The 261,349-nt window shown below is 42.4% G+C and overlaps 4 protein-coding genes across 10 annotated transcripts; 2 read left to right on the top strand and 2 right to left on the bottom strand.

The window, feature by feature from the left end:
• Positions 1-104,753: 104,753 nt before the first annotated feature.
• LOC140000660 (uncharacterized) lies at positions 104,754-111,510 on the bottom strand. Its single transcript, XM_072030993.1, has 2 exons — positions 109,864-111,510; positions 104,754-105,644 (listed from the first exon to the last, which is right to left on the bottom strand). The coding sequence occupies exon 1, from the start codon at positions 111,508-111,510 to the stop codon at positions 110,581-110,583; it is 930 nt and encodes a 309-aa protein (XP_071887094.1). The 3' UTR covers positions 104,754-105,644; positions 109,864-110,580.
• RNF38 (ring finger protein 38) lies at positions 111,502-223,775 on the top strand. 5 transcript variants are annotated; one of them, XM_038170920.2, is made up of 13 exons: positions 111,554-111,689; positions 124,210-124,294; positions 182,408-182,478; positions 195,287-195,480; positions 200,867-201,080; positions 202,914-203,081; positions 206,590-206,760; positions 208,370-208,531; positions 211,751-211,857; positions 212,637-212,721; positions 214,855-214,976; positions 215,929-216,028; positions 220,263-223,775. In XM_038170920.2, exons 2-13 carry the CDS (start codon positions 124,210-124,212, stop codon positions 220,317-220,319), a joined length of 1,536 nt encoding a protein of 511 aa, XP_038026848.1. In that variant the 5' UTR covers positions 111,554-111,689; the 3' UTR covers positions 220,320-223,775. The 5 variants fall into 5 exon arrangements, with proteins under 5 accessions (XP_027302130.2, XP_038026848.1, XP_038026847.1 ...); XM_027446329.3 differs by lacking the exon at positions 124,210-124,294 and having other exon boundaries at positions 111,502-111,689; XM_038170919.2 differs by lacking the exons at positions 111,554-111,689; positions 124,210-124,294; positions 182,408-182,478 and adding an exon at positions 184,663-184,754.
• Positions 223,776-229,491: 5,716 nt separating this feature from the next.
• On the top strand, positions 229,492-239,089 carry TRIM14 (tripartite motif containing 14). 3 transcript variants are annotated; one of them, XM_072031011.1, is made up of 7 exons: positions 229,492-229,722; positions 232,708-232,803; positions 233,694-233,927; positions 234,562-234,724; positions 235,299-235,391; positions 238,221-238,291; positions 238,418-239,089. In XM_072031011.1, the coding sequence occupies exons 1-7, from the start codon at positions 229,558-229,560 to the stop codon at positions 238,754-238,756; spliced, it is 1,161 nt and encodes a 386-aa protein (XP_071887112.1). In that variant the 5' UTR covers positions 229,492-229,557; the 3' UTR covers positions 238,757-239,089. The 3 variants fall into 3 exon arrangements, with proteins under 3 accessions (XP_071887112.1, XP_027302135.1, XP_027302134.1); XM_027446333.3 differs by having other exon boundaries at positions 229,495-229,722; positions 238,221-239,089; XM_027446334.3 differs by lacking the exon at positions 233,694-233,927 and having other exon boundaries at positions 238,221-239,089.
• A 613-nt stretch (positions 239,090-239,702) lies between these two features.
• Positions 239,703-249,556, bottom strand: NANS (N-acetylneuraminate synthase). Its single transcript, XM_027446335.3, has 6 exons — positions 249,312-249,556; positions 248,912-249,127; positions 244,680-244,779; positions 244,283-244,437; positions 243,020-243,286; positions 239,703-241,537 (listed from the first exon to the last, which is right to left on the bottom strand). The coding sequence occupies exons 1-6, from the start codon at positions 249,441-249,443 to the stop codon at positions 241,328-241,330; spliced, it is 1,080 nt and encodes a 359-aa protein (XP_027302136.1). The 5' UTR covers positions 249,444-249,556; the 3' UTR covers positions 239,703-241,327.
• Between the last annotated feature and the right edge of the window lie 11,793 nt (positions 249,557-261,349).

Raw genomic sequence — 261,349 nt, 5'->3', positions numbered from 1 at the left:
AATGTGTTGTCAGAGAGCAGAAACACACAGGAACAACAAGCACAGCATCAATCACCTTCTCAGCTGCAATTCAGAGAACTTCCACACCATCAGCTGTGCTGCGAGTTGGTTCATGGCATTCCTGGACACAGCTCTTGTCACCTTCATTTCCTCAAGATTCTGCAAAGTCCAAACCCTTTCCTGAAAACACACTTTGTGACATTGTTCAGGGCTCACAGAAGCTGCAGAGCTGCTGTGTGGAGCTGCCGTGTGCATTCTTCCTGCACGCAGTTCGCATTCCTCAATTTACAGCTATGCAGCCACCCAGCGGCTGGTGCATGTGCAGACCAAAGCTTTCCTGCTTTTAGAGAAACACCACAGTAACCAAGCCCAGAGGAGTTATAGCAGTGACTACTGGGATTTATTATTGTTATTATTATTATTATTATTCTTTTATTTAAGCTTAGTGTTAACAATATTTATCATGTTCCAGTATGTCTTCACGCTGTGTTTTCTCATTACTGAATCCTAGCATTTTGCTTATTTCAACAACAGCGACAAAGAAAACAGAAACCATGTTTAGCCTGCTTGTGGTCATTCCAGTTTTTGTCATTTGTTTCTCGGCCGCATTTCTCCTTTCCTTCCTTTACATTAATTTCCCATTCCTCCTCCTTTTGCCAATGACTGGAAAAGCTCAAATATAAATAACAAATCATTTGGTTTCTGCTTTGGAAAATGAAACATATACATGTTTGATGGGAGAATGAGAATGTTGGATTTTAAGTTATTTCATCTTCTTCAGGCCATCCTGGCATGGTCTTGCCCAGCCCACCTGGTGTTGGTGGGGTGAGCCTGACCATGCATCCCCCTCAGTAAGGTCCCTCCTCACTCTCTGGAAGTTTGGGATCAGGCTGCATGCTCTGCCTGGAAATGCTGATGCTTTCTAAGCTAGGACAAGCCAGGGCACTGGGCTGCAGGAGAAAGGGCTGGAGAGAATCCAGTCTTTGCCATCCTGGTGAGGACTGAATTCTCCCAGCTTGGCCCATGGTAGACCCCTGCCTGGGGCAGGGCATGAAGATACTGCTGCAGGTGTGGAGTCCCTGCCCAGGCAGTCTGCTGTCCCCAGTGACTGTAAAGGCTGTAAACCCAGCCTTGTGTCCTTCTGTTCTCTGCCCGAATGTCCACGGGCACAACTGGGAGCTGTGGAGAGATGACAGCCCTGGTCAGGGTGTGCAGGACAGAAGGGAGATTCCCCCAGCCCCAGTCTGGCCAGTGTCCCCAGCAAGTGCAGGCTGCCCACGACCTAGGAGGTGAGGGAAGCAGCAAACACAGAGCAACCCCTGATGTTCTCTGTATGGCATCAGCAGCCCATGTGGTGCAGCCCCATTGCCTCTGCATGCCTTTCTGCATGGCTCATGTCCCTGGGTGTGCCTATTCCACATGGCCTATCTCTGTCAGTGTGCCTTTGTAGAGGACTCAGCTGCCTCGGTGTGCCCTTCTCACAGCCCTGCTGCCTCAACGTGACTTTCTGCACAGCCAGAGTGCCTCAGCATGCCTTTGAACTGCCCTTGTGCCCAGCACTGAAAGGTACTTGCAGGCCCCCAGGCCAAACAGAGGGCACTCAGAGGCCCCAGGTTGAACAGAAAGGAATTCAGATAGTCCTGGTTCAAACAAAGTGGCTCCTGGAAGCCCCTGGCTTGTATAAAATAGCAACTGGGGCCCCTGCTGCACACAGATGGGCACTCAGAGGACCCTGTGATGCATGGAAAGGCACTTGGAGGTCCCTGGGCCACAGAGAAGGGCCTTCGGAGGACCCTGGGTCAAACCATCAATGGACAACACAGAGAGGCACTTGCAGGGCCTTAATGTTTGCACAAAGGCATTCAAAGGTGCCTGTGCCACACAGGTGAAGGTAAAATGAGGCTACTGGGTCAAAGAGAAACGCAATCAAAGGTCCCTGGCCTATACAGAAAGGGACTTAGAATACCCTGAGCCTAACCAAAAAGAAAATAGAAGCCCCTGGGCAACACAGGAAAACACTTGGTGATCTGTGCACTGAACAGAAAAGAGCCTGAAGGCACCTGTGGTCAAATAGCAGAGGCAAGTAGATGCCCTACCACCTTAGGAACCTGGAGGCACCTGAGCCACACAGAAGAGTGTTCCAAGGACTACAAGATGCAGAAAGGCACTTGAAATGCCTGGGGATGCGTAGAAAGGTGCTGAAAGAAATACATATTGATTAGAGATGCATTTTGAAGCCCTTGTGACATGAAAAAAGTAACCAACAAACAAATTTTTAGGCCTCTGGATTGAATAGAAAAGTTCTTGAAGGATTGGAATATGAGTAGGACGTGTAGAGACACTACTGTGTTATTCGCAGAGAAGTGAAGGCTAGTAGAGTGGATTATCAGTTTTATATAGTTTACCTGTAAGCAGTATAGCTAAGGAAAAATAAAGCTCTTAAGATGTGATACAAAATACCAGTAGCTGTTCTATACATCTTCTCCCAATGACAAGAGCTTCACCTGCTGCTTGTTTTCACTGTCAAGTCAGGTAAAATTATATCTAAGTTTTACCTTAATGATTTCCACTCATATGCAGAAATCTATACCTTAACTGAAATGGTACTTGAATAAGCAAGCCTGGTGTGAGGCTGAGAAGTAGCTTGAGAGCTTTTGATGCTTGAGCTTTTAATGCGCTCCAGATATTCACAACAACTTGGGCAGCAAGTCACACTGTTCATTTTTCATGGTGTCACTCAGGTGCTGGACACTCTGAACCACTTGCAGGGAACAACTTGAGCATGCTGTCTCTAGGCATCACAACAGAGAGGGCTCACCAAAGGGCAAATGTGAGGTGCTCATATTTCTATAAATTGCTGGAGAGTAGTGAGATAAAAAGCTCTGCTGAAAACACAGAAGTATTCGGTACAGTCACAGCTAAAGCTAGCCATTGAAAGGATTTTACAGTGCTGATGGGCCAGCAGAAAACAGCAGATGAAAATCAGTGGCAGAAAATGTAAGATAAAGCAAATGCATTAGTGGGAAGGCCACATACTTAATATTATGTGCAATTCTGATTGTTCATTCTCGAACATTCTCAAGAAAGTTATAATGCAGACATAAGAGGTACAAAGGAGGATGACGTGGGTTATCAAAGGTATTTAATAGATTTTCTACAGCTGAAAAGGACTCAAGCTAGTCAACTGCACCATGAAAAGCAAACATAGACTCACAGAATGGGTTGGGTTGGAAGGGGCCTTAAAGACCATCTAATTCCAACTCCCCTTAGTATTTTTAATCCTTATGCCATTCCAGGGGCTCTTTAGCAACCTTGTTTACTGAAGATCTATGTAGGAGCAAAATGTTACATTTAAAATTGAACACTTTGGTTAAGGCCCATACTGAATTCATGCCCTTGTTTTGTCTAAGCCCTGTTTATCTGTGCTTGAGTTTACAGGTATATTTGACAGTTACTGCAGAGCCTGTCTGAAGAAGGATCCTTACCACAGCCATCTGTCATTCTCAGACTGTTAGGGCCTTTACTTTGTTACCTGTGTTCTGTATTTCTGCCTTTTATAAGGAGAGAAAATAAAAGTTAATGCTCACAAATGGTGAAGTCTCTGCATGGCTCTACTGAATCTTGTTCAGGTCATTTGATGAAAGATCTTATCTAAAATTCACCCAAAACAGAGGTGAGTAGACTAATAGGGCAGGATAGAACACTTTAGGCTACTTGATGTTGAACTTTCTTCTGAGTGTGACAAAGTAAAAATATTAATTGTCATAGGAATTGTCTAAACTTTAAATTTCCACAAGTTTCAATGTTCAGGCATACTTCACCAATTCACAGAGTTCTACATTCTTTAATTTAGCTCTTCAGTCTGCAGTGAATGAAGAGATTATAAACTTTTCCGTTCTATAATGGTTTGGTCATTTGTGAGGTTTCAGAATCTGCTCTTCCCTTTTAGTTCAAGTAATGAAAGCACTTGCTTCTGAAAGCAAAATCTGAGGCTCAACCCTTAAGGTTAAACCTTCTTTTCACTTACTTGATATTTGTTGCCCTTGCGGGCCTAGTGTTAAATTTGTAATTTCATTGACTTAGCTTCTGGTGGAATGTTATCTAATGTACATATATAAGTGGTATAGCAATCTCACATACACAAAATACATTTTTTTTTTATCTTTCCAGTGGGAGAAGTCTTAAAGGTAGTATATTCAATCTTAATGTTCTTCCCTCCCATTTAGACTTATCTAATCATTTCAGATGACTGGAAAAATCTGCTTTTTATTCAGAGAGGATATCAAGTTCTTCTAGTAACCTTGAAGCTTTTGCTTTTGTTGTTGTTTTTTTTAAAGTTTTGAGGAAAAAATCATTTTTTGTTGTTTGTTTTTGTCATTTTATTGAGAATTCTCAGATTATAGTTGTCATATGAAACAGTTAGAAAGAAAAAAAACAAAAAGACTTTTTTTTAAATCTCAGATATCCACTGAAAATATCTTTATAAGGAAAGTTTTCATGTAGCACTGAAGATCACATACCTGTATTGATTGCAGTTATCATTTAAAGAATGTCACAATATTACAATTTTCTCTTTTTAATAAAATAAACTTTTATGCTTGTCCTGTTTCTTGAACCTGATCATCCAGCTTTCCATTTGTTTGAATTTCTATTTAAAATTGTAAAAATTTCCAAAGCTGGATGCAGTACTAAATCTACCAGTGCCCACATAATGACTTTACTAATTCCTCATCTCTGATGGAATTACCCTACCCAAGGGATTCTAGAACCACTGTTTCGTTCACAGTTTCTTTCTACTGGCAGTGGGTATCATGGGTAATAATAACAAATAATTCAACCAAACAGCTTCCACCTGGGAACAAAAATATGGGGTAGCTACATGCTTTATGATCTGAAATTTTCTTTCTCACCAGGTGAGCTGTGAAACCTATTCAGTATAATCCATAAAATATTCTATCCCATCTCCTAAGTGAAGATATTCTCTGTCTTGATGTCTTTAGCAAAGATGATGAGAATGCATATATCTTGTGCTGTCAGTAAAGGAAATCTTGGAAAAAGATAACCCCAAACATAATATTTGAAAACTGCAGTGGCAATCTCCAGTTTAACAACTGTTGTGTATTCTATCACTTTTTTTTTTTTTCTGTATTCCAGGGAAGAGCTTTCATATTTTATGTTTAGAAAATCAGTTATCAAAGTAGTTATCAAAGCAAGATTTTTTTTTTTTTTAGATCAGTATGATTTGCTCATATTTGCTGATACACCTTTTTGTTATTAATTACATTTTGTATTCTACATTTTTTGTTATTTTTTATTTTGGAGAAACACTTAAGTTCTGCGACAGCCTACCTAGCCAGAAAAAATGTTCTCTTTAGGGGCTCCTTTGAACTGCAGAGGTGATTTTTGACATGCATCCTCTCTGTGCTCTACTTTCCCCATTACCTATCTAAGGACCATCAGCTAGCAATGGGAAATGCTTTCTTTTTCTGCAGAGAATGTACACTTTCTTTGCTGCCAGATTAGACTTTGTTCAATCAAAAATTGACAAAATTGCCATATATTTTTTTTAGGTCATTTCTATATAAGTACACTTTCCACCAAAAATGAAATTAAAAAAAAAATAGCTTAAAAAAATCTATTTTTCTGGCACGGTTTCAAACATTCTGAAGAATGATCACATTCATATATTTAACACAGTTTTTTGGATTGTACCTGATTTATAGTTTATGCCCCAAAGTGAACCCAGGTTTTGGTTTGAAAGCAACTTGTAGTTCAGTAGGAAAAAAAAAAATCTGGTTAAGAACAACTGGATAAGATCTTCCCTCCACTCTGACAGTCCAAAAAGATTGCTTCCAAAATACACTTCCCAGGAATTCTCTGAATTTTCTTCTTCTTACAGCTTATCTCTGGTAGCAGCAAGTTTGATATGCGTTTCTGCACTATGGCCACAGCATAAAGATGATGACTTTTTCAGTTGAGTCATTGTGACTAGTGTCCCCTGCTCCTGACCTCTGGTTATACGGTTATCGTAATCAACACCATTTGAAAAGAAAGTGGCCATGATCTGTAAGCAAGCTGGTCACGTATCAACCCCTTTCCCTGTCAGCACTGTGAGGTCCCAGGCTTTGGGCCAAGCCAACCGGGGTGCGGTGACCTGGGGCACAGGGAAGTGTGACAGCACAAGGAGACCTGCCTGTGAAACCAAGCAGCTGCAGGTCCCAGGTGGGACTTCGACTAGAACTGCTGCTGAGTGGCAAAACCTGTGATCCTGCACTGGTCTGGGACGTCTCTTCCATCACTGGCTTCCTCCAAGGGCTGAGTGAGTGACTTGTGGACTTTTAGGTATGAGCAGCTCACCACTTGGAAATAACATCTTCAGCAATACAAAAAGTAACATAGTATTAGAAATATGATATCACAGAATCACAGAATCATCTAGGTTGGAAGAGACCTCCAAGACCACCTAGTCCAACCTCTGACCTAACACTAACAAGTCCTCCACTAAACCATATCTCTAAGTTCAACATCTAAATGTCTTTTAAAGACCTCCAGGGATGGTGACTCCACCACTTCCCTGGGCAGCGCATTCCAATGCCTCACAACCTTTTGGAAAAGAAGTTCTTCCTGATATCCAACCTAAGACACCCCTGGCACAACTTTAGCCCATTCTCCCTCATCCTGTCACCAGGCACGTGGGAGAACAGACCAACCCCCACCTCACTACAGCCTCCTTTAATGTACCTGTAGAGAGCAATAAGGTCACCCCTGAGCCTCCTTTTCTCCAGGCTGAACAAGCCCAGCTCCCTCAGCCGCTCCTCGTAGGACTTGTTCTCCAGGCCCCTCACCAGCTTCGTCGCCCTTCTCTGGACCCGCTCAAGCACCTCCATGTCCTTCTTGTAGCGAGGGGCCCAAAACTGAACACAGTACTCGAGGTGCGGCCTCACCAGAGCCGAGTACAGGGGGACGATCACTTCCCTAGCCCTGCTGGACACACTGTTTAGGAAACAGTTTAGGAAAATGATGTTCACTCAATTAGGTGTAGTCCTTAACCATCAAAACAGAGGTAGAATATTTGTGTTAGTTTTAAGATACAGAATCAGAAATATTAGGCAGGACACAGATACCAAGTGCTTACACAAAAGATTTTGTACATTGAAAAGTACACTATATACAGTGTTGAAAATGAAGAAAGTATTATGAAGCAATTATTTCCTCTGAGATTAAAAATAGAGACTTGGTGGTTTCACATACCTCCATACTCACAACAGTACAGCCTTTAGTATTTTTTTGCAATGTATTTGCATGAGGAATGTAGAAAATCCTACACACACCCTTAGCGAGGCAAGGAAAATGAGAGTTCTCAACATCACAGAGACAACAAAACAATGTAAAATTACCAAATTGTGTGAATGAGATTATATTTCTATGTGCACTGTGAAGTTAAAATAAATGAATCACTCAAGTAAGGAAATATATCATACCTCCAGTAGTGCTCTGGGTTTACATTGCATGGTTTTGCTAGCCCAGGGCTGCAGGGGTGGCCTCTGTGAGCAGAGCCCAGCAGCTGCCCCATGTCAGAGCAGAGCCAGCTCCAGATGGCTCCAAAAAGGAGCTGCTGCTGGCCAGAGCTGAGCCAGGGAGTGCTGCTGGGTGGGCTTCGGGGGAGCAGATTTAAGGAAGGGGGGAAAATACTGCTGTGCAACAGCAGCCGAGAGAGAGAGGATTGTGAAAGCGTGAGAGAAGCAGCCCTGCAGCTCCCAAGAGAAGGGCCGCAGGAGGGCAGGAGGTGCTGCAGGCAGGCAGGCAGCAGCAGTTCCCCTGCGGGCTGTGCAGGGAGAGGCCCCTGGTGGAGCAGGCTGTCCCCCTGCAGCCCATGGGTCCCCCATGGAGCAGATCTCCACGCTGCAGCCCCCCCATGGGTGGAGGAGCCCCCGCTGGAGCAGGTGGATGTGGCCTGGAGGAGGCTGCGGCCCATGGAGAGCCCCCGCAGGAGCAGGCCCCGGGCCGGAGCTGCAGCCCATGGAGAGGAGCCCACGTGGAGCAGGGGCAGAGAGGGACCGAGAAGGAGTGGTGGAGATGAAGTGCTACAGACTGACCACAACCCCCAGTCCAGTCCCCCTGTTCCCCTGCGCTGCACGGGGGGAGGAGCTGGAAGAGCTCAGATGGGGGGAAGGAAGGTGGTTTTGGTTTCTTTCCTTTGGTTCTCACTTGTCTAGCCTGGTAGTAGTAGTAGTTAGGCCGGAAATCTCACTGTCTCCCTATGCTGAGTCTGCTTTGCCCATCACGATCCTTGCTGAGCGATCTCCCTGTCCTTGTCTCAACCCTTGAGCCCTTTGCATCGTATTTTCTCTCCCTTTCTCTTTGAGGAGGGGGAGGGAGAGAGTGGCCGTGATGGAGCTCGGCTGCCCACCCACCGAAAAGCACTGCAGCTGCAAAGTACTGGAAAAGTTTTCAGAAGCAACAAGGTGTTTAACAAGGAAATGTATAGTTTCCTTTTTCAGGCTTCCTAAATAATTGGGCTTATTTCATATTCCCAACTCGGAGGAGGAGAATTGTTGATTTCACCTTCTTTTTTCTTCCTTGGAAATCAAAGGTGAACAGCTCTAAAAGGGGAACGTATCAGAAGCAAGCTTTTTTTGGCTTGTAATCCTTTCTTAAGGAAAAGATTTCTCACACACCTTCCCCAGATGTAGGGGGGCAGAGAATAGTTTTGGAACTACTCCAATTCAAGTCAGCTTGGGGAGAGTGGTACTTCTCTACTTGTTTCTGAGACATTCGCATTAGCAACAGAGAGTGTTGTGTTGCCGCTGCCAGGGGCCTACGGTGATGACTTCAGCAACAGAATTGAATGATGTCACTGTGACACCTTGGTAACAGCTGCCTCTGAGCAAGTTGAGCGAGGAGGGACAGAGAAGTGTGCTGGATGAAACCACGTGAGGACTTGTGGATCCCACGTTGAGGTGCATCGAGAGGGCCCACCCTTCTGTAAGTGTTTGGATGCTTCATTTTAGATTTCTGTAGTTTGTGTCAAGTCCTTTCACAAGCATGAAGTTTGGTACTTTGGCTCAGTGATGTAGCTGCACAGAGTGACAGGTGCAACATGTGGCTGAGGGCCTCTGCACGTTCTCTCTTTCCCACACACGATCAAGAAAGAAGGGTAGACAAATAAGAGTGTGCTGTGGTCCTGCCATAGACCTCAAGTACGACAGCATAAACAAGAGACTTAAAAGTAGCCCATCACATGAAACTTCAGGACAGCAATGCACTTCATCAGCTGGGCTGGCCTGTTGAGTGGAGTGTCTCAGGATGGAGTGTATGAAGATGCACTCCATCTGCTTTCAGATTAGCGCTTGCAGTGAGCAAGCTGCCTGGCCTTAACATTTTTCATTTCATTTTTCACCCGACTTTTGCTGGTTCTTCTTGGTCTAGAAAAAAAAAAAAAAAAAAAAAAAAAAAAAAAAAAAGTGAACTCAGATCAAAATAGAAGGATTTCCTTTTCATTAATTCCATGTTCTTAACTTGACAGGTTTGGTTATTGACGTAGAAGGGACATATCTGGCCTGACTGCAACACCCATGCTCGCAGTGTGGGACAGTTCTCATAAAGGTGATTCAGGGTAGTTTCTGGAAACGAAGACATCAGATGGCAAAGGTAATCTCCAAATTTTTTTTTATTTTTTTTATTTTTTTGTGCTAATGCTGGAAAGGCAAGGAAGAGTAAAAGTAAGAGTCCAGATAGTGTAAGAAGCAGCAGCTGTGAAGGAAACTTCCTTCTGGCTGATATGGCTCCATATCTAGTTGTGGAGGTCATAGTGCAGGTGGAAGCATGTTCTCGTCCAAATACTTAGCTCTCTGTTTTCACAACAGGTCGAGCAGCAGAATGTCTTTGAAACAACTGTGCCTATGACCAAGTTCATGCATCGTGGTAGACAAGGTAAAAGCTCTGGACAAGCAAAGGGGAGGGATGGATGGGCATGCAATACGATCACTTCAATCTTATCTCTCTAAGAAACCTTACTGAGAAAACAAAACAGAACAGAACAAAAGAGAACAGAACAAATGAAACAAACAGCTAGCTTGCTGGAGACATTGTCTGGGAAACAGTGAAAACACTTGCAGACAAAAACATATCCAAGGACTAACACTTTGAGCTTGATTCTAAACCAACATCCTCAACTCAAACTCTTGTTTATGTTCATTACATTACCAGTCGGTCTAATAACATGTCACATTTGATGACTTTGCAGCATAGATGTCAGGAATGCAGCTTGGGATCACCTGCTTCTACTTGGAGTTCAGTCTGAAGGGATGAGCAAGTAATTGTTCCTGGGCTGATGGAAATCTGTTCTAAAGTCTGTTTTCTAACACTCTTCTAGATGCTTCTCTGTCCATCGCTCTGACCTGCCAACTCTGGTGCAAGTGTGCAGTTGTGGCAAGAGGGATTTCCTAGTCCTGATTTGACCTGGTGGACACCAACTTTCCTAGTCAATTGCCGATGTTGCTGAGGAGGCAGCAGTATCAAAGCCCTTGTTGATGAAGATAGAACAAGTCTGGGGAGGCTTTGGCATTTCTGCACAATGCTGCTTCCTGATTGTGACCCAAGACGCAGATTCTGAACTAGGCAAAGTAAGCTAGAGTAAGCTAGACTGCATGTCCTGGTCATTTTCTTTTCTTTATTGATTTTTCATTCGTCGCTTGTAAGAAAATCTAAATCTTTCAACCATTTGTTTGAAAGCACAGTTTTATGGAAATGATTGTGGGTGTGCTCCTTAACCTTGTTTGGAACCTGTTTAACCTCACTTCAGTTAGAGGAGACCTGTGCTCAAATTTATGCTTACCACGATCAAGTGGCATCCTTTTTCCTTTTGGTATTCTTGACTTTGGCGCTTGCAAGTGAGGTTGAAAAGAGTTCTCAGGATGATTCTTCTTTTCCTTTGCAGTATCCCAAACTCCAGATTACATCTGATCTTCATCTCTGATCTGAAAAGCTTCGCAGGCCAAAAGAGAATTGAGATGAGGAGTGAAATACAGAATGCTGGTGAATCTTTCCAGTTCCCACCCGTAAGTTTTGTGAGAGAAGCAGGTGCGTTGCTGTAGTGGTAGGAGGTCAATAAGATAAGGATCATGCCCTTGAAGGCGAGTAATGGTATAAAGATGAAGAATGCAAGGCCCTGGTTAAAGACAGTCTTTAGGCTGCTTCTGGATCAGCAGTTTGTTTGGTTCTTGCACAGCCTCATCTCCACTTGCTTAGAAGCTGTGAAGATGGGAAGAACACTTGGTGTTTTTCATCCACTCTCAACCTCATCTCCATTTCCTCCGAAGCTGTGAATATTGGAAGTACACTTGGTTCTTCCAATGATGTGAAGAGCCAAGTGTCTTGGGTCTTCCATCAACTCAGAGATATCAAGAGAATAAGGTATTTGCTTGATAGGACAGTACTTAATGTAGGTATTTATGAAGTGAAGAACAACACTGAAGCCAGCCAAAGCCGTATCAGACATGGTAAGGCCATGCTTCTGTTAGGAAGTAATTCAGAGTGCTTCCATGGTGTACTTTGGACAGATGAACTCTGGTCCTCTGGACTAAGCACCCCCAAGGGACAATTCTCTGAAAAATCTCTCGGAATGATCTGTCCTTATCTCTTACACTGTAGTCTCCATTAGGAAAGGATAAATATTCATTGCCCATGTGGAAAGGAGCTCCTCATGTAGTTGTTTCTAACCAAAATCTCCTTCTTGTGTTCTGTTGACAGAAACCACTTGGCGAGCCAAGCCAAATCACCGAAAATGGAAGTAGTGGAACTACTTCCAAACCGTGCTGCTGCTTCTAAACCAAACTGCAGTGTAGGTGGGGACAGAGCAAGGGGACACAACCCAGCCAGGGCGAAATTGAAAGTCACCTGTCTGAGCCGCGGAAGGAAGGAAGTCAGCGCTTCCCAGTTTGAGACTGTTCCCTGACTGGTCCCACAGCAGCTGGAACGCTTCCGATTGCTGCTGATGGATTCCCATGGATCAGCCAGTGACACAAGCTGCCAGAGCGACTGAAGCGATCTGGAGTTACGCTTCTCCCCCTTCTGCGTTCAGATCCGTGAAAGGAAGCAGAAGAGGGGAGAAGAAGAGGGGAGAAGAGAAGAGAGGGGGGAAAAAAAAAAAGGACAAGAAGGGAGGGAAGGGGAGGGAAGGGGAGGGAAGGGGAGGGAAGGGGAGGGGAGGGCAGGGCAGGGCAGGGCAGGGGCATGTAGGGCATTGTAGGGGAGAGTAGGCTAGTGTAGGATAGTGTTGGGATAGTGTAGGATAGTGAGGGGAGTGTAGGGGAGTGTAGGGGAGGGGAGTGTAGGGGAGGGGAGTGTAGGGGAGATGAGCATAGAGGAGGGGAGTGCAGGGGAGTGTAGTGTAGGGGGGTTTGGGGGAGTGTAGTGTAGGGGAATGTAGGGGAGGGGAGTTTAGGGCAGTGTAGGGGAGGGGAGTCTAGGGAAGGGGGGTGTAGGGGAGTGTAGGGGAGGGGAGTTTAGGGGAGTGTAGGGGAGGTGAGCATAGAGGAGGGGAGTGTAGGGGAGTGTAGAGGAGGGAAGTGTAGGGGAGCATAGGGGAGTGGAGTGGAGTTTAGGGGAGTTTAGGGGAGTTTAGGGGAGTTTAGGGGAGTTTAGGGGAGGGGAGTTTAGGGGAGGGGAGTTTAGGGGAGTTTAGGGGAGTTTAGGGGAGGGGAGTTTAGGGGAGTTTAGGGGAGTTTAGGGGAGTTTAGGGGAGTTTAGGGGAGTTTAGGGGAGGGGAGTTTAGGGGAGGGGAGTTTAGGGGAGGGGAGGGGAGTTTAGGGGAGGGGAGTTTAGGGGAGGGGAGTTTAGGGGAGGGGAGGGGAGGGGAGTTTAGGGGAGGGGAGAGGAGTTTAGGGGAGGGGATTTAGGGGAGGGGATTTTAGGGGAGGGAAGGGGAGGGGAGGGGAGGGGAGGGGAGGGGAGGGGAGGGGAGGGGAGGGGAGGGGAGGGGAGGGGAGGGAGGGGGTGGGTGGGTATTGGTGGGAAGTAAGGAATGGGCCAGGGAGGGAATGGGAGGGGAGGGGAGTGCTACCCTAAATAAAATGGCCAAAGAAGTGACATTTTGGATCTGGAGCCAAATATGTATGTTGCCATTCATTCCACAACGCGATTCATCACTGCAATCTGCGTTTTGCACAGTGCCATTAAGGGTTTGGCATGCACAGAGGTGACTGAGTATTTTCAGAACTAACTTTCCTTCCTAACTGATTTGAGACTTTTGCTGGTGTTATAAATGGCTCAGTCTTCCAAATAGGGCAAGAATCAAAGTTTACCATGTATGAAAGGAACGCATTTCCCTTCAAGCTCTCTATTGACACGAATTGCTAAAACCTTCCTCACACTGGAATGCAAAAGATCAGGTGATTGGTTAACGTCGGGTTGGCAGCTGAGCAGGGGAAACATCTTCAAAACTTCCAAATATTTCCCCTATGCAGAACTCCAACTCCTTCTTCTCTGCTCTCTGCTTGTGAAAGTTTCTGTCACCTGCTCAGGAAGCAGAAGCAGTCAAATGGGATTTCGAGGGATCCAGCTACAGCATCGGTGCCAGTTAGAGGAAGCAATCAATTCCCAGGTAGTCCAGGCTTTGAAGAGAGTTTAAGCAGCTTTCCAAGGAACATGGCCAAGTGCAAAGCAACCAATTGATCTGACTCTCCAGTGAAAGAAAAGCAAGTGCAGAGCAGCAAATGCTTGAGAGAGGGCAACCTTTTTGAAGCACAGCCATTTGGGGCCGAGACCTGTTCATGTGCTAGGCAGTCCCAGGAAGCGTCAAAGTGTGAGCCGTGCTCTCCATCCAGCACTGGCGTCCTGCACTTTCTGGAGGTTCTTGATTCTGTAATCAGAATTCCAACAAGCTCCTCAACAGCGTACAGATCCAAAACCCACAGACCCAGATCAAACAGCCTCCCATCTGGTTGTATCATTGTCAGGCATGCATTCTTTTCTAGTAACTGGTCCTTTCTTCCTTAGTTCAGATCAAACACAAATAACAAAATTCAGATGCCTCCTAAACTCTCCAGACAGCTCTGGTGTTGCTGTAGGATGGAATACAATTGTTTTCCTTACAACCCCCCAGTTATTTCCATGTCTGTTCTGGACCTTGGGATCTCTTTTGGGAGCTACATTACGCAGAGCAATACAATAAGGCTGAGATCACCGCTGCCTCAATGTAATGCAAAGGTGAAGGCCTTTAGGACAGCCAGTTTGGAAATGAATGCAGCCCCATCTTCTCAGCATTTTAAGACAGATGACTACCCAACACTGAACTGTCTCATGTTTTCGAAGTGAGACAGCTTTGTAGAAGTAATAGAAAAATTTAATTACAGTTGGCCTAGCATGGAATTTGTTTTTAACAATTTCGGTAGAATATCCTTGTAGACTTCAAAACCTGTACATCATCATTTGAACACTCCTTCATCTCCATGATGTTCTCCACAAGGACCCAACTTCTCCACAAGGACCTGGTAGCTATAGCTAATCGGTCATATTATCTCATCAAATTAGCTGATCAGTCACTTGAGCTGCAGCCCATGGAGAGGAGCCCACGCAGGAGCAGGTGGTCTGGGGGGAGCTGCCACCCACCTGTGGAGGACCCGTGCTGGAGCAGTTTGCTCCTGGGGGATGGATGGATGGACCCCGTGGGACGGAGCCGTGTGGGAGCACTGCTTGAAGCTTCGGAGATAGTGTCAGGGACTGACTGCAGCCGCCATTCCCCGTTCCCCTGCAGAACTGCAGTAGCAGTTGGTACCAGCTATGTCAAGACCAACATGTAGCATCCTACAGGAACCTTCTTCTGGACTTCAAACTTGAAAAGCAGATGAACATTGAGAACAATGTTTATTTTCAGGAACTATGTTGACCCTGTTTTTTTTTATTTCCCATAAAAAAATATCAAATCCTTTCCAAAATTTCATATTTTATTGACTTGAATGATAGTGTAATCACATGTAGTAGGAAAAAAATCCTACTTTATTTGATGGGTTTGGAATTCCTATTAATTTCATTGAAATTCAGCGCTCTAGCTTCCTTTGAAAAATCCAAGTTTTAAAAATCTCATATTGTTCTTTGAATCATAGGAGAAGCATGTCCAGAAACCTGAGTAATGGATATACCTCAGTTAGTGACAGGTTTTTAATCTCTAAAAGTGTTATAGTGATATTTTAATTTTTGACATCTGTTGCAGGTAAAACAGAACATATATTATTTGTCATTATAAAACACTTTTCATGATATGCATTATATTTTTATATACAAATGTAATAAGATACAAGAAAATAAATGAGAGATTGTCATCACAATATTATGGACGTTTTATGCTGTTGTAAATTGACTTGAAGAACATAGGATGAAGAAGAAAATATTCCAAATTGAAGGACTGTAATTTATCTTGTGTGATGAAACCTGCCTTTCTTTATAAATGGACAAATATGCTTAAGTAATATCTACATTTTTATGTTTTATATTCAAGAGAAATTGGAGGTTCTGTTCTTTATAAATGATGTACTCAAGAAGCTATCCTTCAGAAGACAGAAATTTTTGTTGTTATTCTTCCTTCCTGATAAAATGAAGATTATATGTGTTGCTCCAGATCAGTCATTTTCAATCCAGCTTGAAGTTAGATGAAATCCAGTGTTTATGACATCACCAAGGCTTATATTAAATTATTTGTTGTTGTTGTTGTTTTGGGGAAAAAAATAAATCTCAAGCTTACTCTAGTTCTAATCAGTCAGTGCTACTCACTGCCGTGATTAGAGGGAACACACGATTTTGTATTTCCAGATCTTTTGTGTATACCACCAGCATAGTATCTCCACAGTTTGGAATCATTATTTTAGGGACTTCCAGTTTCTTTTTCAGGTCAGAACCCCATTCACAACCACGATATATGTGGAGGGAAATGTGACATCATAAGCGTAAAGGTCTTCTCCTGGTATTACACAATCTGACTGTGGCAGACTTCTGATAAGGTGAAAGCTCTTAAATCCCAGAATCCATGCTTAATGGAAGTATCATCCGTTGTTCATTTTTTGTACCTTGTCTCTCTCATGTTCAGATGCACCTTAATAAAATACATAAATTCCTTCAATAGTGACATGCTAAATAACACAAAACTGGGGGAAAAAAAAAAAAAAAGAAAAAAAAAGAATTAAAAGAATTGTTCATATCACTATTAATGTGTATGAGAGTTGTCTCTGCCTTTAAGAGGTATCACTATATACAGTTCTAGAAGAACATTAAGTCTCTTAAAAATGTTTTCTTTGGTATTCACATGAAATTGTTCTGGGAATTGATTGAACATTCCAATAAAAGTTAAGAATTTTTTTTATTGATTAACATTGAAGCATGCTTGGAAAATTTGCAGTAGACAGTAAGTCAGAAATAGAAGAGTCCCTTTCATGTAATGAAAAGATACAGCTACCTATTCATAGTGACATTTATAGCAAATATATAATAATTGGGAGTTTTAAAACTTGATTTAGCTGATTGAAATCCATATTACAGGTTACAAATCCACCGTCTACTTAGCAAGGGATAATTTCAGACTAATGATGTTACATTTTGCATTAATTAAGGTTAGTCTACTTTATATGTATAAATTCAGATGGGTTGGTGTGCTGGTGTGTTATATTTATGTATCATGATACTCTGGTGTGTTATATTTATGTATCACGATGAACAGTTCCTTCACATTTATAACTCACTACACAATTAGGCATAACTGTTACAGGCTAATTAAAAAAAAAAAAAAAAAAAGTGTAGGCATTCACAGTGTAAGATCGGAAGGAGAAAAGTAGCACAAGACACAGCAGTGCTCTCCTCAGTGTTCAGTAGAAGAGGAAATGTAGTCCCAGATTTATTGTTCTCAATGAATATACTCATATAGAAGTAAACTTCAACCAAGGTACAAAATTAGGGGCAATGGAAATCAACATTAGTTAAATATATATCCCCATATGTATGACATAACACTGTAATGCATTTTTCTCACTGTAAACACAAACGTGAGAGCTGCAATTGTGTAAAACATTAAGGCAGAAAGCACTAGTTAAGCTGGTATAAAATCTGGCTGTTGACTGAGTTGTATTATACTTTCAAGGCAGAGACCTAACGAATAGTCTAGGCATCCATACAATTAGGGATTAATTTGATTTTCATGCAAATACAGTGACCTGTCTTTACATGTATGTACATGTCTGTTTTTGCTAGATCTGTATGCTTCCATATCTGAGCCAAGTTGTTGTGTAGATCCCCTGGACCGTAACAAAACTAACCAATTTAATTAAAGAGCCTCAGTCCTATCCTCTGCAGCAATCAACTGCTGGAATCATGTAGACTTGGTTGAACCTCCATGAGCAATTCTCCATCACAAATGCCTAAAGACCAGTGCTAAAAAAATTCTACCTAGAAGTCCAATTTACTTGGAAAGGCAGCAGTTTTCAGACACATCTCTGTCATTTCAGATGGGTACAGGGTCAATTTACAAATTATTAAAAAAGGAAGTAGAAGTTATGAATGTCTTATTTAAACAAACAAGGCTACAACCCATTGCTTTTTTTTAGTTGCAGTAAAATTCATTTGTCGCAGCATAGTTTAAAACTACAATATATTTTATTTCATTTTTGAAAAGCATTTTCTTTTATCCTTTTCTGCTCTTTTTCATACTGTAGAGGTAAAAGCACAGTGACATCTTTATACCTTATCATGATCAAGTGATGATTCTCCATAGCCCAGATATTAAGGAAGAGTTATCCAGGAACATTTTGTGCTTTCTTCTTGGAAGATGAATCTGATCTAAGAGAAAAAGAAGTAGTTGAACATCCTTTTTCTTTAAAAAGAAAAACATCAAGAGAGAAAATTAATCAGGAAGGTCGCAGAGCAAAGGAAACTCATGCTGTATTTCAGGAGGCATGGGAAAATGAAATATAGAAATGCGTTATAAAATTTTATATTCAAACTTAATCTGCACTGCTATCATCTTTAAAACCTCATCAAAGATTTTACTTAACAGTAGGAACTTGAGGAATTAATATCTACTAAAAGCACTGCCGAAGCTATCACAAGCTAAACAGAAAATCTGAACCTGAACTACCAGCCATGGGAGAAATCAAACATAAGCTTCAGTAACATTTGACCTCTTCAACATGAAGACTAAATGTCTTAGTGATAGCCTGCTCCTACTCCTACAGGTCAAAAGGTTCAAACACTTGCTACAGATGAAAGATTTACAAATTATTTGCAATCTGTCATTCCTGTATCTAACTAAGAGTACCACTATAGTACACTTTTATTGATATAAATACAAATGCAATAGCTACAATGGTTTAATAAGGTGCAAAGCATACTAGCATACTTAAACTGATAGGAAATCTGTTTGTTGACTGTTTTATTATGGATTAAAAGCAAAATCCTAAATAATAATTTAGATACGCATACAACTAAGGCTCAGTTTTATTTTAATACCAATAATGTCTAAGTGTTAGACACAGCAAAGTAGATGTGGGACAAATTTCTTCCAAATGGCTCAGCCAGTATCACTGCATAGCTAGGTATGTAAAAGTTTAGCTGCATCCTCCATCCTAGTACATGAGAACTGTGTTGTGTTTTTTTTTGTTGTTGTTGTTGTTATTGTTTTGTTTTTGTTTGTTTGCTTTCAGTGTTTTTATTTGTTTGTTTGTTTTTTGTAAGCTATGATTCAGTAATTCAGTAATTAATAAATACATTGGACAATATTCTGGCTTTATGCTGGTTCGGATCAGTAGAGAAAGATTAGGTGGAGAGACACTGTCCTCTGTACTAGGAGCTATGGAGTTGATCTCTGTATTTGTTCCAGTTTTCCTTCTGAAATTCATTAATTTATTCAAAGAATCAAAGAATGGTTTGGGTTGGAAGGGACCCTTAAAGATCTAGTTCACCTGCCCTACCTTAGGCAGCAACACCAAGTATATTGAATATATTTAACATATTTCTCATATTCCAAAATAACAGCTACTGACCATTAACTTTCTATTAATTATACCTGTATCCCTTCTATATGTAGTAATATATTTGATAAGCATTTGCAGAAACGGTGTTTCAGTGACTTTTATACTATATCTTATAATTTATTATAACATAGCTAACAGAAAAATATATAATCAGATAATTGAATATTATATATAATGCATCGTATATTATTTTATAACAGTATTATCATTTTATATATAGATGATAGATATAGATAGATGTATGTGTTATATAGTATATAGAATATACTATATAGCACGTGTTACACGATGTATTAGTATATTGCATGACATATGACTTGTATATTATACACTATAATTATCATTCTATAATAATTACATATTTATTATAGTTATATAATAAGCATATGTATATGTAAATACAATACAAGAGTTTTCTTCCAGGTCAGTGTCTGCACTTGAAATGACAAACTTGCATTCACAGGTAATTAAATCTTTAAAATATTTTTTCTCATGGATAATTTCCTCTATCCATAGATGAAATTGCTGACTATATTCATTTCTTGCAAGTTTTGGAATGCCATTTAGTTTGAAAAATGACTTCTTTTTCAGTAAAAAAATAAAATAAAATAAAATACTGTAATGGGACAATGGAGGAAAGATGGAGCATAATTTAGAAAATAAACTTTTCAAAGTATGTGACTATAACAAAAAAAATAATAATATCGTGCAGGCAAAATACTACCTCTTTTTCCAAAGTGCTGCAGATAGCAGTGGTTACAGTAGGGCTTATTTGTCATTATGCTGTGAAAGAAAAAGAGCAACACAGCAGTGATTTTCAATAATTTGTTCCAAGGACTGTGATTTTCTACCACAGTGCAAAGAAACCACTTATTTTAAGCCCAGTGAGTTTTGTACTTTGTTCACTTCCTCATAGGATGTGAATGGGTGAAAATCCTGCATGATTTTACTCTACCAGTCCATGAGGAGAACTTGAGCCTCCCCATCTTAGCTGTAGTTTATTGCAGAAATCCCTTACTACTATGTGAAGGGTGGCAGGCCACTTCTGTTCAAGGAACATCTGTAATTGGTTTTACACCTTATGGCAGAAATCATCCATGATGCTAATATTCGTGGCACATTGCTAGATTCAGCTGTGTGTCTTGGTCTTGTTAGTGGCAGTGGACCACGTGAGGAGGGAGGGTTGGTTATGTCTGCCTGTGGGGTAATACTATTAACAAATACTTATATAAATGATGCTGAGGATTGCTTCTGTAATGAATCACTGAAGAATACATAGGAACTTTTGGCAGGTAATATTTGAAAATCAGCAAGCACATGTTTAGCTACAGCTAGGTAGATTCTGTTTCTCCAGCCAATTAATGATTCTGTCAGCAGGATTCAAATGTCTTGCAGGTTGGCCTTTCTTCCTCTTTAGGAAGGCTAGAGCAGGAGGGAAGGTATGAGACTGTGTGGCTGTTTACTTTGGAAATGTCATGCGTGACCTGTGTCAGAGCTCCTGTCAGTTCACTGCTCTAGTTCAGCAGTGATCTAATATGGACGCTGACACAAGTTGCAATGTGATAAAATGGCTCTTTTAGCTTGGATTAGGCATGGCTTAGGGGAAAAAATAATGTGAAGTCATAGGGAATTTCAGCCACTCTGGGCTAAGCTGGACGTACCATATTACTGTAATACCTCCCCGGTGATTCTATAAATTGGGTAATAGTTTCCTCAGTGTGTAGTATTTCTACGTTAGACATTATTTTGACAACTATTGATGAGTAAATCCCTGACCTGTACAAGTGATTCTAACACGTTACTTTTGTTATGTACATAGAGACTGCAAACCTAATCAGTAACATATACAGCCTTGGCAAGTCAGTCTAATGATCTCATACCAAGTAAAAGTATAAGAAAAACTGCTTGAAAGCAGAATTGAGGGGGGGGGGGGGGGGGAAGATGTGATATTTACATTCGTTTTAAAAAAACAAATCCTGGAACATTCAATTAAAAAAAAAGAGGGGGGGGGGGAAGGGGGAAGAGGGGGGAAGAGGGGGGAGAATTAATAGAAATGACTATAAATCATTTGTTTCTATGTTCAGACAACTAATAACAGATAAAAGTATTATGAAATAACATTACTATAAAGTCTAAGAAAATATAACATCAGATTTGCCATAAATTAAAATAAAAAAATAAAAAATCTGAATAGTGAAGACCTTTTTCTAAGTAGACATATTAAAGCTATCAGGAATACGTCAAGGTTGAAATGGCAGAAACTTCCCATAAAAAATTATTTTTCATGTATGGAAATTAGCTAGATGATGAAGTAGTATTCTACTATGAGGACAATAAAGAAATTTCTACACCAGCTGTAAATAAGCAGTTGGTGTGCAACTCCTGAAGCTATGCATTTGTAAATTTGTGGTTATGAATAACTTGCATCCAAGTGTTTGATAGGAATTTGTTGTCTGGCATGCTGAACTGAAGCTGCCAATTCATTTTTAAAGAGTCTGAAGCTGCCAATTCATTTTTAAAGAGTCATGAAGTACTGAAGAGGTATCCAAACACTGAGGGGAAATAAATTGAATTTATTTAAAAAAAAAAAAAATTATAATAATAAATTAATTAATAAAAGGTATTTGATTAAATAAATAAAATTGAAATAAATTCAGTTTTCTCAAAGGTAGGCAAGATAACTGACATTGTTTTTGTCTTTCAGCATAACCTTGAAGAGACTTCCAAGCTTGCCCCACCTTCATTAAGTTTATTATTAAACTTATTTGCTACCATAAGCACTGATGATAAATGTGTCAGTCAGACCTGTCCTCCATAGAAAAATATGTTCTTGTGAATGGCATAAATATTAATTCAGGTGAATAGAGGTATCATATCTCAGAATCAGTTCCTCTTACAAAGTGTGCAACTGTGCTTTGGATAGAGAGCAGAGCAATGCGCTGACACAGAGAACTAATACAATTTAAAGTGTGGACCAGGGAACTACTCATTCAAGTATTCCAGCAGCACTGTGTACCACATTAGGGAGCATATTTGGTTCTTGCATATGTACTCAAGGTATGGTGAATATTGGAAAAGTTTATGAGAACTGGAGAAATAATTTTTGTTTTGGAAATCTTCCCTGGCAGGAAGAGAGCAAAAACCAGATGCAAATCCTCTTATTTAAGAGATGGTAAGAGGTAATGGCATGGTTGTGGCTTACTAAAACCATCATAGGAAGGGGTTTCAGAGATTAAATGACTCATTAATCTAGAAGATGATTACACCAAAGATGCAGACAAAATCAGGCTGGAGAAAAAATGTAAGTTTATAACAAATTACAAATTTATAACAAATTACACAGTAATAGCAGCTGATGACCTTATTAGGATATATTTGAGATTTTTCTGTCATTTAAGTTTTCAAATCAGAATTGTATGTCTCATGTGAAAATATCTGCTCTGGCACAGTTAGAGTTTTGTGCTTTGCACAGGAATAACAAACCTGTACACTGCAGGTCTGACAAGGATATCACAGGTTCTCTTGTTCCAGTCTTTGCATTTTTATTGCTATTGAGACTGGTATTTTCTACCGCTTTTTAGTTGCTGAATCAGATGCTGAGTACAGAGCTATGTAACTCAAGATAAGCATTATAAGCATATCAGTTTCAAAACTTTTAGTCAGGTTGTTATTACATGTAATAACAATAGAAAATAGAAATAACAATAGAAAAGACATTGCAGAAAAAAAAAAAAAAGTTCAGAAGAAGAATGCCAGGTTCCTTTGTGTAATGAAATATGCAATGGCAGAATCCAATCCATTCCAGTTCAGTGTAGATAGGATTTACTTAGGACTTGGGGGAATACTGGGGGTGTGGGGGTGTGAATAATTCAGTGCAGGACTAAAGCGTATTGCTTATAGTCTGCTTCCAGCGCTTCAGGTAGGCACTTATAGCACATGCATCTGTGTGCATGCCAGAGAAGATAACAGGTTTCATTTATTTTCTTTAAAAACTGTTTCATTTCTCTGGCTCACAAAAACTCACTTGAGTCTGGAACACTTTAGAGGAAGCTAAAGACATTCTTCCCCAAAAGAACTGTCCCCATCAGTTAATGATATTTACATTTTTGAATCACCGTGGGTGTACCTGTTATTGATATGTGAAAACTCTGGAAGAAAGCATATGGACATAAGGACAGTTTACTTGACACTCACCTTTTAAGTAACCTAAGTACAGTGCAAAATGCCTGTGCATTGTGATTCCTTCCTGTTACCAATGAAGAGGTGGTGCCAACTGTTGCCAGCTCAGAACATAATTCTCCTGCCATGCCCTTTAAGCATATGTTCATCTTAGAAGAGGGTAAATTCCCATCAGGGAAGGAAAATTGAAACTATCTGTGCAAATCAGAGCAGATTGAGCTTGGCAGAAAGATTACCATAGATTCCAGGCACTTTGTGTCAAGGCCATTCCTTGAGGCAAAATCTTATTGACCATGTTCAGCATTTGTGTGACTCCAAGCACTTTTGGGGGGAGTGTAAGAACAAGAAGGGGAACATTAGAATTCAAGCTTCCATTTCTTCCCCAGGGTCATCCGGAAATCCTTCTCCTAGTTAATCGTTATAATCAGCATTTAATTTTCCAGTTCTGTTCCACACAGATGAGCCAAAATTCTTATTAACACATTCACATACTCACATGCAAGACTTCTTTTTGTCAAAGGATCTGTATATTTTCCTAACTTGCTCTTATTTACTTGCAGTAGTAACTCGAAAATTCAGTGAGAGTTGGAAGTTTCTTGTATCATGTGCTGTGTATAATTCATAGCATGACATAGTCCTTACCCTAGAAAAATGAACTTTTAGATACATACAGGAGGAGGCAGTACTGACACTTGTGTGTTATAGACAGAGCTTTGTACCATAGAAAGTCAAAGACACGGGGAACCTTTATCCAGCTTTAGGCATTCAGCAAAAGAACCTAAGGACCTTATTCTAAACCTTGTACATAGAAATCTGTCTGCATTTCTATATGGAGGACCAGGCACCATCAGGAGAATTACTTGTCCTGTTAAATACTTCCCTTGACATGAATGTCTACATTACGTACAGAGAGAAACTGCATTGTAGTTTTAAAATAGGATTTTAATTTGAGCATTTGAATTATGTATGTCAAGTTAGGTTGTGTGATTCCAGATGTAATAGCATTGACCTATGATTGAACTGTTTGATTCAAAACCAAGTAAGTTCTGGGATGAAAACATGGATATTTATTTGACTAAGATACAGGCTAGTACCGAGAAATAAGATCAGATCTTTGGGTCATTAATTGCTCTTACAGTCTCATAAGTAAATTACAGATAATAATAATAAGATTAAATGGATAAAGTCCAAACAATTTACAGAAATGTGGTGTGTGGAAAATCAAAGAGATTTGTTTTTGCATTCCAGCAACCACTGGCACCGTATGTTTCAGCAACCACAGTAAATGGAACCCAAGATCAAGAGCAAATGCCCAGTTTTCAATGGACCCCCAAATAGCGCAGGATCTTCATCAAATCAAGCATAGACTAGACATTTTGGAGAACTGCTTCACAAAGTGCTCCATGTGCTTTTAAAACCTGGACCAAACAAGGGATACCATACTAATGCATGCTTCACTTGTTTTCCTTTGGTTTGGACAAATCTGCGGTTGCCGCTATTTATTAGAGGCTGAAAGTCATTAATCTTAGTCACTAGTAAGGGATTCATTAATGTTTATTTTAAAAGCATGATTCACAAAGTCCAATTCACTGGAATTTGGAAGGTTTGCTAAGAAAACTTATTCAGAGGATAAGCAGCAAAACACCAGAATGAAGAGATAAATATATATGTGATAATGATATGATTATCAGTGAACTGAGATTAAAATGCATCTTAGATACTCTTCTGGGATAGTTTGTGCTGATAAACATGAAGAGAAGAAACATGAGAGGCAACAGAAAAGTTCTCCTAACAAACAAACCTCAAACGCCTCCTCCTTTATCAGGGTTTTTCACATCAGACCAGTGTAGCTTAAAATATTTTTAGAAGCCTGCGTTGTGTAGATAATTTTCTGATGAAACAGATAGCCATAAACTGTGTGTTGTTTTCATTCTCCAAGGTTGGCTGTATGTACCTGAGACACTAGCCGACATTTCAGAGCTGTTTTGTGTTGTGTTGAATGTTATTTGGTTCAGTGTGACTAGTGACTTAGCCCTGCTTAGAGCCTCTGTTCAACCAGTTGAATTGTTTTTTTCCTATTCTCTTGAAGGAAGTCCATCAGACAAGGATGAATTATCCTCAACATCTATGAAGATAATAGCAAAAATTTGTTTTAACTGAATTTTGATTGTAGTTTACAAACATTCATTTCCTGCAAGACAAAATTTAGCTCCTGTATAATTCACTGTCAGTCCTCTTTCTCATTTATTCCTGAACACATTCCTTCTCTCCCTGATCCCCTATACATGTGCGATCTCCAAGAAATGCTTGTCCCCAGAGGCACAGATACACTATGATGACAAATTCCATTTCAAACGATATTGCATCACAATGGGAATAAACATACTGCTTTGAAAGAGTCTAGCTCCTGCATTTTACCAAAACTGTGCAGGATTAAGTTTTAAAAAAGCACAAGGGACACTGGTTACAGAATGGAAGAAGTTGGGTTGAATCAGCTGAGCAGCAGGAAAAAGTGAGTGCTGGGACACACTCTTTTCCCTACTAAACAGATCCAGTCTGTTTTCACTACTGCTGTGGTATAAGGACTTGCTTTTAAACAGTGGGGATGGAGTGTGCAAACTGAGTGGAAGCAAGGTCTAGTTCCAAGAAATGTGCTATTTTTTCAAATCTAAGCCAGAAGTCTTCATTACGGAAAACCTATTGGGTTAAAGAGGTGATTTTTTTTTTTTTTTTTTTTTTTTCCCTAGAGAGAGAGCAAACTTTATAGCTGGCTTCTAACAGTTCAGAGAACCGGAACTTATAGAAATGAAAAAGAACATTTCTGGGATGTCTGCTTCAAGCCTGTTCCTCTAGGTTAGAGATACCTGATGGCTGTTTTGTAGCTACTTCATTAGACACACAGCCTCCCTGGCAGACTGAATTCAGCACTGGCGTCTCATGAAAGCTCTGGTGTATTCACCCTTTTAGAGGGAATATATTACGCTTTGTTTTACCTCCAATGGCTCAGTGATTTAGTGTTGTCCTCTTTACACTAGTTTTAGGAATATTCAGTATACATACAGTAACCTATATACATGTATGGCATTTGCCTTCCTTACCTGTATCACGTATACATAGGTATTTAGATATTTGCCTACTTTATAGCCTCTTTCTCTGATACCTTGTCTGAAGCGAGGACGTAACTACTAATCTTATAGGTGGTACTCTAAGTCCTATTAAAGACAGAAGCGAATGTATGGTCTATATTTCTTCCTTGTCTAACTGTCTGGCAGGAAATCATTTCCTGAAGGGAAATGGCAAGCCCAATCTCTAGAATTCTGTTCTTCTTATTATCCTGTTGATCCTTGGAATCCTATGGAAATCCTTCCAAATGTGACAGAAGGCTGCAGAATCATAGATAAAGGGAGAAAAATTGGAAAACATTTGGTGAATGAAGAATTCAGTCAGATCCATTCTGTCTCACCTTCTGTCTAGTCCAAAAGGATGACGTGCAAGCTAGTAAACTGTATATATGCCTGCTGCAGGGCTGAAGAGACCAAAACTCTCTGCAGAGGACCACGGTGTCTCTGAAAGGTACCTGATCTCTATGGCACATCCAAGAATTGTGAATTCCTTGTGAAGATAGTTGTGTAGGAGAGCATGCTGAGGCTGGTTGTCAGTAGCAACTGTGATTTAGCAGATGGCCACCTATTTAAAATGTTCTGCTGTTCTGTCCATCCACCTATCAAACTCCTACAATTCTTCTGTCTTATTGTAATCTCAGCACTGACCACTTGATTTTCCTCCTAGCTTCCTATATTATTTTGAAGGTTTGCATACCTTTTGAGAGAAGACACCATGCTATAGTCAAAAAAGCTGCATTTCTGTTTCTTTTTATGACCACATATTTATGGTATGTTCTGAGTAGATGTATAACAAAAATGATTGCATTCATTTTGCTCACTTCACATGGCTGGAAATTATGCAAGTAGGGACAGCTTGTTGTAACCTATTGTAGGGGGTCTGGCTGGGATGTTACCTTTCCCTGCAGCAGCCCATACAGTGCTGTGCTCTGCACCTGTAGCTAGAACAGCAGTGGTATCACACCAGTGCTGTGTCTATCACTGAGCAGTGCTGGCACAGCACCAGGACTCCCTCCAACACCCCCAGAGCCAACAGACTGGGGATGGGCAAGAGGTGGGGTGGGGACATCACCAGGGCAGCTGACCTAAACCAACCAAAGGGATATGCAATGTGGTGTCACACTCAGCAATAAGATGTGGGGAAGGGCAAGGAGAGGGGGGGTTCACCTTATGAAGATGTCTGTCCTCCCAAATACTGCAATGTGTGTATTGAGGCCCTGCTTCCCAGGATGTGGCCAAACATCACTTGCTGATGGGAAGTAGAGAATAATTTTTTTTCTCTTCATGCTTCCATGCAGCCTTTGCTTGTTTTTTCTCTCTTCCTTTTCTTTTTAATTAAATTACCCTTCTCTCAACCTGTGAGCTGGTTTTGGTTTTGTTTTGTGTTTTTTTTTTTTGTTTGTTTTTCTTTCCAGCATACTTTCTTCTCCCCCTCTTCTGAGGAGGAGGGGGAGTGAGAGAGCAGTTGTACTGGAGTTCAGCTACTCACCACACCTATTTATGTGCTACAGATGCCTTGATTCCAGAAGCAAAGCTACACATTTGGTAATATATGTTTTGAAGCGGAGGCTTCACGATAGCAAAAATAGAATCCTATCTGTTCAGATAGTTAACTTTGCCCAGGACTGACTAATGACAGATCTGAGTTTAGAAGAAATATTCCCACAGATTGTTTCCCTTCTTGGGAAAAGGAAGGGTGACAACAAGGGAATGCAAAAAGATGTTTTTTTCTTCACTAGCATAAGGATGCTGCTCCCTCTTGAGAGCACATGAGTATCTGCCCAACTCCTTGCCGTGGCCAGGGCTTGAGGCATGCTGTTTCTCCATTCTGCCCATGCTTCTTACTAGATTATCATCCTACAGACCATGCTCTAGTCTAATTTGACATCACTAGCATGTCAGCGACCCTTGACAGTCTTTGATTTCTCGAGTGTTTTTCCTGTCTACGGGTCCTCTGTTAGACTGTAAAAAGACTATCACCCCAGAGCAGTTCCTTTGCTGCAAGAGGGTGGGTTTTTAGTGTTTGAATGACAGAGCCCACAAGCGTCAAGTTCAAATAACTGTATGTTCATCTTTGTCCTTGTTTTCTACATTATTTTTTTTCTGCATGGGCAAGCAGAAATGTCTGTTGACATTTGCTCATCTCTCACTGCACAGCCTGAAATCCACCTCCCAACATTGCCACCGTCAACATTTGGCCTTTTACTGCCTAAGCAGCACAAATGTATTAGAGACAACATTGTCAGAGTGTCTTACCTCTCTATCTTGTCATATCTTTAATGCTGCTTACCCTTTGGTCCAAAGCACAACTCCTTGGCTTCATTCAGTGCTTATTCAATGCCCAGTACCCAAGCACAGCAGCCTTCTCATCCACATCCAGTGCCTCAGCAAGACAACTGGAAGACTTCCCACATGTCACAGTACCAGAAGGATGGTAAGATGCCTAATGATATTCCTCATCTCTACAGCATCTGGGTAGAAATCAGGAGGATATGAGCAACATTAATGTGCATTGAATTGGAAAAACAACAACAACAACCACAAAGCAGGAAAGGGGCAGTTAAGCAGTGTGTGAGGAGTACACAGCTGTCTCAGTTTTCTATAATGAATGACAAATTGTGGAGTATGGCAGTGCACCAAAACTGATTTCAACAGAAGAAGCATATGGCGGGTTGGAGTACAGACTCAAGCAGAGCATGACATCATTCACCAAGTGTAGGTAGTATGAGTTACTCAGAGACTCAGAGCATCTGCAATTTTTCAAGAACAGTGAGAGAAACACTTCTGAACCGATCCTCTCTTATTTACCCTTGTAACTTTGAACAAATGAGATGAGACTTCCATACAGGAGGGAGTTGATGATAAGCAAAAGAATGACTCCATGCCTCTCACGTACAACCATCTACCATTAATCTTATTTTGGTAATAGTATGAGTGAAAATGACAAAGCAGGCTTCAGCTATCTTATTAGATAAGCAGGATGACAGGAGCTTGTAAAGTCTGCACAGAAAGAGACAGGCTAATACACTGTAACCAGTAAGACTAAGCAGGGAGGAAACTGGAAAGCAAAGAATTAATAAAGGAGGCTGGGAGAGTTCTGAGTCTGAGATAGCAAATGTCTCCCCTGCATAGTCACCAAAAGTTTTCTGAGAGAGTAGCGTGAACAAGAAGCTTCTTATGGAACAGAAAGCCATAGAAAATAAGTCATCAAAGGAGCTGTTTGAAGAGCTATGATGGAAAGACAAAGTTTTTAGTTCCAAAAATTTTGTGCTGCTACAGTTTTATCAGGTAATCCAGACTGCAGGGGAGTCAGGGACTTGAAAATTAAAAACTCCAGAATTTCTTTACAACAAAAAGCAAGCTTATCCTAATTGCAAGAAAGGACTTCATAACCAACTGAGTGAGTTAAAGTGTTCACAAAAATAGAAGGCCTAAGCCGGGAATTTTATTTGAAATGGGACTAGGACATAACAGCAATGTAGCTACTTCTTAGAAGCCAAACACAGGAATAAAGGAAGTACTACCAAAGCTGGGCTCAGCTAAAACCTGAAAAAAATGTGTTAAAATAAGTCTAAGACACTCTTTCACCACAAAAATTGGAAAAGGAATATAAAAAGAAGGGGATAGATTGCAATTTTGAGATTAGAATTTATCTATATGTAAAGGAGATAATCAGGACCTGACTCTTTGGAAATTAAAGGATTTTGGTGTCATTCATTCTTGACATGGGGTCACTCTGTCTACATCATGAGGTAGCTGAATACCTATCACCACAAGCCTCTTAAAATACTATTTCAGTGCTTGAGCCAGTTAAGTTCTGTGATGCAAGTGTATTGAGCATCAAAACCTGGTGATGAAGTGGACTGCAGTTTACATCTGAACGTGGACATTGGGAAAGTGGACCATAAGGAAATTGCAGTGATAGGAAGTGATGCAAAGTGACTTTCTTGTTATTGATCTTTTTAACAGAGTTCCTCCTCTATGTCTCCAGTCTACACCTGTGTGATCAATGTTACAGCACTGGCCCTATAGATAAGTACAGTAGTAAGGGTAGGAGCAATAAAAATGCTGATGACTCTATTCCAGTACCCCCACATGCACTGCATTTAAAAAACAAAACAAAACAAACAAACAAACAGAAAAATAATAAGTGGTCTATATAATATTGATAGCAAATCCATTACATTTTTTCCTTTTCCCTTCCCCGTCCCTTTATAAATGCATGGTGCATCCCATCTTTACAAAATAAAATCTTCCCTTCACTTGCTGTCTTGAATTAAAAGGAAGATTTGGGTTCAGCACAGAACATTCTCCTAACCTCATGGAACAGACTGTTCAGAACAAAATGAATGTTTGGGTGCCCTTGGTGAGGTGAAGCATTAATAGTATGTCAGCACATCTCAGCAGCAGCTCATTTTCATGAGGAGTCTGTAGAGGTCTCCACTTCCTACCAAATAGTATCTACCAGTGAGTGTAACACATTCAGAATTAATAGGCTTTCTGAAATAAATGTTTTCTCATGTGTTTCTTTTAACAGAGAAGTCCAGATGCTCTTTTCCTCTTTCAACACTATTTAAACTGCTCTCACAAGAAACTCTTCATATTACCCCATTTAGGCACTATTCACCTCTTCTCCTTGTCCTTAACCAATTCTGCTCTCCCCTTCTCCCAGGCAATGCACCTCTGTCACGTCTTTCCTGCCTGAGGGAGCAGGGAGAATTGTCTCTTACAAAGGTGAGAGCTGGCCTGATCGCATTTACATGAAGTGCACTGGACACCCCAAGGGAAATGTGTAGTTTTCCTCCAGAAGAGAGAGACTGCCCATTACAAACCTCACATGAACAGTGCAGTCTGTGGGAGAGGAGGCCAGCAGCAGTTACAGCATTTATACACCCTATTTATTCTCTGGTGCAAAAAGTCATCCTCTACTAAGGACAAAAAGCAATCTCCCTGTTAAATTCCCACAGCACTCCAATGTACATTCTTTTTTATTTTCCCTGTAGTCATTCAATACTGGTTCTTTTAAGCAGTTTATCCACACAAACCCAACTTACCTACTCATTGGTGAGCCCAGTTTCTCACTGCCTCCCAGCTGGGGAGACATTTGCTTGCCAGGGGTCGAACACCACCACCTCTAACTGGCTGTGCTTCCACACACTCTCTGCAAAAGTGTGAGTGATTGCACAAGGCCAGGAACCTGACACAGGATCTGGAAAGCATTTTTTGCCCGCAGCTTGCAGCCCGTGCACAGTTATGTTGGCATGACATGAAAGTTTGCAACTGAAGTTTGTTCTTAGGTTTGGGAATATATTCCACTTTATATCAAAATGCATCCTGTCAGTCTCCACACACCGAAAACAAACCAAAACCAAAACCATGATATTTCCCATAGATACTGGGAAACGAGCTAGCCATATATGTCAATGCTCTGTCAAGGACAGAATTTTGGTGAGCAACACCACTGTAACTTTACTATAAACCACAGTATTTACTGGTATCTCTACCTAATTTACTGGCAGCAACCAGCTGCTAGGGAATGTTGCAGCAAGACTGGGACAGAAAGATTGAAAGGACATTGCACTAGGAATACTGTCATAAAAAAGAAAGAGAGACTGGTTTATCAGTCTCTGATAGTCAGTCTTCTGGAGAAACTTCTAGAGATTTTCTGGAGAAATCTAATGGCATCTTGGTGAGCATTGCTGATATTTCGAGGAAATGTTTCTCAAAGTTTTGCTGACATCTCCCCAGGGATTTCAGTAAACAGCTAATATAGAAATTGAATCCATCTCCTTCTTACCTTCTGATGCCACTAAGATACTCAACCAAAGCAGAAGAATTACAGTTACACAAGTTCTCTTGCCACTTCTGTTCTGCACTATGACCTGAATAATAAGCATGAGGTAAAGCTCACAAACTTAGTGTATCATGTACTTCAAAGGATCAGTTGTGTCTTCATGTGTGGTCTCACAAAATCGTTTTCAGCAGGGACCATGTCACTGCTAGAACAGCAAACAGCTTGACCTCACAGAATTCATTGCCAGAATTATTTGTCCAGTCACCTATCACCTGCACTTCTGTGACTGTCTGTGAGGGAAAATAGCCATGGACATGAATCAGCATATTCTGAGACAGATGTAAAAGGCAGTCAATGGGATTGCACTGCAGAGATGAGTGTTTCTCCCTGGGGCATAATGAGACCTTAAAGGAACTACCTTTTGAGTCAACAGCTACTCTATATAAGAATTGGGTACAATCAGAGAAGTGTCTTCCCTACCCTCTGTCATGGAGGAATAGGCTGTGAGGAGCCATCAATCCTTTGGTCCCAGAGGAGGCTGCAAGGAATTATAATAACTGAGCCAGCCTGGGCAACAAGATGCCAAAGGCAGCTAAATGTTGTCAATGAAAAAGTAATATGACCTGGGAGGAAAAGCTGAATAGAGAAAAGGTTGTGGGCATTACAGCAGGCAGACAAGCAGACAGAGCTTCTCACACAGCAGACGCTGTTAAGGGAGCAAATATGAGATGTGGGTGGATTAGGAGCAAGAATACACTCACTCAGATAAAGCTTTACCTATCATCTTCCATTTTAGTCACTCCAGTTCAATAAATTCTGCAGAATGGGAACAAATCAGGGGAAGAGAGGTGAAAGTGACCTCGAATCTAGGAAAATATTTCTTTAGGAGAGATCAAAAAAGCACAAGAATGTTTAATCCAGAGGAACAGCGTACGAGATGTATCACAAAAATCCATAAAATGCTGAAGAGTATAGAACGTTATGCCCCTTGCTGCAAGTCACAGCCATGGCAGACAAGAGACAGGCAAATAAACAGTGAACTGAAGAAAAATGAGTGCCCCTTCTCAAGCGAACATTCCAGAGGAAAATATATAAATAAATAGGAAAAAATAAAACTAATTTTAAAAATTTAACCTCATTAGTTGAAAAATTCGATTAATTCAGGACAAGGATTTCAGTCCTAGAATTATTTTCCCACTAAAAAAAAAAAAAAAAAAAGCAAATGATCATTGGTTTGTTTACTTATTAAGAATTATGGGCTCCTTCATTTTAAAAATATGCAGAGAAATAACTTTTCTTAAGTCTTTTGGTTACCATTTTGGTGACGTTCAGCATAAGTGATGAAATCAAAAGAAACACAATAAACGGATAAAAATAAATGCCTCTATCAATTATGTCTAATTACTGTGGGGAGACTATTACTGCAAAGGTCATTGAGATGACAAGCTGAAGAATTATTGAAGATGTTTATAAGAAAAATATCATTGTTAGTTAGCACAGTTAAAGTTTAAATAAATGAATAAATAAATGACATCCTCTACTGCAAAATGTAAAACAATGTAAGAAAGGTGGGAACATCATCATCATAACAAGACATCATAGCACATTGCTAATACTGGGATAATATGGTAGGTTGTTTGAATATAGTCTGAGCAACACACAGAAATCCCAGTATTTGTGCATCATCCAGACTGTGCAGAGCAGTCAGTTGACAAATTACAATGGTGGTTTAGGTTACTTCATCAGAAATAAGTAGTGACGAGACTAGAAAATAAAGGTCCAGAAGCAAGAAATATTTCCATGAATTAATTCTTAAATCCTTAATTCTGGCAGAGTAATCTCCAGATTTTTCATCCAAACATTCTCTAAATACTGAAAAGATGGTATTTAAATGACTTAAAAGAAACATCAGTTTAAAAATGACTCTGTATAACACTGATTTTCCTTTTTCTTTCTTTTTCTTTTTCTTTTTCTTTTTCTTTTTCTTTTTCTTTTTCTTTTTCTTTTTCTTTTTCTTTTTCTTTTTCTTTTTCTTTTTCTTTTTCTTTTTCTTTTTCTTTTTCTTTTTCTTTTCCTTTTCCTTTTTCTTTTCCTTTTCCTTTTTCTTTTCCTTTTTCTTTCTTAATTCCCTAATCTTTCTCTTGATGTGAACTTACATGGTACCTTAGTAAAGAAAGTAAAGCAGGATTAGAAAATATTAAAGAATGTGAATCTCTTTTGTTTTGTTTTCCTAGGTAAGTATTTCTGGCATCCCTCATTAATGAGGATTAATTCCACTGATCTCACCACCTATTCAAAATACTTTTCTGTTTCCCTCTTACTGGTATATAACTTTTCCACATCCATCAACAGAAAAAAAAAAAAAAAAAAAAATTAAAATTAGGAAAATATATTTGTGAGAAACCTGACACCAGTCAAAAGCATGTGTAACTACCACAAGCACTTAAAAACAGCTCTTTGATTGCATCTCAAGATGATATGTCCTCAAGTACCATTGTGAACGGTAGTTTAGCAACTATAAATATAAAAGAAGCTAAACAAAAATGCCTTAATTCATATTCTATTATGAAAACATGTTAAAAAAATAGGTAGAGGAGGTTAATATGCAAATGACAATGAAATGTTCACAGATAGCAGTCATGGTGGAAGGAAGCAACACAGTGGATGTGTCATCAACTGGCAGTTTCAGTGAAATGGCTGTTTTCAATTTTATTTGCCTCTCATTTATCAGCAAAGAAGGAATCTTTCAACATCACAGACAAACCTTCTTCAGCGTCCTGGTTCTGCTTGCCCAGATGCAGTCACAGTATTTTTACAGAATTTTCTGCAAGGCAGAAAATGTTATGTTGGGAAGTGAGTCTTCAGTTTACATCTTAATTCTGCATGTTCAAAGATAATTGCTTCTACACTCACTGTAGATGAATGTGACAGTGCTGGTTATTGGATTTATCCAATTAAATATATATATATGTATATATATTAGATTTATCCAATAAATAAAAACTTGGATTTATCCAAGTTTTCATAGTGGAACTTAATCCAGTATCCTTCATTTTCATTGTTCTGCCCCTCACCTCCTCATCTGAGTGAGCAGAACTTGAATGTAAACTTGTAAATACAAAGAGAATTTGTTGGGGTGCAGTTTCATGCACAGTTTGCTTAGGATAAAAGAACAAAAATGTAGTGTAATTTGTTAGAGAAAAGGTGTGAATGACAGTTAAAGGTTCAGAGATGACTCAGCTAAGCTACATAATTTTTAAACTCACTGTAAATGTATATGTACAATGCCTTATAACAAAACATAAAAAGACCTTTACGTGGTGCTTGCAAATAAAGCCAAATTTTGACAAACGTGTTGAAAGCTTGTCCACTTTCCTAAGCTGAATCTAGTTTCCTACTCAAGTGAAAGGTTTCTGTATTTTGAGTAGGTGATGCTGAAGACAAGGAGTGCATCCTGGTGGCTCCTTGTGTCCTGATGGGTCCTTCATATCAGCACTGGCACAGCACTGAATGTATTTTGGACACTACACCCATTCCCATAATCACTCCCCATGCTCCTTGCTTAGTTCCTCTGTTCCTGGGACTGACAATGTATAAAGCAGAGCAAAAGGCTAACAGCTTAACGCTTTAAAGTTTACTGGTTTTTGTCAGGAAACATCCTCTTAGTGGTTTCTATAACCTAGCAGCCTTTGGCTCTAGAGCTCACCAGCAGCTTACCTGATGCATGGGTCATACAAGGCTATTGTTCTGGTGAAAGGTGTTTTAGTCCTAGAAGGTGATGGTTTGGACACAAAACAACTTATTCTGCTGCCCAAGCTGACATGTCTATGCTGAGATACCATCGGTGTGTAAAACGTTTTCCCAGAAACCAATTAACAGAGCTCATACTTGTTAATGACTAAATGGCCTTCCAGGAGCCTTCCAAGAATTAAAGAGGAGACTGAAATTGCACAGCCTGAAGAGGCTGAGAAACCAGTCCATCGGCAGTACTCTCTTGGGGTCTGCACTGCTGTTTTGCCTACATGTAAGCTCACTCTTCTACTTCTCTTTCATGAGAAGGTCTAGTAAAGTATAACCCTAAACAGCACCATAGTGGCCCAGTCTCTCTGCCTAATGTCCTACACACTTACCGTGTAATAAGGAACAAAACATTTATAAACATCAAAATCTGTGGAAATGTGCACAAACTCAGTAGTTTCAGTGGAGCTTCTTTGGCTGTTAGCAGCTGAGGATATGACCTCTTATGCCTTACAGCATCAGTGGGAGGTCTGTAAGCATGCCTGAAACCATCTCCTTGCTACAAGCACCTCCCCAACATGAGTTTCTGTCTAGTAACAGCAGCTCTGCAGTTCACAGGGAGCCAAGTAATACTACTGGGTTGTAGCATTACAAGAACAGCTGGCATGTCTTTAAATAACTTCCTAAGCCTTCAGAGGCCCTCATTATGCTCTTTGTTTTAGAAACAGCTTGAGACACAGCAGAACAACTGAGTGCATATGCAACTCACTTTCCCTCTCTGCATGCACCTGGCAAACACCTGTATCTCATTTTGCTAGCTGTGAGAGACTGGTTATGGGCTTGAGCTCTCCTCTGTTGGTGGCCAGGTTGCAGCAGCTCCTTCTCTTGTGAGACTTTGTCAACATAAACTTGAGTGTGGACCTGGAAATGCATGGGACTCTGCTCCTGCAGGGACACAACATAATCCCTTTGCAATTTGGGATTGTTATTACTGCCCCTGACGGCAGCACAATATTTGGACCTCATTGTTGGAGAACAGGGTGAATCCAGTTGTCACAGACCTGGTGCTACCTGATTTATTGACTGTCAGAAGGGCAGGGAAGTACATTGTATTTAAGACTTCAAAACTAGGATTAGAATTTGCAGTTTTCTGAATTGTTTTTGTGTGTCTCTACCATCTTTAAACTGCATGCTTAGGTAGACTAATGGCAGGGTTTTTTGTTTTTGTTTTTGTTTTTTATTGACATCAGAGCAGCCCAAAGGGCTACTTTATAGGCTTTGGCTTTCAGAGCTCTTGAGTGTTGCTAATTCTATGGAGGAAGCAGGGAAAGATGTAGAGGTTGCTATGCAAACTCTTCTTTTTTTTTCCTTGAAGGTGCTCAGTTGCACAATACCCTGTGCTTGAGGCATGATATAGTAGGAGAACTGATCTGCCTTTCTAAGTGGCCCCCTGTCAGCTTGGTATTTCAAATGGTGGTTGTGCACAACTACTGTCAATAACAAATTCCTGCCTAAAATGAAAATATGCAAACACGGTGAAATATTTTCCTTGCAACAAAACAAAAGAAAGGAAGAAACATGGGACAAGAAAAAGATGTCTATGTCTCCAAAGCCAACCAGAGTTTTGAGTTTGTATGGAAAAGACAGAATAGCAAACCAGGGGTTACTTTCCCTTATAAAATGGAAAAGTAAAAATGAAAAATCCTTTCTGATCAGAAAGTGGCAGTCACCTTTTGATTTGCAATGCAAGCTGCCAAATTTTCATTAGCCAAGATGGTTTTCTTCATAATCAGCTATGATTCTTTTCTCTTTAAATGATTTACATATCTACACATTCAAGTTATTTAGACTTTTTACTGGTTGCAACATGTGAATCACTGCTTTTCTACGCTACAGAAAGCCCTGTGATTAGTCCTCTACCACCTCTCATCTTCTGTCTGCCCTATTGCTCACTTGTGAAGAGGCAATTAAGGCATCTGTTTGGAAAACGGGTGTGTCAAAAGCAAGGGGAGGCCTTCCCAATCCCTGGGAAGTGGTCACTCTGAATCATTTAGAAGGCAACATCCTTGAAGAAATGGGGATGAGAATATCAAGTGCATCCACCAGCAGTGTATCAGTGGTTCGGAACTCATGGTGCTGCAGCTCTGACACTGACTGTTTGCAGGGTGCTGGTGCATTGTGCAAGCACTGTTCAAAGTGTGGCAAACCAAAACAGCACTGGCTTTCATGGACAAGCATTTACTAATCTCTCTGGAAGAAATAAAAAACATCAACCGGAAGAGGTGTTTTCTGGTTCCCTTATATTTGGCACTTAATGCTTGGACCAGTTGAGATTTTCTGCTTTCTCTCAACAAGATAATCACAGAAGTATCAGTGCCCCATTCTAACTAGAAAAATGCTTCCTATATGCTCTTGCAATGGTGGAAGAAGAGGCAGAAGGGAAGGGAGAAATAAGAAGTAATCGTTTCCCAGAGCAGCTGCAGATAACAGACAAGCTTACATTTGGCAAACTGAATGATTTTTATTTTTTTTTATCAATGGCAGGAAATGTCATCTATTTGACTATGGGCTGTAGTGAAACATAGCATTTATTTACACCAACACCATAGATGTCATCTGAAAATCTAAACTGGGTAATTGCAGGGAGTGGATATAAAACATGAGTTATTTTCTTAAATGATCCATACTTGCCAGAACCATTCCTCTTAAAACTGATGTTGGTACACGCAGGTATGCAGATTCATATCATTTTTGCCCATGTACTGCCTATGCAAGCCAATGTTCGTGGGTAACTAAAAATGTGTGTGCTCTCTCCTGGCTGCACTTGACTCAGTCATCATCAATATTGGTTTTCTTTATATAACTATCTACATATAATGTTTAATTTTGAAATACAGTTGGCCATATGAAAACAGGAAGAATAATTTTAGGGAGTACATTTTACTTAAATGGAATTTTGTTTCATTAGCCGGAGGCTTTTATCTTGCATAATGCATGTCTCCTCTTTTCCCTGCTTCTATAATTTTTAATAAACATCTTTGTTTCCCAGTAATTTATAGATTCAGGTACTCCCTATCATTTCTTGAACAAGTACAAGTATCTGCTTCTTTGAAAAGTATCTTTTGGAAAGCCAGTGTTTAAAAAAAAAAAAAAAAAGTGTATTAATTATGTGTATATATATAGCGATAGCAATTCATATAAAGCAGAGAAATTTCAGTGGGCATTCAAACCCAGTTTTAGTGAGCATTCAAACACAAGTTCCAGGCAGGAAAATAAAAGGGGCATTTAGGCTAGTGAAGAGATTTTGCTAGCAAATGTCAGGAAATTTTTAGAATCGTAGTATCAGTATATGCCATTTTGTTCTGGAAAATTTACAGAGATGCCCTTGCAAAATTCCTGCCCTGGTCCAACATATGCTTAAGTCAAAAACTGCTAAGTGGTTTCAGCACAGGGGTAATGAGGTGAAAACTAAGTCCTATTATAAAGGTCGTCATGTTAGAGGAAATTAATGTTCCTTCTGAGCTGAATCCATGAATCCTGAAATGTCTCTGGATACTAAAGTGTTTAACACTGTAAAACAAGTTCAGTAGGATTAGTTTATTAAGTGCTGTGAACATTGTGCATTTCTTCACAACCACAGTATGCATATGTTATTAAACAATGAAAGTCCTAATTGCATTCAGCAGTTGAAATGATGATTTGTAAAATAATGACTGTTTTAAAAATTGTTTGGACACTGAAAAATAGTATTTATTGCTCTTTAAACAAGTTCTCTTCTACTAACACTGCTATAAATAAGAGAAGCATTCAGTAGGCAATTTGAGTGGTAAGAAAAGGTTTTCGCACACTGTGATTCCAGGTAGTGTTTGTGCTGGCAGAAGGTTAAATAAATCAGTCCTGTTTACCTCAGTCTTCTACTATTTCTCAACTGTGGGATTAGCTGCAGCAAAACCTGACTGAGTGTTCCAATAAGGGTGAATAATTCAAACAAACAAACAACAGCAACAACAAAACATGAGAAATTCCTACAAATGTATCAGAAAGAAGAAAGAAAAATAAATTGCATGGGGCACTGAAATGGCTTCACCATCATACTTCATTAGGAATTTCTTTAAAGAGAGGGCCAAGTTCCCAGTAGATGTAAATCAACACTGCTGGTTGGAAGTTGCCAATTTCATTCTTTCATGTGGCATTAAGGGTCTGCCAACAGTTCACTTAATATTTGGTTTAAGCATGGTTAGAAAATACAAAAGAATAGCAGAAGGGGAATTTTTAAAAAGACCCCAGAAAAAAATGTGCTGTTTACTGCCCCCTCCCCCCCCCCCCCCCCCCCTCCACTGAGGAGGCAGGGGAAAAGAGAAATGAAAGTCTAACATTGATAACTTATATCTATGCCACTGGAAAAACAGGAAGTGATTTTCAAGCGTTTACAGGAAATTAAAAAATAAATAAAAATAAATAAAATTTGAATCTGATCAATATGGTCTGAAACATATTCTGGAATAATCCAGAGACCTCCAATAATGGATACTTTCATAAACTGATGTAGCAGAATAGACCCTCAGGTTCTTCAGAGGGCTTTCTGTGACATATTTATCATATATCATGAATTAGGAAGAACATAGTTTAAAAGTAGTAAAAACTCACTCTGAGTTTGTAAGTGACCTAATATTAGGAGAAATTTGGAAAGCTATTCAAAGAAAAGTAAACCTAGATGGAAATTTCCTCACAATTCTTATTGATGATATCATTAAAATAAAATGTTCAGCAAGATTTTGTCAGTTGTATTAAAAGTTTCGACAAGAAATTACTGACACTTTTATGTAAGACCAAATTATCTAGTTGATTTTTTTTTCCATTTCCATGATATAACAGATTGAAAGATAAAGTCAGAATTATGTGTAGTGACCTAACTAAAATAAAATAATCTAAAATGATTCTTAGGATGATAAACGCTGAGGTTGTTTTTGTTTTTTTTTGTTGTTGTTTAAAAAGGGGGGGGCGGGGCGGGAAGGAAGATGGAATTGAGAATTTGGCTTTTGGTGTCATTTTAGGATGAGAGGACATAATGTCTACCTTTCCTGAGAAGTAGCAGCTCCAATTTTCTCAGCACTAAATGGAAATTTTACTATTCATAACAAAGTTGACCTTCTTGAATCAATCTCAGCCCAAGCAGCAGCTTTTTGTTCTGTAGATTGTTAGATATGTATGAAGACAGAGCAGTGGCACCCACAAATAGACTGATCCCTGTACCTTTTTTGTATCTGAAATAGAGTAAAAATAAATGTTCTATGGGGATAATGTAGTCTAAATTGTATTTATGGATCTCTTAGCTGGAAACTGAGTATAGATTTAGTTCCTACAAGGAAAGCAATCTGCTTGTCAAATGTAGAAGATAAAAGACCCACAAGATCAAGAAAGAAGATCTATTAAGGTATCACTTGACAAATTAAAAATGTCTTTATACACAACTGGTTTGAAAGCAGTAATCAGAGGAGCTGTAGTCTTCAAAGTCATGCATTTGACTGGAGAGATCATGACAGTTTTTTCCTCTTAACATAATATCATTTTTGTGTTTTTGTTTGTTTGTTTGTTTTTTTATTGTCTCTGTCTCTTATCATCTCAGACATGCATTCTACTTGCAATCAGTGCTTTTGCCGCACCTCACAAAACGGGATCCCATTTTCTTCCTAGGGCACTAGGAGTAATGGACATTTAACAGCAAGGGTTTTGAGTGGCTTAAAGATGAAGCATGGACAGTGGACTTTACTGTATATATTCTGTATCCCAATCTCCTGGCTTTAGACACATCCCTGTATTGAGTTTACTTGGAAAGGGCAAGTAGCACAGGGCTGTAGGGGTGGCCTGGTATGAGGGACACCACGTAGAGCAGGGGCAGAGATTGTCCGTGAGGAGCAGTGGAGACAAAGTGTCAGGGACTGACCTCGGCCCACATTCCCCATTCCCCTGTACTGCTTTGGGGGAAGAGGTGGAGGAGGATGGATGGGGGGGGAGGGAAGGTGTTTATAGTTTGTTTTTAGTTTCTCACTGTTCTAGTCTTCTAGTGAGAGGTAATAAATATTTATTATTATTATCATTATTAATATTAATATTAATATTAACATTAACCTCTCTACCCTGACTCTGTTTTGCTCATGGTAGTAACTGGTGAGTGATCTCCAGCCTTGAACCCTTTTAATCAAATTTTCTCCTCCTTTTCTTTTGAGGATGGAGAGTGAGGGAGTGGTTGTGGTGCAGTTCAGCTACCCAGCTTGGGTAAAACCACCACAATCCCATCACATCAGTTTCTCTTTGTTTACTTCCCTCCTGTATGTGTTGTAAAATAGATACACCCTTTGTAAACCTTGTGACATCCACACCGGTTTCATGAGTGGGGAAGAAAGTAATTTATGGTCCATGTGTGTTTTAAATTGGCCTTCACAAAGTGTTATGTGACTTTACCAGAAGCAATTCATTATATGAAACTCATGATCTGTGGATAGTTTCCACAAACCTTTCCTTCAGCTTGATTAAGTACATGATCTCCTCTGTTTCTTCACAACACTGATGACCATGCAAATCAGATATTTCTTGACCAATAGATGTGTTCCTATATGAAAACCTCCGTGAGGATTGTGCTGCCAGCATGCTTTATCTTTCAGGGATTGCCTTCGTAGAGCAGATTAACTTCCACTGCTACCTGCTTTCTTTGGGGGAGCACTTTTTCTTGGGGTTTGGACAGAACAAAAGCCTATCTCCATCTGGACAAGATAAGGAGATCATGTTGAATACTGATCTGCTCATCTCTGCACTCTTTAATCAGTAGAAGAGATTCAGGCTCCGATTGGAAATCATGTGTTAAACTCCATGTTAAAAAAAAATAAAAATAAACACATGGCCAATCCTTCATGAGGCCAATGAACCTACATGAAGAGATACTGTAGAATCTGTCTGATGCGTACACTTGGACAACACAGACAGCAGGTTGCACTCATGATTTAAAATGAACCCTGGTTCTCCTACTGCCCACTTTCTCCTGCCCCCACCCAGTTCTGCAAACATTTCTCTGTCAAAGCATTTATTTTTTATGGGAGCAATACCACTGTAGTCACAATGTGCTAAGGGTCAGCGTGTTACCTGCCTTCTGTGTTGGTATCTAACCTAACGTAGCTAGACAGCAAGACATGCTAGTCACAGTGCTCTCAGGCTCGGTACAAGATGTTCTCAAAAAAAGAGTACTTCCAGGTGCAATCCAGCTGTAGTTTGTGCAGAGGAATGTAGGATTACAGTCTTCAAGCTTTCTAAAATGACTGCTCATTGCTCCATTGAGTTGGGGGATAGGGATTTTTTATGCTGCTAAGACTTCTCAAAACTACCAGAGAGCTCAGCTGTTCCTTCAGAGGAGCTTTGCAGTACCCCTGGGATGGGAGCATAGTACCTTCAAAGAAGCTTCCCTCATCTCGTCATTCATTCATCACAGAAGTTGAAGAAGAGTTACAAATACCTGGAATATTATTCAAATCCCAACTTCACTTGATCGTATTATTCCTAGTTCGTGCACTCTGTCTCTCCAGTCATAGCAATTTTGTCCAGTTAAGGCCTGATTTTTAATCTGGAAAACACATAGAAATTAATGTTATTGCAATAAAAGTCATGTTTAATATATTTTTGTGAAAACAGAGAAGCAACATAAATCTCTTTCATTTTCCTTCTTTCTCCACCCTCAGGGCACTGTCATCTACTCTGTGGCTCAGCTCAGTAAACAACAAGAGGATGAATGAAAGAATAGCATTTTATACTCCATGATTCCGGGGACTAAAGCCTGGTTTCCTTAAGACTTGGAATGGCACGTAATTAAGAAAAGAAGACTTTCAAAAGAATGAAAAGTTAATGTGAACTATATGAATGAATCCTCTCATAATATTAGAAAATTGTTATTTTCATAGCAACAATTTTTTTTTTCCAGAAGACATGCTATATTACATCCCTCTTGATGAGAATGCTTCTGCATTTCATTTATTACTTCTATTAAAAAAAAAAAAAAAAGTAAAAAATAAAATAAAATTTAAAAAAAAAAAAAAAAAGATCTTTTCTCCAGTTGTCCTGAACAAATGACTTGGAGCCCTGAGCCAACTGTAAACTGTAAATGAATGCTGTGCATGTTTTGTTAAGGTGTCCAAAATAACTGCAAATGATAATAGTCCTTTTCCTCTTTAAGGACCACTGCAATACAGCAATGATCTCTCTCATTTGTTGTACCTTTTTTCCAACCTCAAACCATGAAAATGTTTACAGTTAGCAGAAGACTCCATTGAAAATAAATGGGCTTGCCACAGGGCCACCTGCCACTTACCCCTGGTTTGAGGCATTTCTGCTCTCCCCCTTGTCTCCTAAATGGTACACCACGTAGCCCTTCAACCCATCAGATCCTGGGGAGCATCGTGGCTCTCTCACTCACTCTTCACTCCCATGTTACCTTGGGTTTCTGTGCCCAGTGTTGCACTGCACTCTCCCCAGAAGGATTTCCCTTACCAGTCTGCACTCTTCAGGCAAGTGACAGGGCTGTCCCCAGTAACCCTGCTTCTGTTAAGTGGTATTTCATGATCAGGGAGGAATAAAAAAGAAAACAGTTGTAACTGTTTTAAAGACATGCCTTAAAATAGTTGTTTTATTGTTCTGTACTGCTTCAAATCCTTTTGCATGCACTGTTTTGTTTTTATGTTAGGTTTTGTTTTGTTTCCAGCAACTTCAACATGTTTGCAGGTGACAAGCTGGGACAGAATGAAACTTAGAAGTCCTCTAATTGTGCCATTCTTTCTTGGTCATCTTTCCCACTTAGCGCAATGCTATCAACAAGAGTGACTATTACATTGATAGCACTACCACTATGGTGCAGTGCCCAGAGTCCTCTGCATGCCCTGTGATCCCTTGGCAGCAGTACACGTACATTGTTTCAGGCTGCTAGGAGAAGAGGCATTATTCATGAAGGGGTGATGTGGCTGAGTCATAATGAAATTACTTCTTCATATGCTGTAGCGTCCCATCTACAGGGGGAGATGATTCCCAGCTGTCCATACTCTCAGGTACCTTGGCACCTCTGACAGTCAAAGTCAGCTTTATTTTTCCCTTTGTTCTTCTACATTTCTTTCCCTTCTGCAGTATCAGGGAAGTTCCTTCTGTTTCTTCAGTCTGCCCCTGAAGAGGGAGAAGAAGTTCAGGTGCATAAACGTAGGCATCTAATGACTTTTTGTTCACCTTTGGATATTTCAGCTGCTGCTATGAAATGGTGAAGAACACTTATGGCTCTTGGTCTTGCCTGCCAGATCTTTCAGTTCTTTGTATATGTCTCAGATTCCCCAAATCATCTGAAAATGACATCACACAGATTAAAAAATAAAAATTAAAAAACAAAAATCATTTATGCTGTGCAGACACTCCAATGCCTTTCTTATGATTTGTTTTCCCTTTCCTTTACAACCCTCACCTCCTTTCCACCTGCTCAAAGGTGGGTTTTGCAGCACTGACAGATTAGCAGTATTTCCCAACAAGGTACAACCTAGACTCTGACAGCATGTCTGCATCCCTTACTCACCAGCCTTCCCCTTACTGCTTCCTGCCTAATGATATAGTGAGGAAAAAGTCCATTTCAAGCAAATATAAGTAAAACCCCAAGCAACTTTACAGTTAAAATTCAGTCTATTCAATATGGCCTAAAGAAACCCAGGTAAATTTGATAACAACTTGTACTTTACACTCACATCCTTCTCCCCAAGGATACTCCACAACACTGAGAATGAATTTCAGTTTTCAGTGCATCTAGCTCAGATTCATTGACTAAAGGACACTTTGGATCAAGCTTTGAGTAACTAATATTGGCAGCATTTCTTTCTGCTAATACTACACAGAAAAGAGTGGATGCTGTGGTGTTTTTTACTTAACTCAATCATAACAGTCCACCAAATTGAGTATGGTGCCAGAAATATTTTTGTCTGTTTTGTAGGAGTTGAACAATTTGCAATGTCCCTTGGTTTCAAATAGTACATATAACCATAGAGGCATTATTTAATTGAACTGCAAGTACCATATACAATAATTGCTGGTCTCTGCAAATTTTACAAATCAATTCTACAATTATAATTGATGTTACCATGAAAATCAAAGATTGTTTACTGTGAATCTTGTGTTTGTCAAATCACATAATGCTCTACTTCAGAAGAAAGCAATAATCGTATAACAACCTCTGCTTTGAATGCAAAGTGATTGCTGTGTACTTCCATGCTTACTAGCAAACAATATATTTCCAAAGATCTGTATCTATCAGCTCTCTGGAAAGCAAGCTCTTAGCCAAGGTAAGTATTTAACATAATAAAAGTTTAAAGGGCATGCATCAAATCTCATTGATGTCAATGATTCTCAGACTTCTAATATATGAAACCAGCAGCATCCTGTGCCTGACTCAAATACAATAATTGTTCAGCATCTGTTTACTGGAATATTTATTCTCTAGACTTCTTAATGTGTCTAATAACCTTATTACCTGAATTGCTATGATACACATGCACACACAAATTCATTTCTCATTCTAATATCTCCTAATACCAATGCTGTCTATTCAGTAGAATGTATCTGGGCTTACATTTTTAGATTTTGCAAGGAAAGTTATGGTAGTAAAAATATCCTTGTTTACTTACCTATGTACCTGAATCCTGTAAAATATGCTTAACATATTTCACTCTTTTTTTTTTTTTTTTTTTTTTTTTTTTTTTTTTTTTTTAATACAGAGGTTTTAGAAATATACAAATTTATTCTGGGGAAAACATTTCTGACCCTTGGTAAGTCTCTGACATTGCAACACTAATATGAACTTACAGCTTAATCAGCTTGCACTAGTCATAAAGTATATGTTTTTTTAAATACCACTTGTTTCACTAAGTTCACTGGAAAGAGATTAAGTTCTCTGTTCAGAGATATTTGTGTTTTGTAATTCAGATTTACAATGAAAAAAAAATTAAAAATGCCACATAGAAAAGCTTTCAAATCACCACATTATTATTTTTTTCTTCATAAAGTATGCACATCTTTCTCCTCTCACTTATGGTTTGAGTATCTTTCACAATTTTTGACTGTTTTGTCAAATCAGAAAGGAAATATGACCTCAATTTCAAAATGTTTCTTGAGGTAGGAAAGCAATTACCTACAAATCCCTCCAAACAGTGAAGAAACCTTTTTCTGTATGAGAAGGAGCATCTGTAAAATATTTCTTCATAACAGTCCTTTCCGTGGAAGATCAGGAGCAGTCTACCAAGACTGGGTATCACTGGGATGGAGGGATGACAGCAAACCTAAAGGCAAGGGCTTACTTACAGCGGGCACAAGGGTACACAGAATAATTATCTCAGAAATCTTTGGTTTCAAAAGAAAAGAAAAGAAAAGAAAAGAAAAGAAAAGAAAAGAAAAGAAAAGAAAAGAAAAGAAAAGAAAAGAAAAGAAAAGAAAAGAAAAGAAAAGAAAAGAAAAGAAAAGAAAAGAAAAGAAAAGAAAAGAAAAGAAAAGAAAAGAAAAGAAAAGAAAAGAAAAGAAAAGAAAAGAAAAGAAAAGAAAAGAAAAGAAAAGAAAAGAAAAGAGAAAAGAAAAGAATACAGCTCACTGTATAAGTTTGTATTAAATCTGTTTTGTGAGAATGTGAGGGTAATGCTTTCAGGGAAAATGCAGGTAGGCCTGTTTCAGAGGGCTGTTTAACTCCAGAACCTGCCTTAAGACAGGTGAGAGGAGTTACTGTAACCGTGTCCATTGGCTCCAGTCCCCAAAACTAGGGCAGTTTGTCACAGCTGCCACATGGATCACCTTGTGCAAGGTCCCTGGATGCTGGGAGATGGGCATCGGGTTGTCATGCCCTAGAGGTTACCTGCCTGGCATGGGTGTCCTGGTTTCTAGGCAGATGCAGAGATAATGCAAGAGCAACCAGCAGCTACACAGTGAGGATGCAGCGCTCTCTAAATTCCTATTTAATGAATGAAGGGAAAAAAAATTATATGAAATAGCGTACAAGCCTCAGTCTGCAGCCCAATTCTAAACAGACTTCCAGATACACAGCTGAGGAGATCATATTTAGTACTGCTCTGCTTTCCCACACTGTCTGTCTTTGCCTAAGTCCAGTCTCCATCCCATCTCATGGTTTATTGTCTTCACAAAAAAAAGATGAAGTAGTGCTGCTTTAATGCGTGTCAGTGTTTAACTGAGCTGAGCAGTCTTGTTCAGACCGGTTGGCACTCTTGTAATGTAAATCAGCCTTCAGTCTGATGAGTTGTTTTTTCTCTCCAGCTATGTTTTTTCTTTGGCTTATTAATGACTTCTTGGTAGCCAGGAGGTCTTCTCTGGGGTCAAAAGTCCATTTTGTCAGCAGGTCACGACAAGAAAACCATCTGTATTACCAATGCATCAGTACAGGGAGCAATGGTTTTAAACTAAAAAAGGATCAATTTAGATTAGATGTGAAGAAGAAATTCTTCACTTCGAGGGTGGTGAGGCAATAGGCTGCCCAGAGAAACTGTGGATGCCCCATCCCCGGAGGTGCTCAAGGCCAGGCTGGATGGGGCTTTGGGCAACCTGATCTGGTGGGAGGTGTCCCTGCCCATGGCAGGGGGTGGGAATTAGATGGTCTTTAAGGTCCCTCCCAACCCAAACCATTCTGTGATTCTATGACCTGGTGCTGATGTTTGCGACAAGTGCTTATTTATCATATAGCTGAAACATCTTCCATCTACCCAAGGAGTAGTAATGAGACAAATTATTTAGGAAAGCTCAAAAAAATCTGGCCAAAAATCGTGACTGATGCTGGGGCAAGTGTATATAGGGAACTGGCTCATGACACATCTTTGCAGGCTCCTTGTAGAGCTGCTTACAGTAGCAGAACTTTTTCCAATGCATTGTTTATTTAATTTCTTTCCTAATTAAACACAAATACATGTTTACTTTGCCTTGTGGTGTATTATAAAAATTACTGGAGGCATACAGTACATAAAAACTTTGGTTTCAAAATTAACCTTCCCAAGGCGGTGACTTTCAATATGCACAGCTCCCTGGGGACCCAGAGAACCAAGTCCCTTGGTCTCTGAGAGCTTGAATTTAAAAGTCAACATCATTCACCAAAAAAAAAAATAAAAATAATAACTGAAACAGACCTCCATCAAAATGAAAAATATCTGAAAAACTTGCTCAGATGGAAGAAAAAACAGTAAATCTTTGGGTTTCTTCTAATTACAAAATAAAGGCTTTCAACCACTGGAACCATCATTGTAGAGGTGAGAGTTGGTGGGTTGTGAAACCGGCACCAAGATACATTGAATAGCTTCAATAGGAGGCTATGCAAGGATTCAGTTAATTTAAAAGGGGCTCACTGGGAAACATGACAGGATTCTAGCTTTGCATTGCCCAAATGCTAACTTAAAAGGAGGAATTTATTTCACATGTAGTGAAAGAATTCAAGTGAGAACACATCTACCAGATGCTAATGGCAAATGTCTCAGTAATGTTTCAGTGCTCCTCATGAAGTGGGACCCTGAAAAATCACAGCTGTCTTCTGGCATCCCAGTCTGAACAGCAATCCCAAAAGAGCACTTTCAGGATTATGAGCAGGGAGTGAGGTGTTTTCCCAGCAGCAACCAAAAGAAGAAACAATTGGGAAACTCACATTCCTTTTGGACCATTCTCTGACTAATTGGTTTCTCCTCTTGTTATATGCTAGCTTTCCCCTCCACCAGTGCACAGAGCAAGCCACCCTCTGCTGAGCAGCTGATGGCTGGATGTGACAGGATAGGGGTGTTGGTATATCCATCTGCTGTCATCTATCTCTAACATTTTCTCTGTGCTGGGCACTGTGGGAGATGTGGCTTCAACTCTCTTCCAGCCTGATCAAGAGTCTATGCCTGCAAGAAAAGCTTGGCTGAAGTAGGGACAGAAAGAAGAACACACTGAAGACAAAGATAAGAGTACCAGAGTCGTTGAAGTGGGACTTTCCTCAGCTTGCTCTTTTCTGATCTGGGCAGCATGCAGAGACACTGCCTCTAGTACATCTTGCAGTCATGCCTCACATGGGCTCTTGGGCAGGAGTCACACTCTTGACAACTTGGACACCCATGTGCACACTTCATTTAAGGTAATTCAAAGTGAGAGACTATATCGGACTGCACAGTCCTCTGGGTGAAAATGTCCCCAGAGCCCGTCCACATCTTGCACTCTATGATGTGGAAGGTGACAAATGCAAGGCTGACATCCACCATTACGAACACATGTGATGAAGGAGGAGGACCATGGAAGAGCCCTGATGTTGATAAGGGCAGAGATCTGCACTTAACAAGGTACCAGGTTCAGGGATCTGGGCAAGATGTTCTGTTTGGCCTTTACATATTTTTACTGGCGCAGCCTTCACCTGGAACAGAGCTGGGCTGCAAAGTGAACTGCAGAGCACCAGAAGCCTGATCAAGCTGATGCTAAAGAATACCCCAAATCTGCATTAGTTCAGCACTCAGCCCTTAATTTATTCAAGGGATTTCTTGGGTCCACTCTCACCTGAACTGCAGCATAGAGTCCCACAAGGCTTCATTGAAACACTCACATGAATGGGCCTGTGAAATTGATGGGAAGCAACACCAAGAGCCTTGGTGAAATTCTAGAAATAAAGAAAGGGGTAGAGAGAAACAGGCAGAGAGAATTGCTCCCTGACAAGAAGAAAGTAAACATTTCCTGTGGCTGTGTTTTGGACTGAGGTGAAAGAGTTAATAGCAAACATATCCAAATGTCTTTTGCCTACAGAGAAAAGCAATTAAAGCCAGTAAGGAACAGGTTATGTAGATAATAGAGAGTCCTTTAAGTATTTACAATACTCCTTCATAACAACCTGTTATGAGGACTCAAATAAACACCTATGAAAAGGAGGTATGTTTCTTAGGGCAGTGCAGATCTGTTAACAAAATAAATAAATAAATAAATAAAATTAATTTTTTAAAATGTATTTCTATAGCACAAAGTAAAAATCTTGCAGATATCTTTATTGATCTTTAGTACCCAAGGCATTGGCCTTTTGAAAAGATAAGCCATTGTGCAATACAAAATTTACTTAAATTTCAGGCCAGTAAAATAATGAAAGCCAGTGTAAAATCAACCCTATTCTCTTAGGCTTTGCTTATCTCAATTTAACTATTCAACCTTTATCAGATGCTATAAAAACTTTTGTTTGAATGGTGAATATTCTTCTTGCAGTCAAGTATATATGTACCACAAAGTGATTTAAACCACAAAAAAAATCAATTACTCTTGCAGTGATGTAGGAGAGGCAGCACAGAAATTTGTTCCATTTTATTGTACCACCATAAATTTGTGTTTTCCTTTCATAAGTAGAGATTTCCCATGAAGAAATGACCTAGATATAGACAGAATCACAGCTAAGAACACAAAGTGTATTTTGAATAAGCTAAAGAAAATCATTTGAAAATTACATGGGCAATTCAAATCACCGACACTGTGTGTACAGCAAGATGAACTGCGTTAATACTAATTAATGAATGAGTTTCTGTATGCATTGTAAGAAGGTGAGAAGTTAAGTCTGGAGTTAAGAGTCCTAGTATCTAACAAGGAATGCAAAGTGTAAAAGTGTTTTTAATAAGATAAACGCAGATGTTCATGGACAGACAGTTTTGCAAAGTCTTGCAATTTTTTTTTTGACCCATGCTTACAGCTTTTCTCAAAAACAGACTGTTCTTGGAGCCTTGAGGTGAAGATGCTTAAATCATCAGCTATTTTAAAGTAACTTTCAAACTGTTGTTATATGATTGACAGCAACAGCTTTAACACCAAGCTATCTGACCTGCAAATAAATCCACATGCTGTGGTTGTTATTATTCTTATTGTTATTGCACCTTATGAATTTAAAGCCTTTCTCACCATTTGTAGTAGTACAAGATACATTACTTCCTAAAACCTTGGGTTTGCCAATATGGCAAAATATATTTTTTGATTAGTCTTCTAACACTAATCTGAAGTTTGTACAGTTGCTTTTGGACACTGTACCTAAAAATATTGTATGATCAGGTGTAACCAGAAAACATGCAGAACTTCCAATATGCAGCATGTCTGAAATTCTACAAACAAATACTCTTAGCTTTTGTCTTCCATATTGTTTGAGAGAAAGAGGTGGATTATATTGTTTAAAGATGGAAAATATCCCTTAAGCTTTTGATTATTTCCTATTCCATCAAAGAGCTGTTCCTTCTTGTTCATATTCTCCTAGAATATTTATACCACTTAAATGTCTTGTAATTAGCATTGGGAGAAAAAAAAAAAAAAAAAAAATGGAAAGCTCTAAGCTCTTTTTGCAGTTCACAGAAAAGTATTCGGCTTAGAGTTGTCTCTCTTTTGAGATGAGCCAAGTTTTACCCAACACTAATAATTAGTTTTTAAAATTGGGAAGGTACTGTGAATAGAAAATATTTGAAAGTGCTAAGTAGGAGGAAAAAGAGGAGTGGCTTATGGAAGGTTTGTTAAAAATTCTCCCAATTTGGCAGAGATCTTTGTAAACTTAAAAAGGATCCAGAATAATATTAGTTTAAAAACAAAACAAAACAAAACAAACTCTAGAACATACCTGAAACCTATGGTACAATTAGTGTCAGAAAACCATTAAAGGTGCAAACAGGGAAAATGTGTAAAGACAGGATTTAATAAAGAATAAGCCATGTGGCTTCCTCAACAGAGACAGTGTAATGATGTGATACAGAGATTCTGTACAAATAATGAAGCTCTTAGGTTTTGTGAATGCTTCTCAAGATTAGGTGCTTGGAGGGAAATGTCAGAGTTGGAATGCTACAGGACAAGGTTCAGAAACATTTGAAACTGACACTAAAATTGACATTAAAGGAGAAGACATGCAGCATAGCCAGAGGTAAGTCTTTCCATGTTGTGCTGAGTTTTCCCTCATGGCAGCATGACCAGTACTCTACTTTGGAGGGAGTCCCAACCAACCAGTTGCATCTTGAGAAAGGCACTGCCGAGGAACTTTTGGTGGCAGCTTCCTTGTGAGTATGTGCATTCAAACATGAAAGAAACTCTGAAACTCTCATGAAAGAGAACCAAGAGATGTAAAATAATGATCCAGTGACAAAAGGTGAAGAGATACATCTAATGAAAGCACTGCTATGTTTTGGGCAAAGACAATTTCACCTGTCATACTGTTAAAAATAAAGCAAGAAAAGGGGATGACAGGTTAAATATCTTGGAGCATGAATGTGGTATGAATCAGAGCAGTGGAGGTATTGCAGCAGTCTATAGAATTGTAAATACTTTCTCCTGGGAGCTCAGTTCTGCCCATTTTCATGGGTGCACAAGTCAGAAGATTTCATAAAATCTGCTGCTTCCCACACATGGGCATAGCTTGTTAAATTTACTCAGCATAGTTTCATCAAATCTCACTACACATATAGGCAGATGCTGGCAGACCAGCTGAAGAAGCCAAAAAAAGTCCTCTAGCTGTTGACTTCAGCTATCCTTGCAGGCCCTTATGTGAGGAAGAAAGGATAAATGGATCTGCCTACTTACTCGGCATGCTTTGGCAGGGGAAGCCCACTTCATCTGGGCTTTTCTGCAAGTGCCATGAATATTACCTAGCTGTTTTTGCCAGAAATCAGCTGCCCACACATAATTATCTTTTCAGAAATGAAGCACTTTCTCGATGTAGGGAGCACTGCACAGTTTTTGATTATTTCTGTAATAAAAACTACCGCTGATAGGAAAGTGCACTCTTGCCACCGTCAACCGGGAGTAGCATTTCCTAAGTGCATCCATGTCCACAGTACAGTGCTATGTCTACATTCCTGGGGGCATTTTCATGTCAATAAATTCTTGTTATGTAAGCTTCTTGTATGTTTGATAAACTGTGGATTTTATCCAAGCTGTGCAGGACAGACACCATCTTCTGGATTGAACCAGACCAGCTGAAGGCATTCTTGCTATAACTGACTCATTAGAAAAGATTTCACAAGAGCTCACTAATCGGCTATGTGTTAAGCCAACCATTGAGCTCAAACCACCCAGAAGAATTGTCCTGCAGGGAGCAGAGAGCAGGGGACACACCAGTGCAACCACAGGCATTTTTCTGGGAGAGCTATGGGAGAGGGGACAGTCTTCAAGAGAGCAGGGACAGTGCAACCAGACTGGGGACAAAATCATGATCAGCTGATATTTCTGGGTGAACATCTGACCACAGCCTCATTCCTGTTTTCCTTCCAATCAAAACAAATGAGTAAGAACAGTTTCAGCACTGCTCCCACATCTGTGCAAGGGACAGATGGTCTCTGATGGTCTCATTCACATATCTCCTGCATGCCCACAGAAATGGCCAGTGTCCATGGCACAGGTCACACGCAAAATCTGTGACAGAGCCAAAAAATAAAACTGAGCCTTCTGCTTGCTGGGATACCCTCTGCTTCACCTAAAATGAAGGAGTAGCAACAGAGATGGACCAAGCCTTTGCCTGGCTGGAAGCAATTGCCATGGAAACATTGAGAACCCTTAGGAATATGAACCAGAAAAATTTATTTCCATTAGAGAATGAAGGGAGATAAAAAGCAGTTGGATGTGAAGCCCCAGACACAGCTTGCCATGTGAACAATAGGCCCAGTTCAGAAGCTGCAGCAGGAGTGGGGAGGAGGACAGATCCTGCCCCACATATCAGAGCAGACATCCCAGGGGACGGTGCCACAGTCCTTGGCCATTGGGGAACCCATTCCCAGTCTAGGAGTATGGCCCAGGTAAGCTGCCTGGGGAGTGTCATCATGGTGGCATTTGGATAGAGGTACCTAAATGATGTGGTTTGTAGGCAGAGCTGCTTCAATCACACATAAACCACTACACCAATATCCCTAGGAACTAGATCCCATATAGAAGTTATCATAAGTTTTGTTTTTCTGCAGTCAGATTAAGCATATCCCAATTTGGTATCAATTTTCTTGCATCTGATCGTCTCAAAGGAGTTTTCAGATTACCCCAGCAGCTCTAGGCCAGCAGTGAAAAGTGGGTCTGTTGTTAGGCCAGATATCACCTTTACTCATTCAAGATTCTTTTCCTTCAATTGCACACAATACTCCTCCCCTTTATTTGTGGTTGGAATGCTGACTTTATCTTTCTCCAACATGAGTTTCAGATTTCAGTGAGAATACAGCTGCAAGGGGCATAAAAGAACTCAAGAACTCACCCAAGAACTTCAGAAATACATTAAAATATTTAATTAGAATATTGCCTTCAGCTGCCTGTGTACTAGACCTTAAAGTTTTACAAGGGTCTGTGTCCTGGAGGTATTAGTGCAAGGTAAAATTCATCTCCAAAAGGCCCAGAGGTCAGCTCCAGCTCATTAGTCTGTGGATTCACTGACATTGCCACTGAAACCACATTCTCGGTAAGAGTGGGTCAGAAAAAGATCATGTAACTTTTAATGAATACAACAGGAGAAATCCTCTCAACAATTTCATCAGGAATTTGTGCCTCTTCTGTTATTTGTTTTCCTTTTAACTTCGCAATAGCAAAATACAGAGAACAAGGAGTAACGTATCATCAGAAAAAAATGAACCTCTGGGTAACTACCACAAAAGTAACACAAGACATGCAGCTTGCCCTCACTGCTCTGCAAAGGATGATAAAAGTCAATAACCTTATCTAGCATTCAGATGTCCCTACAAATAGAAACATATTCAGCCATGTGAGAAAGCACCTGGATATAGACATGATCTAGTACTTTGCTACATCCACAACTGTGTTCAGTCACACAGTGGATTCCAATTCACGGCTTACCTTCTCCCAAGGCACTGTGCTATTGCTAGAAACATTTTTCAATGAGTCATCACTACTTGTCTCAACTGGAAATAGGGCATGCAGTAGTCATTTCGACTTGCATTAATAATGGATTGACAGCCATACTTTTTTATATTTTTTATTTGTTTTTAATGACATAAAATTACAATGAGACAAAGCCATGAATGGATAAGGCAGGGAAAGTGTGCAGGCACTTTCCATTTCAGGACCATAGCTGAATCGGGCCCACTATGTCTTTCCAGTAAAAGTAAGTGAGGTTCATGCTGAGTTTCAACATGTTTCAGATGATCTCATTTTCACTTGCTTTCCTATGTCATAATTACGCAGCCAGTCTAAGAGGCTGTAAAACAGGCCAGTGTAGGCACAAATGCATGCATGCACAGCGTACCTTTACTAAGGAAAGAAAAGAAACGATATGTCTTCATCTGGAAAAGATTCAGAACAATATTATGACATTGATAATAGAATGTTCCCAAACCCACTGGAGATGAAATGTTAATGTTCTATAAAATGTATGAAAGCTAAGAAAGAAATGAACTTCCAGGTAAAATTAGACATATTATATATAGTTGACTCAATACTCCTGTCAAGTCTCTTCATTTACATGTTCCTCTGCTCCCAGGGAGGCCAGCTATGAGAAAAGGTAGTTTCAAAAAGTACAAGGTTGATTATTTGAATTAACACTATTCTCTCAAGTCTTCTAGCAATAGCAAGTGAATGCCTTGGCCATTTTTTTTTTTTTTCTCCAAAAAATCAATCCTCTGAGCTTCACAGGCCATGAACCACTTAACAGCATTGTTAAGGCCATAACAAAGGTGGTCAGAACAAAGGGTGAAAATAGGTACACCACCACTGACTCAGCAGCTACTGCCACCCAGAACAGCTTCAGCATAGCTTTTGATCTGTGTCTCCCAGCATGGTTCTTGTATGGATAGAAGCTGACTTAGTGTGTGGGCTTTGGGTTTGAACAATGATTATGCCATCTGCAGAACAGGGACAGGAATATGAGGTCTGCAGAGAGTCATTTATTTGACTCATTGCTTTATTTTCTGTGTTATTGTTGAAAAAATGTTGAGAAATTCCATATAACTGCTCACATCAGGCTCACCATCAACCAGACAGAATAGATGAGAATTCAGCTGTTGACTGAAAGGGACCTATATGAGCTTCAAAGTCCGCTGGACAGATTTGATTGGTCATTTTAAATTATATGTCGTATTTCTAAACTCGGAATGCATGTTTTTAATCCAGGAATGACTCAGTGGATGCATTTATGTATTGTTTTCTGGGTTTCCTGTAGAAATTGTTACATTCCTGGTTTATTTGCTTTCTTCAGATATTCATATTTCCTGTTTATTTCTAAGTACTTTTCCAAGTTGGATTGCTCGCTGGATTAGTTTTTTCAAAAGTTAATTCAGGGGGGCTGAGTATGCAGTTAAGTTATTTCAGCATATCTTGAATATTTCAGAAACTACTGTTTCTCAAATATATATCTAGCTCTACAGAAAATGTTCATAGGATTTCCCCTCCAGCCTGGCCCTATGACATCTTGTCTTGCATCCCAGTAACAGCCAAGCGAACTTCATTTCCTGCATGTTTCTGGCTCAGTTTGCCTAATGAGGTTCACTGATTGACCAAGACTGCATCTGCAGCATGTACGTGACCTTTCTGTGGTGAAGCAATTTCAGTGAGCCAGATTCAGGACTAGTGTAAAACACGCATGTTGCTTTGCTCTTTAGAGGGAAAGGCCCATTGTTATAGCAAGGATGTTATTGTAAGCTAGTTAAAGACACATCTTTCATTGCAAGACCACTTTTTTTACTCTGATGAATGAACCCAGGAGTGCATGCAGCTGCCCTGTTTTGTGATATATTAAATCAGAAATATTTTTTTCTGAGGTAATAAAAATCTATTCTCTTTCATCCAAATGCAATGTGTTCTTTGCTGAAGACATTTTCAGATCCTTTTTCTTTAAATCTTTTTTTTTTTTTAATATATACATTTTTGTTTATTTATGGGAAATTCCTTGAATATCTGCATGTTAATCTGCACAGCAGTGTGCAAATTCTATTACAGGTAGATATTAGAGAATCAGTTGCTGCTGTCATTCAGGAAAGTACTGCTTCATCTTGGCATAAAATACTCTCCTCAGTACTGTAGCTCCTCATAGAGCTTCTGCTGCAATAACCAGGACATTGGTATGCTTAAAGAACATTGAATTTCAGCCATTAGAGAGCTTGTCTAAAAATCAAGGAGATATTTTGTACCGTCATTTTCCCCTCTTGATAAAGAAAATAACAATGTCACACCACTTGAAGACTAATAGCGAGCCTTGGTACCTAGGACCATAATGAACTCCCCAGTTTGCTGTACCTCACTTCAGTGAAGAAATTCTAGCACAGCATAGGAAAGTGGTATGCTCTCTAAGCCGTATGAGGCATGCATTGTGTTATACATCAGCTGCCACTGCGTTTTCACAGAGCGTATTACAAGGTCTTGTGCATTTATTTTTAACAAAAGCTTTGTTCGCACACATACAAAGAAGCTGCCATTAGGGCTGTCTGAAGCTAATTATTTTTTATGTCAAGACAAACAGAACACTTTCCAACAAAGACCTAAACACTAGAGTTTGCCCTCCACTATGAAACTTTTCAAGATGTGAAGGCCAAATTTGGGAATAGATCAGGTCTTCAGTGAGCTTATCAAAATATCCCTTCTGTTTACTCTCAGTTTGTTTTCCCTGGATCACAGGATGCTGCTGGTCTTTCAGCTTGAAGGCCAGGTGAAGGACGTTATTCGAGAGGACTGTCTGATCTAAAAGAAAGCCTCAGATGTTCTGAGCAAAATGAAGGCATGGGAGTCCTCATGGAGTTATTCACACTTAAATGACAGATGTCAGACTCGATGGTGTAACTAACTAAACCAACACAGACCTTTGCTACCTGTGTATCTGCCTTCTTTCCTCTCTACAACTTTCAATGTTATTTGCTGTGTTTACTTCTAAAATCTGTTCGTGCAAATAGGAATCTAGAGACTATCAATTCACTTATGTGTCTGTGTTGGTTTCACCCAGAAGAGTGTAATGTGAAGCCCCATCACAAGTGAAGAAACATGTCCAACTGGCAAAGTGACATATAATGAGTGCGTTTACCCCATGATCTCTGCAGTGAACACATTTGAGCAAGCCAAGACCCTTATCTTCCAGGGAAATTTGTATATGATCAGTGGCCAAACTGCTCAACAGAAAATTAAAAGAGAAAGCTTGACTCCTGGGCCAAGATGTTTGTAAAATACAATTTTCTTGAACATCTTTTCTATTATCCAAACAAGAAGGCACAAAAACTGGTCACCTGTGATGGATGTTATCTCAAGCAAATTTTTCTCTAAGTGGCGTTTCCCCTACAGCTCATTATCACTGAGGCAGATGACATGGTCATTTTAAGAAATATGCTGTAGTGATCCTGGAGATCCACACCAGGGTTAGCCTGACTGTGCCCAGACCTGGCCTGTGCTGTGCTGCACAGACCCCTTGGCCTGGTGTGAGTCTCAGCTCCCTCCTTATAGTGGAGGAGCCTGCAGGCAGCCCACAGCTGGTATTGGTAATTACACCACCTGTGTGGGATTGTCTTCAACTAACCACGAAATATGAGGTTCTCAAGAGAATGTTGTTTCTGCTTTGACTGTAAAAATGATACAACAGTTTCCTTCTAAGAACATCCTATAAGAGTTGAATGACCAAAGGGAGAATCTCTGCTATGGACCTGTCTGCATGGTGTGTGTGGGTCAGAAGTTGCATCCTGTTCAATGCAACACTATGCAGGATTCCTATTATCTGAAAGGATACAAGGGATATATGCTATTCTCTTCTTACACAATTAGCTCTAATAAACAGCAGTTTAAATGAATTGTTACAGAGCCTGAGTGCTTTTCTTGCAAGGGTCATAATGAACCAGCACCTGCCAGTGCAGAGCATATGCCTAGCCCTGCTTGTAATCAGGGTGCGTTACAGAGTACGAACATATTTTAATTCCAAACAGCTTCCCATTACACAAATGAAGCAAGGAAATTTCCAAACATGATCAGTGTACTGGAAAAGTCTCCCACCAATGCCACAGCTGTGGATTAGAAGGAACAATGGCCTAGAAGTCTCAAAAGTTGTACTGGACTCTCCAGAGGTACTGGAAATGGTCATCACATGCTCTAGTTACTAGTCTCCAGTTTCATCAGGACTCAGTGATCATCCCATACATATGGACATAATTTAAGACCACCCAGTCATAAGAGCAGACAATTTGCAAACTGAACAGTCACTAAACTGAAAATTTTAAACTAAATCTATACTGCTAAACTATGTGACCATGATCACATGATGATCTTTTGAGGTCCCTTCCAACCCCTACAATTCTGTGATTCTGCGATGTTTTCCATAGACTATAGACATACTAGGGAGAAAATATGTTTAAGAGGCTCTGGTCATGAAAAAGGTTCATTGAGAAGCTGAATGAAGAAGGTGCTCAAACTGTCCCAGAGTGATTCCTTAACACCCCCACAGTCCTCTCATTGCTGGTGGCTGAGTTTGATTTCCAATACAGCCAGATGAGGGAAGACGGTTTCGATCCTTTCTACTTGTATTAATACTGTTATACCAATTACAGAGTAGAGAACACAGTGAATACACTTCCCCCCCCCCACTCCCCCCCTTTTTTTTTCTGAAAGGGAGAATAGCTGATCACTTGTGGATTTTCTGGAAAATTAGGACCATACAATCCAGGGTGGGAATGGAGTTTCCCTGTGTCTCTCTGTGCAAGTGTGCAAGAAGAGAGAGAAAAATCCCTGTGCTGACTTACCCAACTTGCACCATTATGCAGCAAGAGTGACCTTCATGCCTCCTTTCTCCTAAGAAGCTGCCTAAGGCCCCTGACATCATGAAAACAGCAGCTGGCAATGTGCACAAAAAGCAAGTGGTTATGGGACAGAGACATCTGAGGTATCTGATTTTGAACGCATAAAGACAGCATATAATTGAAATCATGGCTTATTTTATCTTGTTTTGCCATTGTCACAAATTTAAACACAGTGCCCTTGTAATATTTTTGTAAAATACCTTCCAGGAATAAAGTGACAAAAAATCACTTGCAGATTGTATTTAAGAGTAGGTCACATTTTTTGTGTGCTGTTTGTGGTTTTCTGATGCATGAGAAAAACAAGACACCACTACTTAAACTTTCCAAGTCAGATGATGCACTTGAAGATACCAATCTAAGGAAACAAGTGGGGAAGAAAGAATAAAGCAAGTGTTTTCTGTCACCTTGGCAAAATAATACAGCATTTAAATAACAAGAAAGAAGCAATGTTTTTCAGATGTTCTGAGGAAGAGATCTCTGAACATGAGCCTCTCCTGGGATTTCTCATGCTGTAACAACTGAAAAATTTAGTTATTTATGTACTGGTGTTCTGTCTTAAAGGTTCTGATTTAATCAGTTCTGAACAGAGCATAAACTCAACAAGTTGAGAGAGCACAGTTTTGAGAACAAACCTCTGCTATTACATTGGCCACATCAGTTCCTCCTGGCTTACTCATACCTTCGTGTTCTGTGCACAGATTTGATAATAGACTTCTCTTGACATTTCGCCAAAATTCTGACACCTTTCAAAATACATACATATCCACATCCATCTGTTAATTGCATTTGGAGTAGTCCTGCAAAGGGGAACACAGAGTAACTCAAGAAAAAGGCCAAATTACCGCAGTGTTCAACACTTGATTCTAATTTTCCATTAAGCTCATGTAAAAGTAGGATGGTCTTAATGGTATCCTGGCAATTGTCTGTCAGGTTTAAATCTGATAAATATGCACATATATATATGCACATATATGCACATATATATACATACATATATATATGCACATATATATACATACATATATGTATGTATGTGTATATATATATATATACAGATATTGCAAATATGCTACACTGAATGGACTGGCAGTAGATTTCTGATAACCAAATTTTGATGTATTTTTTTTAGCGTTGACCATTAAAAATAATAACACTTTCTGTTTAAGATGATGTTTAAAAGTCTCATCTCGTGTCTTCCTTGATCTTGGTGAGAATGAAACCAGAATCAGATCTCTTTAACTATGTGTTTTGATGTTACTCCAAAAACTGTAGGAAATAATTGATCTCACTTAAGAATCTCAATCAGAAACTATTATTCAGGGTTATGTCTCGAGGCCTGGCAAAGAACAAAGTCAGAGAGTTGGCATTATACAGAGAATTGTCTCTGGAAAAAAATCTATAAAAACAATGAATTGCCATCTCTTAAAGTATTTTTATCTAAATAGCTATTATTTAAAATAAACACATGAACAGTGAAAAACAAAACCATTTTACAGTATGTTTTGTTTTCTGCAGAAGAGATGCTCTCTTTTCTGTTATTTACCTTTGACTTTCTCTGATTTTGTTTGTTTGTTTGTTTTTGCATATAGCCACTGGAAAATGTATGGGTAAAAGGAGGGAAAGAACAGGAGAGAGAAAAAGAAGAGAGAGAAAAGGAAGGAAAATTTCAGTGATTGTGAAGTTTCATATAAAAAGCATTAGACAAAATATCTTGAAAGAAGGCATGAAGAGCACACATCTTAGATGTTCCCACTGCATGTCCTGGCTTTCACTCTTTTTCTTACCGATACTTGTTGTAATATTCTCTCTCCTATTATTTCATGTTTTCATAATAGAACTTTTAGGTTGCCTCTAACAAAAGGTGCTGCAAAATTAAAATATGTCTGAGAAGGTGTCATCACAGTGCAAGAACATATCTACCTGTGTAACTGACCTAGCCTATTTGGATTAGACTACATCCTTATAAGATTATTTTATTTCATTACATTTATTTTTTTAGACTTGAATCTATGTTATTTTTCAAATGCAAAGTCTGTATCCACATACAGCTTTTGTTTCTAATTGCAGGCTACAGAATGGATTAGTGTTTAATTACTGTCAAAGGTAAACTAGGCAATGTCCTTTATTTTTAAACTTTAGGGATGAATTTTAAAGTGCATTTCTCCCACTGTCTGTACATATGTATCCCAGAATAGTCATTCAAATACAGGAGACTGGAAAACATCCTGGAGTTTATATACAAGTTTATATGGAGAATGTATGCTCCACAGCTCACTCAGTGACTCTCAGAAGCTCTCATTAAAGTTCTTTTTTTCTGATCTGCCAAGTGGATATGACATTTTCTCATCGGCTAAAGCAAAATTGTTCTCACAGATACAACATTCAGAAGAACTTTGTGCTCCAGATTCTGCTCTCTTTTGTGATCCAGAGTAACTATGATATTAGGTGCTAGCAATGTGCATTGCTTTGTTTTGTTTTGTTTTGTTTGTTGCTCTGGCGATCTCCAGCCTTTCATCCCATATTTATAAGTCTGGGCTGTTCCGTCTAGAGAGATTTAAGATGGGATCCCAAGAGTATGAGCCAGGTAAGGCAGGTGATACTCTTCTGAGTTTTCTGGAAAGGGGCTGATCTCACTCAACACCAAAGTCTCTCTGCTCAGATTTGGCAGGGCTGAAGAGGAGTAAACAGCTGTTTTGGGAAGGAGAACATCCTTGATCAAACACTTTCAGTGACTCAGATTTCTGCTGTCTGTAGGCTCTTGTACTTGACAGGATGAGGGAAATCATTGTGCCTTAAGGTAAGTGTGCCTAACTAGTGAGGCCATCTGTTGACTGGGAAGCTGGCTTGGTGGAGATGCTTACCCCTTGCAGAACTTAAAGCTGAGTGACAGTAACGCCGTTCCCAGTGCTTGCGCAGTCTGCACAGGGGGGAACATGACCAATACCCCACACTTACAAGAACAAATGGGTACTGTCGGGATCTCAATGTCAATGTCATTTATTGAAAGGATGCTGTCATATTATCCTGGAGTGCTCATCTGTTGATTTATATTCTCAGTACTGAAAAACTTGTTAACATTGGTTCATTGCCAGCATTCTGCCTGGCACAACTTTGACTGACATTGATTGCTGCACTGTTGGCAGTGCCTTCATAATCACACATCCACTGTATCCTTCATAGTGTAGGTGCAAATGAATATGTCAGACCATTACATCCCAGGCAAATGAACGCTAGGGAAGATACATGAACAGGCAGAGGGAGCAGATTCCCTTGAGAAACCAAATGCTGATTACTTGTGCCTTTTGGCCTTCTTCTCTTCTCTGTCCCCATGTTTTTTCTTTATTTCTCCTTTTTCTTTAAGCTATGAAAAAGTGAACTATGCTAGCAAAAATTCAAAGTAGAGAAATGTCCTGACACAGGACAAGCAGACTCTTCAAGCAGAAAGCTAGGTTGAACTGAAACTTCTTAATGGCCTAGGCCCATGTCTTATACTGTACATAGGAACGCTTCCCACCCTCACAGAGCGGGTCTACACTGCAGGGATGCCCCGCAGGACCCTCTCTTGGAAAGATCCCCACTGTCAAGTACCCACAGTTACTCTTTTAGGTCTCACTAAACATCCCTTTTTCCCCATCCATCTGTACATTTTTTCTGTGCAGATTCAGTCACAGGATACAACACTTTCACTCCTCAGGGTGCATGCCAGTTATTTTACATGGTAGTTAATTATTTTTTTCCTATTTTTTGAGCTTTGTGGGGTTTTGTTTGTTTGTTTTTGGTGTGTGTGTGTATGTGTGTGAAATGTTGTAAATAACAGATGGGTCTGAGCTGCGCAGTCTCTGTGTGGGAATCAGGGGGCTACTGTGAGTCCTTGGTCAAAATCAGTGTTTGAAACATTTCATGCTTCTGTGTCTTCTGCTGTCCAAAAAGACAGCAAACAATTTCAGCTGGCATAAGCAAGTCTACTCCCACTGAAGTTATCCAATATGTATGGGCTAAGGTTTTATCTCCAAACTGTGGCCGGCAAGGTCCTCCTCAGAGAGGCCCTCTGTATCTTATGGTCTTCATTTCATGTTTTGCTGCCATCTGTTTTCATCAGTTTTTCTCTGGCATAAGAACAATGCTTCTTGGGAAAAAAAAGAAAAAAGAAAAAAAAAAAAGAAAAAAAAAAGGAAATAAAAGAAAACCTGGGAAGAAAAAAAAAAAAAAAAAAAAAAAAACAAGAGGAAATTATACCAAGTCATCACATGAAAAGTGGAGCAGGTCAATCTAATCTTATTTTCCAGGACAACACCAGAAGAGCTTGTGGTTTTTACTTTTTATTTTATTATTTTGTTTTTGTTGTTTTTAATCGGAAAGCCAGATGTTTAATGTTAACCTCTGTAAATCTTCAAGCCATAGGAAAGGGGAGGAAGACATGAGTATATGGCATCACTTCCAAATTTAACATTGTAATGCTAGGCACTCTACTGAAGAAGATATTTACAAGTTTACTTAAGGAAAAACAGTTTTTAAGAAAAGTGGATTGCATTCTCTTTCCTGGAAAAAAAATAAAAAATAAAAACACCCTGTCATAGACACAGACTGGCAGTTCTTGCTACAATAAACTTGTCTCACATTGAACAGGGTTGGAGAAAATTGTCTCCAACACAAAGATCTCAGTGTACAATCTCTATATGTAAGTCATATTGGCTTCTAATGTAAAGTCCCTGAGAGTTGTAGAAGAAATGTAATAGATAAGAGTAAGTCATTTACTATCTTCTGTTCTCATTTCCTAAACTTGTAGGACAAAACCCATTGACACCTGAAATTGCAGGGGACAGAATGTCTACCACATTACTGACTAAATTGTGCACGTTTTGTCCACATTTAGGGATGTGCACCTTACACCTTCTCTGAACTAGTTATGCCATAACATCTCCACAAGCTCGTGCATGGTCAATTCAAATGAGCAGCAATAAAATTTCCTAAGGCACTTCGAAAATATTGAGCTTAAAGGCTTAAACCACTTTAAGTGGCAGCCCTTGTGCCTTTTGAGGCTAAAGGAAATGCTTTCAATTGTGTCACTTTACAGAGGTGAAAAATGGGCACTGGATATGTCTAGGGGGTAACACATAAGATGTCCTGGTGGAATGACAATTCAGCTGGAAAACCCAACCTTCCATAGAATCACCTCTGCAAGAGTCCAAGTGGTTTTTAAGACCCTTTTAAATGACATATCAATCAAAGGGAATTTTTGCACTGAATTGCAGGTCTTCCAATTCCACACCCAAGAATTATGTTACTAGCAACAGTGTCACTAATTAAAATACTTGGCACAGAATGAAAAAAATGATTGTTGTCTAACTATTTTAGAAAAATGTAGTTTTTAAGCAGCTTGTATTGAAAGCCTATAAAGATGTCTCTGAAAATCAGTATGATTAGCAATGTATGAGTTAAATCTGATTTACTGTTAGTAGGATCACCCTTGAAAGGTAAGATGTCAATCCAATTAAAAGGGAAGTGTCTAGATAATCCATCTAGATATTCCATCTCCTAACCTGTGCAGCATGTTTCTCTGAAGTTAAACCAGCCTCTTGGAGAAGAGCCATATGCTCTTAAATCAGGGATGTATTATGTATGAATGGCATTAAGATTAACTCCAGCAATAACACAGAACAGAAAACCAAGGACAAAAACCTGTCATATTTGATATGAAGTATTCTGCCATTGGCACTAGTGGCAAGTTCAGCACTTCTAGCTATTCTGTGGAATGTTTCACTGGTGTCTTAATAGCATTCTTAAAATATAGGGCTGTAGGGAAAACAGGATTCACAAAATGTCAGGCTTTTTTTGTTGTTGTTTGTTTGTTTACTCAGGAATATCCTCTGAGAGAGTACTATGTCCTTTTTCTTCTGATCCTGTGATCTGGCATGAAACTTCTTTTCTGCAGAGGGCAGTTAACACTGGTCTTGTTTTCAAACATACCTGCTTGTATTATATGCTAGTCTACGTACCATGGCTGTGGATGTGTGTGTTTGTGAACATAGGTGTACACATACATATATAAATTAAAAAAACAAAAACAAAAACAAACAAACAAACAAACAAACAAACAAAAAAACAGTTAAAGACATGGGAAGATGTTACAATAGGTGGGATGGTGAGAAGTCTCCAGTGAAATGTAAAGACACAGTTGATCTAAAAGACTACATCTTTAAGAAAAAGTTAAGTATCTGGAAAAATCACACTTCATGGTCGAGGAAACATCTCTCAAACATATGACCAGTCTCTCAGTTTTAGCAACCTTTCTGTCTCTCTTTATACATTTTAGCCCTACTTCTCTCCATTGTTTGATTCTTCACCTGTCAAAGAGTTTTTGGCTAGGTATTGCTGGTTTATACACATCACAGAACTTTCCAAGCTTTTGAGCATGGTTATGAGGAAATACAAAAATCTGTTCATTTTCCATGGAGAGGTGTGTGTTAGTAAAGTACAAAGATACTTTTACAGGACTAATGTGATGGCTGCTGTTGTAGAAAGGCATTATACTGCAATAAGGTCATCTAAATGTGCGTACAGCTTCTGTGTTTACCTTTTCAGCTCTGTAAACCATACTGTGCAGGAACAAGTGGAGTTTTTTGTACTAAGCTACGCTATATATGTAATTTCAATAGCATACTGGAAACAGATTGTTTCTTTTGGGAACAGGGCTTTTTAATCCCTTAATAATATGTTGTTTTACACTTAGCAATTTTTGGATCAATGCTTTGTTTAACAGAAGCCCTGCAAGAAGTTTCTCAAATTCCTCACAGAAATTAATTGCTTTCTGGTTGTGAAATTAAATACCAATAGTCAATAAAATAGAAGGCCAGATTCAACATCTACTGATGTGAGTGGAAATGTTCTCTGTTAATCCAGTGGCCTGTGGATTGGCCCACAGGTCAACAAAGTGACTTAACCTTAATAAGCTAATTGGACTAATTAAGATAAATCCTGTTTCTATTCACTCTTTTAAAGGTGTGAACACTCACCTGCAAATAATGGATATGACTAATTTGATACAGGAAAGTCAAGCTAGTTCTCATAAAGAATTACAAAAGAATCAAATCTTGACTACCATTTTAAGAAAGTGCATTAGACTCTAAAAGATCTTACAACTGTGGAGGTCCACAGAAATTACCCTACAATCTGTCAGAACATATGTAGTTGCAATTGATTTTATTCATCCTCCAGTATCTAAATTAAAATATTGTGTATGTACTATAGAATTCATTTTCTTCTAATAAGAGCTATGAGCATTCTGTATTCTGTACTCTTTCCTATGAAATTTTGCGGGAGTTTTCTGTGTGAGCAAAGCTGGAAACAGTGGAATTAGAAAATTGTATTCTTAAGAAAGTCTACAAACCAAATTCTTTTTGTGGATTTTAACTTTAACTCCCTTTGATTTGGATGGCCTCCATACACAGTCATGCAAGGACACACTTCGGTCTATTATAACCTCAGAACAAATTTAACTTGCCCAGACACATTTAAGATAGGATAAGAAAACATAAATCCCACAAAATAAACTGATTATGTAAGTTAGCAATAATTGCCTATTTTATGTACTCCCTGTGTGGAAGCCAATGGACTGTACTGCAGAATTATATTGCTCCATATCTATCATCTTTGGTAAGCAGGTTGTGACTTCCTTCTCCTTTTCTTTGTTTTGGAGAGGCATTTGTGATTCACACTTGCTTCCAGTAACAGACCCTGTAAGGATAGACTTAGAACTGCTGGAAAAAAATAAAAAAATAAAAAAAATAAAAAGCAGAGATTTATAAAGAACACATGTCTACACACGTTACAGATTGTTAGAATGGCTTAGTTTGGGAAGGAACTCTGGAGGTCACCTGGTCCAAACACCTGCCCAGGCAAGTCCATCTACAGCAGGTTGCCCAGGACCATGTCCAGATGGCTTTTGAAAATCTCCAAGGACAGAAAAAACAGAATCTCTTTGGGCAAACCTAGGCTACCCTGGCTCCATCTTTTTTGCACCTCCCATCGCATATTTGTACACACTGGTGAGATTACCCTTGAGCCTCCTTTTCTGCAGGCTGAGCAGTCCCAGCTCTCTTAGTCTTTCTTCACAGGACTGGTTCTCCAGTCCCTTCACTTTATTTTTGACTTTTCATGAGGCTCTGACCACTGTCTCCCTCTCTTGTACAGCCCAGCACTGTGCACAGTGCTCCAGGTGTGGCCTCACCAAGGATCATCTCCCCTCACCTGTTGGCAACACTCATCCTGATGCAGCCCAGGGTCCCATCTGCTGCCTTTATGACAAGGGCACATTGTGGGCTCAGCTTAGTGTCCACCAATCCATTTTTTGCAGAGCTGCTTTCCTGCAGGACAGCATTCAGCTTTTGCTGGTGCATGGGGCTGTTTCTCGTGCCACTGCAGGACGCTGCGCTTCTCCTGGATGAGTGGCATGGGATTCCTGTCGGCCCATTCCTTCACCCTGTCCAGGTCCTGCTCAATAGCAGCACAGCCCACTGACATACCAGTCACTCCTCCCACTTTCGTGTCATCTGCAGCCTTGTTGAGGATACACTCTGTCCTGTCATCCATATCATTAATAAAGTTGTTGGACAGGACTGGGTCCAGTATTGACCCTTGGGGTACAGCACCAGTGACTGTCCTCCTAGTGGACTTGGTGCCACTGATCACCATCCTCTGCTCTGCCTGTTCAGCCAGTTTTCCATCCACCTCACTGTCTGCTCATCCAGCCTGTACTCCATCAGTTTCTCCACGAGGATATTAAGGGAGATGGTGTCCAACCAGTCATTTAATCACAGAAGCTTATCAGGATTGTCAAGCATGACTTCCTTTTGGTGAATCCATGCTGATAACTCCTGGTCTCTTTCTTTTGCTTCCTGTGCCTGGAAATGGTTTTTGGTTTCTACTTGCTCTGCTACCTTCCAAAAGATTAAGGTGAGGCTGATTGGTCTGTGGTTCCCTGTGTCCTCCCGTCTTGCCCTAAAGGAAGACAAGACTGATATTTACCTTCCTCCAGTCTTCAAGCACTTCCCCCAACCATAATTAAAAAAAAAAAAAAAAAAAAAAAAAAAAAAAAAAGATTAAAAGTGGCCTCTCAATGACATTTGCCAGCTTTCTGCCTTGGTGCTCGTAGGTGCATCTCATGAGTGTCCATTGACTTATGCATGTCCAATTTGCTTAAGTATTTCCTTATCACATTCCACCAAGGGTATGTCTTGCTTCAGCCTTTCACACTGGTCCCTGGGATTCCTGAGATTCCTGAAGGCCAGTCTTGCTAGTAAAGCCTGAGATGAAGAATGCATTCAATACCTCAGTCTTTTCCATGTTCTGTGTCACCAGGTCCCCTACCCTATTCAGCAGCAGCCTGAAAATGAACTGGCCCTTTACCCAGTCTTCCTTTTGTCACCAATGAACTAATGCATGCCCTTGTTTATGCCTCTGAAATACCTTCCTGGATTCGATGTGGGTGGTCTTTGGTTTTCTTACAATCATAGAATGGTTTGGATGGAAAAGGACACAATTATAACCCAATTACAAACCCCTGCCATGGTCAGGAACACCTCCCACCAGACCAGGTTGCTCAAAGCCCCATCCAGCCTGGCCTTCAACACTTGCAGGGATGGAACATCCACAGCTTCTCTGGGCAACCTCATCCAGAGCCTCACCACCCTCACAGTAAGGAATTTCTTCTTATTATCTAATCTAGATCTTTCCTTTTTTAGTTTAAAGCCATTATTCCTTTTCCTATTGCTTCACCCCCCGACAGAGAGTCCCTCCCCAGCTTTTCCATAGGCCCCCTTTAGGTACTGGAAGGCCGCTGTAAGGTCTCTCCAGAGCCTTTTCTTCTCCAGGCTGAACAACCCCAACTCCCTCATTCTGTCTTCATAGGAGACTGCCTGCTCATTCATATGGTTCACATTGGGATTGAGCTTGGAGGAGGTGATTCTTGAATATTAACTAGCTTTCCTTGGTTCTCTTCCCTACAGTGCTTTAACCAATAGTATATCAGAAGAAATACTGGTATTTGTGTGAACCCACCTCTAAATTAACACCTATCATTCATATTTGACCACAGGTCCTTACCACATTTCTATTTTGTAGCAGGAGATGCTGGTTCATGATAACCAAAATAAGAAAGGCACTCAGGACATGTAAAGTGTCATTTATAATGTTACTTTTTAGAGCCAATTTTAAAAGAATGAGAAGGTAGTATAAATACTCTACCATCCCTTCAGAGGCTGGGAATATTGAATTGTGCAGCATCAATGGGCCTTCAACCACCATGTAACAAACCGTGCTGATCCTGTCCATAGAAGGGTTATCCTGTTTTTAATCAACTGAGCTTCTTATAGTATTTTCTCAAAAGAAAACAGCTTCCACATCCTTTCTACTGCCAGTCAAGATGATGTTTACATAAGAACTTCTAGCTGACATTTAGATAAAGATAAAAGTCTGCAGTTGGTGTAATTGCTGGTATCAAGTGGAAGCAGGTTACAGGCTTCTCTGCTGTAATTAATCAGATAAGTTTATCCTGCATGCAAGGAATATGTACAGAAGACAGGCCTGAAGGTCAAGCCATATGCTCTGCATACTATGGCACGGCACAGCACAAGCTAGGGCCTACCTGGGACAGCTGTTTTGTGGGTCATTTACTCCTCAGTGTACAATGATATTCTGCTCAGGGTCACTACAGTGGTCTGTGTCCTAACACTAAAATTTCCTTGAATGTGTATAAGCACATTGTTGTAGAAAAGAATCTATGTAATCAGGAATGTGAATATAACAAATGAGCCAAAAACAATGTTATCAAAGGCAGATATTTGAAATAAGAAAATTTTCCACTTTTTTTTTTTTTTTTTAACAAAATTTTTACCTGTTGATATCACTGCCAGGTCAGACCACAGGATGGTGTGGTACTTCATAAAAGCCATACAGTTTTAAATCTTTAGTGTAATTTGGCAGGTTTTTAAATCTTTGTATTATTAAATAATAGTCTGATAGTCTACACGTGGATAACAGAATGGGAAACCTATCTATTGAAGAAGAAAATACGGAAGGTGAAAGGTGGTATAGCAACAAAACTTTGTGAATATTTGACGGAAAGCCAAAGTAGTTACTGGTCTTCCTGAAAAAATACTAAAACAGGAAACAAGTCATATTATTTGACTCAATTTTGTTGCATTTCAAGTGTTTACTCTTTATTTGCTGTATTATTCCCAAAGCTGCACCGTACTCTACTCCAACAATAAATTGAAGTATCTGATCTGCACCCACACAGAAAGGAGAGTGAGTTTCCCTGACAACAAAAACCATGAGAAAATTCTGAGTTCAGCTCCTGCATTCCTACTCTCAAGTTTCCATTCATTTCAGGTTTTTTTGTGTGTGTGCTGGCTTGCCTGGGAAAGACAGAAACCTGCCACAGCGTTATCAGAAGCACTGGAGACTGTTAGCAGTTGTGTGGGCCCCTTACTGTCTGTGTGCCATGGAGAAGCGTGAGAGCCGACGGGGCAGCCTGTGGTAGTGCTGGTCACATTCCCCTGGTGTTGACTATTGCTTTTCCTGCAGACGTGAATTTTACTTTACATATGACAATCAGAAGCTTGAATAGGAGCTGTTACAGAAAAGCACAAGTGGAAGTCCACTCCAAGACAGTATCAAAAGAGCACTTTTCTTCCCCAGGATTATTTTTCTGTAGAGAAGTTTTTCTTATCGCTGCTTGTTTCCTTAGTATGGGCATGTACGTCCTCCCCTTCCTTCAGATGTGTGCCCAGCTGTTTGTTTTGACACACGAGGAAATGAATTTAGGGAATTTTGTAGCTCAATGAAAGAAACAGTGCATAAGAACAGACTTTTTAAAATACCAAATTGGTCCAATGGGGCAAAGATAAAACTAGTTGTACCAGGGCAGCCTAGGATAGGAGCACAGAGATCCCTGTGTGGCACAGGGGTAGGAGCTGGCAGCCAGAAAGGGAATGACAGTACCTCCATCCTGTATTCTCTGCCCAGCCTCGGTTTGCATAAGGAACCTGGGCATTTTAACCCTTCTCAAGTTAAGGTGTTGTAGCTTGCACAGTTACTCACTAGAGATCATTCCTGCTTTGCTCAAGCATTTCCAAAGAGGTGAGAAAGGCCTTAGCTTTTACATCTCCAGAGCATGTCATCACACAGAGGTGATTAAGTCTGGGTGCTGAGAGATATGGGCAAGCCTGCAGTCATTACAGGAGAAAGGCTGTCTGTGGCAGCTCTCCTGTTTTGCAAGGGAGAGGCTTTCTGTAAGAAGTGCAGTATGAGATGGAAAGAACCAGGGCAGACAAACCCCTGCAGGAAGGACATCGAGAGAGACAGTGAGTGGCCTAGCTCAGCTCCAGGCAATGGCCTGCACACTGGCAAATGCATTGATTTAGGTTTAACAAGGGAAAATGTGTTTTCTTTCTTTCCTTCTGCCTGCCTTAATATGGTAAATGAACTCCTCTATTTGTACTTTACCTTTAGAAGGCTAAGTGAGTAGGGATTTGCAGGTAACAGGAAAACCCCTATTTTTGTATATTTTTATTTTTCAGAACAGGGTGTGGTGAATCTAAATACCAAGATACTTTGACACATTCACCTGTACCTAGCCACCCAAGGCTTTAGGGCCAGTGTGTAGGAGTACACAGACCAGGCTGGTTTTACTGTGGGAACAGGAGAAAAGTGTCTTCTAGGGGTCAGATATAGGGAGAAACATTCTGGCTTGTAACGATGTAGCAGAAACACAACAAAGCACTAAGGTCCTGAAAAAGACCTTGACACCCCACTAAACCACAAACAGCCCTGCCAATAGCACTAATGTGGCTGCAAAATTACCTAACGTGGAAGCTGGCCTTGGCATTTTTTTCTCCTGCTCTCCAACCTGTGTCACCATTAATAGGTAACCTGGGGAAAAAGGGGAAATGGCAGGGACAGGGTAATACCCGGGTGTACCTGGGACTGTTGTCCCAGGGTAGGGACAACAGGAGAGCAGGATATTTGTATTTACTCTCTCAGAAAGAAAAAAATAACATATATATATATATATATATATATATATATATATTATAATATATATAATATATATATTATAATATATATGTGTATATACACATATATATGTGCAGAGAGATTTTCTTATAAAGCCCCAAAAGCAGGACCAAAATAACAAATCTCTGGCAGGAGAGCTGTGCAACACTTGGTGCTATGGACCCAGACAAGGCAGAGACTCAATTCCTGCTCTGATAGCAAGCCACTCCAGCTGTTCTGCAAAGGAAGCAAGCAACATGGCAATACCAACAAAAAGGGGGACAGGGAATCAGAGTGAAATTAAAGACAGAAAAACAGCAGCTACTTCAGTGAAAGAAAACATGACAAAGGAGAAAGAACTGAAAGAAAACATGGAGTGAGGGAAAGAAAGAATCTAAATAAAAAAAAAAAAAAAAAAAAGTTGTGTAACTATAAATGGAGCTGCTTGCAATTAGTAAAATATCAGTGGAAGTGGACAGGTTATGTGAAAAGGAAAAAGTATAATGTCACCCAGGGAGGATATGTTTGTGGGCATCATGGCACAGCTTGATCAGGTCCTTGTGAGTGCGAGTGGGAGATGGGAGAGGTGGGCAGGTTTCTCTGGGTGCCCTGCATTGCACGGGGCTGCTCACAGGTTCTCACTGGAACCTTAGGTGCAGCAGCGTGACTCCTGGGGAGTGGTACCACAAAGGCAGCTTACTTGGATATGAGAACTGTTCTTTCCACTGTGTGACAGCAGTGTATTGCACTTAAAAAGGATGTCTCTGTAAAGGCACTATCTTAAATAACCTATCCTGTCCATGGACATGCCCTCTTGATGACTTTGAGGTTGTTCTTCACTTGACAGCAGAAATAACATTAATTGTTTTATGTCTTTATGTAACATCCAGACTGTGCTGTGAAATTTTGACTGTATTCTTGCCTACAGACTAGGCCCACATGTATGTCCATATGCTATTCCCTATCCCATGGAGGGTAGCTTGTTTGTAGAGAGGGATCCAGTGTGTTGGTTGGCACCTGAGATCTTTTTAGGAAGTGATGAGTCTCAGTCCAGCAGAATCAGCCAAAAATAATCCTGTAAAATCAGGAAGACCATGAAGAGGCACAAGAGAGTAGGGACAACAAATGTTTGCAGAAAGTCAGAAAGTACAGGTCTGAAAAGCAGTGGGGAAATTCAGCTGTCCTCCATCTGTTCCTGGTTGCTTGGGTTTGTTTTATATGCTGAAAAAGTGATTTACTTTTTTTCCATCATACATGAAGAAAAAAAAATATGAATCATTCCAAATTAAAGTTTATTTTGAGCTCCAGAATAGTTTTCAAATATGTTGGATTTGTTTTTTTTGTTTTGTTTTGTTTTGTTTTGTTTTGTTTTGTTTTGTTTTCTCCTCTTCTTCCCCCTTTCCTACTCACTATTACACAGGGAAAGGAGTTGGAAAGAGGTAAGCAGAGATCAGGCAGTCTGAGCAGACAGTTCAAATGTGCCAAGATTGTGATGGGATATAAGGAAACGCTTTTTCCCTGTGAGAACAATTAAGCACTGAAGCATGTTGCCCAGAGGGGCTGCGCAGTCCTTATTCCTGCAGACTATGAAGATGAATCTGGATAAAGCCCTGAGCAACCTGGTGTGGCTTCAGAGCTGTGTGACTGACCCTGCAAAGGCTCAGAGGAGGTGGGACAGGCAGATGTGCCCTTGAAGCTCAGGGAATGCTGCCGTGGGAGACTGTTGCAAAGAAAGATGACTTTATCTAAGCACCAGGGGGACCCTAGGGTGGCCTTCTGCTGGGCCAGTGGTTATGTCAGTTAGGTGGGTCAACATAGAATCATAGAATCATAGAATATCCTGAGTTGGAAGGGACCCTTAAGGATCATCAAGTCCAACTCTTGACACCGCACAGGTCTACCCAAGTTCAGACCATGTGACTAAGTGCACAGTCCAATCTCTTCTTAAATTCAGTCAGGCTCGGTGCAGTGACCACTTCCCTGGGGAGCCTGTTCCAGTGTGCAACCACTCTCTCTGTGAAGAACCCCTTCCTGATGTCCAGCCTAAACTTCCCCTGCCTCAGCTTAACTCCATTCCCGCGGGTCCTGTCGCTGGTGTTAATGGAGAAAAGGTCTCCTGCCTCTCGACACCCCCTTACGAGGAAGTTGTAGACTGCGATGAGGTCTCCCCTCAGCCTCCTCTTCTCCAGGCTGAACAGGCCCAGTGCCCTCAGCCGTTCCTCGTATGTCTTCCCCTCCAGGCCTTTCACCATCTTCGTAGCCCTCCTCTGGACACTCTCCAACAGTTTCATGTCCTTTTTATACTGTGGTGCCCAGAACTGCACACAGTACTCGAGGTGAGGTCGCACCAGCGCAGAGTAGAGCGGGACAATCACCTCCCTTGACCTACTAGCAATGCCGTGCTTGATGCACCCCAGGACACGGTTGGCCCTCCTGGCTGCCAGGGCACACTGCCGGCTCATATTCAACTTGTTGTCTACCACGACCCCCAGATCCCTCTCTTCTAGGCTGCTCTCCAGCGTCTCATCGCCCAGTCTGTACGTGCAGCCAGGGTTTCCCCGTCCCAGGTGCAGGACCCGGCACTTGCTCTTCTTGAACTTCATGCGGTTGGCGATCGCCCAGCTCTCCAACCTATCCAGATCCCTCTGCAAGGCCTTTCCACCCTCATTCGAGTCCACAACTCCTCCAAGTTTGGTGTCATCAGCAAACTTGCTCAAAATGCCTTCTATTCCTACATCCAGATCGTTTATAAAAATATTGAAAAGTACCGGCCCTAAAATGGAGCCTTGAGGGACCCCACTGGTGACCGCCTGCCAGCCTGACGCAGCCCCATTCACCATAACCCTTTGGGCCCTGCCCGTTAGCCAATTGCTCACCCATCGTATGATGTTTTTATTTAGCTGTATGCTGGACCTTTTGTCCAGTAGGATCCTATGGGAAACCATGTCAAAAGCCTTGCTGAAGTCCAAAAAAATCACATCAGCTGGTTTCCCTTGGTCTACCATACGGGTGATCTTATCATAAAAGGAAATCAGGTTAGTTAGGCAGGACCTACCCTTCACAAACCCATGCTGGCTGGGACCAATGACTGCTTTGTCCCCCAGGTGCGCCTCAATACGTTCGAGAACCATCTTCTCCATGATTTTACCAGGCACTGATGTGAGACTGACAGGCCTGTAATTGCTAGGGTCTTCTTTCTGACCCTTCTTGAAAATCGGCACAACATTTGCCAGCTTCCAGTCTACCGGGACCTCTCCAGACTCCCAGGATCGTTGAAAAATAATTGAGAGAGGTTCCGCGATGACGTCCGCCAGCTCCTTCAGCACCCGGGGATGAATCCCATCCGGACCCATGGACTTGTAGGGATCCAGGTGGAGTAGCAAATCCCGCACACGTTCAGGGTCGGTTGGGAGTTTGTCATCCCCACCGTCCCGGTCCTCCAGCTCGGGGCACCCTGGGTCCCGAAGCCCATCATCGGCATTGAAGACAGAGGCAAAGAAGGCGTTAAGCGTCTCTGCTTTGCCTATGTCATCGTCTGTGAGAAGACCTTCCCTGTCAAGGAGCGGCCCTATGTATTCTTTAGTTCTCCTTTTTCCATTCACATATCTAAAAAAACCCTTTTTATTTTCTCTCACAGACACAGCCAGCTTCAACTCTAGGTGTGCTTTAGCCACACGAATTTTCTTCCTACAGACACGAGCAGCATCCCTGTATTCTTTCCATGTCACCTGGCCCTCCTTCCAGTAGCGAAACACTCTCTGTTTCCGCCTAATCTCCATAAGAATGTTCCTGGTCAGCCACGACGGCCTCCTGCCCCGCCTGCCTGACTTGCGATATTTAGGAATTGCCTGATCTTGTGCTTCTAGGAGGCATCGCTTAAAGAGTGACCAGCACTGGTGGACATCAAGGCCTTCAAGAGCAGCTTCCCAGGGGACCTTGCTGACTAGTTCCCCGAGCAGCCTGAAGTCCGCCTTCCCCATATCTAGGGATGAGGTTTTGGTGGCACTTTTCCTTCTGTCACCGTAAATTTTGAACTCAACCACTTCATGGTCGCTATGACCGAGGCGGCCACCAATCACCACATCTCCCACCAGACCCTCTCTGTTTTCTAGCAACAGGTCTAGGAGGGCACCTTTCCTAGTTGGCTCCGTTAGCACCTGCACCAAGAAGTTATCATCTAGGTGCTTCATGAACCTCCTGGACTTGCTCGTGTCAGCCGTGTGGCACTCCCAGTTAACGTCTGGCAAGTTGAAGTCCCCCATAAGGACAAGGGGAGTTAATCTCGAGGCCTCTCTTAGTTCTGTAAAGAATAAGTTATCGGTGCTATCGTCCTGGCCAGGCGGTCTGTAATAGACTCCTATGTGAGGTAACATGTGAGGTAAGTGTTTCTTCCCGAACTCCTTAAAAGATTGTCTCCCTGAGGTAGCCCTACCAGCTTGGGGTAGTGAATACATAGCTCAGCCCAACAGAGTATAAAAACTAAACAATTATCAAAAGCATTTCAAAGAGAAATGTTAGGCTGGCTTCAACACACGTATTCCTTCCTGGCAATTGGGAACAACTAGTGTAATGATGGTGAGCATATTATAGAGACGAGGAATGGGAATAGTATTGTTATTGTGATTGAACTTTGTATTGCAGTTGGTACCTTTTCTTAAGTATAACTTACAATTGTACTGTTTTCACTATGTTTTGTATCACTCTGCTAGATCAGAAATCTGGTGTATCAACTATTTTCAAATAAATAAATTTAATATTAACCCCCTGTCCTGGTTTCAGTTAGGACATGACATCATGCTAAACACCCTCCCTCCTCCCTCTCTGGGATGGGGGAGAAAAACAGGAAGATGAAGCCTGTGAGTTGAGAAAAAGACAATTTATTAAGACAGAAAAAATATAATAACAATAATAATTATAATGATGATAATAGTACCAAGAATAATAATGTGTATGAAACAAGTGATGCACAATGCAATTGCTCACCACCCGCTGACCAAAGCCCAGGCTATCCCTGAGCAGCTCAGCCCCCCCACCCCGGCTAGCCACCCCTGTCTGTTGCTCAGCATGACCCCATACAGTACAGAATACCCCTTTGGCCAGTTGGGGTCAGCTGTCCCGGGTCTGTCCCCTCCCAGCTCCAGCTGCACCCCCAGCCTGCCCACTGGCAGGACAGAGCAAGAAGCTGAAACGTCCTTGGCTTGGTGTAATTACTGCTCTGCAACAATTAAAACACCAGCATGTTATCAGCACTCTTTTCATCCTAATCCAAAACATAGCACCCTACCAGATACTGGGAGGAAAATTAACTCTGTCCTAACTGAAACCAGGACACCCCCCCACATGGAATATCTAAAAGAGCTTAATGAGACACTTTGTACAAGACTCTGTACAACAGAAAAATAAAAGGCACAGTGGGAGAGAAACATTTTGAGATAAGACACAATGTTGGCATAAGAACAAATGAGTAGTATTGCCATGAATAAGCTGGAAATTAGGGGAAGACATCTGACCACTGGAGCAAAGTTCTAACAGAGCCTGCCCACAAAAGACACAGCGGCAGGGTGCTGGCCTGGCTTGGCATGGAGCACAGCTGGATTTTGCAGAGGGGAGTCTGATAGCACAGAAGCACAAGGAATGAGGACTCCTAAACACAAAGCTCCCGCCAGGCTTGGGATCCTTACTTCAAAGCTTATAATCAGTCATCGCTTGTTTCAGAAATACTTGCCTGCCTGTTCAATATGTGGTAATTATAGAGTCCTGTATTCAGAACACTTTAGTGGTGGTGGAGGGGAGGCACAATTTTCTTACTATGGTTTGAACCCTTGGAATAACATGTTCCCTTTCCAGAAGCTACTAACTGGAAATGATACATAAAAGATATTTTCACTGTTTGTCCCAGGTCAAGTTGTTGATAGCAGCCTGAAACACAAACCTTGGGCCTCTTGTACAGCCAGATACCAGCAGTCTGTCCAATTGCTGTGGTCAGTCAAGAGGCAATGCTGGCAGCTGCCACCTCCAGATCTTAAGCAATGAATGTGTTTTCTGCCACAGATTTTGTGAGTCTCCTGTCACAGAAACTATGGAGTTCACACTACCAAGTTGTAAAGCACAGCAAAGGGAAGAAATGTGACAGCGTTGCTCTGTCTGATATGAGTCTCTGCAAGCCACGTCACTTGCAACTCCAATGCTTAATATAACTACGTTTCTTTCAGTATTGTGTTATAATGTTTGTAATGCCCATAAGTCATACATACATTTTTCAGTATTAAAAAGAGAATGTGGTGTTTACCTTTTGCATGGCACATCACCTACCTCTCTTCTTTGTGGTAACATGGGTCCAACAGCATGTAGCTCATCTCATACCTCTTTAAAGATGAAAAAAAATCTGATCAGGAGCTAAATGAAATTTTCCACTTAATCTTTGCCTTTAAAATCTTTTCTGCATAGTTTCTTTTTCCTCATGTTTCCTTTTTTTCCAGTCACCAGGGACTTCACCTTGCTGACAGGACTTTCCAAATATGATGGAGAGAGGCTTGGCAGATCCATCAGGCAATTCCCTGAGGCCTCTGGGGTGCATAGCATCAGGCCCCACAGACCTGTACCTGTCCAGTTTCATCAGGGGGTCTACAACCTGCTCTTTGCCTATAGCAGGAGGGACTTTGCTCCCCCAGCCCTTGCCTAGAGGGTCAGGGGTTGGAGAGACGTGGGAACTGCCTGGCAGTGAAGGCTGAGGCAGAGAAGCTGCTGAGTACCTCAGCCTTCTCCATGACTGTCATTACCAGTCCTCCCTCCTCATCCATCACACGGGGCACACCCTCCTTGGCTTTTCCTTTCTGGCCAATGTACCTGTAGAATCCCTCCTTGTTACTCTTTGCATCCCTTGCCAGGCCCAGCTCCATCTGTGCCTTGGCTTTCCTGATCCCACCCCTGCACATCCGAACAGCATCCCTGTCCTCTTCCCAGGCCACGTGTCCCTGCTGCCACTGCCTGTGCATTTCCTTCTTGCACCTCAGTCTGACCAGTAGGTCTTCACTCAGCCATCCTGTTTTCCTGCCCTCCCTGCTTGCTTTCTTACACAGGGAGAATGAAGAGCTCTTGTGCTCTTTTTTTTTAAGCATCCTTAAAGAGTTGGCAGCTCTGTTTAACTCCTTTCTTCCTAAGGACAGTGTTCCAAGGGATCTCATCCACTAGGTCTTTAAACAGCTGGGGGGGGGGGGGAGGGGGGAGAAGGGGGAATACAAAAGCACTGGCTTTTTCATTCAGAAGATAAGTACAGAAACTCCGGCTTCTTGTTGTTCCATGTTGTCTCTAAAAGTGGTATTTGAAAGACCTTGATGATCACGAAAAGGCTTTTTACAAAAGTAATGGTAAATAATGTACTGTAATAATAAAGAAAAAAAATAACTAAACTGGACTGTATATTAGATTTTATAGTCACTGCACAAGAAAGAGAAATAAAGAAGATTTGATTTGATTTTTTGAAGGGAATCTTCTTTCTGTTTTTCCAGAAGGAATGTGTTAAAAGACAGTATGTAAAGTGGCAATCATTTGAGGAAAGCTGGAATATAGTTGTGTGATCCAGAGTGTTGTCACTACTGGATGTCAAAACATAGATGTTTTACACTTTGCATGGTTGTGTCAAAACACGGCAATGTTGCAAAATTGGCTTATTCTTTTCAGTGCTAAAATAGGAGCTGTACTGCATGTTTTGCGCCAGAGTAGTGGTGTCTTAAACAGTATGACTAGTGAGGGATCATAAATATGTCTCATTCCTAAGTCATTCATAGTATTTCCTGTTTGCTGTGAAAGACTGTACTGCTTGTAGGTCTGTCCTCAGTAACAATATGAACTATCATATTGTGGATATAGTGCCACATCCTATCCAGCTTTTTTCTTGTAACAAGAGAGGAACTCTAAATATCTTTTCAATGTAGGAACAGGAACATCTGAGCACAAGAGGAAATCTGTTACCAGAATCAGGCAAACAACGACCAAAGCTCATTCATATTTTACATCCATTCTTTACTTCCTCTTCTGTCCATGTTCATTGCCAGAAGATGGTGTATGTATGCAAACAGATTTTTCTAATCAGATTCACTCAGTCTGGTTTACCACCTGCAATCTAGAGTCTGTAACATCACGCTCATTTCTATTCAAGTGTAACTAGCAAAATAAAAATAAAGTCTTCCTGTCCTTGGCCCAGCAACAAGTAGTTAGTGCCATCAGCTGAGACATGCTGGATCATGAGCCCAGGCTGCCAGTCTCAAAGCTGCACAACCTGGTGTTCGAGCTTCCTCCAAGGGAGGCCTTGCCCTAACAGAAAGGCTTGGCAATTATACAAAATTTCTAGTGTGATCGTCACAGTGAGCTAGCTGTGCTACAGAATGGAGAGTTCCTCTACCATGGACAGGAGGTGTTCCTCTGTCCACCATCAGATGTGAAACAGCTACCTGAAGATGCAGCAAATCCCAGCACATGTTCAGTGTCATGTGTTTTTCTGATTATGCTTCATGGTCCTTTTCCAGCAGAACAACTACACATCAATCCAAATGTTTGGGAGAGAGATATCTTGTAAGACATATGGTAGGAAGAACTTCCTCTTGACTTAAAGAGGTTAAAATGAAAACCATGACTAATATTTTTCATTTTGGTTTTGGTTTGGGCTGTTTGGTTTTGTGCTTGTGTTTTTTTTTTTTTGTTGTTGTTGTTGTTTGTTTGTTTGTTTGTTTTGGTTGGTGTTTTTTTTCTTCTTTTTTTTTTTTTTTTGTTTGTTGGTTGGTTGGTTGATTTTCAGGGGAGTAGATAAAAAAGGTTTTCATGTGAACAACACATGTTTTTCAGGCAATAGGAGCTATAGAGTATGGTCACCATCGGTAGTACATCTGCTTCTCATAGTTGCTCTTCTGTCTCAGATTAGAAATCTCCCCCCTGTGATAAATCGGCACTTTACAAAGTGTGTGCTAGGGGTTCATGTCTGGACAACCGATACTCTTGGTTTTTCTTGCACTAACCTTTTCCCAACCTGTAACTTGGAACACTGCAAGGCAACTAATCCATATGTAAGACTCATTTAAAGGTCAAGCCTTCAGTAAGTCTGCTGTAGAGAATTTAAGGAATAGACATTATTAGCATGTGGGAGAATATGGTATTTGGAAAAGTACCTTGACTTCTTTATTTCCTCTTTCCCTGATACCAGAGTCTAACAGTATGCCACAAAATAGGAATCCAGTTTATTCTGTCTGTACTGGAACTTGATTAAAGTCCTTATCCAGGTCTTGTTCCACTGCTTTGACTTTCCACATGGGAAACATTGTGCAGAGACAGAGTTTTCAGACCTCTCTAACCCTGTGAGGATCAGCCCTCATATACATCATAGAATACCTTTTCTCTCTGCCACTTAGGAAAGGCCAAAGGTGCACTACAGACCTCTTATCTCTGCCAGGAAATGCATCTGAATATCCAACACTTCAAAGCTGACAGCAGCCTGGTGGTATCTTAGTGTTGTGAGGAAATCATCAGCAGAGTATTGCCATAAAGGCTTATGCATACTAGCAGAGCAAACCTGGGCTGGTGAAGCTAATCTGTATTAAGGAATGAGAGTTATATTCAGGACTCACAGTTACAGGAATAACAGAAATGCAAAGTAACACAAAGTGGATGTTAATCTAACATCCATTGTTTCTATTGTATGGAAGCTATGTGTGAAAATATCACCCAGGAAAGAGATAGAACAGATAATTTTGGAAACCACAAGTGCAGCGTCCTGCAGCGGCACAAGAAACAGCCCCATGCACCAGCAAAAGCTAAATGCTGTCCTGCAGGAAAGCAGCTCTGCAAAAATGGATTGGTGGACGCCAAGCTGAGCCCACAATGTGCCCTTGTCATAAAGGCAGCAAAAGTGTATAAATATGTAAAGAGAAGGTGCAAAGAGGATGGAGCTAGGCTGTTGTGAGTGGTGCCCAGTGACAGAGCAAGGGGCAGAGGGAACAAACCAAAGTACAGGAGGTTCCCTCTGAACACCAATAAGCACTTCTGTGCTGTGCAGGTGACTGAGCAGGTGACAGGTTACCCAGAGAGGTCCTGGGTCTTCTGTCCTTGGAGATTTTCACAGGCCATCTGGACAGGGTTCTGGACAACATGATGTAGATGGACCTGCCTGGACAGGTGTTTGGACCAAGTGATCTCCAGACCATTCTAACCTCACCTATTCTGATTGCATGAGAGACTTCACCCAAGGCTTGTGCTGAAATTCAAACTTCACTATTGCTAGCATTCATATTTGTCTAGCAAGTCTCTCCTCTGAAATGTTTTGCACAGACAAAAACAATTTCAGCCGTCACTTTCTTCTGAAATTTTCCTTCACCACTAAGTGCAATGTTCAGCCTCAGATCATTATTCTTATTTTACACTAGGAACAGGGTCCGTATGTCTCCTCATTATTTGATTGCATGCAGCAATTCAATAGAGTTTTCAGAAACAATAACTTCTCTCTTGTCATAAAGCCAACAAGTGATTGACAGTTAATCTGAAATATGGTTAATGCCCTTTAAATTCCACACTTAAAATCACATTACTTTGTTACTGTGCTCTTCCAATTACCTGTCTCGTTGTCTATCGTCCTCTCTGGTTTACAGTTCTTTGAAGCCTTATAACATCATTTTTAGTATGAGGAGAAATTAACAGGTGGAACAGGCGTGTCCATTGCAGTTCTGCTGATTATGGACAATTAGAACAAAAGCACACTATTAATATGATGCCTTGGGGAATTTTCTTGCTCAAGACTTTTGAGTCATTCACTGTCAACAAGTGCTATGCCTGAAAATGCAGTGTCTTTGTCTTTGCTCAACACTGCTTCTGTACCTGTTTTCTCTCTTCTCCCTTTCTCATCTGTGCAGTTTACCAGGCAAGAAATTCACCGATCAGCGCATTTGAAATCAGGGAAACTTCTTGCTGTGCTACTATGTGTTCGAGCAAGCCTCACCGGGGACCCATCGTCTTTGATGTTGGTCTCTACTGACTTTGATTATCTCCTCGGGTAAAAAGTTTTATGTTGAAAGTCCTGTGTTGAAAGGCTCAGCTTTAAACACATCTGCATTTGTTGGCAATTTTGCCAATGAGTACTACATTGTCCCACCTGCAAGCTCTTTGAAGCATTCTCTCTACATTTGTGCAGTACCTAACAGCAGATCCGTCAGCGGAGTCCATAGACACTACTCTAATAATAAAGTGAATCATTCAAATACATGATGAGCACACAGCTTTTAACAAATGCAGGGGTTTTCTCCCAGGGAGCCTGTCAGTGAATCTGATGAACAATAATACATGATACAACGGCATGGGGTGGGATGGTGGGAAGAATTATCTGGAGAAGAATCAGTATGGGGAAATAAAGTGTGAGTCAAGGATAGAGTGGGTTGGCTAAAGACAATATTGTCCAAGATAAACAAGTTGTTCCCTTTAATAAGATGATACAGATGACATGATGAAAAGAGATGGATCATTATGACAATCTCATGTCCAAAATCATGAGTCCTGGCCTTCTTCCACAAAGTCACAAGGTTCTTAAAGCCAACAGAAATGATGGATCTCTTGCCATATGGATGTTTTATATTGAACACCCAGCATATTTGCGAGTTCTTTCTTACATGAAAACATACATATTTCCTTCTGTTAACTCTGTGGTCCTCATTCAACATCCACAAATTGAAAATGGAGAACTTAGGAAAAATCAACTGTTATACATGTAAAAGCCTAGGAATTAATTGATTTTAGGTCTGTCAGAATTTAGCATTGTTATCTCATGAACTTGTCTTTTTTTCTATATATGTAGACACGTGACATTACCACATGCACCTCTCGATATGTGGGGTGTGTCCTTGGGGATACAGGAAGATGGGGCCTAGGTCAGAGGTCTGCAGTTCGGAGGATGTACACATAATGTGAAGTCAGGATTTAGTTCACCTCCTGTAGAGAGTTGAAAGGAAGGGTTGTTGGCCCAAGGCTTGTTTCCAAGAGTGAAAGCTGGGTGCTCACCCCTGCATCTTCACCCAGCCTGCTGTGCTGGGCAGTGGGACAACACCACTATACAGTTTTGTACAGGCCTTGAGAGGATGAGTGCAGCATGGTGGTTGGAAGATACACAGGTAGTGAAGGTCTGACTTAAAATTTCTGTTTCCAAAGAATTACATAGCTCCCACATGAAGCCAATAGTATTGTAAGAGCTCCATTTTCAGATGCTCCTGATAATGTGACCTCGGGAATTTTATGAAGCACATAAATCCAGCTCTGCTGGGAAGTCTCAATACCAGATTTTATATTGTTTCCACAGCAATCTGCAATGTCTAAATGCTCTACACTGTGGAAAATACATACAAAGACATGTCTGAAGAGGAACATGATTCAGCAAAAGGTACATGAATTTATTTTCAGCACAAGGAGTTACTGCTGCAGATATGGATAGCAGTGAAAATTTCATTACCAAGTCTCCAGCTTTCAGCATGCTTTCCTTTTAGGGGGCAGTATGCAACCCTCAAGAACTCCCATCTTCTTCATCATCATCAAAAGCTTCAGCAGCTTTCTGATGGGAAGAAAAAAGATTCTTCACAGCTCTCTAGCTCATGTAGTCACTCAGCTCAATACAAAGCAAAGACCAGCTCTGCATGACATTGTACGCTGTCGTGTGGGGATTAGGTTGGCACCTTTTGTCTACAGTGAAGGCCAAACACATGCTGAGTCAAAGACATAGTCCTACCACTGGTGTGACTCGCTGGCAGCCCCATGAGAACAGGTTTAATGTCACAACATTGCTAATATGCCACGGTAAGCCATTTGGGTTTAACTGTATATTGAATGAGAAGTTTTAGGAATGTGTAAATCGCCATTCTCTCACATCAGTAGGATGTGTCCCAAGGAGAATTCGAGTCATCATGAAGGCTGCTCTGCTCTGCTAGCAAATTGTATTTGTTGGTATAAAAACAGAAGGCCCATAAAGAGAGTTGCAACCATCTGCAGCTGCTCAGACCAGTGCGCTTGAAAACTTTCAAAATTGCGACTGGGTCTGCTGGTAGGATAGGCTTTACTTCGATGTCTCCTTTTGTGTGATACCATGGTTCTTCAGATTTTGAAGAGCAGGCATGGAGGGAAGCTGCTGATAATTGAGAATTAAACTCTTTTTTATTTTCTAAATTGTAGGAACAAGAGGACTGGTTTAATGATCACCACTGGATAACTGCTCTCTCCCCAATGCAGACATGTTATTCATATTTTCCTCAATCAGAGGTGCAAAAGGAAGGACAATCATAATGCTGCTCATTTGTGTGTACGAGGACAGAGTTACTCTGTAATCTGGGGCAGGAAAGATCTGCACCCATTTGAACTGTTCATGTGGATTAAACACAAGCTGTTTTGAGCCCCATGTACATTGTTGAAATTCCATTGCAGATCCATGCTGAGCCCACTGTGGTGGTCATGGACTAGTCAGAGGAAAGCCATCAACTTCCCTTGATATCAGAGTCCCATTCAACCACCAGTGTGCACTTCACAGTGCAGTATCCAGCCTGAAGCCAGCCTAGGTCAGTGCTGCTGAAAATCAAAGACCCACCCCTTCTTCCCAACTAAACACACAATACTAACAGAGTAACACCATTACCAAGCAGGCGAAGTACCTGGGATATTTTTATTGCTTGGATACGGGCACTTCTGTGGTCTTTGCTTTGCCCAGCATTGTTCTGACTACCTGGAGTCTCCTAAATTTCCGTCTTGAGATTTTTCATGGAATAGCAAATTGATTTGTTGTGGTTGTGCCTCTGCTCCTTTTGAAAGCATCCATGACTGGGTGAGCATGTACCGCCTGCCATAGGATCTGAATGTTTTTACCCACTTAGTTTCTCAGATGGTCTGTTCATAGAATCTTAAAATCATAGAATAATTCAAGGTAGAAAAGACCTCTAAGGTCACGTACTCCAAACTTTAACCTAGTACTGACAAGTCCACCAGTAAATCATTTTGCTAAATTCTACATCTACCCATTTCTGGAAGACTTACAGGGATGGTGACTCAACCACTTCTCTGGGCAGCCTATCTCAATGCTGCACAACCCTTTCAGTAAAGAAATTTCTCCTAATATCCAACCTACACTTCCCCTGCTACAATTTGATGCCATTTCCCTAACTTGGAAGCAAAAACACCAAAATATTACTCAGTCAAAGCAAACACCAGTCATGGGAGAATGATGAAGCTTCTACCCTCTAAGTTACTACAGATGGTGGATGTCTTCACCAAGCATGAACTGTCAGTGTGGAGACTTGTAGTACTCATACCATTTTATAACGGGTCTGGATTGCCAGCCAAATATGGTGAGTGCTGTGTGCACATCTAGTGTTAAACAGTGCAATGGCACTGGGAATACAAAAGCACTGGAAACTGTTTCATAAAAATAACTACCAGTTTTCATTTCGTTTTGTATCAATATTCTCAGAAGACAGAAAATCATACTGTGCTTGACCTGTATTTGAAATGAGTTGGATGTTTTGCTGTATGCATAATTTTTGTGTGCATTTGCCACAGTTGTTCTCAAATGCTGAGAGATTTTCTGTGAAAATACTGTCATACAGCTATTGGCACAGCAATTCTTCACTATACTATGTGGGTCCCTTCCAACTTGGGATATTTTATGGTTTTACAGTTTAAAATCTGAGCCACAATATTTCATTTCTTCAACAAAAGCTGTTAGTAGAATAAATACAACTGGTAATGAAGAAGCATTCCAGGGTGTAGTCTTGCGGCTGATGTTAGGCTCAGGTTGAATACTGCTCCAACCAGCAAGCTCCCTTCCTCTCCTTGCAGCCTGGCATGACATTCTGGCGTACTGCACTTGCTAACATGCTATACTTGTTGGCGCCTCCAACATGCAAACCAGTTTGGGCAACACATTTTCTAAGAACTGATCTCTTTTATAACACTAACAAGCCACAACTATCCGTGGCTTGAGGCAAACCTTCAGCTCACCAAGCACACCTTATAGACAAGTTGGTGGTTTATTCCAGCCTTTGATTTACTGATTGGTTACATTTATCACAAACCACAAATGCTTGTGAGCTGCCATGAGCTGTGGATATTAAATTCTATTTCCATAGCACACAAACAAATATCAGTTTGGCTTCGAAAGCCTCCTGCAGGGCTTAATCCACAGGCTAGGTTATTTCTATTCTATGGATGAAGAAAATGTGGTCATAAAGTGTTAATGGACTTAGGCAAATCTGACCACAGCAGAGGAAAGCATAGCACTGCTTTACATACCGCAGTCTATAGGTTTGTCCTACCATGTAGTTCATGCTTGGTAATGTTCTGATTCAGCTTCCCATTTAGCAACGTTTCATTAACTGAGTTCTAGACTCCCATGCAAGAAGATGCACAGCTCCACCAAAGGCATCCACAAGATTTTTTTATGTGTTGTGGGGAGGGGGAAAGGAGCCAGCAAAACTTCCTTCCTTAATCAGTACCAGGCACATAAAGCATGGCAGAAGCCAGGAGCAGAAATAAATAGGGAATGGGATGTACTCAGTGCCAAGGGGAATCCCATCAGCAGAATCAAAGCTTAGTAAGGAGTGTGCAGGTGATGGAGAGGTCATGAAGAATGCTTTGCACATCTTCCTGAGGCCATTGAGTACCTCCATAACAATTTACCATGCTTCTCTGCAGCAGTGGTGTCCAGTGTTAATGTAACAGTTATCTTTGCTGATTTAGAAAATGCAAATATTCATGAGAAATTAGATTTTACAGTACTGTGATCAAAACTGGCGATCATCCTCCAAGTTAAGGTTTTTCCTTATTAAAATATAAACAGAAAAAGTTCACAGGAGTGGGAGAACCATTGCTGACACCCAGAATAGGTCCATCCTGTAAGACCACTAAGGTAAATTGCCTACGGAGAAAAAAATCTGCAGTGTGGCAAAATGAGAGGTAGTGCCACAACATACTTCTGTAGAGGGCCAAAGCAAAGGTCAGTGGTGGACAGACAGCATCTCATGGCAAAGTCTGAGCCCTGGGCAGCAAAGGTTGCTGCCCAAATTTTAGCAGAGTTCATTTCCCAGGTTTTTGTTGTTAGTAATTTAATTATGCCTTGAATTTTCAATCTGTTTATAGACAGTATGTTAATTAAAATTATTAATGCCATTTGTCAGACCTCATTAAAGCATGGCGAGTAGGAAAGGTACACTTTTAACTGACTTTTTGTTGAAATGGGTGTTCTATGAAAATCAAAAATACTGAAAACTAATATATAGCCATGGAACAGGGGAGTGGATGATTACATGTTAGTTTGACAGTCCAATTTTCGAAAGTACTTTGGGATCCCCGAAGGCCAGAATTTTAATGCTGTGCTAAGTACTTAAACATCTTTTGAAATCTTACCCAGCGTGCCTAACTCCTGCTCAGATCTGTGAGGATTTGGCACACCCGTATCTTTGAAGACCTTGGCCCTAATATTTCTAGAACAGTGTTGTATGTCCCAAGTTGAGCAGACATCTGAACATTTCCCATCTTTTAGGCAATGAATCTAAATGCCCTTCTTGGTCAGCCTTGTGCAGGCAGTCCCATTAGCTGTGCAGGGCTACCTGGTGAGTTATTTCTTTAACACCCACACCGAGTCTCAGAGTACCTTTCACTGGTGAAGGAGGAGGGCTAAATGGGAAATGGGTGAAGAAGATGTGGGCAGAGTGTGTACCACTCTCCACCAGGAGAAACATGAGATGATGCTGCTTAACAAGAGCTCTGGAGTCCAGCCCTGTCTTTTTATTTCTCATAAAACTACTCTGAGGTTTTCTTGAAGGAGATCCAGGTATCGGTGTTTTGCTAGACTGTCACTGCAGCTCCACGGCTGGCTGCAGACACCAGTCACAGCATCAGCTCAGAAATCACGGGGCTGCCTTAACATTAAAATTAGCAATATCTAAAACAAACCATATATCAATATCTTACGGCTTTTAACTGCTGTTGTGCTTGAAAGCTCCCCTCCTCGGCACAATGGCCAGGGTTTAGGTACGGTTTGCAGGGTGTTGTGGTTTAACCCCGGCAGGCAGCTGAATCCCACGCAGCTGCTCACTCACTGCCCCCAAGTGGGATGGGGAGAGAAGTGGATGGTAAAAGCTAGAAAACTCGTGGGATGGAAAAAAAAGACAGTTTAAGAGGAAAAGCAAAAACTGCATATGCAAGCAAAGCAAAGCAAGAAATTCTTTCACTGCTTCCCACCAGCAGGCAGATGTTTGTCCACTTTCCTGGAAAACAAGCATCCATCACACATAAGAGTTACTTGGCAAAACAAACACCATACCCATGAATGTCCCCTTTTCCTCCTTCTCTTCCCACCTTCCCCCCCCCCCCCCCCCCTTTTTTTTTTTTTCTGAGTACAATGTCATAAGGTATGGGACATGCCTTTGGTCAGCAGAGGTCCACTGTCCTGGCTGTGTCCCTTCCTTTCCTGTCCCATGCTGGTGGGGCAGCATGGGAAACAGAGATCTTGGTGGTGTGTAGCCACTGCTCAGCAGCAGCTAAGATTGGTGTGTTATCAGCAGTGTTACCAAAACTCCCCTTCCTGCCAGCAGATGAGGAAAGCACAATCTGCTGCAGGATTCATGGACTTGTGCTTGTTGATCCAGGGGTCTATGCTCCACAGCGCAGAGCACCCCTGCCTCCAAGTCAGGAGGCATTCAGCTTCTTGTGAGATCAAGAACCTGCGAAGGGAGTCCAGCCAGCAAAGTGTATTTATACCAACAAAGCATTTGGCATGTTGAATCTGTACCTGAATCTGCATTTCCCAGGTCACAGGTGCCCAAGTCAGTGAGTTCAGCCTAGGTGATTACAGAAACAATGATCAGCTGTAAAGTTTTGAGTCAGAACAGATACTGATCCCTAAAATCGAGATCCCATGAAAACTTTCTTCCTTGTATACAAGACAACTGTAGTTATGTATTCTGTGCTGCTGGGTACCTCAGACTTGGCATTGGCCTTCTGGAGTCTGAGAATGGCTGGAAGAAAAGGAGCAGATATCAGGAACCTCATGCAACTATTGAGAATCAGTGGCATCTGGCACCCCTCGCTCTACCTGGTCCACATGTGCAGTGTGGACTTCCCCAACCTTCTGTCTCAACTTCAGTTTAGAGCAAGGTTTTTCCTCTGCTTCTTGGACTTGATAGGCATAATCTCTCAGATATGTCCTTCAAAAGCTGCTTTCTTCTTGTTTTCACCCTCTTGTGTAAGATGACTTCAGTTTGTTTGATCTTTGCCCCAGAGCAAACAGGATATCATAGGATCATGGAATGGTTTGTGTTGGAAGGGAAGCTAAAGATCACCTAATTCCACACCCTGCCATGGGCAGGGACACCTCCCACCAGACCAGGTTGCTCTGAGCCCCATCCAGCCTGGCCTTGAGCACCTCCAGGGATGGGGCATCCACAGCTTCTCTGGGCAGCCTGTGCCAGGGCCTCACCATCAGTACAGTAAAGAATTTCTTCCTAATATTTAAACTAAAGCTACTATTTTGTAGTTTAAAGCCATTGCTCCTTGTCCTATCTCTATACCCCTTAACAAAGAGTCCCTCCCCGCTTTTTCTCTAGGCCTCCTTTAAGTATTGCAAGGCCACTATAAGGTCTCCCTGGAGCCACCTTTTCTCCAGGCTGAAATCCCCAATTTCTTCAGCCTATTGGAGAGGTGCTCCAGCTCTCTGATCATCCTCATGGCCCTCCTCTGGTGTCATCCTAATACGTCTATGTCCTTCTTGTGCTGGGAGCCCCAGAGCTGAACGCAGCGCTCCAGGTGGGGTCTCAGGAGAGGAGAGCAGAGCAATACAATCACCTCCCCAGCCCTGCTGGCCAGGTTGCCAAGATGCAGTTGGCTTTCTGGGCTGCAAGTACACAGTGCTGGCTGAAGTTGAGCTTCTCATCAACCAACCCACCCAGGTCCTCCTCCTCAGGGCTGTTTTTAATCTGAGAAATATATGCAAGAAAGATAAAGGATCCCAAATCCAAGCCAGTTGTTGCTCCTTATAGCTAAGTTTACAGTTTGTGCAATGAAAAATCCATATCTAAGCGCTCAGAATACATGGCTTCTTCTTCCTTAGTTACAGTAATTTCTCATGTTTCATTTGTCTCACAGCTTGAAAACAGCTTCCAGAGAAGTACTAGCTTTACCTACATTTCCAGAAGGACGCAGACCCGTTCCATGGCAGAGAAATCTGCTTTCTGTGCCAGGGAAGTGAGGGAGAGAGGGCCCTCTTGATGAACTTTGGCTAATGTTAGCTTTCCAGGAGTATAACTCAAACAGCTGTTCGACTGACATCAGCTTGCAGCCATGAAAACAGAGCAGCTGTGTGACATATCCTCATACTGCTTCCTGCACATGCAGTGGGGTTACTAGGTTTCTGACTATGGGGTTGACAGTATAATTAGAATAATTCTTTCTGCCCTTCTTGCCTATGTGAGTTGAGAAACGTAGGTAAAAAAAATTCTTGTTTTATTTCACTCTCATGTTCTTTTCTTGAAGTCATTCTGGTCTTGAGGAGACTGGTTCCCTAGAGTAATTTAAACTGACCAAACTGCAGCAGCTATACAAAAGTTATTCAGCTGACAAATATCTAAATACTGTAGAAGCTTAACATGGAAAGCCAATAAGCAAATGATCTGGCTTGGCTGATCATTCTGTCTGTTTAACACCAGACAGAAATTAGAGCAACTAAATAAAATGTATTACATCATTAATCTGGTCTCATCAAGAAGCTAACATTGCAGTTTTGTGCTCTTCTCATGATGCCCAATCTGGCTCAAAATGATTCAAATATAAAGGTAAGGTCATAGCACTAATTTTCTCTCCTACTCATCTCCTTTTTGGACTGCAGTATATTTTCCTAGTCACTTATTTTTAAAATACCTGTGAAATCTGGGCTTTCAGTGTTGGTTATGTTCCCTGAGACCCCAGTATGAGCCAGAAGGGTTCCAGCAGCAGGGCCAGAGGGGTAGGGGTTGTCTTCAGATCTCCTGTGTCCACAGAGCGCCTTCCAAGGGCAGCTTGTCGGTGATCTGGGATTCATACCATCCTACTATCAACTGCAAAGCATACAAAGGGCTGAAAATCTACTTGACTAGTGTGCTCACTCTCAAATCATGAAAACATTCATAATGAGGTGCATTCTGGTGCTCATGTCCATGCTGGAGAGCATCTTATTCTGCCCTCCCACTGAGGTCCCCCCAGGGTACGTGCTGTGAGCAAGCACATCAGACTTGGGCTCATCAGTATTGATAGGAAACAGCAAGGTCCTTGCATAAAACTCATCGCACTCTCCCTGACAGCATCTGAATTTACCTCATGTCTGCTTTTCTGCAGCATGATTTATTTTCTTCTTCATTGATTCTGATGATGCAGGGAAGAACTAGCATGCACCAGCCCTTTGGCTGGCTTCATTTTATTCATGCATTTCATTTTCTATTGATGACTTCTACTTGCTTGTAACTTGTATTCCTTTCAAAGTTGTTTGCTGTCAGATTTGAAGGTAAGCTGTGTTCAGATGATTATTCCATTGCAGGACAAATTTCAGCCAACCTGTTGACTTGCAATATTCTACCAAGATCTGATTTGTGTTCTTAGATGTAATTTAAGTCAAGCTTATGCCGTAAAAGTATACAAAATATTGACCATGTTATTTGTATGTCAGTTGTAACTGCTGCTTCTTCAGTTCTGTATCACTTCTGTTTATCCATACTAAATTTTACTGCATTTTCCTGGAATTAGTAAAAAATTTGATTACTGTCTGTCCTGTGTTGTGTAACTTTAGCTATAACTATGATGTCTTTATAAATGGCATGGCTGTTTGCTGAGTAGGGTTCAGGTCTTTTTGGACCTTTCTTCCTTTCATTTAGTTATTTGAGAAAGAAAATAAAATTCTTACATTTTATATATAGCCCGTCCAGTATTCTTGGCTTTCATTCAACTTCTAGAAGGTGAGCGCTTCATACTTCATCCTTGAACCAAGATTCCACCCTAATATAAAATAATCTGCCTGTGCAATTTCTACCCCTCCATGAAAGGCAATAACCTTTCACATCCAATCCACAGCAAAATAATCTGAACTAGGTCCCATCAGTGTAAATCATTGTGATACTGCTGGTGTCATTTCTATTGTTTATTGCTGTGAGAATGTATTAAAGATTAAATCAATAGCAAGGATATACAACACACAATCCAATGCACAGAAACTCATAGAAATACTTTAAGAGATTAAATTGTGGTAATTTAAAGGACTACTAATTTACTTGCTCTGGATCATGTTCTAAATACTGTCCCCTGAAACCATTACTTTCTTGTGATTATTTGTGATTCTCAATTTTAATTTCTAAACATGCACACCCTTCTTTGTGGTCACAGACGTGAGCTCCTTCTGATGTCAGTAAGGCCAGGAGAGGTTGGGATTTTAATCTTTTAATCATGCTATCAATATGTTTTATAAAAGAAGCATTACTATATGCTAGATTTATTGCAAACTTTTGCTAGGCTTTATGTGGTGATGATTTACCATTAAAAAAATAAATAAAAAATTACCTAATCTAAGTACAGAGAAATATATTTTTATTCTAAGTGGTATTTTTTCAACTATATTTTGTGAACTATAATCATCACAAATGGACAAAACTTCTTTATTCCCTTAATGCTCTGATGGCTGAACTGCACTCCTGCTGCTGTCACTTGGAAGGCTCAGTAACAGGTCATATGAGGACAGTTGTTTGGTGACTTTAGATTTCTCATTAGTAAATCAGAATCAGATGTTACTCATCCCAAACAGAGAAAAAGAGAAGGAGGGTGCATGTATCTCAGAATAAGCAGCCTTCGCTGCATAAATCAGCCCACGTCTCCAAAATGAGACCTGAAACAGCAGTCACTCACATGATTAACATTCTTCTCTGTGCAAAATGGATGAAAAAAATATGATCCTTATAATTAAGATAGCCAACAGTGCAGGTTTCAAATTTGCATTTTGCATGGAGCGACAGCAGCTTGCTCAGGCCATCCTTAAGGAGAAGATGGGAAGGATAAACTGGGAGCAGCAGACAGAGTGGGATTTGTGTCCCAGTTAGCAGGGAACATGACTGCTCATAGGCAAAATCTGTTTTTTTAGGGAAAAAAAAAAAAAAGGACTGTTACCTTCTTTAGAGTTCTCAGAGTTTATGAAGCTTCTGCATATCCAGAATTTGTTTTGTCCAAACATACCTTTGTGTGTGTCTGCGAGTGGTGGTGAATGGAGTGAAATCCAGCTGGTCATCGGTTACCAGTGGTGCTCTTGCTGTCTGGATGTAGCATGTGTTCAGCCAGAAAAACCCTCTCACATATATATCCCTCACACAGTTCCCCATTCTGCTACTTGCTGAGCTGTAGTCTTAAAGCCATAATTACCTGCCCTGCATTAGGCAGGTACAAATCAAGACTTATAACAATATCTGAGGGGTGGGGAAATGGACTGTTTAATCTCCTTCCCACCTGCCATTATCAAATTATGCTGCTCATAAGAAGTGGCGATAAAGTCAAAAATGACATTTTGGTTTAGCTCCTGACTAAGGAGTTGGAATCCTCCAATGCATCTCATTCATCAGTGCCAAGCTGAATGGCTTGGAAACGGCTCAGTGGAAAAGCAGACCAATAACTTGATCAGCAAGTTGACAGTGATTGTGGCTGCCTCAGGCAAAAAGTCATTGGCTTGACCTAACCCAGCCACAGAATCTACTGTTCTGAGAGAAATTTGGCAGGGCTGTACTGGCGAGGAAGTAAGGCACCTCAGACAAACAGAAATTAGAATATAAATAATACCTGCATCACTGCAGCCAGTAAGGGAGTTTCTTTTTAGAGTCCAGTTCTGCCTTTTTTTCCTCAAGCTGTAAGAAGCATCTTGTTATGGAGGTGATTTTGCAAAGGAGATAGGTCTGGTCACAGAGGGATCTCTCAGAAAACCCACTAAGGCCCAGTATAGCAATGGTAACTTGTGACCAGGGGAGGCTCTGGCACGGAGGGCAAGGGCTGGCTGCCGGATGGGCTAAGCCAAGGGGAAACAGAAATGCCAGGGAGAGAGCAACTCCGTGCAGGGACTGAAGTTCCCCTTGCTGATGAGATAAGACATGTGGCAGCTTTCTCCTGTAGTGGTCGTGTGGTGCAGGCGCTGGAGGACACCTGTGGGGATTGGAGGTAGGTGCTGGGGCACAAACCCAGCATCAGGCAAAGGTGTGCTGTGCCAACACTAATGACTGATGCTGGGGCTAGTATGTAAGTAATCGGCTCATGACATATTTTTGCAGACTCTTTGTGGAACTGCCTACAGTGGTAGGACTGTGCAATGCACTGTTCATTAAATCACTTTATACTTAAGCAGAAAGACATGTTTAATTTACCTCAAGGGATACAATAACCATTCCCCAACAGCCATTGCCTGCTTACTCATGAGTAGTATAAATTCCTACTTGCCTGAACACAAAACAAGAATCAAGTATCAGTTACTTTGCAGTTACTTTTACCAAAAACCTTCTCTTAACATCTTCCTCTGCATCCCTTGTAAAGCATGTTCTGGAATTGTCTGCAGTTTCTCTGCCCATTCTCTTTTATCTTCTGTATCCACAGAGAGGGTTTTATTCTTATGCTCCTGGGTGGAAACTGGTTACACAACCTGCACAAATGGACTTGCACATGCACACACATGAATATATGCCATTGTAGCCATTCACCAGCAGAAATCCAAACCTAATCAGCCCACTGAAATAAATCCCATTTACTTGGAGGATCCCTGCATCAGCTCCGGAAGGAGGTGTGAAGTCATCTTAGCTCCTCTGTCACATCAAGATTTCAAAGGTTTCTTACAAATAGAAATGCATGACTAATGTCTTAGTCCTCATTGAGCTCCATGGTAAATGCATATATGTGCATCACATGACACTTGGATTCGGTCCACTTTTTCTAAGTGGCTATTTTTTAGTTTATACCTAAAAAAGCCTTCAAAATCTAGTAAGTAAAACTAGCAATGGGAGCACCTCCTTTGCCATCTCATCCTAGGCTTTCTTCTCATATCAAGACCTAACTGTACTTAAGAAGAAAGATCAGTGCTAGGTTTCTCCATTACCAGGGCAGGCTGCTTCCACCCTGTTTGGCAGAACTCTTTCTCAATGACTATCTTCACCAAAGTAGCACAGCATGTGGAGGGAAGAAATGCATCTGCATCAATGAGATATTTAGATCAGCCAAGCAAGGAGATAAATGTCACATTAATCAGTGCCACACTCTGTAGGAGTGTCTTCTGATTTTAGTGGATGAATGGGTAATTTCTTTACTACTATTAGATGTGCTTAATAGTGAAACTCAGTCTCCAGAGGCACTGAGTCAGTGCTTGTCAATCCTGAATGTTCTCACTCTGTAGACACCTCGTAATTTCTCTCTATTCCTCACAGTCACACAGTCAGCAATGATGGCTTCTGTCATTCCAAACAATGTTTAAAATTACTGAATGTGATTGCTGTTATTGATGAAACAGCAATACCACTGTGTCAAAATAAATAAATAAATAAATAAATAAATTTTGTCAAAAACATTAAATTAACAACACTTGGCTTTAATTTTAATTCAGAAAAGTTAAGGTTTGGGGGATTTAATTTTAATTCGGATAGATTCTATGTAATTCTACTCAGTTTAATACTGAAATATATACTTATATACATGATATACGCCTACCAGTCTGCAAGTTTCCTCTATGGAAAAACAATTTCTTCTTTATCAAAAGACAAACACAAACTTTTTTTTTTTTCCTTTCTTTATTTACTTGTTTCATTTTGGTTTTGCATGTTTGTGAAAATATATAAATATTATATTAATTTCTGTCAAGACTCTAATTTAGGCAGGAATGCAGTGTACACCAAAGAGGGTTTGAGTTTGAGTGGTAGTGTTTGAGCTTTAAAAGAACAAGTTTGCCCAAAATTTCAGTTTAGGGGTTCTTAACATGTACAGCCTTTGCCCACTAGAGTCATGAACCATTCCTATGACTCCTACAGGAGACCACAAAAAATATTTTTCACTGTTTCAAAGAGCACTTCATCTGATTGGGTTTAAAGCAAGATGACCTGCAAATGTTTCACAAGAGCCTTGTGTTATCTTGTATTTCTTTGCTACCATGCTTTGTCTGAACACCTGGTGTATACACTAAAGTACAAAAACAGATGGAAAAATAAATCAATGGGTGCATATACACGTATTTCAAAAACTCATTGAAACAGGGTGACTCAACAAGGTTCTGTTGTAGGTGACAACTCAAGCACAGGAAGCTAGGCTCTTCCCCAACCTACTGACTCTCCTTCAACAACTAAGCGACAGATGAGCACACAGGCTGAAGCTCTCATCTCCCTCTGCAATGGGAAGAACTGCTCTAGTTTCTGTCACTGGGAAGGGGGTGATGGTTTCCTCAGCACTTTGATATATGTGTAGTGAGCTGGCTGGTCTGAGGTGGTGTTTCTCACTGGCTGCTGGAACAAAACTCAGAGTGTACTGGACACTTCCAAACATACCATAATACCTATCACTGCACTACACTGAAGATGCAATTGCTGTCCTTGCTGTAAAGTAAACCAATTCTTGCAGTCAGAGTTATTTTCATGGGCTATAGGTAGTGTTTCCTGTAATTGAATCGGTGTTTTATAACCCCTTCCTTAACATGCATTCATTAAAACATATTGTGGAGAGAACTGCGTCTTTCAGGAGAAGCTTTATACAGTGTCTCTGATTGTTAATGGTTTTGTGAGCTGTCCCAACAATTGCTGCTTCATCCTCGAACTCAAGAATCGCCACTGATGTTTCCCATTTGTCTTCTGGATCCAAGGAGGATTTTTAAAAATAACATTGGGTACCAGCGCATAAAGACCCCAGCAGTGTCCATGTTTCAAAAAAATGCATAGGTACCCTTCTTGAAAATCAGACCTTTGAAATTATCTTGTTATATTATATTATATTATATTATATTATATTATATTATATTATATTATATTATATTATATTATATTATATCTTATTGTTATTATATTATTGTCTTGTTATATTATCGTGTTATCTTATTATACTGTTATTAAGAAGTATATTTTTTAATGTTCCTCTTCTTATACAGGGTTGTTCTGCATCATCTGAAAAACTGTGATGCAGTGAATCCCTGATCAATATGTCTTCTATCTCCCACCTAGACAATGTTGCTCTTCAAAAATTCCCTTCATGTGCTTTGAGCTTACAGTAGCGCCAAGTCTTGCTTCTCCATAACTATCACATTTTCTCTTTTCTTCAGATAATTATTATTATTACATAGCATTCATAAAAGACAGCAGTAGCCTGAGGCTCCTGTCAGGATCAACACTTTGCTGTGCTGGCAGTGTACAACGGACAAGTTTCTCTAGCCCAGCATTTTATTGGGCTGACAGTATAATGCTTAATTATATTGCTTTTCATGTCCATTTTTCTCTTCTCGGGACCTCCTCTACTTCCCCCTTGCATACACCTGGTCTCTTTGCAGTTTCTAAATACATCACCCCGGTCTCTGGATTTCTGCTGCCACACCAACAGATATTCCTACCTTATTCAGTCCCTGGAATTGTCCTCTCAGAAGCTGTGGCATTTCCCTTCCACTCTACCACAGTATTTGTACGTGAGGCCTGGGGCTGCTTCACACTTGTGTGTGAACAATTTATTGGATTGTATCAGCTGTTTTTTTCTCTCCCCATTCACAATCCCACAGGTGGGGACTGGGGGCATTTTGTCCAAAGGTTGAATATAATCTTATTGCATGAGATGAAGGTGTAACCTGCAAAAGGCAAGAGCTCAGGTGAATTTATGTTCTACAGTGTTTATACAGAGAGACATATGGCTGGTTAAAAGAGGTGATTCTGCCACTATATTTAGCATTGATGTAGCCTCACCTTGAATGCTGTGTGCAGTTCTGAGCTCCACAATGTGAAAAGGATATAAATGTCCTTGAAAGCATCCAGAGGAGGGCAATAAATCTGGTAAAAGGGCTGGCAGACGTCCTGTAAGGAGATGCTGAGGACACTTGGACTGTCCAATCCAGAGAAGAGGAGGCCAAGGGGCAACCTCATGGCTCTCTGCAACTCCCTGAGGAGGGGAAGCTCAGAGGGAGGTGCAGGTCTCTGCTCCCTGGTCACCCATGTCAGGATGTGCAGGAATGGCAAAAAGCTGCACCGAAGAGGTTTAGATTGGGTGATGCCACTCATTAGGTTTGGCTGATGGTTGAACTTTGTGATCTTAACACGTCTTTTCCAGATGATTCTATGATTCTATCTGTGAAGTCACCACACTCAAAAATGTGGCACTACATTTTGACTAGAAATGGTTGCTTTATTTCTGTGCCCAAGGAAGTGGCCCAGCTCTCTTTTTGTTAGTGTTCCACATTGCAGCACCCTTCTGTATTGAAAAAATATCTTGTTATACCCTTCTATTCCAGCCCTCAAACAATACAAAGTATTTCAGATCCATTTGTGGAAGTGATACCTGATGTAATTCTCTCTTAAAGTCAAAGGGAATTTAATGGCAAAGCATCCAGCCTTTGCAGATACACTGAAGGAGCCTCAATGCTTTTGGGATGCACTGAAATTGCACAGCCAGATATAAAGTCTGCTTTCAGAAGTGCCAGTGGTCTGAACCATTCATAAGTGCAGGTCTCAGAAGAAAAACTTGCCAGTGAGCCACTGAACTCGTGTCCACTGGACTGCTAGATCAAAAGCTGTGTCCATTACTGAGAATTTCCCGCATTATCACCATGGGAGGGACCAGTACTTGGCAGAGAGATCTGTAGAATTACAATGTGGAGAAGGAATTCTTGTGACATTCCTCCTGATATGTGAAACAGCTGCTAAGCCCCACTTTCTGGAAATAGTCCACCAGAAGACAGTGAGACTGTATCACACCTTCCCCGTTAGTCGCCTATATGTCTCTGAGAACTTCCACAGTCTTAAAAGCAGCAGCTGAGTCACCTGGATGTGGACGTCCCGCCTCATGTTTCAGCAAGGAGCTTATGTGGCAATAGTGGTTGGGCATCCCAAATGCTGTGCTGGTCAGATGGTGCAGGGAGGGGGAAGTATTTGGTGCAGCCTAAGGAGCCAATTTGCAATGAATTACAGAGAAAAAGACACTGCTACAAGTGTTATGCTCATCTTGCCTACTCCTTTTCTATTTGCATGTTCCTCCTTTTCATGCATGTTCATATTCTGAGAGCAATGGAAACAGCGTTATAGGCTATTGCCATTTTGCTGTTAGTGTATCTACATCCAGGAAAGTATCTGTATATTTGGTCCGTAAAACAGTTAATCATTATCTACAAGGAAAAATTCTTTCCCTGAAGTACTGTGTCCTTCGTGCTTCACCTAAAAGAAAATTTACTCAAGAACAATTTCTGTGTCTTTACAGCATTATAATGCAAACTATTATCCTTTAAAATATTGGTTTAAAGAACACTTACGGTAGAAAGCAGTGTGGCAAGCATCCTGGATGAAGCACATGCAACAACAAATTCAATCCAGGACTGTTCTGCCTGTCTAGTTAGGGTGTTTGCAGCTTGCCATCAGTGGGCATAAGACATTAAAAAGCAGTAATTTAAATTAAAAATTAAATAAACAAAAACAAACAGGTTGCATCACTGTAGGCACCTTCTGTTCTCCTCCATTTTGCAGGGCTGGCTCCCACGTTTGATCCCCTCCTCAAAAACAGACAAACAAGCAAAACAAAACAAAAACTTTTTTTCCTATGTTTGCAAGCTCCGAACAGGATGCTTGTTGATACAGATAAATTTACCCACTAAAATCAGTGCTTCAGCTAAAACAAGGAGGTTTTTCAGGAAAAGGGTTTTGTTCCATCAAAACCTTGTTACAGATTTCCAAGGCTTCAGCGTGACTGAAGAAAGGCTGTTTCGGAAAAGTCCAATAGGTATGCTGATGACAAATAACCACTGGGTGGCAGCTGCAGCAGGGATGTACCACCTGTGGAGAAGTAGAAGTGCCGTTCCTCTCCCCGTGTGCACAGCTATACGTTCAGTTCATCTGGTAGTGAAAAGAGTCATTTCTAGCAAGCCTCAACACCAGCGACCTTCTTTAGCCGTTACTTGCCTATACCTACAAACGTCAGTAGTACGTTGCTAGAGCTAGCTATGGGTAAAAAAAAATCTCTAAAAAATTACAGGGAGCAAGTAGAAGGAGACTCAGCAAAGATTACAGACAGAAAAAGAAGAGTAGCAAGAGTCATAACAACAGCAACAAGCAGGATTCGATTTTGGCCATTGCAATTTAAGGAAGGTATTCAATCTTCATCCTACAATATGGGTCTGTTGAATGGAGCATGGGATCTCTGCATTTAATCCAAACAAAGTGAACACTTTCATATTTGTTTGTCTTGAGAAGAGCAAACTAAAAAGTGGCATGCCTTACAGATTTAACTATTTGATAACTGCTACAATAAAGTGATGATTGCCCTGTATGAGCAAGGGGGTAGAAAAGCAGAAAAGCCAATGAGCATGATTAAAGGCAATATGTTTGCCTTCACAGTGAGGAGCAGAGACACCCTGGAAGTTGGTGTTTGGGTTTTTGGGTCAACCTTTGCAACTGCACAAGCTGCCTGAAGGGTCTCGGGCCCCAGGGTGTGTGGTACTGCCTTGGGAAGGTTTCTCCTCTCTATGCTACCCAAGCAGAGTGCCTCTCCTAACATTGTCTCCTCTCCATACTACACACCCATTGTCCTCATATATGTGCTTGGCATGCTGGGTTTCTCTTTCAGTCTGTGACACTATCCCGTTTCCTTTAAAAGAGAGTCTACATGCCCGACTATTGGCAAGGAACTCTGTTAGAGTAGATCATGGGGTGGTTTGTCTCATATCTTTTTTATTGTACAAGTTCACAACAGGATTTCAGGCATTTTGCCTCTTAGAAACAGAGGGAAAGGCTTTCTTTCTGGGGAATTAATAAGCAGTATTTTTTTTTCCATGGCTTGCAGATGGACAGTTGATAAAGAACAGGGACAATGCATAGAGAAATCAGTTAGTGCTCCAGCACAGTGATTGGGATGAGGAATGAAAAGCAATAAACAATAAGCAATGAAAATAAGAAAACGACAGATTCGGGTCTGAAGGGATTTCTCTGCCCCCAAAACCTGTCCAGAGACTGAGGGCACCATGAGACATTGTATGATGATGGAGGGGAGAACTAGAGCTGAAGGGTGTCCCTGTCTAATCCCTTTGCACTGAATGCTCTGCAAAAACTTCTGGGGAGGCATGCAAAACCCAGAATGAAAAATACCAACTCTGTTTTCATCAAATACATCAAACACAGGGTGTGTCAGTCTGGCAGCTATGGTGCCTTCTGTGGATATGTTACAATACGACATGTGCATCACTCCTGATTCTGATAGTGTCGGGAGTAAAATTTCTCTGTAGAATTAAGCTCTTGAGGTCTCCCCTGCCAAGCTTTAACATAAGAAAGGGATTGGCTTGTGGTAAAAGTTGCCAATCCATATCCCTGGAGGTAAGTATTAGTGTTTTCTTAATGTAGATGCATCTCATGCTCCCAAACTCTCTTTATATATCTTATTTTCTGCCAAGAAAATAATATACATGCTTTTCAGAGCATGTGATCTCTACAGCCTCTGGTAGAGACGATACCTGTGCTCTTTCTTGGCTTTGTTTTGCACTTTTGATTTTTCCTAATCCAAAATAAAACTCGCTCAGGCTGGACATATTCAAAATTTTGTCATTATTTCCTTATATCTGTGTTGCTCTCTAAATAAAGGAATCTTACCAAGACTAAGACTTTAAAAATATGAAGTAGGTTGCTGATCAGTTAACCACGGATCAAACACCTTGCCAGCTGCCCAGGGTGTAAGTGAACCCAAACCTCATCACAGCAGGTTTAGCTGTGTTCAGCTCCCAATGCTGAACCCTTTAACTCACTCTCTGCCCCACTCCAGAGTGCCCAAATGCGCTCAGCTTTCCAGAATACTTTGCATCTAAGAAAGACAAGTTTCAGAGATTGGAAAAGTTCTTTTATTGTGCATTGAGAGGAGAGCACACTTTAAAAATGGAGCTATTTGTAAATGTAAATTGAAAACTTAATTTGAAATGCTTCAGGCTACCTGTTTTGCACTTCTTTCAATGTAGCTGGTTAATATCTTTTAAATTTACATATATATACATATACATATACATATACATATACATATACATATACATATACATATACATATACATATACATATTGGGGGGAGAGGGGGTTAGTTTCCATAACTAACAGAATGGTTTGGGTTGGAAACAGTCTTGAAGACCTGGTTCCATCCCCCCTGCCATGGGCAGGGACACCTCCCACCACACCACATTGCCCAAAGCCCCATCCAGCCTGGTCTTGGGCACTTCCAGGGACGGGGCATCCACAGCTTCTCTGGGCAGCCTGTGCCAGAGCCTCACCACCCTCTGAGTAAAGAATTTCTTCCATATATCAAATCTAAATCTTAGGTTAAAACCATTACTTCTTGTGTCCTGTCACCACATCCCCTGACAAAGCGTCCCTCCCCAGCTTTCCCATAGGCCCCCTTTTGGCACTGGCAGGCCCTGTAAGGTCTGCCCGGAGCCTTCTCTTCTCCAGGCTGCACAACCCCAACTCCCTCAGCCTGTCTTCATAGGAGAGCTGCTCCAGACCTCTCTGATCATTTTTTGTGGCCCTTCTCTGGACTCACTCTAACAGGTCCATGTCCTCCCTGTGCTGGGGGCCCCAGACCTGAACACAGTGCTCCAGTGGGGTCTCACGAGAGCAGAGCAGAGGGGGACAATCACCTCCCCAGCCCTGCTGGCCACGCTGCTTTCGATGCCTTTATTCTGAAGTTGGAAATGTTTGAAATTCTGATGGTTTTCATCTTGCTTTTTCTTTGTTTTCCAAGAGAACCCCTGGAAAGGAAAAAATAAGACTAAAAACTGTTTATTTTTTGTTTTCTGCCATTGAAAACTGTTTAAATTGTTTGTAATTAAACAAAACTGTTTAAACTTCAGAAACCTGATGGGGGGGGGGGGAGGGGGGGAGAGAGAAATTAAATGCTTTAACTTGCCCTCTTTAAAACCTGCCCAGTGCTATTCCTACTGCATCAAGTGACAAAAAACAGAAAGGGAGGAAAATGCAGGACAAAGAACTAATAATTGAAAATGTAAAGAATATTTCAAAGTGTACTGAAAGGTTTGCACATGTGCCTTTATGTTCTGAAAACCAAGCTAAGAAAATATATACTAATCCAAAATAAAAATTAAAAATCATCTTATTACCCCTTGCCAGTGAAAGATTTTAAACAAAAACAAACACCAACCAACCAACCAACAAAAACAAAACAGAACAAAAAAAATAATAAAATAAACAGAAAATATTGTGGGTTTTTTTGGGTTTTTTTTGATTTTTTTTTTTATTTAATCTGGTACGTAGAGGCATGACAACATGAGAGGACATGAATTATCATCACTACAGTCCTGCCTATAGCAAAATGGTCATGTAGTTTGCCTGCGCCTCATGTGGGATCTCTAAGCCTTTTAGAGTCTGGCTTAGGTACTGAAATATTTCATGCATATTTCCTTTTCGAGTATTTCCTAATCAAACCACAGCGACATTTCACGTAAGATTGTTCATGTAACCTACATCTGTTCTAATGTTGAGCTGGTCTGATGCTTTGTTCTATACTTGGAACCAAAACATTAATTTGTTGTACAACGCAGATGTTTGGCATAAAATATAGGTGGGCATTTGGTCTTGAGTTGGAGACACATGTGGCAGGTGAATCGTGCCAAGCACCAATGCTGCAGAGAAGCCTAGTGTGCCAGCTCTGTCATTTTGCTGCCTTACTCTGCTCTGACTGAAGTATTGCAAAAGTTGGTTGACATACCAGCAGCTTAGCTTGGGTTTTGCATCAGCTACAGGGGTACTTTACACAGCAATAAATACGGTATAGCTATACTACGGCTATTTATGTATACAAAGTGAATCATAATTCTACTTGTTTTAAGGAACCTTGACATTGTCAGACAATTTGCTAATGTCTCTGGCACAGGGTTCACCTTTCCTAGGAACCCTTCTCTGACTATAGCCAACACCAGACACTTCAGAAGTTACAAGAAGCCCACTGCTGGCAGCTGTAGTCTCATCTGTTCTTTGGACAGAATTTATCTTTAACCTTTTGGAGACTGGCTATGGGCTGATGCCTGAGGTTTCCTACTTCTTTTAAAATTCACTTCGTTTTTCAGTATCAGCCATCTGTGCACAGACTTGCACCTGGTTGACTAGGCTAGTTTTCATTCATCTAGTGTAAGCTCTGTGTGAGAATATATGGAGGTTCCTCTTACCATTCAGGATGCAGAGATTAAAGCAGGGGACAATGACTTTTTTTTTCCCCCGTTAGTGCGAGAGCATAGCTTTAATTTACAGATGCAATGAAAAAGGTACAAAGCCAGCTTAGCTACCAGTCCTTTCATTGTTTTTCCTTCAAAGCGTACTGCAACCCAAGATTGCCCAGAACCAGCTGTACATAGGGGTCTGAAGCACAGCAGCCAGCCAACAAGATGTGCAGCCACACAAGCAGAGGGTGAGAATGTTTTACATCCAGCATCAGTGTGCCACTGTCCTCTACACAAAAAAAGCAGTGAGGATGCAACAGCTGGTCTTCAGCACACACTAGCAAGCAGATCAATGCCCCCACAGGGGTACAACCTTCCTGTTGCAAGTGTGTGCTAAAACCCACACTGTTGGGCTGTTCCAGGTGCTGCTCTGGAACTAGGTTAAGCCAGCACACTGGTAGCAGCACCTGACAATCCTGTCTAGCTGAGCCGTGTGCCTGGTCACCACAGCCTTGGTCATTTGAGGGGATGATACATCAACACACCTCTGCCGGAAAGGCAAAGCATGGTTCAGGCAGGGCGGGCAGCTTTGAGAAGGCAGGGAGAAGAGCGAGAGGGAAGTGCTGCTGTGACAGCATGCAGGATGTTGGTTTGCCTGTGTGTTGGTTTGACATATTTGAGGGATGAGACATACTTTGGGAAGGGTTCCCAAGAATGCCGGGACAGTTCGAGTTTGGTTGCCTTCCCAGCCTCCCTGTTCTTTGGTTCTGCCTCCCAAATGCTGTGCTCCCCTTGTACTCATGCACGAGCCTACTGGTCAAGATGTAACTTCAGAAGTTACAGCTTCTCCACTTGTCTGTTGAAATAGAAACCACTGTTCTCTGTGGCCACGGATGCAAAGAGCCTTGAAGCCTGATGCCAGCATGATCTTTCCACTGGTTTAAGTTGCCCTGTAGGCAATGACTCCTGTGCTCACCCCTGCAGGTCAACAAAGAGCAGCACCTCTCCTCTGCACCTGACACTGTGTGGGTGTCTCTGCCACCCCAACTTGCTACATTTGGCACTCCTTTGACTCCAAGGTCTGCCATTTGGGATGTTCTCCCTATTGCAACATTGCATCTACACTGTTGAAGTCACTCAGTGAAGACCACTAGGAGTGACACACGGGTAGTGTGAAGATAGGAAGCAAGAAGTATGTCCTGGAAGAACTGCAGACGGTACAGACAGCTCTTGTCACGCACAGGCAAAGCCCTTCTCTTTTCACTTAGGTTCCTTGTTCCTGTTTGAGTACAGATAAGCAAGTATTTGTGCGTGCTCTTCAGCTATGTATGCTCAGCTACATGATTTCTCGTCTCCTCATGAAGCTTTGCCTAGGGTGAGTTTTTTTCAGCTCGGCTGGAACCTACAGCAGAGTACAGGAATGACTGTGAGTGGGGAGTCCAGCAACCGTGCAGCTTCAAAGCAAGCGAATGCTGGGATGGAGCAGGAGGAAGGAAAATCAGAGGGCCCATCTGAAAGCTCCGCACTGTCTGTGTGACTGCCTACTAGGAAAATGTTATCTTGTAGGAGTAAAGGACCTGGATATATTTCCAATTGTTACTAATGCTAAAATTTGTTTCCTGAGAGATGTGTTACATCTTCTACCTGTTGCATACCTCACTTTTCACTGAGGTTCGCAATGTCTCATCAGCAGCTTCAGCAAGTGACCTACTCTGTCCCCAGCAGGGCCAGCCCTGCTGCCTGCTCCACGTCCCCTGCTCTGCATCCCCTCTGTTTCCCAACCAGGAGGTGGCTGAGCGCAACCCCCAGGGTCTCTTAGCCTGCAGTAAGGGAGGGATGGCTGCAGACATTGAACATGCAGCAGGAACAGAGCTAGCACCACTGGAAATACTTTGCAGGGGTACCTGCATTGTTGCAAACACCTGCATTTTTGCAGTCAACTGTTAGAGCTGTTGTTTTAATTCTTCTTGATTTCAATGTCTTTCTAACTAGTTAGAAGAAAGCTTAATGTCAGCAGGAAGCTGGACATGGATTTTCTCTACATGGAATTTCTGAAAGAACATGCTTATTTGCCCATGAAGAAAACACTTTTAAAACATGCATATCAGCTTTCTCTTGAATTTATTTTTTTTTTTAAAATCTGACACAACCCTGCCGATCCTTTTTTTTTTTTTTTTTTCAATTAACTGCCATTGTGTCAGTCATATTTGGATTAAGCTTTTTTTTTTCTTTTTTCTTTTTCTCCATGTACCCCTCATAATCATGCACTTCAGCATCACTGAGAGACAGAAAACAAAGTATTCAGGGTAAATAGCATCCCACTGCAATGTGTGGCTGACACAAAGCCTTAAACACCACTTCAGCTGCTAACAGTCTTTAAGAGATGCCTTTGGGTGCAGTGGAGGCTCAACTGGATCAATTTTTAATGAAACAATACAGCTAATGTCACCTTTTTCAGGACTGGTTGGAACCCTGAGAACTGTGTTGTATGCCTGATTCTGGCAGACCAGTTGGCAGAAATCCACACTCAAATTTTGTGGGGTTTTGTTGTTGTTGTTTTAGACAAGTTAGTTACGAGGTTGGAAGAAACAAGTGCTCCTGACCTGCAAGGCGGCTTGCAGCAGCATGAGACGTTGTTATACTGATTGCTCTGAGCCAAACCAGTGAACTCTTGAGTTCACCTACGTCTACAATACTGAGAACACTAGCTGTCTGGTCATTGCAGTATTTCAAGTTTGTAAACTTTAAAACAAAATGAAAGCTGTAACATAAAATAAATAAATAAATCACTCACCTTAACTTTTGCCTGGATCTGCTTGCTGAGTTTAACCCACCAGTGAGTTTACCTCTAGACTTCTGTCAGTTCATTTCTAATTAGAGAAACGAGACACCAGTTGTTTCAACATTACAGAGAGAAAACCTCGTCTTTAAGTATCTGGAGGCCTTAAACAGACCTGAAGAAGGCTCCTGTCAAAAGCTTGTCTGTTTTCCAGATGCATTAATCAGCCTAATAAGCTATTGGGCTAAAAAGGGATCACCTTTTCTGTCCCCTCTGAGCTAAAAGACACTTGGAAAAAGGCCGGATCTGGCTGTTGTAATGATATGCTCTAGATTTTATTCAGAACCAGCATGACAGGAGGACGGGACAGCCCGGCCCCAGCAGCAAACGCAGTGCCAGGCACCACAGCCCCGCAGCTACACGTCCATGGGCCCACCGACCCCAGCCCCTCAGAAGTGGCCTCCCTGACCTCCCTGAGAGCCCGTGGCCAGGGGTGCACGTTAGCTCAGTGGTTGAAGTGCTTTTGCTTGTTTCTGTCAGACCAACTGGGTGCATCCCAGTTGGATTGAGCTGAACGGCTGACGCTATTTTCGGGCCTTTTCCTGCAGCAGAGCCACCCTCTAGCCTTTGACTCTGCCCCGCTTCAGAGGGCTGATGAGGAAGGAAGTCAGTGCCACAGCGCTGCGTTGTGTAACAGCTTCGGCCGGGGAGCCGTTCAGCAGCAGCTTCCCCTCAGGAAGCCATCCAGAAATGAATCACCCAGCAGCAGCCCCGACCGTCACCACACACCGCCTGGAAGGGGCACGGGCACCCCACAGGGGTGGCACAGGCGACGGGACGGGGCTCAGCAAGCAGCGGGCGAGCTCCGTGGCGCTCAGACCACAAACCCCGAGCAGCACGGAGCAGCCCAACACACCCATGCCCCGTGGGCACCGGGGCTGCGGACCCCCGAGGTGCAGCCCCACGGGCGTGGAGCTGGAGCCGCAGGCGCGGACGGGGCCGGGCTCGGCGCGACTGCGCGGGGCGGGCGGAGGCTCCGGGGCCCCGGGGGGGGGGAGCCGGGTCCGACCGGGCCCCGCTCGCCTCCACCCCCGGCCGGGCGGAGCGGAGCGGAGCCGAGCCGAGGGGCGGCCGCCGGCACCGGGAGCGGCGGGGGGCGGCCCCGGGAAGGCGGCGGGCCGGCGGAGGGAGGAAGCAGGCGGGGAGACTTCCTCCTCCTCCTCCTCCTCCTCCTCCTCCTCCTCCTCCTCCTGCTGCTTGTCGTCCTCCTCCCCGGCGCAGCGCCGGGCGGCGGCTCCCCAGCGCGCCGGTCCCGTCCCGTCGGGGGGCGATGCCCGTGCCCGTGCCCGTGCCCCGCCGCCCGCAGCCCGCCCCCAGCCCCCGTCCCCCCGCCCGCCGCCGGCAGCAGCAGCAGCGCGGGGCGGCTCCGCCCGGCTCGGATCGCGGCTGCTGGGCGGCCCCTGCCACCGCCCCCTTCCTGCCTCCCCCCGCCCCCGCGCCCGCCCCCTCCTCCTCCTCCTCCTCCTCCTCCTCCTCCTGCCCGTCCTCCCCCTCCCCCGCCGCCCAGGCCGCCGCCGCCGCCTCCCCCCCGGCTCCCTGCCTCCTGCCGGCGCCCCCCCGGCCCCGTGCTCGCCCCCTCCCCGGCCGCCCCGCACCCGCCATGAGCGGCGGCGCCGCTCGCTTCCCCCCCCCGCCGCCGCCGCCGCCCCCCGCCCGCTGCCCCCCGCCGCCGCCGCCGCCTCTGCACGGGCCGAGCCTGCCGGAGCCGGGAGCGCGCAGCCAGGGCCGGGGCAGCCCCGCCGCGCCCCGCAGCGCCCCGGGACCCAGGGGCTCGCCGCCAGGTGAGCGGGGCGGGCACGGCCCCGAGCTGCCGCCCCCGGGGCTGGGGGGGGCGCGGCGGGACGGGGCGGGGCGGGGCGGAGCTGCCGGCGGGGAGCGGGGGTGCGGGGACCCCCCCAAAACCCGGGGGGTGCCCGCGGGAGGGTCCCTGGGGTGGGTCTGGGGTGGGCGTGCGCCCGGCGGGGCTGCCCGAGGGCACGGCGGCCTGCTGCGGGCTGGCGGGGGGCTGCCGAGCAGCAGCGGGAGGCAGGGATGGAGTTTGGTGGTGTTTGGGTGGGCGCCGGGGGGGGGTTAACCAAAATCGCCCTCCCGAGGTGCCCGGGACACGCGGCTGCGTGGGCCTCACGCGTGGGGTGTCCGGGAGGAGGGGGGGGAGCCTGCAGGTACAGCCCGGCGGCAGGAGGGGCTTCGCCTGCCCGAAGCTGTACTGCAGCGTTTTGTCCCAAAACTGCCCCGGCGGTGCTGGGGGGTGGGGGTCCCGCTGCCAGCCTGAAGCGTCCTGCGGTGGGAGATGCCCCTGCGTGCCCCGGGGGCCCTGGGTGGAGGGAGGAAGGAGGAAACGCAGCCCGCACCCTGCGGTGGGCGAGCTCAGCGCAGCCCTGCTGCACCCACAGCTGGCTGCCGGGCCGGGCGGCACCTTCCCTTCCCTTTTCCCAAAAATGAAGAGGGCTCCGGGGGCTTGTCCCGAAGTTTTGGGTGTTCACCGGCAGAGCTCCCGTGCTGGGAGGTAGCCGGGGGAGCCAGAAGCTGTGCTCAGAGCCATTGCTGCCGGTGCCGGGGTGAAATGGTGAAGTTTTACAGCACGCTTCGGGCGCCGTTAGCGGGTGAATGCTGGCTGTTAGTCGTGATCTCAGAAATACAGAAATTGTTTTTGTGTAGTGTGATCTCTGATTCATCTTCTGTTTTCGAGATAATTTCATAATTCACGGGCCAATCCAGGAGATTTCTAGCGTGCGGGTGAGAAGTGTGTATTTTTCTCCTCCTCCAAAGGGAAAGGCTGTCGTACCAAACATGTGGCACTCTCCCTGTCCCATTCAGATATTTGCCACCAGAGGAAAAAAGCGATGTGCCAAGCTGTGGCGTCAGGGCCAAGCTTGGATTGTTTTGCTGAGCATCCTCCTGGACGTGCTGTTGAAAGCAGTAGTCTCCCATTGGTGGTCCCAGTATTTTAACTTTAGGGGAAAATAAAACAAACAAACAGAGCCTGTATTCTTACGATCCAGCCTTCAAGTGCGAGAGGCTAGCAAACTTGGCATAATTTATGGGCAGGATTGAGAGAACGTGCTATTTCTTTTATTTCTTTTCCCCCGGCAGAAGTAGTTTTGGTGTTGTCTGGTTCTTTTTTTGGCTGCTGTTGTTTCTTTGTGTGTCTGTTCTCCCCCTGTGTGTCAGCAGAAGGGAAAGTCTCTATTCATGGCTGTCAAATTAGTGAAAGGATATTGGACCAGAAAACACCACACAGAAGAGCTGATTCCTTGTTTCATTCAGGAAATTGATCCTGATCTTAAGAGGCACTTCACCTTCAGTAAAGTACTTTGCTTCCAACGGGGTTCGTGCATCTTCTCAGTGCAAGAGAGAAAATGACCTAGAGGCGTGGTTGTCGGCTGGGAGGAGGAAAGTGTGGCTGCAGTGGAAATTTTTAGATTCACTTTTTGTAAGGGGTCTATATTACTTTTCTGAGGCTTTGCAGCATTTGAAAAGTAACTTTGAAACTCACAATGTGCTTGGCACCAAAGGTATAAAGGTGATGTCTACGCTGCTGAAAACAGATGCTCTCCTAAACACCTTTGCTACGCAGGTCGGCCCTTTGGATGTCACCTGCTGAATTTTGCTGCTGTTAGTTAACATCCTTCTTATGTCGCAAAGTCTTGAGCTAGAATCATGTTAAAACTAAAAACAACATTGAAGATGCACATGAGGCCAAGTCCTGTCGGGAAACGTTGTTAGAAGGAGTAACGGGTGATGCATATTTAGGCAGATAACTCATCATTTGCAAAGTCTTTCTGTTTGGAAAAGCTGGCAGTGCTGATGGAAGGATGGGTGCCAGTTTTCCAGCATAACCCACCCTGCAGAGCCCCGGGGCGGCCCGCTAAGCATGGTAGGAGGCTGTCCGGGCTCGCGGTGCTTCTGCCGAATGCAGCACGTGCTGAGCACCAAGTGCCAGCACCCTGCCTCTTGGGATGGGCCCACACGAGCTTGTGTGCCTCGAGCAATTACCTGCACGTGGTGCGTCTGGTTCCGTGCCCCAGCTGTGGGGCAGTTCCTCTGGATGCGTGGTGGAGCCAGGGGAGGTTTGGGTTGGATATCAGGGCAAATTTCTTCACGGAAGGGGTGGTCAGGTATTGGAATGGGCTGCCACGGGAGGTGGCGGAGCCCCTGTCCTAGGGGGTGTTTAAGAGACGTGTGGATGTGGCACCAAGGGATGTGGTTTGGCAGTGAACACGTAGGGTTAAGTGGATGGTTGGACCTGATGATCTGGAGATGGGCGCAAGTCTTCTGGTTTGTGTCACAGTGATGCCTGCACAGCTTTATAAACGTGTGAAATAGGGCAAGATGCACATACAGCTCCTTCCTAATCAAAGTGCATCCAGTATGTGGATGGTTTACAAGTATCTTGGTTGATTTGGGTAGATTAAAAACAAAAACAACAAAGTAAAACTTCACAGCACCTGGATTTGAATTTGTTTAAAGTGCAGTGTTCGGGAGTGCATGGCTTGGTGGTACTTCTTGGTTAGGACTACCACACTGTTGTATATCTGCAGTGTTTTACTGTGTATATTCAGTGTGTAGAAACAGTTTATCCCACGCACTAAATCGTAATTGCACTTATTATCTCAGAATTACTTATTGCAACGTTGGTGCATTGTTTTTGCTAGTTTTGAATTAAAATTGAAGATAGAAGGCCTTGGTTTTTACATAAAGTAGGTGTATTCTGATTAGATCCTGGTAATAGTGGAATTAAAGTTAGCAGACATATGTTGAGCACTTAGTTCAAGACATTAATAGAAATAAGTTGCATATTTTGGGACTGCTTTGGGAAATAAATGCAGATGTACTTCTTTGTAATTTAGTTGTTTTCAGGTAATGTGTACTTTGCTTTTAAGTCATGCTCTGTGTCTATCTTCCCTATCACTTTCATTTCTTTTTGACTTGCTTTAGTAAGTTAATAAATATGCAGTGTTTATGTAAACTGGAAATTATAATTTTATGACATAAAATTGTTCTATGCTATAAATATACTGTATAAAGTTGTTTTGGAAGTATGCTTCTTAGGTGCTGTGAGCACCAACCAGTTCGAGCAAATGCTAGCAAGTATTTCTTTTTTCTTTTTTCCCAGACTTAAGGATTTAAAGGCAGTGTCAGACTAGGATGACTACATTTGCAGGAGAAAAAATCAAATAAAATGAATATGTGGGTCTTTAAACTGTAGTCTTAGCAGCACAAACTACTTTATCCCTGTTTACACTGGCATTTTTCAAATGTAGGATAGGCAGGAGCATGGGAATGAAAAAATCTGAACTGTCTCTACAGTACAAAGATCTGTATAATATTAGGAAGAAGACCAAAGATAAATGTTTAATTTTGAAATGCGTACTCTGCTTTGCAATGTCTGCTTACAAAATAACCTAAATTGCCTTCTTGGTGTAATCTGTCAGGATACCAGTTTCTGTCAGTGTCTGTGGATTTGAACTGCATGGTCTCCTGGAATGGATCCTTCAGCTGTCAGAAGGATGAGAGTTTGGGGCCCACACAGAAAAACGTGGTGAAGAGCAGTGGTGTGGCTGTCAATTGAGCTGGTTTGCAAACTCATCTGTCTTTTTTCAGCTAGAAGTTGTGAAGTGCCTCGAAAGTGGGCAAGTAATTATCTGCATCTCCTTCTATACTTCCTTAGGTTTGCTGCTCCAAATTAAAGATAAATTCAGGTGCTTCCATCAAAACAAAAAAAGTGTTAGACGTGAGTGTGCGTATATAACTGGTGACAAACACTTCTTCTCTCTGTTGCTTTTTCTGCTGGTGTCACACCAAAGGTATTAGTGAAGGTTTCATGGATATGTAGCTAGAAAGCAATTCAGGTCTAATATCTTGTACAATTTGTATTGGTCTGTCCCATTTTGCAACTGATAAATCCATCCTGACTAATAACAAATAGTTGATAATTCAATGTGCAGTAAAGTCTCACTTCAGAGAAATGAAATGTCACCCAAAATTACAAGTACACGTATATATTCGTGCGTACTGTCCTGGTTCATGTCCTGTCAGTTCCCTCTTATGTCTGCATGATTCTTCTGTATTTTAGTGACAAAACTACAACACTTGCCTTTTTACGTCCACCTGAAGTCAACATCCCAGGCACTCTGCGTGTACCATTTGATCCTTAAGATCCTTTTTCCTTACAGAAAAAAAATAAGGCAGCAAGGCAGATTTTGTGCTCTCGCTACATCACACAGGGATTATGCTTAAAGACGGGTGTAAGGACTGGAATTCTGTGACAGAAATTTCACAGGCGTAGCGTAGAGAAGAATGTTTGCCTTGTCACAGAAAAAGGTTAAAATGAGAAGTTGCTTAATAAGCATACTACTAAACATGAGTGTGAACATTGCCAATCCTTGGAAGAACTGTGCTCAATTTAAAAAACAAAAACAAAACCCAGCAAAACAATTTCTTGCCTTTTCATACTCACTTTTGCTGCTCATCCAACCCTTTTTTTCCACCCACAACATTAATTGGCAAAATTAAATCCACACATGCACAGGATCTTTTTGAGCCAGGGTTGTCAGTTTTGTGGGTTTTTTGTTTTTTGTTTGTTTGCTCGCTTGTTTCCAAGAAAGAGTTTAAATCCTTTTCTGTCAATAGCACTTCAGCTATTTTTGTCTTAGATTTTTCACCCTGGGTATTTTAGGTGGTCTCTCATGCCATCTGATTCATAACAGAAGTCCAGGTGAAGCTGTGTCAGGCAAGGTATGGGTGGGATGATGATAAGGCAGACTACCTGAGAGCATCGTAAGAAGTTTGCAGTGAGAAACTGTTTGCATGAACATTCTGATATAAGGGTGCTGCTTTCTTCCATCCTTGTTTTCCTGGGTTGGGTTGTTTGTTTTTTATTGTTGTTGTTGTTGTGTTTTGTTGTTGCTTTTTTTTTTTTTTTTTTTAACACCTTCTGCTTGCACTCATTTATGCTTGCTCAAAAATATTTCTTTCTTTTTCTTTGTGTATATGGAGAACCATAAATACCCACTTGGATGTTGAAGTTCCCTGAATGTGGAAAACATTTTCCATTCTTGAGGGGAAAAATATTGTTGTCCGTATGGTCTGGTGACTAAAGATCAAGTTTTCTTTCAGAAGTCATTTGATGTGTAATGCATAGCAAAGAATGAATACTTTGCTCTATTTAAGGAAAGAAGCAGGAAGTGGTTGTAAGTCATACGTATTTTAAGTGTTATGAGCAAGCACAGCGTACAGCATTTCTGTTTCCCAGGCTTCTCAGAGGCGTGCATGCGCTCCAAATGTTCATTCTTAAAACTCCCTGTCTTAGATCTTGCCCTGTGCAGAGCCTGATGTCCCAGCTCTCACCTCCCAGTGCCACGCTACGGCGTTCTGGCTGAGCCTCCACCTCCCTTCTCTTGCACAAGCCCTCAGCAGACAGGATGCATGCAGAGGTGCCACCTGGGTTCGGTCTGTCAGTGGTCCAGCACACCAAAGCCTTTCTGGGATTTCTCGTGCCATGATGCAGGTGTTTGTGGCTGCGTTGCCCAGCAGCTGGTGAGGTTTTCTTGGGGTTCATCTCTATAGAGGGGATGCGAATGTGCTGTCATAGCCAGCCTTTAGTGTAACATCCCAGTGTTTCTGAGCTTGTACATTTGGGCTTGGTCACCAGCTGCTAGGAAATTGGGAAGCGATGAGCTTGAAAGAAGACACGCTCCATCTCCTTAATTGCATAAAAATCAAGAAGTTCACTTGAACCTTTGAGTTTTTATTGTTTTGTGTAATGTGCACAAGTGTAGCACAGGAGGCTTCTGCTGTATACAGCCGTACCGTAAAGAACACTACTTACACTGTTAAAGGTGTACTTAAGATTGTTTGGCATTTCTCCTTATGAATATGGAATTGCACTTTTCTCTTACGCTATTAATGTGTGCCCCAGGGCAACTTTTACCAGAAGGAGGGCAGGAGAAAGGTTGTCATTTATGTTAAAAAAAATACATTTTCTGTCAATCTGTGTGTTGAGGAATAGAACTAAATATGAATTCTGTGACTTTTTTTTTTAAATACCTCCCAATCTGAGTCCTTATAAAATTACCTGTTACAAACACTTAAATAGCCTAAAAATTGCTAAAAATCACTGAGAACATCTGTGTGCATAATGTTTGTTAGTAGGAGAGCCTGGGGAGGGATTCCTGACCTGCTGAGTATGGCCAGGAGCATTAACCATGCAAGTGAAGCAGCCGGGGCTGCTGGGGGACGTGCGGAGCGGCAGTGAGCATCGTCTGGCTGGACCCACACCAAGGAGCTGCAGCACATGGGCTGTGAACATTTGCTGCCTGTTTGCACCACAGCTGAAAACCGTCCCCTCTCATCCTTTCTTGCAGCTGGGGTACGTTCTGGTTCCACAGTGAAAATGCTAGAGGCTTATGTTTATGTCTCTTGGGCATGTGGATGCTTCTGCATTCATTAAGAGCACGTGCAACTCATTGCAGGACCTGAATTGTGGTTTTTTGTCCCTACAGCTCAATATTTCTATGTGCTTTTTATGCCCCCTCACATAACCTGTTTGTCTGCCTATTTTTGGTGCGTGCAGACTTTCTATAGATCTTCCGAGTGGCATTGCTTTTTTCCTGTTGAAAAAAATCCTGAGCTGATATGGCAGCAAGCCACGCAGGAGTAAGAGGTACCTTGTAGAAAGAGTTTTGGTGCAGGTTTCCTAGCAGTAGCTTACTGAGCCTTCTGGCACTGAAGCGCCGGAGTCCATGATCCTTGTGGTTTGCGTGTGTGGTTTTGAGCAAGGTTACATAGAGTGTATATGACGTGATATGATGTGAAAACTGCTTTTGTGGGCTATTTTAGGTTGGATACAGGTTGTATTTCTGAGCAGTTCCAGAAATTCCTGTTGATTTTTGGAGATACAGGAGTGGCTGCTTCTAGTCATTGGTACGAAAAGCATGCTGGAAGTAAGAAATCTGTGACTGTGCCTATGAAGTAGCAAAGCAGCAAACTGTGGCACATGCTGCAGCGGTGTATTTCCAAAAAAGTGGGAGTGAGAATACACTTGATGTTGTTCTTGGTAGATGCCTGCTGGAGTTGGACTGAAAAAGTGAAGGAGACACACCCAGAAAAATACTCCCTTCTTCATTAGAATGTAATTTTATTTTTAAAACAAGGGCAGTCTTTTGTGCCCATGGAGTCTTTCACTTGTTGTATAATATTTTGGATGGTCATCCATGATGCTAAGCCATAGATGTGTATATACAAATCCTTGTTCAAACCAATAATCTGCAATAGTTCTAGATTAAGGATATGTTAAATGGACCTTTTTTTTTTTTTTTTTTTTTTTTTCCTTTTTTCCTCTTTTCTAGTTTTAAATTAAGTCTAGCAGTGGGAGAAATTCAGCCATCCTGAATGACCCTGAATCTGACCGTTGAGTTGTTTACTTCTGAAACCTGCACAGGAGTTCTCGGGAGATGTTCAGCCAGTCTGTAAATTCATGGTATGCTGGTTATTTGCCGGTTTGGAAAAACAAATATCCTTTTTGTTTGTATGGTGTTTTTTTTTGACATAAATCTTATTGATTCTGTTTTTATACAGTGTGATGCCAAAAGTAGTAGTAACTAGGAATTTCAGCATTAAGGAAAAATTAATTAAAGGACTTACTGCATTTTGGCTGTTTCTGTTTAAAAGGGGATAGCGAATATGAAAAAACAGGGAAAACCTGCGGGAATGGCAAATATGGTGAAAATGATGTAACAACAGTGTCTAGGGTGGAGTCACTTTGCAGACTTACGTAAAGCCTCCCATTACTCAGCAGTGTGTCTCTGGCGGAGCAGCGGTCCTCCAGCTGGTTCACGGATGACACCAAGCTGTGGTGACCAGCCAGTATGCTGGATGGCAGCCGTGCTCTTCTGCGGGCAGCTGGAGGAGAGATGGCTCGAGGGGAGATCCCAGCAGTGTCTGCTGTCCCTCATGGGAGGACACAGAAAAGAGGGAGCCAGATGCTTGGATGCTGGTAGGACAGGAGGCTGCAGATAGGACTGAGTCTGGAATGCTTGAATTTCTGACTAGGTGTTAGGAACAAATATTTTTCTCTCTGGGGTGTTCAGGCACTGGAGCAGAGACCTGAAGACACTGTGGGATTTCCATCTTTGCAGACACTCAGGACTTAGCCCTGAGCAGCTTGGCCTGAATGGTAGGGGGACTGGACTAAGTGAGCCGCAGCAGTCGGTCTCTTGCCACCTGAGCAGCTCTCTGACTTCACATGGAGAAGTAACAGTAATTTGGGACTGCTCTAATTGCAGGCAGTCAGAAGCAACGACAAGGACTCAGCTTTCTTGGACATACAAGTGCCACCTCTGTCGTGTTAGGTGGTGTGGTGGTTTTTTTTGTTTTTTTTTTTTAAGTTTGAATTTTTCCCTGTGATCATCATAACACACTTCGTTCCCACACACCCCGGAAAACCTTTTGAGATGCATAATTTGTATATAAATGCTTCTGATTAAAACATAATTAGCTGTTTATATTTAAATGAGTGCTGAAAGCAGAGCCACGTTCCTTCAGCACCTCTTCCTAACTTCTGCGCGCACTTGCTGGTTTACCTACAAGCATCTGTTTTCTTCTCATAGACAAAAGCGTGCACCTCAATTTTTATTTCTGTTTATTACAGGTGTAGGGGATGTTGAGTCTGGTCTTTGCTGTCAGACTGGGTGCGCTGCCTCAGAAGGTGCCAGCTAAATGCAACAAGGGATGTGTTGTTTGGTAATGGAAGGTGGTTTTCTGAAGTTTGTAAGGCGTGTGAGTAAAATAAGTAAAAAATAAACAAAATAAGTAAAAGTTATGCAATGACAGTTTCGTCTTTGTCTGTTAGCTTTTACTTTATCAGTATCTGTGGTGTGCTGAATCTACTGGAGCAGAAACCATCTGTAGCGGTACAAAGAGGAATTCTATCAGTAGCACAGAACATGGGCATAGCAAAGAGCAAAAACTCTGGTATGTGACCTCCTCGGGCTGCTTTCTCATGTAAATGCAAAGCCAGCATTCAATGTAAAGCTGCAGGCTTGCTCTTTTAGTCCTGTTTCTGTGCAAATAACTCCAGAGTTTTTCGGGGGAGGCTTGGAAATTCTCAACTTGGGAGAAGTCAGCTATCAAGTGGTGTGTCCCCACAGCATGATGGGTGCTCATGGTGCCACAGGTCTGCCAGGCCTCCAGGCAGGAGGAGTGGAGGGCAGCAGGGGCATGGGAGGCCCAGGGAATGGCAGGGGGTTGTGAGGGCTTGGGGGACAGCAGGGTTATTGCGGGGATGGAGCGTGGAAGTACAGAGCAAAGGCGCATGGAAACCGGGCTTCACCGACTGCTGCTCTTGTGACTGCTGCTTTGGTCTGAGGAGCACTCTTGAAACAGCCATGTTATGAAAAAGAGTTCTAGAAGTTGTCGAGTTCCCCATATTATTGTGGGCATGTTTCCTGGCATTTTTTTTGTTGTTATTGCTGTTGTTTTGGTGCATGTTTTGGATATTGTGTTTTCTATCTGGAACTGGCAGATAGATGTTTCTGGTATCTTAGTTCTTACTTAGGTTAGTGTTTCTCCCTTTTCTACTGCTTTACCCTTCTTTTTACTTCTTTTTACTACAGTGAGGATGACATTGTTGACTCTCGGTGTACTGAGAAGCTTTGACATTGTCCAGCATTACTGCATAGGTTTTGTCATTGCTGGAAAGTTACACGTTAATTTAATCAGTGTAGCTAAAGTGACAAAGATGCTCTTCTCAAAGATGAAAGTGGCTTTGAATTGCTGATTCTTGGAGAGTTTGTCCTGTTCTGAGAAACAGGATAAGCCATTGATAAGAACATTTTGATCTGTTAACTCAGAGTTACAGACACGGTGTACCTGGAACCTCACTGCTCACCAATATCCTTGCCAGTTCTTGTGTGTAGAACAGCAGCTTAGAAGTTCTTGAAATCTGAAGTTGCTTAGGTACATTTTATATTGAAAAGAAATTTCCAGCCTTGCTGGGAACACATGGTACCTTTTGGCTTAAGCCTCGTTTTCCTGCAGCCCATGTGATGAACTTATGAGATGGTTTCCTCCAAAACATTTGCTGTTTGTTTGTTTCCTTTTATCTTGCTTTGCCTAACTTCTTCTTTGCCTAACTTCTGCTCGTTTGGTTTTGTTGGCCTTTGTGTTCCAAAATTTTGTGCTCTTCTCAACTCATTTGACAAGTCATGCTAGAGCTACATGGAGTGATAGCCAGACTTCCCAGGCTTTTTCCTGGCTTTTGCTCCCTCCCGATTCAATTAAGCTTGTCATTTTCAAGGCAACTGGTGAAGCAACAAATTTTGAAGTGTAATAAAAATGCTTTGGTGGGCTGAGTCACACCTATTGAAGATTACTGTGTCCATCATTCTTTGTGGCTAGTGGAGCTGTGCGTTATATCATAGGAGAAGCAGTGTCGATGTGGGAGACCTATCATGCAGGAGAGGGGACACCCATGCCTGTGGATGTCTGTGTTCTCCAGGGCTGTACTGAGGACTTCTTGGAAAGTATAGTTAGCAGGCTGAGGCTGAAAAAACATCTCTGCGAAACACATTTCTGGAATGTGAAAGTGATTCTGAGCTCTGGTAAACAAAAAGCTGTCTTGCTCCAAGTGCTTGGAGTCCCTGTGAGCATTTCATGCTAAAACTCTGGCAAAACTAGGCTTTAAAGTTTGTATTTGTGGTGTTAATAAGGAAGGTTTTTGTATGTGAAGAAAACTGCTATTGTTACAAATTACAACTTGCAAAAAGAAGAGGAAGTGGATCTTGTTTGGTGTATGTACAAAAAAGAAATGTAGCAATTTGGTCTCTGGATGTGTCTGAGCTCCTGGAGTTGTGCTCTGGAAGTGGCATATTTTGTGTTGCAAAAGCTTGGGTAGTGAGTTCACTCGCTCACCCTTGCAGTGCAGATATAATTTTCCAGAAACCGTTGTGAAACAGAGCAGATGCAGGCAGGTTTTTGGGATCAGATTTGTTCTACTGTCCCCAGAAGTGTAGGCATAATTCTCCTTGTAACCAGGAATACTCATGCTTCAACTTTGCAAATCAAATGTTATGAAAACAATATTGATCCGTGATCTGTCGGTCTGTGCTGATTTCACTGTTCATGCCTATGTTAAAGGAGTCACATGTGCTCGTGTACTGTGAGCACTGTATTTGGAGAGGGGAAGGCAAGAGAGATTATTTCTGTAGACTTCCTTAATTCCAGTGGCTGAGCTTCATTGCTGCGCAGAGGCCACTGGACGGCCTCTTTTGGCTTTTGGAGATGACCCACAGGCATTTCATGTAAAAAATATCCTCAATAAATGGTAGTGTGCTGAAAGAAAGATGGATATCTTACAAGTCATTATCTGTTCAAAGTCTCCTTTAAATAGACATTTCTGTTGAATAGTCTGTTTTTTCCTGCGTGTTATTATTACTGTTATTAACATACCGTTGCTCTTAAAGAGGGGTTGAGAGTTCAAAACATGCACAGCATCTTAAGTTTGGACTCTCTTTTGCCTTGAATCTTTTCAGTTGTTTGTTTGCTGCTCGAGACAGGCACCCCATGCATGGGGAACGCTCACAGGCACACACACGGACTTACACACTGCTATATCTAAAACAGTCACCTCTTAAACATCAGAGGGTTTAACAGCTGTGACTTCCTTGACTCCCGATTGCATCGGTGCATTATTTAGGATGTGAAAAGAGATACCGGTGGGGAGGAAGCTGGCTCTACAACATCCTAGATTGATGCGTGCTGAGTGCATTGTAAACGTTGCAGGGCTCTTTTGTGAAACTGTCTGCAGTATCCATCTCTGCTGTGTGATGACTTGCTGTTGGGGCTGGCTGACCTGGCTGCTGAGCTACTTCTCTTCAGTTCTGCACACTACTTCACAAGATCTTTGCTTCATCTCATGTGTATTTAAAACTGAACTAGAACACGATATGTATGTTTTAAAATCTGTGTATATGCATTGTGCCTAAGTCTGTGAGCCCTTTGTTCTGGATTGGATACAGCTATGCCCTCATTAAAAGCAAAAGAGGTAATGTGTTCAGTCATACAAACATAATAGCGGTCCCCATCAGAAGGAATTAGTCACTTAAAATGGCCAAAATGTCGAGTAGCTATAATTGCTTGCCCTTAAGATCAAATTTGGATTTCCTGTATCTACGACAGTTTGAACTACAATATGTACTTTTGTTGTTAAGCTGCTAGATGAACAATTGAAAACTACTGAGCTATGTGGACCTGTCACAGGTACTGGCTGACGTGCATCTGTGTTGCTGCTTTTGCTTTCAGATGTTACCATCAGTATCAGTTGGAGCACAAGGAGCTATGGTAATGGGAGTGTTTGGGAGAGCTGGGTCTTGTATACTTGAGAAAGGTAAGAGTGTGATGGGGCTTGGGGACACCTGATGGAACAGAGTGAGAGTGGGTGATAACTAGCGAGGCTAGACCGTGAGAAAATGAGAGACGTAGCTAAGTTCAGAGGTGAAAATAGCAGCAGCTGAGAATCAGAAACTAGAGAAGGAAACAGTAAGAAATCCACTAGAAAGGAAAGTGAGCTGAGTACTTTTGTAGCCCTGTACTCAATCAAGAGACACGAAGAGTGCAGTTCTCTTCTGCCGAACTTAAAAAAAAAAATTAAAAACTGTGGAAACTAATGTGGAAATCTGTGAAGAAAAAGGGTTATTGTGTGCAAGGCCTCATTGTGGCCTGGAATAAAGAGACCTGGAATTACTATGATAACTAATGCAGACAAACCTTGCCTGTCTGTGTGTGCTTATCTCTTCATTAGCTGCTCAGGGAATTTAAGCTCATAATTTTAACACAACTCGAGGACAGGTGCTAGAAGAAGGAAACGCAGCTAATATCCATAGGGTGTCCTGGGGCAAGAGGAGGTGTGGGAAGAGCTGTGTTAAAAAAGCTAATGCAGGGCAGCAGAATGAACTCAGCACCCTGTATTGCGTTGTGTGTGATTATTGTATTATGATTTATGCCATTTGCTGCCTAGAGAAGCTCTACAGCTGAAAAGGGTAATGTAGTTGACCCCAAAGGCAGGTGTTTCTGGCCTCCTCATCCTATAGCCTACATCTAAAATTGAAAGTGAGTTGCACAGCAGCCATTATTTTGAATAAAGTCATTTGTATATGCAGAAGATTGTAGAAAAGGGCTGTGAATCCTGCTAATGCTCTGTAGATTACCCACTAGCCAGAAATCTTAGGATTTCTATATGTATACTTATGAGTTTGAAATGGGGGGGGGGAATCTGCTATTGTAAAGAAAAGAAAATAACCACATTCAAAACGAAGTGCCAAACCAAAACCATTTGATGTTTTACAGATCCTTAAAGGCTGAATTATCATGACTTTTGCTTTTTGCTTAGCATTTGGAGGGGGGGAGGGAGGGTGTTGAGATTTTTAACTTTCCCCAGGCTTCCAGAAATCTTTTTTGTTGTTGTTTTGTTTCTCGCACAGCAGACGGAAGTCTCCTGCAAGACTAACAAAGATGCAGAAATAATCCAGCCATGTAAATGGAATGGAAACAGGAGTGTTCAGACTGATGTGTGATTTGCAACAAAATCTACTTAAGAGTGACCTGCTGTTCTGTCATTTGACAGAATTGCTGCACTTTGTGTATTCTTTTGTAAATGCCGTATGGAGATTTCTGCATGCATTTTTGTGAGAACCTTTTAAGTGGATTGCATGTGGCTAGCACCTATCTTGTGGTCAAATGCTGAGGGCTGTGATGTTCAGAGTAAATTTCAGGCAGCAGTTGTGCCCATCACAAGGACAGAAGGAGCTTTGTTACAGATTTTCATGTCAGGACAGACGTCATCCAAGTTGCTGGCAATAATTGAGAGTAACAATCTTTCCAAATCATCCAGACCGTGTCTCTAGAAGGCTGCATGGCATTTTTGAATGAGGAGGAGGGGGAAATGGCTTCTATCCTTGTGTTTGTAAGGAAGTGCTGCTTTCTGAGGAGCATTTGGTTTGCTTACCAAGAAGGAATGGTTAAGGGCTTTTGTTTTTGTAAGGATCAGTTTGTGTTGCTTTAGGCGACCCCTCTGGTATTGTGTGCTACGGCAGAAAGCTGCCCATTTCAAGCCATCTGAAGTAATGCAGGTGCTGTGGCTTATCCAAGATATTAGTATGGTTCAAAGAAAATTTTGTGAAATACATTTGAAGGGATCAATTTTTCGCTGGATTGAGCGGGTGTGAGGCCTTTTCATAGACTCTAAAGCAGGCGGTTCCTCCAGGAGGCTTTTTCTGTGATGACAGACAGTCTGCGGGGTAAAGAACGCTGTCTGCATCTTCGCTAGGAGAGTTTCAATATTAGGCAGTCGCTGTCTTCACACTGAGCACGAGGCTGTGTGGCCTTCACAGCAAAACGGGAGGCAGGTGAAATTAGGGCATGTTGCAAGACCTTTTCTTGTTTTTGTTTTTGATTTTTTTTTTTTATCCTAAAGCCTTGGAGTGTTTGGCTGAAATCAGTTGCATAAAAAGCAGACAAGACCAGCTTTGGTCTCTTCAGAGTTCATAAAGCATTTCCCGTATCTCTCTTGTGTGTGTTTTCTCTAGCTGATGTCATGAAGCTCTGAATCAGGCGTCCACGCCTTTATTAACCATCTAGAAACAGTATAAGGATTGTTATGAAAATTAAGCGTGTTTCTCAGGTCATAACGTCATGCACACTTAAGCTGCAGCTGGAGTAGCGGAAAAGGCTGCCTGTTATCTATCACCCTGGCTTCTGACCGCCTCCATCCTAAGCTGGATGAACGCTGACATGAAGTGTTAAATGAGGTAAATCCCTTGTCTGGGTTCACAGGGCATCTGTGTGGATGATCCCATGATCCTTACCCATGCTATATGGGGGGGGGAGGGGGGGGGGAGTGTTTCCCTCGGTGACAGTGCTGCCCTAGAGTGTAATCAAGAAACAAAGCAAAAACCTTGCAATTACTTTTTGGTCTGCCTGGTGACTTCTAAGCGATGCTTGTTTCTGTCTCTCTTCATCCATGGTACCTTGTAGTAAATTGATAGGGGCACTGAGTAACAGGGAAGGGCTGGTAGCTGCATTGTTGAATATAGAGAATTTTTCTTTTTAATACACTGAAAGATAGTTTGCCATAACTAGTAATGTCTGTGGAGTCCTTAGAGGGCTTTTAGCATATACAGATTAAATTTCAGACAGACTCACATAGTAAATGGGTGTTTTGCAAAAGTAAACAAGTACAGATGAGAGTTATTTATATTTTTGGCTGTTAATAAAATATGCATTTATTCCCCATGTAGAGATTAGTAGTGATAGAGGCAGCATCAATGCTGAAGGGACATATATTTGGTGGGGGGAGGGAGAGTGTTTTGGTACATCAGAAGTAAAGGTTTTGTTTTCTGTTGCTTGCAGCTCTACGGTAATGCAAAGTGAATGAAAAACAGCGTTTAAAATGACTGCGTAGATGGAATGTCCTCAGTGTGCAGATAATATTTCTCTGAACTGCACCTCCATTCATGTGATTCAGTTGCTGCATGAATCGGATAGAATAGCTTGGTTTCCACTCGCTGTGTTGAGTAATCCTCGCTGTTCAGGAGTCTGAGGCTAGAGCCCTGCCATTGTGCGGGTAGCAATCGATCCCGCCTCGCCCCCCGCAGCTCAGCAAGCCACAGGCTGGTAGGCACCAGCCTCGGCAGCTGAGTGGAGTTTTTACAGGGCTTCATGTGGTTTGCTCAGGTAGCCTTCCTCTTGTGCTTTCAGCAGACACATTTTTTGGGTGCTTTTTGCCTCATGTTTTGGTACGCATGGGTACGAATATGATGTAAGCTGTGCTTAAGGCACACACTGAAAAATTGGTGGCTTTTCTTTCTTAACAAGTGCAGAAAACCTGTCTTTAAACCCAAGTGCATGACATCCCTTCACAAAACTCTGATAAGCCTCTCCTATAAAACTAAACGAGTGACTTTATTTGCTGGCAAAGCTGTTCATAAACATCATTCTAGTATCAGCTAGTTTCATCTTAGAGTACACTCTCAACTCTGTAGTATGGTTGCCAGTATTGGAGGGAAACAATTTTGTGTTAAAGTTGGGAGAGTGTCCCACCGTATGAGCTACTTTTGTTATGAAAATAACATATAAAGCATTGGCAGTTAGACAAGTGAGGATTTGTGTCTAGAAATCCAGAGTATAAAGCCTCGTCATTTTACTTTAGGAGAACTAATGTTCAGTGGCTTATTAAAGCCAGCTACTGATAGTACTTGAGTTGTGAAAGCTGGATTGTGGTTTACTCTCTCAAATTAGCTCTTGAAAGAAGAAGGTCTTGATGTAGGACTATTAGGAGAAGTAAGCAGGGTCTTTAGTGCTTCTGATGGCTTCTGAGAGACTTTGTGCATTTGGAAGCACTTTTACTTCAGTTGCTTTTCCATGTTGGGTTCCTATTAACAGACACTTTGAACTTGTTGTAACATCCCGCTGTTGGCAGAAGGGGGAATCTTTTCATCTTGTAATATGGGAGAGTCCTTGGGCTGATCTTGTCTCTGGGAGGTGGTCTGGAACCCAGTAGTCCGTGGCTATTTCCTTGGTACTGAAACCCTCTCTCCTAACAGTGTTCCTGTCCATTCCAGCTTCTCTTACCGTCCATCCATCTCCTCTGGGTGATTTGAGGAGGAAGGGAAACCATTTTCAGAAGGTCTTTCTCTCTTTTAATTTCTCCAGCCTCAACTTTATTTGCCATTCTTTTAGTTTCATTTTCCAGGTACCAGGTCGAAAAAGCGTCTGTCACGTACTAAGCATTGAGCAATCAAAACAAACTTCAGGTTTTTCCTCAGTCCGTGTATCCTGCCAGAAACCAACACCTGGCACTTGGTCACATTCCAGGAAAATCATGGGCTTGGTACCTGGCTCCCAAACCAGGAAATAATGTGTCGTACTTTATTGCTTCCTGGGTCAGAATGTTTTTACTTAAATTGCTGTCATGCTTAGAGAAGCTTTAGTTTGCAAAACGCAGCAAATGCACACAGCAGGGAGAAAAAGTGGTAATCAAGCAGACCACTCTCCAAGTGGGGAGAAAGTACCATATAGATTTTGTCTGATCTCATGCCAGGAGGTTTCTGCTGCCCTGTTAAGGCACCTGTCAGTCTGTGATAGGACTCCTCCAACAGTGTAAAACTGCTTATGCCCAGTAAGCCACACAATGCCTGTAAAAGAATTTTCTACACTGAGAGGAACTGCTGTTGGTTGCATTGGTGATGACCTGGTCTGTTCTGCAATTTTACTGAGGCCTCACACAAGTACCAAAGTGCTTTGCAAAACCTGGAACCTATCTATAATTGGACTTAAGCATCTGGAGGGATGTTTTTTGGAAGGTAAACAATATTTCTGGAACAGATTTTTCTCATGTCGTCAGATACAGGTTAGACCTAGGTCAGCCTAGATTGCGCATTTTTGGTGCTGGTGGTCCACAGTAGGTGCTTGAGAACCTACTCAACCTACTGTGAGTGCAGCACAGACCAAATAATCCTTCTCATTGCATCACCCCAGCTTCAGGAAGTCCTGGCTGGGAACTTCCGAGCTGGAAGTTGTATTGAATCATAGAATCGTTAAGGTTGGAAAAGCCATCAAAGATCATCTGTTCAAACACTCCCCTTACTACCCGTGTCACCCACTTAACCATTGGGCACATTGTGTTCAGTAACTGGACCTTTTTTGAGGCACAGCGAGTAACTTAACTTTGTCTATGGTACTAATGAACTGATAGTCAGCCTTCTTTCTTCAAAGCAGAATGGTCCAGGTCTGTATGTTGTCTCTTTCCCCTCTTGTTTATTGTACCACTGGTTTGTGATTGGAATTGTAGGCTTTCAAGAATGCAGTTTCCAAGGTACTAGCTAACCTTGACTGTATGGCATCTTCAGTCTTGTTCCATGGCCCTTTTCTGCTGATTCTGAATGTTTATCTGTTAATTCTATCAGAAGCAAAAAGTCTCTTTCATTTTAAGGAGAGGCAGGAGAAGAAAGATTTTGGTCCACAAGTGCAACTGGGTTTGTTTTCCTCCTTGTTTGGGTTCCTTTGTATGTATTGTTACTGAATTTCATCTGTCATTTTATTTGCCCAATGTGTTAAATCCCGTGTTAAATCCTTTCATAACTCTCTGTTGTCTGTCTTCTGTGTTGCCCACAGGTTGTGTCTGACCTTAGTAGACTAGAAAACAAGGATTGCATTGAAGCTTTTAAATCTTTGTCTGGTTTTGCAGAACCATGCTGGAAAGATGCGCCTGAGCACTCCTTAGAGGAACAGTTCAGCCCACTTTATCCAGCATGCTTGCATGTCTGTGTGGGGCTGGCTCAGGCACGCTTACCCTATTTCCATTACTGGCAATGTGCTGCTCTGCCTGCTCCTGAGCCGAGGATCTTCTGAAAATGTGGAGGCAGTGCCTGACAGGGGTGGCAGAGGTCTGTGGCAGGGGTGGCTCCCTCTCTCTTCATTCATGGTTCTGTCATGTTGCTCCCCTTTCCACCTCCTTGAAGATATTTGCTGGCCCTCTTCCCACTTTCACTTATTAAATGACTTAAACCACTTTTCCTTGTTAAAATGGTATGTGACCAGTTTTCTGGTCAACAGCATTGATTTTAATTGCTGTGAATAATTACTAAGCTTTTATATTACCCCCCTCACTGCTTCTTCATGATGAACTCTGAATCTACTGATCCCTGTTTCACCTGCTCTCTGGGAATGTGTCCCTTGCAGATCCCACTGCTGGCATCACCTCTTTTCCATAGAGAGGTCCCACTGGGTGATCTTGCTGTCAAGCCAGAGCTCAAAACTGTTGCTTCACTGAACTCAGACAGAGGCTAGAAGATCTTAAAACTGTCTGCTTGAGTCTAGCAGGTTGCTGTGAGAGCCACTTCAAGTTGTATGCTGTTATTTCCGCTTCAGATTGTGTTTTTCCACCTTGCTTAGGGAGTTTGGCTTCTGTCCCCTAGCTGTAACATCTTGCGGCTTCCTTGAAATTAGTAATTCCAAAAAGTATGTCTTCAGTCTGCTTTGTTTCTCTTTTCAAGAGAGAACAAAAGAATCATTCCCATGCAGTAATTATCCTGAGAGCTGTAAGTTCCTTAAATAAGGTTTAAATAATGCTATTGTGGAAAAGTTTCCTGACTGTATGTGGTAGTGGCACACTGTGCGCAGTCTTCTTGTTCTGAAGTCTTTGGTTTTCAGAGGCAAAGTAAACGCTGTACTGACAATGTGCTTGTGAATATATTGACTTCTAATTGGGGCAGCATCACAAAAAAGGGATGGGCTGAGCCCTTAAGGGCTTCTGCAGTGGTAGAAATACTGGAGGCAGAGTTCATATCTCGCATACGCAGTTGAGGCTGCGGAAGAGAAAAGGCAAAAGGATTCACTCCAGGTAGCTGCTGCTCATCCTAAACATTGCAACCACGTCCTTCTTGTTTCCCCAGTAAGCCTCTCCTGGAGTTCTAAGCTTCCTGATACATGATGCCTGCTTGCTGTCCCGCTTAAGAAATGAGTGAGTATTTGAGTCATCTGTCAGATGGGGAAGCCACAGTGGCCATTATGGATAGCATTAATACCTTCCATTAAAAATAAGCCTTAAGTGAAATGCAGGTTGTCATTAATATGCTTGTTGACCTAGGTTACTGGCTAGATGTTTACCTTCATGTTAATTTTGTATTATTTGACAGTGTACTTCAGTTCATCATTGATGTCTGTGCTGAAAGAAGGATGAGTGAAATAAGTGAAAAAGTGCTACAGTAAGAGAAATGGGCATTTGGTACTGGTGTTGGATGTGACAGCATACCTAGTCATAGTATCAAATATCTCTGGCACATTTGGGATTAAGAAAGAAAGAAAATTGATCAGTTAAAGCAGTAAGTGTGGTACTGAACTATTGCTTAGTGCTTGAAGGTGAACTTCTCTGCCGTGGTTCAGTCTTTGCTATAGCGTACAAGCAGGACAGCTGTTCTGTTTGTCAGCTCAGGGTAAGTTTTCCTCTGAAGAGCATTCCTTACTGATTTTCCACAGCATGTCAGGGTGGTGGAGTAAGCAAGATGCCAGGCAAAATGGTGTACCAAGCTGGTGTAGGTTGAGCAAAACTGGCTTCAGGGAATAAGAGACTGTTTGGTGAACACAGTTCAGCTTCTCAAGGGCTAGGCAGTTACTTCACCTTTTCATTTTGTTCATCTGTTTCTTTTGTGAATAAAATCAGCAGCCTCTGGTCCCTGTAAATCTTTTTTTTTTTTTTTTTTTTAATATCTTACATAACTTAAGGTGTTGCAGGTTAGATCTTGTGACGTGTGATCGTCTCATAAATTGTTACAATTACTATCTCATGCTGGATGTACTTTCTGCTTTTACCTATTCCTCCTTCGTGAAAGCTCCTTCTGGGTGATTTTTTTTTTTTTTTTTTTGGACCTTTTGCAAAATTGCCCCTCTTAATCTTCGTATGTGCCCCTGCTTTTTCTACTGATTTGTCCTTCCTGTAACTTTCAAAGACACCCTTCCCTGTCTAATCACTGACTTCCATGCAGTTATCTGATGTTATTACTTTGTGTGACGCATATGTTTCTATGCCTTTAATAGAACTAATAAGTTCTATTAATGAAATGCCTTTAATAAGCCCTGTGCCCCGACTGCTGAGTTTTTGTTTGTTTTTTTTTGTCTCTGAAACCTGTCTTTGTGCCTCCTGTCCGTAGACACAGAGGATGCCGTTTAAGTTAACAATTAAAGTCAGCGTTGTTTGTGTTTGCATACAGGCTGCAAAGCCTTCTGCTCAGTGAGATTATGGAAATATTACTATCCATATGCAGAGATCTGGGAGGTGCTGGACGTTGAACCTGCCCTCTCACAGGAGAAAAGCTGTCCCTCTGGTACCTGTCAGAGGGCAGGCTGTGGCCGGCCGGACACCGCCGCCATCTCAGGGCCTACCTCACGCGGGTGGTGGGGACGGTGGCGTGTGCTCCTCGCCCCTCGCAGTAAGAGATGTGGTATCTCCGTGCTGCCATCCTCAGTACACAGACTGCATGGGCCCTTTTCTTTCAGCCTGTGTGACTGGGGTGCGGTTTTATGGATTTGGGCGCCTTTAAAGTGGGCAGCTTCAGTGACGGCACTGAAAACTGAAGGCAGTGCTACTGGAGCCGGACGGCCGTGGTGGTGGTTTTGTGCCCCTTGCTTTTTTTTTTTTTTGTGGGACTGCAAGGATCTCCAGGCAATGGAGTTTCAGACAAATGGCTCCAGAAGTGTTGTGTGTTGAAACATGTTGCTCACTCATGTCTTGGTAGCAGGGCCAGGAATTGCCTTATAACAAGACAGCTTTGCAGGGGGTGCAGTGGGTGACAGAAGTCCTTTTTGGTGGCTACTGCTGCCGAAGACGCTGTTCAGGAGCAGCACTTTGGTGGGCTGTTCAGAAAGAGACTGCCAGAACAGGAGCAAGGAGCTTCTCAGACAACAAGCTGAAAGAGGAGTGCAGAAAGGGAAAGCAGTCCATTTGAAATCCTCCCTTTCCAACACGTGTTTCTCACCTCCCATTTGATGCATCGTTAGTTTATTTCAGGGGTATAGTTAAACTCCTGTCATACATTTGTCTGAAATGTACTGGAGAAATGTGTTCTTCGTTCCCCAGCCTTCCTGGTGTAGTTGTATTTTGTTAGTTATGCTTTTCCCATTCTTTTTTTCTAAATTGTGCATGCTAATGTGTCTTTCTTATATGCCTGTTTTTTCTGCCCTCTGTGAATGCTGTAACTGTTAACAATTTAATTTATTATTAATTATAATTTACTTAACTTTTCAATTGGGTTACTGTCATCATTGAGTGAAAATGACATCAACTGTAACAGACTGTCTGGGAAGTCAGCATTTCTAGCACAGAATGCCTTGGACAGCTGTTCCTGTAACTTTTTCCCTTGAAGTCATAAAACAGTTGTCAAAGCACAGACTATAACGCATAATGATGGTTAATTACCTTTAAAGTGCTTTAAGACTTAAAGATGCAGAATGTCTGGGCTCTTCACGTTATTTAACATTGTAGTCATGAGCTTCATAGTGGATCTTTTGCATATAGTCTGTAGTTGCTGAGTGAAGACAAATCTTTTTTTATGATTCACAGAAGTTATACTTTATTTCTTTCAAGGCTTATGTCAAGTTTGATGGTGTTATTGCAGTTTTTTATTCCTTGCTTGCTCATTTTGTTGTATGTGCAGTTTTAGCCCAGAGAGTTTTTTTGTTTTTGTTTTTGTTTTTGGTTTGCCTTAGGGCAATTTCCTGCTTTTATTTGTATTTATTTTTTTTAAAGCTAATATTTTCTCTGGACACCTTGGTGCTGTTAGCTGCTTGAGTAACCAGTTTGGTGGAGCTCATGAAAAAATTCCAAGCATGAAGAAAGAATAATGCTCAAAAAAAAATAAAATTTAAACTAAAACACGAAAGTCTGCACACCAAATGTCTCTGATTGTTTATAAGGAAAAGAAACCCATTTATTGCATTACACTGTGCTTTGTAATTTTATTAAAATAAATATTAAAAAAAAAAAAAAAACCAATAACAACAACAAACACACACCAAAAACATGATGAATGTAGTCATGATTACAGGAGGTGTTAGGTAACAGCACCTAATGTGACTCTGCTCTTCTGGGTAGTAAGACTCTGCAGGAACTGGGAGAATATTACTTTTTTGTTCTATTTCTCATGCTTACTGTGCCTGAAACTGAATTGTTTCACAGGCTTGTCTGTGGAATTGTTGTGAGTGGAATGGGATTAAGAAAAACATCCCACATTTCCTTTCCTTCCCCCTGTGCTGTATGTACTCTTGCAACAATTTCATTAAGAAGCTGTTGGGTCTCAGCTAGGGGAACCAGCAGTGGGTGGGAGTGCTGGATGTTTTGCCCCCCATGTGAAAGCATGGCAAGGCTGCGAGTGTGCCGGCTGCCTGGGAGGACTCCTGTCTGGTGGGCTGTCCTGTGGCCACAGGGCATGCAGCAGTGGAGCAGGGTGAAATTTGTAATTTCCTGGCTTAAAGGAGCGCTTCATGCCATGCGATGCGGTTTGCAGAAGGTTATGGTTAGAAAGATGCAGAGGTTTTAGCAGAAGGGCAAGACCTTCCTGTAGCAGTTGGGTAAATCTCTCTTTCCAGAGTCGGATTAGGGATCACAGTGAGCTGTGTAGCAGGGACCTGTGGAAGTCTCTGCATCCTTCCAGCCTGTTAGCTGGTCCTTGCAGATTGCAGCTGCTTCTGGATGCTCACTTGCTGTGTCAGTAGGAAACTCAGGAGACTGAAATCCCAATTGCTTTGCTGAGGTTTCCTGTGTGGAACACAGTTTGTGCATTGTCCTCATTCTACAAAATTAAATTTCTGGTGAGCTCTTCTCTAAAAGAGCAGAGTATCTTTAAAGTGCAGCATTAAGAGTTAATCAGGGATATTTTGGATTTCTTGCTCTGTAACCTTTGAGTTGCATGGACAGCCTTAAGATACCTTTCTGAGATGTAGTTATGATGCTGCCTAACAGTACATAAGACCTTTTTTTTTTTTTTTTTTTTACTGCACTTCAGCTTTGCCTCCAGAGCAGGCAGCGAATGCTGCTGCAGAACGAATCGGGGTGCATCACAAGAGCGTGTGGCCTGTAGCATCCCCTCTTCGTGTCACATGCAAGAATGAGCAGTGGCTGGGACAGAGCCTTCCAGCCCAGAAAGGCTGTGGTGGCTATGACAGTGGGAGCTGCCATGGTAAACTGAGTTCTGTTCCTGCCTCCAATACCTCGTGTCAGGCAAATAAACTGTGCAGCCCATGCTTTTTGCAGGAGCTCTTTGTTTTTCCCCTCCTATAAACCCATTGTCTGGTTTTGCAGAGCTCTGGGCATGTGTAACTGCAGCTGAGATCAATGAAAGCAGTCCTGTCGAGGTTAGGAAATGAGCCTGCCGTCAGCGTGCACCGAGCGCTGGAGGATCAGACAGAAAAGGAGGCACACATTTGCCAAGTCAACTCTTTGCAAAATGGCAGCAGGGGATTGTGATATTGTGGACATGGTGGACTTGTTAATGTTGTTAGCATCTGAGATATGACCATGGGGAAATTGAGGGTGAGATCTGTGCAGGTTTGGTGTGTGGTGGTGAGCTTTGAAAGGTGAGGCGAAAGGGGATGACCCTTCTCTGTGCCGAGCGTCCGGTTGCTGAGGGAGGAGTGCAGGGGGAAACACAGTGGTTTTCCCACTGTCATAATATCCAGAGAGGTTAAAATTAGCATTGTGCAAGTTATGGTAATTCAGCCATTTCCTGAAGATCACTTCTCGTTTGTAACGTGGTTTTGCTTTAAGACCATTTGAAAAGTTCAGCTGGAATTTAGAAACATGTACGGGGTTTTGAAAAATTTCTGCTTTCTCTTGGCTGTGATACCTTTTTTTCTGTAAAAGGTGAAACCAAGGAGCTAATACAGAATTGTGTATTGCTCTGTGAGAATGTTAGTACCAAGTTGAATTGAATCTTTCCTTATGCTTTCACTTTTGTTTTACCAGTTTGCTAGCAGGCCTCTTGAGCTACTGTGAGTTTGTGAAGATGATTTCTGAATAGGGTTAAGCACTAGGTACTTTCAGTTGTTTCAAGAAGTCATGTATGTAATGTTGTGTCCTCTTAGGAACAGACAAACCAGAAAATCTGTTAGCAGCCTAGACAGAAAGTTGGTGTGTTAGTCTCCTGTGCACACATGTATGCTTGGACACGTATGCAGTCACCTCTCTTTATTTTTTACTGCAGTATGCAGGAGTAAATGGGTTATAGGTCTGTCATTCAGACTCAGCCTCCCTGGTGGCTGATCTCCTTTTAAACTAGCAGGTGTGAAAAACAGTGCCTGTAGAAAACACAGAATCTCCTGTGTGCCTTAAGAGTGCCTACTGAATGTAGAGGAATATGGCTGTCCAGTTGCAAATACTTCCTCAGAGCTTTGTAAAGCAGAAACAACTGTGAAAGCACCATTTCTCACAGTCTGCTTTGATAACTGGAGTCCAGATCACCAACCTTTGCCACTCATAGGAACATCTTTGGAATAGTTAAAGAAGAAGTTCTTTGTTTCTTTGTGCTTCCAAAACAAGTCACTCCAAACACTACTGCTTAATGGTTCTCCAGCAAAGTAGCAGGAACAGATAAATTGATTTCATTTGTCAGTCTTCATGTTGACAAACAAAGGCAAATAAAAATGGAATATTACCTTGTGAATGGCACAGGAGTCCAGCAGTAACAGAGATGTTCTGGGGTTCACGCTGTGTTCGGTTAATGTATGGAGTAAACCAGATGCTCCAGTGGCTGTAGGAAAATACAGTTTGCAGTCCCTCCTTATTCTTACGGAAGCTGAGGGTTTAAACACAAAGACTTAATTTGTTTTTCCACTGAAAGGCTGTCTCCAGACCATGAAATGCATCTCTTCTAACCTGATGTCCAGGTCACCCCCTAAACCTTTTTAAAGTCATTTTAGAGTCTTTTATGGTAGCCATAAAAGATAATGAAAAGAGAAATCCCCCTGAAGTGTCTGAGTGAGTAGGTTAGGCAAGGGACTTTCTGCAGGCTTTTCTTCCAAAAACGCACTGTGTACATTTTCACTTTCTCTTAGTTTGATAAATAGGATGTAGGCTGTCTTGTTTGTCTGTGGCATTTAGTGTGGAAGTATTATTAGAACAAGTCCAGAGGAGGGCCAAGAGGATGATCAAGGAGCAGGCTGAGGGAGTTGGGGTTGTGCAGCCTGGAGAAGAGAAGGCTCCGGGCAGACCTTACAGGGCCTGCCAGTGCCTAAAGGGAGCCTATGGGAAAGCTGGGGAGGGACACTTTGTCAGGGGCTGTGGTGACAGGACACAAGAAGTAATGGTTTTAACCTAAGAGAGGGTAGATTTAGATTGGATATATGGAAGAAATTCTTCACTCAGAGGGCGGTGAGGCCCTGGCACAGGCTGCCCAGAGAAGCTGTGGATGCCCCATCCCTGGAAGTGCCCAAGGCCAGGCTGGATGGGGCTTTGGTAGGAGGTGTTGGAACTGGCTGATCTTTAAAGTCCCTTCCTAACCCAAACCATTGTATGATTCTATGATTTGTAATTCCATCTCCTCTGCTAAAATAGTTATTTATAATAGCAATGGATTTAGCAGGTTGCAGATTCGTCCAGCTAACCTGCGACAACAGTTTGCAGTTCCAGTTCCTTCTTTCCCGATAAGAAAGCTTGGCTTTCCTGGATGTGACAAGTGCATTGTAGACTCCAGTGGGTACTGTAAGCAGAAGCAGATCAGCCTGGCTGCAGATGTCATGCCTTCGCTCAAGAGTGCTGAAGTTGCCAAACCATCTTAAGAGGATAAGTATTTTGACCTCGGGATTGGCTTTGACTGAGTGATGTTTAGAGTAGAATTTGGGAAATTGTTGCTTTTGTTGTGGCATGTGTTGTCCGTGGCTGTAAAAGAGTGAGATTTTATCTGTTATCTCTATTTGTGTAGGAAAAAAACGTCTATCTGTCCTTGGGCCATGTCCCTCTCACTTAGTCTTTCATTTTGATGAGTTGCAGCTAGTGGGTGCTTCGGGAGAATCTTAGGATCAAAAGCAGTGAGGGATCCTTTCATGGTCTGTACTTCTAGTTTATTTGGCAGCTAGTAGTAGATGTTGATCTCATTGTCTATAATCACTTCTGATCCACAGCTATCTGTGGCACCCTGAAGCAAAAAGTTCAGAGCTGAGACAGGGGCTGTGCAGAAAAATTGCGAGTTAATCATACAACATCAATGCTGACAGGTGTCCTGAGAGAAGTAGTGAGTAATTGTTATCTGTTTATTTATATAACACGAACATTTCACTCTTCAGTGTAGTGTCCCTTAGTTATATCTTCTATGAGCTGAAAATTGTTGGTGGTCTTGTGCTTTCTCCATGTCTTGATCATTCTTGCTGCATGTCTCTGCTCTGTCTTCTAGATCTGAGGTATAACATCACCTATGCCATTGACTCTCTGCATCCGCCTCCTTGACAAATTCAGCTCTCTTGTAATCTTCACACTATGTTGTTCGCTGAAGCCTGGCAAAGGAGAGAAGTACATCCATGTGTAACTGCAGTGTGTCTTGAATGAGTTCCTGCTACCAGCTTACTCTCTCCTGGACTTTGAAGCCTTGCTCTGGCATCTTCTTTATAGATGAGCTGTTAGAGCTGCCTAGCAAATCCCCAGCTAGCCTAACCTCAGCTAGCAGATCATGGGAATGGTGTGCTGACAGCCAGTGAAAGAGCCTGTCACATGTACCGGTCCTTATCCCTATGCCTGGATAATTTGCTTCATTAATTGCACACTTTTTTTGTGATGCAGGGAGTGATTCAGAAAGCATACTAATTCTGGAAAGGTCGCACAACGGGGTTCTGTGTGTGTGTTCATTTCCTTATCAAATTGAGTCATTTGGGGTAGAAAAGATTTGACTGCAAGCAGAATTTTCCTGCAAATCAAAATGTCTAAAAATAATAAAAAATAATAGTAAACAATGCAGGCCAGGTTAAGTTCTCTGTCACCTATGCATTATTTCACAAAAAAAAGTTCTGTTGTTCTGAACTAAGGAACAGCATTGACTCTTTTTTCTGAGCAATGTTAATAATTTGTCTTTTTATTCCTCTTAGAACATGCTATATTCAGGTTTTCTGTTTGAAATTACCAGGACTTTTAAGTTCATGAGAAACAGAATCCTGGTGCAGAAAACCACTAGTATATATAATTATTTTTTTGAAAAGGGCCATTTTAAAGCCAGGAAATGTAAGAAGTCACTGCTTGTTTTTTTCCAGTAGTTCTCAGTCCTTTTGTTGGATTACTGTATTTTACTTTTTTTTTTTTTTTTGGATCACTGAATTTTACCTTTTGCAGGTGACAGCATAGCAGTGTTGTAGTGAATCTCCTTAGCATGAATGTTCTTCCACAGATTTCACAACTCTGAAGGAAGAGCATTTGTATATGTGAATTCTCTGTTTACGTTGATTACATATTTGGCATTATATCTCAGTTTGTTTTGTACTCATTTACATAGGATCCTCTCCTTGGTAACTGTCTGTGGTGATCCTACTTAAATGTCCATAGAAATCAGCAAGCCGAACAGCAGGGAGCATGTTGTGGAAAGCCTTCACGAGCCGTCCGAGTTCCAGTGAACAATGGTTGTTCCAGCTCGTAGCCCCTCCTAGCGCTGTCTGCACACCGGCCAAAAATAATAGATTCTGCATGCTTAAAATTGTGGATTGAGAACTCTTACCACAACCCAGCAAGGTCAGCAAGTTTCTCCAAAATCATGCTAGCTTTTTTTTTTTTTGCCTTTTTTTTTTTTTTTTTTTAAGAGGGAGAAAAAAAACATCTAAAGCATAATTATTACTAGTTCTTGCATTGAACTTTGCTAAGGTTAAGTTGAGCAGAAATTAGAAACATGTTTTTCTGATTTCAGTAAAGCTTTTGATACTGTTTCTCACAGTATCCTTCTGGACAAAATGTCCAGCACGCAGCTGGACAAGTACATAATATGATGGGCGAACAGTTGGCTGATGGATCGGGCTCAAAGGGTTATAGTAAATGGCGATACATCAGGCTGGTGGCCAGTCACTAGGTGGGATCCCCAGGGCTCTGTTCTTGGGACAATTCTCTTCAGTGTTCTCATAAATGATGTGGATGCAAGAGTTGAAGGTATACTTCAAATAAGTCTGTGGATGACACTACATCAGGAGGAGCTATTGACTCCCTCGAGGGTGAAGAAGCCTTGCAGAGAGATGTTGTCAAAACAGAGAGCTGGGCAATCATCAATAATAAGTTTAACAGGACCAAGTGCTGGATGCTGCACCTGGATTGGGGCAACCCTGGTTGTATGTGTCGTGGTTCTGCTCGAGTGGGCAGCCGAGCTCCACCACAGCCGCTCTCTCACTCCCCTCCTCAAAGAGGGATGGGGAGAAAATATGTGAAAGGGGCTCAAGGATTGAGATAAGGACGAGAAAATCACGCAATAATTAGTGTAACGGGCAAACCAGACTCAGCATAAGAAGACAGATAGTAAGATTTATTACTCATTACTAACAAGCTAGAGAAGTGAGAAACAAAGGAAAGAAACCAAAAGCACCTCCCCCCCATCCACCCTCTTCCACCTCCTCCCCCCGAGCGGCGCAGGGGAACGGGGGAATGGGGGTTATGGTCAGTCTACAGCGCTTCTTCTCTGCCGCTCCTTCTCGGTCACTCTCGTCCCCTGTGCTGTGGGGTCCCACCCACGGGATGCAGTCCTTGACGAACTGATCCGGCGTGGGCTTCCCACAGGCAGCAGCTCTTCCAGAACTGCTCCAGATATGGGTCCGTACCACGGGGTCCATCCCTCAGGAGAAAACTGCTCCAACCTGGCTCCCCTACGGGCAGCAGCTCCTGCCAGATCACCTGCTCCTGCGTGGTCTCCTCTCCACGGGCTACAGGTCCGGCCCGGAATCTGCTCCGGCAGGGGTCTTCCACAGGCGGCAGCCTCCGTCGGTGCAGGGCCACCTGCTCCACCGTGGTCTCCTCCACGGGCTGCAGCGTGGAACCCTGCTCCACCGTGGTACTCCATGGGCTGCAGGGGGACATCCTGCTTCACCATGGTCCTCACCACAGGCCACAGGGGACTTCTGCTCCAGCGCCTGGAGCACCTCTCCCCCTCCTTCTACACTGACCTTGGCACCTGCAAGGCTGTTTCTCACTCCCTTGACTCTCCCGGCTGCTGTGTGGCGCAGCAGTTTTTTCCCTGTCTTAAATATGCTCTCACAGAGGCGCAAAACAACATCGCTTATTGGCTCAGATTTGGAAAACAATGGGGCCCTTCCCAAACATGGGGCAGCTTCTAGATCTTTCTCACAGAAACCACCCCTATGGCCCCCTGCTACCAAAGCCTTGCCACGTAAACCCACTACAGTATGTACAGAGTGGGGGATGAGAGGGTGGAGAACAGCTCCATGGAAAGGGATCTGGGGGTTCTGGTCAACAACAAGTTAACTGTGAGGCAGCAGCATGCCTCGGTGGTCAGGAGGGCCAACTGTACCCAGGGGTGCATCAGGCACAGCACTGCTAGGTGGGTGAAGGAAGGGATTGTCCCACTCTGCCCTGCGCTGGTGTGGCCTCGCCTTCAGTACTGTGTGTGGTTTTGGGTGCCACAACATAAGAAGGGCATAAAACCGTCTGAGAGCCTGTGCAAAGGAGGGCTGCAAAGATGGTGAAGCTTTTAGAGGACAAGACGTTTGAGGAGTGGTGTGATTCTATGACTCCAAATTCACTACTTTTCATTGTCTAAATGTATGTAATTGGGAAACTGTTCTTTGATTATATGTTTCTCTTCCTCTGATATACTTATCTTTCTCAGATACACTTAACCTCCTACTGAAAATGAAAATATTTTTTGTATTTTGGTGTGAATATGCAGGACACGTTGCAAATACACCCTGAGAGAAAGAAGTGATGGATTTTCTTCCTTATTCTCCAAATAGGCAAACAGTACTGTGGTTTTAGAATACTTCTATTTTCTGATGCCTCAGTGTATTCTCACCCTTAAGCAAGTGGACAGTATAGTATGTTCTTGCATCCTCATTTTTGTGTTATCTTGAGAAGTGGCCAAAACTGCTAAGTGGAGCAAAGGTATTGCCATCAGTTGAGGTGATTCTGGTTGTAGAATTGAGTCCAAGAGGCAATGGGCACACACGGAAGCACAGGAGGTGTTCAGAGGTTCCCTCTGAACATCAGTAAGCACATCTTCACTGGGTGACTGAGCACTGGCAAAGGTTGCTCAAAGAAATTGTGGAGCTTCCCTCCTTGAAATCTTCAAGAGCCACCTGGATGTGAGGCTGGGTAACTTACTCTGGCTGACCCTGCTTGAGCAGAGCAGGGTGGACAAGATTTTCTTCAGCTATTGTCCAGTTGCAGCTGAAGACTGTAGGTGACGATGACTTCAGGTAGAGCATTCAGACTTCTGCTTTGTAGTTGGAAGTCCTCTTGCAGGAGGGTACTTTTTGCTGCTGCCTCTGCCCATAAGCCTGATTGTAATGGCAAAGATGGAAAGCAGCTTCCCATAATAAGCTCTGTAAAGTAGAGGGAAAACTGAAGCAAATACGTGTTTCTGTTAAAGAGTTTGCACCTGGTAATATATTTGGTTACAAGTTCAAAACTTTTTAGTTTTCTTGGGAGGGGGCAGGAGGAAGAGAGATCAGGGATGGGCGTGGGAGAGAATATCAACTTCTGTTCTGATTTGGAATTGAAATAAAAATTGTCATCAACTTCTCACAGACCAGAAGTTCTGCTTACTGGTAGACTTCAGTAACATGCAAGCTGGAATTTTGTAATGGAAGGTGAGAGGTATGTTTTCATTTGAATGGCTGGGTTCGGCATCCTGTTTCTGTTGTTGAAAAGCCTAATTTCTCTAAAGCTTTGTCAGCTGGCAAGCCTACTCTCATTTTTAACCTTCTGGAAAAACTTCTGCTCCATGGAGAGAAAGTGATGGATGAAAGATCTGTGACAATCAGAGAGTGAGAACTACTCCTCTGGGGACAACGGAAACCTACTAAGCCTTTATTTAGCTGGCTCAAAAAGCAGCTGGCTTTATCGCAGAAGGGTCTTGTTTTCTTATGAGAGTCTCTTTGAAGGTAAGGTGATACATGTTCTTTCCTGTTCTGGGTTGTCATGAATTAGCTGGCATCTGGGTCTGACGTTTTGCCAGGTTGAGATTATGAGCTTTTAAAGCTCTTCAGTTTTATGGGAGGAAAAAATACCTTTTAGGAAAGAATAAAAAAAAAAAAAAAGGAAAAAGTTATTTGAAAAATGAGCTATTTCTTACAGGTCTGTGAAGAGAACATGCATATTCTGCCTCTGGAGTGGCAAATAGATGAGGTGGTTCTAACTAAGGCACATATTCAGATGTGTCAGCAGTGTAAATTGCTGATCATTCAGGAAAATCTGCTCATTTGTTCTTTAATTCCGTGCTGAAATAGCACTTTACCTTGCAAAAACGTTCTCCCTTCAGTATGAAAGAAGAGCTGCTAGAAAAAGAAACCCATACCACCGCAGAGGAATGTACAAGGCAAAAAGATCTGTTGGTCCCATTTTTAATGATTATCATTTCTCTGAGCATCTGTTGGGGAAGGATCATATGTGAAATTTTTAGGTGTTTTAACAGCAAAAATGGTTCAAAAGAAAAGTGGTCTGCTCATTGGAGATGGCATGAGCTGCCTGTTCACCAGAGCTTTCACAAGGAAATTAAATCTGGATGTCTTTGCAGAGCTAGCCTGGGATGATGGTAGAAGAGAGTACATGCCCAAGAGCGGAGCTCTTAAGAAAAACTAACCACGTCAGACCCTGCAGCAGCTGCAAGTTCTTCAGTCCTAGAGACTGTGATGAATTCACCTTGGTTAGTGAAGATGATGTGACTGAATCAAGTGAACACCTTTCCTGTGCCCCAAAACTCCCCTGTTGGCTGCAGGCCTGGCTGCTTTGTGCATTGCAACTAACAATAACATTTGATAGAGATCCTGTGTTTTTATAAATGGCTGTTGGCAGCCACTTTGAATCTGGGAATTGTACAGAAAACATAAGAAAAACACATTTTTTTGGGGTGTGTCTGGTTGCTGGACTTCACTTTCTTATATTGTATACCTCTACTTTCTTGATATTGTTAAGTTTGTGTAATCAGATGCTGGGAAAGTTGGTGAGGGTGGAGTTTGTTTTAGAAGTAATCTAAAGTAGTTTCTTCTTTTAGAAACCAAACATTCATGTTTTGCAGCAGCTTTGATGGCTCACATCAGACTGCACATGCCCTATATCAGGCTCTGTGCTCTGATTTCGAAGTGAAGCCAAGAGGAATGGTTAGTAATTCTGTTGCACTGGTATTTTCCTTGACCTCTCCCTTTGACAGTGTGCTACCAAAATTGTCCACCAATAAACAGTTCAGCAGTATTTATTGCCTGTTGTCTAACTCAGAGTTCCAGGAGAGCTGCACAGGAAGCTTGGCTGAGCACAAAGGTTGCTTCCTGAGGTGTGCCTCTCCACCAACATGTGTCGCATACGTGGTTATTTGATTTGCTGGTGCTTGGAATCATTTCCAGTGGCCAGTACACCCCTTTGCATCCCAGATCTGGGGAGAGGTTCATCAAGCCATGGAGTTCCAGCAGCCGCTGTGCAGTAGCTGTTTGATGCCCTAGTAGAGCAGCTTTAAAAAGACACAGTACTGCAGGTGGAGTGCTCTGTGTGTCCTATTACACTTAGAAGGATCTAGGATTTTATTCATCATTACTGCTCCTTACCAGTACAGCCTCCACTTCTCACGGTGTAGGCTGTGTCTTGTGTTGGAAAATGTTTCTCTCCTACCTGAAGTGCTCAGAAAGCACATTTTAAAGAATGCAGTAAAGTAACTGGGCCATGTTACTTAAACAAAGGTCTTTCTGATGCTGTTTTGTGTCAGGGAAGAGCCTTTGCTAATGTTCCAAACCTTTACTGGAGCAGAAGGGTCCCTGTTCAAGCAACCTTGGGGCTGTGGGTCTAGCTTTAGGATGAGAGTGCGGAAGGTCTTAGTGCTTACCTTGAAGGTAACATGTACTTCTGCTGTCAGAATGTTTCTGTAAATGTTGTTCTTGCACAGGATATTTTTTTTCTTAAGGTGGAAGAGCACCCAAGGGTGGGAATTTAAAGTGCATTACCCTCTGTGCCAAAGTTCCCCCTCACTTAAAAAAAAAAAAAAAGACCTGTCTTTCTCCAAAATTGTCTAGAAACTTTCTTCCCCTTCAGCCTGCCCTCCTGTCCTCAGCCATTCTCCTACTCTAGCTAGTTGGGTAGTGTTCCTGACAGATCTCTTTGTCATTTTCTCTTTTACTTTATTACCTCTTTGAAATTTTGTGCATGTGCTGGCTTTATTTGTTCGTTTGTTTTCTCCTTATCCCTTACTTTTGTTCTTAGTTCTGAGGCATGCGGAAGCAATGATGACAGTGGGAGCATACATAGATGGTAGTTACTGTGTCCATTATGTCCCTAATTAAGGCTCTGGATGAGTGAGCTGGGGAAGTGTTGTATAGAGGATTTGATTACTGCAGAGATAGTGAATGGGTGGGAGCCTTAGGGCAGTCTTGCAGGTGCCCCCAGAAACCCAGCTGGGGTTCATGCTCCTGGAGAACCTGCCAGGCGGTCTGCCAAGGGGCAGGGCATTTCTGTGGGGGGAGACCAAAAGCATTCACTGGAGCGCTGTCAAAAGCAAAAGATTTTGATTGATTGGCAGATTCCCATTTAAATAATGCTGAGTGAGAATTTCTCCTGATCTGCTCTACTTCTGACCCTGAAATCATGTTTAGTGTTCCCTTGCTTTTAATGTACATCTGCTTTCTGTTGGCCCAAATGGCTGTACAGTAACTGACTTGCAGTGTCCCTCTGCCCAGCTAACACGAGGACTTCTGTAGGATGTCGACTGCAGTGTTTTATATATGGTGGAAAAATGGTTGGCAGCTTCATCTGCCAGTTCCCTCAGGCCCCTGGGATGCATGGCACTGGGCCCCACAGACCTGTACCTGTCCAGTTTCATCAGGGGGTCTCCAACCTGCTCTTCGCTTACAGGGGGAGGGACTTTGCTCCCCCAGCTCTTGCCTAGATGGTCAGGGGCTGGAGAGACATGGGAACTGCCTGGCAGTGAAGGCTGAGGCAGAGAAGCTGCTGAGTACCTCAGCTTTCTCCATGTCTGTTGTTATGAGTTCTCCCTCCTCATCCATCACATGGGACACACTCTCCTTGGCCTTTCCTTTCTGGCCAGTGTACCTGTAGAATCCCTCCTTGTTACTCTTTGCATCCCTTGCCAGGCCCAGCTCCATCTGTGCCTTGGCTTTCCTGATCCCACCCCTGCACATCCGAACAGCATCCCTGTCCTCTTCCCAGGCCACATGTCCCTGCTGCCACTGCCTGTGCATTTCCTCCTTGCACCTCAGTCTAACCAGCAGGTCTTCACTCAGCCATCCTGTTTTCCTGCCCTCCCTGATTGCTTTCTTACACAGGGGAATGAGGACCTCTTGTGCTCTAAGGAAAGCATCCTTAGCATGTTGCTCTACGGTGAAAAACACGTTTCTCTAACAGAGAAACCCCATTTGAATCAGCTGAGCTGCATCACACTTCTTTCTCAAAATTGTCAAAAAGTTCAGTATGCTTGACAGTAGTAGTTATGTAGTTCAAAATACTGTTGATTTTGAGTGCTGTGTGAACTAAAAACTAGGATGTTTGTTGTAGCAGTCATTGCTTGTGCTGGTAGTTCTTGCTCATTGCAGAGCAGTTAAATGAGCAATCCGCCCCAGGGCTGCAACAGGGCTAGTTGTAGAGTTGTAGTAGTAACCTGTGATACTTTTTTTATTGGAAGGTGTTAAAAACTCCCAGAGTGTCAGTAAAGCAACCTGTCGCCATGGGCATATACCCCAGGTGTGTGCAGTGCAGATGACTGAGCTGCCCCCTGTTGTCCAGCGTTAGTGAAAGCTGTGAGTGACGGAAGCTAACGAAATGCAGGCGTTCCCTCCTCTAAATGCAGATTGCAAACTAATGCTCAGCAAGGTCGTGCTAAAGCTCTGCATAGTACATCAAGAAATGATGTAAACCTTACCATGCCAACAAATGCAAGCTCTGTGAAACTGTAGGAGACTGACTTAGGAGATAGAATACTGTGCTGGGGAGCTGCCTTAGCATCGCTATTATTTTTTTAAAGAATCATTTATGCACGCCTTCTGTTATCATGTTAGTCTCATAAAACATTTATAGCACCCCCCCTTCGCTTGGTGGAGAATTAATATCTTCTCTCCCTGTGAGCTGGATCTTTAATGAGCTGTGAAAAGAAACAGAACAGCGCGGCGTTCCTCATTTTTGAGAGAATTAGACGGCATTGGTCTGAGTGGAATAAATCCTCCTGGAAACCATTTCTTATGCATGAAGGAGGAGAGGAATAACTGAGGCTTTATGAACCTGAATTCTCTTCTGTGGGGAAACGACTAGATCTGTGGAAGATGGGAGAGCAGAGGCTGTCATCACCCTTGATTTATAGTAAGACTATTGATATGGGCTCCCATGGCATCCTTGCATCCAAATTGGGATGATATCATGTGCACAGGTGAAATACTGGCTAGATATTTTGGCTCAGAGAGTAATGGTTAGTAGAGGCTGAGGGACTGAGTCTTGTTTGGCCTACAGAAGAGACAGAAGCGGGATTATGTAGTAGTGGTCTGCCTTTACCTGTGAAGGAGCCTGGGCAAAGGACAAAACAGGCTCTCTGCTCAGATGTAGAACAGGAGAATGAGAGACAGTGATCAAAATTTGAATCAGATCATAAACTGACTAGTTTAAACTATTTAGTGTAGCAGCTTTTGTCTAGAATGTCTTTTCATATGGGCTTGTCTACAGAGGGATAAGGCAAGCTTTAAATTACCCCATGATGTTTGTGTGGGATCATGTAAGTCATTATGGAGGAGGTGGCTTCTCCAATGAGAATCATAGAATGGTTCAGGTTGGAACAGACCTTAAATATCACCTAATTTCAACCCCTTGCCATGGGCAGGGACACTTCCCACTACACTGGGTTGCTCAAAGCCCCATCCAGCCTGGCCTTGAACACTTCTAAGGATGGGGCATCGACAGCTTCTCTGGGCAGCCTGTGCCAGTGCCTCACCACCCACTGAGTGAAGACTTTCTTCCTAATGTCTACTTTAATTCTACTCCTAATTAGCCCAGAGTAATCTCTGTCAGCAAGATGGAAAGCACCTGTTGCACCCAGTCTAACCTCACTGCTCGAGCAGGGTCATGTAGGCAGGCTGCCCAACACGCTGCCTAGTTGGTTTTGAATATCTCCAGATCCTGAAAACAATTTCAGGGTACCAACTGCTGTGACTTTTGCTATGTAGGCAAGGCCTCTCTGTCACAGCATGGCTGTTGTGGAAAAAGGCTGAATTATGTGTTAGAGAGCCAAACAGAACAGGTCTTTCACAAACAAGGTTGGACCAATTTTGATTCTTCATTTGTGTTGATCTCTCAGTAACTAACAACATGTTTTTCCCCAGCCTGTAATTCTGTCATGTTGTGTGCATTTGAGTGACACTAAGTTGTGTGGAGGCAGAAAGGGGAATTAGTTGTTCTTTCTTCCCTCTGTGTGAACAAAATGCGTTTTCTGCAGAATGTTCCCTCTTGATCCTTGTGGAGGGATGTGGAGGAAGGGATTTGCACTATCAGGCAGTCTTTCTCTTACTGAACTATTCTGTATTGATCAGGGAAATGTTTCTTAGCTTTCTTTTTCTTCATAAGAGATAAAACACATGATCCCCAGCAGTTAAGTGTTGCCAATTTTCCATATTAAAAAAAAAAAAAGCTGTGGAGTGCACTGTGCATTCTAAATTCAGGTACTCTGAGAAAGATCCGTACTCATAGTCGTCAACTGTACACAGTAATTTTGAGGTGATTAGAGCCCTTTCTTGTAAGTCAGAATTAAGAAATAAGATGCCAATGTTGTTATGTTATAGCACTAGGACTGCTTAAGAGTCTTGTAGTCCAAAAGATGTCATTTGGGTCATTGTTATTCAAAATAAATGAAAATAAACAAGAACGTGCAGCATATAACTTCTTCATGAAAAGAGCCTGGAAGGATAATTTTTCCCTCAAATCATTATCCATTGTACTAACTGGTAAGACTTTGTAGGCATAATGCATGTTCGTGTTTCTTCTATGACCTTTAAAATCACAGAATCATGGAATGGCTCGGGTTGGAAAGGACCTTGAAGATCATGTAACTCCAACCCCCCTGCCATGGGCAGGGATGCCAAGCCACTAGGTCACGTTGCATTTCGTTGCATAAAGGTTGCATTTCTTTGTGCTATACATGAACTGTTACGTGTAACATTTGAAATTACCAAGATCAGAAAACACTGGTGAGTTTGGAGCATTCTTTCTAATTGATTTACTTTTAGTATCTGACAGCAATTGATGTAGGGGTCCTAGTTTTCACCACTCCATCACCCTCAGTAGATGTTTCCTGCTGACTACTGTGTGTGTCTGTCTTTCGTGTATCAATAGAGTAAGGAGAAAGGATGTTATCTTGCTTAAATGAACAGTCATAGTCCCTGCTCCGCAGCTAGGGGAGGTGGAGGTGCATGTGTAGTACCTAATACTGTTTTTCGGTCATTATTTTGTAACTACTTAAGAAATGACACCCAATTTTTTACTTAAAATTACATGAATGGTTTGTCTGAAGGTGGCACCAGTGAGCTAGAATAGCCGAAATGCGTTTAACTGCTGAAAACACAAGGAGTAAAAGCTTTCTTGCTGTTCCTTATTTACAGAGGTAGTGAAATGGGCAGCCTTTGTGCTTAACTCAAGTAAGAGGCAGCGTGACCTAAGTGTACAGATCTGATTTACTGACATTTTCTAGTCTTGAAACAGGAATTGAAACTAACTATAGGGAGCTTGCTGCCCAGGTCTTGTGTCATGTATGGGTGTGTGACTGCAGAACCATTATACTGATTTTTGTCAATGGGTTCAAGGTGCCTACCAACACAGAGACTGCTCTCATCTGCACAGCGTGGAGCAAGCGTTGTGACATTCGTGAGCTCTGAGCCCCTTCAGCTGCAATTGCAAGAGGATTATGTACCCTCCCCCCCCCCAGAAGATTAAGTAATGATGTGGTATAAAATTCTAAACAGAGGCTGTGTGCATGCTTATTGAAGGCTGCTGGGCTGAACAGAGAGAGAGATCAGGTTGATTTAGGTTTGCTCCAAGGTAACATGAGAGAAGGAGACATGATTGTTGTGTTGTGGTCGCAGAAAGTAGGTGGAATTGGGGTGCAATCTAGGAGAGATGCTGTATTCATTTGCTTTGTGCTGTTTCATGTCTTGGAAGGATTTCCAGTTCTTCATTTTTTAGAGAATATTTTAGGAATGAGATTTGACAATGAACTTATTGTTACATAGAAACTGGTGTTCCTTCAGTCTCTTGTCAGGTACCAGATCCTTTTTAGACTAAGTCTTGGGAGGCAGAAATCAGCTTCAGCATGCAGACATAGCTTTTTCATTGGGATTCTGCATCTTGGCATGACCTCTTTGGCTGGCTTTTCTTTGTGTGTCTTTTCAGTTCTGTTTCTGTCCTTGTTTTGTAGCTATGTCCCTGTGCATCCTGCTCTACCTGGGAGCTGGGCTGGATCTTGTGTACCCATTTCGCTTTTCGTTTTTGCTGTCCTCTCCTCCCTGACAGGGAAAAGGACTCATCAGATATATAGCGAAGATGTATCAGCACAGCTTCGCATTGCTTTTGATTAAACAAATCTTCGGAGAATAGAAACCCTTGAAAAAGTAGCTTGCTTGTGGCACTGAGGTAGTGAAATTTCTGGCTAAACCTTTATCTGTACACTGAACAGCCAAGGACAATGCCAGGTGTTATTTCACAGAATCACAGGATCATCTAGATTGGAGATCGACACATGCACCTAACTTGGTGTCATCTGCGAACTTACTGAGGGTGCACTCGATCCCCTCATCCAGATCATTGATGAAGATATTAAAGAGGACCGGCCCCAGTACCAAGCCCTGGGGGACGCCACTAGTGACTGGCCTCCAGCTGGACTTGACTCCATTCACCACAACTCTTTGGGCCCGGCTATCCAGCCAGTTTCTAACCCAACGAAGCGTATGCCAGTCCAAGCCACAAGCAGCCAGTTTCTTGAGGAGAATGCTGTGGGAAACGGTATCAAAAGCCTTGCTGAAGTCAAGGTAGACCACATCCACAGCCTTTCCCTCAACCACTAAGCGCGTCACTTTGTCATAGAAGGAGATCAGGTTCGTCAAGCAGGACCTGCCTTCCATAAACCCATGCTGACTGGGCCTGATCACCTGCTTGCCCTGCAAGTGCCGCATGATGACTCTCAAGATAATCTGCTCCATGAGCTTCCCTGGCACTGCGGTCAAACTGACAGGCCTGTAGTTCCCCAGGTCAGTCCTCCTGCCCTTCTTGTAGATGGGCGTCACGTTTGCTAGCCACCAGTCAACTGGGACCTCCCCCGATAGCCAGGACTGCTGATAAATGATGGATAGGGGCTTGGCCAGCTCCTCTGCCAGTTCTCTCAGTACCCTTGGGTGGATCCCATCCGGCCCCATCGATTTGCGCACATCCAAATGCTGTAGCCAACCAGTTCTTCGTGGATGGTGAGGGCCACATCCTGCTCCCCATCCCCTTCCACCAGCTCAGGGTACTGGGTATCCAGAGAACAACCGGTATTGCTGCTAAAGACTGAGGCGAAGAAGGCATTGAGCACCTCCGCCTTTTCCTCATCTCTTGGAACTAAGTTTCCCCCCGCACACCTCCAACAAGCCTTATTTCAGCCTTCTTACCTAGTTTAAAGCCCTCTCAATGAGCCCGGAAAGCTCCTGGGCTAGGATCTGTTTTCCCCTTAGAGGTAGGTGGGACCTGTCTGCAGCCATCAAGCTGGGCGCACAGTAAAGCACCCTGTGGTCAAAAAATCCAAAATCTCTGTGTTGACACCTGAGCCACATGTTTGTCAGGTGGGCTTTCCATGTCCTCTCTGTACCCCTCCCTGCCACTGTAGGGATGGACGTAAAACACCACCTGTACTCTCGCATCTACTACCCGTCCCAGTCCCCTAAAGTCCTGTTTGATAGCCTTCAGGGTTCTCTCTTCAATATGATCACTGCCCACCTGGACTATCAAAAGAGGATAGTAATCAGAGGGGCGAACCAGGCTGGGAAGCTTTCTGGCAATGTCCCTAACCCTGGCCATAGAGAGGCAGCAGTCTTCCTTCCCTATAGGCAGGGTCAGGCCGACAAATAGGGCCCTCTGGAGTCGCCTACAATGATCACCCTTCTGTCTTTCTTGGTGGAGGCAATGTTGAGGCGTGGAGTTGACTTCCTCGCCCTAGGCATTCTCCGGGGTAGACTTTCTACCTCAACCTCACCCACTGGTCTCTCAAGCTCCAGGGCCTCAAATCTGTTGTGTAAGGGCACCTGGTGAGGTGGGGCTGGTAGGGAAAGGCGCTGCTTGCGAGGTCGAGCAGGGATTTCTGAATGTAGAAGATGCTGGTTTCAGTTACCATGTCAGCTGGTCCTCCTGAGTGATTCCCTGCCTTCCTAAATAAATTAATTTATTTTAGAAATGCAGTTGGGCTTCCTTTTAGGCTGGCTTTTTTATTAGCCTAAAGTTGGTTTAATTTGTACCCGTCCCTTCTTTATGAAGCCCAGCAAAATGTCCTGCAGCTCTCAGTTTGTGTTTCTATGGCTGTGCATCGCACATTGGAATTAGAAATTAAATTGCTTGAGGGAGAGCATGTCCTGCATGTAGTAAATAGCTAAATTATCATTCTCATTTATTTTTTTTTTTAGTGATTTATTTGACAAATTGTTACTCATTGAAGACATGATTTGTGCACTGTAGTGGTTAAGGCTTCAGAGAAGGTCTGTAACATTGCCTTTCTATTTTTACCAATATGTAGTCCTTTCATTCCCTTTTCTGTTTGCTACAGCATTTGGGGTATGTGGGAGTGGTGCAATCTCAAGGTTTGAATGTTGATTATTTTCCTTCAGGTTTTCTGATTAATCCAGGAAGGTCAGAATGGTTCCTAGCACATGGCATCCTGCAGCTGGAATACCAGAGATTTTATTTCATGCTTTGACATCCTGTTTCTGTTGCTTTTATTAATACACGGTTGCCGGGTTCGACTATGCTTCTGGGCTTTTTCTTTAGGGCTATGCATGATAACACGAAGGAGAGCTCTCCCAGCTCACACCTCCTTTTTTCCTGTTATCACGATGAAAGAATTATTTGCATAAGGTCAGAAAAGTTTTCTGGTCAAAGAGGATGAGATATAAAAACTTAACTAAATAAATCAGCCTGATTAGGATACCAACATTGTATAATTTTGCTCTGAATAGTAAGGATTTCTTGCTGAAGATCTGAGTACATCAGTTCTGTTTACATGTGACAGATAATAGGAAAAGCATCTCCATGATCCTCACTGTCCCGCGTAGATGGAGAGAGAGAGAATACCCAGCATTGTTTTTACTGCATATCCTCTTCCTCACTTTTTCTGACATTTTTTTCCCCACATTTACATTTTACCTTTGATCAGGAGGAAAAAACCCTGAGAAATAAGCAAGCATATGTACATGTGGGTATTTTTTAGAAGAGATGGCTGTTGTCCTTCATTCTCCATCTTTTACTTTCTCAATTCAAGCCTCAAGGGGGGAGGCAGTCCAACACAAGCTGACCTATACACAGATGAGTCTCAAACTTTTTTTTTGCAGTTTTACTGTTTGGCAAGGGTTGTTGGGTGGGTGGGTTCCTTTTTCCCACCCCTCCTGCTGGTAGCGAAATGATGACAGTGCAATCCTTGGCTTTGCTTTTCCGTTCTCCAGCTCTGCCAGATCACTTGCTGCTTTTTATCAGATTAGCATTCATGCTGTCCTTGCACACAGCAACCCTTTCCTCTCTATGGAAAGATAAAAGGGAAAAAGGGAAAAAAAAAAAAAAAAAGGATGGCATAGCATAGTCAGTAAGTTCTGCTGCCACTCTGCCTGCTAGGTGAGACTCCCTGGTGTCACTTCGGTGGTGACGTTGTCCCGTGTAACTTAGCCTTGTGAGTTGGAACATGCCCCTCTGACTCAATGGACTCCTGAAGTTCTCGAGTTCCTCAGGCATGTAATACATGAAAGTCTCGTGCTGTGCTGTGCACCCTCTTACCACAGTCATGTTCAGATTCCCTCCTTTCTGTGAGTGGGGCAGTCTCAGCCATGCTGATGATCTGGGGCATTATGCAGGGCTCTGGCTGCTTGTGAATCCTCTGCATGATATCTGTTAGCAGCTGAACTACAACATAGATGTTTTCTCCAGCTTATTCATGTGAGTGGCAGACAGGGGGAAGATACCCTGCACTCCACACTGCTTTCCTTGGCTTGGTGCTGGCATCAGCCTTCATCCCACTGGTGCGTGCAGCTACAGAGTCGCCTGGCACCGCTTCTGACTCCAAGAGCACGTGGCAGGTGTGACTGCCCTGGAGTGCTGAAATGGCAAAGTGCTGCTGGGCTGAGCATGGCAGTGACAACAAAGCTCATCTATGCAAAATAAAAGTCAGGCCCCTGTCACAGTTTTGCTGTGTTGCTGCATGTGTTCTTTCTGTTGTTTTGGGCACAGTTGCTGCAGGTGAGGATCATCTCTCCTTCAAACTGATACACACAGCCATGCTGATGAAAAGACACCACACAGACCTGATCTCCAGGCTCGGTTTTCACCCAGGCAGGATGTTTGACAGCACATGTTGGCTGTAGCATCAGCTCTTCAGGCCTCTCTGTGGCTTGAAGTGCAGGTGTGAGATTCATGCAGTATGCTCACTACTCTCCATGACAGAAAAACCTAGTGGTGGATGCAAGCTGACTCATGCTTTGTGGCTGCTAACGTAACTTCTCTCACTGTCTGTTGTGAAACACATACACAGGTACAGTTTGTGGCCCTCTCTCTGGCAACACACTGAGGACATGAGCCTCAAAGCATCACTTAGAGATGCTTGAGTCATGCCAGGGCTCCAACAGCTCCCAAGTTCATGCCAAGACAGCAGCCATCACTGGCTGAGCCTCGAGTACAGCACTGTTCAGAGGCTAAGGTAAGCTTTTATGGACAGAAATGTGTGCATCACCCCTGGAATTAGTCTCCTGAAACTGCACTAAAAGAATGCTTCATAGCAGTGCTCCACTGGCAAATGTTGCTTTGCATCCAGGGAGGTCCCTGGATGTAACAGACCTAGGCAGAGGGGAGGGAGGGGGAGACTTCAGATGGGGTGTTGCACCACAGGTTCTCAGTGATCTGAGCATGGGTTTTCAGTGAGTGGTTTTAAGCCAGTGCGATGTGCCAAGCAGGGCAATATAGAGGTGGACTGAGAGAGAAGGCCTCTCTCGTCACAGAAGTTGCAGATTGCTCAGAAGCTCTTGGTGAGTGTTTCTGGACAGTAATACTATAATAAGGGAGAAGCTGACATTCAGAGTAAATCCCAGGAGAGTGCAAGCCTCTTCTCTCTGGGGACTGTCTGGGTCAGCACTCAAGGAGTGCTCTCATGTCATGCTCTGAGACTGGGGAGGTGCTGGTGCCGAGGGCCCTGGGTCCCAGCTGAGCTCTTCCAAGCTGCCTGCAGCTGCCAGGGGGCTTCCAGCAGGGATTTTTGGGAGCATCTGCAGGGATGCTTCCCTGTTTAAAAAGGGCAGCCCATTCTCTTTGTTTAGAAGATGTGTTTCAGTTCCGATGCTTGTCGTTGGTGAATTTCAGATATGGGGAGAGGGCAGATGGGAGCTGCAAAAAAATTTTTTTTTTGCAGATTAAGCTGGGCTGTCAACTAGAATGCTGTTGTTTCAGGATTTGTCTTTGCAAGTCTGTCAGCGTGCATCTCACCTCACATTTGCAAACAGGAAGAGTGCAAAAAGTTGGAGTATTTTATTATATTCTTTCTGTTTGACTTTAATGACTGGGAGAGCTTTGGGGCAGGCAGGACTGGGAGTCAAATTTGTCTTGAAAATTTAAAGTAAATATATTTAAGCATAAACAAAGTCTAGTGATCTAGCCTTAACATGTACAAGAGGCACACCTGCAAAGTTGTGAAGGGAAACTATGCAGTGACAAAAACATCAGGTGCCAGAATGATGTGTGTAATGAGATACTATATTTCCAATAAAGAATATTGGAAATATAGTCAGCAGACATTTTATTATTCCTGGTGCTTACCAAATAAATGTAAATTGGTAGAGAGTTCCTGTACACATCATCTTTTTCTCAGGCTTATTCTGGAGACTGGGAACTAAGCCAGAATTTGTGATGAACCACTGCTGCTTAAAGACATTTCCTGAAGGGAGACTTCTTCAGGCACGAGGGTTCTCCCCATGTTATTTTAGATGCTTAATACTATGTTAGCTTACTTCCACACTGCAACCAGGTATTATGTCCTGAAGGAGCTTGGATCTGTAAGAAAGACATTGCTGCCACAATGCCATGTTTATTGGCCTCTTCTCTGATCCAGACCCACAAGCTCTCACCCAGCTGTTGTCCCCTGGAAGAGCTCCCTGTATCAAACCGCTGTTTTGCATGAAGGAAGGCATCCCTTCCTCTTCATCTTCCCTGCCCGCATCTCCTGAAGAGCACCTGTCTGCCTATGATAATGCTCACTGTCATTCAAGAGGTCTCAGTTACTCCAATCATGCTGTGTTGCGATCGGCTGCAGGGCTCTTGTTCCTCCTGACTGTTCCCAGCTGCAAGTGTTTGTGCACACATATTTGAGGCAGGCATCCCTCAGCTCACAGTGGCGCTCCTGAGGTGCCTCTTGTTCCTCTCACTCCGAGTCCTTCACTTGCTGCTGCTGCCTCTCCCCAGTTCTTCTCTTAATTTTAGGTCAAGGTCAAACCTTTTCCTGTTGGAGATGCTGCAAGCTACAGAGTAATCAACTGGAAAAAAATGCATTGCATTCACTGATGTTGCTGTGCAAAGAAATAAATACAAAGTGTAATATCCTGGGACCATTCACGCTGGCTACCTTCTGCCCACTGTATCTGATTCCTCCCTTGCCCAAATCTTCATGCTGCTGACCTACTTACTGCCTAAATTTAACACTGCCTTCAGTTTTCTGTATCTGTTAGCTGCATGTGATACCATTAACTGTGTTTGTGACATTTTTGTGTTCTCTTGGACAGCTGGTGATGCTCCTTGTGCATGCCGAATGCACCAGGTTAGTACAGCTTGCCGCAGCTGAAGAGCCCTTGGCTTCTGTTATGCTTCCAACAGCGACTTTGCTTTGCGGTGCTGAGAGTCCCTGGAGAGTTTCAGGTGGCTGGGCTCCTTGGGGGATTTGGTCTCAGAGTTTGCTTGAGTTTTGTGACCAGTTCATGTAGCTCTGCTTCAGCCAGCGCTTTTTGTCCCTGTCTGTTACTGTTAAGAAACAGTAACATGTCTGTTACTGTTAAGAAACATTTTGTCCATGTCTGTTACTGTTAAGAAACAGTAACAGACATGGACAAAAAAGCGCTGGCTGAAGCAGAAGAAACTGTTACTGTTAAGAAACAGTAACAGACTTTTTGCTTTCTGCCACCTGTGCCTAAAGGTAGCACTGGGAGTGCCCTTGTAACATCTGAGGTGGTACCTCAGTCATGGTGTTAGTGAAGTATCGCAGAGAGCACCAGCTTGCCCTAGGATGGCGGGATCTTTGTGCCATGCTGTACTGGTGTGGTTACGGATGCAATTTTGTGCTCTGTGTAAGGGAACTGTGCAGCAATGAAAGAATGATCAGGACGGTGTGATGCTTATTTAATGGAAACAAAGGTTTTTCAAAATAAAGGATCCTCTTCAGCTTTTTGTACCAGCAAGGATTTCTATTTGCATTTTGATCTAAAAACTCTACAAGGTAGGAGGGCTACAACCAGGTCAGTCAGTTAAAAAAAAAAAAAAAAAAAAAAAAAAAAAAAAAAAAGTGGAACCAAACTCCTGAGTATTGTTTTGATTCTCCTTTAAAGCTGCTGGAGAGCCTTCTTCTGACAGAGGACTTTGTGATGATTCTTGCTGTCCTGCTGCTGTTGATGTTGCATTCCCAACTCATGAAACAACTTATTTTCAGAGTACTGCCTGGAAGTTGGCAGAATCTTGTGTGGGAGAAGGCTTCTTCTTGGAGGGGGAAAAGGGTGCCTGTGATGGTGTGTTTTGTTTTGTTTTTTGTTTGCTGGTTTGTTTGGTTTCTTACGTGTGTTTTTTTTTCTTTGAAAACCACTCAAGAAAGGGAGGAGAAGGAAAACATTTGGTTATTAAACTCAAATCTTAAATGAAATTAATGGTTTCATGAAACCTGTTAAAAGCTGTTCCCATTACTAGTACTGCAGTTAAAATAATTGCCGCACTCTTCCACTATAACCTCATCCATGGCAGCACTTACTACTTTGTGGTAAAAACATACTGCGGGCAATGAAACTTGGCATTCCTGGCCAGAGCCCAAGGAAATGCTGCTGCTGTTTGTTTTTTTCTTTTGTTTTCATTTGGGTTTTTATTTTAATTTAAAACCATCATTTTATTTTGATTTGTAAAAGCCCAAGTAGTAGAGGTTTAATGGTTTTGGCTGGTGTTTGTAGTTCCTACAGCTGTTTTGTTTATATAGGGATTGCTGGGTCATTAATTCAGTAATGTGATCTAATTTGTTTCCATTATATGTACACAGTCTTAAACTTTTACTTGAGTGTTTACCGTTAGTTACCTCTGTCAAGAGGGCGTTTGCAGGATTTACTTTATACCTGACCGAATGCACTCTGATGCTCCCCTGTGCTCGCACAGAAGCGCGCAGGCGCATGCAGTTCATGAAGAGAAAGGAGCTGTGGCTTCAGCAGCTCATGTTGCTGGCCTGTGCTTGTGAGCGAGCGATTTCGGTGAGGCTGATAACACAGCACAGCACAGCTGTCCTGGGCTGGGCCCCCTGCCTTGCCAGCGTGTGCACGTTTGTGGTCGTCCTTGTTCAGCTCTTGCTGCAGGCGTCTTGCAGCCGTCTCGGTGATTCAGGCAGGTGATTAAAAGGAAATCTCCATTTGTGAATTACTTCGTAAGAGGATGTTTTGAAGGGGAGCCTCTTCAGCAGATTTGTGCTATCCAGCTGTGGGTAGCTCTGCATCCACTTCTGGTTTTGCTTGCTAGCTTACAGCATTCTGTTATACTGCAGGTGAACCTCGGTGTAACGCTTGAACCCTAAGTGGGGTTTAGAGCTGTGGTTATGGAAGAATAACAGGATTAGGAAAATCGACGAAGTTTTGATTTGTTGGGAGTTGCATGGGTGTCGTGTGATCGGGTTAGCTAGTTTCAGGTTAGTATGGTGTAACTGAAACCAAGTCCCCAGCACTGAGTTGGTTTATGTTAGCAAAAACACTTTTTACCAATGAGAACTGCTTCAGTCTTGTATCTAAAAACTCTCTTTAACCCAAGTTTACTTTTGAAAAATAAGGTGTATGTGTTTTTAAATATATGCTTATGTTCATATATATTGCCTCGTCCTTGTAAAGTTGATGGTAAAGTAATGATCTTAAAATTATAATTAGTGCCACAGTAAACATTGTGTTCAGATTGCTCCCCAAGTGTTAAAAACTCTCAAATAGGCAGGAGAGCATTAAGCTGCTGTAGTTATACAGGAGGAATAAAATAAAAATAAAAGTTGAGCTCCCTGTGGCCCATTTAGGATTTTAGTTCACTTGTTTGGCAGTTGAAGGCACTTCACCTTCTACCTAGCATCTGATAAATCCATCTGATGTAAACTATAGTTTGGAGGAAGGTAGTGGCAAGGTCCTAGGACTTTGTGTGCAAGCTGCTGGTCACGCACAGCTCTGGGCATTGCTCGCATCCCAGGCTGCTTGTGCTGATGGCTGCAGGAGCAGGTGGGAGGCAGCAGAGCAAGGCCCAGCAAGCGTACAGTGCCTGGGCTAATGAGGCTGTGGAGGCATGGGCCTGTCTGAGAGGGAGGCTGGGGGCAGGAGCACTGCACGGTGTCAGGCACCTGCAAACTCAACAGCTGAGCCACTGAGTCATTTACATATATTCAGTTTTGGGCCCCTCACTACCAGAAGGACATCAAGGTCCTGGAGTGTGCCCAAAGCAGGGCTATGGAGCTGGTGAAGGGCCTGGAGCACAAGTCCTGTGAGGGGCGGCTGAGGGAGCTGGGGGTGTTTGGTCTGGAGAAGAGGAGGCTCAGGGGAGGCCTCATTGCTCTCTGCAGCTGCCTGAAAGGAAGGTGTGGGGAGCTGGGGGTCGGCCTCTTCTCACAGATAACCAGTGATAGGACCAGAGGGAATGGCCTCAAGTTGTGCCAGGAGAGGCTCAGGTTGGAAATGAGGAGACATTTCTGCTCAGAAAGAGCAGTCAGGCACTGGGACGGGTTGCACAGGGAGGTGGTGGGGTCACCGGCCCTGGGGGTGTTCAAGGAGAGGTTGGACGTGGTGCCTGGGGACAGGGTTCAGTGGGTGATATCGGGGATGGTTGGACCAGGTGATCTTGGAGGGCTTTTCCAACCTGGGCAATTCTAACAGCTGGCAGGATGCTCCCAGTACCGAGCTTACAGCCTGCCCGAGTGAAATTCCTCTTGTAACTGCCTGCTCCCCCTTGTGCCTGTGGGTCAGGATGCTCTCCAGCTGTGGGTAGCTCTCATTTCAGATACACCACAGCATGCCTTACAGGTATCTGGCACCACATGTGGCAGCCTCTGGATGCCACCCACGGGGTGGCAGCCCTGGCAGCGATGAGGATCACTGGTGTCAGCGCTGAACAGAGCGTGGACTGACAGGTCAGGATGCACCCCGTAATGGAGAAGCGTGTTGGCATGGATGGGTAACAGAAGCTCGCAGAGGCAGGAATGGAATCAGAGGCTCTGTCTGCGCTCTGGCAGCTCAAAGGCAACAGGCACTGTTGTGTGTGCTTTCTTTCCCTCCTTTCAAGAGAACAAAGCCTCAAACAAAGCCTTCAGCCCACCACACAAAAAACAACCCTTCACCCAATAGCTAAGCTGCATTGGTTTTAATTAATTTAGGATGCCTCTGTTTGAATGATGCTTTTTCGGCTTAATATTTTGGAGGTTTCTGTTGAATAAGATTTTATTCTTATTTCTTAATGACACTTCCAACTGAACATAGCGTTTGTTTTTTTTTTGCTAAATGTTGTGAATAATTTTTATGAAAGCTGCAGGCATACTTGAGCAATTCATGTAGCAATTTATTGTTTTCTTGTGTTCCATGGTTTATTCTGTTGGAAAATTGTGAAGTGTGTCCCCCTTCCCCCTTGCTAGGATTAGTTTTTATTTCATAATTGATGCTGTACTGGTGTTGAATAATAATGTAATACAATTAATCTCAGTCAAAAAGCTTCTTAAAGCACTCTTAGAAGCAAGGCATATGTTGATAAGTCAGTGTGCTGGGAAAAAAATCAGCTTAAGAAACTTGGGAAAATGAAAACAAAAATATTTGAGGAACTTGCAAATTCAAAGTCATTCTCAATATGTGGGATTTGTAGAACTCATGATTTAGAATTTGTGTGTGCTTTGCCTTCTTTTTCTAATCTATAAAAATTATCCTGTTTTCTCCTACAATTTGTAATACATTTCCTCGCTTTGAACAAGTAAGCCATTATCCTGAAATGGAAAATTACTCTTTTTTCACCAGAAGGAGGAAAAAAGGCTACAGCTTTTGAAAGCACACCCTAAACAATTCTGACTTCATTTGCACAACCAAGAATTTCCTTCAGAGGCTTGACTGATGCTAAAACTTCAGGATTAATATGTACCATTTCAGATTTCAACTTAAAAAAAAAATAAAATCTAGGCCTTAGTATAAATTCTTGCTATTTCAAGTGCATTTAAAGTAGCATTTTTTTTGTTTAACTTCAGCATCTTAATTTAATTTTTTTCTTTTTTACCTCCTAACTTGTGATGTTCAAATACTCTTCCTTAGATCAGGGATTGAAATCAAGGTTGTGCATACAATCACTGTTCTGCTTTGTCTTGATTTTTCTTGAATGATGTATTATTATGGAATTCCATTGTTCTGCTTTGTTTTTTCTTAATTATGGAAGGGTTTGGAATGGAGTTGCTTTCTTCAGAACTGAGTAATCTCGTGCTTTAAAATATTGAAAAGTTGAATGTCTGGTCCAGACAGTGGTGCTGTGAGGCTGTTTCTGGGTCTCAGAAGTCCTCCAGGTGGGAGGAGTCTTTCTGCATGCTGTGAATTAACCTGACTGTGTGCTGAACGTTTTTCAGAACCAAGAGGCACCTTACCTTTAGCCTTGTTATTATCCACCTCGTTGATTTTGATCATGGCAGTGCTCTATAATTTAAATGGATGGGTGCAACACAGCCTGCCTGTGCTTTGCAGAAAGCTAAATGAAATTTCTGGTTGATATGAAGTCCAGTGATTTCAAGCAACTTAATTCTGAAGAACTATAAAGTGAATAAATATTGAGACTGCTTCTTTGTAACACTGGTCTTTTATCACAGGTCAGGGTTTGAGTTCTACATGACTTGAGCTGCTTACATAGAGAGCAAATTTATGATTGTAGAAAGGTATATTGTAAGTTAGAACTTTTTTTTTTTTTTTTACATGATCTTTTGAAAAAGATGTCCTTCTCTGCTGAGAACCTTAGGAACTCTTGTTAAGAACCTTAGGTGATTTTTGAAAGATGCAGGGATTATAAAAAGGGAAGATGTAAATCAATTTCAAATCGGCTACAGTGGCCCAGAAAATGGTTGGACAAATTCGTGAGGGATGGATCCATGACTGCTTATTAGACACCATTATTCACATGCAACTTGCAGCTCAGGGATCCGTGGACTATCGATTTTTGATAGGCTATGGGAGAAGAAAAAAAAAAAAAGGAAAAGGAAAATTGTGCTGCTCTTCTGTGCTCACTCCTGACAGATCTGTTGTTGACCAGCAGTGAAACAAGACACATGCTTAAACAAGCCATCCATCTGAGCTTGAGTATGTGTTCTTTGGTAACAGGTTTCTAGACTGCCCTTACCAGAATTACTGACGTCTAACAATAGCAAAATAAATGGAAACATATTTTTTCTTGTTTATTTTTTCTATGTGCTTCAGTGCATGAAACTAGCCCACTCCTTGGGTGACAGGCTTCTAATGTTGAATATGTATCAAAAGAGTGCCTGTGTTAGCATTTAATAAGCCTGCTAAGACTTGGTAACCTACAGAAGCAGGAAAGATAGGCCAAAGAATTTCTGTATTTTAAAATAGAAAAGGCAACAGTGTGCAAAAATAGTGAGTGACTTAAGCATGCTAAAAAGTTGCCTTATTTGATGGGGTGATGCAGTGTGTTTTGTGATACTGGAAAAGAAACCTACTTAAACCCTGGAAGCCTTTCACCTCTCTCCTAGCCCATATGCATGCTGTTATAGCACGTATTCAGAGGTTCTTTTTTGTCTGCTACTATTGCTGTAGTACATAAAATTATCGGCTTGCAAAACAAAGGAAGAAATGGCATGACGAGATGAATGGTCTGGAGGGGCAGGACGTGGTGTTCGGTGGCATGTGCATTAAATGTTGGCCAGCTGCTTTTTCAAACAGAAGCAGTGAGGCAGAATGGAAATATAATCTGATTTTTGAATTCTGAAATTGAATTCGAAGTTGAAGCTCTTAGAATTAAGAGAGTTGCATTACTTAAAAAAAAAAAAAGGATACTTAAAAAAGGAGTTTCGTGTGTGGATAAAGTATGTGTATGAATCCCTGATAACTGGGCTGCTAAGAGGCAGTAGTTCCCTGTACAAGGTAGTAGTCAGTTATTCAGAGCTTTTTTTCCAAATTGTGACATGGTAGATGGAATTTTTTCCAGCACAACATCTGAGAAGACTTTAGAAGGAATTTTTTGCTATCTTCAAGGTCCAGGACAGACAGAAATGCATTTTGCCAGGTTAGGTTTGGTTCTCAGAGCACTTGTTTATGAGAATTTTTTTAGTTGTGTACTCCTTGAAACTTAGGAGAGGCTTGGACTCTTGTGTCGGTGTTGTACTATCCCTGTGGAAATTCATTTCAGTTAGAGAAGAGTACTTAACAATCAAAATAATTAGAAAGCAAATCAGATTTCAGAAATGCTGGAAATTGAGACTCATGAGCATGGTACCTCCTGATTATCTGTTTGCTGGCTGATTTACCTTGTTTTAACTACAGGTTGTGACAATGTGTACTGTATTTGCACCAGAACTGAAACTGGGGAGTTTGTGTACCCGTTTCTGTCCTTTCTTCTCAGACTAAACAATGTGAGAGAAAGGCTTTTTGCCGAAGAGTATAGTCTGGACAAGAGCAAGTTGGGGGGGTGTAGGTGGTGACAGGAGCTGGGAGCTGTAGGGATGCTTTGGATAAAGGCATAAGGGGGAGCAGCAAGGAAAGGAGCACCGAAATGGGTTGAAGTATGTGGTAATGCACCTTGGTTTTAAAAAAAAAAAACAGAGCAGGAAAAAAGGTCAGAAGGAATTGCAGCATTCCTCCAAGAGAGGTGCAACAAATTAACACAGAATTGCAGTGCTGTAAGGCTTGATGGAATTTGCTTATTGAATGGTACTCCAAAAAAGCAGAATCTGGTTTACCAGAGAAACATTCATCTGTGCTGGTAACACGTTGGCTTGTCATTTTCTCAGGATCTGTGCCTTGTTGTTTGCAATAACAGGCCTGCTCGTGATTTAGCAAACTGAGATTCCTTAGGAATGTTTCTCTCCCTAGGGAAACCCAGTCATTTTGCGACGTGGTATATCCAGAACAGGGGGAATAGTGTGGTATCATGTAATTGATGTCTCTGTTACCGTGTGCGGGGCTGAGATAAAATAGGCGTGCTGCCAGTCTTTTCTTCTTTTCCCTCCAACTAACCCGTGTTTTATCGTTAGAACCTGACTTGCTCAGACAAAAAGATAACTAAACATTACTAAATATTTTATTCATTTTTTGAAAGAATGGCACGGTATCTGTGGCTGCTAATGTCCTTACTCTGCAGGTGTAATGAGAAAAAGGCAAGTCAAGTGCTGAGCATTCCTCCTTGGAAACAAGGCTGGGACCAACGCTCGCTAATTGGAGTGAGACGAAAAACGACGGGAAGAGAGAAAGTTATTTCATGGCCCATCAAATATAAATTAATTTAATTTATAATCATTTTGTCCTGGCAAGTCAGTCCTACTGATTAGTTGCACTAAGTAACTGGTAAGTTGCAATAGTAAGCACTTCATCAGCTGCCAGGAGACCAGGGTTATAGAAAGCTCATACAGGGTAACAAAGTGCTACTTAATTCTGGCTTCTCTGACCTGAGACCAATTTTAATTATATTCAGGTTTTCCTGTTTTTGGAGATAATCTGTCGTGAGAGAGAATTTGGGCTTTCCTTTGAAATACTTTCCTAGAGATGGCTTGATCACACAGCTTCGAGTAAACAAGCTTTCAGCTTGGCCCTGCTTCAAGCAGGTGCTTCCAAGGTCAGTTCCTAAGCAGGCAGTGCCTCGCTGGTAATCTTTGCTTCATGGCTAGATTGAACAGGTAGTGAAAATACAAAACAAAATAAAAATGAGATATGCTTGAGTCAGACAGCACTAGGAACATTTTCACTGCTAAAGCTTTCTATTCTCCAGAATAGGCTGGATTTTTGTGCAAATTAGCAATGGGTTTGCTACTTTGTTGGGTGATGCCACAAAGAAACGGAAGGAAGGCAACGAGCCTCTGAAGTTTAGAGCTTAACATTTAAACTTATGCCTGTTTGCTTTTGTTGTAGTTATTATAATGATGAATATGTGACAACAAGTTTAAACCAAAGAAAGGACTCTTAGTTGCTGCATCCAAAATAACGTTTCCAGACAGTTTGCATATGCAGTCCTTGATTCGTCAGAGTCTTAATGAGACTCTCAAGAGAAGGTGAATTTCAAGAAAATCACTTCAATGGTTGGGTTACGAATAGAGAAAAATAAATGGCTTGAGAGTTCAGGTACCTTTAGCTTTATGAAAATAACTTACATTCAGGTGTCTCAGGAAGTCAGCTGAATCTTCAGAACCATTAGTATCAGTCCTGTAGGACGGATACGGATGTCTGTGGGCTCGTCTGCTCATACCCAGCTTTTAACAGGGTGTTTTCTCCTGTTGATTCATCTCCCAAATAGTTGATGGTGAACACTGAATTCCATGACAAGATTAAATGATTTTTCTTTTTGCAAATGCTGTGTGGCTTGCACGTCATACTTTTTTGTTCCGGGGTCTCAGCAAAGTCAGCCCTGAGTTACTGAAAAACTTTTTTTCTTTACATTCTGTATCTATCTGCACATGCTTTTAAATAATTATGTTTCCTTATCTTTTTGTCTTTTGGTGCTGCTGTTAGCCTCCTTTTGTAAGATGACAAGAGCAGGAAGAAGTGCTAAATTTTGGCTCCTAGGAAGTGTTTTCTGTGGTGGGTTTCACCCTACTATGTATCTGCATAAATGAATTCTGTGCTTCACTCTGGAAGTTCATCAAAAGCACGTTTCCACAGCCAGCTCTTGCAGGATGAGACGATCCAGAGCTCAGTGGCCCTCAGCGAAAGTGTAACTTGTGCAGGAGATAGCACAAGTCTGATGAGATAGCCACCCCTCACCAGCCAGGGGCTGGTGTAACTAGCCTCCAAAATAAGGTGTCACAGGGGTCAGACACCATATTCAGAGTGTGTTGGCAGTAGTGTCAGCCTCTCACAGAGTTTTAACTAAGAAAACAAGGTTTATTCTAGTTTGATAGCAATTTAAAAATTCCTTCTGGTAAGATAATTCCAGTGTAGGAGTTGTGGATCCTACTGTGCAGCAAAGGAGAGAAAGATGGAAAAATACAAGAGTACTTGTCTTTCAGCTGCTTCTCATCCCTCCAAGCATTGATTTCTGTGTAGGTAAATCTCGTGTGATTCCTGTAATGACAGCAGCTAGGAAGGAGGAAGTATGTTGTCACGTTACAGTAGCAGCGTGTTTCAAGCTGCAGTTTACATTGATGCCAGTTCTTCAGAAAGTATCCTCAGAATGATTTTGTTGTGAGAGAAGATTTGGGCAGAGTGATCACTGACACAGGAGGAACTGGTCATCGTGCTGCTGGCTTGGTTCAAGCATCCAGCTGCCGAGGCCAGCAGGGATGGCCTCTTCTGAGTCTGGGGGCATCGTCTGCAGCAGCATGTTAATAATGTGCGAAGGGGGCTTCCAAAATGTGTAGGTAGACTGCACCTTAACAAACATGAACAACTGGTTGTGGGAGGAAGCAGCTTTTTGGAAAATGGTTCAATTCCCCACAGAAAGGTCGGTTTATGTGTTAGGTGGTGTTTCCGAATGCTCAGGGAGCAGTCGAGCTGGATCTGCCTTCTTGCAGTAATCACACAGGCACATCTCTTTGTTGGCCTTCTTTTGTAAATGAGCTCGTGCCCTATTGATTGATTATGTGCACCACTGTGATTTTCCCTTGGGACTACTTGGGCCGTCACCTGAGGTGGATCTTGCTGCTGAACATTTCTAAACAGCTCCTAATCTCCATTTACTGGTTGGTAGTGTTTCATGTTTGAGGCTTGAATGAGATAGCACAGAAACCAGGTGATTTTAGCAAATCCAGTTTGTCAGAGACAGGAAGATACAAAAGTGACACAGCCAATTAATTTAAAATCCTGATACAGTGAATGGTGAACAGTCTAACTCTTTTCTATTCTGTAAAAAAAAAAAAAAACAAAAAAAAAAACAAAAAAAAAAACCAAAAAAAAAAAACTCTGAACAGCTTGTATTTATAAACAGGGTATGTTAAATACATATCCTTGCAATACTTGATGGAAGTTTTACTCGAGTGGCACAGCAAGTGGGAGTAAAGTTATGAGCAGTGTCATGTTATGTAAGAAAATCAAGAAGTGGCTTTTGAATTTCTATTTAAAAATGGGTCTGGAATGAAATCTAAAACGCTGTTTGAGGAGAGTAGTATATACTGTTAAGACAAGCAAAATGAGTTTGTTTTTTTTTTTAGATTTTTTTTTAAGAATATATTTGCAATGACATCACATATAAAGTTCTAATCTGTGACTTCAGCAACATCAGTCTCAGCCTCAGACTGTAGAGGTTGTCCTCAGAACAGAAGGTGACTTCCTCTTTTTGGCCCTACGATTAATTGGCTTATTTGACACAAGTAGTCCTTTGACCTTACTGCTTTAAGTATTTTTTTTCTGAGGGTGCCTAACTATTATAAGCTGGACTGACAATGTGCTAACAGATTTTGTTGGCGCTTTGCTGTGTAATCTCATCAGTTGCACTTCATCTCCTGAAATTCTAAGTACCGAGATTACCAGCAAAAGAGTGGTGGCAGTGTGCTTGTGGGTGTAAAAGTATTTCTGCATTAACCTAATTTCCTGAAGGTTTATGGCTGCTGTAAATTTTTTGCCCCAAGTGGCTTCTTCCTGAAGTGCTCCTTGAACAAGCAGGGAAAGCTGATCCTTGGAGCAAAGCAACCACCTGTGAGTAACCTTCAGGAAAATGCTGCCGGGTTTTATAAGCGCACTATATAGATAGGGAAATACTATGTTTAAAATACTCATTTAGCACTTGCATGGAATTCAAAATAGAATTTGTGTAGTGTTTGAAGTGACGTCAGACTAAGTTCCTAAAAGCCAAGGCACCTCCCTTAGCTTCATTCCTCTGCTTTTCCCCTGGCGTGTCTGAGAGGTGGCACTCAGAAGCGTGACTGGAAGGTGCGTTTAGCGAGTGTGAGGTAGCACGGGCACAGACTTCCCTGTGAGCTTGCAGTGGTCTCATTTTCATCAACTTTTCTTGATCCTTGTTAGGCAGACAGTCTGTTTCCCTGACAGCTACTGAGAGGGAGCTTTTCTTCATCGTGGTGAGACTTCTGTTCCTGGGGAGAAGTTCTGCAGCACAGCTGATTTACAGACATCTCTTCCTTGCCCCAACTGAGTGGATGTTGTGATTGGCATTTTGCGAATTCATCTCTAACTTCTTTTTTTTGTTAATAGTGAAATACTCCACTTGCCTTGTCAATACTGTTTTCACTGTGGTGAATGTTCTTTTCAGGGTTCTTGAATTCTCAGGAGCACCTAAAATACAAATAGTGTGTTGCAAACAGGAATATTGTTGTCTAGCAGATAATAGACATCTGCAGGAGTGTTTTGTATTTTTTTGTTTGTTTGTTTGTTATTTGTGCCTGTGTTTTTTGGATTGTGTGTGGAAGACGAAATTTTTGTATCACGGGGAACTTGTTTCTCTTCCTTGTGTCTTCAGAGGTGGACTGGCCATCTGTGGCTGTATCATATCATGAGAGTACATCCTCCTCTCAGCTCACAGGTGTTATCAAAGGAACAGTTGATTAAAGAGCCTAAACTTGCTCCAATTCAAGCTTTGTTTCCGTGCCTTTGCAACTTTAACCTTCAAATCTGCTCTCCAGCCTTCAAACCTGCTAACACTCACCCTGGGACTCTTCTGACTTAGGCAAGTCAGTGGAGCTCCACAGCATCATCCCACATAAAGTGTGTACTTTATGTGGCACATGTGGCAGTATTTTAGGTGGCATATACAAGCGGTTTCCTGTTCAGGCTGGTGCTGGGAAGGGGATGAGTGTATCAATCGGTGTCGTTCCTTTAAGCAACGAGGTGTGTACAGTAGCTCTGAAATGAGTGCATTTCAAGGACTGAACTCCTACCTCTTCCCCTTGCCTTACCACTTCATGAGCTTGAACTCATATCGATAGGCGTGAGGCAAGCCACTCAAAACTGATATTGATTCCCTTTTTATCACAATCCACGAGTTAGGTCGAAACCATGAAACTCAGAAGATTCTCTCTGCTGTTCTGTTTAATGTGTGGGTTTAGAAGGAAAACAATCCCCTTCCTGTGGTAGGTGGGGAGCCCAGCACTCTTTCTTGGTTATTACAGTATAGCTGATGTTTTTTTTCCTGAATTCAAGACATACCAGACAGCGTGTCTCACTTTGATTTGAAAAAGGGACTTGAAAAAATTTAGCTGCGTTTGAAGAGGGAAAACGCAAGTTTGTCTTTAAATGTCTTTGAGGTGCATGTATTACATCTAGGTACACATACACACATACATATACAAGCAGAAGTTGTGTGTGCATTGCTTGAAGGGCATTACTCTGCATCCTCTCGGTATCAGTGATGCAGAAGGGGTGGCTGCTGTGATGTGTCACAGATGGCTGTTGTTTCTTGGAGGCCTCACAACGTACCTTGAGGCCACAGTTTTGTCACCGAGGTATTAGAAGCTGTGAGTTTGAGCAAACCTGCTGACTGTCACAAACTGCCCTGTTATTAACGCAGCAGAGAGACTGCTTTGGGTTGTGTGTGGGGGAGTGCAGCCTAGTAGGTTTCATAGGGAAAAGGTAGGCATTAGGCCTCACAGTTGCATCTGCTGAACACTGCAGCAAGCAAATGCATTTGGCAAGGTGGTGGGGACAGTAGCTTGCATGCCTTGCTCTGTCACCTAGGCAGGAGCCTTATTGGCATTTTTCCCACTTTCAGTCTGTGCATTGGGCTTATGTGGCCGGGGGGCTGCAGGGGTGGCCTCTGTGTGCAGAGCCCTGCAGCTGCCCCGTGTCACAACCACAGCCAGCTCCAGACGGCTCCAAAAGGGACCTGCTGCTGGCCAGAGCTGAGCCAGGGAGCGATGCTGGGTGGGCCTCTGGGAGAGCAGATAGAAGAAAGGGAAAAGACTGCAATGCTACAGCAAATGGGAGACCAAGGAGTGAGAACAGCCCTGCAGCCCCCGGGTGAGTGCCGCAGGAGGTGCTGCAGGCAGGCAGGCAGCAGCAGTTCCCCTGCGGGCTGTGCAGGGAGAGGCCCCTGGTGGAGCAGGCTGTCCCCCTGCAGCCCATGGGTCACCATGGAGCAGATCTCCACGCTGCAGCCCCCCCATGGGTGGAGGAGCCCCCGCTGGAGCAGGTGGATGTGGCCTGGAGGAGGCTGCGGCCCGTGGAGGGGGGATCCGCTGGAGCTCTGGCGTTGTATCCCAGTTGAACCACAGTTGAAAAGTGGTGATGCAGAGTAGAAAGCTGCTGATGTTACCTTTGAGATTTGGGCTCATCTGACCTTCCCTACAGAGGCATGAAATGCAGTTCACCTTTCTTCAGGGTTGCCTCAGTGTAACGAGAAGCTGTCTGTTTCTCAGGAAGAAGATACTTTAAAAGCATGATAACCCAATTACTAAACCTGTCTGTTTAAAACTAAAAACATGTTAAAAAAAAAAAAAAAAAAGAACCACAACTCCTACAGGAGTTGCTGGTTGTGTAACTGAACATTATAGATGCGCTGCTGCGAAGCAGAGCCTCTAGCTGGTGGTAATCCTGTCCCAGCTCCCGGGCTCTGCTGCATCTGCTGGCCCCATCTGGGGGACCACGTTACCAGCACGGTCTCTGAAGGAAGCAGGAAGCCCTTCTGCAAGGCTGCCTCTGGGGAGGCTGTGGTTGAGCTCAGCCAGCTCACCAGTGCAAAGCAGGCAGGACGTCTGTAAAGTCCTGACAGTTACGGGGTCGTGCTTTATATCATGCTTTTGCACTTTAGTATGCTTAATAAGCTGTTGACCAGAAGTGAAACAAATATGACATGAAGACCATGGAAAGCCTTGTTCAAAAGAAAGGGAAAGAAGGCATTTCTGTATCTGTGGCTAACTGCACTCGGTGGTATGCGGGTCAGCTTATGGAGCGGCTGAGTATGAGTGAAGCACATAGATTTATCCCAAGCTAGCTTTTTTTCTTAGTAATGTGGGCATTGGTGGAATTGTGGCTCTGGTGACCTGAAATGTAGCGGGCTGCCCAGATGCTGTAAAGGTTTGTATTTGCTAGCCGAAAGCTGTTCTGCAGCAGCTGTATTGCTGCTGCTGGTATCAATTACAGCTGGAGCGAAGCCAGCTTCTGATTGTCACTGTGTGTGTGATCACTGTTCTTGAAAACTGCATCCGTAAATGAACAGCATGTGCTACCTGCCTCTCCTTGTGTGATGCAACGTCCATGTATGTGAATTTACGCTGTTAGAGAACAAGTTTTTGCTGATGTTGAGTCTAGACTTAAGCTACAGATGTCATAAATGCCCCAGCTGTAGAATCATCCTTTGTTATCCAAATGCACGGATGCCCAAAACATGCTTATAAGTATTTGTCATGATTTGGCAGAATTGAACTTGCTCCACAGTTTTATCTTAGGCTAATTCAAGAGGTCATATTATACTTTAATTCTGCATCCGAAGTAATGGACAGAAAGCTGCCAAGCCTTATCTTTAAGACCATTTTCATGATTTTTTAGTTTGCCTTTGAGTTTGAATTGATTCCAGATTTCAGTAAAGCATGTGGAGTGTTTCTAGTGAAAATACATGTGTTTTGCACAGGTCTAAATCAAATGGGAATGAGCTTAGCATGTTTTGCAGTTTAAAACTGGTCTTTTTTTAACTTCACACCCTGAAACTTAAACTTAATAATGATTTCTTCTTTGTTCTCACTTCCTACAGAAATACACAGGAAGTCTTCTGGATCTCTTAAGCCAATGTCAGTGAATCCTATGGCAAAGTTGCTTCTTTCCAAAGTGATGAGTCAGAAGTTAATTTTATGAAACTAATGTTTGGAGGAAAATAACCTGTTTTTCAAAATGATGGCCTTCCAAAAAGCAGCTTTCTTTTTCTTTTCTTTTTCTTTTTCTTTTTCTTTTTCTTTTTCTTTTTCTTTTTCTTTTTCTTTTTCTTTTTCTTTTTCTTTTTCTTTTTCTTTTTCTTTTTCTTTTTCTTTTTCTTTTTCCTTTTCTTTTTCTTTTTCTTTTTCTTTTTCTTTTTCTTTTCGAAACTGTCAGCTCTGTCTGAAGAGGTCAGCCAGCAAGCTAACTCACTAGAAACTCATTACTTTAACATATCTTCATCAGTCTTTGCATCTGCATTGATAAAAGTTTTGACAAGAAACCTAACTGGCAATCCCTGTGTACTTTGACAACAAAAGTCTTGATTGTATCTTGGACTACGGAGTGATAAGCTTGCAGAGTGCAATTACTGTTTTGTCCAGAATTATCAGTTTGAGGCTAAGTGATTTTTTTTCCTGCCCTGTGAAAAGAACTAAATGAATTTTCATGTTTGCCTTAATGTGTCTTGCATTCAGCTGATCAGTATTACCATCAGAAAAGGCCCTCTGGGTGAATACTGTTGATTTTTCCTCTCCAGGGTTCAGTCTACTGCCTCTTTCTCTCCTCAGTGCATTTCCTAAACTTCCTTGGTGTCTTTCAGGTAGATGTGGGTTCTCAGAATGTGTGTTCTTGGTCTTGCTGCATTGTGATTTCCAGCAAAAACGAAAGGCATAATGGATAACGAGTAGGTTTAATGGTGCTGCGGATGTCAGGTGTGGTTATTTGTGGTTTTACGAGACCATGCTCGAGGAGTGAATGGAGGCGTGTGTTGCTGCCTTAACCTGTGTATGTGGAGGAGTCCAGGCTGTTCTATTACACTGCCTTTTTCTTCCCAAGTGTCATTCTGGTATGTGTTTCTAGAACAGTAGTGGTAAGTGACTGCAGAAGTTGAATGCATCCTCCACAAGTTCACTGGTGACACTAAACAGGGAGGTGCTGTAGACTCACTGGAGGGGCCTTCAGAGGCATCTGGTTGGACTGGAGCATTGTGCGGTCAGCAGCAGCATGAAGCACAACAAAGAAATAGACGTGAAGCTGCGTAAAAGGGCTGGAAGATGTCCTCCTGGGACAGGCTGAGGACACCTGGGCTGTTCAGTCGGGGCAAGAGGCCAAGAGGTGGCCCCATGGCTCTGCGACTCCCTGAGGAGGGGAAACACAGAGGTCTCTGCTCCCTGGTCACCAATGGCAGAATGTGCAGGAATGGCACAAAGCTGTGCCAGGTTGGGCAGTAGGAAGAAATTCTGTACTGTGAGGGTGGTCAAACGCTGGAGCAGGCTTTCTACTGAGGTGGTTGCTCCCCCATGCCTGTGGGTGTTCAAGAGGCATTAGGGTAGTGCCCTCAATAACATGTTCTAACTTTTGGTTAGCTGGACAAGATGACTTTTTGGAAGCCCCTTCCAACTGAACTGATATGTTTGTCGTGTGTTTTTTTTGTTTGTTTGTTTGTTTGTATTTTTAACCTTACAGTGTTGCCCAGAGAAGCTGTGGCTTCCCCATCCCTGGAGGTGTTCAGGGCCATGCTGGATGGGGCTTTGGGCAACCAGGTCTAGCGGGAGGTGTCCCTGCCCAGGACCAGCTGATGGGACCAGCTGATTTTTAAGGTCCCTCCCTTCCAACCCAAACCATTCTGTGTTTCTGTGATTATATGAATTCTGAATAAAAGATAAGTTTTGATCTCAGGGATATTGATGATCTCTGTCAACTTGCAAATTCTGGAATGATTTGTGGAAATAGAGTAAACAAGGCACTTAAAGCTTGTATTTTATTATTAAAGCAAAAGCTGGGTGTATCAGCTATAATTCTAGGTAAAATATATATGTAAAATTTTAATCTAGAATCCTACCTCTTTACCAGCGTTGCTGAGCCTTCTTTTATAAACACTGCTTATTCGTGTTGCTAATTACTTATGCTTACCTAGTTAAATAACTTAAATCTCTGCTGTTCTGTAAGAAATAAATAATGAAGCTTTGGAGACAGTTTTGCCCACAAATCACATTTTCTGTAGTTCGGGATTCTTGTGTAATTATGGATGCTTACTTGAAAACAGACTCCTCAGGTTTTTTTATCTGTTCTGGCTGTCTGATCCTTACTGGAGTTGATAATTACCCTCCTAGCAACTGGTTGCAGTGTTAAAACTGAATGATGGATTGTAGAAATCGGTAATAAACAACACAAAATATGTGTATATGCGTATGTAAAATATTTATACATATATGAATGTGTATGCACACATGTATACATATATATGTACATACATACAAGGCTGTATGTGTGCATATATAGAATGTAGTTGACTATGCATAGATAAATACAGAACATAGTGGCAAACAGTACGTGCAGGTGGATGCCTGACACAAGATTTTGCTTTGTTATAAACATTTTCCACTGTCCTTGGAAGTCTCTGATTAAAAGAAAAAGTAAGTAAGGAAGAAAGGAAGGAAGGAAGGAAGAGAAAGAAAGAAAGAGAGAGAGAGAGAGAGAGAGAGAGAGAGAGAAAGAACGAACTCCACCACTACTACCACCTTCCATGAGGCATTAACATCTATTTAATTTCAGTAACATAGTATGTTGTGATGGATCCATTTGCTAGCAAATACACATCTGTAAACAACACGGCAAAGACACTTGCAGAGAGAGCAAGCAGGAGAAAGGAGATGTAGTTTTCCTTCTTCTGAATTTTAAACTTTTTTTCAGCAGGCAGAATTGTCAGTGCTAAATGTCAGGTTTCCCTTCAAGAACATGAAGAGACTCTGAAAGGCAGTCTTGCTAAGGGAGGAAGGGGGTAGAAATCAATGGCAGTGACAGCCTGGCTGTGGGAACATCTCTGCACTGTCACTGCTAACGATGTTAGGGACCCAGAGGGATGTGCTGCTGCTGTCCGGAGTTTGCTGTCTGCTGTGCAGCAGTTTTTAGTACAGTGATGCAGAAACTTATGCAGGTGCCCTTTCCTCTGCAGCAACACCCGTTCTCAAAGCACGTATGTGAGAAAAAGGAAGTTTGTTGTAGTTTTCCACAGTTCAATGCACAGGCACACTGCATAATTTAGTTCTGCTGTAAAGACCTGCAGTCCTATTTCAGTTCTAGTCTTTATCTTCACTTGTAAAATGGCATTATTTAGGATTTAGTTAGAATTTATCTTTATTTAGATGCTTTTTCTTTTTATATATATATTATATATAAATATTTATATTATAGAATATATTCTTTAATATTAGAATTTATCTTCTAAAATGGCATTATTATCTTAATTAATTTTGGGTGGCATTAAGACAAGGATCAGTACAGTTTTGCTTAGTATTGAGGTGGACTACTGCAAAAAAGGGCACAGAATATTGCTCCCAATGATGAGAAAAGTAAATCACAGAATCAGAAGATTGGAAGAGACCTCAAGATCATCGAGTCCAACCTCTGACCTAACACAAACAGTCCCCACTAAACCATATCCCTAAGCTCTACATCTAAACGTCTTTTAAAGCCCTCCAGGGATGGTGACTCCACCACTCCCCTGGGCAGCCCATTCCAATGCCTCAAAACCCTTTCAGAAAAGAAGTTCTTCCTAACATCCAACCTAAAACTCCCCTGGCGCAACTTAAGCCCATTCCCCCTCATCCTGTCACCAGGCACATGGGAGAACAGGCCAACCCCCACCTCGCTACAGCCTCCTTTGAGGTACCTGTAGAGAGCAATAAGGTTGCCCCTGAGCCTCCTTTTCTCCAGGCTGAACAAGCCCAGCTCCCTCAGCCGCTCCTCGTAGGCCTTGTACTGGGTATCCAGAGAACAACCGGTATTGCCGCCAAAGACTGAGGCAAAGAAGGCATTAAGCACCTCCGCCTTTTCCTCATCTTTTGTAACAAGGTTTCCCCCCGCATCCAGTAAAGGATGGAGATTCTCCTTAGTCCTCCATTTTGTGTTGATGTATTTGTAAAAAGATTTTTTGTTGTCTTTAATGGCAGTAGCCAGGTTGAGCTCCAGATGAGCTTTGGCCTTTCTAATTTTGTCCCTGCACAGCCTCGCAACATCCTTATTCTGTCAGCTGCCTGCAGAACTCCTCATCCATCTCCTCATCCTGGTTCGGCGGTCTGTAACAGCCCCCCACCAGGCTGCTTCCCTTGTTGGCCTTCCCGCCGATCCTAACCCGTACGGACTCAACCTTATCGTTCCCAGCCTCAAGTTCCACGACATCAAAACTCCCTCTGATACAGAGAGCCACACCACCACCCCTTCTGCGCTGCCTGTCCCTTCTGAAGAGCCTGTAGCCAGACATTGCAGCACTCCAGTCATGAGACTGGTCCCACCACGTCTCCGTGACGGCAACCAAGTCGTAGCCTGCCTGCCGCACGATGGCTTCCAGCTCCTCCTGTTTGTTACCCATGCTGCGTGCATTGGTGTAGATGCACTTCAGCTGGGCCATTGCCTTCTCTCCCAGCCTTGCCATTGTTCCCCCTGGCAGAGCTCCAGCAAGCCTTGTTTCAGCCCCATCCCCCTTCTTACCTAGTTTAAAGCCCTCTCAATGAGCCCCGCCAGTTCCTGGCCTAGGATCCGTTTTCCCCTTAGAGATAGGGACCCATCTGCGGCCATTAGGCCGGGTGCTGAGTAAAGTGCCCCATGGTCAAAAAGAAAACAAAATTTCTGTGTTGGCATCAGCCTCTGAGCCACGTGTTTATCGGGGGGGCTTTCTGTGTCCTCTCTGTACCCCTCCCTGCAAATTAGAGGATTTGTTCTTATGGGTAGGGGGATCACTCTGCCCCCCCTGTTTGCCCTGCCTGTGCGAACTGAATACAGGGAACTTACTGTAAACTTGTTCTGTGTTCACAAACTAGAGATGAATTAGCACTACATGGCTAAAGCTCAGTAAGCCCTTTCCATTTCTGCGTGCCCATCTTCAGTTTACGTGCCAAGCCTTTGTACCAAAGTTCTAGAAGTGTTGTATTTTCATGTCTGAACAATAAAAGGAATTGATTTTTATATCCCACTATCCTTTAAGCCCAGCATGCTTTGAATATCCTGACAGCATGAGTGAATGATGCTAAATAATGAATGATTATAAATACTGGAAAGTTTTATAGAAATAATATAATAGAATTATAGATAGAATTATAAACTATATTTTGCACATATGGCTATATAAACACCTGTATGTATAAACATACACAGATAAATGCATACATATACACACCTATGTGTGTATGTGTACATGTACACATATATGTTGTTTACTTTTGATTTCCACAATCTGTTCTTTATCTAACATACTTTATTAGAGATTTCTAAACCCATTTTTTTTTAATACCTTTGCATTGAATTGTTGTTGCTGCAATTCTTGATACAATCAGCTCAAAAAAATTTGCAAGATGAAGTTGGGCATGAGAAAGCCAGGATTTTCCTTTGAAAGGGGAGCTTAAATAAATGTGCGAGTTTGTGTGTGTGTGTGTAAAATCTTTTATTCTCTGATGTGTTTCTCCCACAAATCAACATAATTCAATTTCTTTTACACTTTTTAAGTATATTGTCTGTAAATTTAAAACAGGAAGGTTCAGAGTTGTTTACAACAGTGCATAAGAGAGATGTTTAAGGGAAACCCCAGATCTCATGAAACCTGTTGGTGTTGGTGCCTGCAGTTCTCTGTCTGCATTACTGTCAGGATGTGAGTTCACCCTTTTGACTGGAGACTTGAGTCATAACTGGTGCAAAGCAATTAAGGAGTTTATTAATTAGTTACGGGGAAACTGGTACAGCAGCAAAATCATCACTGCTAGGCCATCAAAGAAGTTCGCAATTATATTCCAATGCATATGATTATGCCCTTCTAGGTAGCTGCTAATTGTAGGTTTGCAGTCTAATGACCACTGAATTGCAGCTGTGGGAGCACGGCGATGTGTCTCGCCACCGCTAGCATGTCTTAGAGGTGCAGACCTGACTGAGAGCTGGTCAGGCTGTGCGAGGGGCTTGGCTCCACAGCTCCACCTCATCGCTGCCTGGAGGCATCGGTGCTCCTCCTCTTTCTTCTACAGATGACACTTTATTACTTATTCTATTTTTTTTTTCCAAGTTTGGGGCCAGCCATGTGCTTCCCAGACATCTCCTTCACTCCACCCGCCCTCCACATTCATTCCTCTGGTATTAGTCCTGTGACCACTTCCACCAGCAGCCACATTCCCCAACTCCAAAAGAAGGTCAGGCTTTTCAGCCTGAGGATTCCCAGCACATTCATACATGTGGAAGCCACGCTGCTAACGAGGATTTTCTGCTGCGTGGCCACTCCAGAGCTGGGCTGCAGGAGTTCTAACACTTTTAGGTTTATTATTTAGTACGTGCATGTATTTACATGAAGTCCTCATTTAACCCTTGTAAGTTAACGTGGGACTGGCTTCAGGAAGCAAGCATGTGTGTCTCCTGCATTCAGAACAGTAAGGAGTAACTGTGTTCATGCAGCCTGTAAAATTAAGCTGCATCTAATATAATCCAGGCTTGACAAGATGGGTGTAGACATGCAAATTCTTCACCTGAATTTCAGGCAATACACTTTTCTGTGTGTGTTTAAACTTCTTGTGCATGTTGTAGCCACGTGAGAGCAGCATCTAAAACTGACTGTGCAGATAGGCACCAGAATGCTGTTATTTATCTCTCTGCATTATCTGCTGTGTTTGTGGTAACACCAGTTTTCAGCATTTGAAAGAACATTTGCCTACAAAAAAAAATCCCTAATAGGTTTTCCGAAATAGGTTTCTTGTCTTTTTCATCCTAACCTGCTAGAGCAAAATAGCTGTGAAAAGTGCAACTCTAGATTCAGTTCAAAGTCTGCTTGTGAGCCCAAACGCCTAGCAGTCTGCAGTAAGCTGTGACAGCTGAGTCAAGTTTTTTAGTTTGGGTACTAGGAACAGATGCCAAAAAGAAAACTGTATGACATCTGAAGCTGTTCTTGTTATCTCAAACCAAATAAATATGTGGCCTTTTTATCTATATTTAATGATCTTTTATTATATTGGTGCATTATTTATGTAAACTGTAACTAATTAGTAATTTCCGTGGAAAATTTAGGTTTTAGTTTGTTTGTTTATACTTGTTTGGGATTTTTTTCCAGAAGGATATATAGATTCTGGCAGTGTGTTCTGGTTCCTTTTTTTTTTTTTTTTTAATTTATTTCCTGAGAATGGGACCATGGGATTACTAAGAATTTAACTGACATCTGCTTTCTTGAAGAGCTATTCCATCCTGGTAATGCCAGGGGAACTTGGGGGCAGGGGAGAGTCCCGTCCCATCCCATCCCGTCAATAACATACAGTTCTGGTAACTTGTAAGAAGTTGAATGTGTGAGTCTTGAGGGGGAGGGAGGGGAATAACCAAGCAACACGTTTAAAAGTGCTCTTTTCTTTCAAAGTCGCAGCCTTTAAAGGCACGTGGCTTTTTAGCTGACTTCAGAGGTAACATGCTTCTGCAAAACTACCACACAGCAAAGTATTTATCAAGGATCCAAAGCTTCTATTTCTGATTGGTCAGGGTGTGAGGAAGCTCTAATCCTACCCAGCACACGAGTGTGGATTCCTGTGCTTTGCTATAAAAACAAAACCAAGCACAATACCTTCTGTGTGTGAGAGCCAAACAGAGCTGTAGATGTCGTACCCTACAGGATCCTCTGCTACCACCTTTTTTAAGATATTTGCTTTGTTTGTTTATGAAAATATGCTAATGGTGAGCATTTGTAAAATACTGTTGTGCATTCTTACACATTCAGAGCTTCTGAAAGTTGTCAGCTCTAAAAGAAACTCAGATTTGGAACAGGAGGAAACCGTACATGTATCACTTGATGGGATGAAGTTTTTAGCAGTACCTGGCAGGAAAAAGGAAGTCAAGTGCTTTATTATTTTCAAGAAAGTCAGGGCATGTTGGAGTTTTCTCGTGGATTAAATTTGATGCTTGGATGGAGACTTTTTTCTTGGGAAAAGTAATGTTTAAGTGGATGAGTAAACTTATGTTAAAGTTCTTCTGACTGAATGTTGCTCAGCTAGCACATGCAACTTCAAGCCTTCGGACAGAAAAACTGGAGGCTGTTAGATATTTTATGAAGCTTGGAAACTTCAGGACAGCATCTACATGCAGCCGTGACATGAATTGTTTCCCAGTAGCTGTGGTAAAGCTGGCTAGTCTGCAAGCGTGCGATTCAAGCCTAAAATGATGTGAATTGGCTGAGGACCATGATGAGTAACATCCAGAGGCGAAGTGCTGGATCGGGTTCATTGTGCCGTCACGGGCTGTGCCTGTGCGGCAGGGTTCAGCAGTGGCTCCTTCAGGAACGTCTGCTCTGGCTACAGAGTGCCTGCAACTCAGTGGAGGGGAAGGAAACTCGTTTTCCCTCTCACCCATTCTTTGCTTTCTGTTATAGAAGTCAGGAAAAAAATGCAATTTTAATGGTAAACACATTGAGTCTTATCTGAGGCAGTGATGGCAATAAGGGGGGACAAACATTCCCTCACCCAATTACAGCAAGATTTAAGGGGCTTACATTAACTGGCGATGATTTCTGCCAGTGGCTGAATAAAAAGAGTATTTTTTTTTTCTGCCTATGGCAGCATGAAACCAACAATAGCTGTTACCTGACTCCTGTAGTTTATAAGCAAGGAAAAAACTTGTAAAATAAATCTTTGTGGTGTAAGGGCTCTGTGAGTGTATTTTGTAAATCTAAAAAGCTTGGGGATCTGTGTGGATATGATCAAACTTCAGTTTGGTTCTCTCCTTAGACAAAAGACCCACAACTGGGTGAGCCTTTGTAGAGGTGTGCTGCACCACATAAGAGAATGTGACATAAAGAAACCTATTGAAAAAACTTACGAAGGCAGAAATTCCGCTATAGACAAGACTGATAACAACACAGCAAAGCTTTTCTGCTTTGACCTCGGATTTTTCTGCTCACTCTTATTCCTAATATACCATTGGAGAGAGACTTGTTTTGTGGCTAACCAGGGTGCTGAAAATTTTCTGGAGTAAAAGATACGGGGCAGGACTGCACTACCTTAACATGGAGCGTGTAGCTTCGCTCTGTTTGTGCCTGTGCGTATGCACTTTGCTGCATATGTTTGCCTTGGACAGATGAAGTAGTTAGTTCTAATTTTGTTCCGTTTAAATATTTGGAAAAAGTCTGCGTGGAGATATTGCTGGCACGTTGTGCAAAATGCATCTCTGATGCTTATTCCAGCATCAGATTTAAATGTATGACTTGTCAGACGTAACTCTTCAGCAAATAAATCTCTCTTCTGTGTGTGGAAAAAAAATTCTGGCTGGTACATGTGTCTTTACTTTTAGCATTCACAGGAATTGGGTTATCACTTTAACAATTTTTCCCCACCTTCTTTTGTAGGTAGCATTGGTACTTCCTTTCAATGCCAGTCAATCCATCAAGATCACATTTGCAGCGATGACAGTGATAAGGTGAGGCATACATAAATTTTTCCTTCAAAAGATGCATATATATATATATATATATATATTTATGTATTGCTTTTACTATATAAAGACTGTTTGTTATGCAGGCGTAGCAGTCAATTTTAAAAATTAGTTTTGAACTCTCTGGCATGTTAAGAAATATACTTTATTCGGGACAATCTCTTAGTAAATGAAGGAGAAATTTATGTTGTACAATATTTTTTTTTTTGCTTGCATTCCCTTAGTAAACACTGGTGGTTTGCCATATTAATGCTCTCAGTTAATAAAGCTGCTGCTAATGGTTAGGTAAAGTAAGATGTCTTACGCCTGTTGCTTCAGGAGTTGTAGCCTAGCTAAGTGTTCAAGTTTATTTGTTTGTTTTTTGTTGGTACATTTTTGGGGGGTTTTCTTGTGTGTTTTGTTTTTACAGGTAGGAAACTGTCACTCAGTGGTGCAGTCTTAAAACACCAACCTGTCCAGTAACGCGTGTTTTCCTAGTCATTTTTGACAAGAAATCCTCAGATTGGCTCACAAGAAATCCTCAGATTGGCTCACAGTTGGTAGCACACTGGTTGTGCTACCAGTGTTCAGCATTACTTGGATCAGTAGCATAAGTCTGGCATACGGAAGGGACAAGTTTTCACACTGAACTGCTTGTGAGACTTTTCCTTCAAGTTAGCGGTAATGTTGATGGGTCTACCTTAGACTTCAACTGTCCTGAAGTAATTAAGAGATTTCAACTTCAACCGTCCCTAAGAGATTTTAGAGTAATTAAGATTTTAGAGTAATTATGCAAACTGATAAACATTCATTCAACATATAACATGTACTACATTGTTTGCAACTATGACACTTCATAGCTAGCTTACTTTTTGGCTCGACGTGGCATATATTAGTCAAATTTTAAAGATCATTCTTAGAAATGAGAATTGCATCTTAGTGCCTTGATAAATGCAAAACCCCTTGTGTTTTAAAATTCTGGAATAGGTCAAGTTTATAGTTATTCCAACTCATCCCAGTGCTGGATTTGTTTTCACTGCAAGTTGCTTTTAGTGCTATACTGCATTTTTTCCCATCTCCCTCTTTTTAAAAATGTGTGTGTATTCAGAGACCATGCTACATTTGAGGCTTGGTTTAATATACAGATATTGGGCAAACATGCTATCCAGATTGTGGGATTATTTTGTTTTCTGTTGATTAGCTGGCCATGAATTGTGAAACTCTAACAGCGATATGTTCTCTACTTTTGTTTCCAGTGTCTGAAAATATTCTCAGTAGATTAAAAAAACAACCAGACAAAAACAGCTAAACTCCCCTTTTCTATTATCATTTTTTTTTTTATTTCTTGTTGTGTTGGAGCTATTTTTGAAGATGCTTAAAGACGGAGCTCCGGCGTTGCTTTCTTCTGTACGTGCTTGCAGCAACTAGAAATCTTTGCTGTCCTTCCTCTTTGGAGAGTCAGAGCTGAAGGTCACTTCCACATTGTGGGTCAGAAGTGGGAAAAATGTGGGAGAGGAAAAAAATAGTGCCAAGGTGAGGAGCAGGTGGTGGAAATTTGCTTTCAGAGCCACCCTGGTGCACCAGCTTCAGTCTGGCAGTCCCTTCAGCATTCTTCCTTTCCTGTCACGTGGAGGAACACCCCTGTTGGGTTGACAGAAAACTGAGGGAAGACGGGTGATTAGAGGGAATCGGGGTGATTAAAGCTGTTTTAAGGCATTTTGGAAATCCTGTGAGGTGCTTCACAGGCTTGGGGGGGGGGGGAATGGGAAGGGGCAGCAGCTGACCTGCCTTGAACTTCAGAAGAGCACATCCAGCATATACCATCTACCTCCGTATTGACAGAGGAACTGGGGGAGAGCCTCTTTATTGTTATCCTCAGTTCAGCTTTAAGGATGGTGGGCGAAAAACGTGTTTTACTTTTGGGCGCTGACTCCACACCTGAGGAGCATTCCTGCCTGTGAGGCAGCAAGACGGCAAGACGGATGCTTGCTGCCAGCCCCATGCCATGGAAGCTTTGGGCTTCCCGTCCGAAGCTTTCGGAAACGAGTTCTGTTTCGCTTATTTATATGTTTATTTATTTATTTATTTATGTGTTTATTTATTTATTTACTCCGTGAGGCGGCGCGGGGAGCGGGGGGGAGGGAGCTGAGGGGAGAGGGGGGGCGTGGCCACCGCCCTCCGGCCCCGCCCCTCCCCTCCTTCGCGGGGCGGGACTGGGGTGGGGAAGATGGCGGCGGGCAGCGCCGGCGGCGGCGGGGAGCCGCGGGGGGGCGCGGCCGCAGGTACCGGCAGCGGGGGGAGGGGGGGGGGGCGGGAAGAAAAGGGCCGGCGGCGGCCGCCCCCCTGCACACACGGACACACAGACAGACACACGGACACACAGACAGCCTCAGCCGGCCACCCTGCGAGCTGCGCGGTGCTATGGGCAGCACAGCCGCCCCGCGGGAAGCCGCCCGGCACGGAGCTGTGGTGCGGGGGGGAGCGGCGGGGGGCGGCACGGAGCCATGGGGGTGGTGGGGATGGGGATGGGAATGGGAATGGGAATGGGAGATGGGGATGGGGATGGGGATGATGGGGAGGTGCACACGGGCAGCCTGCCCGGCTGCGGGGTGCCCCGGGGCACGGGCAAATTGGGGAGAACCCCCCACCCCCGTGTTGGGCAGTGGGGGCTGTGCTGTGTGACTGTCCCTGTCCTGGAAGGTGTGGGTGCATCGCAGAGGCAGGTAACAGCTGTGATCCGCCAAATTTATGCCTAAGCTTCTCCACGTGGATTTTTTCAGTGTCATTTATTCAAGTTATTGTGGGAGGTAATGATTTAGGTTGATTGCTATTGATGGTGTAAAGTCACTTGTTCGGCTCCAGTAAGAAAGTTTTTGAGAATTAAATGGCTTCTATATTCTAATTAAAGAGCGGTACTAAAGTTAAAAGTTGTGCGGTTGTGAATGCGAGTTCTTCAAGACTCCTATTGAAGCTAGTAGTCTTGTAGTAGTTCTAGTACTTCAGGACTTGTAGTAGTATTTCGGGTAGTTCTTCAAGACTGCTATTGCAGATTAAAACTTAAGCTGTCATCTTGTGGCTTTTCAAAACCGTCTTACATCTCTGTCCATGGGAAGAAACTGCTGGTGCATTCAATGGGAATTTGTATGGAGGGAGTCTTACACTCCCTCCTAAAGGTCTTTAATTTAACCTTTGTCAGGAGCTCTTCCTCCCCGTCCCCAGGAGGAACATGAAGGGTAACAGGTAGGGTACAGGTAACAGTAAGGGTGCAGGTGGAATATGAAATTTCTTCCTGTTTGGGAGAGTTGGAGAGTTGTGTTTGATTGTCGGGGCGCTGATGCTTGAAAATCTGGGAGGAGACGTGACAGCCAGCTCATGCTGGAGTCCAGCTTGTGCTTTTCTTCTCTGTGTACGTTTGCGTGGCAGGTTGAATAATTAATTGATGCATGTTTAAATTCTGTTGTGGACGAAACTTGCCCAGGTCTTCTCTGACTTCCAAGGAAGGCTTCTCACGGTGCTCGCTCCGGCTTCGCTTGGGACTGCTCCCCTTGGCAGACCAGGCAGCCTTCCTTTGCTTTTTGGTGCCCTCTGCTGACTGCTGCTGGCCAGCACGCCTAAAGCTAGGGCTGGTTTCGTCTTCAGCTGCAACGAAACGCCGACAGCAGCAGCTAGCTAAAAGCAGCGGGAGGGAAAAGAAAGGAAGCTCTATTGCACCGTAAGTGTTTTGCTGATTGCTGCCCGACCAGGTTGTCTGGACCGCTTCGGAACTGCTCCTCACTCGGTCGAAAAATAGTTAAGTAGCATAGCGCACCCTCACCAGGTACCTTCAATAGGCTTTCCAGCCGTAAAAAAAATCGGTGGCTTTGCTCTCCATCACCACTTGCTCTCCCCTTGCAGAAAAACAGGCTTTTCAGGGTTGCTGTCCTGGAGATTTTTACCTCTTGGTTCACTTGTGATAACTTTTACATTTTGTATTTATCACTACAATCGTACAGTGTTTTAAAAAAAAAAAAAGGATTTTTTTTTTTTTAAAAAAACAACAAGGTGCTGTGCTTCTTCATGTGAGCACTGCTACATATCCTAAATTTTATTTCCTTTCTGTTTAAGGAGCCTTTCATCTGGTGAGTCTTACAGTGTTGCTCCTGTCACTCAGATCTCTTGATGCCTCTGTCCTAGGCAAACTCACCAGTGGCTTGAACTCACTTTTATCCCCTCCAGAGCCTCTTACTGATAGCCTTGTGGCCTGATTTTGCCAAATCTGTTAATTTTTGATAGAACTAGCCATTTTTTTCCTTTCACGTTGCAGCAAGGGTAAGTCATGATTAATGAGCAGTTATGACGTATAAGATGCTATGACTTATGTGCTCATAAGTCACCCTACTGGGGTGAGAGTATTCATAGCACAACTTAGGTCCCTGCCAAGTAGGGGCTCTGCCTGGAAGTCTTCATCAAAGCTTTCGGAAATGGTCTTCTCTCTGAGAATTTTTCTTCCTTGCTCAGGTGATTTCCTTTAAAAGAATGTAGCATGATGAATATTCTTGTTGAGCTGCACTTCTAAAAGCTGATTCTTAGAAACCTGTTGTGAAGACACTTTAAAACTACTTTGACACTAAATGCTGAAGGGGGTGTTTTGTTTTGGTGTCCTGTGTGCGTGAATCTGTTGGTAAAACATCTGAACTGAATATGAAACGAGAGGTGATGTAGAGGTTGGAGTCAGTAAGAATAGCTACTCCTTTTAAGTAATGTGTGAGGAACTTATGAAGACAAATGGCAAAGTACTAAGTGGATGAGTATGGATTTAAGAGAAGTGTTCAGATGTGAACACGCAGTCTGGCGAGACTGGTTATGCATTTTGGCATTTTTCAGTATAGAGTAGGGCTTAGGACAGCATAAGAAAGAGGCACAGATCTCAGTGATCATGGTTCTGAAACACTGAAAAAAAAAGTGGACTTGCATCCTTTTTGTACTGCATATAATGTTAATCTCACTTTACAAATTGTATTCTTTTTAAGTAAATACTGTGTAATATTTCCCTACTTCATTATCAAAAGTCACAGAAATCTGAGGTGTGTAAATCTGAGGCTGCCACAGCAAATTTTACATTGGCAGCCTAACACTGTAGATTGGTTTCCATTTTTAAGCTGTCATTACTAATTTTTTTCTTATCCCGTGGTGATATTTCACAAGCAAGTTTGGAGGAAATGTGGGCTTCCTTTCAGAATGATGTGCCTGCTAGGGAGACTAGTTTGTCTCCAAGAATTAAAATACAGAGTATTTATTTCCTAATCCCACAGAGAGAAGGCCATAAGGGGTTTTCTTCTGAACTATTTTTTTTTCCTCTGTAACCATAGAAATGGCTATTTAGTGTTTCTTGATCAGTCCTGAAATTTTCATCTCAAGTACTGGTTACATACCACCGATTTTCTTAAATCTCAACAGTCCCTTCTGAAGTGCAGTGGCAGAAAGCATTCCATTTTAAACACCCTGCCATGTACATGATGCTCAGTGGTAAACTGTATATATTCACAGAAATACTTCTCCGGACCTCTGCCCTTCTTGGACCTCTACCCCAAGGTATTAGTTGAGTTGCTTTTTGCTGCATTCACAGGAAAACACTCCTAAAAGCCTAGCACAGCGTGCAGTGAAGATCAGCTACTGCTTTGATTTGTCTTGCCACAGATACACAGAATGGTTGAGGTTGGAAGGGACTTCTGGATACCATCTGGTCCAGCCCCCTGCTCAAGCAGGTTTTACTGGGTTTGGCTGGGATGTTAACTTTCCCTGCAGCAGCCCATACAGTGCTGTGCTCTGCATTTGTAGCTAGAACAGCAGTGTTATCACACCAGTGTTGTGTCTGCCACTGAGCAGTGCTGGCACAGCACCAGGACTCCCTCCAACCCTCCTAGGGGATGGGCAAAAAAGTGAGAAGAGAAACATCACCAGGGCAGCTGACCTAAACCAGCCAAAGGGATATTCCATACCATGTGATGTCACACTCAGCAATAAAAGGTGGAAACAGGAAGAAGAGGGGAGGGGTGAGCTCTTGTTGTGAAAATGTCAGTCCTCCTCCTGAACTCCGGCTATGTGTGTTGAGGCCTTGCTTCAAGGACATGGTCAAGCACCATTCATTTGTGGGAAGCAGAGAGTAATTTCTTTCCTCTGCACTTCCATATAGCCTTTGTTTTGTTGTTTTTCCCTTTCCCCATCCCTTTTCCTCTTTCCCTTTTTTTCCCTTTAGTTAAATGGTTTAGTTAATAATAATCTTTCCTTATGTGCTCCAGCTCATTCTTCATCTGTGTGGCTTTTCACTGGACTCTCTAAGTACCTCCCTCCCTCTGTTTTGTACTGGGGAGCTCCATGCTACAGGTATTTTTCTCTAAGACTTCTGGACCTACCCCAGCAACTGCTTAATTTTGGACTTCCTTCCAGCTACCTGACTTATTTGAGCCAGCTCAGATTTGGGACTGCCTGTATTTCTTATGGTGTTATGTTCCAGGTATTTTATTACTCTCGTGAACAGGTGAAATGGTGGTATAAAAATTGGTGGGTTGGAGCTGAAGATCTGAATTCAGAAGTTAACACTGCAAAAAGTGTTTTGGGATGTAGCTGAATTAGCACACTAGTTACAAGCTTTTTTTTTTTTTTTTTTTTAAAAAAAAAAAAAAAGAAATCTTAAAAAGCACAACTAAGCCAGCAAAATTCATTGGGCAAAAGCAATTACTCTGGAAAGAGATTCTTATTGCTGATGTTTATTCTGTCATCTAACATTTCTGTAAAGAGCTCTTGCCAATAAAAGCTGTGTGTCATCCCAATATGATTCTGCTGGCAAATTGCAGACAACTCCTTTGTGATGCAGCCCCGTGTCCAACTGGATAATCTTTGTTTATTTTGTCTTGGAAAAAGCATAGCAATTGGTCTTAGAAATAATCTGTTCATAATCCATAACCCTTTTGCCAGTTCTGGTACGTTACTCTTAAATTTAAGTTTATTGTGTGTATTTGCTTCTTTTTAGCAGTTGCTTTTAGATTTGTTTGGATCTAGAAATTGGAGGGAATATTTAAAGGTAATGTCAAGCTTTTTGTATAAAGTCTATGAGCTTTTCATTTGCACCTTGACAGTTAATATGACCACTTTTTTTTTCCTGTTTATTTTTTCTTGCCTTTTGAATTTTGGTTTAACATTCCTGTGTAGGACAAGGCACAGGGGGATGCCCATTTGTCCAGTTTTCATGGGTAGTCTATCTCATTCTTCCTGAACTGTAGTCTCTGACATCCTTATTTATTTCTGTACGATTAGCTGAAGTCTTGTGTGGTTTCTTTAGCTGTGTGGGGAAGGAGAGAGTGTCTGCCCCTATATATGTGTCTGGTCAAGGATCATTTCAGTGCCAAGAGGGGAAGCCATAAAAAGGAACTCTCTAGAGAGAGAAACTTGACCAAAAAACAGTAAGGGAGGTGGTGACAGGAACCAAACCTGGTCAGTCAGTAATTGATAGGAGTATGTGGAATGCGGGAGTGCTTCCTGCAGTGAGACCTCATCAAGGACCTCGCCAAATGGGATGATAAGCGAGGGAGTGAAGCAGTAAACAGGACTGAATGCCGGGACTCAGACCTGCCAGACAAACTTAACGGAGACGAAGACCAAGAGCAAACCCAGTCAGCTGCACTAACTGATGTGTTATCAACAAACTGCAGGCAAACAAGGACTTTGCAACCAGTGAGGATGCAAACCTGAGGTCTGGGCTGCTGGAGGGGGCAGGTGGAGCGATGCCAGCGGACGAGGCGGTGTACAGGGGAAGGGGAGCAGGGATGGGCAATGGGGGCAGGCAGAAGAGGGCCTGGAGAGGCTGCCGGTGTGTGACTGTGCCTGGTCACCACAGCCTGTCCCCTTTCTCCTCACATCCTTGGTTAATGACCCCTCCGTGGGCTCCCACTCGAGTCCCATGCACATGGTGGGGACCAAACGCCACGAGGCCGGCAGCTGGAGCCCAACATGGCTGGGCCTGGGCCTGCGGTGCCAGGGACTGGAGCCCCTGGGGTCTCGGTGCCAGCCCCAGGGCAGGGGCCCGGCACCCTCCTGCCCCCGGGGTGGGAGCGCTGCCTGTCCCCAGAGCTCCGCCGCCGGCTCCCTTCCAACGGCTGGGACAGGGCCGGGGGCTGCACCTGCGGGTGAGAGGCCTGGCTGTGGGCAGGGGTCCCTGGGCAGGGCTGGGGGAGGCTGGTGTGCATCTGATGGTGGCCTGGGGACGTCGCCTGTGGGCCTGCACCAGGGCAGGAGGGGCCGAGTCTGTGCCCCTCAGCAGTGGGGCATGTGAGCAGCCCCTCAGGGGTGGCAGTTTGTGCAGCTGGCTGCCTCTGTCCTCCAGGTGCGTGCCTCTGAGACGTGTGCTAGGTTTGGATCTGCCAACAGGACAGCAGTGGCCACGTCCCTCAGCTCCATAGCTCCCTAGACACGTGGGACTGGGCTCCTCTGGCCACACAGGAGGAATTCCCAGTCCTGGAGCTGCTGGTGGCAGCGGCCACTCCCAGCATAACATCCCTGAACAGCTTCTTTTCCTTGGTCTGTGAGGGGACATTTTCTTTGTCATCTGCTTACATTCTCAGTATGCAGGAAATCAAGAGCTTGTCAGCACGTTAAAATCATGGGATGTGTTAGCACAGTGATGGCTTGTCAAGCTGCTGGAACAGCAGGGAGTACAAATGACTGGTCACGTTGCTTATACTGAAGTACAAGTACCTTTCACCAGTGTTGTTTCTTAGACTAAAGGTAAAGATCACAGCAGACTTTTTGTACAGGTAACACACATGAACCAAACATGGGAGGAAAATAGTGGTTTTGCAGTGGACAGAGGAAACCAAATGCTCTTTGAAAGTGTGTGTATATATATAAATACATGAGAAACTGCCAAAATACTGCAAATAACTACTGCTCAGGCAATTTGGATTCAGAAGGATCCGAACAGTGGGGAAGCCTGTGGTTTTCAGACATGTTGAAATGGGTTGTTGTTGTTGTTTTGTTTGTTTAAGAACAAAAAAAAAAAAAAGTTTTATTTTTTATACTTAAAAGCAACCAGAAATACTGGAATGAAATACAGTAAGATGATGTCCAGGAAACAGGACAAGTCTGGAAAACAGACCAGGTTATCAACTTAAGAATTGATAATTAAAGTGACAGTCAGACAAGAGCTCTTCAGAGAAGGAAAAATAATGACATGCGTTCATTCCTCCAAGTCTGTTGGGGAGGAAAGTGAGAAACCATGACACTGAGTTTAGTCAAGAAGCCCTGCTAGCCTGGCTTCAGACAGGGATTTGCAGAATGGAAAGGCAAGGCCAACTTTTGCAGTGAAGAGAGTTTCAGGGAGACACAGGGTGGCTTCATTCGGGTTCCTCCTTTAAAAACAAGGAAACTGCACACTTTGAGCAGGATTCCGAGCTGTAATACTGACTTAATTTCAGTCTCTGATGTACGAAACATTTAATTGAGTGTCATCTTCTGCTTGAGATAAAAACATCGTTAATTTGTTGCTTGTGTAAGCCATGTTTGTATTGTCACTCAAGAGATGGGTGAGAATGACTTTTTTTGTGGAGAAGAGCTCTTCTACCTTCCAGTAAGAATATTCTGGCCTTAAAGTTGGTCAGTTCCAAATGGTTGGTTGTGTATCACCTTTCCTATGTGTGCACAATGTGCTTTTTTGCCTTGGTTACTACTTTAAAATCCTTTTGATTGTGCTACGCAGATGTCGGTTTTTAATGTGTAATAAAAGTGGCATTCCTGAGTTTGAGCTTTATGAATGTATTGCATTTTAACTACATGAAAGTATGAAAATGAAGTGGTCTGTAGGCAAAGATATTTTGCTAGATGTTGTCCAGATTAAAACTGATGATTCAGAGATAAGATCTACAATATTTGCCAAGCGAAATTGATTTTTTTTTCAAATTTTTAAGTTCAAGAGTACTATTCCTTAGGCAGTACAATTGTGTGGACATCTTAGAAGCATAAAGAGAAAATGATGAATGCTTATTCTTTGTTTGAACCATTAGTCTCATCTAGCAGAGGCATTTTAAACATTTAGAGAATGAGAAGTTTGATGCATATTTTGTTTGAAATTAAAAGTTTAGTACAGATTTCTAGACAGGCTTGCAACTTGAAGACATGAATATAAGAGGTTGCTATAAAATACTGTGCTTAGAAATGCAAATAAACAATCAATCCTGTTCTCCCATCTAAGGACCTACATTACCTCCTCCTAGCTTCAGGTTATTTTTTTCTCAATATGGGGAAGAAAAAAAAAGAAAAACATAATTACTTTTTAAAACTATACTTATATGTCATTCCAAAAATGATTTTATCTTTATTTTCTTTCTAATGGGAAGCAAGTTGAAGTGAAAGCATGGTCGCTTAGTATAGCGAGCAATTCAGCACTTGCTATGGGGTTTGAAATAACATTGTGAGGTAGTGATTTGGAGTGATGATGAAGGGTAGCTGGTTGGCAGTTTCCATCTCCGCTGTTTTTGAAGGGGTGCAATCCAGATACAAAATGAAAAATGATCAAAGAACAATCTCTCTTTTTCCCAAACTACTTTCTACAGGGCAGGGTGTGTTAGTGTTACTGCTTGGGAAAATGTGCCAGACATAAATTATTGCAGTAGCAGTGGGAGATTGCCAAGCAAAGGCATGTATGGGTTGTAGCAGGGCAACAGCAATTATTTTGTTACTTCACCATGTTTTGTACTCTGCCAGCTTCACTAAACCTTGTGTCTCCTCCTTCCATTTGACTCTTCCTTCTACACTCACAAGACCCCAGTGTGCCTGCTTTACCTGCATTTTTATTTCCTGTGTTTCAGTTTGAGTAGAGTTGGGCCACAAATCATCCTTCTCTTTGGCTCCTTAGAGTAGGATAGATTAAACAAGCAGCTCTGTGAGTGGCAGAACAACTGTAACTTTGTTTGTGATTTGTCCTTTGATAAGATTCTCTGAAATCTGATAAGATACATATTTTCACAGAAGCTTTGACTGCTCTGAGGGCAATTGTCAAGCATCTCTTCCAGTTGTTTGGTTATAGTGCATTGAAATCCCGAGTGCCTGCAGCCTTCTGGAAGAGTCGCCCTTTACCTGGGCATCTGCTTTTGTGAACCTTCAGGAATATGCCTGTATTTTGACCTGGTTTTTCTCTCACTGCTTGATACTGAATATTGATACTGAATTTGATATTCAGGTGCAGTGAGTTAAGGAGTTGAAAAGCAGGTTGCATGCATTATCAGCCTGTTTCTCTACGTAAATCACACTAAAAGCAGATGTGGAATTAAAAATGGGCACCCTCACATGTACTTTTTTTTTCCTTATCATTTTCTCTTCAGTCATCACTCCTAGTGACTGCTTAAATTAAAATATGGTAGGAGAAAACTCCAATTTCTGTTGAAATATTTGAAAGCATGAGGCTGAAGAGAAGTGAAATTTAGACAAAATGACCAGAAGTCAAAAGAGGAAAAATACCTTTTTTTTTTTTTATCTTAAACACATGGACAAAACTTAGGAGTTACATAAAGGTATGCTTTATGCACTGGAAAGAACAGGAGGACAAGCTAAGTATCTTAGCTGTAAAGCTAAGAAGAGGTCTGTAATCTACAAGTACATCTGCAATGAGACTTCTGACAGTCTCTGGATTGCCAGATATTCTCTGACTCAGTTATCTGCAGTTGTCTGCAAGTTTGAGGCTGTTCCTGTTAATTGAAATAACGCTGCAAGGGGCTGAAGTGGGTGAGGTGAGCTGAGAGAGTAAGCTGGAGAGCAGCAAACCAGCAGGGTCTGGCTCGCAGGGGGAGTGTCAGTGAAGTGTATGTGATGTTTGGACCCAAAGGTGGGTGCAGCGTGGCCGTTCTTGTGTGGCTGTTTGTGTTCATGAGTTCGGTGATCTCTGGAGCAGAACATTTCCAGTTGTTAGGCTTGTTACCAGCAAGACAGGTTACACTTCCACAAGAGTATTGTGGAGGGAAGGGACATGTATTGCCTTTCCTGCTGGATTTTTGGTCGCCTTGAGATCTTCTGACAGGAATGGCAGCTGTCTGCATTTAACGAGTCAGCGGCAAGGGCACACAATGAAATCGAGAGGTAGTTACTTGTACTCAGAACCTGCTGGGAGCACGGTGCTTGGAGGTGAACAGTGTTCCTGTCACTGACACCAAAACTTCAGGTGTTACGTAGTCCCAGCAGAGCTTCAGTGAAGTAAAAGCACGTAAACAGAAGTGATTTCTTTTCAGATCATGTACAGGTACTTTCCTATGATCATTATTGTACTAATGAGTAGGAAACTGAGCACTTGTGTGCTCAGCTGGCAGAATTAAAATTGGCTGCAGAGCAAAGCTAATATCTGATCAGCCACATTAGTACAGTCCTCATCGAAAAGGCATGCATCCCAGAGCGCGTATGATATCATGAGGGCTGTGCTTATACCTTTTTTCAAGCCTCCATAACCTATAAATGCAGGGGCAGGAGGAATGCAAAATAGGATATACCTTATTTTCCTCATATTACTCTCTTTCCTGGAACAATTTTTTTTGTGTGTGTTGATGTTAAGATTTCAGTATATTCATGCTTCTAAAATATAAATTAGTTATTCATCGGGGGTTAGAAAGCCATCACAAATTTGTATTACAAAGGTTGTAAGTAGGTAACTACTTGCAGTTGATTAATTTCATGGTGTTCTAGTGCAGTCTGCAGTAAATCCCTCCTTCTAATGCTAGCTGCAAAGTGATATTGAAGTGTGGATTGTAACTCACTCATCTGAAGGTGGGTTTTTGTTTTGTTTCTTGCACTGGCATAGAGCGAAGACAGTCCTAGTCCCAAACGACAACGCCTTTCCCATTCAGTCTTTGACTACACAACCACATCACCAGCCTCATCACCACCAATGCGACCATGGGAGATGACATCAAACAGGCAGCCTTCTTTGGCTCGTCCCAACCAACACCACTTCTCAGGGGAACGATACAACACACCTGCACGACACAGAAGGAGGTAAGCAATATGTACAGGTTTTTTTTTAATAGTTTTAAACTGTTTTTTAAACAGGTTTTTTATTCTTCCTGATTTCATCTCAAGAGAGGAGTATTTCTGAATAGAATCCTCTATTCAGATGAATCAGTATTTCAGACCAGATTTCATGGTAAATACGTTAACATTTCCTTTGAGCTGTAAATTGTTATATTTGTAATTGAGAAGTTAAAGTAATATAAATTGATTCATCATCCTATAATTTACTGAAGACAACTCAAGGAGTGTTTATTAACATTTTTAATTATTAACCTGATTCTGTTCTACTATGCACTGGAGCAATAATCGTTCAGAACAATGTGAGGAAAAATCCTATTTCTTATCAGGGTACTTTGAAAGAATCACAGAACTGTAGGGGCTGGAAAGGACCTTGAAAGATCGTGTCCAACCCCCCTGCCAAAGCAGGTTCCCTAGAGCAGGCTGCCCAGGTAGGTGTCTAGATGGGCCCTGAATATATCTCCAGAGGAGGAGACTCCACAATCTCCTTTGGCAGCCTGTCCCAGTGCTCTGTCACCCTCACCATGAAGTTCTTTCGCATGTCAGTGCGGAACTTCTGGTGCTCCATCTTGTGACCATTACCCCTTGTCCTGTCCCCACAAACCACTGAAAAGAGGTTGGCCAAATCCCTCTGTCTCCCACACCTCAGGTATTTATACACATTGATGAGATCCCCTCTCAGTCTTCTCTTCCCCAGGCTGAGCAGACCCAGGCCTTTCTTCATAGGGAAGATGCTCCAGGCCCTGTATCATCTTCGTGGCCCTCTGCTGGACTCTTTCCAGGAGATCCCTGTCTTTTTTTGTAAGGGGGAGCCCAGGACTGGACACAGTACTCCAGGTGAGGCCTGACCAAGGCAGAGTAGAGGGGGAGGATCACCTCCCTTGACCTGCTGGCCACGCTCCTTTTAATGCACGCCAGGATCCCGTTAGCCCTCTGGCCACAAGGGCACAGTGCTGGCTCATGGTCAACCTGTCATCCACCAGGACCCCCAGGTCCTTCTCCTCAGAGCTCCTCTCCAGCAGGTTGTGCCCCAGCCTGTACTGATACTTCGGGTTGTTTCTTCCCAGCTGCAGGACTCTACACTTGCTCTTATTAAATCTCATTTGGTTTCTTCCTGCCCATCTCTCCAGCCGGTCCAGGTCTCGCTGAATGGCAGCACAGCCTTCTGGCGTGTCAGCCGTTCCTCCCAGCTTTGTGTCATCGGCGTACTTGCTGAGGGCAGACACTATTCCCTCATCAAGGTCGTTGATGAAGATGTTGAACAAGACCGGACCCAGCACTGACCCCTGGGGAACACCGCTAGTCACAGGCCTCCAGCCAGACTCTGCTCCTCTGATCACCACCCTCTGAGCTCGGCCAGTCAGCCAGTTCTCAACCCACCTTGCCATCCACTCATCTATCCCACACTTTCTCAGCTTTGCTATCAGGATGTCACAGGGGACAGTATTGAAAGCCTTGCTAAAGTCAAGGTAGATGACATCCACTGCTCTCCCCCCATCTACCCAGCTGGTGATGCCACCATAGAAGGCAATGAGGTTGGTCGAGCACGACTTCCCCTTGGTGAATCCATGCTGACTACTCCTCATAACCTTCTTTTCTTCCAATTGCTTGAAGATGGCATCCAGAACAAGCTGCTCCAACACTTTCCAGGGACAGAGGTGAGACTGGCTGGCCTGTAGTTTCCCAGATCCTCCTTCCTGTCCTTCTTGAAGACCAGAGTGACATTGGCTATCCTCCAGTCTTCAGGCAGCTGTTCTTCAGTTCTCTGGGACCTTTCAAAGATGATAGAGAGCAGTTCAGCAGTCACCTTTGCCAATTCCTGTAGCACCCATGGATGCATCCCGTCGAGACCCATGGAGTTGTGTGCGTTGAGCCCACTCAGATGCTCCCGAACCACTCTGTCATCAACCACGGGGGAGCCCTCCATTTCCCAGACCCTTTGTCCTCCCGCTAGGGTTGAGGAGTCCTGGGGGGAGTCCCTGAAGCAAAGACTGAAGCAAAGGAAGCATTCAGTATCTCTGCCTTCTCAGCATCTCCTGTTACCAGGACACCCCCCTCGTTCAGCAGTGGACCCACATTATCCCTCATCTTCCTTTTACTCTTTACATACTTAAAAGATAGTAAGAAGGTTTTTTTTTTTTTTATCTCTTTCGCAAGCCTCATCTCTAGGTGGGCTTCAGCCTTCCTCATCGCGTCCCTGCAGGCCCTGACGACACTTCTATACTCCTCCCAAGAGGACAGACTCTTTTTCCACATTTCATAGACCATCCTCTTCCTTTTGATCTTATCAATGAGCTCCTTGCTCATCCACACAGGTTTCCTGCCCCCCTTCCCCGATTTCCTACGCTCGGGGATGCAGCAATCCTGAGCATGGAAGAAGTGTAGTTGAAATGTAGCCCAGCTCTCACAAGCACCCTTGCCTTCTTCCAGCAACCCAGCCCATGAGATACTCCCAAGCAGGTCCTGGAAGAGGTCGAAGTTGGCTCTCCAAAAGTCCAGGGTTGCAATCCTGCTTTTAGCCTTATAATAACCATTATTTGTGTAGTACCATGATTTTTGTGCATTAAAAGTCTAAATTTTTTATGTGGTTACTTTCAAAGGACTTTAAAGCAGAAGCTCATTACCAATGTTCAGTAATAGTTTAGATCCCTGTGTTGGTTATTTATTTGAAGTGCTTGCCAATAACTTGGGATGCATGTAGAGCTGTGTATCTGGATGCACTGGATTTTGCTGAATGAAGCCTGTAGTTTCTTTATTATTCTGCATAGGAAAAATACTTTTTTCCAGATAATGTTAATCCATTTGTTTAAAAAAAATAAAATTATTCCATAAGTCATGCAAACTTTTCCTGGTTGTGCTTTCTCATGATTCTGAGTCCATAAAAAAGTAAACGTACACCATTTAACATTTACCAAAGTGTAATTATGAGAAGCTACCTTGTCTAAGTCCTGGTGTTAGAGAATTTCTGTAATTGTTCTTCCAAAGCACTGGGGTTGCCATTCATAGCTTTTCTCTATTACTACAGATTTTCAAAACAAATATGTTGCATACACGTTTATGCCAAAATATTTATTTAGACCATTTCTGTTTCGTAGCAGGAGATAACTTTAAAGCAACTTCAGTTCTCAGAAAAATCTTTTGCATTAAGTGTTAATCAGCTTTGTGGTTAGAAATCATATATACCAGTTTTATGGTAAATTATGTGAATTTACCGGTTTATGGTAAATTATTAGAAAATTATGTGTATTTTATTAGCAATACAGAGATGGAGAGTGGAAAACACTTCTCAGAAAATAAACTGTGACTAAGACATACAAATACATCAAATTGTAAATTGGAGTCCTCAGTGCTCAGAATAAAACATGTTTTATGTGTTCTGACATGATAATTTGTAAAGAGAATGATGGCTATGCTTTTTTTTCTGCTGTTATAATTCAGCATCAGGCCTTCTGTCTGACCTGGAGTGAATGACCATTTGTTTCAGTCTTAAGACAACAATGGCATAACATCTGCATGAATTAGAGCAGAAAAGTAGCAGCTTAAAACATGGTATCATATACTTACAGTACCATCTGAATAACTGGTATGATGCTCCCCCTTTCCTGGAGTACATCAGTTTCACTCAGGAAAAAAAAGTTAGACTCAGCTTGAGCAGACTTTTGTTTTGCCAATTTGTTTTATTTGCTAATAGGAAAGGAATAGTGAGAGTGAAGCATATTACATTCTCTTTGACACTCTCTTGGAGAGGATGTGCTCTAGTGGTTGCAGCCCCTTCTGTTTCTTTGCTGCATCTTGGCTCCTTTGGCCTGTTCTGTAACTGGGAAACCATTTTGTCCCATGTAGCTTTACTTTGCTGTTGCCACTGTGGCATGCAATTTGTACCTTCCAATCTCCATGACACAAATTGGAAGTATTGGGGGATGGTCTTGTACTTCCAGGGATGTACCAGTATGAGAAACATCTCAAATAATTTTCTTCAGATAGGCTCTTTTATGAAGCTATTTTATTTGTGATTGCAATGGCAGGCATCCTGCAATTAGGAGTGCATTTTAGTAAACAAACCATGACCTTTTATTCCCTATTACCCGACACCTGATCACCTCCCCTGTTTCCTCATTGCCTGAGTACTACAGGTTCTCAAGCTACTCGACACTCCTCTATACCACGTGTGTACAATTTTTCTTTTTTTTTTTCAACTCTTTAATTTCTTCTTTCTTATGTTTAGAGAACTTGTGATCTTTGTTTACTGTTCTCACACTGCTCATCCTGTTTTTCTCAAGCTTCTACCTTATTTTGGAGCAGTGAGGCCTTCTACTGTCCACTTATCTACTTAGCATTTCTCCTTATGTAATTCTCTACTGCAAAAACACAACTTTGTTTCTCACACTAGTACTGGAGATGTTCAAGAGATGTGTTGATGCGGTGCTTAGGGACATGGTTTAGCAGTAGTCTTGGCAGTGCTAGGTTAACAGTTGGGCTTGATGATCTTAGAGGTCATTTCCAACCTACATAATGCTATGATTCAGTCCTTTACCCTTCCAAATAAATGAGAAGCCTCTCAGTCAAAACTTCTAATTGCGAATTTGTTACTTGTGTGTGCCTGATTTTCTGAGTGTTGAGCCAGAGCTGCTGGTTTCTGATTTACAGAAGTTTTGGCTCAAGATAGTGGCAGTTCTGCTCATAACATACGTGTAATTATATAAGATTATATTATCAAATCCCACACATGTAAATGAGTTACTCAAACGAAGTAGATGCTGTGGTCTATTTACACTGCAGTTCTCTGCACTGCAAAAGAACGATTACTGCAGTCACAATTTCCTGGTGTCTGCCAAGGAGATGCCTCTGAGGCATTCAGTTATTTGGTGAACATGTGAGAGCTGAAAAAAATCATGTTTCTCCAGAGGAGCCTACTGCTCTGTCCGTCTCACTAAGTGAGCAACCATTCTGTGGCGTGGCTGGAGCACGGGAAATCTGTAATCATACAGTTAAGGATTTTTGCCTAGAATAAATGCGTAGAAATCTTCTGAAGTTTGCTGTCATTTGTGCACTTGTCCTGGCAATCCCACTATCATCTTTCTAACAGGTTAATATTTATATTGGAGTACTCTAGCTTTCCTTGATAGCATTAAGCTATGCTCTATTAAGCACTTCTGCGCTGAGATAAGTGTCAGCTCTAAAGATCTTGGCAAGTTTTGTTGGTAAGAAGTTGTGTTCCAGTTTAATAAATCTGTTCCAGTAACATTTTCAAGTTTACTTTTTTTTCTTTGGTACTTGATTTTCATGTGGTTTTAGTTAATAGGAAGGGCTTTTGGCATTTATATGATCTCTAATCTTTTTAATGTGTTTGCAGTCCTCCTGTTCGGCGTCAGAGAACAAGGAGAGATCGCCTGTCTCGACATAATTCCTTTAACCTAGATGAAAACTATCACCGTTTCTCCTACGGACAACAGCAAGCAATAGAAGAACCCAGAGCCTTTCATCCACCGAACGTATCTCCTCGTATGTTGCGTCCAGCTGCTCACCCGCCACAGCAAAATGCAATGATGGTTGACATTCACGATCAGGTAAGAGTTTCAGGGTACAAACAGACAGATGTCACAGATTTTTTTTTTTCCCAAATCTTAAGATCCCTCTCCACCTCAAATTAGTTGGCTATGAAAGTCATATTATCACTAAATTCTGTTTGCCCTCTTAGAAGTTATTTTTGTTGTGTACTGTTATTGATATATGAAGTGCTGCAGAGGCAGTGGGGAAATAAAAATTTCAGAGCGTTAGTAAAGAAGATTGAAAGTTAACAATTTTCCAATACCTGTATTGGCATGGTGCTATAGGCCTCCTGCCCACCCTTGAAGTGCTTTTGCTTCTAAAGTTAATGTAATGTGATTAAGATGTAAGATGATAATCAAGGATGTGTTCTGTTTCACATGAAGCGTCTCTCCTTAGCACAGGAGCCTATAAATTTTTCGAATAAATTATTCAGAAGTAGAATTCACAATGCCAATAATTGGCTGTGAACATAACAGCAGAAACATGACAGTATTGTCACAGAACCAAATTAGTCATCCAGACCTAATCAACTCCTTAAATTACATGAAATAATGAAATCTGTGGTTGGTCCAGAAAGCAAATAATTCCTCAGACAGGAATTGGTACAGAGTTCATAAATGAAGACCCATAAAAGAAGCTGACCTACTGATGTAACCTTTGTTGTTGTGCAAATCAGCAGGCTGCAGCACAAGTGCATTAGTTGCCTCACAGTCATGACCTAGTTATCTGGACGTCCACTTCTCAAACTGCACATGCATAGAATGCAACTCCTAACTGCCCTGCTTGAAAGCGTACCTGCATTCAGCGCAGCTGCATACAGCTGCTGTGTTGTACTACATCTGCAGAGCAGCGCTCAGTAAGGAAGTATTTGCATTTGGGACCAAGTGCAAGGGTGGAAGCTAACCACCAGTCTAGCCACCTCACAACGTAGCGTTTAGATGAACAACTGTACTGCTGCAGCATCTTAAAAATTCAAAACATGCTCTTGCTTTGTGTTGCAAGATTACATCATGACAAGCCTGGATAAGCAGTTGTTCCATCCCACTGCCTGTACCTTCCAAGCACCATCTATGATCAGATGTCAGTGTTTCCAGACTAACTGAGGTCTTCTATGGTGATGTTTTATACTTCAGAGACAGAATCATTAAGAGGTCATTTTTTATTCTTATTCTGAGCATTTCTGAATCACGCCCAGCATTACACAGTATGCCTAATTTTTGTACCTGAGCCAGAACCAGGTCAAATTCAGTGTCTCTCCTGAGAGTGGTCTCTGTCATCAGTGATACACATGTTGAGGCTTTAAGTTCCATTCATTGATCCATGTTCTTGTTTTGGCCTCTATGTCTAACCGTACACTACCAGTTCAGTAAATTAGCTGTCTTTAATCATTCTCACCTTCCTGATGAGCTTTTCTTGCTTGTTAATTTCCCATGAGTGAGTTCTGTTTTAGCAGAACAAGAAGGAAGAATGAGCTTCTCTGAAATAATTACTTTCTGTGAATCCATATTCCCTGACACTAAGGCTTTTTGGTTTTATCAGAGCATCAGAGATTTCTTACTTGGTGTTAAACAAACCAAAACAAAATAGGAGCCTTGGAAGTTTTAACATTTCAAACTGAGAGATCCCTCTCCACCCTGCCCAGAAACTGCTGATCAGTGAGTAGTATTCCAATGAAAAAAGTATTTGAAAGAACAGGAATTGCAGTCATGTGCTTCCTTTTATAGACTTTCGTTGTAAGTATGTTTTTTCCTTATAAGTAGGTAAAAGCTTGTTAACTTTCCCAGCATGCTGTACAATACTGTTAAGAGTTTACAGTAATTATTTCAACTTTTTTTTTCTTTTTGCTGCAGCTCCATCAGGGCCAAGTTCCCGTCTCATACACAATGACAACGGTGGCTCCACACGGCATACCACTTTGCACAGGCCAGCACATCCCAGCCTGCAGTGCACAGCAGGTCCCAGGGTGCTCAGTGGTTTTCAGTGGACAGCACCTTCCAGTTTGCAGTGTACCTCCGCCTGTAAGTGGGCTTCTGTAGTTTACACCAGATCCAATCTTAAACAGAAATTGCACCTTGGAGCTCCCACATCTGTGTGGCTTTAATTACACTGGAAAATGACATATTTTTTTCCAAGTGCTAAATTGTAGTGGCATAGCAATGCAGGCCTTAGAACTGGTAAGCATATGTATGTTGCTTACATACCAGCTTAATAGTGCATGACTGTTTTTAGTGTAAAGTCCTGATGCCTTTTTTTGTTCTAGTGACATGCTGGTTGATGATCTAATTTCATATCAACAGCTGTTTTGCATACTTCTAGATTTTTTAGAGGAACACTTCTAAGACTTTTATTAGTTAACTAACCAAGAAAAAAATCGTATTTTATAGAGACCTCTCTTGTGGATTGGTTATATAGAAAGGTCTGATATTCCAAATTTACTTTTCTTCTGAGAAGATGATCTACTGATGCTGAATGATCAGTAAAAGCTGAGAAGTGCTCTTCTGTCCGGAACATTCACAAAAATGAAAATATTCTTTAATAATGATGTCTCTCAGCCTTTCTGGGAGTGAAATAAAGTGCCTTGACTGACTTACCAACTTTGAACATGAAAGAATCTGAACTATTTTCTCAGAAACATTCAGATATCAACTCATAAATACTACTTTCCAGTTAATAGCATTCCCATGCTATGTTATTCTGTAGAAATTTCACCTTTAAGTGCCAACAAATGCCAGGGCTGAACAAATGAAACAGGTACACCCAAGAACTTTTAACTGTACAAATGAAGGTTGTAGAACCTGCTGGTAGAGTCACAACTATTTTTGTAACCCTTTTCTAGTATAAATCAGCAATATCATACATAAAAATTATATATTCAGTGTCCAGTAACTACTTGTAATGTTGGTATATACATTGCCAACATCTGCCAGCTGTGCATTTCCTAGCAGTGTGTAACTTTAGCTTTTCCTCTGTTGCATGTTCTGTGACCAGAGAAAATCAACTAGCCTGTGGCACTGAAACAAAACTCGTGATGTGACCACCTACTTCTTTGTTTAAGCCGATTGTTGAAGAGTGAGGGTGATGTGCACTCAGGTTGTCCAGATGCCATTTATCCCCATTATAGACAGTAAGCACTTAATCAAGTGTGTTGAGAGGATGGATGGACATCAGGAATTAATCAAGGTTGAAATTATGTAATGTCAGCAGGCAGACATTACACTTTTTTCTGTAAAGTCACAGAATAATGTAAGTTACAACAGGGCTCTGGAAATCATCTGGTGGTCACCAGTTTGCAAGGACGGAGATTGCACAATTGTTCTGAGCATCTGCTCTAGTGTTAGTATGTCCTTACAACAAAGAGCTGCTTCTGATTGGAATCTGATTGGAATTTCCTTGGTTGCAGCTTGGTTCTATTGTTTCTTGTCCATTCAGTGTGCCCCTTGAGGAAGAGTCAGGTACCCATTCTTATAAAGTAGATGAAGGCAGGATTAAGGTCATTACTTAGTTCTCTCTTCTTAAGGCAGAACAAATCCAGTTCTGCAACCTCTTCTTTTATGCAGTGTGATCAAGGCTCCTTGTTGTTATGTTGTCTTTCGGCAGACCCATCTCAGGATGTCAGAGTCTGGTTTTGGTACTGAGAAGGCCAAAACCAGACACAGAACCATCCGCTAGGACCAATCTTTTTTTTTTTCTTGTACATCCACTCTGCAGCCAGTCTCAAAGTGTCCTGATCCATGAGGTTATTCTGTCCCAGTACCAGACTTCATATCTTGCCTTCATTGAGCTTTGCATGGTTCCTGTCATCTCGTTTCCCCAGACTGTAAAAGTACATTTGAGAGGCATCACTGCTCTCCAGCATATCATCTTGCTCCCCCTGACTTCACCTGTGAACTTTGCAATATCATTTTGTTGCTTTCACAAAATTAGTGTAATTCAGTATATATACAACTACAAGACAAACGTTATCTACAAAATATCTTCATCAGTTCTGCTGTTTGAACTTACACTACTGTAAGTTTTAGAAGTTTTCCAAAAGTCTGAATGAAAAAACAAATAGTTTGCATGATCTTTCAAGTGGAAAGACGTGAAACTTCATTTGCTCTTACTTGAAATTTAAGTAAGCATAGCACAGATCGTTCCCAACATATATTGCAGATACTGCAATAACGCATCCTGCAGCTAATTGTTACTGTACAGAGTCTTGGGATGAAAACTATTTTACGGTATTCTCCAGAGTACTTCCAGTTTTAAAGAGTAGTCATGTTGTACAGGCAAATTTATCTTCAACTACTTTGGAGAACAGTTTTCAATGTAATGAACTATAATAACTGTTTTAACAGAAACATTTCTCAATGGTATTTATTTTTTTATAAAACAAAGTAGTAACTCAAAGAATAGTCAGCATTTAAGAAAAACTAATAAATTAATCTGATACTGTTTCAGTGCATCTAAATGTGTTTGGTGATGACAGTGCATAGCAATGAAGTAGTGATTCCACCTTCACTACTAACGAATTTTAAACCCTATCTATCATTCTGCCATTATAGTTAGCATGTTTAGTATATGTTGTGTGACACAAGACTCAATGAAAGAGTGAGAGATCAAAACTGTGTCATCTACATGACTTTGTAAAATTTCATAGGCTTTGCAAGTAGGGTGGTGGAGTTTTAAATTTAAAACTGTCTTAATAACCATCTTTGTTTATACAAGACAAAGGTACCTGTTGTTTTACAGGTAGAAAATGTATTATGAATAGCTCTTTCAATGGCTAAAAATGCAACAGGAATGCGTGACATTCTGGTAACACTTCAAAGATCAGGAAAAAAGAGAACAAAGATTTTCTTGATCCTCTCCATGTTTAGAAATGGAAATAAAACTGGACTCTTCCATGACGCACATTCACGCCTTCATCATTTGTGTGTTCAAACTTCAGTGCCCAAAGATGCTTTCATATGAGTAATTGCAAAGACAAGAGAACAAGGGCTACTTCCCACAGTAGGTGTATCTCACCTGATTCAGAGAACAAGGCTCCCCTCGAAGTGCAGAACTGAGCAGAGCTTATGCATTATTCTTAATATATAAGGCAGCATATGTTTTAAGGCACAGGTTGATGTCTGGGAGTCCCTCAGCTACATCTACAGCTTAAAATGTTTGGAACGGTTTTGCTTTCAGATGCCATTTTGAAGGTAAAACATGTGAAAAAGTTAGCAGGGTAAACATATCCACTTTTTACGTAGGAGTTTGTCTGATACTGAGTATTGAAAATCCCAAATCCCACTGACCTCACAAGAACTAAGAGCTATGTCGCACCTAGCAGATGTCACAGTATGGTATTTTTATAGCCTGCATGGTGCTAATTACTGACCATTGTGTATTAGAATGAGTTACTATTTGTGTGTTTTGGAGGCTCTTCCAAGGAGGCAAGAGAACTGCTTTCTTTTAATGACATCTTTCCATGATAAGCATGGATTGTTCTAGAAGGAGTGTTTGTGCTAGAGTCAAAAATGTGTTGTTTTCATTTTATTTCAGATGCTTCAGGCATGTTCGGTCCAGCACCTACCAGTACCGTACGCAGCATTTCCACCCCTCATTTCTAGTGACCCATTCCTTTTTCATCCTCCTCATATCGCTCCACACCACCCTCCTCACTTGCCTTCTCCAGGACAGTTTGTTCCTTTCCAAGCACAGCAGTCGCGGTCGGTAAGTAATGCTTCTTACCCTCTCTCCTTAGGATTGGTATGGCTGAATGGGCAAATAGTGCTGATACCTTACTGAGGAAACAGGTGGAATTTGTTTAAAGTAACAGGTTTTTGCCCTGATCCTTCCTTAGCAAGTCTGTAACTACTTAGTGTGAAGATGAAAAAATAAATTTAAAATTCACCCTGCTTCTCTTCAGATTTCATCAGCTGTTGTCTGTGCTGTGTCTCCAGGGGCCTTTACTCTTCATCAATAAGATGTATATCTTCTTTACCAATGGTTCCTTCAGGTGTTTCTTTTCCAGAAAGCCAGAGAGAATCCAGAGGAAGCTGTGTAGAGCAGCAGTGGTCTACATTACTTAGAAGTAGAGGAAGGTTTAGCAGAGAGATAAGGAAGGATGGGATGTTACTCTTATTACATGCTTCCCCAGTATTACTTATCAGTTAATTTTTAAACAACCAGTGGTTTTGCTAGAACATGATGACTGTAGGGCTTCCAGATGTATTTAGGAGCCTACAGTCTCTTTTTTTCTCTTTTTTTTTTTTTTCCACTTACAGAAGTTATTGGCACTTCTTGCTTATGCAGACTTGGCTTAGTGATAGGGATTGTGCAAATATAGGGACATGTGACCCTGTTCTGGATTTGGGGAGAGAAGCTAGATTTTTACTACTGGCGTATGGCTTGTACTGTGGGTCTGTCAGTATACTCCCATCCATTTGTTTGCCCCTGTGACCAGAAGATGCCAATATTCCACTAATGCAGAAAGAGTTTCATTAATTACAAATGTTGCTGAGACCTATCCATGCCATATCTCAGGTGTGGCTAACCGTTGTAACAGCTTTGTTACGATGATGGTCAGCGTAAGAAGGAAGCGGAGTTTTCCTTTGCTGCCACAAGGTGGGATTCGTAAGCTGAATTTCTCAAAACGGTGGAATTTAGCACCAGGAACAGAAAGGTGTGTTAATGAAACAGTGACAACTTCTGTGAGTTTCTTCAGAACAGTTGGGCCTGGTGGATGTGCTGCAACTGACCAAATTACAATGCTGAACTGGAATCTCACAGTTCTGAAACCACCGGACTGTGCTCTGGATGGGACTTCTTGCATAACCCTCCTAGGAAAGCACCTGCTTGATTACTGGCTGTCATTCACAGTTTAATATCATTAAAGTCACCATGTTCACTCTCCTCTTTTCAGATTGTCTTGACACAATTTCAGTTCTCGTCTTTGGTTGTTTATTTTTTTCTTTCACATAGTTTTACAGTGAGAGCAGCCTGGCAAGAAGGAGAGCAAATATTTGTCCTGCAAAATGCAAGAGACAGGAAATTACAGCCACTCCTATATTTGCTAGATCACATAAATTCCTGGTCAATAAGCATGGCTAGCTGGAAAAGGTGAATTTATATCAAATGTGTAATGATATCTTTGCTTTTTGGTAGTGTTAATGACACAGGAATTGTTCGTATTCTGTCAGAGTGAGTACTTGAATTTTTTTTATCCTGTACAATTGGCCGCAGAAGTGCAGAGTATGCATCTAGGATTTCAGTTCTTTAATGGGGAAAAATTGCATCTCTATTACCACAGCAAAGATTTTTTTATTTTTTTTTTTTTTAGCCACTTCAAAGAATTGAAAATGACGTGGAACTGCTCGGTGAACATCTTCCTGTAGGAGGTTTTACGTATTCTCCCTCAGCCCATCCACCAACACTGCCTCCCTCAGCTCCTCTCCAATTCTTAACCCATGATCCTTTACACCAGGAGGTGTCATTTGGTGTTGTAAGTATTGCTTTCTGCATGACACACTAATTCATGCTGCACTGACTGTCTTGCTTGCAATTCTGTAGTACATTTTGTCAAAAAGTAACACTTCTTGCCGTTTTCCATTAATGGCTAAAGCTGCAGCTGTGGTGTTTCCTTTAAGCTCATTTTAATCAAGTTAAGGATAACCTATGTATTGATACCAGTAAATAATTTCTGACAACATTATCTGCAGAGAGAGAGTGATAGCAGTTAGTTTGAAAACATATCATATTACCATACAGTCCAGGACTTCCACTGCAGAAACTAGTTTGTGTGGTTTTGAAAAGCTCTTGTCACTTACCTTGTAGTTAATTCTTCATCTGTAAGGTGAGTTTCTACAAGTCAGAAAAACTAGAATGGTTTAAAAATAGTTCTTTTCCAGAGTGTTTGTAATGTGCTGTCCTGGTTTCAGTTAGGACAGAGTTAATTTTCCTCCTAGTAGCTGGTAGGGTGCTATGTTTTGGATTAGGATGCGAGTGCTGATAACATGCTGATGTTTTAATTGTTGCAGAACAGTGCTTACACCCAAACAGGGACGTTTCAGCTTCTCGCTCTGTCCTGTCAGTGGGCAGGCTGGGGGCACAGCAAGAGGCGGGAGGGGACAGACCCAGGGCAGCTGACCCAAACTAGCCAAAGGGGTATTCCGTACCGTATGGGGTCATGCTGAGCAATAGATAGGGGTGGCTAGCCGGGGGGGAGGTGGGCCGGACTGCTCAGGTATTGGTGGGGCATCGGTTAGTGGGTGGTGAGCAATTGCACTGTGCATCACTTGTTTTGTACACATTATTAGTAGTAGTACTATTTCGTCATTATTGTTATTGTTGTTATTGTTTTCCTGTCTTAATAAACTGTCTTTATCTCAACTCACGGGCTTCACTTTCCCATTTCTCTCCCCCATCTCAGAGCGGGAGGGGGGAGGGTGAGCAAACAGCTGTGTGGTGTTTAGCTGCTGGCTGGGTTAAACCACAACACGTGCCCACAAGCAATTGTATGGAGTACTTCCATACTGCAGACTTCCATATTATGAAAACAGCCAAAGTTGACTTAAGGCACCTGTCTAGAGGGCTACAAGCAGTTCAGCTGCAGAAGTACAAAACAATGAAACCTGGTCTGGGTTAAGATCTGCACTGAAATCTGTGCTTTGTGGTTAAGCTATGTCCAGTGTCTGTGCTGCTTCTATGGTCTCTGTGGCACGCTTCAGTTTGCTATGTTGCTTTGTTTGAAAAAAGCCTTTCCCACGTGTGCAATGCTTGAAGAAATAACTGCAAGGCAAGACTAGGTGGATTTTTTTCAATTTTGACCTGTGCATCAAGTCATTGGAAGGTTTTAGAAGCACATTGTCACTTAAACCTTTACATAAGAATGAAATTTTAGAACCTGTAACTACAGAACACACTGCTAGTTTTGCTTTATCCATCTCTTGAAATCAAGCAACTTAGTTTAAACTAAAGTTGAAAAAATTTTTCATGAAATTTTCATTCACTGTGAGACACTTTCAAAGACACTTAAAAACTTCAGTAAATTGCTTGGATTTTATTCACATCATCAAAAAAAATTGGAGTTTTTCTTGATTTCCATGTTCACTCATTAAAAGTAGATAGAAAACAAAACAGCATTTTTTTGCAAGATTATATATAATCTTTCCTCTCTGTTGTTTTTGTTCTGTGTTGCATACAGTCGAGGGGTGGAATAAAGTTTTATTATGAGTAATCGTACAATGTTTTATAAAGCAATCCTAAGTATTTATAAAATTTCTCCAGTGATTTAAAATGATTTTCAGAAAAGCTTAGTATTTTTCAAGTGGTCATTAATGTTCTCTTTAACAGTTATGGTGGAATGGCTGCATCTCTGATTCTCTTTCAGTCAATGAACTGAAAACTGAACACAGCACTTTATAATATTTCTGAGTTGCAGAATTCATAGAGCAGTAAAGCTAGTATTTACTCCGTCTAGTTTGGGATCTTACTTGCAAGAAAAAGACCCTGTTTTTTATATTGTGTTTATATGTAAGTCTGTGGCTGTCTATTAGTTATGTCTCCATTGTAAATTTAAGAATTTTTAGCTAAATTACTGATGGTGCTGGGCTTCTGTATGTTCTTAAATTTCAAACATGAAAGAATAAATACTGTTTACTGAAGATTTTGAGTGCTCTTTGTTCCAAAAAAATAAATGCCTTAAAGCCTTCAAATTTGAATTCAATAATGGTATGTGAGTTTCCTTTTTAAAAATTACTAGAATTTTTTAGTACTCTGAATATTTCTGGGAAAATATAATTTACTAATAAGTGGAAAATTTCTGCTATATAGGTTCCCATTTTAGTAGGTAAAACAAGGAATTTTGAACAATGACACCATAAACCTAAATACATGTATTTAAGTGAAGAGCCCTGTTTTATCCATGGAAATTGAAGCTGTAGGCTTGACCATCTCTTTAGGCATGGTCCAGATGCAGGAGTTGTACTAATTTAACTCCACAAGTACGGTTTAAATCTTTCAGCCCCTCTTTAATGTAAATGGAATTATATGCCACTGCTTTCTTAAATCCTGCTTAGAGATTTTGTTGTAGTGCATTGTGGCAGTGCCCCATAGCAGGCATTAAAGCATTATACTAACCAAAGAATTCATGAAGATAACAGGTACAGATCTCTAAAGGTTTTATTTTAAGATTTAAGTCTTCTCCACTCAACCACTTGTGCACAAGCCTGCATAATAGCACCAGGCTTAAAGCAAGTCACTAGTTCACGTCCTGTCTGTTTCCCAAGACAGCCAACATGGGGAATGAGCACAATAGGTCCTGCCAGGATTCCTGCTGCATGTCACTATTGTTTAACATGGAATGGCACAAATTTGTTCCTGATAGGAATTCCTATTTCAAATTTTTGTAAGAGAGGCTTAGATTTTTGGACTTGAGCAATGGCTGGATTTTTTTTTTAATAAAGTCTTATTGAAAATGGATTTTGATATTCAGATATACTTTTATTTCATGGTTAGGTAAACCACACATTGAATCACAGGATAACAGTGGTTGGGGTTGGAAGAGGCCTCTCAGGTCCTGTGGTCCTCAGTCAGGGACACCTAGCACTGCCCAGCACCGTGTCCATGCAGATGTTGAATATTTCCTGGGAGGGAGACTCCATAACCTCAAAGTTCCACTTCCACAAGTTTCAAATGACACTTCCTTTCTTATCTCTTGTAGCCGTACACACCGTTCATGCCTCGAAGGTTCACAGGGCGCAGCAGGTACCGATCGCAGCAGGCAATACCACCATACCCCTACCATCCTAGCCTACTACCTTATGTGCTGTAAGTTCCAAGTACATTTTTTTCCATGTAGGTTTAATGAAGTGAGTTAACCATTCCCCTCAACAGGAACCTGCTGTCTTCGTGCTTGGGCTCTACCAGAGAACAGGCATAGGCTGCACCAAAGAGGAGGAAAAGTTCTGTTCCTGTGTGAAGTTTTCAGCCTGTTCTGAATAACATACACACTTAGAGAAAACACAAGTGAAGAATTTTGTACAATATACTTTTGTGTCTGTACCTATTGTTTCTGAACTCTCCATAAAGATGACTTCAGTATGGAAGTTCATCAGTAGCATATCCTAATTATCTTCATTATGTGTTGTAGACTTTAAAAAATATATATAAGCTTCAAGAATTTTGCGTTGGAGTTAGGAGAATTTAGGGTTCCTGATCATTGTTTATGTTTTATACACTTAAAGAAATAAAATATTGTTTAAGTCCAGACCATGAATGCCATGTCAGTATTATTATCACACATTATAGTAATGTGTGATAATCAAGAGGTCCATATTGGTGATAATGCTAAACATTATTGTAAGTATCAGTTAAGACATGCATGCAGTTTAAAAGGCCACACTGACAGTGTCAGAAATTGGCAGAATTAGCTTTTCCCTTTATCCTTTCATATCAAATACATATTCTTGATTCCAAACTTAACATTTTTATCAGTTCTGAGAACCTGACATTTTGAGAGGGATCGATAAGACAGCTTTACCTATGCCGTATGTCTTTGTGCTTTCCTTCAGCAAGATGCTGAGCCTTATCATTGTTTGCTCTCGTAGATCAATGCTTCCAGTGCCACCTGCAGTTGGACCACCTTTCAGCTTTGATTTGGACGTAGAAGATGGAGAAGTAGAAAACTACGAGGTTGGTGCACAAAATGCAAATACATTTAAAGAATAGATTTAGATCAAGCAATACATAAAATGGAGTTATATTTTGCATTTTGTCCTGGTTTTGCCTTCCAAATAAATATAATAACCATGAAGACAGAATCCGGAAACCATCCTTTCATACCTGTTTGCAGCACTGGATATCTGAGGTGCTTAGCTTTACCTTTTACCAGTTGCTTTTTCCTAGAAAACACCCTTCCAAACTAGTAATCATTAAATTGTTCAGCCTTTATTTTCTACATGCTACTCTTCTTCTTCTTCTTAATGATAAATGATTTTAAATATCAAACAAGAAAAGTACATTCAAAAGAAAAGTTAGTGTTCTTATGTACATAACTGCAGAATAGCATTAATATCATAGGATTAATCGATCTGAGTGTAACACTTGTAAAACTGCTTTAGTGGCTCTTCTTCTTGACCCTTGGGATGGTACAGGAATTCACACCTATAGATGCATAACCATCTCTAACATCCTAGGCAGTTGTGACGCAATTCAGGCTGGTGTGCCTTTGCTGGTTCTGAAACTACCAGATTCCCTTTGGATTCTCTTAAAAAATTCCTTCTTCAAAACCCCTTACTTTTGCATCTCTTTTCCAGTGCTCCTCCGTGCAATAGCAGTACACCATTGCCAGTTGAACAGTGAGCGCTTCTGTTGTAACTTCTGTGCTACTTCAGAAGAAGCATCATCTTGTTTGTAAAAAATGCCCCTAGGTTTGGCAGTATTAGAAATCTGCTTGTGATCAGTACTGTTTTGCAGCTTTCACCAACTTCTCTGGGCATTGGTTCTCTGTTAAGTTCATAGTAGTATTTTCCCCAGGTCCCTTGGAAGGGAGTGCAAGTTACATACATGACAGAGTGCAAAATTAAGTACACAAGAGGCTCTGGGTTGCAAAGCTTGACTCACAGAAAGTGAACACAAAATTCAACAAAAAAAAATAAAGTATTTAAACTTTGATGGTATGCACTCATTTTCCAGATTTATTATGAAGTCTCCATCTCCCAGTTCATCTAACCCACGTTGTGGAGTGGAAATCAGAAGCTGTTCCTTCACATTTATAAATCACAGAATCACAGAATGGTTTGGGTTGGAAGAGACCTTAAAGACCACCTGGTTCCAACCCCCCTGCCGTGGGCAGGGACACCTCCCACCAGCCCAGATTGCCCAAAGCCCCATCCAGCCTGGCCTTGAGCGCCTCCAGGGATGGGGCATCCACAGCTTCTCTGGGCAGCCTGTGCCAGTGCCTCATTGCTCTCATAGTGAAGAGTTTCTTCCTAATATATTATCTAAATCTACCCTTTTGTTATTTAAAACCATTGCCCCTTGTCCTGTCACTACACCCCCTAAAAACGAGTCCGTCCCCAGCTTGCCCATAGGCCCCCTTTAGGTACTAGAAGGCCGCTGTAAGGTCTACCCAGAGCCTTCTGTTCTCCATATTGTACAACCCCAACTCTCTCAGCTGCTTTTCATAAGAGAGGTGCTGCAGCCCCTTGATCATGTTTGTGGCTGCCTTCTGGACCAGCTGCAATACTTCCTTGTCCTTGTTCTGGGGCTCCCAGAGCTGAACACAGTGCTCCAAGTGGGGTCTCAAGAGAGCAGAGTAAGGGGGAAAATCACCTCCCTCACCCTGTTGGTCATGCTGCTTTTGATGCAGCCTAGTATACGGTTGCAAGCGCACATTGCCAGTTCATGTTGAGTTCTTGGTTTCTTTCAGAGGACTAGAATAGTCGTATATTCTTAGGAAGCTAATCTGTTGACTTTTTTTCCTATTTACCTATGCTATTAATTTCATAATGGCATGAGGAGATCTTTCAGAAGCAAAACACACATGAAGCTGTGCAACCACAGTAGAATTTTGAAGTTTGGCCCTGGATTTTGAAATCCCAAAGAGAATATTTTGCTTAATTCAGAAAGATGGTCAAAAGATGGTGGTGGACAGGACTTGCCATGATGTTTGTTTGGAAGGGAGAGCTAAGGGTTCTAAACATCTCTTAAGAGCATGATTTGTGCTACCAGCTTGTGTGGTGGTATATTATGGCACCTCCACCAGTAGCAGAACCAGCACTTGTTTAAACAGAATTTGTAAATACCTCATTTCCTTATTTTCAGGCACTGCTGAATCTGGCAGAACGTCTGGGAGAAGCCAAACCACGAGGACTAACAAAGGCAGACATTGAGCAGCTCCCATCCTATAGGTTCAATCCAAACAACCGTCAGTCAGAACAGACATTGTAAGTACATTTGTGTCTTTCAAGGTAACACAATTTATGTCTGTATTTGACTTTATGTCGATAGCAGCCTCAACTATGCTGGAAGAGCTGAAAGTAGTCATATCACTAAACTGTTTTTTCTTAGATCGCTTTCCAAATTAAAAACTCTATGACTTCACTGTAAAATGTCTACATAGTCTCACGTTATTTAGAATTGTTTCAATTTAGTTCTTCACATTTAAAAAAATTTAAGTTGAAGGAAGGGTGTTCTAGGATTCAGCATCCTAGAATCTAAAATAACATTGTCAGTTTGGATTTTGGCCTGTGTTAAAATAGCTTAATGTGTTGGAAGTTTCAAGTGCTTCTGATAGAGTTTAGTCAGTGGTTTAAGAGTGCATTTTCTTATTTTTAAAATCCATTAACTTACTCTGTCTGCAAGATCTGCACAACCAAGTGGAAAGAGCGCTATCGGTAAAAAGGTATTTGAAGTGACTCAGTACCAAATTAATTGCAAGAATTTTTTTCTTTCATATTCTAGTGGCTGTGCTCCTCGGTTCAACTTCAGCAGCAGTAGGGAATGAACACAACTTATATGCCTGTATTTTATTTATTTAGATTGCAGCCTCAGCTACACCAGAAGAGCTAAAAGCAGTCATATCAGGAAACAGTTGTATTTTTTTGAGTGAACTTTACAATCGTCTCCACCATTTTAAATTTTTGGTGAAATATCTGTTCTGTGGATTGAATTTGTAAACTCATGTGAGAAGCAGCACTTGTTTTGTGATGTGAAAGCACAAAAAAAAAAAAAAAAAGAGTTCCCAGTTTACCTTGGTCCATTACACTTCTTCAACCACAAATACAGATAACTGTAGAAGCTGCTGTGTTGCAGTCACACCTGCAAAGTTGTGTGTGGAATGTATATTCGACGTTCTCAAATAACTGATACATTTAAGCTTTGCTGTCTTTTTTTCAGGTGTGTGGTGTGCATGTGTGATTTTGAGTCAAGGCAGCTACTTAGAGTCTTACCCTGTAACCACGAGTTCCATGCCAAGTGTGTCGATAAATGGCTTAAGGTAAAGTCATCTTACAGAGAATTCATTATGTCGGGATTTTGAGAAGGGGTGGTTATTATTTGGGGATTTGTTTATTTTACTGTTCTGCTTCATTTTATCTCTTGCTTCATGTTTCTATTATTTATGGTAGAAATGTCAACAGACTTGAAAGTACAAATTAGTTTATCTCACCATAGGGAAATTCTATTTTCAATAACCTCTATAGCAAAGAATAAATATGAATACCCTCCCTCCCTGCTTTGCTATCACCATTAGGTTTTAGAGGACACGGAGTGTATTATGTGTGTACATATGTGTATGCATGTATAAAGTACAATATATAAAAAAATATAAAACTTAAATAAAACTTTTTAAAATATAAAGCTTATATAAAACTTAATTATAGTTACGGCTTTACGTAATTATGGTATACATTTCAAGACAATCTGAGAAAAAATAAAAGGGTCTGGAATCAGGACAGCTCAATAAGATGACAGAAAATAACAACTATATAGAAGGTATGAAGAACAGGAGATACAAGTAAGTAGACAGTACGCAGACATTTGTACATGCTGCATTAGCCAGATATATTGCCAACAAAGTATCCTAACATCTCACCTTTTTTCTGTATTTTCTTCTATTCAGCTTTATTTTAATCTTTGTAATCTTTGTAGAACATCTGAAACTGCAATGATTGTATGTTAAAGTATGTTGGAAGCAGTCCCTAGAGGACTTAAAAATTAAATTAAAAACTAAATTAAATTAATTAACAACTAAAATTAAAAAAAAAAAAAAAAAGCAAAAGCCCTTTCCTTTTTGGCTTCATAAAGGCAATAAAATATGTCTTTGGTATACACTAAAATACTTGCCGAGGAAAATTAATAATCAAGTTAATATTGACAACATTCTTTCAGCTAACTTTCAGAAGAACTGTTGTCCTTTGGTATCTGAATTCATGTACATACCTGAGAATAAGCAAGACGAATATAAACATATGTTTGTTTTATCTTCAAATTAAAAACAAAAACAAAACAAACAAACAAACAAAAAAACCACCACACACACACACACATAGATGTATCATATTTCATTTGGTAACTGCTAATTAAGTAGATAATGTATATGAAAGTGGTATTCTCCAGTGACCCCATATTCCTCTTGGTGCTCGGGAAGTGTTCACACCACATTTTAGAGTATTTTCAGTGCATAAAACTTAAGTAATTTGTGGAGTTGACAAAGTAGCCATGGATAATAGTAAGTCTGTTTTATGAGGAACAGAACTAGGATCATTGGACAGCGTGTGAGACAGAGGATGCTAAAGGCTTATATAGGTTAAATTGACTATAAAGATTTCAAAAAGAAAGCTCTTCCTAGACTATTAGTGCAAAAAAATCACCCCTGATTTATGGAGATTCTGATCTGCAAATTGCTGGGAGTTAGGAAAATATATCAGGGAAGTGGCATGCCAGCTTGTCGTGCTCTTGTGCCCCTTATTGCCTGCTATTGGTCTCAAGAACCAGGCAATTAAGTGAAATGAAGATTTTGGGGGACTCTGTGGCAGTTCTAGCGTTATATGCACTACTTTCAGCTGGTAGTGAACTGGCAAGTGAATTCAAACCAGCAAATAGAAAAAGCAAGCCTTTATAAAATACAAATTACAAATAGAATAGCCTTTATTTTCAAAACCTTAGATTTACTGTAGTAATGGTGAAACAGCTTTGTCTTGATGTTCCTGTCCCAGCTTAGGCACCATGTATTTTCTAAGAGGTCTAAGTGTGGTACCTTCTAAAGTTTGATATATCATAGGAAAGCTGTATAAGCATAAGAGTGTCACCTAGATGGGTAAATAAGGTGAAAGAAATACAATCTAAATGTAAATGAGGTGCAAGCACATCTACCAAAAATGGTTTGTATTTGCATAACATATCCCAAAGCGGAATGCAAAGTGACCTAGCAAGAATAAAGCACCCTAGTGGGATGTTGCTGAAGCAATGTGTGTAGGTTTAGTTTCATGGAACATCCATGAAGATGCTGTGTCAAATAAAGATTATTTTGCCTTGCAAACCAGAACAAATTACCTGTACAATGTCAGCCTATTGTAATATAAATAAATAAATAGGTTACAGGTAAAGCAGCAACCATCTAGAAGCAAGGATAACAAAGATATTTTGGGTTGTAATTTTTTGCTTATTTCCATTTTGTATACATTTGACAAATCGCTGAATATTTTGATAGTATGATTATGTCCACATCTACATAATTCACAGCATCCAGCCAACATAGTGTTAATAAATTTTCCAAAGGAAGGTAAAAATCTTAGCTTTTATTACTGTAAAGCTTAAAAAAGAAAAAGAAAAAAAAAAGACCCTAAAAGGTAAATAAATAAGTAAAAACTAAAAAGTCAAATTTTCAACCTTTTCAGTTTAGCCTTGACTGAAAAATAAAGAAATAAAATTTTAAAAATAATAAAAGTTTATCCCTCTTTTTATTGGATTAAACTAGTGGAAAGAATACTGTGTATAGTTCCACCTCATTGTATAGTGTATGCAAGCAAGAAGAAAAATTCTTTTAAAGTGCATTATGTTACCTGCTTCAGGTTATATTTTTGTATTTAAACAAGGCTAAATACTTGTGAAAGAGCAAAGGAAATACTTGTATTAGAGTAGAGGAAATAGAATTAACAAGAGGGAGATTATCCTTTTTCTTTTCATAGTATTGTCGACTCTCATATTTTACAGTATTTGGTTATTCCTTAATATCATAAATCCTTCGGTCAAATATGAATACATGAGAAACTTTTTATTTCGTAAGGTAAGGTTTAATCATCATTCTAAAAAAGGACAGCTTGAAAATATGATCCATCTTCACTTTTAGGATTTAGGTCTAGATGACAAGGAAAACTTGATTTTATGTATAACAGTCCGATAGGAAACGCAGTATTATATATGAGAAAAGACAAACTAAATATTAAATATTTTTGCTTGGTTTTGATCGATTAACACTAAAGAAGTGCAGCGGTTGTCAGAGAATTCTAGTGACATTACAGATTCATTGCTCTAAGTGCAGTTGACTTTAGCTAGAAATTTCTATCAATCATAACTAAATTGGTTAATTCATGGTGCAACTCTCTGTTACAGCACAGAAAGTTGGCTTGGCTGAAGGAGTGATTATCTTATGCTTCTTTTTGCACTTAGTCTCCTTAAATATCAGGAAGGGGAGTGAATTTTAAGAAAGACAAAAGAATGCAACCAAACTTAAAACAGAGAATCTTGAAAAGTTGCTTAAAAAGCAGTGCCTCAGTGCACATGGCTGGTCCTGTTGTTTAAGGAATTGTGAAATACAGAATCTGGGAGAGGGAAGTGTTTCCTTCCCCCTGCCAAAAGTAAATGTTTGTCATAAATGTAACATTTTGTTTGTGATGTTTCCCCTTACTTTCTTAAGATGAAATTATGCCTTTACTTAAAAAGAGGAAACAAAGACAGAAATACTCCTGGTAACTCCAAGAATGTTACATTTCGTCTGTGTTATGCTTTTAAGGAAGCTGTGAAAAAGTTGCAGGGTGCATATTTTCAGTGAGTGCCTTAGCGAAGGGATAAACTTATACCTGCTTTTTTGTATGTTACTTAGGCTTTGAAGTTTAATACCTGTTTAACCAGGTTATCTTCCTTCTTTTTATTATTATTTTATTTATTTTTATATTAAAACTGCTTCTGTTCTTCCCTACTTTGCTTTGACCAATTCTATATGATGGGTTTCTGTGAGAATAACTGGATAAGGAGAGTGTAAAGAGTTGTGATCCCTGACCAGTAGAGCTTGTGACAGCACGACACCTTCAAATAGGGCGTTTACTTCTGGCCCACTGTGGCTTGTTTGGTTTTGCTGGGTTCCTCTGCAACACACAGTACGACTTCTAAGTTGCACCCATCTGACTGCAATATACTATGACTGTAAGTCTACATTAATATAACCACCATCACACAGGTAAAGCCCAGTTTGCTGTTTTCCTCTGTCTCTTAAGATAAAAAGTCTTTTTTTTTTTCTTACTTTTGTAAACCTAATTTTGAATTGACAAATGCACAACTCTAAAGTAACAAACTGAAAAAGGGCATAAACACTCTTTGTCGTCTCTTCTTTGTTGCTTCTGAGTACTCTTTGGCACTGAAAGTGCCTTCTCATCGCGGATGTTCTGTGTCATGTACTCACTAACAATGTATTTGTCAGTAAAATGAACCCTTTCTTGTTTCTGTTTTTACAGGCAAATCGTACCTGCCCAATTTGTCGAGCTGATGCTTCAGAAGTGCATCGTGATTAAGAATGACCAATCTAAGAGCACAAATCTGTTTTGGATGTTCCTGGTCACATGTATATATGATCTATTGAACTTACCCATGTGGCTTCCAGCCTTTCCCTTTCCACAAAAGGGTCAATGGACCTTACTTTGCACTGTGTGACTTAATCAATTATAAAGCTTAAAACTAGTCTTCACAGTTAGGGATTGTTATACTAACAGTGTGATTGGAACTCCAAAGATTTTATTCTTTAGCTTAATTTTGTGTGTGCACTAACATTCCCTGGTTTGTGTGATCATTCCGAGTGTTGCTGCGAGATTACTGTGGATGTGATCTTTTAGCATGTGCTTTTCTATAAAATAGAGACAAAAAAGTGGTAGCTCCAAACAATATAGCAATCTACCTTATATAGAGCCTTCAGATACTGTGAGTGGGAATGAGTGGTGTGACCGTGTGTTTGCCAGTGGGAGGATGTGTGAAGTGTGCTTCTGAGTGTGCATGTCTGTTTGAGAACCTATATACCAGCATGTACGGAGAACGTATGTGTGTAGTATTAATTATGCTGCAACGTATAATCTTGTGTGTTATTTAAACAGTACTAGGACTGTACACTGGTTTCTTTCCTTGTGTTTGCAGTTGCACACTGAATGTGATGGGTGCAGCAATTACAGACATTTAGTATTTCCTCCCCAACATACTTAGAGGTATAAAGACTTTTCTGCCTACTATTCAAACAAGCGGTTATGCTTCCCCTTCACTGGAGGCTGTAAGTGTGTACCATGGAAGAGTGCATTGTTCATACATGAGTAGCCTTGTTTTATCAGCCTATGTTACAAAGACCAGATGTTTAAATTGCTGATTTACGAGTTATTTTACCAATGTAAAGTTACAATACCGCAAAAATCATTTAGCAATATTAACATTTTCAATCGGTAATTTGAATATCAGTGTGTTTCTGTTCTCCCTTTCAATTTTTCTATTTTTCTGGGTTATAACTGCATTCAGTTGATTTCAGATTAGAGTTAAGGGTTACGTGCTTCTTTTGTGAAAGGAAGCAGAGAGAACGCTGAGGGTCTTGTGCAACAGCTCTTCATTTTTCACCATTGTACCTGCTAAGTACATAATCTTTTAGCTTTTAAACATTGGTTTTAATCATATACGTTCTTTGTCATTTACTAGGGAGTTCGTATGCAATTACAATAACTTGTAAGAGGTTACGATTTTATTCCTGAAACTGAATAAAACGAACTTTCCATCATTTTCACAGAGAAGTAGAACTTTTTTTTCATTGCATCACAAAATAGGGTGGTTTTTGGTCACTCGTTGCAGAACTCAGTTGCCCTGATGCTGCTTCTTGTCCCTCCTTATTTACGTGATGAGTTTAATATGAAGAAGGAACTCCTTTGGTTTTAGCAATTGAGTTTCCACAGTAAGACAAAATGGGAACACCTTCCAAAAGAAAGTGCTATTAAACGGGAGGTAACCTCTATTCTGAATAGTATTTTCTTTGTGCTTTCAAAGAAATTAGTTTTGTTTATAACATTTCAGTCTGTTAGCATGTTCAAGATGTTTCACCAAAATATGTAGGTCTACATATACCATAGTTATTCAAAGGATGCACTTTTTGCATCAAAATGCTTCTCCTAAATTCAGTGTCATTACTTTGGTTGCAGCAGCACAAGTGGCACAGTTACCAGTATTGCTGTTACTTGCTGCCAGTCTCAGCTTTAAGTTTATTCTTTATCACTTCTCATGTTTTTGTATGCTGCTGTGCTTTAGTATCAGTTATAATTTCAGACAGTGTTACATGTTCTCCGTGCTGCTTGCCCTCTTTGAGTATTCTACAGACCGGTCACAGCTTGTGGTGCAAGTGAAATAAAAGCACAATTTTGCCCTATTTCAGATGCTCTTGCCTCCATTTAGTTATGCAGGTAGTTCTCAAAAACACTGAGTCTTTCCATTCCTATTCATACCTAAGAACACTAACTAAACAAAAACATGCTGTTACATCAAATTCAAAATGTTAGAATTTCTTCTCTCTTCCAGAGGAGTTAAAGAGTAGGTTTTTCACAATAACACCTAGCAGGTTAAATTACATATAGTAAAATTTATTTTTTTAACGAATGAAATCATGTTTAAAAAAAAAAAAAAAAGCATATGCCACGTGTCTTACAAAACTTAGGCTCTTTTATATAGCTGCAAAAGAAAAATTTCTATGTGTACAGATTTAACCATAACTAACACTATGTTCAGTATTCAGTTTGAAGCATGGAAAGAGGGCACTTTTTCTAAGCTAGACACAAATGCATAGTGAGCAAGAACCATTCTGAGGCCAAGGGAAAGTAGTTCTCTTTCTGGAACTTAGAAACCTCGATGTGTAACATGCCTTTTTCTCTAGTGAAACTATGTGAGGCAGTGGGAGATGGAGATGGAGGGTCTAACTTGGTAAAATTATGAAGTGAGTTGTTGCCCTCTTACAGCTCGTCTCTCCTGGACTGTTTCTTTCGTTTGCATGAGACTCTTGCAGATGTGTGTGGACTTGCTTTGTGTGGTTAGTTGGATACAAGCAGCACACATGCATATGTTTTAGATCAGCTCAGATGAGCTACAACCAAGCCCTCTGTGTTGTGGCTGTGAAGGGAGGGGGATACATGCTCAGCTGTGAACTGCCATGTGTCACACACGTTTGTGTGCAATTTCACAGCCTGCTGTGGTACCTGGCGGTACCAGCATACAGCAAGACATTTCTTAGGTTTATTCCCTTCCTGCCATCACCTGTCTCCTTCTTCTTAAAAATAAAACTAAAAATAATAAATGTTCGCTTTATCACATTGGCACTGCTGTGGTTTTGGCATAAACTGTCAATTAAATTTGACATTTTAGTGGATATCAAGGCCTATGGATAATTCCAATGTCTCATTTTGTGGCTTTCTTTTTAAAAAAAAAAAAAAAAAAAAAAGCCTTTTGTTTTATGCCGTTTTGTACGGTCTCTTGAATGTGATTTCACAGCTGTTAACACACAGTGTAATAAAGGGGATGACAGTTATCAACCTTTTTAATTTTACTTACAGAAAACACATTTTTGACTGAGTTATCTTTGGGCCTTTTATAAAAGCTGTGTTTTTGTTTTTGTTTTTTGTTTTTTTTTCTTTGGTGCATTGTTACCTCATTTTGCTACTTGTGTTTCAGATTTGCTAATGATTCTGAAAGCTTATGGGTTTTGTTGGAATCATATTTTGTCAAGTGTTTTCTTTAAATCATACTCTATTGTATCACTTAATGTGTAGTTTTAAATGTATTATATCTGTAACCAAATCATTTGAAGGCTTGATAAATTTTTAATAAAATTTGTACATTTTCTATGAGAGTTACTAGTAATGCTTTACTAGGTAGTGCAATGAACTCTTATTTTTAATCCCTGTGTCCAATTTTGGAGTTGAGAGAGTTGTTCAACAATAAATGTATAATGTACACTTACACACTTTTGTCCTGTTCTTTCTCCTAGAAGGAGGTGAATTGTTTCCTTATTGTATTGCTTATGTTTCTCTGCCTCATCATGCAACTCTAGATATTGGCAACACAGAATGGTGTGGGTTGAAAGACACCTTAAAGATCACCTGGCTCCAACCCCCTGCCATGGGCAGGGACACCTCCCACCAGACCAGGCTGCCCAAAGCCCCATCCAGCCTGGCCTTGAACACCTCCAGGGATGGGGCATCCACAGCTTCTCTGGGCAACCTGTGCCACAGGATGTGTTGTAGGTGCAAGGTTTATCTTCTAAATTGCAGTGCATAGAAGCATAGGATCATACAGATTGGAAAAGACCTGTAAGATCATAAAGTCCAGCCATCACGTAACACTGACAGGTCCACCACTGAAGCAGGTGTCTAGTTGCCACATCCACACATCTTTTAAATACCTCCAAGGATGAGGTGATACAGACTTTTAAACAAGATCTACTTTGAGAGATCATAAGAAAATGACGCAAAGTGTCATATCTTGGAAGTGTAAAATGGTCGTAGTTAATAGAACACAAAGCCTTGCCTAAAAGATCAGCTTTCCGAAAATAGCTACAGAATCAAAGGGAAATTTGAGGGGATGGAAGTGCTCCTTGGGCACACAGTTCACACTGTGTCATGGAGATCTGTTGATGTGTTACATTTTGCAGTGCCCTAAAAGTGGGGAAGAAAAACATCCTGAGTTAAGGGTGAAACTGAATTGCAGGGATTTGGGGTCACACAAGGAAGTGGTGGTTACACAAACAAAAAGGAGCCCATCCTGTAGGTGTTTGGTTGTTGCATTTTAGTTTACATCACCTCATTAAAAACAAGAAATATATATACATTTAAAACAAGAAATATATATACATTTAAAAGGTTTCCATTTACACAGAGTATCTAATAGGCAGCACAAACCTATGCGAGGCTCTGAGCACCGGGTCAAAGCCACGCTACAGCCGTACCCACAGTTCCCACGGGCTGTGCTGAGTTAGGCAGCTCTCCCAGCCACACAACGCCAATCCTTTTTGCAATAGTTTTTCTACACACACTGTGCGTTCGGTGCTGCATGGATGGTACTGTAACGGGAGCCTGCTTCGTAATCTGTCACGGTGTGAGTGCACGAGGCAGGCCTTCAGCAGAAGGAGAAACCCTCGGCAGCTCTCTGCAGTTCCTTTCTGTGCAGAAGAAAAGCGGATGTTTGGCTGTTTGACGGGAAGCCTCTGAGTGGGGAGGCAAGGCTCAGAAAACATACTTGTGAGCTGGTAGGTGAAGTGGCAGGTCTGCCTTGCCAGACTGTCTTCTCACTGCCAACCCTGTAGGTTTTCTGCTTTTGTTTCCTGTTAACTGAGTATATTGTTTCCTTGCTGCTCCCAGTACAACCACCTTCAAAATCTAAATCCCTTAATCCTCAGTACCAAGCCAAGTTCCAGCTGTTCTATAAATCCGTGAACACGTGTAACTGTAACCCAGGAATTGCCCTTAATTTCGGCCAGAAGTGAAGTTCTCCCCCATCTCTCTCCCCTTGCATCATTGCAATACATAGAGCCCTCCACTCCTTCCAGATGAATAGAATTACGAAGCTAAGTCTTGTTTCCCTAGGATATCTGCATACAGTGCATTTCTGCAAGGAAATCTGTCCACTTCTTCCTGCCTGGCTGATCTGAGGCTTCACTAACTACCATGAGCCCAGTTTTGCAGTCTTTGCAGGTAGGAGTAAAATAACGAGGAAAGCACTGATCAGAAGCTCCTGTGTCCTATCTCATCCCAGCAGATACTGAACACTTGGGAAAATAGGCTGAGCAGTTATGCTTCTGCTTGAGAAGTCTTGCACGTTCTGTGTCTTCAGTGTGTTTTTGCTGCCTTGGTCACCATTGTCAAAGCAGGACCATTTAGCAGCCTGTCTCAGGCAGTAGCAAAGCTGAACACTGGGGACCTTGCAAGCTTTTACCAAGAACTTTCTCATCAAACCACAGCACTGATTGGCTGGTAACACTTTTGATCTCAAGTACTGATTTTGGCAGAGGTTTCTTGCTTCTAGCACCAGCCCACGTGCTGGCTTTCCGCCACTTTACCTTAACTTTCAGCTGGGGGGCAGCATTCAAGAATGCTATAAACTCGCAAGCAAACAAGTTTAACCCTCCCTTCTGCAGTTAAAAGCAGCTTTCTGGTTTCTGCCAGCATCAAGAGATACAGCGGTACCATCACAGGGCAAAGAGTAAATTGCTGGTGCGTAAGAGGAAAGCGGAGAAAGAATTGGAGGAAAGACTGCCCTTCTGGTCCCAAAGAGTTCATGCTCTCTTCTTGTGCAAAGTTCCTACTGAATTACATCAGGAAACTGCTTGAACAAAGAGCCCAGTCGTGCTTTTTGTGCATCTCCACAGAACAAGGAGGACTTACCATGCCATGCAAGTATGGCTATAGGACAGGGGTATCAGCAAGTACGTGAAGGTATTCCCTTCCTAGTAACTTGGAATGTATGGACTGACTGAAACTCCTGAAAAAACAATTTCTTGAGCCTGAGCTCAGATACCAGCAGATCCACATCTGCTGCCCCCAGACACTGGCTGTTCTGCCCATGTAAAGCAGGTTGCAGGGGCAGCAGGAGTTTGGCCACAACTAGTCCCGGCCTGGAGAGCAGAGTTGCCCCCAGATCTTCCTTTCCTGACCTCCGTCTTCCCTTTGTGCCACAACATCTCACACTCAGCCTATATAGCAGCTGTCTTTGCTGATCCTGACCACTTCTTGTGAGTCTTCTGCCATCCTCAGTCGTTAGCTGGAAGGCCACGGGTTAAATATCAGAGGAAATGCTGCCACTCAGTCACTGTGCAAGGGCCACAGAGCAAGTTTGGTCTCCAGAAGAATGCACACTGAGCAGCGAGATGCCTGAGGCACTCAGTGCAGCGGGCAGGTGTGTGCAAAGGTGAAAAGTGTTTTCTAGCAGGAAAAATGCATGAAAGGTCCTGGAAAGAGCAGGGGAAGCGATCCATAAGTGCCCTACACTTAATGTGGAGGCCAGACAGCCTGGAGGAGGATCCCACTGCCGTCACCGTGCAAGTGGCTGCAGGAGCACAACACCCAGAGGGTGCTGGAGGCGGGTGGGTTAGGCTGTGGTGGTTCTGAAACTGATGATGCCATCTACTGACGAGCACTTGATTTTACCACAAAACAGCCCGTTCAGTACAGCAGCGACAGGCAGCAAAGGCGCAGCAGGCCGGAGGTTTGGGCCTCAGCGCTGGGCCTAACACGGGGCCTGCAGCCGTGTTAGGGTGAGATGTGAGGTAAAAATGCTTCAGCTGAGCCGGGGCTGTCTCGTGCTTTTCCTACACAGTATTAAGGAAGTTACTCGTTGCCTGTTACTCGGGCAAGGAGCACCTGCTGTGCAAGTGGCAGCGTTCAGCAAGCATGCGAAGAGCAGGCAAACAGCAGAGTGTCACGGACAAGCAAAGAGCAGAGGACACGGAGATTGCCCGTTCTTTAGAAAATCTCGGTTCCTGGTGAATGAATCCACATGGGTTTCAGTGCTACCTTTGCTGGGTTGTCCTAGGGCAGTGTTGTTCATACAGCAGTTAGCAGCATGGCGGACAAGCAAGGCAAAGAAACAGAAAGTGAAAATAAAATGCTGTCATAAACACAGGCGGGGGGGAGGAGATCGGAAGGGGTGTTTTTCTTTCCCCTTATTGCTAGTTATAGGCCTGTCTGTAGGAAACAAAGCATCTGTGGCTGAAACACAATAAGGAAAAAGGAAACGTAGAACAAAGCAAGGCCAGTACAAGAAGGGGACAGCAGGAAAATTAGCGCACGGGTAACAACACCAAACAGAAATGCTACAACTCCTCCCCCAGGAAGGGACAGGGCTTCTTCTTTCCAGCTTCCCTTCTGCCCTGGAACAAGATGGTGAGGTCCCTGGGATGGGCTTTCTGTGTCCTATGGTAGTTGTTAACGATAGCAGATAACAAGGGTCGTGGCAAAGGAAAACAACAGGTTGTTTTTTGCTTGTTTGTTTTTTGCTGGAAACTACGAAGAAGTATGGGAAATGGGGGCAGAAGGAGGATTTTACTCAGCCTTTTGCCCAAGTTCTCTTTAAAAACAAAACCCAGACAAGCCAAATCTGTGCTGTGAGGCAGGCTGGGCACGGCTGTGGGTCGCACATCCCCACGCAGGGGACACAGCAGCTGCCCGAGCTGCTCTGCCTGCCCAGCCACAGCAAGGCCCCTCCTCTGCACACAGGAGGCTCCGGCCGCGGTGTGGGGACCCTTCCCGACAGTGGCTGGTGTCCCCAGCCGCTGCCCCTCCCTGGGCACATTCACTCTGTGCAGCGGGGGCGTCCTGTTGCTTGACGTCTACAGATGCTGTGTAGATGCCACTTCTCATTCCCCAGTGTCTCTGCCAAGGTGCAGAAAGAGCCCAGACCCTCACCAGAACCTGTGAATCGTACACAGAGACAGACATGTAATGCCCTCCCAGCCAAGCTGACGAGCAGCTGTTTGGATGCATGTTTGGAGCAGATGTTTGGATGTTTGGTAGGCCAGCAGGCGGACAGAGAGCCCCCTGCACTGCTTGGCACTGAGCAGTGCCATCAGATGCACAAAGTCCAGGCCGCAGCTGGGTGCTAGCACCGCTCCTGGGAATGTTTAATGTCCTTATCTGCAGACAGGGCAATGGGGTAGAACAAGCCCACGGTGACTGTGGATGGGAGGTGACAGCAGGCAGGGCTGCTCTGCAGAGGAACTGTGACAGGCTGGGGAAAGGCACCAGCGTGAATCCCACCACGATTAAAGCAAAAGCCACATCTGGGGTCATCCCATGCATGAAGGAACCCTTCTGCAGCGGTTCAGGCTGGGCACCAGCAGGCTGGGGAGCGGCTGTGGCAGCCAAGGGCCCAGGTCCGTGGGCTGAACACCTTCCCACACCGTGTCCCTCTGGTGATGGAGATCAGCCACAAGCTGTGTGTTGGCCCTGCTGGGGGAGCCCTCCAGCAGAGGCCACTCAGAGAGCGGTGGGGGTGAAGCACAGCATGGCAAAGAGACGTGGGAGGAACTGGGCTGGTGCAGCCTTCTGAGGAGATCGCAAGGCTGTCTGTAACTCCCTTTTGGGAGGAGATAGGTGACGGGGCCACAGCTGTCCTTGGAAGTGCACAGTGAAATGTCATGGCACAGGGTGCAACGAGGAACATTTTGACTTGACACTAGGAAGTTTTCCCCATGGAGATGGTCAAACACTGCAGCACGGTCCCAAGGAGGCTGTGAAACCCTCACCCTTACTGCCTGAGGAGCACCAGGCTCTGGCCCTTTTCTGTGTGGGATGGTGAGACCAGACGGTCCCAGATGCTGCTGTGACCCCTCACCGTCCTGCGGCTCCTGTAAGGCTCTGAGCAAGGCTCCCTCAGTGAGAGTTTCTGTGAATCCCTGAGCATCCGTGCAGCTTTGTGGCATTGCCCTTGCTATCAGAGGGAGCTCAGCTCCCCACAGCCTCCTGCATCCACGCGTGAAGCCACACAGGGAAATAAACCCTCATCGTCAGCTCCATCCTGTTTTCCACATCGCTTTCACTCCGGGACATTGTTTGAGCCGCTCGGTTGGCTTTCGCTGGCAGAAACAACGGGCGGAAAACGCATAAAACAAACAAAACCTGGAGGGCAGCCGGCACCTCACTCAGCCCGGAGAAGGCTGAGCAACCCCGGGCCCGCCCCGCGGCCCGGCCCCATCCCGGCCCGGCCCCATCCCGTCCCCGTCCCCGTCCCCGTCCCCGTGCCCGTGCCGCCATGGCGCTGGGGGAGCCGCGGCGGGGCTGCGGGGCACACGCGGGGCGGCCGCTGGAGCTGCTCTGCGAGGACTGCGGCCGCTGTGTCTGCGCCCTCTGCCCCGCGCTGGGGCCGCACCGCGGGCACCGGGCATGCCTGCTGCACCATGCCGCCCGGCACCGGCAGGTGGGACGGGGAAGGGGAAGGGGAAAGGGACGGGAAAGGGAAAGGGGAAAGGGAAGGGGAAAGGGAAGGGGAAAGGGAAGGGAAGGGAAGGGAAGGGAAGGGAAGGGAAGGGAAGGGAAGGGAAGGGAAGGGAAGGGAAGGGAAGGGAAGGGAAGGGAAGGGAAGGGAAGGGAAGGGAAGGGGGAAGGGAAAAGGGAAAAAAAAAAGAAAAAAAAAAGAAAAAAAAAAAGAAAAAAAAGAAAGAAAAGGGAAAAAAAAAGGAAAAAAAAAGAAAAGAAAAAGAAAAAAAAAAGAAAAAAAAAGAAAAAGAAAATTAAAAAAAAAAAAGAAAAAGGAGAAAAAAGAAAAAGGAAAAAGGAAAAGAAAAAGGAAAAAAAAAGAAACAAAAAAAAAGAAAAATAAAAGGAAAAAAAAAAGAAAAAGGAGAAAAAAGAAAAAGGAAAAAAAAAAGAAAAGAAAGAAAAAAGAAAAGGGAAAATAAAAAGAAAAAAGAAAAAAAGAAAAAAGAAAAAGGAAAAAAAAATGAAAAAGGAAGAAAAAATAAAAGGGAATTAAAAAGGAAAAGGAAGAAAAGGGAATGAGCACTTGTGTGCCTGCCTGGAGCTGGGAGACTCGTGAAAATCCCATCTTTGGCCGTGTCTGCAGCTGAGTGACCGGGCTCCTGCATCCAGGCAGCCCCTAAGGGAGCTGGAGCAGGGTGTGCAGGGTGGGTGCCACGGGCTGTGCACGGCGCCTGCTGCAAGGATTGCCCTTGGGAGCAGCTTTCGGTTTCCTCCCTGCAGCCCGGAGCGCTGCTCGGCCTGGGGCTGGCACCGTGTTGCCTGTGGGGTGGGAGTGCTGGGTGATGGGCGATGCTGGCGGGGAAGGAAGGGGAAAGGGGTGTTTTGCTCTGTTCTCTTGGCTGGTCTTTGAGGAAGGCAGCAGGGTGCAAATTTTAGAATAGATGGGGGAAGGTTATCACCTAGCAGAGCTTGTGAATCTTTTAAGTGGTGCGTCAGGGTTAAGACTGGAAAATTGTGGCTGGAAGAGGTGTCATGCCCCAAGTTTCTTGGAGTTCCCTGCTTCATGCAAGAGAAACATCTCTCTGCTCACACATACGTGCCTGTGGCAAGGGGCTTCCAGACATGGACTCCCCAGCTTTTTCCTGCAGCCCATTTTGTCTCTCTCTCTCGTAACTGAGTGAAAAATTGCATGCGTCTCCAGAGGAGCCGCATGTCAGCAACGCAAACCCACGTAGCCCACACAGAACCCCGAGGGCTCTGTTTATCCCCCCGGCAGAGTTTAAACGCAGTTAGAGCTGGGGATGTAGCGGTGAGTTCGCCCTTGTGCTTGGGTCCCAGCTGCAGGACGGGCACATCAACAGAGCTGCAGCTGCGGAGCTGGCCTGCCTGCCACAGCTGAGAGGCTGTGTGAACATCACCAGTGCATGGGGCTGCCTTGCCGTCGGGTATCACTGGTGCCAAGCTGTAAATATTTGTTGTTGCAGCCGCTGGCTTCAGCATTGCTGTAGTGTAGTGGGTGTTTCTGATTGCTCTTTCGCACGCCAGGAAGCACCCTGAAGGTTCAGTGGGTTTTGACCCTAGACAGAGCCCCCTGCTGATGGTCTGTGTGGAAGTGCTTGGTGAGCTGCCCCTCAGTGCTGAATGGATGAACATGCAGTCTTGATCTGAAAATACAGCAGGTTGACCTTCTCTGGTCACCCACCTAGCAGCTCTCTCAGCCCCCCTCCTCAGTAGGACCAGGGGAGAAAATAAGATTGATAAGCTCCTGGGGTGAAGCAAGGACAGGAACGGGGGATCACTCAGCAATTGCTGTTTACTTGGGGAAGGTTAACTTGATTTATTGCCAATTAAAAATAAAGTAGGATAGTAAAAAGCAAAAACAAAACCAGAAACAGCTTTAGCGCTTTCCCTAGTCTCCTCTGCCTTTTTCCCGTGCTCAACATCACTTCTTTGCTCTGTGCTCCTTATCCTCCTCCCCCCTGAGCAGTGCAGGGGAATGGGGAATGGGGCTGCGGACAGTCCCTGACGCTTCGTCTCCAAAGCTTCAACCACTGCTCCCACACGGCTCCATACCATGGGGTCCATCCATCCCCCAGGAGCAAACTGCTCCAGCACGGGTCCCCCACGGGTGGGGGCAGCTCCCCCCAGACCCCTGCTCCACGTGGGCTCCTCTCCACGGGCTGCAGCTCCGGCCCGGGGCCTGCTCCTGCGGGGGCTCTCCATGGGCCGCAGCCTCCTCCAGGCCACATCCACCTGCTCCAGCGGGGGCTCCTCCACCCATGGGGGGGCTGCAGCGTGGAGATCTGCTCCATGGGGGACCCATGGGCTGCAGGGGGACAGCCTGCTCCACCAGGGGCCTCTCCCTGCACAGCCCGCAGGGGAACTGCTGCTGCCTGCCTGCAGCACCTCCTGCCCTCCTGCGGCACTCACCTGGGGGCTGCAGGGCTGTTCCCTCACACTTTCACAATCCTCTCTCCCAGTTGCTGTAGCACAGCAGTATTTTTTCCCTTCCTTCAGTCTGCTGTCCCAGAGGCCCACCCAGTGTTGCTCCCTGACTCAGCTCTGGCCAGCAGCAGGTCCCTTTTGGAGCCATCTGGAGCTGGCTGTGGTTGTGACATTGGACAGCTGCTGGGCTCTGCACACAGAGGCCACCCCTGCAGATCCCCTGTTAACAAAACTTTCCCACATTGACCTAGTACACAATGCCATAGATTTCAAGATGAAAACGTTTTTTTCACCGTTGGTTTCCCTGCTGCTTATGAAGGTGGCATAATGTGTACATCTGTATGTATCTTACCCTTTTAACCACTGGGCAGCAGATGAAATGATGAAATATTTGTTTAATCTCCCTCCACTGGCCTTGCTGGACAGCCTTATAAACTGTTTCTGTAACATACTCACTGATAAGGAAAGAAAGTTGTTTTTTACAGATGTTGTGAAACAGTAATTTTATTTATTTATTCATTTATTTATTACTGTATAGGAACTCCTGACGCTGTGTTTGAAGGATCTAGAAGAGAGAAAGGAACAAGAGGCTGGTAACAGAAGGTGTATAGAGCAAGCTGCTAATGATCTGAAGGTAAAGCATAGCTTCTTTCTCCCCTGGATGGTGGTTTTCCAAGGAGAGACATTTTCCTCTGTCTGTAGCTCTCCAGACCCAGATAGCTGTTGCTTCCCAGGAAAGGAATGCTTTTCATGTGTACATTACAACATACTACTGTCAAAGGGAGAGAGGAAGGGAAAGAGTTTCTAAAGGCCTGGCCCTCATCCCTTGCTCAGCCAAACACCTTTGGGAGAACCAAGCTGAAATGTCTGTGCAGAGGAATAGTAAAGATTCACAACAACTTACTTTATTCTGACTTTACTGATGGATGTTGCATTGCACAGAATTGCATTATTCAGTCTGACTGAATTCAGAGTGTAGCAAACAAGAAAAGCTCTATTAACTTCCCCCAAGAATGGGGAAGTGTGCTAAGCTGCACCTCATATATAGAGCATTTTGCTCCAAGGAGCATCTCTGAACTTCTCTATTACAAAAATATCAGTAAAAGTTGGAGGAATCTCTGAAGAGCTTTGGACACTGTGGTTTGCTGTCACTTCCTTTTGATGCTTTCTTTTCCCAGCAGCTCCCTGACCCTAACTTGCTTTAAAAAGGGGACAAAGCGTTGCTACCAAAGGACCAGGTCTGCTGCTTGTAGCAGTTGATACCTGGCCTGGTACCTGGCCTGGTTACATTACAGATGAAAACTGTGTTTTCCACATAAATAAGCATCACAGAATCTGCCCTCAAGCTTTTCCATCCAGGAGACAAGCAGGAAGATCCTGACTGTGCTTGCCCTTAACTGGGTGGACACTCATTTCTAAAGAAATGCAGCAAATTGGTAAAATTCAACAGAAACATGTCATTGACAGCTGAAATGTTTATGGTCTGTTGAATCTGGGGCGGTCACACTTCTGCTTCACCTTTAGGCACACGCTGCTATGACCAAAAAGCAGCTGTCAGACAGAATGACTGAGCTCCAGTTACTGCTTCGCGAGGAGGAGAGCCTGGCGAGAAATTTAATTGACGAAAAGACTCAGCAAGCCCTGGAAGCACATGGTCAGCAGATGGAGTCCTGTCAAGAAAAGCTTGCAGCCCTGGACACCTTTTCATATCGAATCAGAGAAATGCAGCAGAACAATGATATCATTCAGTTTCTGGAGGTGGTATTGTGTGGTCTCGTTCTGCCTCTTATCCTCATAGGCCCTGGTTAGTCACTGCTCTAGTGTTTGGCCTCAGTAGACCCTTCTGTATGTAAGCAGCATCCTTCTCACTTGATTTTTTTTTTCTTTTTGTTGTTATTTTGGTGGACTGGTTTGTTTCCTGATTTTTGAGCTGTTAGGTGTTCATATCATGGAATTGACGTCAGGTCTGTATGAGAACCACATTAATTTTAAGCATACGTGAAATGAGCTAGGCCTGTCTCCTCATCCTTAAGGTTAATGCTGTATTGGGTCTTTCCTTACACAGTGTAACACAAACGTCTGAGGAAAGGCAGCCCTCTCCAGGAACCTAAGGAGGAAGGCTAAATTGGCTCATTCCTTTAATTGCAAAAGATGCCAATCTTCCTGAGCTCATTTTACTGGAGTGCTTTTTTTCATGCCTACTGATAAATGTCAGCCTCTCTTTCCTCATGGGCTGTTAAACAGTCTGAGCACAGCAAGGGTTCCCTGTTACAGTCCTGATGTTCACTTAGTGATGGAGCTGTCCTTGCCCTCTGGTGTTTGGGAGTTGGTGGGAAGAGTCCATTCGTGCCACTGTCCATACTAACTGGAGGATTTGCCTTCCTGCCCTCAGAAATCCATAGAAATCGAGAAGGAACTGCAGGAGTCAAAGAGCCAGCTCGAACAGTGTCACCCGATACCTCTCTCATTTGAGCATGTGCTCAACTACTACAAGCATCTCATGACAGGGCTTCAGTCCGTTCTACAGAAACCACTAGAGGTCCGGCTTAAAGAAGGTATTTGCAAGAGTGCTGTGAATTTTGCTTCCTCCTGGCCTCCTTCTAAATATAGTGAGGTCTGTAATTTTCTTTTACTAAGTAAACTGAGCTGGAGAAAGCAAGCATTTCAGGTATGTGTGCTGTTCTCTGGCAGCACTGGTGTTATGTTGCTATAGCTGTGGAGATGTAGGAACACGTGAGGTTTCTCTTTCACCTGGTTCTCACCTGGTGTGTGGGGTGGTTTTGGAGGAATGGCAGGTGCTTTCCTAGGGTTGTACTGGGTTGTGAAGTCCCGTGGCATCACTGGGATCTAGCATCTCTATGCTATCCAAAGAGCTTAAAGTAGAAAGTTTGCAGAGTGAGTGTCCTTTTTCCAATAAAAGTAGTACAGAATGTCCCATGAAACTGGCATATAGGGTGACTGTATACCTTACTCAGGATGTGGGTGGAATTCACAGCAAAGAGATAAAACCCAAATAAACTGTCTTACAAAATCCCCCGTCGTTTTATTTTATTTTTAAAATCTTGAGAGTAGAGCATTCTTCTTCCACTGATAGACTTACCTAAACTGTCCCTTTTGATTTCTGCCCAGACGTTTTCAGCAGCCTGAACGCCACCACAAAGAAGGAGCCTGGAACAATGCTGAAAACCATGTCTCCTGTCGATCGGTTGCTTTTCTTAAAACGTAAGTATGGTTGCACAAAAGCTAGAAGCACTCCAAACACTCGTGGCTTAATCACTGAAGCAGTCAATGAATGTGTGCTACCACCTGTTCATTATCTTGAACAGGTCTCTTAAGAGGGTTCCTGCTGTTTGGGAGGAGCAAATTCTTAGCCCTGCTTGAGAGCCAGTACCCTTTTCTCTACCTCAAGTTGGGAAAGGAATTTTAGTTTCTGCCTGTGAAGTCTTGATCCTTTGTTTTTATTCGAAACTGGCAGTGTGTGAGTCAGTTAATGGATAATTTATTTTTTTTAAAGACATTCATGGAGGGTTGGACCAGATGATCGTGGAGGTCTTTTACAACCTTAACAGTTATGTGATTCTATGTAGTTTGTCTAGGGACAATCCACAGGTCATCATTTCCTCTGGTATTGGTAGGGAAGATGTATAGCAAATTGTTTCACCTCCCTGATGGAAAGCTAATGAACATTTCAAGCGGCCTGCAGCAGATGAGTGCTGTGGCTGTTCTTAATCCAAAAGCTGTCAGGTTCCCTGTTAACATGGCATCTGCTGGCTGTGATGGCAGTGGGTCCTTCTACGCTTGCATCATCTCTGCGCTGCAGGATCCAGACTGAGTCATTCACTTTGTAACCATAACTTGATCTTTTTAGGGTGCTAGGACAGGTAGTACGCGTCAATGAGCTCTAGCCAGAAAGAGAGCACTGCAGAAACTTTTGTCTGGCTGTGAAGTGGGCTCTCAGTCTTCACGAATGCCAGTCTTTATCCATCTCCTTCAGGTTGTCCCCTGATGGATTCATAGAGAAAGTACGCCATTTGTTTCACGTGTGAGCAGACATCTCGCTAAGGGCCAAAAAGACTATATCTCAACTCTTAAACCTAAAAATAACAAACCTCACTAAGATGCTGGATGCAGCTGCTCATAGTCCAGCAAAATTGTCAAGCCTTAGTGATAAATGAGTATTTGGAGTTAAAGTCACTTAGATATGCTACTACTTGGGAAAAATGGCACGTCCTCCAGTAATCCAAACAACTCCAGCTGTTTTGCATTATTTTTCTAGCCAAATGCACATCCGTGCTCTCATATACTGGCATCCAGATGCCATTCAGTTCTTGGTTTTGTTTGTTTGTTTGTTTGTTTGTTTGTTTTAAGCAACAGACATATTTTCATTTTAGTAGCAATTTATTTATTAGGAATGCGTTTTGTGAAAACCTAGGTTTTCAGGCAAATTTGACAGACTTGACACCAACAATTTGCACAGCTTTTCAAGTGCTTTCTCGAAGAGAAGCAGACACTGAAGCCAGGCCTTTAAAATCATCCCTACTTTCAAGTGACACTTTCAGTCTCTTTTGGACCCAGTGTCTTACGTGTCCTGTACAAACAGCATGCTCACCATTTACCTCTTGGAAGGTGACTTGAAGCCAAGACCCAAAGGCAGCCAGAGAGACATTGACAAGAGAGGATCCTGCAGCACGCTGTTTTTACCTTTCTAATTCCTGTTTTCCTGTCTTTTGTCACCAACTGTACATGCAGGTGGGTGTGAGTGTTTGCAGCGTTCCCCCACCTAAAACACCTACGCAGACTGCATGAAAGCCAGTGCTAGCTTTTCTGACTGGTGCTGCACCCCTAAAGTGCAGTGGAGATCACTACAGTAAGATGTTGCATGTGTGAGACCTATCCCTGTGGTGGTTGGTGTGCTTTTGGAAGTTTCAGCTTGGTGTCTACAGTCATAATACCAGAATTAAAATTACGAAAGTTTTATTTTTGGTTAGAAAATGGCAGTGCTTCTGTTAGCACTTGTGCGTGTACAGTGCTGTTTCCCTCTCCCTTTTATTGCAGCAAACAGGTACAGTTCAAAGGGGGTAGAATTACCAGCAGCGGGCTCTCTAGCACCTTCACATGCATTTTACACTTCAGCAACCCTTTCTGTACGCCTTTGCCCCAGAAACTGCTTCGTTTCTGATAGCCAGGTGTGTGCAGCCCAGACCAAGACAGTCTGCTAGCAAGGCTATGTATAAAACAGCAGCGACTGGTGCACCACTGGTTCCTGAAAGTTAAATATAGCTGATGTTAGGGGCCATGGCAAGGCAAGGGAGGCATGGCGTGCAGCTGCATCTTTTAGTCACAACTCGTGTAGTGCTTACTTGTCTTTCTGAAACACTATGGATGGGTATAGAGGTCTTTTTCTGGCTTTGTGATTTCCAGTCCTGTAGCAGCTGCTTAGTGGTGAAAATATTCTGAGCTGCTGCTTAGTAAGACAGTGATTTCTAGGATATAGTTCCAGACTGTGGTTTTTCTTCTGTAAGTTGCAGGCTAGATGACAGTTTAGTGCTGTAAGTCCCCTGGGAGCTGGTGGGTTGTTCCTTTGCTACATACGTGCTGCTGAGCTGTGGTGCCTCTGTGAAACCAACTCAGCTCATTTTTCAAATGTGATCTCACTGAAATGAGGTCTCACAGCCAAAGAGTCTGCTCCGGTGCTCTCTAAAAACCTTAGGCTGTCATCACACTACCGGTTTCTAACTATTCCACTTAAAAGTAGAAGCTCTGTGTTTATTCCCTAGCTAGTTGTATTCTTCTTACCATTTGTTAAACACACATAACACTGTTTTAGATATTTGTCTTTTACTGACCTGCTTTAAAGCCTTTGCAACTTTGAACCATCAGTGCATGTTGATAGTGCAGCGTTTTCCAATTAAAATATGACTGTTTCCTTCCAAAACTGCAGTTTCCAAGCCACTGCCTGGCTGTGGGCTCTTTTGCAGGCTTTGTGTAATTTTGGGCTTCTTTGATGGATCACGATAAATGCAGCATGTACGTTTTTGGTTTTGATTGCAGATGCAAGATCGCCAACCTGGGAATACGACAGCCTTCATCCGAGGCTGAAGTTGTCTGACGACCGTCTAGTGGTAAGCTGCAACTGGAGGAGGATATTTTACCCCTGTGGCCCCCAGCGGTTCGATAAATTGTGGCAGGTGCTAAGCAGGGATGGGTTCCTCTCCGGGAGCCATTACTGGGAAGTCGACCTCCTTCAGGCTGGAACTGGGTGGTGGATCGGCGCAGCCTACCCGTCCATCGGCAGGAAGGGAGACTCTGAAACCTGCCGCCTGGGCTGGAATCGAGCATCGTGGTGCATCAAAAGGTTTGATTTCGAATACTGGGCATTCCACAAGGGGGAGAGGATCCCTCTCACAGTAGAAGATGACCCTGACCGCGTTGGTGTTTTTCTGGATTACGAGGCAGGGATCCTTTCCTTCTACAACGTTACGGATGGCATGGCTCACCTGCACACCTTCCGCTGCAAGTTCACAGAGCCAGTGTACCCAGCCTTGAGGCTCTGGGAGGGGTCCATTGGCACATGCAAGCTGACGTAAAGAACGAAGTAAAAACAAGGCTGTAACTCATGCTTTTGGTATGAAAGCCACTTTATAGTAGTGATCTACATGAATTACTCTGTGTCCTACAGAAGAGTCAACTGTGATGCTTTTAGAAGGCAACGGTGAAGTTGAAGAAAACCAATTGTGTTTAATGTCTGCGTGTTTTAAATGGGGGAAGTTGATCTGTCATTTATAAATGATGTCAATATACTGCCTAAAGTGCCATACATTATATTTTTTGTACTTGATTCAAATTTGCAAAATGGAAAAATGGAAAAAAATTTGCAAAACTGTGGTTAGAACCTGGAAAAAAGTTTATTACAACTCGTATTTGAGCCTGGTAATTGTTGTCTTTTTGATTTGATTTGGATAATGATTTATTATTCTTCCCAGGCTCAAAGAGTCACAGGGAACAGCGTTCAATCCCGCTGGCAGCTGGTCACCAGTGGCTTCCACCAGGGCACTATTCTGGGGACAGTTTTCTTTAACATTTTTGCCAATGACCTGGGCAAATGACCACGTGCAACCTCATTAAGTTTGCAGGTGATCCCAAGTTAGGCAGGAATGTTGATCTGCTTGAGGGTAGGATGGCTTTTCCTGGGAGCAGCCTGCCCAGTGAAGTGGCGGAGTCCCCATCCCTAGAGGTACTTAACAGATGTGGCTTAGAGATAGGACTTCATATGACAAGTGGATGGTTGGACTCGATGATCTTGAAGGTCTCCTCCAAGCTAGATGATTCTATGATAAATTACAGTCCTAGAAATCTGTGGAGCCTGCATTGCCCCCATTCCCTAGAACCAGCTGTACCGCCCCACTGAAGGAGCACTGCCCCTCAAAGCAAGCAAGGTAATCTTGGGTGGTTCAGATACTATCGGCCCCGGAATCCTCTCTGCTGCTAGCAAGGGCAAGCTCTAACCACACACTGAAACACAAAAACGATAGCTTGTTTTAGAAGCTCAATTTATTTTTTAAAATTGCCATTAAAAAAAGATCTTTTAACAATTGAGTTGTTTCTTAATGTAAGGCAAGCATACTGCATCAATCAGAGCTCACAGACTGTCACAAGCACAGGATTCAAAGACCTCTTCTCTCCACTTCAAATACAGGACTACAGTCTCCTCGGAACTGCAGCAGGGTAAACGTTTTGAGAGTAAACTGCTCACAGGTACAGAAACACAATCATCAAATTCAAAATACTTCACCAATTCATAACCAAGAGGTAGCAAGTTCCAAATAACCGTAACTAGTAAATGGTTCTGTCACGGACAAATGCAGACAACTTACAACAAGGTGGCTTTGTGCCGACCCAAGCTAGCTGAGAGATGCATTGTACCTGCTGCCGTGCAGATCCTTCCTGGACAAAGGTAAGGGCTGCAGGCGACTGGGGAGAGGAACTGCACTTCTTACGTGAAAAGTAAGAGGCTGTGATGGAAGGGTGGAGTGGATGGAGGAGTATGGACTGTCATGCTGTGATCTAGTCAGTGATGTGATCTAGTCAGGCAGCCAACCTCAGCTGTTTCAAAGAGCAATGAGTGGGAAAACAAAAATCCCAGTTCAGTGCCTTTGCTTATTAGTCCAGCAAGGAGGCTGCTGAATCTTTACCAGCGTGAGAAGTTGCCCCAAATACAAATAGAAATACCCAAATGAACTGCAAAAATCATTAGGATGCCAGGATTCAGTCAGCTGACGGTGGATGCTTTTGCCAATTTCTGGATGCATTGATTAAACTTATTTCCACTGATCATCTTGGACTGATTTTTCCCCTTAACTTGTCCAGCTTGCTTTCTTGCCTTTTAGTTCACAAAAAGTACAAAAAAGGCTCTGCCTGTTAGATGGGGGCTTTCTACCCATCCAATTTACTACATTTCTTGGAACTGTCTCTTGAGACAGTATGGCCATGCTGGAATCTAGTTTTCTCAAGATGTTTTTTTCCTACAGTGGCATTACTGAATAGAAAATTATCTCCCTTCACTGTGATGCTTCTTTTCAACTTTGTCCACCTCTATTCCTTAGGCAGGTTCCTGCAAACCATTTATCTTGAGACTTCTTCTTAAATCTTAAGACACACCTTGAGAAAAATCCATCGGGTTGTATGTGTAAAGTTTTCTGTTAAGTTTATGTAACCCTGCACTTCTCTGCATTTAACTCCAACTAGCATCCTATTTTTGCAGGGATGAGGAAAATGATGGAAGAGAGAGGGAAACATCAAACGACAGCGCCATGACAATTCGAAGTGCAGAAAAATAATTAGGATTTAGTGTATTCTTACCAGAAAAGGCAAACTGGAAAGCAGCAGACCTTGGTCTCTGATTTGGCAAAACTCCGAAATAATCTAGGTTAAGTGGAATGGAAAAGGAGTATGGTGTTTTCTACACGCACTGATAACACAGTTTCTAAAAATTGCTTTTCATAATTTATATCCCCTTGCTGAAAAAACTTCCTGCTACTGGATCTGGAAAATTATAATCTGCTTGGATCCTTTCTTCTAATCTACCATGCTGCTATACTTAAATATGTTGTGCAGTAGGGCAGTCCTACGTCATGAAATGTGTAACAGAGTACTTTGGTTTAGCACTTTACTTTCTTGACGTGATTTTCTACTGCCTGCTCAGTGATGGTTTCATCTTCTTCAATATGCCTTTTAACCTTCTGGCCCACCAGATCAAAGATGGCTTCTGGAGGAAATCCCTTAGGCTCTCCCACCTTCACTGTCAGCATGTCAAGGGTCAGTACGGTGCCTTCAGGAATTGTCACCTTCGCCACAACAGACTTCCCCAGCTACAGGGGCGAATAAAAAGAAAGTCTGAGTCAAATACATTCCTAGACCCAGAATACCAAAAGAGGTGAAAAAAAAAAACCTGCAGTTACTTGGGAAGAGGTTGAGTGGACTGCTCCCTCTCCCACCCCCATTGATTACTTCTTAGTCCAAATTAAGTTTGAGTTAGCATGGAGGCCTTCACTCTGACAAGGCTGTCAGGAAGATTTAAACCCATTCTGAAATCAGACAAGGTCTCACTGGAATATCCCAGAAACAGAATAGAGAGAATCTCATTAGACTGACCAGTATTCCAGCTTAGTGCAAAAGCAGCTTAGTTCCTCAATGGATGGTATGCATACAACTGCACTATACTCAAAATTGCCAGCATTATGCTTTGGTAAAAATAGTTAAGAAATAGCACTTCATAGGAAATGATAGGTCTACAAAGATGTTACAGTGTGCTACACATTATCAATGCGCATGCTGCTACCCAGCAGCAGAAAATTTAGAGTGCAGAGGCAGAAACACTACTGCAATAACTGATACCGAGAATATAAACCTAAGTATAATGTGCATATTATCAGGCAGTTTTTCTGTATTGGTTTTACGTAGCAAGAATTTGGTAGCATGGGGGCTGCAGGGGTGGCCTCTGTGAGCAGAACCCAGCAGCTGCCCCATGTCAGAGCAGAGCCAGCTCCAGATGGCTCCAAAAGGGACCTGCTGCTGGCCAGAGCTGAGCCAGGGAGCGATGCTGGGTGGGCCTCTGTGAGAGCAGATACAACAAAAGGGAAAAAAATATGCCAGGCAACAGCAGCTGGGAGAGAGGAGTGAGAAATGAATGAGAACCATCCCTGCAGCCCCAAGGTAAGTGCAGGAGGAGGGCAGGAGGTGCTGCAGGCAGGCAGCAGCAGTTCCCCTGCGGGCTGTGCAGGGAGAGGCCCCTGGTGGAGCAGGCTGTCCCCCTGCAGCCCATGGGTCCCCCATGGAGCAGATCTCCACGCTGCAGCCCCCCCATGGGTGGAGGAGCCCCCGCTGGAGCAGGTGGATGTGGCCTGGAGGAGGCTGCGGCCCATGGAGAGCCCCCACAGGAGCAGGCCCCGGGCCGGAGCTGCAGCCCGTGGAGAGGAGCCCACGCAGGAGCAGGGGGTCTGGGGGGAGCTGCCCCCACCCGTGGGGGACCTGTGCTGGAGCAGTTTTTAGTTTGCTTTTAGTTTCTCACTGTGCTAGTCTGCTCGTGATAGGCTGCAAATTACATTAATCTTCCTGTGCTGAGTCTGTTTTGCCTGTGATGATAATTGGTGAGTGATCTCCCTGTCCTTATCTCAACCTTTGAGCCCTTTCAGTATTTTTTTTCAGTATTTTTTTTCATCGTATTTTCTCCTCCTTTTCCTTTGAGGAGAGGGAGTGAGAGACCGGCTGTGGTGGAGCTCAACTGTCCAGCTGGCTAAAGCCACCACATGAATATAGACTTTCAGCTGATGTGAAGCAAAAGCACAAGTTACCTTTTCATTGCAAGCCATTTCACAAGGCAGGAGTTGTTTAATTGGAGAACCCATTGCTTTTTCCACAGTACGGATGGCTTTCACCAACTCTGCCAGTTCATTTGGCTCCAGGGATGCTTGGTGGTCACTTCCTTTCCACGTTTTGTCAAGAGTCACATGGCGTTCCACTACTTTTGCACCCATAGCTACAGCCGCCACTGAAATGGCAATGCCAGTTTCATGCCCCGAGTATCCAATGGGGATATCAGGAAAAGCTGACTGATAGGCCTGGAATCAGGACAGAGTTGGTCTGAATTATCAAGGCAGCAATTTCAGAGATGGAGCAAGTTTAACAATGATAACTGCAATGAAAACACGGACAGTTACTGCGCCACAGAAGTGGTTGGTTATGCCCAAAATGATTTTTTTTTTGAACAAGTCATGCATTACCAAACATCTTGTTTTAACAAGTTCATTGGGATTATCAATACTGACAATGACAGACATATGCTCTATTCTTCAATTTCTTACACTTTTTAATTTAGTTGTACTCTTCAAGGTCTTCAAAGCCTACACCACTGTAAATTACACTGATAAAGTAGTGCTTTATTTTCATCCAAGAACCCAATGGACTACTTAACTTGTATCCAAAGCAGATTCTGCACCTCCCCATATTTCAACTCTGAAGCAATCCTTTCTGCAGCACACAGGGGAGTTATCCAGTCTTACGGGCAATTAAATGCAGTCATACTTAGTTCTACTGAAACTGAAGGTAGGCAAATGTTTGAACACCGGCCAATTTGGGAACCTCTTCTTGCATTAGCATCAAGCATACCCAAGTAATATTTTCAGCAAAGGCAACTACAATCTATTTCCTTTGCAGCTCTCATAGTCACATGAAGCCTTTTCAATGAAAGTTTCTGGTCTTGACCCCTGTTTAGGATCATGTTCTCAATTACATGCACCTTCTTGGAGGTAACTGTCTGTGTCACTTTTCTTTCCATTGTAAAGATTGGGGTGACACTTCAACCTCCTGCTTCCCTCTGTTTAATTGCAAATGCCCCAACAGTAATATACCTTATCATATTCTTCAAAGCTGAGTTCTGCTAAAAGAGGATCCAATTAATACATTCACTTCAATGTTTGCATGAATTAGAGGAACATTACACTCTTCTGACATCTTGGAAGTGAATTCCAGCTTGCCCAAGATCTGGAAATATAACGCAATAGAAATACATAGCTCTTCTCTGGTACCCTACCCATGGCACTCTGTTACTCACTGACCAATATAACACGGAGATTGACATCCTCTGGCTGAAGCGGGTAGGCACTGGTGCATTGCAGGAAGCAGAAGTTTGGATTGATGGGCTTCACAATCTGATAAACCTGGTGCATGGTGTTCATCGACTGCATCCCGCTGGAAATCACCATTGGGCGTCCTAGCCATTAAAAAAAATAAAAATGGTTTGCCCCAGATCTCAAGGTGAGGTCCGTAAGAAAGCTACAAAAGCTTATTTGAAATTCTTGCAGTGAATGAATTCAATTGAACTGGAAAAAGAAGGTGGGTGAATCTTTTTTCTTCCTACGAGTTTTTTCTAAAATCAAGTCGAAGAATTATGTAATAATTGAGCTACTGAGACACAGTGACGTTTACCAAGACTGCTTGAAAGAAAATGCTTACCTTTCTTTGCAGTTTTTTCCAAATACGGAAAATTGTTTGTATCTCCTGATCCTACTTTGAAAAATGGAACATCCAGTTCATGTAGAAACTCCACAGCCATCTGCAAGAAAAAGAAATCACTGCTTTTCAAAACACCACTTCAGCTGGGTCAAGAACAGACAAGAACTACCATGCTGTAGTAAACCAAACAAACAAATAAAAGCAACCCAACCCTACAAAACAGTAAAGCCAAAGCTTAAGTAAAAAGGGCACATATATACACAGCCCCACAAACCATACTTCTCACGAATCAATGGTATCAGGTACAAAAAAAAAAAAAAAAAAAAAAAAAACACAAAAGGTCAAATAAATCAAAAGCAGATAACACCATTTTGCTTCAGGAGGCTGGTCTGCAGGTTAGCATTTCGGAAACTCTGAGCCCATCAAAGGACTAGATTTTAAGATAGAGCATAGATAGTGTGGCAGGATTTGTCAGATGCCTTGTGGCATGCATATAAACATTAAGCATGACTTTCTGAGACTGTTATCAAAATGCTCTTGATATAATCAGAAGACAAATAGTAAGAATATCAACATTTGTTACCCTGGGGAAAGGACTAATTTTATTCAAAGTGAGACTTTGGAAAAGGTGCTTACTGGAACAAGCTAAGGAGCAAGGGATGCATCAGGTACTTCAGTCTGCTCAGTTCAGTTCATGCAAGTCTCATCAAACAGTACTAACTTTTGGCAAGGCTAGATCTCAACGGATTTACATGTCCAACTCCTGAATAACATTTACTATTCTGAGGATGCTAGTTTCTGACTTCCCTCCAGACCAAATATTACCGAGGTTCCTTCTTTTACACAGATTTTGCACAGGTTTTTTATTAGGTTCCCTGTCTCAAGGCAGTCTCTTTGGTCTCCTGGCCATAGCTGGTCAAGCCTGCTCTAGGTACAGCAGCTTCGTACAGGCATGCTCCCCTACTCCTCTAACTCTGTGGGCCACGGCACTCTTGCTTGATTTTATTACCACTACCAGGAAGAATAACTACCTGCAGATGGGTGTTAGCCCCCTGAAGAGTGAACGTGCTGCAGGCACAGAGGCAGTTTTCCTGCCTCACATCTGCAGCACTTAAATCTACAGGTAGCTTTCCTGCACAGCTCTGACACTGAAGAGTCATACAAGTATTCTTCTGCCTTTTGACTCTTAGAAGAAACCTGTCACCAGCTTTGCCTGTCTAGCTAACCTGTTTGCAATGGCTGATCCCCCTCAGTTCCCACCACATGTAAACTACTACATCTAGCTACTTGCCACGTCACTATTTGTGGAAAAAGTTAATGCTTCCCTTCCAAAGAACAAGTAACCCACAGACATGGAAAAATCATGTTTGCAAATCAAAGGAAGCCACAATGGATTTTCTTCTATGAGAGATATCCAAAAAAAACTATAAGATGTGCCAAAGAAAAGACAGGGAGACAATTTATTCAAATCTTAATTACACTCTTCCTCCTTCTAAAAATGCGTGTGCTATATTTGAGATAATTCAGGAAGTATTGGATGTTCCATTAAAATTAGTATTGCATCAGTAAGTAACCTTTTGAAAATAAGTATATTTAATGAAAACAAAAATCCCAAACCTATCACAAGCGACATTAAAATTTTTCATTCACATTTGGGTGAAACAATGAAGTAGTTACCTAACTTTGACCCCCTTTCAATCTCTCCCCACACACTTTTAATTTCTTTGCCTCATTCCTTGTTGCAGCCAAATTAACTTAGTGCCAGAGAAAGACAAAAGTAACGTTCAAAACAGATTCGCACCTTCTTCAGTCTAATTTTTCTATAATCACTATAATGCAGATTCAATTGCTTGTGTCTAGGATGTGTAATGCCTCTTTAATATGGTTTATTCACTAAGATGCATTGTGCATGAAGACATATTAAGAAGCCACCAATCTAATCAGAAGAGACTGCACAAAATGAAGTATGACATATGGGCCCAATATCTAATGCCACTCTTCATAAGGTGACTATCTCACAGAATTTGGCAGCTTTCTCATAGGAGATTCACGGAACAGGACCAGCCTGAGCACCAGGGTTGGAGCAGATGACCCCAGAGGTCCCCTTCCAGCCCCAACCAACCAGTCTGTGATCCTGTCTAACTTCAAATAGCAGGGACAACATAAAAGGGAGTGGTTCAACAGGATCCTGTTCCGTCTCCAGTACACACTGGAGCAGAGCAGATAAAGGAGTTACCCAGAATCTTTGTATTTACGTCACACATTGCTTCGCAGAACTTCCTCATATGACTGAACACACAATTTAACCTCTTCAATTTACCTGCAGTTCCAGAGGTTATGCTCAATTCACAGAAGCTAATGTTCCCAAGGACTTACTACCTCAATCTGTGCAAAGTCTGGATTAAGTCTGAAGAGGGCTAGCACAAATACTACCAGCAGTGTCAGCAGCTGTATAAAGTAACTGCTGTTCAAAAGAGGATGCTCAAGTAGGTGTCAGTAGTGTTAACTACCTGATGTGCCCACAGGCTCAGAGAAGCACAGCACCTTGAGATAACAAGAGATCTTAGAGGTGGAAAGTGATATTAGCTGCTGCATACGAAAGATGTTCTGCATTTCACTACAGACTGTAGAAGGAGGAAAAGAAAGGGCATGATTTTTCATCCCAAAGACATCCCAAAGACATGCAGTAGCCTCTGACAGAAGTCAGAGGCTACTGGGTGTAGTTGTTCTTTTCCTAAAGGAAAAGATGGAGTAGGTGTTGTTATTCAGCTGGTCCTTACACATGAAGGCACAATAAAATAAATATCACAACACCCTCTTTTCCCTGATCTACTTCAGAGCCCATGGCACTGGGCTATTGTGATACATGCAAAACACCTGCTTGTCTATCAGACGTCTGAAGTAGTTTTTGATGGTGTTACAGTGTTTGGCAGCTGCACTCTCAGCTGGGGCACAGCAATTCAAGGATTTTGGTCCATAGGACAGACTCTTAACAGAAACAGTGGGAATGGGCAGAGGACTAGAAAAGACAACATAAGAAACTTCAAGGATTTGAAACCACTTAGTCAAGAAAAATATCAACAAGAAGAAAAAAGGGAAATGTAATAATGGTGTTTGAATAAACAGGAGATAGGAGAATGAAAGTATGAACTTTTATGTCAGACGAAGAATCATAAGAAAGGAGATTAAGCTGATACATCAGGAATTATCTCTGATGGTAGGGTAGGGAAAGTAAGACACTTAAAGCACTGAACAGACCACCTGAGAACACTAGATAAATCCCATCCTTGTCCCATCCTGGATAAGGCTACATGCAGAGTGACAGTGATGACCGTGTGCCTGCCTTACGCAAGAGTGTCTGGCTTGCTTCTGGAAGCTCTCGTTCAGTTTGTTTCTCTATTATTTTCTAGGCCACAAAGAAAACTAGAACAATACATAATCTGCAATCTCTGCTGAGGTTTAACTGTTACCTGGACTTTCCGGTTTACACATTTCAACTGTACACTGCACTTATTAATACTGCAATTAACATTGTTTTGAGGTAGGCAACGTGCAAGAGTTAAAGACTTCAACCACTTTCAAGGGGACACAGCAACAGATGAGCTTCATGGAGTTTCCAGGCTGGTGGCTGACTGTCCCAAAGCCCACTGACAAAGTAAGTAAACGTTTCAGAAATAACAGAGCAAGGTGGAGACCCTCTCCACCTTGATTAGTAAAAGAAAAAGAAATGCATTTCTGCTCCTTAGAAATATGAAGTTAGTAAGCAGAAAGAAAGAAAAAAATAAGAGAGAAATAATAGGTATTAAGAACAGAATCTAGTTCAAATGCACAGGAGAGTTTGAAGTGTTGGAGCTGATACTGCAGACAACGCTAAGCATCATTCAGATCACCCTTTTGATCTAAACTCTCAAAGTCTCAATTGTTTAGGGAGCCCAGCTGAGGCCTAGTCTCTAATATAGTGTACTGTGCATACACACTTCAGCATAAATGTCAGATCTTCCAAGATATTCAGCTGTCTGGTCAATCAGAATAGATGCACAAGGGAACTGACAGAAGTACCTTTCCTCCAGTTTCCTCATTTACAAGCTCAACGTCCAGACATACTTGGTATTCTCTTTATGTCAGAGCTATAGCACATGAGTAACAGACTCATATACTCATATAGCACATGAGTAACAGACTGCAGGCAGGATAGCTGGATTCTCCCTGTCAGTCCCCTATGGCTTACGTACCTCATCCATGCCAGACGCCGTGAAGAAAATCCCAATTTCCTCGGCGTATTTCTTGAGCTCTCTGTACTGGTCATGGCTGAACTCCAAGTGGCGCTTGTGCTCCCCGTAGGTCTTTCCCCAGGAGTGCTTGGAGGTGTAGGGCCTCTCCAGGGCTTTCTTGTTGAATTTGTGCTCCAGCTCGCTCTTCTGGAACTTAGCGCAGTCTGCTCCGCACTCCTGCAGAAAGAAAAGGGAGGCGGTGCACGCTCAGCGACAGCACCACCACCACCACGAGTGACAAAGGCACCCCCCCCCCCCCCGCCACCCCTCCATTTCAAAATGCCTGTAAAAACAGCAGCAAATAAATAAATAAATACATAAATAAATAAACCATTCCTCAGCCGCCCCCGGCCGGGCGCACCTTGGCCATGCGGATCATGCGGCGGGCGATGTCCAGGTCGCCCTGGTGGTTCTGCCCGATCTCGGCGATGATGAAGCAGGGCTGGTCGCCGCCCACCCGCCGCCCGGGGCACAGCTCGAACTCCCGCGGCATGCTGGCGGCGGACAGACAGACCGACGGACACACCGGACAGACGGACAGACCGACACGGAGACCGCGGCTGCGCCGAGGGGGCCGCCCCTGCCTCGCCCCGCCCCGCCCCGGTAATGGCGGCGCTGCCGGCAGGGGGCGCTGAGGGAGCGGCCGCCGCCGCCATGAGGCGGCACCGACAGCCCGGGGAGGGCCCGAGCAGCGGGTGTGGGGGGAAATGTTTGTCAGTGCCGTACGCAAATGCCCTCTCTGCACTCGAAATTATTTATTTATTTATTTATTTATTTATTTATTCGTGAGCTACCTGCAAGCCAGCCGGGAGGCGTTGCTCAAAGCAGCAGGTAGCTGCTTCCAGAGCCTGAAGGGTAATGGGCGTTGTAATGGGAGGGGAGAGAGGTTGATGGTTAAGCCTGAGGAGAAAGTTTCTGTGCAAAAAGGAAGCAGAGTACATATCGGCTACGCTAACGGAATATATGAATGAGCGCTTTGTTGGCATTTATTTCGTGTAGTGGTTTAAGGCTGTGTTGGGCAACTGAGTATTAACTCCAAGGAAAACAAAAGCAGAACTATCTCTTGTGAAGTAACATGTATGAACCAGGAACTGAACCCAACCAGGCTCTGCTGCGTGGACAGGATCCACCCAGAGATCTAAGTGATCTCAGAGGAAGATGATCAGTAGCTCCCATTTCTGCCTGCCTCTGATTTTCTTTTGACTGAACCTGGCAAGGCTGGAAGAACATCTAAATGCTTGTTCACTTACATTAGCCACAGATTATTTTTCTTATATACAAATGTGTATCTTCAGATAAAAATGATGAGTTAACAGTTATGAGGAAAAAAAAAAAAGAAGAAGAGGAAAGGAATACTTCCTGTGTTCAGAGATTTTCACGTGGTTAGCTATTCCACATTCCTGTCATTCCTTCTGGGCATATGGCTTACTTTCTGTCTTCCTCCAGTATCTCTTTAACACTTTGGAGAAAAAAACAACAAATAAAAAATGGACCTGTAAAAAAACAAAACAAAACAAAACCTCTTGGACATTCAGTCTCACTTGGCATTTTTAAACACTCAGGAATGTCAGGAATGGCAATACTGGCACCCATGAGAGATGATGATGAAAGAGCAGCCACATTTCATGGAGCCAGCTATATAAAATCATTTATCCCACAGCTCTTCTTCCACAAACATTTGGAAGGTTGTTACTAATGATCCTGTCGAGATTATTGCTGTACTTCCCTAATTTAGGTACGTCCTCTCTGACAGCTAAAACGCAATGTTCAGGTGGTGAATTAAGGATGGGTCAGGCGGTTTGTGGCTACCTAACACAAGCTGCTGGAGAGCTGCAAAGCTTGGTGTTGGTGGAATAGAGAAAACAACAACAGTAAAAAACTTTTTTTTTTTTTTTTTTAAGATAAATGGATATATATCTGGATATAATGGAGATGCACAGATGATGGGGAATTATCACTGTTGGAAGCTGCTGTCTGTGTTACCTAAGGAGCTCAAATTACTGGTTGTGCTGGTTCACTTAAACAATCAAAATCACTGCAAGATAGAAGAGTCCTTGCAGGTCATTTCTGTTGACCCTGATCATTAACCCTCATACAACCAGAGAACACCTGCAGATTTTGCTGGAAGTATGAGGCTCCTGACATGGAAATGAGGCCACACCAGTGAATTGCTGGTGGTCGTGGCAGGGTTAGACTTGGAAGTGAAGCAATCAGAAAACCAGTGTACTGGCGATGGAAAACACAGTCCTGGTGTTGTTAAAAAAAAAAAAATCCTATTCTAAGAAAGTAGGAAAGAAGTTTGCAGTTTTGGGGTGTGTTTTGGGGTGTGTTTGTGAGTATTTTGGAAAGGTGAAGGTTTTTGACTTGAGGATGTTTTTCCACACTTTTAAACTGAGGATGGTCTTGCCTTCCCCTTGTATTCCAAGTGATGGCAGTGTATTAATTTTGTTAGGAAACCTACTATGCCGGCAAAACTTAAACTGTGGCACTTTGATAGGCCACACAGCTTGGTTTTTAATATCTAGATTTACTGTGGTAACACTAGAGAAGTATAGAATGTGTTTATTTGCATCCATCTAACACAAATGAAAAAAAAAAAAAAAAAAAAAAGAAAAGAAAACATATCAGAAATCTCAAGAGATTTAAGAAAAGAAAGTGCCATCACCACTATAGTAAGTGAATGGGTTAGAAAACTGATAGAGGCAGGGAAAAAGGAAACAATTTTCTCCTTACAAATACCTTTGTGGGCAAGAGAAGGAACATTAATTTAGTAGAGTTATATGTATTGACCAAATAAACCAGCTATCTCCAAGGTCCTGAGTATCTATATAGTCTTGTGTTTTGGTAAACTCCAGCAAACAACTTTTTCAGGGATTTAGCCAATTTTCTCAGCACTCCTGAATCTGTGCCTCAACTAGGCCATATGGAGGCGCTGGAGAAATGATTTACACATACTACTGCATTCTGACAAAGGCTGCCTCTGAGACTCCAAAAACACCTTGTGGCAGATGTCAGACATATTTCTGATGTTCTGGCCCTGTCTGCAAAGTTTTAATGGAACTGAAAATCGGTAATTGCATTTATTATGATTTTGTGGTACATGGTGTTTGTTTGTTTGTTTTTTCAGGGTGAAGCTGAATTGTATCTCCAAGGCTGTACCCACACATACCAGATACTGACTCGCAGAAAACGGACTCCACAATCAGTCAGATTGTACAGTTGGTATGTTTAGTCAGTGCTGGGTGGCACGGGGGGTAGTCCCACCAAAGTCGTGCGTGCCTGACGTGGCAACTTGCCTTGGTTATACGCAGTAAAGAGTTACATTTGCATGAAGTTTCCCAATACGCCTATACATATTCATAATCTGTCCCCGCTTCATATTAAAATTAGTTCCAAGGAGTCATTTCCATAAACTCCTCCCATCTGTGCTTGTGCAGTGTATTCTGGTGGTGGTCTTCGGGGGTGGTGGGGATGAAGGCTGATGACTCTTCCTCATCACCGCTAGCTGACCTCTTGTCTTTGTGCAGACTCAGTTGCTCCTTGGCTATCAATTTTCTTTATCAATTCTTTGTCTTGTCCTTTTATGAAGAGTCCTTCTTATCTCTGAGCCCTTGGTCACAGTCTGAACCATAAGGCTGGTTTCATCTGGTTCTCAGGGTCCTGGGGGCTCCTGTTACCCGGAGGCCTAAGCACAGTACAGGCACAGTACATCACAAATATAGCACATATTAAGCAGTGAGTGTTGCTCATATTCACTCTTAATCAATTGCTCTCTAATTTCTAATCCCATGTTTCAGTCCCCCCTTTATGGAAAATCTAGTAAATCTAAAATCTAATAAATTATTTTACTTAATACAAAAATTCTTTCCAATCTGTATGATATGTATCCCTTAATGCCTTGCCTTGTACTTTCATCAAGGAAGCTAATATCGCCATTCGTTGTAACAATTTCCAATTCCAAACAAGTATTATGAAAGACAATATTAAATTTACACCAACTAATATCAATAAAACAATAACTGGGTGACACAATGTGTTCAGAATCCCAGTTGCAGTTGGTGACCATCCAAAGAGTGTGTCCCACCAGTGGTGATTTGCATCTTGTTTTATTCTTTGCAAATAACTTGTGAGAGCATCTATTATTAGTTTGTGGTCTTGGTCTTCAGCCCTTTCCTGCCTTGGTAATAGCTTCGAAACTTGCCATTGGCTAGTTCCCAGTGCCAATAAGGATGATTGTAAGGACTGTTAATCATTTGGCACCCTATTTTAATTTCATCCCCTATGGTTCTTTGGTGTGTTCATTCTTCTCCTAATTTTTGCCATTCTGTTAACATATATAAATGGTCACCATTTGTTCACCACTTAACCACAATTGCTAACTTTCCATTAATGCTCTTACCCTCCGTTGTTACGGCTTTGGACCAAGGCCACTCACCATTCTCTACTATCATAGAGGCAACTTCCAATTCCTGAATCACAATTACTACTATAAGCCACAAAAATAAAACAATTCTGTTAACTAAACTTTCTGCAAATTGTATTACTAAATACTTCTGACAGTAACATCCTCATTTTGCTTGACTGAGCTTTAGTTTCAATTCACCTTCACCCAGTGTTACTTTCCAGGGGGCTTCTGGAGCTTTCTTCACTCGAGAATGGTGAATCCAGGCACTCTGTTCCTTGGTCTTAATTGCGGTGAAGGTAGTAAGGAGCACCTGGTATAGTCCGTCCCACTGTGGTTTCAAAGTTTTCTCTACAAGAGACTTAGTTACCTCTCGGGCTTTGGTAGTGGTAGTGGGGAAAGCCTCTGGCCGTCCTGAAAAGGTATCTGTTAACACCAGTAAATATCAACACCCCCCTTTTCTTGGAAGTTCAGAAAAGTCAATTTGCCACTGTTGCCCGGGCCCATGGCCTTTTCCAATTTGACCCAGTTTTGGTTTGGGGGTTAGTCTGGAGACAAAGCTCACATTGTTAAGTTATTTGAGTGATGGTAGCATATAAGTTCCTGGCAACAATTTTTCCAATTAGATAGTTATACAAAGCATCTATTCCCCAATGTCTTTTCCAGTGTTCTTCCTTTAATGTGCTTCCAATAATCTCGTTATTCAGTCCGTATAGATGTTTATTTTCCAGATTCTATTACATCTTTGCAAGTGGTAACTGCATACCCAGCATGTCGTTTTCCGCTGATGACGTAGCTGCTCCCATATTTCCATCTCGTCAAAAGGAGTGTCCTTCAGATCTGGACGGCTGGAGCAGGTAGCTTCAGTGGTCTCCAGGCAGGTATCTCTGAGGTATCCTGGTCATCCCTTAGCGGCAGCATCCAGCTGCTTAGAAAAATAAGCAACTGCCCTTCGATATGGGCCCAGGTCCTGTGCTAGTATTCCCAGGGCAATCCCCTATTTCTCAAGGGAGAAGAGGAAGAATGGTTTATTTACATCTGGAAGTCCCAGATGTAAATAAGAAGGCTGACACGAGAGCCTTCTTTTTAGTTGGTCAAAGGCTCGTGTGGGCTCCTTTGTCCATTGGAGGTCCCTGTTCCCATTTGCAATGAGCGCATACAGCAGTTTTACAAGCAATCCGTAATTATAGATCTGCACCACTCTGTCATTCCCAAAAGGGTTTGCAGTTCTTTTATTGTCTCAGGTTTCAGGGTTTGAAATATCGCTTCTTTATGATCTTGCCCCAAGGTCCATTGTCCAGCACTAACCTCATAACCCAGGTAGGTCACCTTCTGCTTTACCACCTGAGCTTCTTCGATACCCTGTACCCCTGTATTCCCAGAAAGTTTAGGAGGCTTACTGTCCAGGCCACAAATGCTTCTTCTGTCTGGGTGGCTATTAGGAGGTCATCTGCATACTACAGCAGCCTTCCTTCTCCTGATCGGGCTTCCCAGGTCTTCAAGTCCTTTGCAAGTTGTTCTCCGAACAAGGTGGGTGAGTTCTTAAAGCCCTGAGGCAACCTTGTCCATGTGAGCTGTGTTTTGTGCCCACTCTTAGGGCTTTTGCAATCAAATGCAAAGATTTTCTGGCTGGCTTCATGGAGAAGGAGGCAAAAGGAGGCATCCTTAAGGTCTAAAATGGTAAACCAAGTTAGCTCTGGTGTTAAGCATGTTAATCAATTATCAGGCTAATTCCTTCTCTGTCTTCCTTTTTCAAGGGGTACTGTTTACGTGCATTTTTCGCCTTTCCTGGTACATTAGAAGATCATACTCCAGAAAACACTTGACTTAGAATTTCCTCACTAATTTCCTCTTTGGTCCCAAAAGCTGTCAATATCAAACTCAACACTTCCACATGTCTTTGATCATTTACCTCCAGCATAATCTCCCCATTTTTAAATGAAATGGTTGCTTGTAATCTTTCCAATAAATCTCTCAGATTGGCCAGTTGCCCACTTCACTACAATGTAATCATTCCCCACTGATACTAATGCTTTATTTAAAACTGAGTATGTTGCCCTCGCATCCACCATAAGTTCCACCTCTTTTCCCTCCTTCCCCAGCTTCATTTTTATAACCAGCAGATCTGCTAGGGTAGATTCCCCCGGTTCTCTTCAGTCATCTTTTGCATGTGCAACCACCACCTCCCTTCCATAGTTCTCTTTTCTGTTTCTTTTCTGTTCTGGGCATTTTCCAATGCCCAAATTTCTTACACAGGGTACATTGCTCCTTGCCTAGTCGGTGCTGCTCCTGTCTGGGCCTCCTTTTTCCGTCTTCTCTGATAACTGCTATCAGCCTCTTCTGCATGTTTAATGGAGGAAGATAAAAGTCCTCTCTCTTTCTAAATTGCCCCATGTGCATGCACCACGCCAAAGGCATGTTTCAAATCTGTCCAAATGTTCGCCAGCTCAAGAGCTCTTATCAAGGCGATGATTTCCACCTTTTGGGCTGGTGTTTGCTACTGCATATCCTGTGACGTTAAATCCCTGGCGGACGAAGCTGCTGCCATCTATATACCAATCCTCCACATCTTCTGGGGGTGTTTCCTTTAAGACTGGTCAGCTGAAGTATCCTGTGTCCATGGTCTTGATGCAGTCTTGAATGGGTGATCTGGAAACTCTGTTACTGAGGAAAGAGCCTGGGTTCACAGTATTAGTGCTGAAAAAAAATAGTAAACTAATAGTCCATTATACACATTCCTTTTCTTCTTCAGTAGCTATCATTTGCATATTGCAACAGTGTCCCCTTTTCCCGAAGGGGTCTTTCAAACTTCAAGATCACAGTTCCCGAATATGGTGGGGCTATTGAACCCTTGTGGTAACACTGTCCACGTAAGCTGAGTTTTCCGTCCTCTATTAGGATTTTCCCATTCAAAGGCAAAGAGTTTCTGGTTTTCAGTTGCCACAGGCAGGCAGAAAAAGGCATCCTTTAAATTTAGTACCATGAACCAAACTTGACTATTTGTCTCATTTTGTAATTCCAATCATTTTTCCCAATTTAAATTTCAAGCATTGCAAAAAAAAAAAAATGCCTTTTCCTGTTGGTCAGTTGCTCCTATTACATTTACAGACTAATTAACACAGAGAAAGAAGCTCCCATAACCACCACCAACAAAAAAATCAAGCCTCTCTTCTTCGTTCCCTAGCTTTATTTCAACCAATGGACCTGCTAGGGTAGATGCTCCAGGCCCCCATTATTCCTGACTGTTGTAAGTTTATCCTGCAGCCTAAGACAATTTCTTCCTGATATCAGGGGCTGATTGCCCTAGAAAGAGGCTATCCCATTGCCTCTGTTTGTTTCTGAAGCCAGGTCCAAATTTTGTTTGTTTGCAATCTGAGCTCACAGGTGAACTCGGGTTGTTTTAAGAGTTAGCTGCTTTTCTGTTTCCATGACAACTCTCTCGGACCCAGCATGGTCCCTCTGCCCCAGAGGGCTCTCTAATTTCTCATCCCATTCTTCAATACTGCCCTTTGTACCACTGTAGATAGAGAAGTGTAGTAAGTCTTTCTGCTGCTGTGTCTGTTCCCATGCAGAGGAGAACGGCGTCCTTCTGAGGGCTGCAGTAACAGTGACTACTTGAACACAATAACCACATTGCTATGATATGATAAGAAGCCCAGCCTAAAAAGCGGCCTCAGCTTCAAACCAGGGGTGCCTCTGAGCTAACATGATACAACACCTTGCTGCTGAAGTGACACATGGAATGGATGCAGCTTTTTACAATGCACTGAGACCTGCAAACAACAGTGGGAAGGGGACACTGAATAAATACCATTTTTTGCTTTGTCTGCTTAAGTAAATATGTATTTTTTTTAAACTAACCTCTGAGTAAGAAAGAATGAGTTAAAAGACAAGTTTGTCACTATCTGATGCTCAGCAATATCACATCTTAAAGAAAACAGCAGGCAGCAGAAACAGCAGAAAAGAGCAGGCACACATATATCCATTTCCTGGCTGTTTCATAGCCAGGAAAGTTTCCTGATAACTGAATCTGTACTAGTCCTTTCCACCAGTCAGTTACACTTAGCACTGTTGGTGTGGATACAAATGCAGGCACAGCTTTTTTAGCGGTGCTGAGCCACTAGAGATCTGAGTGCAATACAGTCCCATTTTATCCTACGGAAACATTTACATTTTGTGTAATGGGTAGTACATACTTTGTATGTTTCTGAACAGTTTCAAGAGATAGAATAAAAGCTTAAAAGTGTCTTGCAGGTATTACTAAAACACCCAGTAATGGGCCACAGTATCGTTTGAGGAATTAGAGGGGGTTGCAAACCATAGCATGGACAAACTGAATGTAAAGGCTGTAAAAATAACTAGCCAGTTATTTATAACTAGTCACCTCACACGCATTGTTGGATTAACACAGAATGCATATGAATGCTGGGAATAATGAAGTTCCCCACAAAATTTGCAGATTGAAAGAGCAGTTCATTAGGAAAATATTTTTTAATTGTAATAATTGGAGTGACTTCTGAAGCAAACCTCTGAAGTGCTAGGTCTCAGTGGATGTCAGTTTACACTCCAATATGCTATGTGTGCTTATGAGACATTATGACAAGTAACCAATATGTTTTGCAGCTCAGCCCAAAGCTCCAGATTTCTCCTCAGCATTCAGTAGGTGCTCCGAGTGCTCCCTGCACAAATAACTCGCTGGCAGCTCCACAGAACAGGCACACCCCTCCTCCTTGGGGCAAGTTCCTTCTGCAACCACATGGTAAAGAAGCAGGAAAAAGATGCCTCCAGAACACAAATAATTAACTTCTGAAGTAATTTTACTATGGCAGAATACAGCTTTGCCTGTCAGAGTCTAACAAGACAAAGGATTGAACCACTGTATTTATTTATTTATTTTATTTTTTAAAAATCTTGCATTAAAGCAGTGGAACAGGAGATAAAAGGAAATGCAGCTATACATTTGTAATTCTAATGTAAAGCACAAAAGCAGGAAACAGATAATGAAAGTACAGAAACTGTGGAACAGCAAGTGAACTGTTCCAACTCGGGCAGTTTTATACTACCACCTCCTAGAAGCTGCCAGAAGCTTTGATGTTGTCGTTTTTGTGCAGGCAGTAAAACTCATACAAAATGGGTAGGCCTAGGACCTACTTACTGATGTCAGATATCGGGAATTTTTCAATCTCTTTTACCCTTGATAAGGGTGTGGCAACACCAGTTACAAAATTGTTTTTCATGAACCTCTGCGTGATGTCTAAAACCTGGTTCTGTTTTGTCTTTTATTTTGGTGAGAGCCACCTCACACTGAGGATTTTATGGATTTGTTTTGGCACCATAATGAGAAGTAAACTTTTAAGGCCAACGAGAGTGTGATTGTTCTCACACTGATAGATGGTGACTTGTAAAATTGATTTTTTATGCCATAATGCTTTATTCAGGAATTACAGAGCTTGAGACAACAAGTGCATGTAGTTTGAGCATTCTGACATTAAATGGCTTCTACAGAGCCGTGGAGATCAGCGGGCATGACAGAAGACCTCTGAAAATGGTTCTTGAAGCAGGCAGTGTGCTTGCAGCTTTGACAGGTTGTAGGAAGACAATTTCACGATGGTTCAGTGTGATGATCATTTTCCCACAGCAATTTCTTTCCAATATCAAGATTCTAAACTGCTTAAGTTTCTCAGTGGATCGTAAATTTTTTGTTCTCATCTCCTCGGACTATTGGACATTGGCTGCACAATGCTGGTGGGTGTTGACTTCCTCCAGCCATATCAGCTGCCTTATCCTGTTGTGTGACTGCTTCTTTGTCCTCTTTGTTATGTCTAAAGTGGTCTTCCCTGCTCTTAAGGCTGTACTTCTTCAGTAACCAGAAGCTGAGATGAATCAGTGAGATGTTTACAGTTTTGTGGCCTGTTTTCAACCTGTGCATTTTCAAGGTCTTTGGAATTATCCCACGCTTAAACTCCGTATCATAACAAAAGACACCTGGCACTGACCTCCAGTCTGCACTGCAAATTCGCACTAGCTAACAACAAGCCTAGGAGTTCACCAGCTCTTGCAAAGCTAGCGTTAGGTTTCTTACTGGCAACAGCAGCGTGGTTATTGTTGGGCCACCAGACAATAGTCACAGGCTGTACGCCTACTTGTGGTGATAGCAAGAATTCATTCCCTGTAGATTTTTTTTTTTTTTTTTTGTAATTTCAGCACAGCATCTAAACTTCAAACTCCACCCAAGATTATGAACATTTCCATTTTTCTCTGGGCACTCTTCTCTTGCCAGTTTGAAAGCAAGCCTGTGTATTTTGAATGAGTCTAGACGTGCTAGCATCTCAGCACAGTACAGTAATGATGGGTGTATAGTGTCACAACATTTTGTAGATGTTAAATGACTGTAAGCCAGGGAAGGGCTGCTCAGACTGAAAAAGAGGAAGCTCTGGGGTGACTTTATTGTAGCTTGTCAATACTTAAAGGGGTCTTATAAAAAGAAGGAGAGTGACATTTTGCTCAGGCTGACAATGACAGGACAAGATGGGAATGGTTTTAAACTAAAAGAGGGTATATTTAGATTAGATGTTAGGAAGGAATTCTTCCCTCAGAGGGCGGTGAGGCCCTGGCACAGGCTGCCCAGAGAAGCTGTGGATGCCCCATCCTTGGAGGTGTTCAAGGCCAGGCTGGATGGGGCTTTGTCAAACCTGGTCTGGTGGGAGGTGTCCCTGCCCATGGCAGGAGATTGGAATTAGGTGATCTTTAAAGTCCCTTCCAACCCAAACCATTCTATGGTTCTAGGATTCTGTATGAAGAAGAGGAAGTCTGAGACTCAATAAAGAATTTGGAGGGATTGTCTGGGATAGTGTGCACAAAACAACTGTGACTAGAAGCCGGTAAGGGTAACAGAAGTGGAAACTGCAAAGAAACAGAACAAAGGATAAATTAGGGAACAGTGAGAGAAGAGAGTAGGACTGCCTGATAATGGGTCAGTAAGCTGGGAAGAATGCAGAAAAGCTGAAGAGCTGAGGAGGCCAAGAAGTTGCTTTGAAGGGTGTGGGACAGAGTAGTGCAGGAGTTGGAGGCTGAATAGAAGGAGAGCGGTTCCATGAGAAATGCTGCTGGGAACAGCAGCTGGAGGGACTGAGTCATGAAACTGAAGAGCCTTTCCATAGTGGGATGACTGAGGTGAGGCAAATGGACTGGAAATGTGGGATCTGCATGAGAAGAAGGCAGGAGAGAGGCATACTGGAGGATATGGAACTGATGGTGTTAAGCATCCTTTTTTTTTTTTTTTTTTTTTTTTTTTTTTCCCCTAAAATGTCACAGGAGAAAGGCTGTGAGCCACTAGCGCACATCCCAATCTGGTGAAGACTTTGAATCTAACCGGAGATGTGCCATCAGCATATTTTCTCCCTCCTTCAGCACAACTGTCTGCTCCTCCTTCAGTTATTTCCTGTGCTGAAGTAGCAGAGGTCTAAATGTTCCAGCCCTGTGCATGTCTCTGAGACACACTGCTTTCTGATTCGACAGTGCACATGCTTGGGGCTAATGACACAAAGCACATGATTAGGGCTATAAAAAACTCCAAAGATAAGGGCTGCTAGTTTTAAGATTTTTTTTCAGTTGTTTTTGCCTCTTTTAGCATACTTACTATAGAACGGTCAGCAAAATACCCTACCCCAAAAGGAGTCTTTGCCCCAGGTTGTACCGGTTGTAGTGAAGGTGACTGTCCTAAAGTCCGTATGTTACGTGTTTTAGAGGATGGGAGGCTGAGTGATCAAAGCTTTATGGAAAAGAAAAGCTGGTTGCTATGTGTCCCGGTTTCAGTTAGGACAGTTAATTTTCCTCCTAGTAGCTGGTAGGGTGCTATGTTTTGGCTTAGGATGAGAAGAGTGCTGATAACATGCTGATGTTTTAATTGCTGCAGAGCAGTGCTTACACCAAGCCAAGGACGTTTCAGCTTCTTGCTCTGTCCTGCCAGCAGGCAGGCTGGGGGTGCAGTAAGAGCT

Source organism: Anas platyrhynchos, chromosome Z (assembly GCF_047663525.1).
Source record: "Anas platyrhynchos isolate ZD024472 breed Pekin duck chromosome Z, IASCAAS_PekinDuck_T2T, whole genome shotgun sequence".
NCBI lineage: Eukaryota > Metazoa > Chordata > Aves > Anseriformes > Anatidae > Anas > Anas platyrhynchos.
Note: the sequence above shows the minus strand (reverse complement) of the source record. Positions and strands in the feature narration are given on the sequence as shown.

What these genes read in the sequence shown, in the direction of transcription:
- RNF38 (XM_027446329.3), top strand. Translation starts at nt 111,509, where the DNA reads ATGAGCGGCGGCGCCGCTCGCTTCCCCCCCCCGCCGCCGCCGCCGCCC. An exon ending in CCTGCACGACACAGAAGGAG is followed by an intron (nt 195,481 to 200,866) that starts GTAAGCAATATG and finishes ATGTGTTTGCAG; the next exon opens with TCCTCCTGTTCGGCGTCAGA. An exon ending in TTTGCAGTGTACCTCCGCCT is followed by an intron (nt 203,082 to 206,589) that starts GTAAGTGGGCTT and finishes ATTTTATTTCAG; the next exon opens with ATGCTTCAGGCATGTTCGGT.
- LOC140000660 (XM_072030993.1), bottom strand. Translation starts at nt 111,510, where the DNA reads ATGGCGGGTGCGGGGCGGCCGGGGAGGGGGCGAGCACGGGGCCGGGGG.
- TRIM14 (XM_027446333.3), top strand. Translation starts at nt 229,558, where the DNA reads ATGGCGCTGGGGGAGCCGCGGCGGGGCTGCGGGGCACACGCGGGGCGG. An exon ending in ATATCATTCAGTTTCTGGAG is followed by an intron (nt 233,928 to 234,561) that starts GTGGTATTGTGT and finishes TCCTGCCCTCAG; the next exon opens with AAATCCATAGAAATCGAGAA. An exon ending in TCGGTTGCTTTTCTTAAAAC is followed by an intron (nt 235,392 to 238,220) that starts GTAAGTATGGTT and finishes TTTTGATTGCAG; the next exon opens with ATGCAAGATCGCCAACCTGG.
- NANS (XM_027446335.3), bottom strand. Translation starts at nt 249,443, where the DNA reads ATGCCGCGGGAGTTCGAGCTGTGCCCCGGGCGGCGGGTGGGCGGCGAC. An exon ending in GCATGATCCGCATGGCCAAG is followed by an intron (nt 249,128 to 249,311) that starts GTGCGCCCGGCC and finishes TTCTTTCTGCAG; the next exon opens with GAGTGCGGAGCAGACTGCGC. An exon ending in GGAAAAAACTGCAAAGAAAG is followed by an intron (nt 244,438 to 244,679) that starts GTAAGCATTTTC and finishes TTTAATGGCTAG; the next exon opens with GACGCCCAATGGTGATTTCC.